General features: G+C 46.7%; 1 protein-coding gene across 3 annotated transcripts; it reads left to right on the top strand.

Moving 5' to 3' along the window:
• The first annotated feature begins 46,254 nt into the window (after nt 1-46,254).
• On the top strand, nt 46,255-249,315 carry Abcc4 (ATP binding cassette subfamily C member 4). Of its 3 annotated transcripts, XM_041672857.1 has the most exons (31): nt 46,275-46,531; nt 80,303-80,413; nt 80,959-81,079; nt 90,367-90,591; nt 104,438-104,527; nt 106,079-106,242; nt 107,727-107,852; nt 109,966-110,215; nt 111,250-111,351; nt 116,555-116,644; nt 118,340-118,531; nt 121,556-121,650; nt 121,873-121,959; nt 127,247-127,343; nt 131,861-132,070; nt 137,381-137,521; nt 137,866-137,903; nt 138,605-138,699; nt 140,437-140,583; nt 179,166-179,245; nt 195,653-195,803; nt 198,156-198,275; nt 199,568-199,678; nt 200,593-200,693; nt 202,019-202,210; nt 210,935-211,090; nt 219,828-219,917; nt 226,914-227,086; nt 227,718-227,823; nt 237,260-237,394; nt 247,559-249,315. In XM_041672857.1, exons 1-31 carry the CDS (start codon nt 46,458-46,460, stop codon nt 247,664-247,666), a joined length of 3,978 nt encoding a protein of 1,325 aa, XP_041528791.1. In that variant the 5' UTR covers nt 46,275-46,457; the 3' UTR covers nt 247,667-249,315. The 3 variants fall into 3 exon arrangements, with proteins under 3 accessions (XP_041528811.1, XP_041528802.1, XP_041528791.1); XM_041672868.1 differs by lacking the exon at nt 131,861-132,070 and having other exon boundaries at nt 46,274-46,531; XM_041672877.1 differs by lacking the exons at nt 198,156-198,275; nt 199,568-199,678; nt 200,593-200,693; ... (5 more) ...; nt 237,260-237,394; nt 247,559-249,315 and adding an exon at nt 189,476-189,617 and having other exon boundaries at nt 46,255-46,531; nt 195,653-195,756.
• The last annotated feature ends 11,668 nt before the right edge of the window (nt 249,316-260,983 follow it).

The following is a 260,983-nucleotide window of genomic DNA, read 5'->3' as shown; positions in this document are numbered from 1 at the left end:
AGCAAGATGCAGAAGCAAGATGAGAATGTCTCACCGAGAAAAGGTGCCAAGCCACATGGCTAAACATAAACAAGAATTATGGGTTAATTTAAGTTGTAAAAGCTAGTTAGCAATAAGCCTGAGCTAAGAGGCCTCTGTGTGTTTCTTTGGGACTGAATGACTATGGGACAGGATGGGACAGAAACGTCTGCTATAGTCTTCAGAGCCCAGATCTTTGTGATCTCTTTTTATGGTCCTTATTTCTACAAAGACTCTATTGCAGAATACAGTCAGGGGGTTAGGGCTTCAACATGTGAACGGAGCAGTCAGTTAACATCCGGTTTACAGTGTTCAGCATTGTTGCTCTCACTTTTATTTAGAAAAATATTTTTCTTAAAATATCATTTTTATTCACTTTAAAGAGTTTTTAAAATTTCAGTTTACATTGTTCTTAGCAATAGCATACTTACTCTGCACTTTAGACAATTAAAATTTAACATGTTTTCTCATGCATATATAATACATATATAAACTATGCAGGGAAAATGATATACATAGCAACTTTTATTTATCATATTTGAAAAAGTTCAAGGGTGAGGGGTATAGCTCAGTGACAGAAGATTTGCACACAACATTTTTGAGGACCTGGGTTCAGTTCCCAGCATTGTGACAAAGCCATGCCACCAAGGCCTGTGAATACATGTATTTTCTATTTTTAATAGCTTATTGACAGTTTTTAAATCTTTTTTGAGATGTATGCTCCTACTTTTGTTTTGATATGAGTACTCTGCCTGTATGTATGCCTGCCAGAAGAGGGCATCAGATCCCATTACAGATAGATGGTTGTGAGCCACCATGAAGTTGACTGGGAATTGAACTCAGGACCCCTGGAAGGACAACCAGTGTTCTTAACCATTTAGCCATCTCTCCAGCCTCTGTTCCTGATTTTCCTCATCTATGATCAGGTTGTGCCCTGCTCTGAGAGACTCTTCTTTATGGGTAGCTTTTGCCTCCATGTTGAGGATGGAAGATGCCTGCACACCTGGTGGGGAGATGAACAGACCCATCTGCCCAAAGACCCAGGCTGGTGGCTAAGGTGTTCCTGGAAGTAGACACAGTGCCACACTATAAATGGTCTACAAGAGCTAGTTCCAGGACAGGCTCCAAACCAAAGAGAAACCCTGTCTCGAAAAACCAAAAAAAACCAAAAAAACAAAAATAAATGGAACTGTGAATGTATACAGCACAGGAAAACCGTATCAGAGAAGCCAGGTACAAGGACACACTGGACACACCAGACTGAGGAAAGGGTGTGGTTTTCTCACCTAGACCTGGCACAGTGGTAGCAAAGGTTCTACCAAATTCTCATCAGCCTCCTGTCAAGCCTGTGTGTCAAGACACTAACAGGCAGGGAAATCCCCACTGACCCAAGAGCTTAACCTCAGCATGGCCCATTCCCATTGATGTAGGCCACTTAGATTGCCATCAGCCCATTTGTCCATTAGTCTGTCTGAACTTGCTGTCCATCTGTCTGCCCTTTCATTCAGTCTCCAGTGCATCCCACTTCTGCAGCTCAACTCTGACCATGCAGCTTGATCCTATGGTGGTAGTGGTGGTGGTGGTAATGTTGTTGAAGATGGGGTGGTGGTGATGGTGGTGATGGAGATGATGGTGGTGGTGATGATGAAGGTGATGTGGTAGTGGTGGTGATGGTGGTGGTAGTTGTGGTGGTGATGAATGTGATGATGGTGGTGGTGGAGGTGGTGGTGATGATGAAAGTGATGTGGTGGTGGTGATGGTGGTGATGGTGAAGGTGGTGGTGGTGGTGATGATGAAGGTGATGTGGTGGTGATGGTGGTGGTGGTGGTGATGATGAAGGTGATGTGGTAGTGACAATGGTGGTGGTAGTTGTGGTGGTGATGAATGTGATGATGATAGTGGTGATGATGTTGAAGATGGTGGTGATGGAGATGATGGTGGTGGTGGTGGTGGTGATGATGAAGGTGATGTGGTGGTGGTGGTGGTGGTGATGATGAAGGTGGTGGTGGTGGTGATGATGAAGGTGATGTGGTGGTGATGGTGGTGGTGGTGGTGGTGGTGGTGGTGGTGGTGGTGGTGGTAGTGATGAAGGTGGTGGTGGTAGTGATGGTGGTGGTGGTGGTGGTGGTGGTGGTGGTGGTGGTGGTGGTGATGGTGGTGGTGGTGGTGGTGATGATGAAGGTGATGTGGTGGTGATGGTAGTGACAATGGTGGTGGTTAGATCTCTAGCTGGTTTATTATCTTATTCTACAAAGACAGTCTTTGTATCTACATCAACTTCTGCTTCTTCCTGTTATGCCTCTGAAACCTCTTTAGCTTTACTGTGGCCTCTTAACCCTATCTAGCTGCTCTGTAACCCTGTCTCACCCCATACAACCCCACAAACACTCATGCAATTAAAAATGGGTTAAATAGTAAAAAAACAAAAAGGTAAGGTGCAAGGGCCTGTGTTTGTCTTAGCCAGTGCTCCCAAGGACACTGAGAATACTAATGTCCACCACTAACCTGATGTGGCTTATTAGTTTACTGTTACTTAATACATTTTGATATCACGGAAAGGCACACATGTTCTTCTGTTCTCACACAGCTTTCTCAGGACACGTACATTCTACCCTCCATTCCTGTCTACTGTCCTTATGAATTTCCGTGTCTTCATTTCTCTGTGGTGTACACTGATCAGGCCCTTATTTCTCTCCCAAGGTAATGATGCACTTGTCAGCTGTGTCTGAAGTGTCATTTAATCTGACCGCTGTAATGGCTTTCAGGGGAGGCTGACTTCTCATTAACAGTCCTGTTCAGAGGCCATGGGACACCCCTCTTCCTGCTGAATGGATACCAAGCTGGTATGCACCACCAGAATGTGAAAGAATGAGAGGAATGCTTGCTGCCACGGGTGAGGAGCCCACTGCATGAATGCTGCAGCAGGTGAGGAGCCCACTGTACGAACGCTTGCTGCGGCGGGTGAGGAGCCCAGTGCAGGACGCTTGCTGCAGCGGGTGAGGAGCCCACTGCACAAACGCTTGCTGCAGTGGGTGAGGGGCCCAGTGCAGGAATGCTTGCTGTGGAGGGTAAGGAGCTCACCACAGAGGCTTTGCGAAAGCTGAGCTCTGTCAACAAAGAAAACAGGTCTGTGAAGGAAGCAAGGCAGATTCTACAGGGAAAACTGTGGCTCTAGAGAAATGGGCACATCTTTCAACATGTGGAATTTTTGGTCATGGTCCACACGTAAAAACAAAACCAAACCAAAATACAGCAGAATGCTTCTTGCACATAACTCATTCTAGTCACTGAAGAAGCTGAGTCAGAGCTACTTGGCAGTTTTGGTTGGCTTCTGCCAGGATTCTGGTGGCAGGTATGGCAGAGGATTGTTTTAGACCACAACAGGAACAGATTCTGAAGGAGCATCAACTGCTACGTGAAGGGGCGGCAGGGTGTATTAAAGTGTCATGTCCTTGTGCCTAGGGTCCCTTGCTCTGTTTTGATGATGTTTTCATTTGCAGGAGTAAGTTCTTCGTCAGTTTGCTCATGGCCGGTGCCGTGTGGGCGGTGGTGTCTACATGTACAAAGGAACGGTAGAGTCATCCTGCCTCTGCGTTTCCACACACAACAGACTCACCCAGGGCAAGACTCAGCCTGAAAGCCACGGTCACACAGCATGGAGCAACTTAGAGCTTGGCAGTGACTTAGTCAAGTCGCAGCTGGGTTTCCACACACCATTGCCCAGAGCATGGGAGATGACATGTGGCTAAGAGCTACACGGACCCCCTGAGATGTAAGCGGAGAGAGCTCAGCTCTCCTGGGCTGGAACTGCTGGCTGCTCTTGGTGTTAGCAGAGTGCACAGGTCGTGATGATGGAACTGCCCTAAGAAGCCAGGAGAAGGCTGAGAGGAGCCAGGGCGAATTCTCATTTTTCCTGCACTAGCCTTTGAGTCTTTCTATGATGTCTCCTTCTGGCAAACAAAACACCTAAGAAACAAGCAGACAAGATCATCTGGGATATGTACTCTATAGAGTCCTGGTCCCAGTAGCCTAGAGTAGCTTACTAAAGGGTATATTTGGGGGCAGGCAACATAGGTGACCACATGCATTCCTGCTCCTGTGGCTACTCTATAACCTCTTCTTCATACAGGGGGCCTCTGGTATGTTGTGGGAATTCATTCCACTAATAGTTTTGGGGTACAGGTCTTAGGGCATGACTTCTGTGTGCAGGCATGATCTCTTACAAGGAGAGGAGGGGGCTCTCTTGGGCTTTTGGGTTGGGGTCAGAGATTGGACCACTGCATCCATTAACCCCAGGGCAGAATGGAAGACCATGGCAGCTCTCTACCTTGTTGTTAATCCTAAGTGTTCCCTAATAAATCTTAGTTATCTTTTTATCAGGTCTCATGTGGATTCACTTAATGATGCCTACACTGGTATCTACTGTAGCAAAAATCCAGAGACAGAAATTGGGTTTCAACCTGAAGGTCAGAAAAGCAAAACAGCCAGTCACTGGCTTTACCTCGACCTCAGTCCGAAACAGCAATCCTCCTCCAGGAATCTCAGAATGAGACTGTGCATGAGAACTGTCTCCTCCCATTTTATATTCCTCTCTAGGGCTGGGATTAAAGGTATGCCTCACTACTGCCCTGTTTCTATGGCAAACTAGTGTGGCTATGGGGATTAAAGGTGTGTGTCACCACTGTCTGGCCTATAAGGCTGACCAGGGCAGCTGTTTTATTCCCCCATCTTTGGGCAAGCTGTATTTATTAAAATACAAATGAAGTGCACTGTAATCTACAATGAAAATGAAGAGCGTGTGAATAGACCCTCTCCTGCCATGGCGATTAGTTGCTTTGTTCCTAAGTTTAGAGGCCACATATTTTGGCAGGGTACCTCCGCTTGTGCTGTAAATATCCTTTGACACAGTGGTGATGGCAGCCAAATTGTTTATCAAGACTTTTGAGGCGGCCTTGTCTACCAAAGTGGCTGCAACCACTGATGCTTCACCTGGGTATGGTGCCTGTCCTGCAACCACTGACCCTTCACCTGGGTATGGTGCCTGTCCTGCAACCACTGACCCTTCACCTGGCTATGGTGCCTGTCCTGCAACCACTGACCCTTCACCTGGGTATGGTGCCTGTCCTGCAACCACTGACCCTTCACCTGGGTATGGTGCCTGTCCTGCAACCACTGACCCCTCACCTGGGTATGGTGCCTGTCCTGCAACCACTGACCCTTCACCTGGCTATGGTGCCTGTCCTGCAACCACTGACCCTTCACCTGGGTATGGTGCCTGTCCTGCAACCACTGACCCTTCACCTGGGTATGGTGCCTGTCCTGCAACCACTGACCCTTCACCTGGGTATGGTGCCTGTCCTGCAACCACTGATGCTTCACCTGGGTATGGTGCCTGTCCTGCAACCACTGACCCTTCACCTGGGTATGGTGCCTGTCCTGCAACCACTGATCTTTTACTTGGGTATCGGTGCCTGTCCTGCAACCACTGATGCTTCCCTTGAGTATGGGCAGATGCCCTGTGGGTGACTTTTGATGCAAGGATCTTCCCTGACGGATCTCTGCAATGCCTCCATTTTCGGGAAATGCTTCCTGTGACAATCCATGCACATGTGCAGACCAACAATTATGCACTCCCCCCCCCCCGGCCTTCATATTTTTTCATGCCTGAGATCACTTTTCTTCTTGCTAGGCTGGGGCATGGTAGAGCCTTGTCCATGGTAGGCATAGGCTATACCAGTAAGCTACAACCCCAGGCTGTTTGGAGACAGGGCTTCACTATATAGCTCAGGCTGGGCTTGAACTTATAGTCCTCTGCCTCAGTCTCCCACAGCTGGACACCTGTTTCTTAATCCCCTAATACTCCCAACCCTGTCCTCTGGGAGTCATATTTGGGGTTGTCCTGTGTACATGATGTGGGATTCCCCTCTGTATGTTGTGAATACCACTGATTAATAAAGAATCTCCTTTGGGCCTATAGCAGGGCAGAATAAAGGCAGGTGAGAAATCTGAACAGAGGTATAGAGAGAAAGTAGGCGGAGTCAGGGAAGTCCATGTGGCAGCCAAAGGAGACAGATGCCACGGAACCTTACTGGTAGGCCACAGCACCACGGTGATACACAGATTAATAGAAATTGGTTAATTTAAGAAGTAAGAGTTAGTTAATAAGACGCCTAAGCTAATAGGACAAACAATGCCACAATTAATATAGTTTCTGTGTTATTATTCGGGTCTGGGCAGCTGGGAAACAAACGAGCAGTCTCTGTTTACACCTGCACACCTGGCACCTTGTAAACACGCGTTCTGTTCTGCAAAACTTATTGATGCAGGGATTAGCATGCTGCATAACGGGAACGGTGGTGGGGCCCTTCAGTAACAATAGTTTTGTGCCTTAGAAAATATTGTGGTAAATACCATTTTTTATGGTTTAGTGGTGCTAAGTATATTCACAATTGTGCCTAATGCTCTTGGCACAACACGGCTCCTGAACTTAGTCATCTTGATGCTGAAATAAGAACTCTGAATTCATTTACCAGAACCGAGCACATCACTGATTCATGTAAATTATTTTCTAGTTCTTTATACAGCTGTGCATCTATAATCCACACAGCACCCTTTTCACCAAGATGGCTTTGAATGCACTGGATATCACTGTCCTTCTCAAATATTAAACCAAACATCAAGGAGATCAGGGAGAGAGCCATTAGAAAGAAGACCAGCATGACACCTACCTTCCAGCAGTCAAAGACTGTGTGGTTCTGGCCATATCCCTTATAATTTTGGAATCAAGTCCCTAGGAAGAAAGAAATCTGGCCACTACACCATTGTCAAGTTCTAATCATTGAATCTGCCACAAAGGCAGACAGCAACACTGTTGTTCACTGTGGAGGTTAAGGCCAGCAACAGCTATGCGAAGCAGGCTGTGAGGGAGTTCTGTGATGTGAAAGCGACAGTCAGCACCCTGGTCAGACCCAATAGCCAGCAAAAGGCAGGTACAGCCCCGTCAGCTCCTGATAAGTTGTGGTGCCACCACCAAAATTCGCAGCGTCCAAACAAGCTTCAGCTGGATAATTCTAAATGTATGGTGTGTGTGTGTGTGTGTGTGTGTGTGTGTGTGTGTGAACTAAGCCTGGGTTCAGTTCCTAGTACCACTTAAGTTAGGCCTGGTGGTACCTACAATCTCAATATTCTGGAGTTGGCAGCATAGATAGGGTGAAAGGCATTTTCAGCTACATAGGGGATTTGAGGCCGGCTTTGGATACAGGAGACCTAGAGAGAGAGAAAAAGAGAGACAGAAGGCAGTGGTAAAAGGTCTAATTCTAAGTGGATGTCTTTAAACATACCAGAAAATGCTTATCATATGTAAACAGTAAACACGACTATAATTTGGATCTAGACTGTTCTGAATATTTATGGCTCGCTCCTCAGCCTGTGACTCTTGGGAGATGGTGAAACCTTAAGAGGAGGTACCTGCTTGAAGCAGTCAGAAGATGGCCTTGAAGGGGATGTTGGTACCCAGACCCTCATCTTTCTCTCTCTCCTCCTCTCTGCTTGACTCCTTTCTGTCTTTTTCTCTGCTTTCTGACCACCACGAGGTGAGGAGCTTGCTCTGCCACATATTCTTATCATAATACACTGCTTTGTCTCAGTCTCCAAAATCATGGGACCAGTCCATTATGAACTAACTCCTCTGGGACCCTGAACTAAAATAAATCACTCGTTTTCACATTGATTATCTCGAGTGTTTTATTAGAGTGATAGAAATTAGGCAAGTCCTAATAATTCGAAGTAGAAATGATTCCTCTCCTGTAGTCCTCCTTTCCATAATGCAGCACCACCAGGCTATAGTTGAAGTTTTATTTTCTTAACCACTATTTCCATTTCTTCCTGGTCTTCTCTAGGACACTTGGCTAGCTATAATTGTTTACCTAAAGATTGACCAAAATCTCCATGCCAAATGGATCAGCGTCCTTATTTATCCGGTCCTCACTGACTAAATACAGTCATTTTTAAAAATGTTAGTACTAGACTTGGGGGTATGAAGAGTCACTCCTGAAAACCGAGCCCTGTGTGACTCGGACTTTCCTTGTTATTCTGTGTAGTGACAACTGATGTCCTCTTATCATTGAGTTAACTCAAGTTAGCAATAACGCTCCCGTAGTCATAGTCTGCTCATTGACGAGAGAAATGGCCAATAGTCAGTTTCCTTGAATGATTGATGGATTCCCCAGTGGAAACATTCTTCTCTTAGAAATAAAGACAGACTTGTAAGTCAGCACCGATTTAAAAGGGTAGCAAAATTCAGTACTATGGAACATAGAAGGATAGGAGTGGGATTAGTGTATTCTACTACTTCTCCTCTGCACCAGTGGGAGGGGTTTATCTACATTGCAGGATAAAAGCCTAAGTCTGTAAAACAGCAGGCCAATCTAACTGGGAACCTTCAGCTGGGAGAAATAGCCTTGTCTTCTCAGACAAGGTGGGGAGCGTCTGCTTGCAATGGAGAATAGAAGCCATTGGGGTTTGAAGATTGTTATATTCATCTGAATTCACACAAATGTCCCCATTTGAATTCTTGTGGTTCCAGTTCCTAATTCGCATCCCTGTCAGAAACAGAGAGAAGCTTCTAAAACATTTTATCTGGCAATACTGCAATCCAAATCCCCCAAATTTGGGACTTTATCAATCCCATAGCTAAAAGTTAAAACTACATTCTTTAAGGACAGCTATAGGACTTTCTTGTTTTTTTAAATTGTTTTGTATTATTAATTAAAGACACAAGGTGGTGGTTTTTGATTGTTTCTGTTGTTGTTGTTTTGTTTTGTTTGTAGTTTTTCCTTCTTTTTTTGTAAGGTTCTTGGAAGGTAGTGAGAAATACCAATCATCCTTTTGAATTTTGGATCATCGTTCCCAGCATAAATGTTGATTGGAGCAGACACTGGGTACCCCAAAGCCTGTCTTGGAGAAGCACTTCATGCTGAGTGTGATGATCATAATTTAGACACCATTGTTCACCGCACACCGTAGGCTTTCTGTAGACCATTTCTCAGGTGCCCATGCTGTAGAGGTCAGAGGTCAGCCTGCATCATCACTACTAAGGAACCATCTACCTGTTTCTAAGGTAGCATTGCCAACTAGGCTGGCTGGCTATCAGAACTAGGGGTCCTCCCATCTCTTTTTTCTCAGGGATTAGCACACATGCCTGGCTATTTGAGGGTGTTTGAGCTAGAACTCAGGTTCCTATGCTTACCCAGGAAGTACTCTACCAACTGAGATCTCTTCCCAGATCTTTAGAGTCCATCTTCACGGGTCCTTCTGTTTTGCTTTGAAGTTTGGGACCATCAGTTAGCACCCAATCCAGGAAATCCTGATTCTATTTCAAGCCACCCCTGTGTACTGAGTGAGACCGAGACCTTGGCTTCTTACACACTTCTGCAGGAGCTGGCAGGAGAGTGTGTGAAGATGCCCTTGTAAGTGGGAGCTTACTGGGCCTTCAGTTAGTGGGGTGTGTGACCAGTCACATGTTTTATTGGACATATAGAAGTGATTATGACTGCCTCTGTGTTTTGGCTTGATGAAACAGATCCTATTTCTTGCTTCTACACTAAGAGCTGAGAGCTTCTCATTGCAAATTATTCTGCTCCTCTGTCTCCTCAAGCCTTTGGTATTTAACACATGTTTATGTGTATGTGTGTAAATCAATGTGGAAACCAGAGATTGATATCAGAAGTGTTCCTCAATCACTTCCGATGCTATTTTTTGAGGTAGGGTCTCTCACTGAACCAGGAGCTCACTGATTTTTCTACACTAGTTAGCCTACGCATCGCTCATACATGGATGCTGGGCATCAAACTCAGGTCACATGTATTTTACTGACTGGGCCAACTCCTCAACACCAACATGTACATATTTTTTCCTCTATAAACTGTCTTTTTCTTCCAATGAAATTTCAAACTCTGAAGACAGGATGCGTGCATTTTTTTTTTTTTTTTTTTTTTTTTTTTTTTTACCTTAAACCTCAAAGGGCTGTGATTCCCGAAGGGCCAACAAAAGGTAAATCATTCACCTCCTTGGCTAACTCATCTGACTTAAGAGAACTGAAATTAGAGTCAAAATAAGCAAAGGAGTGGAGCAGAAGCCACGCCATTAGTGAACGGCCCAGGAGCGGACGATTGGTAGAGATCAGGTGTAGTGGGATTACTGAAATCACAGCAATGAGGGTTTTCTGACTGGGGAGCGAGAGCCTCAGTCCTTGGCTGCTTTCTACGTTTTCTGTTGTTAATGATTGTGGTCCAGTTGGTCCTCCGGTGCTCTGCTTATGTTGGATAAGTCAACACATAGGCAGTTGCTCTGACTCAGCTTCTAAGAGGGCAAGCGGAATAGAAGTGTTTAATATTAACCTGTGAGGTAGCGTGTTAGCACTCCAGGGCCGATTAATCTTAAAAATACAGATTAATGATTTAGATGTTTAGAAGGAAACCCAGTATTTTAAGTTCAAATGTCAGCATATTGTGTTCTCACCCCGATGCAATGAAGCAGATCCGGGTTGGGATCTGAAGACGGGGGAGAACTCAAGTAGCTTGGCCGAGGCCAAGCTGACAGTGTCCTCTAAGCCAGAACAGCTCTGAGCTCCGGGGCTTTTCCTGCTCTTGGTTGTTGTACCCCTGGACAGTGGTGGGGGTCAGAGCACACTGCCAGAGTCTCCTCCAGCTCTGTGAGACTCATCATGATGCTACTGGGATGTTTGATGTTTTTTCTTAAGTAAATTCAGTTTTAGGCACTTCCTGGGGCTGGTGCCCAATTGTGGGTGAGGCTTCTGCTTCTGGAGCTAGGCAGCAAGGGCAGTAAGACCACCAAAGCAACCTCGTCACATGTTTTGCTTTGCAGTGTTGGGGACTAAACCCAAGGCCTTGTGCATTTGAGGCAAGCATTCTATTACCCAGTCCATGAACTGAGTCCACCGGCCCATGAGCTAACGTTTGTGAGATCTTAGATTGCTGCTTGAGTCATAGTATGAATAGATGTGTTCGATCCTCATTAGGGATTGCTCACTGAGAAAAGGCTGAGAATGCCAGGTAGCATTCCATCCAGGCGGCAGAGAAAAACAAAATCAAATTAAGCCCAAGCAGAAACTGTCAAGTAAGGTCAGTCAGTGGATGTCAACAAAACAACGTAGATTTTTCCCAGGTTGCTCCGAATTCAGTGTCATCTGGGTCACAGCGGGTGGGTTTAGGGTTCCTTGTATCCTTCACACCAAACATGGCGCACCAAGAGAGAAGGACATGGTGAGAGGGTGCGATATAAGGACTTGTAAAGGAAATAAACAGACCACATGCTCGATGAACGTAAGGAGGAAGAGAGAAGTATGCATCCAAGCCTACTACTTTAGGACCTAAGCTAGAAAGAAAGAGAGAAAAGACTTGTCAGGAATGGTCCAGGGGCCGTTGTCACAAGTCAGTCAGGAGGGTGCTTGCCTAACCCGCAAGGAGTCTTGGGTTCCAGCCATAATCTGGGTATCTGGTGGATACCTGTCATCTCAGCACTCAGGAATAGAGGCAGGAGGTTCAGCCACTCAGGGTCATCCTCAGCTGAGTTCAAGGCCTGCCTGTTGCAGAAGAAGAGGAGGAGGAGGAAAACAATAAAAACAGAAGAAAAAGAATGTCCTCCAAATTGATGGTAGAAAGAAACCCTTCAGGAGTTTAAGATGTTGTGACAAGGCCATTTCCAGTGCTCTTGTAGCTCAGATTTAAGCACAAAAGAATCGACAGCCACAGCTGAATCTCCTGGCAGGTAAACGTGAATCATTCACATCCTCCTCTCTGGATTTCCTGCAGGGACTGTCAGGAACAGCCTCGGAGACATGGTCCCCTGAAGCCTTCTTAGAGGTGCCCATCCAGTTTCCCACACCTTGGACCCCTATTATTACAGAGCCCCAAGTTTCCCTATAGAGACAGATAATGAAACTGAGGGAGAAGAAAGACAGTCGGGGACTCAAGCCTCACATAGCTAAGAAGGATTTTTTTTCGTAAGCCATGTCTCTTTGGTAGTAAGGCCAAGGAAACCAGGTAGCTATCCCGACCCAGGTTCCATCAGTTAAACCAGGGAAACTCTTGCTTTGACCCCAAGCTCCCTAGGGTGTCGTGGGTGACAGCATCAGTACTTAAACATTGGCTCTCCTCTGTGGCCAACGAACAGATAGCTGCTGATGGCAAGTGTTGTCATAGTATCTGGATGCTTGATAAAAGCTTTGCTGTCCTTGCTCCAGCTCCTAAGAGAGAGACGTGTTAGCTGCTTGTCCTGCTGTACTGACGAAAGGTCTGACTAAAGCAGCTCGGAGGAGGAAGAAGGTCGCTCTGTGGTGGCTTAACAGGATAGTCCATCCTGGTGGCCAAGCATGGCGGTGGGAGCATGAGGCACCACTCTTCCCATTTTCTGTTATAATTTGTCTTTGAAACCAATCCCAGCTGAGTCTTTGAAACCGCCTCCTTTAGGGAACTAGGGATGTAGCTCAGTTGGTGGCGTGCTTACCTTCCATTCCTGAAGTCCTGGGTTTGATTCCCAGTATCACAAAACATAGGCATGAAGGTGCATGCTTGTAATCCTTAGCACTTGAGGTGTGGAGGCGAGAAGATGGGAAGTTCAAGGTCACCCTTGTCTGCATATCAAGTCTAGACTACTCTGGGCAACAATGACTGTGCCTCAAAAGAGAGAAACAGAAAGAGAAAGGAAAAAATACGGATTGGAGTGGGCTTAAACTTCTGCTGATATTTTATCAAGGATACTAACTTCAAACTGCTAATGTGCTATTCCATGGTCGCTGCTGCAAACAGAAGAACAGAGGAGGAGGGGAAGGCCAGAAGCTAGAAAAACAAAGATTTTGCTAAGTCATTCTTACACCGAACTTTTCCAGGAGAGCCCAATGCTGATTTTGCTGCAGTAGCCTCTTTCCCACTATCTCTAACTCTGTTTGTTTCCAAATTCCAATGAGGACAAAGTCAAAGCAGCAAGTGTGAGTGTGGACCGCTGTAGCTGGTGGGTGAGGGTGGGGGCTAGACAAAGTCAAAGCAGCAAGTGTGAGTGTGGACCGCTGTAGCTGGTGGGTGAGGGTGGGGCTAGACAAAGTCAAAGCAGCAAGTGTGAGTGTGGACCGCTGTAGCTGGTGGGCGAGGGTGGGGGCTAGACTGGGACAAGTGCGTTTGGGCAGAGCCTCCTGGTTTTCTCTGTTCAGTCTGACAAGACACCAGATGTCACGCTACCATGTGGATGTGGATGTCTAGTTGCTCAAATGGGCACTGAGAAGACTGACTGCTCCCTGAAATTCTGTGAAGAGAAAAAAGTAAATCGAAATGCTCAGAGTAGAAAAGTTGAGGTGTGAGTCTCAGGTAGAATTCTTGGGACCTGGCTGACCACTGGGTGTAAAGACTGCATTTCAACATCAACACCTGGAGTCAAGGATGCCCTAAGAGGCAACATCTGGAAGGACATTGAAGTAGCAGGAAGGGAAGACAGTGTACTCTTCAGGTATTGATCGAAATCTGGTTCAGGCTAAGCTCAGAAACAAAGGTCAGACCAAGTAAAGAAGAGAATTAAGGACAGCGGCTGGGCTCAGAGATGGGGCAGCCCCTGTGACTGACTATCCAAGCCGTGTGGTTTGCAGTGTTCCCATGGAGCAGAATGGACCAGGGCAGTTTCCTTAATATTTAGGAATAATTAGGTTCTTTCCCAGTAGCTTCTGAAGAATGCTGGAAGTTCATACATAGAAGAGAACTGACTACCTCCCTATAATCTTGTTAGTGGATTATACCAGGACGTTACCATCGGAGTTCGGCCACACACAGAGCTGCTTACTAGACAATTATTTATGAACAAACAGGCATAAGAGACTGTTCCCATGACCTAGTCTACAAACTCCAGGAAGTACAGCTCTCTGTACTCCTATGGGCTCTGACCACCTCTCATTTGTGAGGCAGGTTTGAGACCAGCTCAGTCAATTAGAGGCAGAAATCACAGACACACAGGACCTTTCAGAACCATACCAAGATCCAGCCCCAAAGGAAGAAGACAGACGTCTTTCAACATTTTGCTTTATGCCCCTTTCTTATGAGATATATTCTGCAGGCTGTATTCAATATTGTGTATGAAATATTTATGTCTACACACACATCTTAAATGATTGGTTTGTCAATTTCTAGCACACAGTGTACCAAGTAGACGTTTCTCTCTTGCCTGAGAAAATATATTAGTTCACCCTGGAGTTGTTTAGGAACCCCATTAGGCTTACAATAGAATTGAGTGATTTGGCTTACCATTTGGCTCATAATTTCCCCCATCCTCTTTACAGATACACCCTCCTTCCCAGTTGTTATGGGATGAATTGTCTTTTTATTTTTCCGTGAGGAATGGTTGTCTCATTATGTTTCCAAGGTTGGCTTAAGAAGCCTGAACTCCAATGGTAATGATTCTCCTGCCTCAGCCGCCTGAGTGCTGAGACTATAGGGTCCCCAAAGATGCTGAGGTTTTAATTCCCTCACGCTGTCTGTGATTGTGTTCATTCAGAAACAAAGTCTTTGCAGCATGATCAATGTGACTTGGGTAGTCTGGAATCCAATGAAGAAACACACAGAGATGCCTCTGTGAAAGATAGACAGGAACAGGAAGAACCCACAGTTTGTGGGCAACTACAGAGTTAGGATGTTGGAAGATGTTCCTAAAGCCTTGATTGGCATGCCTTTTGTCACAAAGAAAGCTCCATAAGGTACCCATCATCTTCTCTGAAGTAGATTGGCACTGCCAGGACAATGTCTCATTGTCATAAAAAAGGACCTTACATTATTAAAACATCTTAAATGCTATATTTTGTAGATCTCTGAAGTGTTTAGAGACCAACTGTCTATCTAAAAGATATATCTGTTTGACCTTGAAAACATACCTAACATGACAACAAGTTTGAATGTTATAGATGACTATTAATCTGCATTTCTTTATTATCCTAATTGGTTTGTAATAATAATTTTCAAGGACTAGAAATATACATTACATTATGAAATGAACCGTATAGGTAAAATACCTTAAACAAGAGTAGAAATGTATGTATAGTATGTTCTAACAAAAATAACCTTAAATTTGTACCAATATACAAATACATCTTAAATGAGAGTAGAAACATATATACAGCATAACAAAAATAACTTCAAATTTGTATCAGTATACAGAAATCCATACCAATGCAAAATCTTTAAAACTAGTAGTTGCTTTTTTTGGTTTAAAATAACCATCTCCCTCTTCTCCTGGGCCTGTGAGCATAGCATTACATAAGTGTGGGGACCAGATTGATACTTCACATACCATGAGAAGATAAAAAGTCTTTGCAGACTAAACCATGACACAGTACCATCCTATATTGAGTCATAAAAGGAGATATGTCTTTTGTTAAGAGCCTTGGTCTAGGAACATAAATCCTAGCATTCAGGAGACCTGGGTTTGAGTCCAAGCACAATGTAAGAAAGTCATGGAGGTGCAAGCCTATGATACTAGCCCTCAAGAAGTGGAGGCAGGAGGATCAGAAATGCAGGGTCACCCCTTCTTTCACAGTGAATTCATGGCCAACCTTGGTTACCTAAGACCCTGCCTTTTATGTTCTCTTTTGATTAGGTGAGAGATAACCAACCAACCAGCTCAGGAACAGCATCAGGAAACAGAGCTATGCTGGTCTTATGATATAGAAGAATCTTATTTAAAATAGTAGTTAGTGTTAACGCTGATTCCAGATGCTTTTCCCATTAGTGTGGCAAGGCACCTTAAGAAAGGGTGAGTTTGGCTTAGTGTTTGAAGGGTATAGTCCAGCATGGCGGTAAATGAATGACAACAGGAATGTGGGGAAACTGGCCACATTTTGCTGGAGTCAGGAAGCAGAGAGAGAGAGATGCTGATATTCCACTCCCTTTCTCCTTTTATTCAGTATAAAGCTCAGCTCATCAGACGCCACCACTTAATCCTGTGTGGGTCTTCCTACCTCGTTTGGAAACACATTCTTAGGTGTTGTTTCTAAATCCTGTTAAATTGAACATCAAAGTTAATCTCCTAGGGAGATCCATATGTTGCCCTTTTTCTATACCAAACCTCTCTGGATCTATGGATTGTACCTTGTTATCATTTACTTAATGGCTAATAATAGATATTATGGGTAGACTGGGGTGGGTAAGGACAGGAACAGAAGAGTTAGGTAGGGAGGTGGAGGAGAAATAGGGTTGAGGGAGGAAATTCAGGGAGAGACAGCTGGAACTGAGGGACATTTGAGGGAAGACATGGAAAACAAATGCAGTGGAAATTTCCTAAAACACATGAAGGAAGATTATCCTAATGAGGTCTCCTATTAATGGGGGTCTGGAGTCTCAGCTGACCATCTCTTGTCATCAAAAGAGCTTTCCAGTGACAGGACTGGGTTGCATTCAATTGAGTTGTTTTATGGGGGTTGTCCTATGATCCAAGGGGGTCCTATGGAAATCCTCAAATAACCCAGGCTATTGCTACGACAATAGGTTACTCTCCAACAACAGACTGCAGGGCCCCATCGCTGAGGACAACATCCACACAACTGATCGAACATGGAGAAGTTAAGCTGGCGCCTACGTGAAGCTTTATCCTTAGATTTCAGGGCCTTTCTCTCCTGTAGGCAGGTACTCTGCAGGCTATCAAAAGAGAAATACTGACAGCAACCCAGCGGCGAAGCATTTGACCTGCCGTCTCTCCTGCCTGCGAAATATGCTAGGAAAATAGTGGCTCAGAACTCGTGGGAATAGCAGATCAATATCTGGTTTGACTGAAGACCCACGCCAGGAGATGGTGAAGAGCCCAGGAATGTGGGAAATTGTATGCCTAGCCTATAGACGTATTCTAGGGGAATTAGAGATGATAGCAGAGTTAGATAAAGGTTAACCTTTAACAGTTGTTTCTAGGTCACCCTTTACCCTACATTCCTTTCAACCACTGGGAAAGCAGCCATGTCAAGATAGTCACAGGCTTTCACAAACATTCTGCAATCCAAAGTTGTAAATCCTACTGTGTACTGTGACTCAACGTCCAAGCTCAACTTTGAAAATATTCCTCTGTCTGGTCTCAAGACCTAACCTCAAGACTGTAAAATTCCCTTAACTCCCTGCCTGGTGTATGGATTTCTTTTTAGTCACAGTGTCAGAATCCTGAACTCTGTCTGTGGCCCTAGCTAGCTAGACGTTTTGGTACCCCGTGGTGATGGAATAAAGTTTGCTTCTGGTTAATAGACTTCGGTGGTTTGGTTCCCATTATTTGTGCAACCCCAGGACATAACATTTTGGGGATCATCTGAGATCACAGAATTCTTGGAGGACACCCCAGGCTCTGGCAATTTTATTCTACCGGTTCTGGTCAATAATTAAATGTTTCTCTGATTTCTGTACCTGGTGCCCATACAAACTGGAGCTCAGTTTGGAGAGCAGGCAGGGGCACTGTTGACCTTTGAGCCAGAGAGGGATGAGGAATTCCTCCAGCCTCTTTCTGGCCATTGCATCATTCGCTGGTGACTCCTTAGGACTGGTCCGGGCCATGTGGCCCATCACATGGCATCCTTCCATCTATGTCTACTGAGTTTTCCTCTCCCCTCTTTTGTCTACTTGTTGTCTTGTTTACTGTTGATATCTTCATTGTGCTTGTTTATGAATTAATTCCTACCATGGACCAAACTTCCTCTAAACCTAAGGCCTCCTTGGACCTTGTCCTTGCTCATTGTCAGGACGTCATGGATGCAGCCGCAGTCTCTACCACCTATGTGAAACTGGAGCAACTTGGGGTCTCTTGTTCACCAGGAGGGCCAGCTTCCTGAGTTGGATGGCCTCCTGAAGTTCGGTCGTTTGAAATTAAGCTTATTCTTAGGGTCTAGGACGTTTTTAGCCACCCAAGCTATCCAGACCAGGTCCCCTATGTCAGGGTCTGGTGCTAACTCCTGGTCAACTCCCCATCCTGGCTGAAACCAGTGATTCTTTTCTCAAAGAATGAGGCTGCCATTCTTCCTATTCAACTGAAGAAATCAAAAGGAAAGCCTAACTGGTCGAATATTCCTCTAGTACTGCCTTCCCCCCTGACCCTGAGCTGGAAGATTCTCTCCCTCCCTATAACTCTCCTGATCCCGTGGATATGCTGGGAATTCCTCTCAAATGGGAAAGAGCAAGGCTGCTGCCTCCCCTGTTGTCTTCCCTTCCCTTGGACCCTCTGCTCCCTCCCTGAGCACCTCCTCCTCCCCTCCCTCTTGCCATCCACCTTCTGGGCTGAGTATGCTCTATACTTGTTCAGAAAAATCATGAATTGCAGCCTCTATTCCTCTTCCCCTCTGCACCATGGGCCCCCCCACAATGTGGATGGCCATTCTCTCCCCCCTATTCTCCATTGGCTACTAGTGGTCTACACAGCTGCAAGCTCCAAGCTGCCTCCTTTACTGATGTTGTTGAATATTCTTTTAAGGTGTGTTAGGGCCTAGTAGCAGGCGCTGTCAGAGGTACTGATCATGCCTGGGTGCTGGGTGTATAAGTCCCCACCCCCCATGGTTAAATAAAAGAGTCTGCCCTATCCCTTACATTGGACTCCTGGTACCTATGTTCTTTGACGTTGTGCCTTCTCAACACCTTCTCACCGGCTCCTCCAGGTTCTTTGCTACTGAGGAGAGAGACAGATTCTGGCAAGAATGCTGCAAGTTGGTCCCAGGGGTAAGATGGTTGCCCCATGATGGGACAACTATTGACGCTTCCTTCCCCACTTCCTATCCTGATGAAGGATGGGGTTACACACAGCAGAAAGTAGGGAGTGGCTAAAGCTCTATCCCCAGATTCTTACAGGGGCATCTCCACGTGGCTGCTAGATACCCCACTCATCTGTCTAAGGTGAGCCAGGTAGTACAGGAAAAGAATGAAGCACTGGGTGTATTTCTTGACTGCCTGGTGGACATCTACTGTACACTACACTTCATTGGATCCTGAGGTACCAGGGAATCAGATGTTGATCAATCTGGCATTCATTGACCAAGCAGCTCCAGATATTAAAAGGAAGAGCTTTAGTTGCTTAATAGATTTGAAGGTAAATAATTTGTCTGAATTGGTAGCTATAGTCACTAAAGTTTATAACAACAGAGAGGCACCCAAAGATAGACAGGCTTGAGGATTGGCTAAGGTCTTATTGGCAGCAGACAGGAGCCGGGGGTCCACTGAACTTCTCCCAGCATTCAGTTTAGTTCTCCCTGCCTAGCTCTGTTCTGCCTTGCTATAGGCCCTAAATGCAGCTTCTTCATTAATCAATGGTAATCACAGCATACAGAGGGGAATCCCACATCACTGTCTCAAACAAATAAAAAAAGGAACAAACAACCACAAAAATGTTACTCTGTTCTCAACAGCGTATCATGAAAGGAAATGGATGACGTTGATGTTTTGTTCATGGTGGTATTAGCTCCATCACAGATTTCTCCAAAATATTTAATATTTTCCCTTTGGATTTAGCCTTGTGGGATGTATTTTTAGTCTATAATAATGTCCTCTTTGTACTTTGATCTGCTAATTTTTATATCTTCACTCATCTGCAATCATTACTTCTGATGTTTCCTTTAAAATCTTCTGTTACCCCTCAGCCATTAACTAGAACTTACCCAAGAAGAGTTTCCTAGCTGTTGTTGAAAACAGGCTCCCTGGGGGTCCCAGCTGTTCCCTGGCTGGTTTATCTATGATTTAAGGTCATCTTTATCCAGGAGAGAAACCAGCAGACCCCTGGAAGGGTGTCTTGACCCTGGAAAAAGACATTTTATTTCAGTGTCTCCCATTGTTCTCTAAGTCCGGACATGCTTGCATTGCTGTGAACTTAATGACAGGACCCTTAAGGTTAGCGAGAGGGCACATGACCCTACTATCTTTGGGTGGTGATAGTCATCAAGTCAGAAGAGAAAGATCAAGGGCTGGGTAATAAACTGATTATTCAACGTTCATTTCTGTTGCACATTAGAAGCAGCGAAAGGCCACGTTTCTCAAGCCCAGCATGAGTGAAATGATGACCTTCATGACCTTTGATGGCTTCAGAGAACCAAACAAAGCCTTTAGATGCTTTTGGCAGGGGGCTCCTGAGGTGCCTTTGACCTAAGAATAAAACTTTGACTTGAAAGGGACTGTAGTCCCTATTTTTCTCTCATAGACAGGCAGAGAACACAATCTTTTTCCTTTTTTACAAAAACTAAATTCCCTAGTGTAGGTGGAAAAATAAAGGCAGGACCTTTTATTGGGTGAATTCCAAGTGTGTTAGGTTGGGAACTCATAGTTCTCTACAATGCTTCCTTGAAGGTGGTCAGGGGGTACTGAGTTACTCTTCTTGGTGTGTAAACCAGAGAAGGTACTCTTTGATGAGGCAGAACCAGCCAGCTTTTGCAGAGGGGATGGCACAGGGGCACAGAGCTGCGGGCAGTAGTTTTTTACAAGTACATTCCAGACAAGTCCTTTCCACGGTCGTCACAGAGGGTTTGCTCAGTCCCTAGACTCCTTTTATACAAAATAAACCTGGGAACAAACGGCTGCCCTTCAGTGGAAAGGCGGCAACATTCTGACCCCAGAGAAAAGAACCACCCTTCGGTTTCACCCACCCTCCCAACTCTGACATTGCTGTGAACTTAATAACACTTTTATGGTAACCTAGACCACAGTATGATTGGAACTTTTGTGAATGTTACATCAAGAAGCCAAGAAGAGTGAAAATGAATGAGATTTTTTTTCTTTTTAGGTAGAATGTTAAAGGAGGGAAGTTAAGAGAAAAATTGAGGTCTGGACCATTGTGATGGCTCCTTCCACATAGACACATTATTTCGGCCATCTCTACTTTGCTCAAAAACTACACACTTACTTAGGTCCAGCTCCACCTCAGTCATTCAGGTCCCAGTGATTATTTCTCCGCTGAGAACCGTGATCACAAATGGTGGAGATGCCCATTCCTCTCCATTTGGGGAAATTTTTAATCTTTTCTCTTGTGGAGGAAAATTTGGTTGACTAAAAACTTGTATCTGCTGGCACCATTGCCTTTCAAAGGAATATCCAGGAATTTTACTCCTACACAATTTAACACATTTTTTTTTTTTTTTTTTTGAGCTAGGACCTCAGGTAGCCCAGGTTGGTGCCATGCTCTGTCTTAAGGGATGAGCTTAAACTTCGGGTCCTTCTGCCTCCACCTTCTGTGTTCTGGGATGACAGGGCTTTGTGGAGCCGGTGATTGAACCCAGGGCTTCATGACTACTAGGCGAGCCCTCCACCCACTGAACCATACCCTCCAGCCATTCTTTTGGCTTTTAGTATGGTCTCCTATGACTTCCTTGCCAAGCAGCAAAGGACAAAGGGCGTCAGGGTAACAAAGCCATCAGTGGGGTGTGAGAAATGACTTGCTGCTGTTCTGTAAAGGAAGAAAGACCACAGCAGGGCCGTCCTTTGCTGCTTAAAAAAACACGATAGTACGATGCAGCTCAGTGCGGAACACATGGGATCAGACAAGGGGCTTGAGAGCCTTAGGTGTTCTTCAAGGAGTCAGAGGATCCCATCAGAAACTGTTGGGGGACAAAGGAATCACACACTGCACACACAGGACTTCAGTTTTTGTGAGCTGTTGCATCCTGCCAGGTTGGACATGGAGAAACAGAAAAACAAAACAAAACAAAACAAAACCAAGAAGCTGCCTGGCATGTGTATTTATTCTGGAGTTTTCCTTAGCCTGCCTAACAGCAGGACAGCCAATGCTATGACATCTCCATGGAGACCTAGCCCTGCTTTAGAAAGGCTGGACACCGGCCTGACTTCTGAACATCAAGTAAACAAAGGTTCTCTTTATCACATCATCTAAAAATATTTCCATTTTCCTCTGTTAATAAGTACTATTAGTTAAAATTATAGCTATGCAGAGAAAATAAAATATTTAGCATATCACAAAATAAGACCTCTCAGCAAGGGGAATCACTGCTGACCATTGTTTTAATTTTTGGAATTTAAAGAAATCATTTGAGATAACATGAATTAATTAATATTTTTATTTCTTTTTTCTTTTCTTTTTTTTAAACAGGTGCTCTCTATGTAGCCCTGGCTATCCCCGGAATTCACTATGTACACCAAGCTGGCCTTGAGCTTACAGAGCTCTGTCTGCCTCTATCTCTTGGGTACTAAGATTAAAGGCCTTTACCACCACACCTTGGCTAGGCTAACATTTAAAGGCAGTCAAAGTCTTCCATACTGTATGTGGTCTGTGGACCAGCCACACTGGGAGAGGGAAGAAAACGGATGTCCAGATCCACTAGATCTAAACCAGCATTGAAGCCAGATGCCGAGGCAATGCACTCACGTGTTCAGGACTGTCAAGCTCAATGCAGTTTTAAAAATGTCATTTTTGGGAATGAGAGGAGGGGAGGGAGTGGGAACTGGGATTGGTATGTAAAATTGAAAAAGATAGTTGTTTTTTTTTTAAGAAATAAAATAAATCATTTTCTTGCCATTAGAAATATAATGGTTTTTAAAGTATAGTGTGTGTGTGTGTGTGTGTGTGTGTGTGTGTGTGTGTCTTCTCTGAAACCCAAATTTGTTTTTCGTTTTTTCTTTTATACATGGTCTCATTATATTACCCAGGCTAGCTTCAAATCCCTCATGAAAACGTCTTGTCTCGGCCCCTAGAAGGCTGGAGCTATGATCACCTCTACCATGCCAAGGTATGCTCTCAGCTCTTTCACTGTGGGGCTTTGAGGTTTCCTATGCCCAGGATACTGCCCAGTATCTCAGCTGACTTCCGGTTGCCTGTAAGATGTAGAACTCTCAGCTTCTCCTCTGCTATCATATCTGCCTGCATGTTGCCATGTTTCCTATCGTGATGATAATGGACTGAACCTCTGAAACTGTACGCTGCCACCTCAAATAAATGTTTTTCTTTATAAGAGCTGCTGTGGATGTGGTATCTCTTACAGAAATAGAAATCCTAGCTAAGACAGATGATAAGTGGCCAAGAAGAACAGCAAAGGCCACTCTTGTCGCTCATTCAAGTGAGTAAAGGCAAATATTGCCTCCTTTTAGAGGTAGGCGTGTTCAATCTCTGTCGCTAACTATAAGAAAAAGCAATTGATTTTTCTTGAGAAAACGTGATTCTTTGTCCTTTCTTTCTTTCCTTCCTTCCTTCCTTCCTTCCTTCCTTCCTTTCAAGACAGGCTTTCTCTGTGCAACTTTAGTTGTCCTGGAACTCTCTCTGTAGACCAAGCTGGCCTCAAACTCAGAGATTCACTTGCCACTGCCTCCAAAGTGCTGGGATTAAATGTGTGTGCCACCACCACCTGGTAGTCCTTTCAAAATAGCCTGGCATTAGTTAGTCAGAAAGTTCCAGCCAGCATTTTGCATACTTGACAAGCTTTCTTGTCATATTTAATTATGTAATGGACAATGGTGATGATTATATAACATTGGTTGATGTTCTTTCTAAAACTTTGTGTATGTGTGGGTACCTAAAGTGTATGTTCATATATGTGTGCATGCAAGGTGCATGCATGTATTTACGGAGGCCAGTGCTTTGTTTGTTGTTAGACAAGGCCTCTCACTGAACCCAGAGATCACTAATTGGCTAGATTGGCTGGTCAACAAGCTCCAGGGATCTGCCCATCTCTGTTCTTCCCCAAAAAAGGTTACAGACGCAATGTGCTACCCTTGACCTCTACATGGGTGCTGGGGGTCTGAGTTCAGGTCCTCATGCTTGCATGGCAGGCTCTCTCTCTCTCTCTCTCTCTCTCTCTCTCTCTCTCTCTCTCTCTCTCTGGTGGCAGGGACTGGAGATGGGTTAGAGGGTTCTCACATATCCAGTCTGGCCTCAAAGTTGCTATGTAGCCAAGGATGACCTTGAACTTCTGATCTTTCTTACAGACCAGTTTTTTTCTTGGGTTATTCACAGGGCTTCATACATGCTAGGCAAGCATTCTAACAACGACTACATCTCCAGTCTCCACTGAGATGTGTACCTGAAAGGGTTAAAATGATAGATTTTTAGATTGCGTTTATTTCATTCATGTTTTCCCCAAGGACAGTATGATGTGATAGCCATGAACAAATATAGCGTATGGCCTGCATCCCTTGGCTACAGAGATTAGTTCAGAGTATCCCTTGGAGCTTAGTATTACTCCAGGGAAGAATTTCCAAAAGTATTGGTGGTGGGTGTTGAGCTAGATGTTTCCAGGCACTTTGTCTAAAGAACTGAAAATAAGGACTCACACGGATTTATGAAAGTAACAAGATAATATTGTTCAGAGTAAAATATCAGTACAGATTAGAAAGAGATACGCCATCAATATTGAAAGAGGGCCACACGAGAGAGAGGACCCCAGGTCTTCTATATGAGGTCCCAAAGGAGTGGCCAGATGCTAAGAGGCAGAGTTAGAGTTTGGGGAGTCTCCCGCCGTGATAGACTAGGCCATGTTTATTGTTCTTATTGCACTCATCTCTTCCCATAATGCATCTGATTTCAGTCATATGTGTGCCCAATTATTCATAAGCCCCAGGTGGTAAATAGGGGATTCACCCTAAACGTTTTCTAAAGTGTATATCCCAGCCAGTTCAGCTGGGTTGGAAGTGTCCTGCTTGCCAGCTGGCTCTTACAGTGTGAGACGGTCCTAGGAAGGCTGTTGGAGGGTAAAAGTATCAATAGTCCAACACAGATGTAAACTCGACAAACTACCATCTTCAAATCAAACCCTGTTGCTCAATATGCAATGTTAGATGTTTACCTATATAAGTATGTATGGTGTTATTCATATATAAATATGTGAGACTTATACATGTGTATACCATGTGATATACACAAGAATACATGTATGTGTGCATAAGTATATATACATATATATATTGAGATTTATCAAGGACTATGAATATAAGTGGTCTCAGAGCCCCGTGAGTCAGGGAAACTGGAAGTGTCTCTCCAGTCTGCCTCTGAGGGTAGAGATGACCCTGCTCACAGAGGTGGAGATGTACCTTTATCCACACATGAATCTCTTCAGGAAACACATTCCGAACACCGGAAAACATTTACTGGTTACCTCGGCATCTTTTAACCTGATCTTGTTAGCACCCAAGGCTAACCAACACAATTATTTCCAACTGCAATGGTTTGAAAAAACATTTATCACATAATACTCACGGGTCAGGAACCGGGAGGGCTGGGTCAGAGATTCACCTCTCATGGGCTGCCATAAAGGTATCAGCTGGCACAGCAGCTCCAAGCTCAGCGGGGAGAATGGGGCCCTTCCAAGCCCATGTGGAGTTGTTAGAAGGATTTAGTGCCTGGCACAGCTTGGCAGAAGGCCATCCCCAGCTTCTCACCACAGGGGCCTCTCCCCACACAGCATCTTCCTTCATCAAAGTGTGATAAATGAGATCATAAAGCAGTCAAGTAAAATGGAAGTCGTATTGCCTCAGCCTGGACTCTGTATCCCAGAAATTTGCCTGTTCGGTTTGACAAAAACAAATGACCAAGTCCAGCCTACAAACCAGGGAAGCAGTGACTATGGGGCAGGACCATGAGGGCCTTGTCAGAGCTGACTGCGTGGTGGGGAAGGACAGACAGGTTTCTCCTGACATGAACACTGGGAAAGACGAGATAAGCTGGAGGGATAATTCTGGTCACTGTGTTATGTTGGCTAAGTGTGCATACGTGTGTGTGTGTGTGTGTGTGTGTGTGCATGTTGTTAGCTTAAAAGGTTTATTTTCATTACGTGCATCTGTGTGCAAGTATGTGGCCATGGTTGCTGGTACCTCCGGAGCTGGAATTACGGGCAATTGCGAACTGCCTGGTGTGGACGCAGGAATCATGATTACAAATTTTCTTTTTTCTTTTCTTTTCTGTTTTTTTTTTCTTTCTTTTTTGAGGGGACAGGGTTTCACTGTGTAGCCTTGGCTGTCCTGGAACTCACTCTACAGACCAGGCTGGCCTCAAATTCAGAGATTCGCCTGCCTCTGCCCCATGAGTGCTGGGATTAAAGGTGTGAGCTCCCGCCGCCCAGGTGGGAATTATAAATTTTGAAAGTGAAGGACTTTTTCCATGTACCTGTCACTTTAAGTTTTCCTGGCTCAACCTGAACAAATGCCTGTTCACTGTAGATACAGCACCAAGAAACTAGGGAAGGAAAAACTCCATCCAACCCAGCTTGTCGAACCAACGAGTCAGCTGGGTTTATTTACACAAGTACGGTGGTTGCTTACAAGAATGTGGGTGACCTGGAAGCTGCACTGTGGGAAATTTCCACCCTCGAGTGGATGATGACTCTCCACAGATAGAGCCCTCCCTTCAGCTGACTTTCCGTCTCCTGTGTTCCCTAGCAGCCACCGGAGATAAGACGTGGCAGCGACAGAGTCATGAATGGCTGTGAGGCCAGCATATGAGGCAATTTGTCCTGCTATCCTACTGCACTTGGGTTGTGCACAGCCTCTCTTCCAGTTCTCCTGAGTATCCTATGCGCACACATCTTTCTCCAAATAGTACACCTAGAAACCTCTGCACGGGACCACTCCCATGTCTGAGCAATGGTATAGGTTACCATCCTCACTAACAACTCACATTTAGACACCTTCTGTTCATATGTATTCCCAGTGTATCGGGGTGTAAAGAACAGAAGGGCTAATACAGCCTGAACTGGTTTGGGGTGTGTGCAATGAGGCAAACTGTCTAAGAAATTTTAGGAGAATTTCCCACTTTCTGTCTCCACCGTCTCCCCCTTACTGTCTACACCGTCTCCCCCTTACTGTCTCCACCAATCACTTTTCTGTTGCTGTAATAAAAATAAAATGAGCAAAAGCAATTCATAGGAGGAAAGGGCTTACAGTTCCAGAGGGGACATAGTCCACCATGGTAGAAAAGGCTCCAGGGACATGAGGCAGGGGCATGAAGACAGCCTTGGAGTCAGGAAGCAGAGACACCACATTTCATCAGCACACAGGAAACAGGAAGTGAGGACAGGGAGGGGCCCAGGCTATAAAGCGTACCTCCAGGGATGTACTTCCTCTACCAAAGATCCTCCTTCTAAAGCTTCTATAACACCCCAAAACAGCACCACCAACTTGGGACCAAGTGTCAAATTCACGAGCCTATGGGGAACATTGCTAATGGAGGCCATCACACCGTCTTATGCCTATGTATAAATGGGCATGCATATTATTAAAAATCAGTTGCCTGCATTATGGGAAGGAACACGGACCATAGGAAAATAATGCACGTCCTCATTTGCCAGTCAAAGCAGGGAACCACTGAAACTGCACCCCATGCTAACCACTCCCTCCTTTATGTCCCACAAAAAGAGATCCCAGGCTGTAGGCTGAGGCCCTTGAGTGCTGTTACTCATCTGGCCTGCTGTCTGTCCTGACAATGTACACGTCTTTAATATGTACTATAGCTTTGCTCCAAATAAAGAGACTTTGCTTCTTTTGTACATCTGTGTAAGCCCTTATTTTCGATTCTTTGGATAAGAGGCCAGGAATTTGGAAGCACCCGGCCCAGTTCTGCAGCAGTGGTAGCAAAGGCAGACACAGGAGGGGTGAGTGCAGTCTCAGATAGGGTCTGATGCCTCTGCTCACACCCGCCTCTGTGAGACATCAGTAGGCCCGATCATCTCGTGGGCAGTCAGTGGGCAGTCATACCTCTGTGATTAAATGCCATACTCGGATGGCAGCTGTTCAGAGCAGTGCCTGTTGCTAGGGGATTAAATTGTTTCCAGCGAATGAATTCACTTGTTTTCACAGGAAGCCTGGAGTGGTGGACAAACATTGCTGGGTGCCACCTTCTTGTCCACTGGTCCCACCTCTGACTTTCTCCTAGTGTCTGCACTCTGTGTAGCCCTGGGTTTCCACAGAGATGGCTCCAGCCTCTTTAGAAGCTGATGGCAGGAAGTATAGAAAGGGCCTAGATCACCAATAATTGAACTCCCTTCATAATAGTTATGCCTCTGGGGAGAATATACTTCATCGTATTAGGGTCAGTTAATTGAGACAGCGTAATAGCCAAACGGACCAATCTTATACAGGAAAACTCATGTCTTTGGGTTTCCATTGCTGTGGAGAGACATCATAACACGGCAACTCTTATAAAGGAAAACATTTAATTGGGGCTAGTTTATAGCTTCAGAGGTTCAGTCCTTTATCATCATGGTGGGGCGTGGTGGTGTACAGGGAAACCTGGTGCTAAAGGCAGAACTGAGATGTCTGTATCTTTTTTTTTTTTTTTTCGGGACAGGGTTTCTCTGTGGCTTTGGAGCCTGTTCTGGAACTAGCTCTTGTAGACCAGGCTGGTCTCGAACTCACAGAGATCCACCTGCCTCTGCCTCCCGAGTGCTGGGATTAAAGGCGTGCGCCACCATCGCCCGGCATGTCTACATCTTGATGCGGAGGCAGCAGAAGGAGTCTGTGTTCGACACTACGTGTATTGTGAGCATAGGAGACTTCAAAACCTGCCCCCACTAGACACATTTCCTCCAACAAGGCCTCACGTACTCCGACAAAACCACACCTAATAGTAACACAACTATGGGGGCCATTTTCTTTCAAACCACCACAACTCATCTCCATCCAGGAGACAAAGACAAAAATCAAGTTTGAAATATGTTTAATAAGTTGCTAAAATCAGGTACGCTTTTTTTTTTTTTTTTTTTACAAAACACAAGGACATTGAACCCAGGTCCTTGTCCTAGTGCATGTCAAGTGAGTGTTCCATTTCTGAGCCTTATCCACGACCCTTAACAGAGTTGTATGCACACCTATTTTATACAACTGTCTGTGGATACTTGATCCTCTGATTAACAACTTTGTTAAATTCTAGAGGTCTGAGGTGTATCTCAGTGGCTTAGCAAGGAGGGAGAAGGAAAAAGACAGGGAGAGGGAGGGAGGGCTGAAAGAAAGGAGGGGGAGAGAGAGCGCAAATTAATGACATTTAATTAATAGTCAGATACACATTGGCTCTTAATGTTTTCTGTTTGTTTTTCAGATGTTTTTCTTTGTCCCCAAATCTAATTTTATGAGGATAATACAAATCACTTAAGACTGTAGAGGTTTTTTTTCTTTTCCTATCAAGGAGGCTATCTTGCAAATATCTTGTTAAAATAGTAATAATACAAATTATAGCTACATAGGATGATACATACTTATAATCCCAGCACTTGAGCTGAGACAGGAGCATGACAATTTCAGGACCAGTCTGTGTTACATAGTGAGACCATGTTGAACAATCTTAAATAAATAAAATATTATAACAATAGTAAAAACTGCCATTTACTTAGTGACAATGGGCCAAATTTTATGCGTGTGCACATGTAGCTATGATCATATATGTAGATATCTACACGTGTATAGTTTTTAATTCTCATGATAAGTTTATAATGTTCACATTAATAATTCCTCACTTGACAAGTAAGGAAATGTTTTGAAAGAGGAACTTAACCACGAACAGCAGATACAGCGTCTAAATTCAAATTAAGACATGTCCGTTTGAACTGATAAGATGGGTCAGTGCTCAAGAGCATTGACTGCTCTTGCAGAGAATCTGGGTCTGGTTCCCACATGGTGACCCTCTTCTAACCTCTGAGGGTGCCAGTGACACATGCACACAAATGCATGAACTAAATCTTTAAAAAATAGCCACATGTCCACTTGGCTGACAGGTCCTGCTTCTCCCTCTTCCATGTCTTCATCTCTGCTGTGCTTAGCTGTTTAGAACCCCGAGAGGGATGGCGTGTTAGCCCTGTCTTCACCTCTGCTGTGTATAGCTGTTTAGAACCCTAAGAGGGATGGCGTGTTAGCCCTGTCTTCACCTCTGCTGTGCATAGCTGTTTAGAACCCCGAGAGGGATGGCGTGTTAGCCCTGTCTTCACCTCTGCTGTGTATAGCTGTTTAGAACCCTAAGAAGGATGGAGTATTCATTTTCTTCACTGTGACAAAATGGCAGAGAAGCTTTTGGCTCAGGGTTTCGGAGCTTGTCGTTCATGTGGCTCAGCCCTGTTGCTTTTGGGCCTGTTGGAGAAGGACACTCTAGGGGGAAATATTGTTTCACATGAGACAGCAGGAAGCAAGAGTCCTTCTATGGGGCGCCCCCACTTAAACCTACCTCTCACGGGCCTCACCACCTCTAACATCTGGACCTATAGAGGACAGTCAAGATCTCAGCTATAACAGATGCCATGCATACACGTCCTTACTCCCTGGATCAACTCTGGTTGAGATTCTAACAGGACCAACTGATGGCGAGGAAGCCAACTGAATCGTCTGTACCCACATAACGCTTTACCATATCTCATTAGAATCTGTGATGATTTCAAACTATCATAGATCACATCACACAGGAAACAAACTTTCTCTAGATACCTAGATACTCAGTTCTGAGTTTCAATGAAGAAGAAGAAAAAGAAGAGGAAGAGAAGGAAGAGGAAAAAGCAAGACCCAGATTCTCTCTTTATCGCACAGAACTTGGCTGATGTGCTTTGTCGATGGTCCTTTCCTTGTGTGACAGGTGACTGGCCGTGTCTTCTCTTGGCAGAGGACGTGTCAGGATGGGAGAGGTGGCTTCATGCTGTTTCCCCCAGTAAGTGCTCTCATGATAGCGCATGGACCCACCCCATGGATGTTTCAAATGCCCATAAAAACTCAAGGATCAAAAGACCATCAGTTTCTAAATATCAAAAGAAAATTATAATCATTTATTATAACCATTAAATTAAATTAAATTAAATACTTAACACAAAATAACATGACAGCTTCACTCATTGCCAGTGTTTGTACTCATGAAGCTTGTTAGCTTTGAAGGTGCCTTGAAAGGTCCAATTTTCTTACTGTCCAAGAAATCCCAAACACACACAGAGAACATTATTGATAGGTCTATAGAGCCTCTTGCAAAATAGGCGAGTTTTAAAAGGAAATATTTTCAGAGATGATTCCCAGGAAAATCGAGTTTGTGTCGTCTGTGACTGCATTTTGACATGCAGTATATTCTGTTCTCACACTCGCTGTCTCAACAGCCTTGTGGACGTGTGACCCGTGCAGCCCAGGACCCCATGGCTAGAAGGACCCTGAGACTGACTGGCTTAGTGAGCGGCTGCCACCTGAGAAGTCTTCAAAATTTCTAAATAATGAGTCACATGTTTTCATTTTGCATCGAGCCCTGCAAACTAGGTAGCTGATACTGTCCAGACCTTACACAGACAAAGCCTTGGCAGGAGCTAAATGCCATTCTAAAACAGTAAAGTGGTGTTGATTCCTGCTTCGTAGGCTTGCTTTTAGAGTGTTTAATTCATTTGGAAAACGTGTGAGATTATTTCTGTACCTCTTACAAGGTAGCTGCTATGGTTTGACTGTTTTTTCTCCAGAATTTATGAGTTGAAAACTTGATCCTCCGGAGTCACGGTTAATAGTATTTAGGACCTTTCGGGGGTGAGCGAGAAAGGAAAGAATCTGAACTCATGACTGGATCAATCCATACATGGATTAGTGGATTAATCAGTTATGGAGGAAGGAAGTTAACAGGATTGGGTGTATTCTAAAACCAGATTGGCTGTCTTGGTGAGCTTTCTTACACCCCCCCGCCATGCCCTGCGCAACCTGGGGACCCTGAGACCTATCAGGGAGAAGGTCCACACTATATGTGGCTCCTTGACCTTAGACTTCTAAGCTTCAGGACAGGAAGACACATATATTTCCTTTATACTTCCCCTAGTTTCAAGCATTCACTGAAAACACAAGAAGACAGTAGCTAGATTTTGAAGGTTTGGAAAATACTGTACTTACTCCAAAAACAGAGCTGCTATTGACCAAAGATGAGACCAAACTGGAAGGCACTTAACACAGCACTAAGAATTTATGAACAATGAAATGGTTCTTCAGAATCAGAGCCAGGATCATGAGAAGTATTGGAAGCCAAACCTCATGGAGGCTGTGGACCTAGAACGCACAAGCATTGCTTTCTCAGATTGCATTTTAAGTGGCTGCAGTACATTTTCATCTAATGGGAGAAAGTTTGAAAATGGTCCTATCCAAAGCTCATCAAAGTGCTGTCCAGACAAAGGGCTCCATTTTGTTTTTGGGGAAGCCAGGGGAGGAAAATATCCAGGCCATATCCTGTTGATATCCAGGAAGCTCAAAGGCAGGATAAGGCCCTGAGAGCACAGGGCAGCTGGCCACCAAGCACTTAGCCCTCCCCTTTCCTCCATGTCCCCTGAGTCACCAGGGTCAGGGGAGGACACTGCCATTTGTGGGACATGAAAGGCAAGTGTACGCTGTGGATTGGCGAGCAGGCACGTCCCCCTCCCCAGAAGAAGGTCCCAGGGCTACGGGATAGTGTGAAAGGCAGGCGGGATGCCATCATCAGGTTCATTGCTACAATTTATATTTATGGATGGCATGTTTAAAAATACAGACACGCTCATCATAGGGAATTTAGACAACAGAAGAAGATGGCAAGAGGGAATCACCTAGAATGCTGGAATGTTTAGAGAAACACTTTAATTAGCATTTACAGGCTGTATTTCCTTCTGATCTGTTCTTTACACAGGACGGTGTCCCCTTGGCCTGGAATGGTTGGGGCAGACTGGCAAGGGTTGGGAAGAGCTGCTTGTAGCAGTTCTGTGTTATTCCTTTAGGGGGTCATGTGCTGCAGCTGCCGAAGATTCCCCCCTCCCCACTTCTCAGCAAAGAGAGTAGTTAGAGGGGCACAAAGCAAGTCCGGGTTTCGTTTGTATTGCTGTGCGGGAGATAAATTTGCCCGCTGTTTTACTTAGAGCTACTTAAATATCAGATCCATAATTTTTAGTGTAAATAGGACCTGGCATATTCTATCTTTCCCAAGTCACTAACCAGATGTCCTGGTACCGCTATGCAGTAATGCTTCCATCCTTTGTTCATCTGGATTTCTGCCATGAGACTCCATATATTGCTGTCTAAAATAGGAGTCCTTTGGGTTCCATTGCGCTTCTGGTGCCTGGGTTCTTTAAAAGGTATAGGTTTTTGTTTGTTTGTTTTCTTTTTTCATCTTTCTTCTCTGAATTGTCAACTTGAACTTTTCGGATCATGGGTGTCTGTGGGCTCATATATACTGAACATATTCTCTGGCACTAAGCCATGTCCTTCACTGGTCTCTGCAGATCATTTTGTGTCTGTAGTCTCTATTCTGTCTAATCTTTACGTCTTTGAAATTCTTGGAACTTTTTTCCCACATAACCCGCGCTTGACCTGATGGGGATTAGGATTTCTCCTGAGTTTTATTCCAGCATTACTCGTGTCTTGTAGTGATTTATTTAAAATTAAAAACCCAACAATTTACGTTATATGGGTGCTTTGCCTGCTTGCATGTGATTGTATCATACGCATGCCTGGCACCTCTGGAGGTCAGAGAGGGCATCAGATCCTGGACCTGTATTTGTGTGTTGGGAACGGAACCTGGGTCCTCTGGACCCAGCAAGTGCTCTAGATCCTGTGGCGTTGGAGTAACAGACAGCTGAGAGCCACTTGTTTTGGGTTCTGGGAACTTAAACTCAACTCACCTGCACGAGCAGCAAGTCTGCTCAACTGCTGAGCCATTTCTAGCCCCACCTTTCTTTCTAAGGCTGGATAACGTCCCGCTCGGTGGTTACACGCTGTACTTTGTGCTCCCACTCGAGAAGTTACACGCTCCATTTTTTGCTGCAGATCAATCCACACACACACACACACACACACACACACACACACACCCCTCTATGGGGTTGATGTTTAGGAAGAAAACCTCGTGCAAATGTCTGTTACTAGCTTTGTTTTTGTAAGACATCAGATCAAAACAACATGGGCGATATTCATCCTGCTTTAAGACCTGAGGAATAATTAATATTTTGTATGGAAACAGGAGAGAAGAAAGACTTCCAATATTCACTCAGCATGTACTGCAGATGGATAGGAAAATAAGGATCGCTGCTCCCAGATGAAGTGTCCTGGAAAAAACTAATCCTGATTCAAAATTCACTTAACCCACATAGACCACTTGCCAGTTTCAGGGTTAAGATGTGCCTCAGCTTTTTTAAGTTCTGTTTACCCACTCATCTATCCCCATGTGCATGGCATGTGTACGTGTGTTGTATGTTTGTGTACATGTATGTGGTACATTCATCTGTTCGTGTGTGTGCATGCGGAGGCCAGAGGTCAATTTTGGTTAGGGTTCTCTATCCCTCTCCATCTTTTTTGAGACAGAGTCTCTCTGTTGAATCTGGAGCTCATTGTTTTGGCTCAGGGCTGGCCAGACCTGCTGGCCCAGGTTCCTTCCATACCCACCCCCACTCAGCACCAGAGTTACAGGTGCTTGCCACCCAGCGAGGCTTCCTTCACATGGGGACTCGAACTCGGGTCTTTAGGTTAGTGCACCCAGCGCTTTACTCCCTGGGCCAGCTCCCTAGCACCGAATGAGTTTTAAGATAGCACTTTTTACAGTCTGAAATCTCTTTTCTTTTTCATGGCATCTCTGACTGTTGGGGAAGGTGACGTCTCTGCTGCTTGGGTAGCAATGCCTGCACTCAGGGGTTTAAAAGGTCACAGGCTTTCCTGCCAGTTATTCTACCAGCTTGCCTCTGGTGAGCCTGTGTCGGCTTCCTCTGAGCAGCCCTTGGCTCCTGCCCTTGGTCTCTTTGTTCATGCCCAGCCTTGTGATGTGAGATTACATCAGATGCAGCAGAAGAGTTGACTCACTGACTATAATCCCCGGGTTTCACCTGGTAACACTAAAATGTGTGTTAAGCGATGGGGGGATTGAGAAACTGAGATGTCATAATAATCAAGGACTTTGACCAAATCTTGTGCCCTCCCCCCAACACGATAGAGAGCTTATGCCGCTTTGCTCGAAACTTTATGAAGTGGACACCAGTGCATGGCAGCAGTGACTCCCAGCACGACTGGAGGAATTAGTGAGATGGGAAAAGGTAAAGTTTCCATTCAAGGAAGCGTAAATATTATGGAGGAAAACAAAATTATTTTGGGGCCAACAAGATGGCTCGTTGAGCAAAGGTGCGTGCCTCCCGACCTGGGGATCTGGGCTGGAACCCTGGGACCCACATGGCAGAAGGAGAGCACTGACTTCTGCAAGTGTCCTCTGGCCGCCACGTGTACCCACTGCGTGTGCACTGGCATTCTCACACCCTCACCAGGTAAATAAATACAAATCATGTTTGGGCGAAGGATCAGCGCGAGTGACCGAGCATTTGGCTCGAAACATGGGTCTAGACTGAATCTGCTTCCTTAGAAACTTGATTTTTTTTTTTTTTTACTTGTCTTCACTGAATATTGGTTCTTCGCTTTCTATGAGCAGCTGGGATAACTGACTTCAGGAATGGTTTCAGTAGTTTCGTGTTTTGAAGGCAGACTTCTGAGATTCACACGGCACCTGTTTTGAGACACAGTCTCATGAAGCCCAGAACAGCCTCTAAGAGCTGAGGGTCATCATAGACTTCTGCCAGTCCCGAGGAACGGGATTACAGGACGCCCACCAGGCTGGGCTTATGTGGTGCTGAGGATAAACTGTAAGGATTCATTCACACTCAACAAGCACTCTTCCAACTGAGCCATATCCTCAGCCTGCTGCCTGTTCTTTCCTGTATTACAACAGCGATTAGACTTCCTTTTAGAAAAGTATCCTTTGCAGAGCAATGGTAATGCACGCCTTTAGTCCCAGCACTCAGGAGGCAGAGGCAGGCGGATCTCTGTGAGTTCAAGGCCAGTCTGGTCTACAGAGAGAGTTCCAGGACAGCCAGGACTGCACAGAGAAGCCCTGTCTCGAAAAACCAAAAGCAAAGCAAAGCATAGCAAACCAAAGCAAAGCAAAACAAAACATATCTTTGTTTCTTGTAAGGTCGGTTTAGAAAACTTGGGAGGAGTTATATTTGCTTTGAGTTTTAATCGCCTGTAATCACAGAATGCACCCGATTAAGGATCTGGTGCATTTTGTTTGTCCTGGCCTTCTTGAACCTTAATTGGCTTAGTGGCTTCACATCATTAAATGAATATCTTTCCATGTTTATAGTTTGGGACTTAACACCACACCTAAAGAAAAGACTCTGAATGCTCAGACGGGCATGTGGGGCTTGCCTGTGGGCCCAGCTGCTGGAGCAGGAGGGTACCTTGACATTGGGAGTTCTAGGTCAGCCTTGGCAGGACAGCGATGATCCTGCCTCAAAAGCAAGCAGCCAAAGCAGCTGAGGACCAGCACAAGGGCCTTGGTCCCTAGCACTGGGGTGGGCCTGGGGAATACGAATATTATCGTTTATCTAGGAGGGGGTCCCCAAGACACAGGTAGGAAGAAGTGTGGGAGAGTCTGCTAACTGTCTCCCCAGCCTGCTGCGATCTTCAGTTGCTTCACTGCGGTTCTTGGCCTTTGTCCTGGAAGTTCTTTGCTCCAGTCTGGCTCCAGTCCCACCTCGGGCAGCCTTCTATAGGTGCTTACAAGCACAGAGATTAATTATCGTCTGTGACTTCTCACCGTGATAGCTTTAAAATTCCTAAAGTGAGACGATTGGCTCAAAGGATGAGCCCTCTAAGACTCAGCAAATTCTGCCATCGGCTGCCTGGAAAGGCCCGGAGACTAATTCTCTAGGTTAGTGTAGAAGCAATGGGCTCCGCAGTGGGACTGAAAGTCTACTTCCTTTTATTCTTCTGAAAGATTTATTTTTATTTTGAGGGTATGTTTTACCCAAATATATATACACCAAGCAACGTGTGTGCTTGGTAGTGGCAGAGGTCAGAAGAAGGTGTGGGATCTCCTGGAACTGGAGTTACAGACAGCTGTTAGGCATGTAGGTGCTGGGAATCAATACTGTGTCCTCTGGGAGAGCAAGTACTTTAACCACTGAGCCATCGCTTCGGCTCCCGAAAAGCCTGCTTTACTTGGTGCTCTTTGAGCAGAGCCTTCCAGCACTCAGCACATTTGGCTTCCATTGGTGTCAAGGCTTAAACAAACCCAGCTTCGTGGCTTGGATAGCTAGGAGCATCTACCGTTCTTTTATTCCTTGTATTACTTTGCTCTGGTTTCCTGCTCACTCCCTTGCCCTCACCAGACTGTGAGCCTTCCGGAAGCAGGGACTGCATCTGTTTATGTTTCTCTCCTCTTCTGAGGATGCCTTCCTCACCTGTTAGCTGTGCCTAGATTTCAGCAGTGAGCTAGTTTTCCTGAAAACACAAAGGAAATTATCATTCCTGTCTCGTCATATTTTAAGGGTAACCAAATAACCAGACCAAACTAGCTGTTGTTTCTATGCCATGCCTTGAGCCAGTGCCTCTCAGTGTGGCCAAGTGGGCCGTGTGTAACAGCAAATTGGTGTGGATCACACAGTGTCGAAATCTGATGATCATTTCACACGAGCTAAAAAGCATTCAAGGCTGTTTGCACCACCACATGACTTTCAGTAAAATATCACATTGAAAAAATGTATTTATATGTGCATAAAACTATCGAAAAGAAATTCATCGAACACTTCTCTATTGGTTGAAAGTCATTTTGTATTTAATACAGGATATCTATGTTGGGACAAGCGACATTCTGTGTCTTTGAAATCCTTGGGTGGGGTGGAAGAAAGGGCTCTGCAGGTAAAGACCAATGCCTCCAGGCCTGCCAATCAGAGTATAATCCTTGAGACCCACATTGTCTTAGGATTTCCATTGCTGTGAAGAGACAGCATGACCATGGTGACTCTTCCAAAGGAAACATTTAATTGGGTGGCTTACGGTTTCAGAGTTTTAGTTCATCATCATCATGGCAGGACATGGCTACATGGTGCTGGAGCTGAGAGTCCTACATCTTGATCAGCAGGCAACAGGAAGTGAACTGAGATACTGGGTATGGCTTGAGCATATATGAGACCTCAAAGCCCACCTCCATAGTGACACACTTCCTCTAGCAAGACCACATGTATTTGCTATTTTCTTGTGATTGAGACAAAATGCCTGGCAAAGTAACTTAGAAGAGAGGGAGAGCTGAATTTGGCTCACGGCTCAGGGGAGTCGTGGTGGGAGGAAGCCGAGTCAGCAATATCCACAGGAAGCAGAGAGCAAGGAAGGCAGGGAATGGTACTGAACACCTCAGGTAACTCAATCTAGAAACTCTCTCATAAAGTTTCGAGGTGTTTATTTCCACAGTCATTTTAAATGTTGTGAAGTCACAAACAACTGAGCTTAGCCATCATGGCCTGCATTCATAGCTCTGGACATGACTCTATAGTCTAGTCTCACTTGAAAGACTCCTAAAAAAAGAAAACTTTCCCGTCAGAAAGGTATAAGGCCCTTGTCTTAGTTAGTGTTCTATTGCTGTGATGAGACACCATGACCACGGCAACTCTAAGAAAGAAAAAAAAAACATTTAATTGGAGTGGCTTCCATTTTCAAGGGTTTAGTCTGTCATCATCATGGTGGGACAAGGGACTGTGCAGGCAGGCATGGTGGTAGAGAGGGAGCTGAGAGTCCTTACATCTTGACCCAAAGACCAAAGGACGTGGTCTGGGACACTGAGTATGGCTTGAGCATATATTAGAAGTCCAAGCCCGCCTCCACAGTGACATACTTCCTGTTGCCTGTAAGATGGGGGACTCTCAGCTGCTTCTCCAGAACTACGTCTGCCTGCAATCACCATGTCCCACCGTGATGATAATGAACTGAATCTCTCTCTGAACTGTAAGCAAGCCACCTCAATTAAACGTTTTCCTTTACCAGAGTTGCCACGGTCACGGTGTCTCTTCACAGCAGTAGAAACCCTAACTAAGACAAGTGGTATAGCTACGTGTTTAGGTAGATCTATTCCCAGCTTCTCATGTTTCATTGATCTTGGTCATTCTGAATGAAGATGAAATCTCAAAGCTGTTTAAATCTGCCTTTCCCTGATCATTCTGCCTTAATTCTTACACAAGCAAAGTTAACCAAACCTAAGTCATCTGATACCAACTGGCCAATGAGTCTCCATGCTCTCTCTCCTTTTATATGAGAAAGAAAGTAGCTGAAATGGCCAGTCCCTCCTTGCTATCATTCTGTTCCTGTTTTTTTCTGTCCTTCTTTGTCTATACAACCAATCTTTACTGTTGAGACCATGGGAACACTGACTCCATTCTGAGGAAAAATAAAGCCATGGGAGATCTCTAAATAGTAATTTTGGTCTTTAACAGTAGTAATTTACAATTTCTCAAGGCACACATTTGCATCAGGAACCTTCAGGTGGCTTGGGAATGAGTCATTAGTACAAGATGGAAAGTTAGCTTTCACAGACCCTCATATTATGAGGGTCTGATAATTGGTGGGCCACTTGTTCCCTATGGTTCAGGCTTCCGTGTGTGATCTTTAGCTGAGGGACATTCTTGACTACTCCTCTTTCCTTTCACACCCCATCCACCTGAGGAGTGTAGATGGAGAAATTAGGGATCTCTTTTCTTCTTTTTTCAGTCTGTCTGCAGAGGTTTATTCTAGTCTATACTCTATCCATCCTTTCTTTCAGGAGGTCTCTGCTGGTGGCCAGGTGGATGCAGTTTCTTTTAGGAATCAAATATCATAAGATCCCTGTCCTGAGGACAGAGCCAGACTTCAGGAGTGAATTAGCTGATCTTTATGTTTCCCTCCTTGGCAGGAGGCAAAGGTGTTTATTCTTGACATCTCTCAGCATCTTGCCGAAGTAAGCTCACTAGTAATGCAGGTCACAGACAGTGGAGGGCTGTATAAAAATGGCAGCTGTTAAGCAGAAGGTAGAAATGTGAAGGAGACCATCATGCCTTTTCACGATCACGTATGTATTATGTGTTACGCTGATAACCGTACTCTGGAGTGTTATTCATGACTTTTCATCTCAAACATCACAATTGTCCGTGTACGGCAGCCTCTGTGTTTTGTTTCTAAAGCTTTGAATTACCAAGGATACCCAGATTTTTTTCTTTAATGTGCCTTGCTAAGCTGTTTACTCCTTCTCGGACGACACCACGTGATTTTGGTTACTTAAACCAGGGACTTCAGAACCATCTTCGACACCTCCTCCTTCTTGCTCTGTTTCTCAGAACATTTGGTCATCAGATATTGAACTTGCACCTAACGACACAATCCTGTGCGTGCCTAGAAATGACTTGTTGACGCCGACTGGCTCCAGTCCAGCCTCTCCTTCTTCTTCCATCTGTTGCCTCTTTATGCTGCTGTTCTCTTTTCCTTAAATCCGTCCTTCACACTTATGTCCATTTTCTCTTTCTGAACTACAGAGACTTTTCATGGTTACCTTCATGGAAAGAATAAAGCTGGAGAATCAGAAGTTCAGGGTCATCTTTGGTTACATATGAAGCTCAGCGACATAATGAGGCTAGCCAGGACTCTATGAGACCTGTCTCAACCTCCCACCACCCTTGGCCCCCACTGCCAGGTCCTCTAATAAAACAGAACCCCCAAATAGAAAACACTTTTCTTTGGGCCAGGAGATGTAGCTTGGTTGGTGGAGAGCTTATTGACCATGCATGAAACTCTGAGTTTGATCCCCAGCACTGCCTGACGCCAGATGTGGTCTTGCACAGCTGTAATCCCAGCAACTGGAAGACAGAGACGGGCATATTGGAAGTTCAAAGCCATCTTCCGATACACAGCAAGGTCAAGGCCAGGCTGTGAAACCTTGTCATGAATTCGATCAAAATTAAAAGAGAGAGAGAGAGAATGCAGTTCCACTACTTGGAGCAGCCCACACAGTCCCACAGCCAACGCCAAGAACTGGCTTTCAAACACCCACCCCTAACATGTGAGGCAGGGTCATGGGCGACACCTTAGCATCTTGTCTGTCGGGCTTTCTCTGGGCCCTGGTGCCATGAGCATTGAGTGACGTTCTGACTTTTTGAGCTCTCCCCTCTTCTCTTGCCCCTCGGTGTGGAAACCTTTCTCTATTGTGTTCTCCAGCATTGCTTGCGTTTATTCATTTATTATTATTGCTTAGGATGGGAGCCAAGGCCCCCTACCTCCTAGGCAATGGCTCTACCACAGAGCTGTGCTCAGGCCTGACCTTCCTTTAGCAAGTTCACGCACCCTGGGATGCCAGTTGGGCACACAGAGCTCTTGACCTTTCACCTCTGACTGGAGTACTTGTTAAAGACACTCCCTGGGCTGTCGAGATACTCAGAGGGTAAACGTATCTGTTGCCAGGACTGACCACCTGAGAGTGAGCTCCGGAACTCACGAGGTGGAAGGAGAGAACTGACCCAGTAAGGGGCTGGCTGACTTCCACTCATGCACATGGTACATGTACAGCTAACACACACACATACACGCGTACGAACACGACACACACAGACATATGCACATGTACACGACACACATGCGCAGATACACACACACATAGCACACAGGCACACAGACAAGAGATGCACAATAAATAAAAATGTCGATTAAAAACAAAATGAATGCACAGATTCTACCCCAGTACATGCTGACCAACCTGAAGGCAGAAACTGTGTTTGCTAGCTTATGCTTGCGGATGCTATGTATTGAGTATAACATATATACCTGTATTTTACTGAACCTCAAACCTTGGGGGATATAGTTCATGAGTTATATGATCTTCAGTTGACTTTTTGTGATCTGAAGCTCAAACTCTGAGCCTTGTGCGTGCCTGACGACATGCTTTCCACCACTGAGCTTCACCTCCACTCACCGCTGACTCTTACGTTGATGGCAGCTCTGGCTTAGCGGCCCAGGCTGGCCTTGGACTGCCTGTGTAGCTCAAGCAGGCTTGAACTTGTGATCCTCCTGCCTCAGCCTCCCGAGCAGCTGGGATCACCTGGACCACCAGGCCTGTCTTTTGTAATTCAATTAGTACCTTCCCTGGCAGGGAAGCTTGGTTTGCCAAGAGAGATAGTGGGATAACCTCTTTCTGCTTGGCTTCCAGGAGCCTGAGTTGAAGTCTTCCTTAACCTCTCACTGGGACCGTCGTGATGTACTGTGACATCACAGGCCAAATAACAGGGACAAGTGACCCTGGACTTAGATTTCAGGGAGTATGAGCCAAAACAAACTTTTAAAGCTGATTACCCCCGACCCCAAACATACACAGCAGAGGGCATCTTAGTATTTTCTTCCTCTATTCTTTCATTGCATGATATTTTGAATGGCTCTGTAAAACTTGTAGTTTATTGTGTTTCTGCAGGCGGATCGACACGGGTGCCACTGTGCATATGCAGGAGTCAAAGCACAACATGTGGCAGTCAGTTCTTGCCTCCCACCATGTAGGGATGGAGCTCAGGTTGTCAGGCTTGGTGTCCAGTGCCTTTACCCACTGAACCCTCTTGCTGGCCCAAGATTGGTGTATGTGTGCGTGATACACCCCCATATATATTTTTTAAAATATAATATGTATTTTGAAATTTATGCCTTATTATATGACTGTTTTGCCTGTATGTGTGGTGCTAGCAGAGATCAAGAGAGAGTGTAGGGGCCCCTGGAACTGGAGTTAAGGATGTTTGTAAGCCAACATGTGGGTGCTGGGAGTTGAACCCCAGTCCTCTGAAAGGACAAGTGCATTTCCGCATTGAAGCATGTCTCCAGCCTTCCATGCATGATACTTTTAACATGTTCGTTCATGCTGCCCCATAATACTTTTAACACGTTTGTTCATGCTGTTAACCCCTGTGAGTTGGATGATCTCTTCTTCTTTTATGAAGTGGCAAGTAATATTTCACTGTATGGCTATGCCACATTCGATGTGCCCGTAGTGGTCACGTGCTTCCTTCCTCCCTTCTGAATACTGCTGTTCTGCTATCCCGGCACTCCAGTGGATAAGCACTTTCCTTCTCTCGGCTCTTCCCCCCTCCTCCCCGCAGCAGAACTGCTGAGTCACGCTTGACTCTCAGACTTCTTGAAGAACTGCCTAAGCCTGCAAGCTTAAGCTGCTCCAGGGCGCTCCAGCTCCCCGTCATCAGTGCTGTCTGGGGCTGTGCTCCAGCTTCCTCCTCTCTGACACTGGTTAGTGTTTGTCTTTTTAGTCGTAACGCCAGATTCTTCCAAGCCAGCAAGCAACTCCGAGCAGAGGCTGCTCTTCCAGCTTTGCACGCTAGCGCTTGGCCTAACTGTAAAGTACAAAGAGAGCATTCCTGAAACGAAAACACAAGGGACTTCTCTCTAGGCTTCTACCAACACACCTCTGCCGAACCCCCACACTTATTACATATGCACACGTGTCCATTGTGTGTGTCTGTGGAGTCAACTCACGACCTCGTTCTAAGCAAGCACTCTGCCAACAACTATACCCTAATCCCAGTGTTGGCAGAACAAATGAGAATAGCTCTTTTGATTCGTATGTTGTCTTCAGAATGCCTTGCGGAGCTGAGGCTCACAGTAACCTGAGGAGTAAAGAGTGGGGTTCAGAAACTCATTACAGACCTGCGGAAAGGAAGTGTGAGCAAGGGGTCAAAAACCTTGCTCCCCTAAGGCCTCCCCCTCCCCGCTTTACTCTGAGACACTGGTTCTCAGTATTTCTTCTAAATGCCACATAAGTTAGTGTTCAGAAAAGAATGTTAACAAGTTTCAAAATCACTTAGTTAAAAACCCTAAAAGCCAGCATCTCAGCCAATGCTGAAGGGACTAAGGGCTTTGGCAGTGAGGAGCCGACCGGCCCCAGCACAGCCACAGGGGACAGGCCAGGCGCAAGGCCAGCCACTAGACTGCTAAACTTCTAACTTTAGCAAACAAGCTTTTGGGCTTTGAAGTGGAACTGGCCGAGGAACAAACGCACCGGGTAGAAAACATAGGGCGTTTCAAAGAGCATCAGAAATGAGGTGAGCCCTGCCTGGAGGTTGGCTCCCACACGCGGCCTTATCTGAGAAACCACCGAGAGAAAGGGAGGCCGGGGAAAGAGAGTTTCCTTTTGCAACAGGAAGTCTGAAAACATGCGTGAAATGCCCAAGATACTGTATGGTAAACTTCATTCAGTTCAAAATGATCAACATTTTGCTACTTTATGTACCTGACTTTTATTTTTTCCTTTCTCTTTTTTGGAAAGTCAGATAGATCTATGATGCTCAGGTTGGTCCTGAAGTCCATAGCTCAAGAGATCCATCTGTCCTTCTATTGTCTTAGCATCCCGAGTAGATGAGACTTTATATCTATATATCTAGATATTATCTATCTATCTATCTATCTATCTATCTATCTATCTTTCTTTCTTTCTATATGCTATATATGAAGTCTCTGTGTGTGCATCTGGGCAAAACCTTGTTATTACTCATGTACCAGCTACCTTTCATTTCTTGTTTGAAACAGGACCACTGACTGCCCTGGAACTTATGAAGTAGGTAGGGTAGGCCGGATACCCAGGGACCTGGGACCCACTAGCCTTCTCGCCCATCTAGGAATGTGTGCCACAATGCTTGTCTTTGGAGGTGGGATGAATTTGGTCCTTGGGCTTGTAAGGCAAGCATATGACCTACTGGGATGTCTCCCCAGCCCCAAAATCCCATTGATAAGCAGGCTTGATGGACAGGTCCGTGATCCCCACTTGGAAGGTGAATGAAGGGAGATTGGGAGTTCAAGGTCATCCCCGGTTGTAACTGGAGTTAGATGGCTAATATAGGGGCACATGAGACCCTGTGCCAATTCTCCTCTCTCCCTATGTATCCAATCAGATCTAGAACTCCCCAGGTATCCCATTGATCTTGAACTTCAGATCTCCCTGCCTGGCTTATTACTTTTATCTCTACTTACTTATTTTTATTTTGTTGAGACAGGGCCTCTCTCCTTCAGAGATGACCCTGAATTGCTGATTCTGTTTGCACCTCCAAAGTGATGGAATTAAGGGCTTGGACCCATCACAGACAGCTCAACTTCTAAGTGAACTCTTATTTATACGAAGGCCGTAAAGACTGTCAATAAGGCCATTTAAATAAACATACAAGGGAAATGACCAATGAAAGTGGAGTTGGCTATTTTTTGTCAACCCAACCCAACCTAGAGTCACAGGGAAAGTGGGAACTTTCAACTGAAGAACTGCCCAGATCATCTTGGCCTGCAGCTACCTGAGAGATATCTTATTGTTGTGAGTGGACCGGAAGGTCCGGCCCATGGTGGGCCTGACTCAGCAGGCAGCAGTCCTTCCCAGCAGCCAGGAGCTGAGCAAGCAGCGAGGAACTGTTACCTGCCAGTGTAAGCCTGAGAGCAACCCTTTCCTCCGAAGTTGTCTCTGGTCAGAGGGAAGGGTGAAACTCATTCGCGCCATGAATTCAGAACTGCGCGTCTTTATCCGGTGCTGCAGTGAACAGAAACGGTCGAGGCCGTTACCAAGACCCCGATAGAACCCAGGGCTTGTGAACAGGCGTCCAAAAGCTGGGAAGCCATCTTATTCATTGTGTTGGTGCACGCTCATGTTTCTCGACCACCTCTTAAACGGTCCAAGTCCACAACCTGAGTACAGATTAGATTTCATCATCCATCACTCATCTTAAGATTTGGAGGAGCTGGATCTTCTGAATCTGAGTTTGCTCCATAAAATAGGAATAACCGTCTCGAAATGGGCACTATTCAAATTAAAAGTGGAGTAGGTATACAGAAAGGCACACCCAGGTGTCCTGGGATATCTGTTCCCTTTGTCACTGTTCCTCTGCTAGCCTCTCAGGGCTTGCTTGGTGAAGTGTGTTATCTCATTTCCCCTACCCAAGCTAAGAGGGCAGCCAACTGCCCACAGAGATCCGCCACGCCCGCCCGAAATGGCAATATCCATCCATCTCTTCACATCCTTGAGTTCTAATCCAGTGTGTCTTCACCGCTTGCTTTCAGGTCTGCAGAGGGGATCTGTTAAACCTTGCTGCTGTTCCGGGTCAGATTCTCGGCCTGCAGGTCGGAGGACCTCCCACAGCGCCCTATTTGGTCCTGATGAAGGCAACATGCCAGGGGAAAGGCAGCCAAAGCCGGGCCGCTTTCACCCGATCTCCAGCAGCTCTCAGTCCACGGGGCGTTTCTGAGCGCGGGGGGCGGGCACAGCCGGCACCGCCCCCGCCACCGTCAGGGTGGTGCTTGGAGCGCCGATCTTAATAAACTTCGGCAAAGTTTGCCGCGGGTCCCGAGCACGTGCAGCCCGGCCTCGCGTTTTCCCCGGGCCGCCGCTCGTTCCCTGCGCGTGGTCTACGCCGTTCCCTACCCGCCTTCCCCTCCCACTGTGCTCGCACGCGACGCGCAGCTCCCGGGCTCCAGGAGGCGGCGGCGGCGGCGGCGGCGGCGGCGCGTAGCGGGCGCCCCGAGGAGTCCCGGGGAGGCGGGGTCAGGGCGGGCCGGTTCCCGGAAGCCGCTGCCTGCGAAGCCCGCCGAGCGGACCGGCGCGCCGGCCCGGAGCTCCAGCATCCTCTCAGCCGGGAGCTCCTCCCGGAGCCGCGCACACGGCCGCCGCGCTCCCTCCCGGCCGCGCGTACCCTAGGCAAGATGCTGCCCGTGCACACCGAGGTGAAGCCCAACCCGCTGCAGGACGCCAACCTCTGCTCGCGCCTGTTATTCTGGTGAGTGCCCCGCTTGGGCCTGCCTCGCAGTCCACGAGATGCTCCTCGCCGGCCGGTTCGAGGCGTTCGGAGGATGCGTTCCCTGCGCGGCCGCACACTCCGGGCTTCCCCCCGTCGCGCGTGCGCCGCGCCGCTTGCGGTCCCCGCCGGCTCCCCACGCCTGCGCCGCTCCACGGCGGAGCTGCACGCCGGGAGCCCGGGTGGCAGGCACAGGTGGCTCCCACCCGCAAGCTCGGGGATCCGTGGGAGGTGCAGAGTCGCTGTCCTGCCCCCGCATGCCTCCTCACCTTCTCTGGTCCAGCTCCCGTGCCTAAACTGCACGTTTTTCTTCCTCTTTGGACTAAAAAGCAAATGTGAACACCTGGTCTTGTCTAGTCGTCGCTCCAAGCTCTGGTGTCCCCACCGGCTTCAGAAGCACCTCCCTAGACATCTTTGAACTCCACAGATAGCCACCGTAGGTGTTTGTGTGTGTCTTTGCAGGGGAGTTTAATAACCTCTGGGACCCCATCTCTCTTTCTGGCCCTCAGTGTGTGTCCTGGTACCTAAGTACGGCTGAGCTTGTGTGGGTAAAATATGAGTTCATTATCATGCCTTCTTTACTTGTGAACGGGGACACGGATCTTGAGCAAGATCTGCGAGAGGTTTCCCCCCTGACGACACACAGCCATGTGTTTCCCTATTAGATGGACTTCTCATTTCTGCCTTTGATGACTACGTTGCTCTTGGATGAGTTTCTTAAACCTGTGTGTGTGTGTGTGTGTGTGTGTGTGTGTGGTGTCTTCTGAAGATCTCTAGTCTTTGGAGACAGGACTCACTGTCTCCATGCTAGATACCAGTGTTGGGTTCCCTGATCTGGCCCCAGCCTTGCCCTGCTTATTGTAGCGAAAAGGCTTAGGTAAGTGACATTCCTGAGTTTTCCATCTAGTAGGCTGGGCTGGCTAGTACTCACGCTTGGCTAACTAGTGTAGTTTTTTTTCTTGGCCTCTGCCATTTCATTTTTCTCACATTCTAATATTATCTTTATAAGATGGGAACACCTAGGGAATTTCAGAGTTGTGAACTGTTGTTTTAATTTCGTATATGATGTGTGCAGGATCTGACCTTGGACATTTGGTAGAGAGGAGCAGGCAGGAAGGAGGAATATGGGTGAAATTAATATAAAAAAAAACCTCAAAGCAGGTGGACAGTCTTGGTCTCCTGAGCTTTTGGCAGGACGCAGAACTCTTTTATTTTGGTTTCTCGAGACAGGGTTTCTCTGTAGCCTTGGCGGCCCTGGAGCTCGCTCTGAAGACAAGGCTGGGTTCATCTGTAGAGCCAGAGATCATCCGCCTGCCTCTGCCTCCTGAGATTAAAGGCACGCGCCACCACCTCCTGGCTAGGACGGGGAGCCCTTGCTGACATTTCTGTGTGTGGATTTTCAAAATCTAGGTGAAGGAAGAGCTGGGTGTGAGTGGTACATACCTGTCCGGGCTAAGAAAGGAAGAGGATTTGCGCCTGAGGAAATGACACCTGCTCCAACAGCACCTCGGTCTTGTTTGTTTGAGGCAGTGTCTCTCAGCTCAGGCTGGTCTTGAAGGCCTGGAATTCCCAGCAATCCTATTTACTGTCTCAGTTTCCTGAGTGTGGGGAATATAGGTGTCAAGTCTATGTCTGTCAATACCCATTCTTAAAGAATGTAAGTAAATAGCTTTGTGGGGTGAGGTATCACTCACCTTTAAGCCTTTAATCCCAGCACTCAGTAAGTAGGGGGGAGTTTCAGGACAGTGAGGGCTATAGAGAGATCCTGCCTCAAAAAAAAAAAAAAAAAAAAAAAAAAAGGAACGACTTCCCATTGCTGGCTTGGGTAGGCACCCGTTTCCACTCCCCAGCTGGAGAGAAATGAGCTATTTCCCTCTATCTAGTTTACACCCATGAAGACACTCAGACTCAGGTATTTTGATTTCACCTATCTAGGACCACACAGCTGCTGAGTGTCCAGCAGGATCCACACCTGGGCTCCCGGAACCTGCCTTGTGTGCTGCTTTTCCCTGGGGGTTGGTTCTCCCAGGCATGGAGGAGGAGTTTCATTTGTTCCTGTTCTTATAGGCTGTCTCCCTCAAGGGACGTCCTTACCATTCCTGTCGTTGAAGATGATGTCTGTGGAGCGTCTGCTGTCTTATCCAGCACCTGCTCTCAAAGCTGGGCAGTCAGAAGGGCCGCAGCAGCATCACCTGGGAGCTTATTAGAACGATGCAGGATCTCCAGTGACCCTGCCGACGGGTTCAGGAAAATCAGAAGCAGTGGGGGTACCTGTTCCACCCGTGTGTCTTTCACAAGGGGTCCAGGTGATGCTGATGAAGGCTGAGGATGGCCCGCTGCGCTGACAGGCGTCCTGGTGGCATTGTGGGAGGGCTATGACTTGGTGAAACCACCTGTGGACAGCGATGACATCTTGTGTGTCTACTTTTCTGTCTCTAGGTTCAGAGGTTCCCTTTCACAGCTGTCTTGCTGCAGATGGGAAAACCAGAAAGGGGCCTCTCGCAGTTGCCCACTTTGTAGGGCAAGCCTGTGTTTTCATCTTCTTGTGGAGTGGTTGCTTTTCCTCCCACACTTGTCTACTTCCAAAACTCCTGAGTTGGTAGCCGCCCAGCCAGACCATGACAGCCAGAACAATATGCTTGCCTAGGATTCGGTGAATTTGTAACACAGTTTGCTTTTGCGCCATATGTGATTATGACTACTGAACATTGTTGTAGATTTCAAGAGATGACTGTTTTCTCAAGAAGTTGAAGACCATTGAAGCACGGGTTGGAATAAGGATGATGATTTCTGTTAGCCTACGACACCTACTGATATTTCACTGTGTCTTGCATACATTTCTTTCAATGTACCCATTTTCAGGAGCACACCCCTTTAAGCAAAGCAGTAAGCCTGCTACAGGCCCTTTAGTTTTTATTGGGGACGCCACTGCGGTGCCTTTAAGACATGACATTTTCTGACTGTGATTTATAGTTTTCCACTGTTGTTGAGCTCAGTGTCTCCAATAATTAATCATGCTGCGTATGTCCATGGCGTGTATTTTGGTGTCCCCGCGTCCCCTTTCCCAGTCTGCTGCTGCTGCTGGGGTTGGAGTCAGGCATTGCACAGGTTAAACACTTACCTCCGACCACACCTCCTGCCCCATCTGTACACCTTTTTACATTCCAGAGTTGCCTAGATTCCCTGTACCTATTTCTTAGCGAATGTGTATTTTATTGCTAATGATAAAGGCAGCCAGAATTTCTTTATGCAGCTGATATAAAGTAGGCACCAGCCCTTTTCAAAACAGCACATTTTCCCATCACCGTTTATTGAGTAGGTACGGCATGTCAGTCATCAGCTGAGGAAGTGCTGTGTGTGTCTAGCAGGGTATGAGATGGTCCAAGCTCCAGACTCTTTCAGGGATTGTCCTGCTTCCCTGCTGCCCCCTGCTGTTGTCACCAACATCCAGCAAGGCCTATGGGTGTATGGGTGTTCTCTGTTCCCAGGCCAGGGCTCCTCCCCAGGAGGCCTTGGGTTGTCCAGCAGATCCAAGGTTAACTTTCCCTCGGTGCCAGTTGAGGGACTCGGGGGACAGATGTGTCTGGTTTCAGAGAGTAGTTAATGTCCTCCTGTCGCTGGCGGGGTCTCTGTTGTTGGAATGTCAATCTTGCAAAGCCCATGCTGTTGTAGAAACTGCCACTGGTGATGGGACAGACTTTCTGGAGTCTTGGCGTAGACAAAGCTCCTGACAGGAGGGTAGAAATGCAAATGGCTTAGAAGGTTGGCTGTGTGGCGTGGCGGTGTGGTGTGCCCCTATTCCCCCATCCCACCCCTTCAGCAGCTAGCAATTCTGAGTTTATATTTATTCATTTTATTTTGTGAGACCGGGTGCCACTTTTTAGCCCACGCTACAGGGAGGGACTGCCTCTACCTTACTGTCCTGAGTGCTGGGGTTATAGGTGTGAACCATGGCCAGCTCAGCAGTGTTTTGTTTTGAACTGTGGCATTTGGTACCATTTTTTGAGTTTTTTTAAAAATACATTTCACACATACGCAAACACACACACATACACGAACACCTTCCTACACCCACATGAACACACATACATGAAGACCCCCCACATGAACACACATATACACACACACATACATGAAAACCTCCCCCACACATGAACATCCCTCACACACTAACACACATACACACGAATACCCACACATACATGAACAACCCCCTAAACACACACACATACACCTGCCACAGCATGTGTGGTCAGAAGAATGTTTACCATGTGTGGGGATGAACCTCCCTCAGGTCATCAGGCTTGGTGGCAGCTGTACCTGCTGAACCGACTCTGGCCTTGCTGGCAATGGGCAGAGTGCCAGGTTTGTAGTGGGAACAAAGGAAAAGTCCTGCCCTCCAGAGCAGGAAGGAGAGTTTCAGCCTTATTAAGATTAATCCTTTAAGAAACCTTCATACTACATAATACCCAAAGCGCCCAGCACTGAAAGCTGAAGTCAGCAGAGCCGTGGTTGTGTGACAGATAGACACATTCCCTGCCTCAGTAATGGTCTCCAGCATGCCTTGAAAAGCAGAGGCTATGGGTCTCTTGTGGATCCCCCACTTTGGAGTCCTCAGGAACTCTGGCCCTGGTGAGTCTGGGGAGGGGGAGGGCTTGAGAATCTGTGCACCCTCCCACCACACTGAGAGGCATGCAGAGTGTTCCATTCATTCAGCGCTAACTCTACTGTCACCGACACCTGTGTATATTGTGTTCCATTTTACATGGTACCCAAAAGAAATTTAATCCTCAATCTCTGAGGCAGACAGTATCACAGTGAAGAGCTGAGGTCCAGAGGGATTGGGCAACTTCTCAGGAATCTTGAAGCTTGGAGGTAACTGTGTCACAGCTGGGACAACATCTGTATCGTCAGAATGTGTTGTAGGTGTGCCCATCAAGGCTAGAAGTGCTCAGCAGCCATCTGCCTGGCGGGCGGTAAACAGGCGGGCTGACTGAAGGAGTGTGTGTACTGACCTTATCTAGCAGGCCTTTTGGTCGTCCTTGGCGAATGAATGTGACTTTTACACGTGTGTGCACACCCTACACACACACCTGTAGTATGTCTCCTGTGCTGGCTACTTTTCTGTCAGCTTCACACAGCAGAAGTCGCCTGAGGGGAGGGAACCTCGACAGAGAAAAGGCCTCCTCAAGATCAAGCTGCAGGCAAGCCTGTAGGGTAGTTTCTTTAGTAGTCATTGATGGGGGAGGGTCCAGCCCACTGTGGGTGGGGCTGTCCCTGGGCTGGTGGTTCTGAGTTCGAGGAGAAAGCAGACCCGGGAGCAAGCCAATAAGCAGCACTCCTCCATAGCCTCCCTGTCCGCTCCTACCTCCAGGATCCTGTCCTGCTTGAGTTCCTGTCCTGATGTCCTTCAGTAATGAATTGTGATGTGGAAGTGGGAGCTAAACAAACCCTTTCCTCCCTAAGTTGCTTTGGTCATGGTGTTTGATCACAGCAATGGTAACCCTAACTAGGACCTCTCCCTCCCTCCCTCCTGTCATTTGATTCTTCGCGTCATCATCTATCCGATTGTTAACAATTAAACTCTCCACTCATCCCTTTTTTAAGCCTTATAGCCTGGCATCAGATTCTACTCTTTGACTTTAAAATGCCCATGGAATCATCCATCCATCCATCCATCCATCCATTCATTCATTCATCATTCATTCTTCACCCACTCGTGAAATGCCCACTAAATGCAGGTGTTTGGGAGCCTCAGGGAAACTCGGTGTTTCCTCAAGCCTGGCTGTGACTTTACCTTTTCTTTTTCCTTTCAGTAGAAGAAAAATTGCCTTAGAATATTTTGGGGCCGTCCTGCTCCAAATGCTCTTGTGCCCCCTGTTGCTCTCAAGAGCAAGCGAGAGTTCACCTTCAGCCCTGTGACTCCAGACGGGGTTGTGACCCACAGTTAGGCTGTGTCTTCGAGCAGGTGCTTCCAGACGCGTTGCGAGAAGTCCCTCTCAGGCTTGGCAGCCGTGGGACTCTCGTGGTCTTATTTGATCTTTAGCCGGGAGGTCTGTGCAGATATATTGCAGGACCCGACAGGAAGGGTGTCTCTGAGGGTTTGGCTTCAGCAGAGGGCAGGATGGAGACGCTATTGAGTGAGATGGGGAAGCTTGTAATAGAGCCATCGGGGTGGCATTAGCCGGTGCGTGGCACAGTTCTTCCGCCTCTCAGTCTCTGGGGCTTGTCCTCACATAACCTGCCGCACTATCTCTATTTTTGTTCATGTTATCGATATCAGAGTTGAGCAGCTTGTTGCTGCCATTCAAAATTGCTAGGTTGAGCCCTAGTAAGGAACAGGTCTTGAGAACACGCTCCAAGGTGTGGCTGAGCCACCTGCCAACACTGCATGGGAGGTTATGTTTTTCCACAAGTGTCAGGGAGTCCAGAGGCGTTGGGTCTCCTGGGTGGTCATTCCCAGGGGGAAAGCCGTTGGTGTGTTGGCAGGATTCACTTTGTGGAGCCTGGCTGGTGGTGCAGGATTTTATGAATATATTCTCAAATTGCCTCCTTCAGTTGCTTCTTTATGGAAATTATTTCTTCTTATTTAGTTTTTTTGAGACAGGGTTTCATGTATCCCAGACTGGCCTCAAACTTGCTGGGTAGGCAAGGCTGTCCTGGAGCTTCTGATCCACCTGCCTCTACCTCCCAAGTTCTGGGATCACAGATGTTTACCTCTATGCTCAGTGGATACAAATTGTTTCTCTGATGTTTACCATCCTGTTTTGGTAAAGTTTTCTTTTCCCTTTTCATGGAGCTGGGATTAAATGAAGGGCTTCATACATGCTCAGAACACACCTGTCACAGAACTGCAGCTCTGTGCCGAATACGCACCCGTCACAGACCTCCAGCCCCAGCCCTGGTTAAGTTCTTCGTCATTGACACTACAAAGCAATTTCTCAGGCTCCATTGCAGCTGAACTACCTGGGTAGCCCAAACCAACAATAGCAAAAGAAAACTAAATACAAACCCAGTGCCGGCCCATGCTTAGGCCAGTTTGAATCCCAATTTTAGGAAGTATCAGCTAGATATAAATAACTTTAAAAGATTCCTTCAGTTTCTGATGGACAGTAAAAACCAAGAGCCCGATTGCAGCTTCCCCAAAGTCAATGCATTTCTCTGAACTTCCCTATGTTTGGGCCAAGAGTTCTGAACCACCCTTATCCCCACTCCCTTTTAGGTCTCTCTCTGTGTCTCTGTCTTTGTCTCTCTGTCTCTCTGTCCCTCTCTCCCCAAGGGCTTGCTGACCTCAAAGTGTGAAGACTAGGATTGCCACAGAGCTTAGTCAGCCCTGTGGTGCTCAGCAGGTGGCAGTGGGGGGAGGGATCATGTGCCAGGGATCTTGGGCATAGTGGGTTATTTGATCCTTACAAGAACAGCTTGAGGAGATGGCGCTGTCCTCCCAGTGAGGGCACAGGCTGTGGATACAGGGAAACACGCTCTTATTCAGGTGGGCACAGTGAGGCTGCAGGTTGAGTCAGGCATTACTGACTCCAGATGCCTTTGATTCTGGTCTGGGATTGTTTCCCAACCTGTGCAGCTGTTTCTGCAGGCTGTCCTCAGTGAGCAGCGAGGAACTCAGTGGAGAGGAAGTGCCACCTATGTAAAATGGTATAAATCCCACTCTTACATAAAATGAGAGTAACATTGCTCATCTAATACATTGCTTTTTAATCTGTAGGTCTTTCTTGAGGTGTCCTGTTGGTCAGGTCATGACCAAGACCCAGTTGACCTTTTCTGTTTTTAATGTTACTTTTTCGAGGCCCCTTCGCCGGCTGTCCAGCATTCACCGACTCTAACAACACACCTTACGCACGTTTGTCCTGTGTTACCTTTATTATTTAGAGATCGTTTTTGTTACTTTTGGTTTTGTGTGCTTATGTGTTTCTGTGCATGGCTACGTGCACCTGAGTGCTGGTGCCTGGGGAGGCCAGAGATGTGGATTCCCGCCGCGCCACTCCGCTGGATGCTTGGTCCTCCTGGTCCTCTGCAAGAGCCCAGGCTCCCACTGCTGAGCCATCTCTCCCCTGTGTTAGTCTTATTTATGTTTTGTTCTTTTCAAATGCATATATCAGAATTTATTAAGTGAGATTGATTGATTGATTGTTTTTTGAGATTGGGTCTCTAAGTGTAGCCCTGTCTATCCAGGAACTCAGTAGATCAGGCTGACCTTGAATTCGGAGGACCTGCCTACCTTAGCCTCCAGTGCTGGGATTACCGTACGCACCACCATGCCCATGTTTTAAGTAACAGAAGGGAGATGATTGACAGCTTAAGCTGGTAGGCTGGGTCCCAAGGGTCTCAGCATTTGCAGGCCCCAAATGTGGTATTTACAGGAAACCTGTTGCTCACTCAACAATACAGTTTGTTCAACTGTAAAATAGACCTTGTCATCCTGGTAGTGGTTAGCCTGGTAGAGTATATATGGCTGCCTATTACACATGCCCCTTAATAAATGGAGACAGTAGGGATCGCTACAAGATTAACCTTTTTAGGGCTTTGTTTGTTTGTTTGTGGCGGTGCTATGAATTGAACCTAGGGCCTGCGCCTGCGCACACTAGACAAGCATTCCGGCCCTGAGCTACATCCTCAGTCTTCCTTCATGTGAGCCTTTTTAGTTTCTCCAAGTCACAAAGTCTTATTGAAATATTTGTGACCTTAAAAGAAGCTATCAAAACGGTTCGATTTCTGGGTTTGGAAACTCGTGTTTGCGCACTTTCATCTCTCGGGGCGGAGTTGAACCATTTGTACTTCATGTGTTTGGTCGTCGATTGCAAGCGGTCATTTTCATCTTAAACTGGCCCGCTTCAGTGCGGAGTTGCTGCTCTTTTACCTGGGATATAAGCAGCTTAGAAGCTGGACAGTGTCGTGTGAAACCTGAGCTAGCAAACCTGAGTTCTAGTCTGGGGTCTTTCTCTAAATGCCTTGTGATCCCTGGCAAGATAGAGAGCCACAGGGGCTTGGTTAGCTCAGAGTTGGTAGAATTAGACTCTCTCTTGGCATATACTTACTGTGGTTGTTAATTTTCATTGTGAAGATGACGAGATTTAAAGTCACCTGGAAGATGGGTGAGGTCCATGTTTGTATCTCTGGGGCCATTACCTCAAGTACGGGTACCCCCATCCCGTGAGCTGAGGGCTTGGATGTGGTAACAGGGGAAGGGGGAAAGCCGGTCTAGTGCTGGCATCCACCCAACCCCTGCCTCCTCCCTGACTGGCAGGCAGTGAACAGGTCTCCACCACGTGACTTCTGCTGCCCGCTTCCTCCTTCCTCCAGCAGCCCTGCCCCTGGCAGCCAATGCCTCCCTGTTGTCTGAATCCAGGAAGGGCCTGCTTTGTGACAGGTGGCTTGGTCCATTGCCACCTCTCTACTGGAGCTGTTTTGTGACGGGGTGTCCCAGCTCACACGGGACACCTCAGGCCTTATCTTTAGGGGTCCAGCAGTACCACCGCCGTGAGCGGGAGTGGGTACCATCTTCCATGACATCCAGTGCCCTCTGTGGCACAAGCCCCGCTTAGCATTCCTGGTTAATACCTGTGGTCAATGTGAGGTTTCCCGGCCACGCCCATCCTTTGCTGTCTCTCCTGTCGGTCACCCCCCCCCCCCCCCCCCACACACCACGTCCGGGGTACCTGCCTCTTCCTCCACTGCTGAAATCCTGCAGGCAGAATGCACTGAAAACCAGCGTTCAGTGCATTGCTCAGCCAGCCGTGAGGCCCTGCTGTATCAGGTGCTGGGGGTTTGGGGAGGTTGCTGTTGGTTTGCCTTGCCTCGCGTAGCGCCTCCTATTGGTAGGGGCTGTTTATGTTTAATCTTTGTCTTCCTAATTTGGTTGTTTATTTGTTGAGTTTCTATGTTTTCATTGACATGGGAAACCACAGGTTCTGTTATGTCATATTTATCCATGCATATCTCTCCCAGACCCCTCGTTCTCGGCCTTGTCTTCTGTTCGCAGCCGTTCCGTTTCCACATTCTGTCACAGGTGTTCTTTCACCCTCCCCGGACCGTTAGGAAAGCCCCCCCCCCTTCCATAGTTTTCTTTCCTGTTACGTGGCCTCTGCCCACACTGAATCCCACATATGTGTGGGTCCCTACAGAGGTCAAGCCGGGGTCCGCTCATGAGGGAGAATGTTCACTGTCGCTAGCTGGCATCAGCTGTCACCCCGACTCCCGGGAGGAGGGAGCCTCCGCTGAGGTTCATCAGCCTTCATAGATTGACCAGGGGGCCTGGCTGTGGGGTGTTTTCTTTCTTGCTGGTTTGTGAGCCAGGACCCAGTCCACTGTAGCCCGCAGCATCCCTGACAGGTGGGCCTGGGCTGTATAAGAAGGGCGGCTGAGCAAACCAAAGCGGGAAACCCATAAAGAGTGTTTCTCCATTGTTTCCAAACCGTGCTTCTGCCTTGACGTCTCTCCATGGTAGACCGTATCTATAAGCCAAATAAATCTTCCCTCTGCCCCCCACCCCGTGTTGCTTTTGGTCATGTGTTTAATCAGAGTAACAGAAACAAGCTACTAAAGCAATGCAGTATTTTTCTTCCTGGGTAGGGTTGCCTCAATAAATACAGCCCAGATGCAGCCATGTCTCTGAAAACTGCGATCTTTACTGTTTTCTTATAGCTTTATTTGATTTTGTTCTTTATTTCATTGTGCAGGTGAGCCGTTCTAAGTCTTAACGCCTTTACTCCTATCACTAACCTTTGGTGTGGTAGCTACTGCTATTTTCCAGGGTGACACAGTCAGCTGAGGTACTACGTTCTCTGCCCTGGTGCACCATGGCCTCTGCCAGAGGGAGACCAAAAGAACTCTCTTGAGTCCACACCCTTGGGTGCAGTACCCTGGAGTGTGCTGGAGAGGCAGGGAAGCTGGGCAACTGTCCGTGCCTTGGAGGCTGTGCTCCTGCCCTTGCGGCCATCGCTGTGCCGGGCCAAATCTGTGCCATTCCAAGCCATCGTGATTGCACCTCCCACCGTGACACCAGCGAAAGGGACGATGCTCATTGCTAGGATAAGAGAGGCCGATTATTCTCGGAAGTCTGATCTTTCTGAAGACCTGGCCTAGACGCTAATGGTTGTAGCTCTCTCTGCCCTTCTCTCTCAGGTCAGTATTGGGAATGTGAGGCTGCTTTCCCTGTGCAAAGGCAGCCTGGGCTACCCCAGGGCTATCCCTGGGCACGTATGGCAAGCCCCTGTGCAGCCTCCATAGTGTGCTGCATGCATTTAAACTAGGTCAGCCTTCCACCGGGGCTGCTGAGATAGCACGTTAACAGCCCCTGTCCCCCCAGCACTTGTGACCCCAAGGTGCTATTGCGTTGCAGCAGGGTGAGTTTGCCTTCTGTGCTGCCAGCCTGGGGCTGCGCTGGCTCAGCTGTTTCACCTTGGGAGACAGCAGTGTCCATTACGCCAAAGACTAACCATACGTTCATGTTTACAGCTGTAGAAATGTTAAGACCTTTTGTCCAGGGTCACAGCTAAACGGTAGCAGAGCAGGACCCGAGCTCTCCAGACCCAGAGATTGCGAGACTTCATCTAGTCTGCATAAGATGTGTGACAGATATGTGACACCTGCTGGTGTCATGGAAGAAACCAGGTCAGGAGTGGAGGGAAAGAGTGGAAAGCTTGCTCCCGGTGAGAGATAGAGATAGCCGAGGAAGGCTAACCAGGAATAGTGGGTGGGTTATGGGCTCTCCTTAGGTTCCACCTGGAAAGAACCCCCTGCCTCTGGAGAGGATGGAGCCTCTTAGGGGGTGTATGAAGACCTGGCTGTGGTTATTACTGGTGAGAAGCCCCTTGTCCTTAGGGAGACGTGGTCAGAGAGTCTCTTTCAGAGTTGATGCTCCCCCACTGCAATCTGTGCTGTGGCCCAGGTCACTAGGGCTATTGGCCTGGGAGGTGTAGAACCAGGACAGTGGTTCTCAAAGAGCTTCAGACACCGGTTGTCAGTCTAACAGCCCTGTGGGTGAGCTCAGGGAACGGTACCCCGGTCTCCCGTGATCTTCCAGGTGAGTGCTGTGGACCTGGAATTTGAGAAGCCACCGTAGGCTGTGCTTTAGAGCTTTAATCCCATTCTCAAGAATTCACCGTCGTGGGTGTGGCTCATGCCTGTGATTGGTCCCAGCAGTTGGAAGGTCAGGAATTCAGGCTATCCTGGGCTGCGTCAGATCTGGTCCCCAAACAAAACCAAACACCCACACCTTCCTAGGCCCACCAACTGGGGAGACAGAACTGACTCCTGAAGACTATCTGCTGACACCCACCCCCAACCACAGAAATGAATTCATGTTTTCCTTCATCCCCTGCCTTGATCTCACTCCCTCATCCTTCACCCCCTTCCTCTCCCTGCTTAACTAAGAATGTTGAAGGCTTGCCCTCTGTGGTGGCATTGAGTGTACCTCTGCTTTCTTGGTCCAATTGAGTCACGACCTGCTGCAACCAACTCACAAATACTCATTAAATAAACATTTGGCTGAGTCACACACACACATACACACAGACACACACGCACACACACGGTGTTTTATATAACGAACCAGATGTCCGTACTCTCTTTCTGTGTCCCACGCAGACCCGGTGACATGTATGACAAGGGCTTGATGTGAACACATGCTAACATGTTAAGATGAGGACCTGATGTGTGCACACGCCAGCAGGTGAAGCTTTCAGGTGACAAGATTCTCTTTCACAGTGACAACACAAGGATATTCTCGCTGCTGTTTATTAGACAACAAAGCCACTAGTGCTGGTGAAGACGTCTTTCGCTGATTTAGGGAACCCCCAATAAGCCACAGCCCCACTTCTGAGCACACCAAGACCACCGTGCTGTGAGTCTCTACCCCTGAAGCCCCCTGCCCACCCTGAGTCTTTCCCAGCTCTCAGTTTCAGATCTTAGATCCATGAAGTCTGTTGTGACCCCCTCCCCCTTCCCAATCTGAACCTGCCTCTCCTGCTGTTTGTTATTCTGTGGAACTGGGGACTCCCAATTCCACTTGTTGAAAGTCTGGCCCCTAGTATCGTAGACTGTGATTGTCCTTAGAGCCAAGGTCTCTAAATAGGTAATGAACGAATTGGCGGAATGGGATAAACTTTAGCCCAGAAAGAGTAGTGTCCAGATTTCCTCCTGGCGTGCACAAGGTATGTGTCCAAGGTCTCTGGATGCCGAGATGCAGGGAGTGGATCTTGTAGAGATGTAGGGAGGAACAGCATCTGGTGGGAAGCAGAGGCTTCGGAAGAAGCCAACTCTTGGCTTGCTCTTCCAGTGTCTACAGCTGGGAGGGAGAGTAACTTTCGTCTTTGTTTGCAGTCTGGGCAGATGAATGGGACCATATGCCTGCTAGAAGCCAGGGCTGTATGCAGTATCCCCTGTTGTTAGTCAGCTCTGTTGTTCCATCCTGCCCTCTGTGAGACTGAGCTTGTCTGGGATTGCCCTCACCTGTGGTTGCTTACCCAGCTCCTTCCCACTTTCCCTTCAGAGTTCAGGAGAGCTCACTTTAATTCCAAAATATCTTGGGGTGTGGAACCAATTCCCATAAACCCTTGAGAATGGAGGCAGGAAAGGAGAGCATGTTCTGTCCCTGGGCGAGCAGTCCAGTGTTCTGAGTAAATTATAGCTCGTGAAAGGCTGCGCACTGTTATTGTTGGTGTCCCCCCAGCACCGGGGGCGGTGTGTCTCTGGTGTAAGGCTTTCCAGAGTAAGCATTTGTGTTTGCACAGACTCACACTCTGAACTTTCTCTTTCACATTCAAATGTCCCGGGCTGTTTTACTTGGGGGTGGGGTGGGGGCGTGAACTTCAGACAAGTCCTTGGGGTATCTATATTAGCAGGGGTGAGATGGCTCCATTGTTCTCTTTGGCAGACTCCAAGCCCTCTCTCTTCGCTTTTAAATATAACCCAGTACTTGTTTTTCCTTAAAGTTTTCTAAAGGGAAGATTAGCCGCAAGGATTAAGCCAAAAGAGGATCTCTCTTCTTCCCTCTGAGGTGGATTTTGAAGGGGAATTCCACGAAGCTACCACATCCTTGGGGCTTCTGAGGGCTTCTCCTTGGGAGGAGGAGGAGGCACATTTGCTGAAAGTCCCTTCCAGGAAGGATAAGGTGCAGCCGGAAGGGATCCCACAGAGCAGCTAGCTTGGGGACATTAGAGAGGGAATTAATAGCCTATGATTTCTGGGAACTGATTTTTTTTTTTTAGGGCAAACAAAATGAGTTAAGTGGTAACTACTACTGAACATTAACGGGCCATGGGAAAGGCTGCCAGTAGGATTGTTTGATGGTCCCGTTGAACTCTGACGACCCTGAAGCCATTCTGATTCCCTATGGAAAGCTGCCAGGTGTGGCTCATTTACAGTCTCACAGAAAAACAAACAGCTGACTGCTGCTCTTTCCTGCCTCCCAACTCTAGTATTTATTTAGATGATTTCTTTTCTTCTCTTTTCTTTTCTTTTCTTTTCTTTTTTTTTGTTTTCGAGACAGGGTTTCTCTGTGTAGCCCTGGCTGTCCCAGGACTCTCTCTCTGTAGACCAGGCTGGCCTTGCACTCACAGAGGTCCACCTGCCTCTGCCTCTGCCTCTGCCTCTGCCTCTGCCTCTGCCTCTGCCTCTGCCTCCCGAGTGGTGGAATTAAAGACGCATGCTACCTCCTCCCAGCTAGTTAGATCCATTTCTTGGTAAGCATTTCAAGGAAAGAGGAGCTAAACTTGAACAGGAACTTTAAAGGATCCCAGTAGCAAGGGCGGTGACTGCGGTGACCTTCCTGGGCAGTAACACAGAGACTTAGGCCAGAAACAGCCTGGCCCTGGGTCCTGCAGCTTCCCAGTTTCTGGCGATGGCAGCTGGCAAGTGTGAGCCCAGACTTCCTCTCTGGGCATCACTTCCCTAGGCCTCCTTGGCCACTGCTTCTCCTGTCTCTTCTCACATAGTTTTCTTCCCTCAGGCCCAGCAGATTGGCTCCATTTACCAGTGCCCATGAAATCCCATGCCCAGTGTGGGTGCCTGGGATTGACTATTGGGGTCATCATTCCTCTGCAGTTGGAGGCTTGGTACCCTTCTTCTACCCTACTGTAACATGCATTTCGTTGGCCACCAGCTTACAAATGATGGCATGGAGACTTTATTAATTATGGAAGTTCGGTCTGTAGCTTAAGCTTGTTCCTAACTAGCTCTTCCAACTTAAATTAACCCATTTATATTAATCTATGTTCTATCATGTAATGTCACCTCTCTTCCACCTTGCAACCTCGTGTTTCCTCTCTGTGTCCCCTGGTGTCTCCTTGCTCCTCGATTCCTCCTCCTCTTCCTTTCTCTCGCCACAAGTCCCACCTATACCTCCTGCCCAACTATTGGCCATTCAGCTCTTTATTAAGCCAATTAGAGCAATATATCTTCATGCAGGGTGCAAATACCACACAACACTAGTCTTAGCCAGAGTAGCCCTTGTGACCTGGACAGGTTCCTGACCTTAGGCAGCCTTCCTAAGACAGGGAGAGTGCCGTCCAGAAGCTGGTTAGCAGTTTGCCACGGGCACCCGGCAGCGGCAGCCGAGCAGTCATATTCTGTCCCTGGCTGAGGATGCTGGGGCGCAGAGGGCTTAGGTTGCCAAAAGCTGTAGCATGAATAAAAGGAAGGGGCGGGGCTGTCTAGTTTCCATCATAAAAGGCAAGAAGTCCCGCGTGGGCTTTGTGCACAGTCTGCACCGCCAGGGAGAGGCTTCCTGGGGTGTGTGGTGGTTCACTCCCTGCAAATGAGCTTTCCTGCCCTCAGTCCCCCGCAAAGTGCAGCTCCTATAGCATTCACACCACAATGACTGGGCTTAACAGTCTGCTCTTTAAGTTCAGACCAAACTCAGTTTCTCAAGTGTTGTCTGTTCCTTCTGTTTGATGAAAGGGAAAAGGGTCAGTGCTTTGTGTACCTAGTCTCCCGTTGGTTGGTGGACTACCGATGTGATATTCATGTGTATGTGTGTGTGTGTGTGGGTGTACTAGGGATTAAACCTATGGCTTTGGCATGCATGTGTTTGTATATGTCCTCATGTGTGTGGTACTAGGGATTAAACCTATGGCTTTAGCATGCTTGTATGTGTGAGTGTGTGTGTGGGGGGGTGCATGTGTGTGAGTGTGTGTGTGTGAGTGTGTGTGCATGTGAATGCATGTGTGTGCGTGTGTGTGCGCGTGTGAGTGCATGTATGTGGGTGCATGTGTGCGCGCGCGCGTGTGTGTGTGTGTGGTACTAGGGGTTAAACCTGTGGCTTTAGCATGCTAGCGAGTGCCCTACCACTGAGCCACCCTCCAAGCACTTACTCATCCTTTTATTTTAAAGGAAGTACTTCCTGGGACAGCTTCTCTCCCAGGCTCCGTCCCCACAAAGGAGGAAGACAAGCCTACCCAGATTTACCGTGAAATCAGCCTAATGTAGGAATCTCTAGTTAGCTGAGGCTAGAGCTCACCTCTGCTCCTCCCCCCACCCCCCCATCCCTCCTCACATGGTCTTCCTGGCTGACCTTGGGCTGAGGCTAACTGTCCCTGGCTTTGAACTGATCTTTCTGCCTTCACCTCCCAAATGCTGGGGTTAGAGGTGTGCACGACGGTGGCCAGCTTTAAGTCTTTCTAAAACCCTTCTTTTCATACACCCAGTGGTCTGGGTACATCTGGGTGTTCCTTGTCTTTTGGGGTTTAAATCCTTAGTGTGGACAGGATCGTGTAAATATTTGATAAGCTTTACCCAGATTAACACTTAGTGGCAGCTCATTGCTCTTTCCATTTGAACTATATTTTACATTTCATCCTCTGAAATGAACTATAATAACCTTTGCTGTCTGTGGAGGACAGTGTCTGCAGCAGCTGCAAAGGGGAGTTCGTGGTCTTTGCCCCCGCTGTCCTTGGTCACCCATCGCTTGTCCTTGGAGCGGGGTCAAACTTTTGAACTCTAGCACATGACCACATACTGGATGCCCGAATCAGTCCTGAGGGTCAGTAGAACATGGGGGTGGGTTGACAGGTACCTAGGACACCTCTTCCTGGTCTAGTTGATGGAGGCCACACCTGTCTCCTGGAGACCCTTCTAACCAGAGCACAGCCGGCTCTAGAGACCTGAGGCAGTTTGACCATGGCAGACAGAACCGCCGGGTCAGGGGAATCAGTCGCTAAGTGTCCAAGCCTCGGAGACGTCCAGAGAGGCTGGGGAGGCCTCTGGGATCACAGGAGTCTCCATGTTCTTGGCTAGTGGAATCACCTGGCTGTCCTTTGGAGTCACCTGTCTGTTGTCACCTGACTGTGTCCTTTTGGGTTTTGTCTGCATGTCTGTCTGTGTACCACCTGTGACATGTGCATTGCTTGCAGAGGCCAGAAGGTCTCAGATCCCTTGGAATGGGAGTAGTGGCCCTGTGTCTGCCAGGGGGTTGCTGGGAATTGATCTCTAGCCTTCTAGACAAGCAGCCAGTACTCTTCACAGCTGAGCCGTCTCTCTAACTACCCTGAAGTAGTATCTTTAACTCAATTGCATATTCATCACGCCAGTATGTATGGAAGAGGAGGGACACCGTGTTTGATGTTTCCCTGCGGGACCCAGCTCCTCACTTTCTTCTCTGGGACAGGTTAATATCTCTGCCCAGTACTGTAGCGCATGGCTTGGTAAAGGTCCTGAGAGCTCATGGACCTCGGGGCTTCTGCCCCCCTGTGCTGCCTAAGCTAGTTGGCTCCCATCTTGGGACTCCCTGTTGGTTTACTGCAGGACTGTTAACTTTGTTTCAGAACCTGTCTTGTGAGTGGGGCTGTCTCAGTATCCCAGAATGTGAGCCACACAGACTGCATCAGTGGTCTGACAGGATCGTTCTCAACTGCAGTCACTAAGAGCCCCTCCTGTGCACATTCGCTGCCTTCCCTTTGAAAAACTGGGCCTTGCCCACCTCCGGCCTCTCTCTCTCTCCCTCTCTCCCCTTCTCTTTCTCTCTCCTTCTCTCCCTTTCTTTTCTGTCCCTCTTGCTCCAGGGACTGGTCTCTGCCCCCTCTCTGCCCCCTCCTCAGTCCCCCTTTCTCTCCTCTTCCAACAAACCTCCCATGTGAGCCTTGTGTGGCGTGGCTTCTCTTCGCAGCATTTTTAAAGTTGTAACTCCTTTGGAAGGAGCCTTTTGCACAGTGAATGCTGAGGTCATTACTGTGGATGACGTTGTTATGATTCCAGCTTTGTGTGGGCCCTGGCTTCAGATTCCTGGTGAAGACAGAGTCACGGAGTTACTTGTTTGTTAGTAAAGATGTTATCGTGTGCTGTGCCGTGGGACAGCTGAGGGCCCTCCCAGAGGGGTCAGGAAGGAGACTTTGGCCAACTTGGAGGGACTCAGAGGAGGGGGTACTATGGATTACAGAGCTGAGAGTTAGGAGGGGGCCTCTTTCCACGGTTCTTCTCCAGAGGGTTTTCGTCCTCCTTCTCTTTTCTATCCAGTGAGACACAGGTGCCCCTGTGCTGTGGGAGCACATTCTGCTCCTTCAGCCAATAGCCTTTAAGATACCAGCCCACTCCTGTGGACCAGAAAACCGGGCTAGCGTTCCCTCTGGATTGGCATGGAGTTGGCATTAAATCCGGGGGTTGGTGCTTATATGGTGGGGACAAAGCAAGCTGGCCTGGGCGCGACAGTCCAGGGTCTCCTCCACCACGTGACCCCAGTGATTCCCAGACCCTGTTTGTGTCTGTTTCGGTTGCTGTAGTTTTCCGTCTCCGTGAGCTGTTGTGGTTCCACGGAATAGTTTTCATTGAAATCAGAGATGGGATTGCCGTTGTTGTTAATTTAATGAAAGCCATTTCAGAAAATGTCTTGAAATTCATTGCGGAGTTTTCTTTTTCTTCTTTATTTCCTACCTTACAGGCTCTTTAGTAGACTGCCCAGGGGGACTTGTCAAAGGAGGTTTTGTTCTCTGAATCTGCAGCTATTTTGTTCTCTGAATTTGCAGCTATTGCCATAGCCGCAAAGCTTCAGAGCTTGAACTGGCTCAGCTGGAATCCTCCATTCTGCCTCTGCACCTAGGAAAGCCGGAAAGCCGGCAGTTTGCAGCCCTTCCCCTTTAAGAGTGAATAATAGGTAGGGTTAGGAGGGCTGTAAATGGGTGTTGCTGTTTTGAACCGCTCTTGTCACAGGGGTCTCAATATTACGCGAACGGTTCACTCCAGGTCTGGAGTCAGGGCCGCAGCTCTGCACGCGCCTAGGCTGGGGAGGTAGTGTGCGTGATTGCCACGAATTGGCGGCCAAATAGGTTTCACGTTCTAAGCAAACATGGCGGCTGTGGGGTGTTGGGTCACTTTTGTTGCAGAGCGGGAGAGGGTTGCTGAATTCTGCCCGGGGAGCTTAAGCAAGCTCAGCTATCACCACATAGGTAGTTATCAGAATTCAAACTCAGATCTTCGCTTATTGATTTAGCCGTTTGTCTCGTCTCCTCAGAGTGCAGGGTGGTGACATTGTGAAAATTCGGGACAACTACATTAACAGCAATGCTTCTTACTTACAGAAACCACAGCATACAGAACCAAGTACGTGTCTTCTCTAGGCTTTATGCCGTTCGCCAAGAAATAATTCTGAATTATATGGTGGCTTAGGCTAGGGGCCAAAGTTTCTGAGTCAAAAATGTTCTTGCAGGCCCTTAAACATTAGAAGGGAAGTCTGGCAGGATGGGGGAGGCTGCTTCTCTTGCATGTGCCAGGCTCTGGGTTTCATTTCCTAGCTCTGCAAGCAGACCTAGTTGTCCTGTGCTCTCTTACGTGGCTGACCCTCCAGTCAGGTCTCTTACTTACTTCCCTGCTGCTGTGGGGGGCCCTATGGAGTTTATTTGGAGTTCATGACCACCATGGGTGGGGAGCATGGGGACAGGCCAGCAGGAAGACAGGCGTAGCACTGTCTCTGTCACTGAGAGCTCTTAGCCTTGACCCCATGAGGATCAAACATGAGGCAGAAAGAACTACCTGGGCTGGCAAGGGCTTTTGAAGCCTCCGAGCCCACTCCTAGTGACACACTTTCTCCAAGTCTACAGCTCCTAAGCCTTCCCATGAGTTCTTTGAGCTGGACACCACGCAGGCGACTCTATGAGCCTAGGGGGGCCATTCTCATCCAGACCACTATGAGCCCGTAAGAGGAGATGGAGGAGAGGTCCAGCAGACACTGTCTTCACTCTTGTGGGTTTAGAGGCACTAGCCATTACGTAATGCTGTACCACCTGGCCGTCACCAGAAAGGGAGGAGCCACAGGAGTGTCTACACGGTGCTGCTGGTTCAGTATTGGGGCATGATAGAAGGCAAGGTAAGCAGTTTAGGATTTAGTTGAATTATTCTATAAACAATTGGGAGAGCCCCCTATTTGTCTAGTAGCTGGCCCTGGGGTAATCCACATAGAGGAGACCACTTCTTGGGGTGCCATGTGGATGTGGTCTGGTTCTGCATCTTTGGGGGTTGTGCACATCAAAGGCATGTTCCCATTGGACCCTCACGATCTCTAGGAGTTGGCTAGCTCCATTGCGGCCAGTCTCTTCCCAGCTCAAAGATTTAAGATATTAGGACATCATGGCGCACAGAAAACAGGGATATTAAATGGAATAAAGTCTCTGCACAGAGTCCCCCTGCTGCATACTGGTTGAGAGGCATACTGATGCCCAGGCAGAGGAGAAAGTTGCTTGGGCAAAAATATGGAGCTGGAGCTGGTCTCGGGATTCACCTGAAACCGGGAGGAAGAGGAGGGAGAGCCCGTGGTGCCCAGTCAGCACGGACTTCCATGCAGTGGAAGCAAATGCACCAGATGGCTGCCGCAGGGTCTCTGTGCCTCTCATCTCTGTAGGGCTTTGATGGCCAACCCGAGTCTACCTGGTGAGCCTGAAGTCATACCTGGATGGAAGCGAGAGCCAGGGATACCATTTGGAGACTGTGTTTTGACTTTAAGTAGCAAGAGTTTAGGTTGACGAGTATGGTAGTTTGAATGTATTTGGCCCCCATAAGCTCATAGAGAGTGGTACTATTGGGAGGCGTGGCTTTGTTGGAGTGGGTGTGGCCTTGTTAGAGGAAGCCTGTCACTGTGGGGCAGGCTTTGAGGTTTCCTATGCTCAAGATACTGCCCCGTGTCTCAGTTGACTTCCTGTTGCCTGCAAGATGTAGGACTCTCAGCTACAGCTGCAGTACCACGTCTGCCTGAATGCCACTCCCGTGATGCTCTCCGTCATGATGACGAGGGACCGAACCCCTGAAACTGTCAGCCTGTCACCCCAATGTTTTCCTTAAAAGAGTTGCCATAGTCATGGGTCCCTTCACAGCAGTGAAAACCCCGAGACAGCTAGGCACATGCCTCCTGTATGCTGGAAGGTTTGGAAAAAACAAAAACTGTCAAACATGATTAGTCTCCTCAGGGATCTTGGTCCCCCAGTGAAAGACTGGATTAGATTTTATGTTGACTTGAAACTTGTCATTGAAAAAGAGTGTGCTTGAAAGCTCCCTCCCACCCCAGCCCTGTGAAAGTTGTTCTTAAGATGCCTGAGAAGAACAGGTAACATTACCTGGGAATGTTGTAAGTATATTTTACCCTTAAACCATTGATTATTATAAGTGCATTGTACCCAAAGCAGTTAATTGTTCAGCCGCTGGCCTGGAACGTTTCCCCCAAAGACTTATCTCAGATACTTGAGACATGCTTGCGTAGATTTGCTAATTTAGATTTTTACTGACTGCAGCTGATTTCTCTGGAAGTTGGTAGCTAGAGGCATTCAAACAGCGTTCTTGGGTTGGAGAATCTTCCTGGATTGAGGTCAACCCGATTTAAGCTGCCGGTGACTTGGAGGACATGGAAACCCTGCTCCCTTCCTCCAGTGTGTGATGTCATGTCACACAGTGTACCGTGCTTCTATTAGGACCAATGCCCGTTACATAAATAGGAACATAAAGTTGAGTAGCCTAGAAGGCTCCAGTCTAAAACAGAGCTTCTCCAGGTACCCGCGAGAGCTATTCGAATTTCTTCCTTTCTGCTTACTGATCCCTTTGGACAAACGGTCATATTAATAAACACTGACTGACTTTTCATATGCCAAGGGCTAAAGTGATTCAAATATTTGTTGAGGATTTGTAGACTAATAATCTCTTGTTATAATGGATCTGTGACCTGCCAAGGATAAACAACCTCTGTAGCTTTCTGCTCTAAAACCGCCCTGCTGGTGTGTGTTTGTGTGTGGGATGGGGGATGGGGGATGCCGCGTAGGAGCCGAAGGCCAGTGTGCATGTGCACCTTCCTGTCCTCTGCTTCCTGCGCGAGTCTGGGCAGTGCTGCGGCTGTGGTGGCCTTTGGTGATCTGTGTACAGTCCCGTGTCTGACTCAGGGGGGCAGATACTGTTTTAGATAGAGCGCAGCCAGTTCCTATCAGATTGCACGTTAGCGTGATCCGTACGCAGCTGTCTCGCGTTCATCCGCTTGCTGCCCTGGAAGACTTGCGTTAGGCCCAGACCCAAGTTAAACTCAGCATGGACCCAGAGAAAAAGAGAGGCAACTGGCCCTTTCTGGTTGAGTTCCCCTCCCTGTGCTTTTCTGTTTATTCCATGATGGGACAGTCTCAGAGAGACTTGGGTGGTGGTTCTCCCTTGAACCTCTCTGCTTAAAATGTGGTTCACAAGCCAACTGAATGGCTGTGGTCTGAGAAATATGGAGTCTTTGGCTCCATCAACAGTGCACTGACCCAGAATCGGCCATGAGACCTCCAGGGGACCCTAACCAGCTCTCTGTTTTGTTTACCTGGTTAAAGTTGGTTGCCATTTCATTCCGAGGACAGAAGAGGGAAGGTAGAGGTGTGCTCATGGTGTATATGTCTAATTGTTGCTTGGTGTGACACCTCACCTATCCTCGAGGGCACTCAGCAAAGGTCAGAGCGTGAGGTAGGAAATACGGGGCTGGGAGAACCAGCTGAAAGAGTGCACAGCCGAGTGCCGTTGAGGCTGTGTTCTTACACTTCCTTTCTGCTCGCCGATGTTTTGTCTACCTTAGAGCACAATGGTAGCTAAAAGATGGAGGAAGAATAGCCCTCTGGATGAGGGAAATACGGTAACTAGATTTCTCTCTGCAGAAGAAACCTGTGCTAATCGTTGGGTTCCTGCCCTCAATGCAAGCTCAAGGCTTATGACATACTGAATGTGGAGACCGCACAACGTGGGTTTCCTCCCAGTCTTCCTTCCTCCTTCCTCCTTCCCTTCTCTTTCGGTGTTGGAAGATGACATGTCCATTCACAGGTAGGGTGGTCAGTCTAACAAAGTCCGCAGTGGCCTCCTCCGAGTATGGTCATATCAGCTTCCAGTCCGTTTTGTCCGCATTTCATCCTGTTCTTTTCTTCTCTTGGAGATGTGCGTGGACTTTGTTGCAAGTGTGGGGAGTGGAAGGTGGTGTCCACTGCTTTTGGTTTGCAAAGGAAGGCTCCAGAGCCTTGGTTTGTCAAGCGTCTGTACGTTTGTCATGCAATGCGCGCAAGAATTCTAGAGAACACTTCATTGGGGCTGTACATGCACCGTTCAATGGACCAGGATCACCATGTCAGTCTGTCTCTTTGTGTGTGTGTGTTTGCATGTGTACCTGGTTCTGGCTGTCCTGAGTCTCACCACGTAGCCCTGGCTGGCCTTGAACTCACAGAGATCCACCCAACTCTATTTCCTGAGTGCTGAGATTAAAGGTATGCACCACCCTGTCCCATTGCTTAGCCAATATTGGAGTAAAAAAAAGTTTTAAATGGGGAAAAACTAACTTAAACTTGATAATGAATTTAATTTAAAAGTATGTAAAAATTTGACTGGGTCAGCACTCTGCCAAATTGATGCTGATTTGACTGTTTCCTTGCATGAGTTATTTGAGCATATTGACTGTGTATGTCCTCTACCAGTTTCCGCTGTCTGGATGTCCTAGACCTGCGAATCCAGCCTTCTATGTTCATGCTGGCCCACAGGTGCTCGCCTTTCTCCATCAGCCCTTGATGGCCCTTCTTCAACCTTCTGTGCCGTGGCCGTCACTTCCCTCGCTGCTCAGCTCTTAGCCACTTCTGTGGTGGCCCTGGCTGGCATGGGGGGAGGGAGATCAGAGGCTGAGGTCTGTGCATCTTCATTCAGTCCCTGGCTTCGTTTAGGCAATGTCTTTCTGAACTTTATCTGGGACACCTACCACAGCTAGGACAGGAGGTTACCTTTCACTTGCTTTTTTATGCGTCCTCAGTCTGGCCCGGGAGCCCTGAGGCTTGGGTTCACGGTTACAAGACCTTTAAAGGCAGTTTTCTTTTTTTTTTTTTTTTTTTTGGTTTTTCGAGACAGGGTTTCACTGTGGCTTTGGAGCCTGTCCTGGAACTAGCTCTGTAGACCAGGCTGGTCTCGAACTCACAGAGATCCGCCTGCCTCTGCCTCCCGAGTGCTGGGATTAAAGGCGTGCGCCACCATCGCCCGGCTCTAAAGGCAGTTTTCTATGGGGCTCAGAGTCTCTGCTGTGTTTCTTAAAGGTTATCTTTAGCTTAGATTCTTTTCTTTCTATCTATCTATCTATCTATCTATCTATCTATCTATCTATCATCTCTGTGTGTGTTATGTGTGTGTATGTGTGTGTGTGTGTGATGTATGTGTGCGTTATGTGTGCGTGCACTTTGAGGACAGCTTGGAGGAGTTGTCCCCTTCCACCACGTGAGTCCCAGGGATTAAACTCAGGTTGTCAGGCTTGGCTGCAGGTGCCTTTGCTTGCTGAGCCATCTTGCTGGCCCAGATTGGATGTCAATGATTAACCAACCACCTCAGTGTGACTTTCTTGTGTATGAGAAGCCCATCAACAGGAGGGATCTGAGTTTGTAGCTAATGAGCTTCGTAGATGTTTTCCTGCAGCTTGAAATTTGAGGTCCCCATCTGAGTGGTAGAGACTGTGGCCACAAAGTAGAAGAAGGAAGATTTCAAAACAGGCCTTTTCAGCTGGGCAGTGGCGCACGCCTTTGATACCAGCCCTCGGGAGGCCGAGGCTCACGGGTCTCTGTGAGTTCGAGGCCAGCCTGGTCTACAAAGCATTCCAAGACAGCCGGAGCTGTTAAACAGAAACCCCGTCTCAAAAAACAAAAGCAAACAAACAAACAACCCCCTGACCCCTCAAAAAACAACAACAAAACAATAACCACAAAAAAAAACCACAACACAAAACAAACTCAAATCCCAAATCTGCCATTTTCCCACAGTGCTGGGGGCAGAAGTGCTCACGGACAGGCTGGGCTGGTGGGTACCAACACTCACATTGAGACCTGCAGTTTCATACTTAACTGCTATGCATACAGAGAAGCCATGAGGGGCAGAGGTCATCGGGACAGGGGAGACTGAAGGAGAGCTGATGTATCGGCTAGCAGAAGCCGAGATCAGAAGACGCCAGTTCCCACAGTCGATCAGAACATTACATGGTTGTGTGCTTCAAGCCTGTTTTCCCCTCAGAACTCCACTGTAAGATTGGGGCTCCAAAGCCACCATGTGTCTGATTCACTGATTATAAATTCAAGATTCCGTTCGGGTTCAATAAGAGTCTCCCTCGACTCAGGGACGGGCTATACACAGCACTATGGTTTTTCTAAGTTGGAATCAGTCAATGGGAGAATCCCAGAGGGCAGGGTCTAGGAAGATCCCAGATACAAAGTTTTCTGGTCCTATCCCATGGGGTTGGGACACGCCACTTTCTGGACATGATAATTACTGGCACATTGGCGTATAATGATACCCTGGATGTTGCCAACCGAGAAAGCTCATAAAAGCTTCACTGTCTTGGGGTTTCATTCTGCGGGCATGGTTGATATGTGTGTGGGTCACGAGATCCATCTCAGCCCCACAGGCTGGGCTGACAGCACTCGGCAGAGCCCACGCCTGCCCTTATGTGATTATTCTCTTCGGGACAGCCTCCATCTGTAGCCACTGCAGTATAAACTTTCCAGAGGACCCACTGTGAGTCACCTTGTTAGCATAAACCATGGGCTCTGTGACCTGGGAAATTCCCCAGCCTTAGAGAAACCAGGGTTAAAGGCCAGCCAAAGTCTTCATTACATAACTTCCTTTCCATCCACTTCTACTGTTTCTCTAGCCCCTCTGATTTGACCTTTCGAATCCTCTCCACCTACTTGGAGAATGTTCTAGAGGCAGAATGGAAAAGCTAGGAGCATAGCCTGGAAAAGCCAGAGTCCCAGAGGCGAATGCTGCCTCAGGGCCCCTGGCCAAAGGGTTAATGCTGCATCTCCTGGTGGAAGAAGGCACCTGGCTGGACCCTCAGTCCCCACTGTGCGGATTAGAAGCTGCAGTGCATCATAGCCTTGGGCAAACCACTTCATCTTCTGTGTGCCACTTGCCTCCTTCATGGGGATGTAAATAATGGGGTTCTGGCCAGTTTCCTGAGGTTGTCATATCAAGTGACCACACACTTGATGGTTTAAAACCACAGAGATTCTACACAGGGCTGGAGACCAGGAATCTCTTCTAGGCGTAGGCAGCCGGCCTAGCTCCCTCTGGAGACCCCAAGGGAGAATTTTCCTGAGCGGTCTTTGCAGCTTCTGGTACCAGTGATTGCTGGCTTGTGGCTGCACCATGGCGGTCTCTGGTCTCCACATCCATGTTGTTCTTTCTCCAATGTATGTATGCACCTGAGCCCCTCCCTCACCCATGCCAACATGTTTGCTGTGCCTGGTATTTCTGTGAATGCTACGTGTTCCCCTTGCCTCCAGGAATGGACGGGGTTTTCTGCAGAGCAAGGAAGGCCAGAGGTCACCGGGGTCCCGAAGGAGCTGGGACTTGAAGCAGCTGTAGTGTCAGGTGGAAAGGAAGCCACCTACACTCACATTCGTTGTGGGTGGGCATGCATGGAAGATAGTCTGGCATTTTCTTTAAAAAAGGGAACATGTTTTACCTGAATGAGTTTAAAACCCTGCATGTCGGCTTGTATAGCAGCCTTATTCATGACTGCCACACTTGGGAGCTACCAGGATATTAGAGTGAATGGACACACAGACTGCTAGATCCAGAGTTGTGTGAGCAGTCAAGAAAGGCTCAAGACAAAAGGCCTGGAGCTATGGAGTCTAAATGTGTGCTACTAATGGACAAAGCCATTTGGAAAAGGCTCCACCCTGCAGGCGTCTGACGCTGTGGCATTCTGGGTACAGTAAACCAAAGGTGGGTGATTGTTTAGGGTAGGGAGTAAAGGAGAGATGAAAAGTCTGAACAGAAAGGACGTTGAGGTTGGGAAAATGACTTTTGTCACTTGACAGCAGTGGATACACATGGGTCCACCTCTGTTCAGGCATCCTGAAGTCAGTCACGAAGACTGCACCGTGCGGCTGTGCCGATGCTGGGTATCCGTGGTAGCAGGGAGAACGCTCTGGAGAGCTCTGAAGGTGTTGAGACTTGAGAGTGGGCAAGGCTGTGTCTGTTCTCTCTTGTTGCTCAGTTCTTGCTGTGCACCACAGAGTACTCTAAAACATCACTCTCACTAAGATTTTAACCAAAGACAAAGGAAAGGGTAGAAGCCCAGTGGGTGGGGATAGAGGCAGGCATATCAAGGCTTGTTATTGGCACAAGTTGGCAACCAGATTGGCTGTGAGGCTGGGAACTTGCTGTGACTAGAAAAGCCGGTTGGGGCTACTGCAAAGACACATCACCTTAGCCTGGATGCCTAGCTGTTTATTTCCCATGGAGTGACGTACTCGAGCCTGTAGTAGGGGTCTTTTTAATTTAGACACATGTGAGTGACATATTTGCACGCTTGTGACCCAATCCCCACAACCCAAGAAAACATATTCTTCTCTGTGCATCTCGGTGCACAAATCCCAAAGAATGGCATCAAATGCTCACATTGTTGAGCAGAGTGTTCCCCTCCCTCCCTTCCTCCCTCCCTCCCTCCCTCCCTCCTTCCCTCCCTCCCTCTTTTCTTCCTTTTCTCCATTCTTCCCTCTCCCTCACAGCTCATCGAGCTTGGAAGCAAGAGCTACCTCACATCTTATGGGAGGTCAGGTTTGAATATTTAGAGGAAATAGTTTGGTTCAAACAGGCAGTGTTAGCCAGCATCTCACAATTGGGATCCTAGTGACAGTTTAGTCTTGTCCTGCCACATTAGTGACCCAGATGAGCCGGTAAGAGATTGCCACCTGCTTCTCAGATGACCCTTTCTTTAGTAGTTCAAAGGTGCCTTGCTCTGTTGTCCAGTCCCAATCATGGAACTCAGGTAGCCAGACTGGGGTCATGTGATCCTTCATTTTACTTTGTGAGGTGTTCTTTTGAAGAAGGTGGGGACATTTATCTGTTTGTCCCTTCACAGTGCAGGTTCTTGGAGCTGGTTATTTTGGGGATGATAAGACGAGAGAGCCTTGGAAGCCCTGAACAGCGTGGATTCCCTCTTGGGAGGAAAGGGAAGATAGGGGACACATTTGAACCGCGATGGCCCTGAAGCCCCTGGATAGGACACATGCCTTTACGCCTTTCCCAGCCACCTCGAAGTGAGCATCTTTGGGTACCACACGCCCTGACCATGATGCACTGCCTCCTCACAAATCAACTGAGGCAGCCAACCTTGTACTAAAGCTTACAGCCTGTGAGGATTCATGGGGAGTGGGGCTGTAGACCGAGTGCAGGGCTCTGGACACCAGGGAGGGAAACAGAGCTTGTTTATTTCAGCACACACCAGGCAAGAGGCCTCCCGGAAGTAGGAGAATTTGGAGCTTTGTTTGCTTTGAGACAGGGTAGCCCAGGTTGGACTTGAACTAGCTACACCCAAGATGACCTTGAATGTCAGATCCTTCTGCCACCACCTCCCTAGGGCTGGGCTTTCTGGCATGCCCCACCACACCCCTCAACAGAGGGTTTGGGGAACAATGTCAACTTGGTAGATGTCTCATCTGTGGGTTTAGTGTGGTTTGGACTTGGAACCGGTCTACAGAGGCGGAGTGGTGATCCACCCTGAGATAGCACAGCCTGTCCTTGCTGTCCCTCCACACAGTGGATGGTTCCACTGGGATCTGCGCTGAGCGAGGACCGAAGTACAGTTTCTAGCAGAGTGGGGAGAGCTGGAGGGCATCGTGCGTGCTGGGCTCTCCAAGCCAGGCCACCGGGAACGTGGTGATGAGGGAGCCCTGGCAAACTTGGGGGGATTTTGTTGGGTTATATTGTTGCTTACTGGGTGGGCAGATGCAGTCAGAGCCAACTAACCGGCATGCCAGAGGAGAAGCTGATGTTAGCGATTTGCCTCTCCTTGGCAGCATTTAGTCACGGGCCAACTGGAAACCAAATTCATCATGTCACCTTCTTCCCGAGAACCTCCTGTACGTTCCAGGCTGAGAGCCACCTCCTCCGGACACCTCTCCTGTGCAGTCTCTGTCTCGGTTGCTCTGCTCCATACCACAGACTGAGAATGGGTTCTGAGGTGGAAATAAATCAGTACTAAGGACTTGCAGAGTGTCCATGCATGTGCTGGGCCCAGCTGTGCCTTCTGCGTGTCCAATGTGTTCTGTGTGGCTTCAAATGAAGTCATCCGGCCTTCCGGCACTTACACGCTTTGAAGGAAAGCATCGTTCTAAAACTGTGAACTGTGATAGCCTCTCAAATGTGTTCCCTGAGTGGGAAATTTAAGTGTGGGTTAAGGGAAGGATGTGACTCCCAGGCAGTCAGTGTGGCAGTTCCGCAGGTCGAGGTGACAGGTTTGCAGGTGGCTTGGACATGTGATTTTCGAGACAGTTGGATGGCTGTGAGGGTTCCCAAAGCCTGGGCAGATGGAAACATGTGACATCTGTTAACTAAAGGAGAAGAGGCCATGTGACGGGCAGGGTTTCAAGGGGGAAGGTCACCATATTTTTGGGGGGACATTTTAAAATTTGAAGTCCTTATCAGATGTACGGGAGGGGATGTGGAATAAGCAGTTGCTTGTATGAGTCAGGTGTTTTATTTATTTATTTTTAACACCATTATGTCCATTGCAGGAAGTCACATGTAGAAATATTAAAACTGCAATAATTGAGAGGAAAACAGTATTCTGAGAACTAAGCTCATGCTTGCAGAGGTAGAACATGATTTAAGTCTGTTAATAGAACCTAGTTTCTACCCAGGTGAGACCATGTGGGGTACGGAGAGCAAAGGGGGGCTCCTCAGACATTTCCCCAGAAACACAGGAACCAAGGGATCAGATGAGCGAAAGGCTGTAGCGTTGTGTGAGGATTGAAGGATGTTAGGTTAGAAGTCAGGGTTTAGGGCTGTGTAACTTTCCGTTACTGGAACACATGGCTGGAGATAACCAGCGTGCAAAGAGAAAGGGCCTTCTTCTGCTGCCTCTCTCTCTTCTCTTCTCCCTTCCCTTCCCCCTTCTCTTTTTCTCTCTCTTCTGTCCCTCCCTCCATAACCCCTTACTCTATGCCATTTCCAATACCCACTAAAGAAACTCTATTCCCAAGCTCTCTCTGCATGGCGTATCTGTCTCTCACCCGCCATGGCCACGAGCCCTCCACCGCCACCTCCTGTGGGACCAGCCTCGGGTCACCCTGTTTTGTTTATGATAACTGGTTGGTTGGAAGCGTCACCCCAGACCCTGGCATCCACATACCCAGAATCGGGAATGTTTGGGTTAAGGCCACACCACAGCCTTTGGCATCCATATATCCATAGAGTCTGGAATGTTCAGGAGGAAGTTTCATCCTAAGCCCCCTCCCCTGGGAGTTGCCTCAGTCCAGACTCTACCCCGAGAACAATGACCCCTCCCAGAGATGCTCAAGACCACTCCTGCAAGGTATTTAAATTGTACCCCTGAGTACAAACACTAGGTTTTCTGGTCTTCCTTCCCTGTCTCCTACATTAAACCTGGGCTTTTTCTAGTTTGGTTTAATTTGGTCTGATTTGGATTACTGTGTCGGCGGAGAGGTTTATTGTGGTGCATTCTCAAATCATATAGGGTCTCTGTGTGTACACAGAGTGTGTGTGTATCTCTGTGTGAGTGTATATGTCTATGTCTGTGTGTCTCTGTGATTGAGTGTGTGTATATGTGTGTCTGTGTATCTCTGTGTGTGAGTGTGTGTCTCTGTGTGTGTCTCTGTGTATGAGTGTGTGTGTATGTTTCTGTGAGTGTGCGCCTCTGTGTGTCTGTGTCTGTCTGTGTGTGAATGTATGTGTATCTCTCTGTGTGAGTGTGTGTCTCTGTATGAGTGTGTGTGAGTGCGTGTCTCTATGTATGAGTGTGTGTCTGTGTGTATATGTGTCTGAGTGTGTGTATCTCTGTGTGTGTATGTCTCTGTGTATGAGTGTGTGTCTGTGTATGTCTCTATGTATGAGTGTGTGTGTCTGTGTGTGTCTGTGTCTGGGTGTGTATCTCTCTCTCTGTGTGTGTGTGTATATGTCTGTGTGTATGAGTGTGTGTCTGTGTATATCTCTATGAGTGTGTGTGTCTGTGTGTGTCTGTGTCTGAGTGTGTATCTCTGTGTGTGTGTGTGTGTGTATGTCTCTGTGTATGAGTGTGTGTTTGCGCTTCAGCATGGTACGATAGATTTACTTCCCAAAGTCACACTGTGGGTCTCTGCTCATGGCGACCTGACCCTCTGTGTTAGACACCATCTCAGCCATTCAGTAGCTGTTGCTCCTGTGCTCCCATCGCACAGGTGCTGTGTTATCAGCAGGGGCTGTGAGTCACATAGGGATGCTTGCTGCTCTGAGGGAGTTGGGGTCTTTGTGTTGGGCAAGGATGAAATGCAGTTCCCTCAGGGATAAGTTAGAATGAAGGCATCTCTTTATCTGGGTCTCCATGTGTGATCATTCTTGGCTTAACCAAAGAGACATATTCTGAGCAGTTGTCCCTGGGTGGCTTTGTCACTCGGCTAACGTTGCCTGTGCTCACACAAATTAAGATGGCTCGTGATGTCACTTGGCCTTATAATATTTTAGGGATTACTATAGTATAATCCATTATTGTTCATCAGAAGGTCATGATGTGACATGCGACCATATATAATTTTTTTATTTTTATTTTTTTAAAATATTTTTTATGGTTTATTTAATGTGCCTTGGTGTGAAGGTGTCAGATCCCCTACAACTGGATCTTCACAGAAAGTTGTGAGTTGCCATGTGGGTGCTGGGAATTGAACCCAGATCCTTTAGAAGAGCAGTCAGTACTCTTAACCACTGAGCCCTCCATCTTTCCAGCCCCCACATATATAATTCATTACATAGATGATCAAAGATAGTTTCTTATCTCAGTATGCTTGTCTGGCAGCAAATGAAACCATGTGTCTCGGCTGGGTTTTCTGAGATTTGGGTAGTGAGAGAGCCTGGGAGGATCCATCTAGGGCATCTTCTAAAGGAAAGTTGGAGTCCCTTGAGTTCGTATTTCTTAATTTAATATTACATCCCTCTCTGTAATGTTCCCGCATAAGCTACAAATGCTGTTTACTGCTCAGTCTCTTTGAACGTGGTCATCAGTGTTTCTTTCCTGCTTCCTCCTTTGTCCTCTTCAAGGGGTTGGTTCTTGGGTTTGAACTCAGGTCCTGTACGTGCTGAGCAGTTACCTGATAACTTCTCTATACCTGAGCCTTTCTTAGCTAGTTGGTCTTCCCAGACTGCCTTTTCCTGCTGATTCAAAACAAAACAACCCCACCACAAACCATCACAAGTCTTTAAGCCTGAAAACATGCTAATGAATTCCACTCGGAAGTACTAACTGGAAAATTCCAGATGTTCTACTGGAAGAAAGGGCTCAGGCCTGTGGACGGCCTTTCAGTTGTCTGGGAAGCCCACCTACGTGGAGCCCGGGTAGGCAGGGTGACAAGTGCTCCCTGGGGAGGGTGGTGAGAAAGAGGTGACCCGATTGGCTTCTCCTTCTCCTGGTGTTACTCAGGATCCCTAGGGTGGACAAGGCGAAGCATTGGAATGTTCTAGAGACCCAGATTTACCTTTAGGAGCCCTTGCATTGTTTGCCACAGTCCTGGGGAACTGTCACAGCTCCCAGTCAAAGCTCTGTGCCTTTGGAGTGTCCTGAGCACTTCACACCTTGCTTCCCAGAGCTGCTGAGGTCTCAGTACTGCTGAAACCCCTTAGGTTCTCTTGGCAATTTTCTTTTCCTTTGCGGGGAAGAGGGTGTACTGAGGATTGATTTTAGGGCCCAGTGTACTCTACTACTCGACGACACCCCCAGTCTCTACTGGTGTTTTCTGACTAACTGTATTGTGTGGTCTGTGTAGGAGCTTTCCTCTTCTGCCTCAGTGAGGAATCTGGATTCTTTTGTTGTTCACTTGTTACAATGCACTACCAATCTTCCTGATTTAGATTCCCAATCCTTCCCAGATTTGTCCAGTGGGACTCCTCTGTCTACCTTTTCTGTTCTTGGCCCTATCTTCCTGGTACCTTGAACATCTCCCAATATTGCAGTACAAGAGGGTGTGGTCCACCTAGCACCTTTTCTGCCCAGGTAATCAGCCGTTTTTAAGGCGCCATTGTCTCTATAAAGGAGATGTTATTAAGAAGCGAAGCTCTGGCTATCAGGGTGTCAGAGTGCTCTCTTTGATTGGGGCATCACCGCCCCCAGGGTCTCCCAGTGTGTAAGCATGCATGTGGCATGTGTACACACACACGTGTGTATGGTGTGAATTAGTACAGATTTGACTTCTCTCTGCCTTCGTATGCTTAAAATCTGGAGGCTGACACATTGCCCAGAGGTGGGCGACTTCTTCAACACAAAGGTGTAGTTCTGAGGATGTCGTCCTTCTAACTCTTTAACAGGTGGCTCAACCCCTTGTTTAAAACTGGTCACTCGCGGAGGTTGGAGGAAGATGACATGTTCTCAGTGCTTCCAGAAGATCGCTCCAAGCACCTCGGAGAGGAACTGCAAGGGTAAGGGGCGTGAAAGAGTAAGAGAAGGGGAGGGAAGGAGAGCCCGGCCTGTGCGGCTTGCGGCTTACAGTAGGGTTGGCCTTCTCGGGTCCCTTGCTTTTTGCTGCAGACCTTGCTGTGGTTTCCTTCTCCCAACATGGTGCGCTTCCTCTCAGGCTGGCCTGACTTAGTGACCTGGGAATGAAAACCTGTGTTGGTAGGCGTGAGGCGAGCCTGCTCCACAGGCTGTCCATGCCCGAGATCTGTCTCTGGGTGAGGTTTACACCGGAGAGAGTGCCTGCCTTCTCTGGCTACCAAGGTTGCTGTCGTCCAGCAAAGCTCGGCGGTAACTTGTTCCCTGAGATGTTCCCCCTTGAGGCCCGTTTTTCTGGTGCAGCAAAGTCCTCCCTCACCCATCATTCTGGGTCCCCCGGGACAATTAGCTGGTGTTTGTGCCGCATCTCAGAATAACCCTGTCATAAACACTTCTCTGTCCTCCTGCCACCTCCCTGTTTTGTGCAATGACCATGCACACCATTCTTGACTCAGCTTCTGTCTTTTCACAGGTACTGGGATAAAGAAGTCCTGAGAGCCAAGAAGGATGCACGGAAGCCTTCCTTAACCAAGGCGATCATAAAGTGTTACTGGAAATCTTACCTGGTTTTGGGAATTTTTACGTTAATTGAGGTAAATGTTTGCTCTAACCTGTCCCCTGTTTCTGAGTGGGTGGACCAGGAGGAGACACACTCACTGTTGATCTTCATGGATGGCAGTGGGAACCAGCAGGGAGGAGAGGCCAGATGAACTTTGGAGTGTGTTGAGCTCAGGGAAGAAGAATGACGAATTCCGTTAGTTGTGTCTTTGGAGTGGGCCATGATGCTTAAGTGGCTGACGCTGATGGATGCTACTGTTTTTTCTGACAACTCAGCAGTTAGGAGCACTCACTGCTCTTGCAGAGGTCTGGGGTTTGGTTCCCAGCACCCACATAGTGGCTCAGAACCACTCCCCAGTCTAGTCCAGCGGGATCTTGTACCATCTTCTCACTTCCCTGGGCTCCAGCCTGCGCTCAGTGCACATACACCGCACTTAGGGACACACACATCCACACAAAATAAACACATTTTCACAAGGCCTAAGGTCCAGTGTCAGCAGAAGCCACAGTGTCCTATGGTGCATATCGCATGCCGGCGTTCTGCAGTGTGGGAGATCCAGAGGCATCTTTGATCATGCTTGAGGAGACGTCCTGTGGTTTGGAGGAAGTGCTCTTGGGCCGAAGCCCGGAATAACCAGTGCCCAACAAGTCATTGTTAGCCTCCCTGTGCCAAATCCGATAAATGCTTCCCCGAGAAGGGTACTGTCAACTTTCCCCTCCCAGGTAAATAAGACTTGGTGCCATGTGCCCAGGCACCTAGAGCTGTACCCGCTCTGGGCCATGGTCCAGCTTGAACTCTAGTGGCCTTCTGTGCTGTTCACTCTAGTTGGCTGGTCTTGCCTCGGAAGAGATTGCTGGCCTAAAGTTGAGTTTTGGTAGCCTGGTATACAGAGTGGAAACCAGTGGTCGAATGTGCTGATCAGCCGAAGGTGGAAAGCTGAGAGACCCTTCAGGGTTGTCCAGTAAGATCAGGGCCTGTGCTGGTCAGTGGCATGCTGGAGGGGGATCCTGAAAATTTGGCTGTATGGCTTGTCCCTTTGTGTTTTTATTTATGTATATGTGTATTTATGCCACTTGTATCGGGATGTCTGATGAGGCCCGAAGAAGAGGTCTGACCCCTTAGAGGTAGAGGTTCAAGGTCGTTGTGAGCCTCCGCCTCCTGACCTGAAAAAGGTTCTTAAAAAAATGCTGCCACCAGAAACCATGTATGAAACATTCATGATGTTAATTTTATTCCTTTTAGGACTTTGGTGAGGTGGGAGGTATTCTTATTATCAACAGCTCCCCAAGTGCTGAGTTCTCAGTTCCTGTACCCAGGGCCACCCTGAAACATAGATGACAGCTAGCTGAGTTTCTGTGTCAGCCACTCTGAGACGAGCCCAAACCTTCTAGACTAGGGCTGGTCTAAGGTCATGAACTTTGCCCCGAACTCCTCAAGTCTGTTGCTTGACCTTAGCCTAGGGAGGATGGAGCCGGGATGGCCTTGGAGCAGTGGTGGCACCTGCATTTGTCCACAGTGTCTCCTGGGACCAGAAAGTCCCATGCAGTACTGGACAGGGGCTGTCACTGGTGGGTCAGTGTGTCCAGTGTGTTCAGGTGGACCGGAAGTCCTGCAGCAGAAGTTGGGCTGCCTCTGGGTGGCTCCGCTTTCCCTGCTGTGACCCCTGCTGTGATAACTAAGCAGCCCCTCCTACACAGTGACGTCTGGGGAGCTACGAGTCTTTTGTGTTCAGCTGGGAAAATGATGTTTGGGATTTCTTCCTCCTCCTCCTCTTCTTCTTCTTCTCCTTCTCCTCCTCCTCCTCCTCCTTTTTCTTCCTCCTCCTTCCTTCTCCTCCTCCTTTCTTCCTCCTTTGCTTCCTCCTCCTCTTCTTTCTTTTCAGTCAGCCAAAAAGAAGCATGTATTCTAACACAAATACTTTTATTTTTCACGGACTGGCCCATTGATGCTGATAATCTGCAGAAGTCAGAAAAAAATTTTTTTTTTGAGACAATTTTTTTTTCCTCTCTTTTCTCTGTGTAACAGTTCTGACTGTCCTGGAACTAGCTCTTGTAGACTAGGCTGGCCTCTAACTCCCAGAGATCCACCTGCCTCTGCCTCCCGAGTGCTGCCACCACCGTCCACCTCAGAAGTAATTTCTTATGAGGAAGCTAATAAGGATTCAGCTACATTTCAAAGTTCATGGCCTGATGGGTGTGGTTGCACCTGCCTGTTACTCAAATAGGTGAGAGTTGGAGCAACAGGAAGAGAGTTCAGGTCAGCTGGGCTAGTGAAACCCTGTCTCAAAAAGCAAGAGGAAATCGCCTTCAGGTGATGCTTATGATTTTATATGTGTTCCTTTACTCGCGGCTGTGATCGAATACTTGACAAAATCTAAGGAAGGAAGTGTTCGTTGTGGCTGGCAGTCTGAGGGAGAGCCCATCTGATCCCATCATGGTGGAAGAGCATGTTGGCGGCCCCGGAGGCAGTGGTCACATGGTGCCCATAATCAGGAAGCAGCATGATGAAGGCCAGTGCTCTCTCTGCCCTTCTTACTCAGCCCAGGCCCCCAGTCCATTGAATGCTGTCACCCACATTCAGGATGGGTCTTCCCACCTCAGTGGATCAAGTCTGGAAATCCCTCACAGGCATGCCCAGAAGTTCATCTCCCTGGTAATTCTGTAAGCGGTAGGGTTGACAGTCACTCCCAACTATCACAGGTTTCCATCCTTGCGGCTCACTCCTGAGCCAGAAGAATGAGCATTAGTTTCATAGTTTATGGATTGGTTTCTCGTTTTTGGGATCTCGTCTCTGTGGTGTTCATTGGTTTCTGAGTTTTATTCGCAGAAGGATGAACTCAGTGAGGCATTTTGTGCAAAACATATATTTCTTTAGTGACTCAAAAGCACATGGTACTCCTTTGGGAACACAACACCTGTGTTGACCCCTAATCTGTGTGTCCCACCCGCACCAGCAAGACCTTCCCCGGGTGGAGAGGCAGTGAGATGCTAGTCGCAGGAGAAGTCTTGCTTGTATTTCTAAGTAGGCCCCACCTTGTCTGGTGCAAACTGAGGATTGATGGAGAAACAAGTAGGAGAGGGTTTATGCAGACACACTCCTGCAGGCCAGTGAAAGCCAGCTCTGAGCAGACAGTGAGTTCCTAGCATGTCTGTCCCCTGGGTGCACCTCCAGGGAAATGCCATGGGGACAGAAATGCGTTTCCACCTATCTGGAGCCTTCGCAGGCAAGAGCACTGTGGAGAGAGTCTGCACAGACCTCCCCCTCACGTCACTCCAGGCCTGAGTTTTGAGGTGTGAGGTTTCTTGGTTGTGGGAGAGCGAAGCTGGGGACATCAAGGGAGCCTCGGCGGAATCTCCTGCTTGTACCTGTCATAGGCAAGGCATGGTAGGGGTTGGCTAAGTCTTGTTCTCTTGACCTTTGGCAAGAAGGGCAATGATAGACCGCCAGCTTCACCTGCCGACTTGGCCTTTGGCCAAGACTTTTTAGAGTTTACGTTTATTTTATTTGTGTGAGTGTTTTGTGTGTGTATGCGCACGTATGCGGTGTGTGTGTGTGTGTGTGTGTGTGTATGTGTATGTATCCGTTTATGTGCCCACACGCATGTAGTGCCCACAGAGGCCAGAAGGCGGCATTGGATCCTGGAGATAGTGTTGGGGACTGTTAAAAATGTGGGCAGCCTTTTACTTGACTGTCTGTGCTCCAGGTAGAGGCTGTAGGGGCTCATGGAGGCTGCTGTTTGAGGTAACCCAGGGTCAGAAGTCAACAGTTCTGTGCATTTGCTCATGGCTGATCCCCGGGAGGTACCCTGGCCCTTTGCACTTCCCAGTTCTTTCTCCTGAGTGCCCCTCACCGTCAGCTCATCTGAGGAGGCCAAGTGGGTACCAAAGGGAAGATGGTGCAGGCCGGGACGGGTGGAGCGAGCCTAGAATGAAGCCGGCGTGGTTGGTCGTGTTTGCACTGTGGGCTCTGTGCAGTCTGCATCAGCTTACTAACATTCACAGTGATGACCCTGAGTGAGAAACAAGGGAAATGCTTATAAATGTTTCCATTAAAAAGTCAGAGGACCATTTGCTTTCCCGGGAGAAGATCGTATTTGTAATGGTTGGGAACAAATATCAGCAGCTAAAACACTGTCCTCAAGTGGGGTTCTTCATGCAGCTTCCAGGGAAACTCGACTTTCATAAACAACTCTGGTTGAGTCACTTACTCTGCTGTGGCTGTCTGTAAGCCGTGGGGTTCCAGAACCATCTGTGCACGCTAATGTCCTAGCCACCAGCCATTGTGCTTGTTCATGCCTTTTAACCTAACTTAGTTTTTTAACATTTCGTGAACCCCAGAGCTCTGAGTGTGCCAGGCTCTTCCCGTGACCTAAAGAAAGCAGTCAGAGCTCACACCCACTGTGGGATCGTCTGGTCATCTCCGGGATGCTTCTGAGGGAGACATGGCAGATTCCCTCAGTTGTAGATGGAGGCTCAGAAGAGGTTATAATACACGGCACACGTGGGACTCGCAAGCGACAGACCTGGCTTTTAAAGCAAAGTGTGTGATTTTTAGATGTTCTGTTCCCCTCCCCTGTACTCCCCTGTGTGGACTCCTTGTGGGGGACGATAGGAGGAGGAAAATTTGTTAGTCCCCACTCTGGTAATTGCTTGCCATCTAGGGCCAAGCTCAGGGGGACGTTTTCTTTCATAGAATCTTAAGGACGTTCTAGAAACACCAAACTCGACCAGAATCAGGAGCCCCTGTCTGCCTGTAAGCCACATTTGAGTAATCTGTCAACTTGAGACACGAGTCATCCAGACCCGGCTCACTCCACTTTGAAGCTGTCCTCAGGTATCACACCATTTATCTGGGAAATGTTTCTGTTTGTACCTTTAACAGTTGCGCTTTTGGCTGCAGGATTATCTATCGTGCCGTTGTTCACAGACACATTAACTACAGCTTTAATATCATCGGCGTGCCTTGCCAGGGCTCATTTCCCTCTCTCTCTCTTTTTTTTTTTAAGCCTACGTTTTATCGATTAATTTGATTACTGTGTGGGTAACTAGGGCGTTTGGTCTCAATTGTTCTTCCGGCCTCACCATCTTGAATAGTTGAGATTATCAGTAGTGTAAGCACCAATGTATCTGGCATACATGCATGCATGCATCCATCCACCCATCCACATATCATTTCTTGTAATTACGTATACTGCACATGTCTGAATGTGGGTTTGTGCATGAGTACAGGGCCAACAGACGTCAGGAGAGGGCATAGGAGTTATAGATGGCTGTAAACCTCCCGGCTTGGGTGCCGGACTTGAACGCAGACCTTCTGCAAGTGCAGTATGAGCTCCTCCCCACTTTGCAGTGCCCTCTGCTGTCACTCTGAGGACCCTAGCGTGTGCTTGCTGGTTTCCCCCGTGTGATGTCGGGGATGCTCGTGGTTAAGGGGAGATGGCTGCAACATGGTGACGTGACCATTATTTCCCCCCTTGTTTGTTAGCTGTGATCTCCCTACAACCTCTAGGTCTGCTCTGCTTAGTGTTTTGGTTACCCTGAGGTGTGGTATGTGTAGAAAACTCGAGAGAGCGAGAGAGCGTCTTACTTCTTTTCTTCTACAATTAGTTTTCAAGCTGTGAGTGGCCCTTTGACCTTCCCTGCTGGGGCTAAGGAGCTTTTTGTTGGCCCAGGAAAGAGATAATCTTTAAAGAAGGCTGCTCTTGTCTTCTCTGCTGTTTCCATGCTCCTTTATGAGGTGATTGTATTTTAGTTAAGCCCTTTTAAATATTTGTGTGTGTGTGTGTGTGTGTGTGTGTGTGTGTGTGTAGGTCAAAGAACAACTGAGTCACTTCTCTCCTTCCACTGTGGGTTCCAGGGATCAAACTCAGGTCACTGTGCTTGCGTGGCAAGCGCTGCTACCCAATGAGCCGTCTCGATGGCTGGAAGTCACTTTAAAAGCCAGTTATGAATCATCTTTCCCTTTGAACACAGCGTTTCCCGAGCTGACTTTCCTCTGCTGTGTTCAGCCGGAGTGCTTTTGTTTAGTGGTTTGAAGCCTACATCTAGGTTCTGGGTTCTTGCGTACTCTCTCATACAGCTCTTGCTGTATAGAAGCATTCCAGACTGACACCAAAGAAGGACCTGCAATTTCCACACCACGTTTCTACCATGCGCTAAGACCAGACACTGGGATGGGGCAAGACAAACAGTAGTGATGTTCCCGCCTTCAGAGTCCTCCTTTGGTAGGGGAGCTCAGGCCCCACACACTTTGTGGAGTCCGAATCTGGGCCTCAGTGGATGCAACATACCACAAATGCTTGCCCCTTCTCTGGTCTCACTGTGCAGTTCAGGGTGGAAGATCCCAATTCCTGCATCTCTTGAGATCTTGGTAGTGATGCGTTCCCCAGATCCGCTGCGTACCTCACCGTCTCTGGTCTCCCTCCACTAACCCTTGTCTCCTGTCTGCCCTTTCTGCAGTCCATTGCCTGCTGCTTTCCCCACAGCTCCCTGGTGCTCGTGGTCCACCCTTTCTGCAGTCCATTGCCCGCTGCTTCCCCCACAGCGCACTGCTGCTTGTGGGTTTTACTTTAGCGTCATTTTCTCTCACAGTTTTCTCGCTTCCTCTGCTTTGCTTCCATCACACAGATCAGGGACTGTGAAACCAGGCAGGAAGAGTCTTGGGTCCTCAGGGAGCGTGAAAGGGGCCCCAGGCCCAGTGGGGACAATGCCCCATCAAACTCTGTAGTAAGTTACTCTGCAAAGAACAGTGGTGGAGGCCGAGCACCAAATCTCCACTGGGAGGTAGCTGCCTTCAGGGGCTCAGAGGTTCAGGTGCCGGAGTGTCTAGCCCCAGACCTGGTGCCACTGTGTCTCATAGCTGTGCCTAAGTCTCAACACAAAAATGTAAACTTACCTAAAACATTCACTTTTTGTAGGTGTGATTTTATCTTCTGTCTCAGTGAGGGTGGGAGGACTGGGAAGTGCGACTGTGTGGGTCTAACTCAGCTTTGGAAGTGGCAGGGTGGGCGGAGTCAGAAAGTTGGCCGCTATCTGGCAGAACTTTGGCTGTTGGGGCCTTGAGGGATCTCTTTGCCCTCCGGTAGTACCGTGAGATTGGCCATTTTTTGGGGTGGGGGGACAAAGGGCAGGGAACTTCTTTGGTAGGGCACAAAATGGATCTAAGATGAAGGTACGACTATTTTTGACACAGGCCAGCTGCAAACTATTTTCCTGCCTCCACCTCTGAATTCTGGGATTATAAGCATGTTATCAATACATCCCCGGCTACATTTTCACCTTCCCTTCTAGGTTCCCAGAAAGCTTAATTCGGTTCAGTTAAAAGCGTGAGAATAGGTATTTTTATAGTTGTTTCGTTGTTTCTTCCTAGGTGAGGGTTGGGGATAGGAAGGATAGGTCCATGGGAGGAGGTATTGACCGCAAGCTGTTACTCATTAAGAGGCCATATACATAAAGGGATTATTAGCTGTGGAACACACAGCTTGGACGTGGAGACCTGCCTTCCCTTCGTTACCTCTTTTGTTGTATTTGCCAAGTCTTCCATTCCATCGCTCTCTTGCTCGCTCGCTCCCTGTCAGGAGAATTGTGAGGAAGTGACAAAGACTTCATGACTTTGTCCAGAGTATCAGGCAAATTGGGGTGGTATGAGTTGCCCCTGGGCTCCTAGGTGCAGGGCCCAGGTTAGTGTGCTGTTGACCCAGCTGTCCTGGCTTGTCCTAGGGTCTAGGTCCCCCATATGAACAACACGGTGCCCTCAATTCTCAGGGAAACCCAAGGGTCATCTTAGGAAATGTTGTGCAGCCATTGTGATCATGGGGTCAGGTGCTCTTGAATTAATTCTCTGTCCTTCTTCAAAGATATTACTGGGGACGGAAGTGACAGGGAGCCTCGGAGTCCATGGAGTCTGAGGGCCTTGATCGTATGCGTTCGTTGAGTAGCATGTCCTTCTGTATAATACTCAGAACGTCCATGACCTCGTGGAAGGCAGTGTGGTTGTGTGTGGTGTGTGTGTATGTGTGTGTGTGTGTGTATGTGTGTGTGTGTGTGTGCGTACAGAGTGGGAGGTCAGATTTGGGGTCACAGCCCGTTTGAGAGACCGTGGCATCTCCTGTAAATGTCCTGACTGGGGATCAGTGGTTGGGAAGATGTTTCTATTATTCTCCTTCTCGTTCCCTGTCCCTTCTCATGGACAGAAAATAGTCATGCGAAGCAAACTCTCAGCTGTTTGCACGTCTGTGTTATCTGAAAGGAAAAGCTGCCCAGAGTCAAGTGTCTGAAAGATTTCCAAGCCTGCCTTTTTGTCCTTGAGGAGGAAGTGGTGTGGGCCCCCGTGTTTACTTTTGGTGACTTTGATTTGCAGGGAGTGTTTGGTTTTCTCTCATGGGGGAGGGGTCCGTGAGGATTGGCGGGGGGCGGGGGGGGGGGGGATGTGGGCTAAGGGGTGTGAGCGGCCTGTGAGTCAGGGAACTGTTTTGTAATGAGGGCTCCAGTTCTTCCTTGCTGGTCAGAAGATGGCTTTCCCCAGAGCCTCTCACGTCATTGGTATTGGCTTTTGGTTTTTGTCTCGGAGAATAGATGTTTATTAATCTTGACTTATAATCAGTGCCTGGTGCTGTAAGGCTGAAACCACGGTTTGCGCCATGTTTAGTTTTCAATCCCAGACTACCTCAGCAAAGGTGGCAGTAACCCTGGCACACCTCAGTGTCTAGGGGATAGAGACATATTACACAGTCTCCCTGGGGACTGTGCAGACTGCGGCTTTTCCACATGCCCAGCAGAATCTGGGATGCACGGATTTGCAGAGCCTGCGCTGAGGAAGATTGGAACATTCTCTTTTTGGTCCTGTGTTTTCACAAATGTCCTCGCGGAGAAGGCTGGAACAGAAGGAGGTAGCATGCTTATGCCTTTTGTGAATGGACCACACTGTCACTTCCTGTTAGGCTGGGTGGGGCATTGAGAGGCCATAGGAAGCAAGGCGGACCAAGAGCTGGCATGTCCGTATTTAATCAGATTACTAGCCCTTTTCCTCCTCGGCCACTAATTTTTTTCCTTACTCATTTTCAGCCAGCATTTATTTGGCAGCCTGCCAGGTGTCTTTTAAAGTTGATTCTAGCACGCATTGGGCATCTGCCTGGACCAATCCCAGTGTATTAACATGCTTCTGCCTTTGAGCTTGTGGCTCTGAGTTCAGGTTTGCTGTAGTAATGATGGCAGCAGTTTTCTCTGCCTTAGGTCGGGGCGAGGGGCACGTGGAAGTAAAGCTGTGTTGAGAAAAATTGGTGGTTTATATTTCTAATGAGTGCCTTTTTTTTTTCTTTTTTAGGAGACCACCAGAGTAGTCCAGCCTGTCCTTTTAGGGAAATTCATTGAGTATTTTGAGAACTATGACCCCAGCGACTCCGGGGCTCTGCATACAGCTTATGGCTACGCCGCGATCCTGTCGGCGTGCACGCTCCTCCTGGCCGTGTTGCACCACCTGTACTTTTACCACGTGCAGTGCGCCGGGATGAAGCTGAGAGTGGCCATGTGCCACATGATTTACCAGAAGGTAAGTGACGGTGACTTGGCCAAAGATGGGCTTCGCCTGAAGCCTCAGAAGGAGGTCTTCTGTAAATTAGATGTATGTAAATAAATTGGGTGTTGTGGCACGCGTGTATATTCCCAGTGCCATGGAAGCTGAAGCAGGAAGGTCACAAGTTCAAGGCCCTCTCAGACTGTCTGACTAGACCCAGTCATAAAACAGTTTAAACCACACTAGAGAAGCTTGCTCTTTGGATTGGGCTATAGAAATTAATATAATTATCATCATTTTCACCATTATTTTTAATTCTGCAAACTTTCCCAAAAGAACATGGAAGCCTCCTCTTGCTATCAGATGGTGGTTACTTATAATACCAGATGAGATAGTGAATTTATGGAGAATCTAGGTAAAAGATAAATGCAGAATTGGTTTTCAGTGTTTTCATAGATAAATCTCATAACTGCATCTATGAAATGTTCTTTTTTGGTGCTGTTTACTAAATTCTTCACTGATATAAAAATTGTCAGGGAAATGGGGTTCTCAGTATTAAACCCAGGAGAGAAGAGTCTCTGAAAAAGGAAGGTTTGTTTTTACACCAATTGTTTAATTACGTTAATTTTGTCAAGGTAAAGAGAAATGTAAGCCAAACCCATATTAAATACAGGGCATATTATAGTTGTGTGTCTTGGTATAACACATTTATCTTAAACTTAAGAAAAAGTATTTTTGGAGAAAACTTTAGTTTCCTTGTTGCTTGTCGCTCTGATTTTTGAATGTGTTTTATCTTGCTTCTGCTGAAGTTTAATGATGGGACCTGGTGTGATGTGCTCAGTGCCTTTTGTGTTGGGGAATGCCACATTCTTCTTGGTTTGCCCTGACTAACAGTTAGGAAGCATGCCACTAGGAAACAGCACCCGCCAGATGAGGGGTGTCAGGGTCTGGAGAACCCTCTCAGCGCCACGTGCCGATCTACCATGCTCTCTTGCTTTCCTGTTTTACATTAAACAAAGAAAGACATTTTTATATTATGTATTTTATTTTCCCTACATGTATCTACATACACAGAGACACACACACTTACACACAGATACACACACAGATACGCACACAGAGACACATATACACATACACACACAGATACTCACAGAGACACAGATAAACACACAGATACACATATATACAGACAGACAGACAGACACACACACAGACAATGCATATACACAGACACAGACAGACACACACAGACACACACATAGACACAGACCACACAGACACAGACAGACAGATATACACATACACACACCCGCGCGTGCTATATGCATAGCACCTCATTCCTGAAGACCCAGGCATTCTGCAGGAGCAATGAGTGTTCTTAATTGCTGAGACATTTCTCCAACTGCTTACTTCACTTTTCAGGGTTGAGTTGCCGTTTGGCGATGACATCAAATGATGGAAATTGCCCCATCGTTTACCTTTTTTATGGTCTATCTGGAACTTGCATGGATTCTCTCCAGCAAATACAGAGTACCTCCCACATCTCTTCCGTTGAGCAGTTTATTAATCTTGGGATTATGTGGTTCGTGGCGGCCTGGCGTCTTAGGATCTATTTTAGGCTCTTACATATACAATGTTTTCTTTGTGTGTGATGTGGAAATGGTAGTCATGTCTGTGGGGTGCAGTCAAGGGGGCTTCATCATCACCATCGTCACCGTCATCACGTCTGTGGCATCCTCGTCTATCATGCAGGAGAATATGGAAATTTCCCTACAGATTGTCTAGGTTTTAATCCTCCTAGCTGCCACTCAGTTCTCTCAGTACCTGGGAATTCTCGTTACCACTGTGCTATGGACACCACAATCACACCAGTCAGGTGTGAGGTGCCGCTCAGGTAACCAGAGCTCTTGCGCAGGTGACTCCACCTGTCTTTCCTCCGATTTCCTCTGCTAACACTTGGAGCTGGCCTTTGGGGAATCCGATCCAGCTTGGTAGATTGGCTTACCTGACTGTAAGTAAACGACTCCCTAAGGTATTAATATGTTGGTATGGTTATCCCAGAAGTGTTTCTGTGAAGTCCAGAGATTCAGCCTGAAACTCTAGGAGCGTGGGAAAGATGAATTTCCTCTGGCCTGCCTTGTGCTGGAGGTGTGCCTGCTCTGTGGGGCTGAAGCTGTCTGCGGTGAGCATCTGGAAGGCCCTTCTGCGGATGTTTGCGGCACATGCCCAGGCCCCATTGTCAATTCGTAGTCCCAGGAGAAATCAGTTTGGGTGGTATAAATGGAGCGATCATCAAACTCATCACTGTAGTTTGGTACTGATTGACCTTGTGAGACGGATCTTCTATTAAAATGGCTTGTTGGTCTGGAGAGATGGCTTGGTGGATGAAGTGTTTGATATGCAAGCATGAGGACCAGAATTTAGATCCTAGACCCCATATAAAGGCCAGGTAGCACGGAAGCCTGGCTTGTGTGTAATCTTAGCACTTAGGAGACGGAGACAGGAGAATTCTTGGCAAGTTTCCTAGTAAGACCTGTCAGATTGGTAGCTTTTGGGTTCACCAAGAGACCGTGACTCTACAAATAAAGCGGAGAAATTCACGAGGAGCCTTGCTGGTCTCCACATGTGTGTGCTTAGGCATCACACACACACACACACACACACACACACACACACACACACACACGATGAGATGACTTGTCACTTATTCACTGTCACAGCTTTAATAAAGTTGCACTAGCGTTGAAACACTGCACTTGCTCACTTGGGGAGTGAGTCTCTGCCACCTCCACCGAGAGACCCGTGTCCTTTCTTTACTAGTTGGCTGGGATGCAGAAGAAGGTGACTTGTCCAGCTTCAGGTGTCCTGGGGTTGGTTCTTTGGCTTCAGTGTGAGAGAGGGCCATGTTGAATGAAGATGGCTCTGCTAGTCAAGGTGCGAATGAGCAGAAGGCAGCTAGAGCCCTCCTTCCCTAGTGCCTTGTAGGTATGGGTCGCGCTCTCTCTCTGTCTCTCTGTCTCTCTCTCTCTCTGTCTCTCTCTCTGTCTCTCTCTCTGTCTCTCTCTCTCTCTCTCTCTCTCTCAAATCTTGGCTCAGGGGCTTTATGGGATTTAACTTAGCAAAGAACTGAAAGTCCACACTTTGAACATCCAGGATGATGGCCTCAACACTGACGTTCTGCACTTTCATTATGAAATACACAAGGCACAGAAAGTTTCTCCCTTCAGATCTCTGGCCCAGACTGTGGGTGGGTTTTCTGACTGTGTCCAGTTTGCAGAACCAGGGCAACAGGGACTGATTTCTGAGCTTTGAGAGGTGGATTTGCTCTGAATACCAAGCCAAGCTAAGGCTGTTGATTGCAGAATTTGTTGCTCCTGGTAGCAGACTTCCTCACAGCAGGATCTGCTCTGCATAGAACTGCTGGTCCTCACTGACTTTAGAGTTCCATAAGGAAGGATGGTGGGAGGGAGCTTGTTCCTGCTCCAGCTAAGGTGTTAGCTTCAGCGTCCCCTTGTAGGCCATCAGAGCTCTGTCTAAGGTGTTAACTCTGCAGACACTTCCGCTTCCAGATGTATTTAATGGTGCCGGTGCGGATTGAAAATATGGTAGTAGGCCTGCTCAGGGGGCCGGAAAAGGTGATTGACTGAGGTAGTGGGCCTGCTCAGGGGACCAGAAAAGGTGATTGGCTGAGGTAGTGGGCCTGCTCAGGGGACCGGAAATGGCGATTGGCTGAGGTAGTGGGCCTGCTCAGGGGACCAGAAAAGGTGATTGACTGAGGTAGTGGACCTGCTCAGGGGACCAGAAAAGGCGATTGGCTGAGGTAGTGGGCCTGCTCAGGGGACCAGAAAAGGCAATTGGCCGAGGTAGTGGGCCTGCTCAGGTGACCGGAAAAGGCGATTGGCTGAGGTAGTAGGCCTGCTCAGGGAACTGGGAAAAGGCAATTGACTGAAGTTATATTCATTATTCTCAGATCAGAGTTAATTTTGTTTTTATTTTTACACTAATTGTAGTTCAGTGTGGACTATACTGCCTTATATTTAGACAGCATGGAACTGCCAATCTTCAGGTACTTTGGCCTTCTCAAAGCTAGGCGTGGCATGTGGTTTGGCCTGATGTTTTGTCTGTTGGTCTGCAATTAGACCTTCTTTCTGAGGTTGTGTAGGGAGGACCTTGAGGGTACTGTCAGAGGGAATCCATGTGGTGTTTATCGTAAGTGGTACCTCGGCCAGACTTGCTGTTCTCACGGTATTAACATTTGCCAGAACGAGCTGGAGCTTTGTGCTAGTTTAATATTTTTCTTCTAAATCATTTATTATTTTATTTCTAATATGAACTTTCATTTGATGTGGGTGTTTTATGGGGGCAAACTGTCAGTCTTCCAACCTACTAAGAAAGAGCTAATTTCTGTGGTTGAACACCCAAATCAGCAAGGTGCGGAGTCATTTTTTCAAATGGAGATTACTGCTTCAGCATCCGGAATGGCATGACAGGCAGCTGCATTGTGTTGTCAGGTGACTCAGTGGCCCTGCGAGGTGTCTTGTGACCCGGGAGAGGGTCCTGCATGTAGTTCAGTGGTCCCTTGTGCTGGGTATTGGATTCTTGTGGGGGGATCTTTAAGCCTACCCTGATGCTGTCTCCTACCTGTAGAGGTTCTCGTTTAATTGTTAAAGGGGGCGTTTTTTAAATCACCCAGATAATACTCGTAAGCCTTGCGTGCATGTTCATCTTAACTTTCCAGCACACAATGGTGGTAGCCTGTGCTTACAGGTGTATCCTCAGCGGTCGATGGCACCATGGGATTGCGGGCACACGTCACTCGCTGGAGGCCTGGCACTCAACATAGGAGTCTATTCATAGTTATGTTCTTCACTGAGGCAGTGCTGCCCTGTGCATTGTGGGATGCCAGACATGAGTCCTTTATCTCTGGGATCAGCCTGCACAGTGCCTGTTTTTCTGATCTGCAAACATTGGCCTCACAACCAACCATCCCTCTTTTGTTGTTGTTTATGGTGGAGCCAGAGGTGTGGCCGTTGCAATGTGGTTTTGATAACCTGGCTGTTTGCAAGCTGCCGAGGCTGAGCTGGAAGTCTGTGTCAGGGTAGAGTATGGCGGCACGACCTGTTGGGCAGAGTTCTTACCTTCTTTGTTGAGCAGACAGAGGGCGGGCGATGCCGTGTGTTAGAAGAGAGTCCACGGGTTTCATCTTGAGTCACGTGTGTTTAATAAAATAGCCCCTGGGACCACCTTTGGCCTCCTATTAGTACAAGGAAAGGTCTCATAAATCTGTATATATTGGATTTGTGTCCCAGGGAATGTTTGGGGCATGTTGTCATAGAGGATGTCAGAGAGTAGAGAGTTGAGGGTCATGTGGGGACAGATGTGGCTTCTTTGAAAGGGAAAGTATGATATGAACTCTGTATTACTTTATCTGTGTACATGCTGAAGTCACAGAATGATGTTACAGATGTCTCCGTAGTAAAATTGCTTCAACTGATCTGAAATGAATTTCTATCCTCTTTTTTTTTTTTTTATGACAAGGTTTCTTTGTGTAACAGTCCTGGCTGTTCTGGAACTAGCTCGTGTAGACCAGGCTGGCCTTGAACTCACAAAGATCAGCCTGCCTCTGCCTCCTGAGTGCTGGGATTAAAGGCGTGCGCCACCGCCTTGCCTCTTCCTTGCTGCACACCACGCCCCCATGATTGTGCTCTGTGCGCTAGAACCCAGTTCGCGAGCTTCGCGCAAAGGGCTGGAGGTTGAGAATACAGATGCAGAGACAGACCGACACGCAGACCTTTAAACACTGATACCAAAAGCCCCAAGAATGCTCCTTTACTGTGTTCAGGGGCAGATTATATAGAGATAGCCACGCCCCAGCCAAACCCACCAGAAACCACTCTCCTGCCATCAGGAACGCCTGAGGGACTCGTGCTCAGAGCAGCTGTAGGCACTCAGATCAGGGGAAAACAAGTTGTTTACAAGAAATTCAGGATCTGGGGTCTCACTGCTCCCAACACTTCCTGTTTTTTTTTTTAGTTTAGGGTTTATAGTGGGTATTTTTTTTCCTTTGATGTCTTGAAAAGTAATTGGTTTGTTTTCAGAATATTTAAACTATAGAAGTTAGAAGTCATGGTATAATACATGGAACATGAAATGGGTCATTCCAAATACAGTTCATCCATACCAGTTACACTCACCTTATTCTGTAGCCACCACTGCTATGGCTTCTGGAATCCATTTCCTCTCACACAACCAAATCTCTGTAGCCTTAATTACCGACTGTTATTTCAATCCCCACCTGGTCCTTAGCAACTACTGTCCTATCATTTCCATCCCTACCTGGTCCTTAGCAACTACTATCCTATCATTTCCATCCCCTCCTGGTCCTTAGCAACCATCATTTGTTGACAGAAGTTTCTGTCCCGCTGGTCCCGCAGCCATTCAGCCAAAAGAAATACAGGGGTCTACTACATTAATTATGAACTGGTTGGCTTATTAACTCTGGCTTCCTATTAACTAATTCTTACATCTTAAATTGGCCAATTATTCCTGTCTGTGTTAGCCACGTGGCCTGGTACCTTTATCAGTAAGATGTTCTCATCTTTCTTCCTCTGCATCTGGATGCTGACTTCAGACTGAGCCTTTCCTCTTTCCAGAATTCTCCTGTTCTCATTGCCCCGCCTCTACTTCCTGCCTGACTGCCCCAGCTATACTTCTTGCCTGGCTACTGACCAACCAGCATTTTATTAAAATACAAGTGACAGATCTTTGCAAAGTACAAGACCATTGTCCCATACCAATCATCCTATTATTTCTATCCCCTCCTAGTCCCCAGCAACCACCACCCTATCATTTCCATCCCCTCTTGGTCCCTAGCAACTATCATCCTATCATTCCATCCCCTCCTGGTCCCTAGCAACCATCATCCTATCATTTCCATCCTCTCTTGGTCCCTAGCAACCATCATCCTATCATTTCCATCCCCTTCTAGTCCCCAGCAACCATTATCCTATCATTTCCATCCCTTCCTGGTCCCCAGCAACCATCATCCTATCAATTCCACCCCCTCCTGGTCCCTGCAACCATCATCCTATCATTTCCATCCCCTCCTGGTCCCTAGCAACCATCATCCTATCATTTCCATCCCTTCCTGGTCCCCAGCAACCATCACACTATCATTTCCATCACCTCCTGGTCCCCAGCAACCACCATCCCAATTTCTAGCTCTATAAACTGCACCACTGTGAACACCTCATTGAAGTGGACTCCTGCAGTGTTTCACCTTTTACAGTTGGTCTCCATCCCTTTAAACGACAAGATTGAGACTCTAGTTCTGAGTTCCAGTGAAGGAAATGACAGAGTAGCCAGGTCATCATTGTGACAACGTCGCTTTCCCTGTCTGCTTCCAGCTCTGAGAATGCATCAGCTTGGCTGTTTTTATGGCCCGTCTCCTCTGCAGTCCCTCAGGGACCTATTAGTAATAAGCAGAGTAGAGTCATTGTCTCTGTCCCCATCTCTTGGAGGGTGCAGATGGTGGCTTACAACTGCTCCTTGATTTGCTTACCTTTCCAGCCAAATGAATAGGGAAATGTTGGATTTGGAAGTAGGAACTTGATAATGGCCATGTTCCCCACAGTGGGCAACCTGTGCTGGCCCCTTTCTCCTCATGCCTTGTTCTTTTTTCATGGAGAAAGTCAAGAATTGATGCTTCTGAGACATTTGGTACATTGTACATCCCTTAAACTACATGACCTTAAGTATTTTTTCCCCCTCCTCATGGCAGAAGGCATGCTATGTAAGGATTTAATACTCACAGGTCTCTTCAAAACTTCAAAAGTGGCGTTGGGGAAAAGGAATGAGCGATATTTAATATTGCAATATTAAAACATCTGCAGTGTTGTCATGGTTGGTGACCAGCCACCTGCTCAAGGCTGATACTTTGGTAAACATACAACCTTAGGATGAAAAGTAAAATTGCATTTGTAAAATACTTTTTAAAAATTTAAATTGTATGCTCAGACATGTGCACACATTCAAGTGTGCATGCATACACACACACACACACACACACACACACACTCTACAATGCATGTTTGAAGGTTAGGACAATTTTTGGGATTCTATATTCTTCCTTCCATCTTTGGGTCCCAGAGATTGAACTTAGGAGGTCAAGCTAAACGACCTCTCAGGCCCAGTATTTTCCTTTTGATTAATTTTCAGTAACGTTATATGCCGTGATGCATCGGGAGATGTCATATTGCTCTTCCCTTTGCTCTTTTGACATGAATGAAGGCACATAATGAAAAAAAAAAACCAAATAACTCCATAGTCAAAAGTTACTGTATAGCTGTTGTAAAGGACTTGGTGCTTGCATGTAAATTTTTGCTATTGAATATGCCATTTTCTGGAATATAAATTGTAAGGTTTTTTTTTTTTTAGTTTTATATTTTAGAGACAAATCAGGAAAATATAAAAGGAATTTGAGAAGTTTGTCTTTTTGTCCCTCCCCTGAGAGGCAGGCTATGGTTTGGGTCTCACCGACATTATTGCTTTGGGCTTTGCACACTGTTTTCTATCAGCTTAGCTTCACTCCCTGGTGTGGTCCCTCTTTCTCTCTCCCCCCCCACTCAGAGGGGCTTCTCTTCAGACAAAGGAGTTGCTGGCAGAAGGAGCTTTGTGCGATGTCTTTCAGTTATCTTGTAGGGAAGTGACCCTGCTTTGAGAAGACCGCCAATGAATTGCACGCCGTAGGCTTTTCCGTGGCATTATTCGTAGAGCTGGTTATGGGGTGTGGGTCTCCTAGAGCTCTAGGCTGGCGACTCTTACTCATCATAGCACCTCTTTTCAGTTCATAATAAAGTTTTCTACAATGTCTCCAAGTACCAAGGACCCCTGAGGACCCCTGAAATGCGGTGTTTGCGTCTGTTGTCTTTACCAACCGTCCAGTGGTTGTTGGCCTTGGTTGGCCATGCTCTGACCCCAGCTACAGAAACACTAGGCCTTCCAAGGCTTTAGAGAGATCAACCTCAGCAACTCTGGACTTTGAGCGAGCCTAATTTCTTTCCTGCAGGGGGTGAGGTGAGGGTGTGTGGGGCTTATGATGAATTTGACTGTCTTGTGTTTTTGTGTGTGCTTTACTCTTAGCGTGATCTCAGAACACAGATCTCAGGGTCCTCCTCAAATGGAGATAAATGGGTTCACATGGTGTGTACAGGGCCAGACAGACCTGTCTAGTCAACTCTGGGCCTGTTGGATAACATTTGAGATACAGAAGGGGAGTGGAGGGGAAGCTGTTGGTCCATTGGGTGGATGACTATCACACCCTCCAAGGATAGGTTTGGTAGCCTGGACAGGTTTTCTTTTTATCTAAAAATAAACAAAATAGAAGGAAACCCCCAAGGCAGCTGGATTATTAGGTTGTGGAAAACATCAAGCTGTTGGTTTTGTTTGCACTTTCTCATTTCCTTGAATCAGTTTCCCTCTACAGAGTGAGAGGGAGCAAGGCTGACCATGGGCAGCCACTGTGTTCATACTGCGGGAGGATACTGGCTAGTTCTTGGGTTCTCTCTTTGAAAAGCAGCACAACCGTTGTTAGAAGGTGCAACCATGAAGAAGTGTAACGCATCGTTCAGCATCTCTAGCCAATGGTGTTGGAAGGATGCAGGTGGCGTTCTGCTTCAGCTAGAGGAGCACGCTCACCATAGTTTGTACCCACCTGTTGCAGTAGTGCCTCACTTACCTGGATGCCACATTATCTGACCACCTGGGGTAGGGTCATGAACTCTAAGGTGTTTACACTGAGCTATTCCACTCTGCCTTGACCTGCTGTCTCAAAGGAATAGTAAGTGATGGGAGATTAGTGTGATGTCAGTCTGTAGGGCAGCTGTCAACCTGATAACAAGGGACAAGAGAGAATCCACACACACGGGCGTCAGGCACTTTGGGAGTAACCTCACACGGAGGGCTGTTGACACTGGCAGCGAATCTGCAGTTTGACCAGTAGTTCGCACCCCTGATCCAGCAGGAGTACTAGTGTGGAGTTTTGAGGAGGTTTCTGTTGAGATGATGGTTGGATTCTCTATCACTTATGTGCCTTGTCCTGCAGCAAGTGCCCAACTAGAGCAGCGTAGGAAGGGAGCAGCTCACGCAGTCCATCAGGATAGGAAGACACACTGTGGTGCATGGAAGGGGGTTCTCTTCTGCTCACAGAGTCCATCGTGATGGGAAGACATGCTGAGATCCGTGGAAGGGAGGTTCTCTTCTGCTCATGGGGTCCATCATGATGGTCACGTACATTGCCACTCAGGGGACAGAGAGATGGGTCCCAGCTCAGTCAGTTCTCTCCTTTTTCTGCAGTCAGGACCACAGACCATGGGATGGTGCCACTCACGTAGAGGGTGTGCCACAGACCATGGGATGGTGCCACTCACGTAGAGGGTGTGCCACAGACCATGGGATGGTGCCACTCACGTGGAGGGTGTGCCACAGACCATGGGATGGTGCCACTCACGTGGAGGGTGTCTCACATCTGTTGCCCTAAAGTAGACAATCTAGCACAGACAACAAGCTGGTTGTCAGTTTCCGTAAATAATTCTGTCAGTCAAGACTCATCCTCACAGATTGCTAAGGTGAAAGCATGTTCCTTCTTCCAGTCACGTCCATGGAGGTGAGGACCGGGGTTTCTGTCCTGCCCAAACTGATACATGGTGGTAGTTACATGTGCATCTTCGGGTTTTATGTTTCCTATTTACTGATGAAAATAATCCGGATAAGAAAAATAGTTTATCAAATGAGTGGGAGATACTGTTGCTTTTTAATTTTTTTAAAAAAATTATTTTTATTTATATGTATAGCTGTGTGCCTACTTGTCTTTATGGTACCTCATACATGCAAGTGCCCTCAGAGGCCTAAAGAGGGCATTGCATCCCCTAGAGCTAGCATTGATGGTGGTTATGAGTTAGCCCAGGAACAGAACCTTATTCCTCTGCAAGACTGTGTGAAAATGTATTACTGTGATGTGATGGCGGTGTAATAAAAAGCTCAGTGGCCAATAGCTAGGCAGGAGGTATAGGCGGGACATCTGGGCAGAGAGCGAACTCTGGGAAGAAGAAAGGTGGAATCTCCAGCCAGCCCCGGAGGAAGCAGGACGAGTACAGAGGTGAGGTGACGAGCCTTGTGGAAGAGCATAGATTAAAAAACAGGAGTTAATTTAACTTGTAGGAATGAGTTAGGAGCTTTCATAATTAACAAGTCTCCGTGTTACTTCAAGCAGCAAGTGCCATCAGTCACGTGTGTGTGTGAGGTCAGAGGATGGCTGGAGTAGGTTCTTCCCTTCTGTCACATGGGTGCTCACGATGGAGGTCAGGTCCTCATCTTGGAGTGAGAGCGCCTGCCCACTGAGCTGTCTCCTGGGCCCACGTCCTGCTTCTCATAAGGATGGCCATCAAGCTTCTAAGCATGGTCTTTCCGCTTTGTTCCTTGATGGTCACTGAGGTTCCTGGGTGTGCAGAGCAAATTGGGAATTCTAGTCTTTCTTTTCCCTCCCTCCCTCCCTCCCTCCTTCCCTCCCTCCCTCCACCCTCCCTTCCTTCCCAGTGCTGAGATCTAACCCAAGCCCTGAACAGGACAGGAAGGTGTTGTATCATTGAGCCAAGGCTCAGGGCCTCTCCATTCCTATTCCTGCAGACAGAAGTTCTTATTTTTTTTTTTAACCTGTTCTTCAGGACTCCAACTTAGACCACATGGCAATCTCCCGCAGAGAGCTTGTTCTTATCTTTCACGCTTGCCTCCTCTCCCAGGTCCTTGTTTGATCTTCCCATGGTAAACTATAGAAATAAATCTTGTCATACCAGATTCATGGGAGGCTAAAGCAGCTGTCGCACGTTCAAGGCCAGATGGGGCAACTCAGTGAGATCTTATCTCAAAAGAGCAAATAAAATGGAGGTTTAGGAACACAAGTCAACCATAGAGAGCTTGCCTAACATGTGAGGCTCTAGGTTAGAGCTCCTTAGGTAGCCTCCCCCCAAACATCAGTTACTCTGGAAACGGACCAGTCGAAATGATCTGCTGTTAATGTTAGTTAGTATTTTTTTTTAAAACACAATTCAGATGTTGTACATTTTCAAGTCTAGAGTTCTGCTTGTTTCTTTTTGATGGTGTCCATTTCTCTCCTACAATTATCTATCTATTTATTGTTCTATATTTCTTTGCTAATTCCACAAGTTGGATATGTGTCTCTTTGTATTGATACCCTATGATTGCCTGTGTAACAATCGCTCTACCATGTTGAGGCAGGAGTGACGTGGTGTAAAGAGTCTGGATTTCCTGGTGTTGGTTTCTGTTTCTGAGGTTGGTCCTACCAGCATGGTTTTGTCTGTCTCTGTGTATCTCAGCTGTAGGGCAGCTATTTCCATTCTGAACTCAGTCCAAGGACCTGGCTGACTCTCTAGACAGATCTTTATCACCAATACACGGCCTTCCTGGCATCGTTATTGAATGACTGAGGCTGTCAGGAAGAAGCCTATGCTCCGCCTGGGCAGGACCCTGGCGTTTCCAAGCCATGCTGACCTCAGACTCTAATCAGGCACTCAGCCCTGCCCCTGGACAGGCAAGGCTTCTGCACAGTGCCTTTGCCAACTCCCCTCAGAAAACTCTGGGCCTTTGCTCTGTGGCTGTGACCCACAAATTCCAGGCGTTTCTCCCTCTCAGTGGGCATCTTCTTGCCTTGGGTGGGGGAAACGTGCTCCTCTTGGGCTGAAATCCAGGTGAGTCCTGAGCTACTCCTGAGTTTCCTTCCCTCAGGGCTCACAGTCCTTGCAGGGCCTGCGGTCAGAGCCTGGGGACAGCTGCTTCCTGTGCTGTCCAGCCTGGTGGCTGTACAGTGGAGGGCAAGGCCAACAGACCAGCACCAAGTAATTACTCTTTCATGACGGAGGCCAGAAGTCTGTCAGTCGTGTTTGTGAACCGCCTTCCTCACTGATTATGTATTTTTTTCTCATCCAACTGTAGTGTGACAAAGTTTTAAGAACAAAACACTAATTTTAGGATTGATCTCATAGTTACGGTTAACTTCTGGTAACTTCTGATAGAGCCCACATGTTCAAACGTCCACAGCTTGGGCCTTCATTCCCTGAGCTACAGATGTGGTGGGTGCGAAGGAGCCCTGCACACTCGTGGGTCTTGTTTTTCACACAGATTGCCGCGTGTCTCAGACTGTTGCTCTCTGCTCACGGGGTCTGTGAATGGTCAGTCAAGCTGCATGCGGTCGTTCTGACTTATTTTATGAGCAATTTAGGGTTAGAGTATAGTATGTGTTTTCTCATTTTATTATTTATTCATTCATTGATTCAGGCTGCGTGTGTGTGTGTGTGTGTGTGTGTGTGTGTGTATGTGCATGAAGCTCTGACTTTCTAGCTCAGTTTGGTTTCTTACTCAGCCTTCCAGCTCTTTCTTCCTGATCACTGGGATTGCAGGCATTGGGGCCAAGGCCTGGTTGTCTTCTTACTTGAACTATTAGAATCAGATATCTACACTGTCTGTGCTTTAATCCCAGCACTTGGGATGCAGAGGCAGGTGGATCTCTGAGTTCAAGGTCAGCCTGGCTTACATAGTGAGTTCCAGGACAGCCAGTGGTACGTAGAAAATCCCTGTCTTGAAATAACAAAATAAAATAAAATGAAATTAGGTATTAAAATCCAATTCTCTTAAAATATTCTGTATATTTTCAGCATTTGGGATTGGTACATGCGAAAGTAAGTGCAGGTGCTGAAAATATTTCCAAGTAGCATCACGTGAGACCCCGTGAACATACACTTTTCTGTTTTCTGTGCTGGATAGAGTATCTTTATGGGATGCAACTCTTCACTTTGCCTATTTATTCCAGGCACTTCGTTTAAGTAATGTGGCCATGGGGAAGACAACCACGGGCCAAATAGTCAACCTGCTGTCCAACGATGTCAACAAATTTGACCAAGTAGGTTCCATCTCTGTTAGTTCCTACCCTAATTTCTTTCCTCTTTAACCTGCTGGAATGTGAGGGTTTTGGTGTAGACTATGATTCTGTAGAGTATGTAGTACAGGCACTTTGACACTATACCTCACATCTGTGTGCAGCATAGATGTAGTAAGATGTGTTTATATTGTAGAGTCTTGTGGCAATATTTTGTTTGTGCTTTAACAAATAAAGCTTGCCTGAAGATCAGAGTGCAGAGTTAGCCACACTAGTTAGTCATAGAGGCCAGGCAATGGTGGCACACACCTTTAATCCTAGTACTCAAGAGGCAGAGACCTACGGATTCAGTGAGTTCAAGGCCACCCTGGGCTACACTAGATTGACCCAATCTAAAAGAGAAACAGAGCCAAGTGGTGGTGGCTCACACTTTTAATCCCAATACTTGGGAGTCACATACTTTTAATCCCGGCACTAGGGAGGTAGAGATAGGGAGTAATATGACTGGACAGAGAGAGGAATATAAGGCGGGAGGAGACAGGAGCTCAGGATTTATTCTAAGGTTTCATAGAAAAGTCGATCAGTCTGAGGGCTTGTAGAGACAGGATCTTGCCCCCTTCTGTCAGAGGATGTGGTAGAGCTAACAACGAGGGGCTGGCTGCTCTGCTTCTCTGATTTTTTAGCTTTCCAATACCTGACTCTGGGTTTTTATTAACACCCATTAGAATTCACGCTGCAGAGTCCAGTTTTGTTTTTGTGATGTTGCCCGCTGCACCCCTGTAATCAGACTTGGTTAATGCACTAATAGTCCTGAGTTACTGTCCACACTGTACCCCTCCTTACCCACATGGCCGTAGAGCAGCCCGCCAATTGTCTTTCTCCTTTCCTAGAGGTCCAAGTTGTGGAGGGTTGAAGTGTCCAGTGCCACCCTCTCCGCGGGGCACCTGGCACGTAGGAACACTTTGCTACGTCATACCACATAGGTGATCCCTAACTAGAAACTGCAACGTTCTCGCCCCACGCCCATTTTTCTATACCTACTTATCCATTGGTCACAAGGCCTAGAACATTCTCCTCTGATCTGTACTGTAGTCATCCCCTTTTCAGATTTTCACAGACTTCACTTAGAGTTGGGGATAAGCAAGATACACTGCCTTAGGAACTTGGTCCTCCTGTTCAGGGTTTCCACACACAAGCAGTGGCTGCAGCGTGTGGTGGGCACCATAGTGCGGGCTTTTCTGAGGTGTTGGGGAGATCCGGGGGAGATGGGGTTCAGTTATGTGGCAGACAGCTTTCTGGGGAATGCTACTCTCATACACGAGCGAGAAAAACATTGGGATCCTTTCTGGGATGGTGCAGTTCAAGGCACCCTATATATATCAGGGCCCACGGTCTACTGTCTGTTTTGCCAGAGCTGCCTCTTCTGCAGAGGATACTTGCAGTTTGGCCTCAGCAGCTTTAAAACCACTGGGATCACTTTTTTTTTTTTATTTTGAGTACAAAGTTTTTGACATGTTTTATTGGCAGTTTTGTTTGATTGGCAGTTCTAAGAACATGTTGGCTTTGTATCCGCAGGTAACAATCTTCTTGCACTTTCTGTGGGCGGGTCCGCTGCAGGCCATTGCTGTAACCGTCCTTCTCTGGATGGAAATTGGCATCTCCTGCCTAGCTGGCATGGCTGTTCTGGTTATTCTTCTGCCTCTGCAAAGCTGTATTGGGAAGCTGTTCTCGTCGCTGCGGTAAGAGGAATGCCAGACTGAAAATGTTTGGACATGCACCTGTCTGAGACTGCTGCCCAGATACAAGATAAACACTTCTTAGCTTGCCTGCTCTACATAGGCAGACTCATTCTGGGAATACTCCAGCCACGACCTGAAGGCTGGTCTTGAAAGGCAGAGGTGAAGGCCTAGGCTGGCTGCTCCCAATGGGCTTTTCAGGGTAGCCTCTTAAAGAGTATCCTCACTCTAACTTACATGTGTGATGTTAGTTAAACATTCAGCAATAGTAAATTCAAGTATCTTATTTTTGTATATCTTGTTACATCTGTCTGTCTGTCTGTCTGTCTGTCTGCCTGTGTCTATCTTTCTATTATCTATCATCTTTCTTTCTTTCTTTCTTTCTACTATCTTTCTGTCATTTATCTATCTTTCTTTCTATCATCTATCTGTCTATCATCTACTTACTTATTACCTATCTTCCTTCCTTCCTTCCTTCCTTCCTTGCTATCATCTATCTGTCCATCCATCCATCATCCATCTTTGTATGTATGTATCTGTCTGTCTGTCTGTCTGTTATGTGTCTACGAGGAGGGTACACATGTGCCTAAGCATGTGTAAAGGTCCGAGGCAATTTCTCGAAGTCTTTCTCTTCTTCTGCCATGTCAATCCCGGGTTTAGAACTCAGACCATCATGCTTGGCAGCAAGGGATCTTACCAGCTGAGCCGACTCACTGTCCCAATCCAGATGTTACGGGGCTGCTCTCACATATGAGCATGTACTTAATTGTTTTTACCTCAGTATTTCCACTGAATCACAAGCTCATAGGGTGGGGTCAGTCTCAGTAGAACCCTTCCAAAGCCTCACTGTTCCAGAGCGTGTGTGTCAGAAACACGGCTGCTAACGAAAGCCTAAAAGATGATAGAGTGACCTTGACCTGAAGCAGGCACCAAGAATCAAAGCAAGTCTCCATTAAGGTGTTCGGATTTGGGATGGGGCGGGGTGGGTGTGCTGTGTTGTTTGATGGCTTCGGGCTCTCTTCTTCTCCATTGACTGTCCTCTCTTTCGCGAGAAACCCAGTTCTTTGCTCCTGCACTGTGAGCGTCTATTGCTCTCTCCTCTCCTGGTGGGATGAACAAGGGTCTGTGTCCTCTGCCTCGCAGCTTTCGTTCCTGTCTTGTTCCACTTCTGTCAACTATGTCCGTGTCAAGCTTGATGCTCGTCGTCCTCACCTCCCACCCTGGGTGCCCCTCAGGGAACTGAATGGTGGTTGTATCAGGACTCATGTTTGGGTTTTCCTCAGTAAACACTGACACACATAGTTGGCCGAAATGGCTGATCTCTCATGAGGCCTTCTGTTTGTGCTGTGATTAGGATCCACCTGTGTTGTAGGAACACAAGAGCTGTAGGGCCACCTTTGGCCTTGGGTCCCTGTCTGTGCCTATGATGGATATACACAGGTGGGCTACCTTCGCTGTGTCTCATCTGTCACATGCGTCCCCCTCAGGAGTAAGACCGCAGCTTTCACGGATGCCAGGATCAGGACCATGAATGAAGTCATCACAGGCATGAGGATAATAAAAATGTACGCCTGGGAGACGTCGTTTGCCGACCTGATTACCAAACTGAGGAAGTAAGTCTTGGTGTGGGCTGTGCCGTATTTTGCACTTTTCCATTTCCTAATTTTACCGAATGAATTTTGTTCCCTTGATAACTCAGATATGATATGTGTCATCTTGCATGTGGCAGCAATGTTATGTATGTAACATTCTTGAATGTCATTTTAACTTGGGCTTCTAGGTACCATTGTTTTCAGGCACCAGCCACATTTCGTATTCTCTCCCTGTGTCTGTCTCAGTCTTTCTCATTCTTGTTTAGTTTTGATGGTGCTGGGAATTGAACCCAAAAGTTTGCATGTTTTAGGCAAGCATTGTAACATATACCACTAAGCTACATGCCCAGTCTTCAAATGCATGTCTTATGTGCTTCTTGCTAATGATAAAATGGAAGTTCAAATATTTTTTAGTGCTTTAAATTTTCTATACATATTGATTTCAAGATGCAAGAATTTTAGAAAATCACATTTAAAATAAAGCTCTACTGATGTCCGCGCACTGGGAGGGTGATGGAGACCAAGCATCCCTGTATCGAACCAGACTTGAAGAACAGGTGTAGAAGAAATTTCTGTCCTGCCTAGTCCCACAGCCATTCACTCTCAGTGAAATACACAGAGGCTTATATTAATTATAAACAGTTTGGACCGTACGCTCAGGCTTATTACTAACTCGCTCTTACAACTTAAATTAACCCATAATTCTTGTCTATTTTTAGCCACGTGACTTGGTACCTTTTCTCAGTGAGGTATTCTCACCTTGCTTTCTCTGCATCTGGCTGGTGACTGCGTCTCTGCCTTTCCTCTTCCCAGAATTCTCTTAGTCTGGTCGCTCCACCTATACTTCCTGTCTGGCTGCTGGCCAATCAGCGTTTTATTAAACTAATATGAGTGACAAATCTTTACAGTGTACAAGAGCATCCTCCCACAGTAAATGGTTGTTATTCCTTCCAGTGACTATTATGGAAATATCATTCATTTTGTTCATTTCAAACATTTGTTTATTTTTGCATACTCTGGCATAGGACTTTATAACCTCTGGTATCCCTGGACACCTGAAATACCCTCTTAGGTAGAGATGTCTTCTGTCCCTTGTCTGTGGCTTCTGCCAAGGATCGCACACTCTAGCACTCTTCTTCTCCGTGCCCCATGAAGCTCCATACCAGCTATTTCTGTCTCTAGTTCTGGACGAAATCTCTCAGTTTTAGGGGTGCAGTTCTCCTGAGCTCATGGAGAGGAAAGGCTGTGTCTCATCCATCCTTAGATCACCTGCAAGGTCTTTGACCCAGGACTTAACCTTTAGATATGCTAGCTGAATGCATCTGTTTGAGTTTTTGGTAAAAATCAACTCACAGTGACCCAAACTGTTCTCCTGCACCTCTAGCAGTGTTTGGTTGGATGAGCTAGTGGTTTGTGTCCCGTGTGGTTTTAATGAAGCTTTCCTCGAGTATGTGTTCACCACTGTTTCTGTAATGTCACAGGACATTTAAAAATTATTTATTACACGTGTGCGTGTTTACACGTGTGTAGGTATGTGTGTACATGTGTTTACATGCATGGGCAGGCCAGAGGTTCTCCTCAGATACTGTTTCTCAGAAGCCTGCTATCTTGTTTTTTGAAATAGGGTTTCTCATTGGGACCTGAGGTCCAGTCACTCAGTTGACCGGTAGCCAGTGAGCCTCAGGGACCTGACTCTGTCTCCCCAGTGCTGGAGGTGCCGGATAACTTTCACGTCGGTCCTACTAACGTACCTAGAGTTAGTCCAGGGCCTTACAGGTGACAGAAGAAGGAGTGAGAAACAACCTGTCCCCTCTGAGCTCAGCAGCTCTCTGGAGGAGAGAACAGCTCTCGTAAAACGGTAGATTCATCCTTAGGCAGAAATAGCTGGCCCAGACCTTCACGGAGCACGGAGCAATATAGAGTCATGTATATCCAGCCACGCCTGACTTCTTATGTGGATGCTATGGTCACACTCAGGTTCTCATGCTTGCACGGAAGCTCTTTGCAGACTGAGCCATCTCTCCTGCCCCCACAGTGTATCTTAACGTGTGTGTACTGCTTAACAAGGGGCCTCATGCATGTAACATCAATATTGGCGTTTCTATGTGAAAATTTACTTATTTCTCTTTTCTAGGAAGGAAATTTCCAAGATTCTGGGCAGCTCCTACCTCAGAGGGATGAACATGGCGTCATTTTTCATTGCGAACAAAATCATTCTGTTTGTGACCTTCACTACCTATGTCTTGCTTGGCCATGAGATCAAAGCCAGCCACGTGTTTGTGACCATGAGTCTGTATAGTGCCGTTCGGCTGACCGTCACCCTCTTCTTCCCCTCGGCCATTGAGAAAGTGTCAGAATCAGTAATCAGCATTCGAAGGATCAAGGTTTGTGCAGAGTTCTAATGATGATTTCCATAGTGCCGCTTTGTCTTGGGCGGACTTTAGTCCTGTGAGCATCCAACTGTTAGTGAGTCCAGAGTGATGTATGGTGCCCTATTTGTAGGTGCAGTGTGCTGAAACCCAGGTGGGCCCAATAGAAATAGCAACAGCACAGGGCTCTTGATATCTGAATGGTGGCTCTAGGATCAAGGGAATCGTGGAAAACCACACAAATTTCATCTTCTAGACCAGTGGGTCTCGACCTTCCTAACGCTGCCACCCCTTAATACATTTCCTCATGTTGTGGCGTCTCCAAACATATGAGTATTTTGTTGCTACTGTTATGAATTGTAATGTAAATCATTTGGTATACAGATCAAGTATAGGGTCACTTAGGTGTCCCCTGTGCAAGGGTCATTGGATTCCAGAAGGGGTCGTGACCCACGGGTTGAGAATTGCCGTTCTAGCCTCACCAGACAGCTAGGTAGGGACTCAGTCCAGGGCCGAGTTGAGTGGCCTGTGCCATTCATTTGCAGTTTCCTTTCCTTTTTAAACACAATACTTGGGGACGGATTTTGAACGTAGCATCGTTGGAAGTGTATGATGCAGAGCGTCTCCCGGCTGTGGCTTCACACCTGTGCTCCTCTGCTGTGATTCTGCTTTTGCTACACTTCCTTCCCCGAGACTTCAGAGCCAGGTCGTGTGCATAGCACCAGCCGGGTGGTCTCGTCATAGATAATCTGTTAATGCATAGCACGTTCGATGGGACTTGACGCTATTTTTAAGGTATTTTATTACATATTTATTATGTGTGAGGGTCACATGTCAAGGCACGCATGTGCAGGTCAGAGGACAGCTTGTGGAAGTCTCTCCTTTTACCCTGAGGTCTTAGGATTGAACTCAGAGTGGCAGGCTTCGTGTCAGACACTCTCGCCTGCAGAGGCAGCTCCCGGCCACACTTTAGACTGTAAGAAGTTTTACGTTTACATTATGCTTTTATTCCTGTGGTTAAGATAGTTCATGTTTTTCCTTTTCTCCAGAACTTTCTGTTACTTGATGAACTTCCACAGCGCAAAGCCCAGGAACCATGTGACGGCAAAGCCATTGTCCATGTGCAAGATTTTACTGCTTTCTGGGACAAGGTAACAAATCCCTGTGATTTCTAAGGTATCATGGGTGACATTGATGAAGCAGAATGTGGACAATTTTACAAAGTCTGTAAAAGGCAATCGGCTCATATACTGAAGATTATAAATTTTTCTTTTTTTATTGCTTTATAAATAATACCATTCAAAATTTCCACTTCCTCCCCTCCTCCCATTTCCCTCCCGCTCCCCCACTCACTCTCCTCCCTCCCCATCCAGTCCTAAGAGAGGGCAGGGTACCCTGTCCTGTGAAGGTTTTATAAAAATTATCAAAATCCAAAATACCGTGATTCTAAAGAATTTAAAAGTTGATCTTTAAAAAAAAATCTTTATTTTATTTTATGTGCATGAGGGTCTGAGTTCATGTTTGTGTGCAGTTGCCCGCAGAGATCAGAAGGCATCAGATCCTCTGGGACTGGAGTTGCAGATGGTTGCATGCCATCCCATGGGTGCCAGGAATGAAGCCCAGGTTTTCTGGAAGAGCCACCAGTGCTTCTAACGGCTGAGCCGTTTCCCCAGCTCCCGAAAGTTATTTATCTCATTTTCACAGAAAGTTTTATCATTGGTTTGAACTGAATATCCCCAAGTTTGGGTATTGGCGATGTTAGAGTGCACAGGGCTGGGCAGGCTAGGGGTTAGTATGGGAAGAATTAACTATGCACATTCTAAACTGTCGTAGGTTTTTACCTTGTTTTCATACCATGTTAGAGCATGTAGAAAGAATCTGTGATTTGTATTGTTTTCAGCGGATCAGAATGAGGACCCTGGGATCTCAGTGCTCTCTGCCTCTGGCTCCCTGAATGGCAACCTGCAGGGAGGAGGCAGCAGACCAACACAGTAAAGTGCCTGGGTTTCTAGGTGTAGGGTTTCACACATGTTGAGTAGATAGTAAAACAGGCGAGGCCAGGAGGATTTCCCACCTTGGATTCCATGGGCATACAGGCAAACAGGAAGAGTAGCAGGAATAGCTGTGAGCAAGTGCTCAGTCTTAGAGACTTAGTACACCCCGCTGCCCACTGCGTTGGGGTCTCCAGCATCACAGAACTCCTCTCAGTCTGAGAAACAAGAGTCTGCTGCAGGGGAGCATGAGTGTGTTAAGTAGATAGAGATGGAGAAGAAGAGGCCATGATGAGGCTGCCTGGAGACTGGCAATCGCAGGGATGTGCTCCCAACCTCTGAGTGAGAAGAAACCACACTCACAGGGACCCCAGCTGCCTCCAGAAGCTGGGGTTGCCGAGGGTGCGAAGGGGGCGTGATTACTACCAGCCTCCAATCGGTGCTTTCTGTGGCTGAGGTTGAGTCGGCAAGAGGACCTAGGAAGTACAGATTGCTTGAGTTTGGAATGTAGCCGAAAGCCAACTGGAAGCTGAGCAAGACTCCTTTCCAGCTCTGCGTTGCCTCCCCTTGCCCTGTGGTACGCATGTCAAACCACAGACTCCTGCTCTCTTTACATGCCTGCCCATGTGTGAGTACTGTGTGGTCTGTAATCACTTTCTCCGAATCTGGCCACAATGCTTCAGCTCTCTCCACAAACCAGCACTGTGAGTCCAGATGTGGACAACCACAGCCCTGCATTCTTGACCCATGGAAATTCCTGCAAGGTGCTTTATCTGGCCTGGAAGTGTTTCTTCAGTTTCTTGGCATATCCCAGCATTTAAAGTGTTGATAGGAACCATGGCCAAAATGCCACTGTCAAGAGCCCTCAGTGAGTGCTGCTGAGTTAGATACAGCGCTGCACAAGCACCCTAGGTGGATGCTGCCGTATTAGAGACAGGACGGAAAAGCACCCTAAATGAATGCTGCTGGATCAGACACTGGAAAGCACCCTAGGGAACACTGCTGGATTAGACACTGGAGAGCACCCTAGGGAACGCTGCTGGATCAGACACTGGAGAGCACCCTAGGGAATGCTGCTGGATCAGACACTGGAGAGCACCCTAGGGAACGCTGCTGGATCAGACACTGGAGAGCACCCTAGGGAACACTGCTGGATCAGACACTGGAGAGCACCCCAGGGAACACTGCTGGATCAGACACTGGAGAGCACCCTAGGGAACGCTGCTGGATCAGACACTGGAAAGCACCCTAGGGAACGCTGCTGGATCAGACACTGGAGAGCACCCTAGGGAATGCTGCTGGATCAGACACTGGAAAGCACCCTAGGGAATGCTGCTGGATTAGACACTGGAAAGCATCCTAGGGAACGCTGCTGGATCAGACACTGGAAAGCACCCTAGGGAACACTGCTGGATCAGACACTGGAGAGCACCCCAGGGAACACTGCTGGATCAGACACTGGAGAGCACCCTAGGGAACGCTGCTGGATCAGGAACACTGCTGGATCAGACACTGGAAAGCACCCCAGGGAACACTGCTGGATCAGACACTGGAGAGCACCCTAGGGAACGCTGCTGGATTAGACACTGGAAAGCACCCCAGGGAACACTGCTGGATCAGACACTGGAGAGCACCCCAGGGAACGCTGCTGGATCAGACACTGGAAAGCACCTTAGGGAACGCTGCTGGATTAGACACAGCCCTTCAGGAGGTCTGTTAGCCGGGTCTCTTCTCTCTCCAACTCTGCCACACTGAGAAATGGGCTGTTTGATTCCAAGTATTCTCAGGATTGCATTTTCACACGGAATTCTACCATCTGTTTTCCTGGCTTTGTCTGTGGGATTTTTATGACCTCTGCTTGGGGTGCCCTGGTGGTCAGGTCCAGAAAGGCCACTAGGTGTGGGAGGGTGTTTTTCTGGGAGAAACCAGGGTAGAATGAAGAACATGCTTGGCTTCTACCACAGCCCGCTGGAAAGCTCTGCTCATTAACCCAGTTCCCACTTAAGGACTCAGCCTCCAAGCTCACAGTTTATGGCCCTGGGGGACCTGTGCATCTCCAGAGGGGCTGGGGACTGCTGTCCTCTGCCTTGTTCACTGCCGTATCCCCAGGGTGCGGCTCAGCTTGCAGCAAGGGCTCATCACCGGTGGCATCACTGTGGGTAGTGTCTGGACCCTGAGAGTGACGGGCCAATGCCTCCCCAGCTGCTCTCTGCCCCCTTCTGCTCACAGCACAGCCGTGCTCAGGCTGGAGCCTCCAAAGGGCAGGAGCCTCTTTGTCCTCACAAGGACTGTGTAGTCTTTGGTTTATTCTTGTTTTTCTGTGATACAGAGGACCATTTTCCTCAGTGTGTTGTACAGAACACTGGTTCTTCAAGAGAACATCTTGCAGAAGGCTTGGGGTTCAGATGAGTTTACTGCAGCCTTAGCTGTGTGGTACACTCAGATGTACCCCGTGAGCAATGGCCCCCGGACAGCAGTGTCTCCACTCTCCACCGTTACCATCAGTATTATGTAGTATGCTGTCTGACACGTTCATGTGGGATTTAGACAAACGTTCTTAGTGTTGGCGGTCAGTACTGTGAAGGTCTGACCACGCTTCTCCTTTCCGTACATCTGGCTACTGCTGAAGACAAGCCAATCCGATGTGCTGATTGTTGTTGGCAAAGGGAAGGAAACGTTATTCTGGTCCAGGGCTCTCTTAAGATTCTGTAGAGCCCACGTCTCTCAACTGAATAGAGATGCGGATTTGATTTGACTCCTTGAAGAAATTTAACTAAGAAGCTATAAAACAACTTAAAAATTGTCAGCGATCACTTTTCTTGAAATTTAGTATAAGTTGTGTACTTTGAAATGTTTGAATAGGGCGTTCCAGATTTTTGGGGATTGTGAGATTTTTGGTATTCCCATGGGAAACCTTGGAGATGAGACCCAAGTGTGAAATGAGAATCATCTGTGCCTCTCATATCTACCTTGTGCATAGCTTTAATGCGATTTTATCCAGTGTATTTACATATGGAGATCCACACTTGTGCATAGCTTTAATGCGATTTTATCCAGTGTATTTACATATGGAGATCCACACTTGTGCATAGCTTTAATGCGATTTTATCTAGTGTATTTACATATGGATTTCCACAGTTGTGCATAGCTTGAATGCGATTTTATCCAGTGTATTTACATATGGAGATCCACACTTGTGTATAGCTTTAATGCGATTTTATCCAGTGTATTTACATATGGAGATCCACACTTGTGCATAGCTTTAATGCGATTTTATCCAGTGTATTTACATGGATTTCCATACTTGTGCATAGCTTTAGTGCGATTTTATCCAGTGTATTTACATATGGATTTCCACACTTGTGCATAGCTTTAATGCGATTTTATCCAGTGTATTTACATGGATTTCCACACTTGTGCATAGCTTTAGTGCGATTTTATCCAGTGTATTTACATATGGATTTCCACACTTGTGCTCCCGATAATCTCAGCTCAAAGAATTCGCAGTGTTAAGTTCTTGAATTTGCAATACTTATATAAGCCATACATAGAGTCTTACACTTCTCTATGTTAAAATGTGTAGGTTGCCCAGGAATGTGATTTCTCATGGTATACTATGCTTTACCTCTGCCCCCATCCACCCACCGTGCAGCCTGTACCTCCGTGGTTTTTATGGTAGCAGGATTGTGTTGACCCTATTCAGCAAGACAGGCCGTGAATGTCACAGGTGTACCTGACCTGCTAGCCTACACTGAGCTTAATGTCTTAAGTTTTGTTCTTAAACTCGCTCTCTTGTTGCAGTGCTGAGGGTATTGGTAGGACGTTGTTTTCTGTGATTGATTTCATGCTACCAAGAGTCGTTCTGAGTCCTGAGTCTCGAGTCTACTGCTGAGATTCCTGGTCACAAAGGTTAAGGATGGTGTCACATTGCTCTTCAGGGGCCAGACATGCTGGTGTGTTCTGTGCTGCCACCTTGTGGGAGTGAGCGACATGGAGGATCAAAGCCTAAGGACCCAGTGAACATTTCGGAACGATTTAAATCCTCCTGCACGGGATATTCTAATAGGAATATTGTGTTAGTGCTTTAGTATGAGCCAAGAATCTCTCCTCACGAGAAGACAGTGTTGTCCTTTGTCCTGCTTAAATTCCGAATTCATATGGAAATGTGGACTCAAGTTTATTGATTTAACTAAGCTTATTAGGTAAACAGCGCGAGAAGGCTGTCAATCCATAACATCTTCAGTGAGGAAGGAATACGGGTTACGTTTGTACGTATCGGTGGCTGTAGTTTAATTTCTCCTACTTTTCAAAGTGGTTATGTTACTTCCTTAAAATAAGACATTTTGTAAACTTTACCTCCTAGGCCTTAGACACTCCAACCCTGCAAGGCCTTTCCTTTACTGCCAGACCTGGTGAATTGTTAGCTGTGATTGGTCCAGTGGGAGCAGGCAAGGTAAGTTTCTTGTTTTATTTTGTCTTAGAGTTGGCTCGTTGGGAATTGCTTATGTGACTGCTACTCCTCAGGACAGAAGGATGAAGGATGAGAGAGATTTCCTTTTTCCAGTTTGGCCTCTAAATGCTACAGGGTGTTGGGAGGCTGTCCAGATGAGACAGTTCCTCTCACGACTTACCCAAGTCCTGCCGGTCCTCGTATTTAGCTCTAACACAGCTGTGGCTCCTGCTGTGCCTGGACCGAAGGATGCACGGAGATGCCCAGACCCAGGCACCACTGCCTTTCACAGGATTGGGTTCAGGTCAGGTGGATAGTCTCCAGCTCTCTGATTGTGGTAGGCACACATGTGATAGACTGGAGGGGGACTCCTGTGTATGATGAAGGTTTGCTCCTCAGAACTCCTTTAAACAAAGGTCTTCTCCTGTGCATTGGATGCAGCATTGGTGCATGGCCCGTCTGGAACAGGCACTTGAGCAAAGGCGATCTGGGCTATCTGGATGCGGCAGCAACTTCATTCAATGTTGGATATGCCCGTTGTGTTGATACCAACATTCCTCTGTTCATTTTCATTTACATCTATCTATCTATCTATCTATCTATCTATCTATCATCTGTCTATCTATCTATCTATCTATCTGTCATCTATCTATCTGTCTGTGTGTCTGTCTTTCTGTCTATCTATCTATCTATCTATCTATCTATCTATCTGTCATCTATCTATCTGTCTGTCTTTCTGTTTATCTATCTGTCATTATCTATCTATCTGTCTGTCTGTCTATCATCTATTTATGTATCTGTGTATCTAACTGTCATCTGTCTATGAGTCTATCTATCTGTCTGTCTGTCTATCTGTCTGTCTGTCTATCTAGACTGGATCTCAGAATGCCCACAATAGCCTCAGAGTTGCTATGTAGCCAAGGATGACTTTGACTCTTGTCGAGACCAGCCAATTTTTTTGCACATGTCTGAAAAGGGGCGTGAGGAATAAAAAGATACAAGAGACAGAAGATAGAGTAGGGTGGGCTCTCAGTGCATACTGTAACAACCCTGAGTTTATTACTCATAGTCTTTATATACCCCAATCCAAAGAGGAGGGCCAAAGATCTCCCTCCCATGATTCAAGGAACAAACAAGTGTGATTACCTCCTTACATCTCAAACACATAGTATCCATGCCCTAAGTCAACCATCCTGTTGTCTGGTTTTGAATAGTGAGACATCTTTGGCCAAACACTCTGTTATTTGTCCTTGAGGAGCAAGAATAGGTTTGAACTCTCTGGACTTTAGTCAAGATAGAACAGATTTGAGGCTGTGGGGTCCCACAGATCCTACATCCTCTGCTCCCCAGTGCTGAGATTATAAGCCTGCACCACAATGCCCAGCAAAGATTGTTAATTACACATAGTATTTCATATTTCATTCTTAATTGCATATAGCCAGCCATTCGATATAGCATTGCGTTTGGCGGAAGGTCATTTGGGAGGGTCAATTGCCATAATCTATTTTTGTGTACTTTTTTTTTCTATCAAATACAGCGGTGAAATTTATGTTCTGTTTTTGCTTTTACCTGCAGCTTCTAGTGTTGTTTCCCCCGAGAAGCTGGTGCTTGATAAACTGGCAGGGCTAGGCATGCCGGGAGCATGGTTTATTCTGTGCCGACATTAACAGCATGTGTGTGTTGCACACTCTTTTTCAGTCGTCACTCTTGAGCGCGGTGCTGGGTGAATTGCCTCCGTCCAGTGGGCTCGTCAACGTGCACGGGAAGATCGCCTACGTTTCTCAGCAGCCCTGGGTCTTCTCGGGAACCGTGAGGAGCAATATTTTATTTGGGAAGAAATACGAGAAGGAGCGTTATGAGAAAGTGATCAAGGCCTGCGCTTTGAAGAAGGTGACCTTTGAGTCTCTTACACTCTGTTTTCTAGTCATGTGGCTGTTTCTTTAAATTCTGGCTTTGGAAGATTTTTCAGTTATTATAATCCTTACGCTACGCTTCTGGAAACTGCTCTATCCCCGCTCATTGCTGTTTGGTTTCCTTTTATTGAGTTCTGTTCACTTTTAACTGTTTTCGTGTCCTTTTGAGCCCATCACCTTGTCCACGGCCTTGCTCCCACAAGGGGTGTGCCCCCATCCCCCTTTCCACCTGTTTCTGTAATCCTGAACTTTAAAAAAAGGTATTTATTTTTCTATTATGTGGATAGGTGTTTTGCTGGCATGTACGCCTATGTGCCATCTGCCCATCTGATGCTTACAGAGGCCAGAAGAGTGTGTTGGATCCCTTGGAACTGAAGTTACAAATAGTTATGAGCCACCATATGGGTACTGGGAATCAATCCTGGCTTCTGGAAGAGCAGTCAGTGCTCCTCACCAGTGAGCCGTCTCCTGATTCTTCACTTTTACAAAACATTGAACAATTGCAAAAATTTGCAGAAGTGGAGGGGTTAGCGTGTTGAGCCCTCGCCGTACCCTTCACACAGCTTTGACCACACTCACCGGGTGACCGGTTGTTCGTCGTTTCTGTCAGAACATGTAAGGCCCCATCTCCACTCCACGGTACTTTTTAGGGGATCCTGGAGCCTTTGTGTTTTGTCTGTAAATTGTGTTTAAAAGAAGTCTCTGGGCCCCACACCATTCAGCATTCAAGAATAACATGGCTTGAGATGATCCCTGTCCTAGTCAGTCTGTGGACCCCAAGTTCCAATTGTCAGCTTGCACACCCGAGAATAAACCAGGAAGAGAGTCTGCAGCCTCGGCCTGACTTATACTTTATTCATTTTAAAGGAAACAACATGTTTTAGTGACTTCTTTTTTTTTAATACTCTTAACATGTCTCCAGGAGAGAGTAGGTTCTCAGACTTGACACTGAGCTTCCTAGAAAGTAAAATGAAATTTTTGTTATGCATGGTGATTTTAATAAAACTCATAGATGATTGATCAAAACCGCACGTACCTGATGGGTAAATATAAGTTAGCAGGTAGACAAAAGGCGAATTCCTACAGATGCTGTTTCTTGCGTTGGCTGCAAGAATTGGTCAATAGTAGCCTGAAGGAGCTCTCCACAGGGTCTGTTTACAGAGTCCTGGACACCCGGCTGTTCTTTGTATAGGAAAGGCTAGGCAGATCTCTCATAGCTGTGGTGCTGAAGGCTCTTTAGTCAGCTCTCTGAGGAAAATACAGTTTCATTTGAACTGTAGCTGGAATGTCACGATTGTGTTGGTCAGGGGGGGTTTATGATGATGTGGAAAGAAAATAATTTCATGTTTTAGTGGCACTTTCTTGCCTGCTGGCTTAGAGTTCATAGGAGAGTGTGTGTCAAGCCACAGTGACAAATTAGACTTGTATTAAGTAGTAATATCTCATTGCAATCATACATGCTATATAACAAACATAATATAGTATAAATAATATAATAATAAGAAGGGGCGCTAACTGCAGAATAATAGCTCTCTTATATTCAAAGTCTTGTGTGTTCGTCTCTCTTATTCACTCACTGTGCCTACATACCTATTACTATATTATCTCTCCCTCTCTGTGTGTGCCTCTGGTTCTCCCACTGACTTTCTTTCATTTTGTTTTGTTTTTTTGAGACCGGATTTCTCTGTACCTTTGGGGCCTGTCCTGGAACTAGATCTTGTAGATCAGGCTGGCCTCGAACTCACAGAGATCCACCTGCCTCTGCCTCCCAAGTGCTGGGATTAAAGGCGCTCTTCACCACCGCCAGGCCTCTCACTGGCTCTTGATTATGCATGTCTATATGCATGCATGCTCACATGTGCATATGTGCACACACAGAGGTACATGAATCTGGAATCTTACCATTAATTAATTCCCTGGTGTCTCTAATGTTACTGTTCCCACTCCGTCACAGTTCTCACGCCGAATGCTTCAGCATCTCCTTAGCCCGGACCTTGCCTCAGCTAGTGATTCTTCCCACTTGATGAGGCAGATCATGCCCTCCCTTGAATTTCATAGGTGTGAACCTGTGACCCCTCTCCCTCATCAGTATCATCTCCTAACACTCTCCTTTGACCACGCCCACAGCATCGATGTGTTCTTCCTTTCTGTTTTGATGCCATCGTTTTTGCCCAGGTTTGGCGGGCTCATTCCACACTCCACACTCTCTGTCTGAGCCCTAGCTGGCCGTCCAGTGGGAGATGAACCTTCCCTCTCCAGTCCCTCTGATAGCTACCTTCCTTGTCTTGCACACCCTTACTAACTTTTCATAGTGTCAGCCTCCATTACGGATGCTGCAGGGACCTTGTTTCCTTCCCTGCCACAGTCGCTGTGTCCAAACAATGGCGAATCTCTGCTCATCACTTGGCAGATATCATTAACATAGTTGAGTACTGTGGTAATAGGGGCTGCGGGGCTGCATTCCCAGCACCCCGGCCGCCCTCTCGGCTAGCTTATGCCCAAAATAATTACACAGACACTGTATTCTTTTAATCACTGCTTGGCCCTTTAGCCCCAGCCCCTACTGGCTAATTCTCACATCCTGATCAACCCATCTCTAATAATCTGTGAGAACCGGTCTTACCGGGAAGATTCTAGCCTAGTCCATCCTGGGTCGGAGCTTCATCCCGGGAGCGGGGCATGGCGTCTCTCTCTCAGGCATCTGCTCCCGAGAGAGCTGTGGAGTCTCTGCGCTCACTTCCTCTTCCTCCCAGCATTTTGTTCTGTTTACTCCTCCCACCTATCCTCTAACCAATAAAATGGGCCAGGGCAGTGCCTTTATTAGCCAATGACCTTCCTCCATCAGAGTACCTCAGAAATAGTTAAATCCTCATAGGAAGTGTAACACGGAGATTCCCTGGGTCCTGTGTGTTCTCCTCGCCCTGCCCCTAAAGTCCTGCTGCAAGGTGTGTAAGATGATTGCGGAAGAGCAGCTCTGAGGCTTCCCTCTGTCTCCGTGCAGGACCTGCAGCTTCTGGAGGATGGGGATCTGACTGTGATAGGAGACCGGGGAGCCACGCTCAGCGGAGGGCAGAAAGCACGGGTGAACTTAGCACGGTAACTTGTCTTCCAGCAGCCCTGTGTATGAGCCTTAACGGAAGCATGCGGTGGCGGGGGCTGGGCGTGTAGCATCTGCTCACTGTGTCTGTACCATACAAAGCGCTGGTTTTGAGCAATCCATGGGTGCTTTGGATGAACATCCAGTGACTGAGCGCCACGATCCCTAAGACAGTGGCCAGGGAGGCGCCCTTCGGTCTGATTTCCCTCTTTGCCTTGCAGGGCAGTCTACCAAGACGCCGACATCTACCTCCTCGACGATCCACTCAGCGCAGTAGATGCAGAAGTGGGAAAACACCTCTTCCAGCTGTGAGTTTGTGCTGTCTTATGTCAGCTCCGTGTTCAGGAACCCTTCCAGTTGGGCCCCGTGAAATAATTTCTACAGCTTCATCTAGGCTCTCATTAATGCACCTCTCTCTTCCCCTCCATATCACACATTTTACAAGCCTAAGATCAAGGTAGGGAAATAGGGAAGGTGCCATTAGTGTGGCAAAATGCACAGAGCCTGTGTGTAGAGTCTCAGATCAGAGGGCACTCTCTTTATTTGTTTTCTATAGCTCCTTGAAGTTCTTAGCCAAGAGACTAGAAGACCCAGGCCCCAAGAAGAAAAAAGATGTGTGTTTTTAAATTGAAGGAAGGGGCTTGGCCACTTGGTACTAGGGAGTTGGCTTTTTTCCTCCAAAATTTGCAAATGAGATTTATTTCAATGTGTGTGTGTGTGTGTGTGTGTGTGTGTGTGTGTATGTATATGTGTCTGGTCAGTGAATGCCACATGTGTGTCAGTGCCAGAGGAGGCCAGGGAGGGGACTGGGTTCCTTTAGAACTGGAGTTAGAGCTGGTTGTGAGCCACCTGACATGGGTTCTGAGTCCCGAACTCTGGTCCTCTGCAAGCTCTCTTAACTGACTGTCTCTCCAGCCCCTCCTTCGCAGTGAGATTCAGTGGTCTCATAGGGCCCCGCAGAAGAGATCTCAGTGATATATGTTGAACTGTAGACTGGGAGGTTTGGGGACACTGAGAATGGGAACTCATGACACAGGTGTAAAGGTGTGGACAAGCAAGGCACCAGATGACAGCAGCAAGTGGGCACATTTCCCTCAAGGGGTGCTGCAGATTTTATGGCAGATTTAGAGCCCCCCGAAATGCTAACCTGTACTTTCTGCCTTCTTTAGGTCTGTGCACCAAAATAAAATGCTAGAGTCTGCTGTGACTCTCCCAGACTAAGCCACGGAGGGTGGAAGTCAATGGCCATCTTCTGTCTTTTCCTTTTTGGGTATCTTTCCCAAGTTCCCTCTTCTTCAGAGGACACCCATCAGGTTGTTTGAGGACTACCCTCATAGCTACTCTTAGCTTTCCCTCTAGAACTTCTATCTAAACCATTAGGTGTTGACCTTTTGTAAATTTGGTATGAATTTAGGGAAGTGGGGTTCAGTTTATAACAGACCCTCAGCATAGTGAAAACCACCCATCTAGGCTTTGGATTCTAGGACTGGATGGAACACCAGACCATCTACTGGGCGTGGCCTTCTGGGGCTTGGCAGATGGTGGGGAGTGACCAGCCCTACATCTGCATGGGACACAAATGTGTCGCCTGTTGTGGATATGAAAGCATTCTGGCTGTGGGTGGTGGTGGGCTGGACAGCAGTGTGAACGTATTTCATGCTGCAGATAAGACACTTCAAAGTGGCCACGGTGGTGACTTTTACGGCATATGAATTTTACTACGATACAAACAAAAACACATGCGTGGTACTGGGTTGAGCATTTCAGAGCACAGAAAGCAAGAGCGGCTGGCACTTGGCTCTGACCCAGCTCTTTGATCCGATCCTCCTTTCCTGTGACCCTTGATTGTGACTTGATGGATTTTGCTCTGGGCGGAATCAACCCTTTGTCACTTTGGAGAGCCTTGAAGGATCCACTCAAGTTCCCCAGCACTGGAGATGATTCTCGGTGGAAAGCTATAGTGGAAGCTCTCGGGAGGAGAGAGGGAGGCGTTTTAATTGCTTGGTATCGGTATGCAGATCACAGAGGTGCCCCCCCCCCCAAGCGTCCCTTTGAGCATGGGTGTTTATAAAGTCTGCTTGCACCTTTAATGTTTAATGGCTTTGGATAGACCCTCGATAGAAGCAAGCTTGTTAGAATCGTTGCTTGCTAATCAGAACCACATTCTTTGGGGGAACTTGGAGCAGGAAGCACGAATGCAATTTAGGAAATCACTCAGCAGCAGCTGGAGAATGCTCTCAACGAGTTAGAAAATTGGATTGAACAATACGCTGTGAAAGATGGCGGCCGCGTCGGAGCTGAGAAACGTGGAGTGCTTTGTATTAAATGGGAACGAGGCACTCTTCTGTTCGCCATTAGCAGTTTTATTTCAATCACGGATATACATCCAAGGTTATTAAGATTTGCGGGTTTTACAACTATATATGTTACAAACATGGGAAACAGAAGGCTGGGGTCTCCCGACTGATGCCAGCCTCATGTAGCTGTGGATTCTGCATTTTAGAAAGTCTCAACACTGCAGATGCCTGCCTCTCCCGTGATCTGTGCAGGGCTATCCTAATTAGATCTCCCACGCTGCTGCCTACCTCCTCGTCTTAGTTTATGTATTTCTTAGTTTTGTGCAGGCTACTGTGACAGAATCCCATAGCCTATAATCTGTAAACAACAGAGATGTATTTCTCATCTCGTGGAGGCAGGAAGCCCGAGATGAGACAGTAGCAGATGCGATGTCTCTTGAGGACTTGGTGATTCCTAGGCACATGTCGGCAGAAGTGGTACCGTTCATCCACTGGTTCTCCTTTATAAGGAACAACGCCAGTCCTTTCCGTGATGGCAGTGAGAAAGCCCCATCTCTTCATACCATCACGCTGGTGACGAATTTCCAGTGTGTGAATGTGTGGAAAGACAAAAGCCTTCAACTAAATGAATCCAAGTACTTACTGACTCTGCCTTTCCTGTTTGTGTCCCTGAAATGTCCGCTCTGGCACGCGGGGCTACAGTGGTTTGGTTACTCTCTGAGGTTCTTGTATGGGATCAGAATTCAATGATGAGCCCATCAACCTCAGTATGGCACAGGAGGGCCCAGAGGCATGTGTCTGCATAGTTTTAGTAAGGTGGAGGCAGGAGGACTCATTGAGTTTAGTATTTTTTGACCAATCTGGGAAATATGCCAAAGATTATGTGTATGTGTGTAGATATATTCACACACACACACACACACACACACATGCACACACACACACAATATACACAAACCGACTTTAAAAAGTTTTACTTTTTAAAAATTTAATGAATATTTCTGTGGACATTTTGGGGAAAAAAGCCACCTAACTTAGGGAAAACATATATTCTAAGTTCTCTTGTTTGTGGTGGAAGTTGTTGGTGCATTTGAAACCTCCGGCTCTGGCCTTGTAGGTGTAGTAGCACCCAGGACTGAATGTTAGCACCTCCTAGACTCAGTCACACAAAGGGATGGGGGCAACTGGCTCTGGTGAAGGAACAGCTCAGCTGAAGCGCGGGCGCTGCACCTAGGAAGGGTTTGGCAGGTCGAGAGATGTCGGTAAGAAATAAGCCACATTAAGACTGCCAGAGGGGGGAAAATTAATCCTTCATGGAAAGCGTGTGATTTCTGCATGGGGCGGGTGTCTTAGTTCTGGTAATAGCCCAGTTCTAAAGGCACCTTTAGTTTTTTTATAAAGACTTTTTGGTCCCCTAGTGGAAGCAGATGGCGAAGGCTTAGGGAAAGATGGAGGGTGGAACCGACATTTTTTTGTACCTCTGTGGTTATGGTCTGGACCTTCCCCTGTATCTGTCTCTGTCTTTCTCAGATAAGTACCTTTAGTTTCTTTGTTATTTGTAATTTTTGACTTTTTTAAAAAATTAAAATATAATTATGTCACTTCCCCCTTCCCTTTCTTCCCTCCAATTCCCAAATCCTTATTAAAATCATGGCTTCTTTCTTTTTCATTGCTATCGCAACACACACACACACACACACACACACACACACACACACACACGAATTTGAAGGTCTCGATTCCATGTCTCTCCATGACAGCCTCTCTCTGACAACCTCACTCGCTAGCCTGTGGCCTACAGCCCTGCCGGTTGCTCTGTGTGAAGACTTGGGAATCCAGGCTGTAGGCAGAGCTCCATGTATGGTGGCCCTTAGCCAGCTTCCCCTTCCCCATGCATATGCTAAGGCTGAGTTCTCCTGGGTCTGCAGTGAGAATCTGGATGCACTTGGAGCAGTCTAAACCTTAAAGGTCATTGACTTCTTTCCTTTTAAGTGTTGGAAATGTTAATTCTGAGAGAAGAATATTTGCTCCTAGCATGGGGAGTAGGATTGTTACGGAGGCTACAGGGGCCTCCTCATTCACTTTTCTACCCATTGTTATTTAGGAAAAGAGTTTGCAAATGTCCATTAGTAGAGGTAACTGAGGTTCTAAGGCTATTCATTTACTTGGTTTTCATTCTTCCTCTTGAGTTTTGTTGCAGTTTTGAGATGGTCTCATGTGGCCCAGACTGGCCACACAAGCTTGCTGTATGGTTGAGGATATTCTTGAACTAGGCTACCGTCTCCAGCTCCTTAGTACAAGGACTGTGGGCAAGCACCACCAGTAGTTCAAGCCCAGGACTTTGTACACACCCTGTGTGCTCTCCGCCATCTGAGTGATAGCCTTAGCCCCTAATAATATTAATTAATGTGTACATCAGAAGCAGTCCCATGAGCAGACATCTAAGAAAAGTACCCATCTTTCTTCTAATGTGATATGTGTGTTTCTTTAGGATTCCTATATCACAATAAGGTAATTAGAATTTTATTCATGTTTTGTAATATTAGTACTGTTCAACTGCTTTTATTAAATAAATATACATAATATTTATTTTTTTGTCATATAATATGTAAATATACGCAATTGTTCTTTTTTTTTTTTTTTTTTTTTTGCTTTTTCAAGACAGGGTTTCTCTGTGGTTTTGGAGCCTGTCCTGTAACTACCTCTTGTAGTCCAGGCTGGCCTCGAATTCACAGAGATCCGTCTGCCTCTGCCTCCCGAGTGCTGGGATTAAAGGCGTGCGCCACCACCGCCCGGCTCACAATTGTTAAACTAAGTTTTAGAAGAAAAATTAGCAGCCACAGCCTCTTCTTCTGGCTACTTTTCAAAGTGTCATAGGTAGGTTCAGGTGCTGCTAGTGGATTTGAATACTTAGTCACTATTATTAATTTATATTTGTATTTAAGTTTTAAGATTCATTTTTATTTACTTTTCGGTTATGTCTGGGTATCTCTGTGTGGGTATGTAGGTGTCCTCAGAGTCCTGAAAAGGACCTCAATCTTCTGGAGTTGGAGTTAAGGCTGTTGTGAGCTGCCCAGCAGGGTGCTGAGAACCAGACTTGGTTCCTCTGCAAGAGCAGTGCTCAGCCTTAACTGCTAATCCTCCTCTTTAGCTTGTGTTTAAATTGTATTTATACCTCCTTTAAAGCATGTGTCGTTGCTATGTTGCCTTTATGTCGTTATGGCTTCAACTCTTGGTTTTGCGGTTTGGAGAGCCCCTGCTAATGTGTTTTCTCCTCTGGGGGTGTTTACGTCTCTAGGTGCATCTGTCAGACCCTGCACGAGAAGGTCACCATTTTAGTGACTCATCAGCTGCAGTACCTAAAAGCTGCCAGCCACATCCTGATATTGAAAGATGTAAGTCATTTCCTCTTTAAAAGCAGGGTTGGCGTTTGCTAAGAGATTTTAATACAGATTTTACGCAGCAGGGTTCAGAGAAAGCAGAGCACTTGAGAAGTAAGTGAAGAACTCTCAAGAGCAAGGTGATGGGTGTCTCAAAGGCAAGTTGAGAGTGTGAGCAACGTCGTTGTCCACAGAACCAGATAGAACCTCAGATTGAAAGCGGGATGCGGGGTTCCCATCAGGCTGCTCTCCATGGACTTGAGAAGCTGCCTTCCCTCCCCCAGTTTTACATTCGTTTCCTAGGGTTGAGATTCGCATCCTTGAGGATATCGGAAGGACTTTTAGAAATATCACTCTGAGGGCTGGCGATGTGACTCCATTGGTAGAGAGTATGCCTGACATGCAAGAAGCCATTCCCAGCTCTCCGTGGAGTGGGTGTGCTGGCCCATAGTCCCAGCCCTTGAGGCAGAGGCAGGAGAATCAGAAGCTCAAGTTCAGGGCAAGATGGGGACCCATGAGACCCACAAACAAACAAGCAAGCAAGTGATAACAACAGAAAGCCCGTCAGAAAGCAGAAATGTCACCTCCATCCTAAGCCATGGTCCTCTTCCAGATGATAAAATTGCTCCCTCAAATTTGTAAGATGCTCTAGTGAGATCAATGACGAAAATGATGGTGCTATTTCCGTAGACATTTTTGTTTCATTTTCTACATGACCTACGGGTACTGAAGATAATTTGGATAATTTTGATATTAAGTCATCCTTCCATCTATCTTTTTGCCTAAAGAGTATCTTTTATTCACAAAAATAGTGAATGGCTGAGCATCCTCTGCTCAGAGCTGCCTAGTCATGATGACCACTTGATGGTACTTCTACCCAAGTCCTTTGGAATGAGGCTTCCTATCCACAGTAATATGCAAAGTGAAACCTCTCCACTCTGTGGCCTCCCTTCTGGTCAGAGTATGTGTGATGGGGCTTGTGGGACAATGACAGGAAGATGGTGACCGTGCTTTTACCTGGAAGAGGGATACCTGAGGCTTGATGTTTGGAGGAACAGCATGGCTATATGACTGTGCTGAATGATGTAGGGGCCTGGAGGGAGATGGGATCAGAACCCAACACACTGGCCTTGGATGAGATGGCCACTATTTGATTCATTGGAGGGTCTCATCTGTGATTTTGTTCCCCACCCCCAATGCTGCTGCCACCAGGATAATCGGGGGCTATGGCAGAAGCAATTAGAAGTCAGTCGTCTAGTTCAGCAGGCAGAGAAGTGCGCTTCAGTCAGCAGGTCGGTGTGCGAGGGCTGCTAGGACAGAGTAAAGAGAGTGATGCTGGGAAGTGCTGTCTCGCTGCTCTGCTGTGCCCTGGTGGGACTGAGCTGGCCCCAAAGCTCTGGGGCAATCTCTTCCTTGCTCCTTTTCACCCTCTGGTCTCCTTCCGGCAGCCCTTGGCCGTCCTTGGCAGTCAGTACAGCCGGCCAGCGTCTGTCTGTCTGTCTTCTCATGACTCTACCCTGCTTTAGTGTGACCTCACTTTAACTTGATGGCATCTGCAAAGGTCCTGCTTTTTAATTCATTACCGGAATTTGGAACTGGAGTGTCTTGAGGTACAACTTAGCCTATGACAAAACACCATCTTGTTGAGATTAAAATTAGCAAGGGATTTTCAGGGTTCCTGGTGTTTTCCTGAGGTGTCCCCCCCACGCCCGTACCCTGCATGTTTGCATTGGTGACATGGTGCTTATCTTTTGCAGTGGGGAGGTCTGAGACAAACTCTTTATCATGGACAGAAAACAACCTCCTTGATGTGTTCATTACTTCATCAGTTTTATTCAGCGTTGAGTTAGCCACAGTGGAAGACCTAAGACAGGCCATGTGATTTCCCCCTTTTATTGAAAATGGATTTTTTTTTCTTGTACAATATATCCTTTTTACAGTTTTGCCTCCACTTGCCCCTCCCAGTTCCTCCCCACCTCCCCTCTCCCATCTGGACCCATTCCCTTTCTGTCTCTCCTTAGAACAGAACAGCCCTCTAGGAGACACCAGCAAAACATAACAGAATGAAATATAGTAAAGCAAAAGCCATGGCATCCAGGCTGGACAAGGCATCCAGAGAAGGACACGAGCTCAGGAGCAGGCACAAGAATCAGAGCCCCACTTGTTCTCACACTCAGGAGAATGGAAGCTGTAATACATACACAAGGACCTGGTGCAGACCCATGCAGGCCCCATGCTTGCTGCTTCAGTCTCTGAACTCACCTGAGCCCCGCTTAGTTGGTTCAGAGCTTGCTCTCCTGCGTCCTCCATCCCCTCTGGTTCTTCCATTCCTTCCATTTCCTCTCCTGCAGGTTCCCTGAGCTCTACGGGGAGAGCTTTGAGGTCACTTTATGAGAAGAGAGGGTCAAGGACGCAGCGCCTTCAGGGCTCCCTTTTGAAAGGCCCTTCCAGATGCAACTCTAGCAGAAAGGCACCAGGAGGCGCTCACACACTGAGCGTCAACTCCAGAGAGACTGAGGCTTCCCAGTCCATTCTGGATTGAGGGCTTTCTACCAGACCCCGCCTCCCAAAGGTTCCAGAAACTCCCGGTAGTGCCACCCCAAGGACCAAGCCTTTCATCACACAGTGGGAACACAAATAATTAAGCCACATCCAAACCATAAGATTCTTCTGTAATCTCTTGTATCATAGGAGACTACTCGTTCGATTTCCAGCTGTCCAGACCTGAATAATCACACAGAAATTTTATTAATTACAACACTATTTGGCCAGTGATGACTCAGGCATATTCCCAGGAAGCTCTTACATCTTAATCCATATCTAATAATTTACGTATCACCATGAGGCAGTGACCTACCAATAAAGTTCTGATGTCTATCACTTTCAAGAGCTACATGGCATCTCTCTGACTCCGCCTACCCTCTCTCTATATCTCTTCCAGCCTGGCTATATTCTGCCCTACCATAAGCCAAAGTAGCTTTATTCAATAACCAATCAAAGCAACACATATACAGAAGGACCTCCCACATCACTCTTGGCCAGAGATGGAACTGACCAGTGAATGTTAGCCAGAGTTCGCAATATTTGCATGCAGTTATTCTCAGAGACGCAGATTACAAGTTGCTATGGAAACCGGCTATGTGATGATAGTAGAGTCCTTTAGTGCCTCCTTGGTACTTAACTGTGGCTGCCAAAGAGAGGCGAGGGAGCTGTCAGTCAGAGTTCCGGGAAGCAAATTCTCACCACAACGATTATATAAGGCAGGGTGACTATCCCCTTAGCAACAACTAAGAGTGTCAGCTGTCTCCTGGGCCCCCTGGGAATGGGCGCCCAGATTCCTCAAGCTGGAAAACAATTAATTTCATGTGCACAGAGCTGAATATTCTGCCTGCAGAGTCACTAGGTGTAGAAGGGTTTTGTCACCTGTCCCCACATGGCCGGCCGTTGCATTGGCGATCCTGCCTCTTGCGTACTGTGAGTTTTATTTTTAGTAGACAACAATTCATTCACCTGCTAGCAGGTAGAGAAACTGAGAACCACTCTGATTATTTGTCTGACCTTCTCTAAGAGCGGAGAGGATGGCTTCCCCTTCAGGCTGCTCCCTGGATTCTTACAGCTTGTCTTAGGAGCTGTCCCCTCTTGTCAGCAGTAGTTTCTGTTTGTATTTTACTGACAGGAAGGGTGTGATTGCATTAAAATGTGTGGAACAAATCTTACCCCCTAAGTGCAATAAGACACTGCGTTCCAGGAATACCTTTCCAATCCTTAAGTTACCAGGCTTGTAAAAGCCCAAAGGCACTGGGATTTTCATCAGTGGACCACCTTGATTGGGGTTGGGGTAGGAGAAGGACAGGGGTTGGGTGGGGTCCAGGGCCATTTTCCTCTAACCTGAGCCATCTTCTCCTCAGAGCTACTTCCCTTTGACTCAGTACGCCAGGATTTTTTCTAAGTATTAATAAATCATTTGGGGTTCACCTCATGGGGTAGGACATCATGAAGATATTTGCACATTATTTCCTATAACTGTGGTCAGGAAGAGAACCCCCAAGTAGATGTGCTGTGGAATGTTGAATTCCCAGTGACGGTCTTGAATTTGGGGGCATGGTTTACTCTGAGACCATGATATTGGTCTAAGTTTTTCCCCAGGGGGGAAAGGTGGCCAGCTGAGGCTGGGTGAGTATGTCCTACCTAGGTGGAGCTGCTCGTGCACCTCCCTGTCAATCAAATTTCCCTGCGTGAGTCATCTCTGTGTTCTCACAAAAGACCCTGTGGACTCTCCCATCATCTATGGTTTTGCTTCCTTCAGTGCCCATGGTATTTGGGTCATAAGGCACAATGACACATTGGGTCAGGCACCTAGAATTTGGCAGGAAGCAGGATTCTCACTTAGGAGGCAAACCAAGCCACTCCCTTCTTGTTGACCAGGATTCCAGACCCAAGAGCAGCTGTAGCTCAAGGCCCGTAGGCTGTGGTTTGGTGAGATTAGTGCCATGAAGTGTAAGTGCCCGCCTCTGAAATTCCTTTTGTTTCAGGGACAAATGGTGCAGAAGGGGACATACACCGAGTTTCTCAAGTCCGGCGTAGATTTCGGCTCCCTTTTAAAGAAGGAGAATGAGGAAGGAGAGCACTCCCCAGCTTCAGGAACCCCCACCCTCAGGAAGCGGACCTTCTCCGAGTCCTCCATTTGGTCCCAGCAATCGTCCAGACCCTCCCTGAAAGATGGGGCTCCGGAGGGCCAAGATGTGAGTCCGTCTTTGGTTATATGTTCCTTTTTCTCTTACGGACCTTGTGGCTCGTGGTGTGGTGACCCCCAACCACAAAATTACTTTTGTTACTACTTCATAACTGTAATGTTTGTACATGATTGTAATGTAAATATCTGTGTTTTCTGATGGACTTAGGCGAGCCCTGTGAAATGGTCATTCGATTCCCCAAAAGGGTCGAGACCCACAGGTTGAGACTGCCGCCTTAGACTCTAATAGGTGTAGGTGGGTGACATAAGTGGCCCGCTCTATTTCAGACGCTTTTGTTAGTCAAGAGGGACACAGATCTGGTAGCCTTAGCACGTGACCCTTTTAGGTCAGTTCCTTTTATTTCTCCCTTAGTCTAGCCCGAGGACCACATCTTATTCCTCATAGCCAGCATAGGCCCGGGTGGCTATGTCCCATATTGAAAGCCTTTCAATCAATCTACACCACTGCTCCTTTAGACAGATAGTCATCCTTGGAGATGGCATGGGTGGGATTGGGTCTAAGACCTCTGGGAGTTATGTAGGAATGTCACGTGCACATAGCCGGTGTGCTCCTGTAGATTGCTTGTTTAAGAGTGTCACGTGCACATAGCCGGTGTGCTCCTGTAGATTGCCTGTGTAAGAGTGTCACATGTGCACATAGCCGGTGTGCTTCTGTAGATTGCCTGTGTAAAGAGTGTCATATGTTTACGTAGCCGGTGTGCTTCTGTAGATTTCCTGTGTAAGAGTGTCACGTGTGCACATAGCCGGTGTGCTCCTGTAGATTACCTGTGTAAGAGTGTCACGTGCACATAGCCAGTGTGCTTCTGTAGATTGCCTGTGTAAGAGTGTCACGTGTGCACATAGCCGGTGTGATCCTGTAGATTGCCTGTGTAAGAGTGTCACGTGCACATAGCCGGTGTGCTTCTGTAGATTGCCCGTGTTAGAGTGTCACATGTTTACATAGCCGGTGTGCTCCTGTAGATTACCTGTGTAATAGTGTTACGTGCACATAGCCGGTGTGCTTCTGTAGATTGCCTGTGTAAGAGTGTCACGAGTGCACATAGCTGGTGTGCTCCTGTAGATTGCCTGTGTAAGAGTGTCACGCGCACATGGCCGGTGTGCTCCTGTAGGTTGCCTGTGTAAGAGTGTCACACATGTGCACATAGCCGGTGTGCTCCTGTAGATTGCCTGTGTAAGAGTGTCACACATGTGCACATAGCCGGTGTGCTTCTGTAGATTATCTGTGTAAGAGTGTCATGTGTGAACTTAGCCGGTGTGCTCCTGTAGATTGCCTGTGTAAGAGTGTCACGTGTGCACATAGCCGGTGTGCTCCTGTAGATTGCCTGTGTAAGAGTGTCACATGTGCACATAGCCGGTGTGCTCCTGTAGATTATCTGTGTAAGAGTGTCATGTGTGCACATAGCCGGTGTGCTCCTGTAGATTGCCTGTATAAGAGTGTCACGTGCACATAGCCGGTGTGCTTCTGTAGATTACCTGTGTAAGAGTGTCATGTGTGAACTTAGCCGGTGTGCTCCTGTAGATTACCTGTGTAAGAGTGTCACGTGTGCACATAGCCGGTGTGCTCCTGTAGATTACCTGTGTAAGAGTGTCACGTGCACATAGCCGGTGTGCTCCTGTAGATTGCCTGTGTAAGAGTGTCATATGTGCACATAGCCGGTGTGCTCCTGTAGATTACCTGTGTAAGAGTGTCACACATGTGCACAAAGCCGGTGTGCTCCTGTAGATTACCTGTGTAAGAGTGTCACGTACACATAGCCGGTGTGCTCCTGTAGATTACCTGTGTAAGAGTGTCACGTGCATATAGCCAGTGTGCTCCTGTATATTGCCTGTGTAAGAGTGTCACGTGTGCACATAGCCGGTGTGCTTCTGTAGATTACCTGTGTAAGAGTGTCACGTGTGCACATAGCCGGTGTGCTTCTGTAGATTGCCTATGTAAGTGTCACACATGTGCACATAGCCGGTGTGCTCCTGTAGATTTCCTGTGTAAAGAGTGTCACGTGCACATAGCCGGTGTGCTCCTGTAGATTACCTGTGTACGAGTGTCACATGTGCACATAGCTGGTGTGCTCCTGTAGATTACCTGTGTAAGAGTGTCACACATGTGCACATAGCCGGTGTGCTTCTGTAGATTACCTGTGTAAGAGTGTCACGTGCACATAGCCGGTGTGCTTCTGTAGATTGCCTGTGTAAGAGTGTCACATGTGCACATATCCGGTGTGCTCCTGTACTGCCTGTGTAAGAGTGTCACGTGTGCACATAGCCGGTGTGCTCCTGTAGATTGCCTGTGTAAGAGTGTCACACATGTGCACATAGCTGGTGTGCTCCTGTAGATTGCTTGTGTAAGAGTGTCACACATGTGCACATAGCCGGTGTGCTCCTGTAGATTGCCTGTGTAATAGTGTCACGTGTGCACATAACCGGTGTGCTCCTGTAGATTACCTGTGTAAGAGTGTCACGTGCACATAGCTGGTGTGCTCCTGTAGATTACCTGTGTAAGAGTGTCACGTGCATATAGCCAGTGTGCTCCTGTATATTGCCTGTGTAAGAGTGTCACATGTTTACATAGCCGGTGTGCTCCTGTAGATTACCTGTGTAAGAGTGTCACATGTGTACAGGGCCGGTGTGCTCCTGTATATTGCCTGTGTAAGAGTGTCACACATGTGCACATAGCTGGTGTGCTCCTGTAGATTGCCTGTGTAAGAGTGTCACATGTTTACATAGCCGGTGTGCTCCTGTAGATTACCTGTGTAATAGTGTTACGTGCACATAGCCGGTGTGCTTCTGTAGATTGCCTGTGTAAGAGTGTCACGAGTGCACATAGCTGGTGTGCTCCTGTAGATTGCCTGTGTAAGAGTGTCACGCGCACATGGCCGGTGTGCTCCTGTAGGTTGCCTGTGTAAGAGTGTCACACATGTGCACATAGCCGGTGTGCTCCTGTAGATTGCCTGTGTAAGAGTGTCACACATGTGCACATAGCCGGTGTGCTTCTGTAGATTATCTGTGTAAGAGTGTCATGTGTGAACTTAGCCGGTGTGCTCCTGTAGATTGCCTGTGTAAGAGTGTCACGTGTGCACATAGCCGGTGTGCTCCTGTAGATTGCCTGTGTAAGAGTGTCACGTGTGCACATAGCCGGTGTGCTCCTGTAGATTATCTGTGTAAGAGTGTCATGTGTGCACATAGCCGGTGTGCTCCTGTAGATTGCCTGTATAAGAGTGTCACGTGCACATAGCCGGTGTGCTTCTGTAGATTACCTGTGTAAGAGTGTCATGTGTGAACTTAGCCGGTGTGCTCCTGTAGATTACCTGTGTAAGAGTGTCACGTGTGCACATAGCCGGTGTGCTCCTGTAGATTACCTGTGTAAGAGTGTCACGTGCACATAGCCGGTGTGCTCCTGTAGATTGCCTGTGTAAGAGTGTCATATGTGCACATAGCCGGTGTGCTCCTGTAGATTACCTGTGTAAGAGTGTCACACATGTGCACAAAGCCGGTGTGCTCCTGTAGATTACCTGTGTAAGAGTGTCACGTGCACATAGCCGGTGTGCTTCTGTAGATTGCCTGTGTAAGAGTGTCACATGTGCACATATCCGGTGTGCTCCTGTACTGCCTGTGTAAGAGTGTCACGTGTGCACATAGCCGGTGTGCTCCTGTAGATTGCCTGTGTAAGAGTGTCACACATGTGCACATAGCTGGTGTGCTCCTGTAGATTGCTTGTGTAAGAGTGTCACACATGTGCACATAGCCGGTGTGCTCCTGTAGATTGCCTGTGTAATAGTGTCACGTGTGCACATAACCGGTGTGCTCCTGTAGATTACCTGTGTAAGAGTGTCACGTGCACATAGCTGGTGTGCTCCTGTAGATTACCTGTGTAAGAGTGTCACGTGCATATAGCCAGTGTGCTCCTGTATATTGCCTGTGTAAGAGTGTCACATGTTTACATAGCCGGTGTGCTCCTGTAGATTACCTGTGTAAGAGTGTCACATGTGTACAGGGCCGGTGTGCTCCTGTATATTGCCTGTGTAAGAGTGTCACACATGTGCACATAGCTGGTGTGCTCCTGTAGATTGCCTGTGTAAGAGTGTCACATGTGCACAGGGCCGGTGTGCTCCTGTAGATTACCTGTGTAAGAGTGTCACGTGTATATAGCCGGTGTGCTTCTGTAGATTACCTGTGTAAGAGTGTCACATGTTTACATAGCCGGTGTGCTTCTGTACATTACCTGTGTAAGAGTGTCACGTCCATATAGCCGGTGTGCTTCTGTAGATTACCTGTGTAAGAGTGTCATGTGCATATAGCCGGTGTGCTCCTGTAGATTGCCTGTGTAAGAGTGTCACGCGCACATAGCCGGTGTGCTCCTGTAGATTGCTTGTGTAAGAGTGTCACATGTTTACATAGCCAGTGTGCTTCTGTAGATTGCCTGTGTAAGAGTGTCACGTGCACATAGCTGGTGTGCTCCTGTAGATTGCCTGTGTAAGAGTGTCACATGTTTACATAGCTGGTGTGCTTCTGTAGATTGCCTATGTAAGTGTCACGTGTGCACATAGCCAGTGTACTTCTGTAGATTTTAAGCCCTCTCTGTATTACTTATAATTTCTAATACAATATAAATGCTATATAAACACTTGATACCTGATAGCCTAAGGAACAGTGGCAAAAAAAGGGTCCATACAAATTCCAGGACAGATGATGATTTTTTCCCTCTGAATAATATCAATGTGCAATTGCGGAACTCAAGCCCGGCAGGTCTGACTATCGTCTCTGCTATCCAAATCCTCATTCTCCATATTTAGGAGCCTGGATAATTCTGATATAGAAAGGATATGCTCTCCTCCCTCTCGTAGAGGGTTCTCTTCAGTTCCTGTGTTTGGCTAACAGTGTGAGCGCCCGGTTATTCTTGGTGATTTCTTGCTGCAGTTGGAATCAGAGCCTTGCATGTGTTCAGCGCGCACCCCATGCAGATCTGCACCCCCGTGTCCACCCTGTTCTCTTCCGTTGATGAGTGATGGTTTAGTCCTCATCGTTTTGTGATTGCTTTGGGTGTGGGTGATAGGCGTGTGCTAGAAATCATGCCGCCATGCTCACGCAGAGCCATGCCGCGATGAGCAAGTGCCCCTAGAAGTGGGAGACTGAGTCCTGGCTGGACGCTTTGCCAGACTGGGTAGGTATATGCAAGGGAAGAATTACCAATTTTGATTCCTGCCAGCCACAAATCATTTACCTGTTTTCCCGGAGCTTTGTCAACAATCAATTTTTGAAGACATTTTATGTGACTCTTTGCTCACCAGCATCTCTCCCTTCACAGACAGAAAACACACAGGCAGCGCAGCCTGAGGAGAGCCGTTCGGAAGGGAAAATTGGCTTCAAGGCCTACAAGAATTACTTCACTGCGGGGGCATCTTGGTTTTTCATCGTTTTCCTCATTCTGCTGAACATGGCGGCGCAGGTACATAATGACGTCTGTGCCCTCAGTGTGGCACTCGCATACATACATTTTTGCGTGATTGACACATTGTGCCACGTTCTCTCGGGATTTACACTGAGGTATGCTGTCCGTGGGGAGCAACATAAGGACGCTAACTGGAGTTGAAAATGCGTAGAAAAAAATTGGGCTTACCTTGTAAGATCTTAACCGTGACATCTTGTCCGGGAAGTGGGATTTGGCATTGACCCATGCCTGCTGGAATCGTCCTGGTTCTCGGGAAATCCCCTCTGTATCTCCACATCTTAGCAATTTCGAGTTTCAAGTCTGGAAGCCATGCCGATGTTGTATCTCACTTCCCTCTGCAGGTTTTCTATGTCCTTCAGGACTGGTGGCTTTCCTACTGGTGAGTGGCTCGTGTCTGAATTAACGGCTTTGCGATCCACCGGGAGCTCCATTTTCCCACAGGTTTTAGGGAGAGGTGGGCTTGTTGGGCGTTCTGGTCCAAGTTTAGTCTCCTGAAGAGAAACAGTGAAGTGTGACCTGCAGAGGTCTTCACCACATCGGGTCCTCAGCTGCATGCTGGGATCTGACTGTCAAGCTTCACATTAATTTTGTTTTGTTTTTCAAGACAGGGTTTTCCTGTGTAGTCCTGGCTATCTTGGAACTCACTCTGTAGAGCAGGCTGACCTCAGACTCACAGAGATCCGCCTGCCTCTGCCTCTCGTGTGCTGGTATTAGAGGCGGCACCTTTATTTTAGTTTATGTAGATGAGTGTCTTGCTTGCATATATATGTGTGTGCCATGTTTGTGGCTTGTGGCCGCAGAGGCCAGAAGAGGGCATCAGATCCCTGGAACCAGAATTACAAACAACTGTGAGCCACCATGTGGGTGCTGGGACTCAAACCCAGGCCTTCTGGAAGAGCAGCAAGTGCTCTGAATTATGGACCCATCTCTCTAGCCCAATTCAAACTGAAGTTTAAAATCAGGTACACAGAATTGTGTGAGCTGAGACTCATTTTCTCACACAAGACTTTTCTCTCTAACTGAGGTTCCTTTTGTTGTGTGTTTACCTAATCGCCTTTTCCTTCCACACTCTGTCCGTAGGGCAAACCAGCAGAGTGCGCTGAATAACACCGAGATCGGGAATGGAAGTGTAACCGAGACCCTAGATCTTAACTGGTACTTAGGAATTTACGCAGGTAAAGTTTAGCCATTGGGTCTATTATCTGGGAGCCCGAGGTGCTTACAGTGAGCCTGTGTGAGCTAGTAGAGCTCCTAGCAGTAATTCAGCAGCATCTTAACAGATTAGGAGGCTCAGTCGCATTTACTCTGTGAATTAATTAGAATTTTTTTTTTTTTTGAAATCTACCAGAAGAGGTTGAATGAAGACTCTTAATTTGCTCTCTACTGGATTTTGAAAGTTAAACTAGGATTGAGCGTTCAGAAAAGCACCCACTGGAACTCTGCAGCTATTGTCTATTGTAATAGGTTGCCTTAGCTAACTCTTCTATCATTATACGGGGTGGGCAGGGGATTAGAAACAGATCCGCACCCTGTGCTGTGGATTGCTCCAGTTCTGTCTGCATAAGTAAGCCCGGGCCTTTATTGAACCTGGATGGAATCCTCTGACAGCAAGGCCCCCAAATAAAAGCATTATCCCCTCGCAGGTGTGCAGAGTTCCCGTCAGCACACCGCCCATCTCTGGGGCCTCACCAATTACCGAAGGGGGAGGCTAAGCAGAGAGCAGCCCAGTGTGGAGGAATGAGGGCTCTTTCACTTTCCTACCGTGAGATCAACAATGGTACCCTGTCTCCAGCTGTGTCCTCTCATCACCACACTCTGTCTTCACAAGGCTGCCCCGGAATATGTGTAGATTACACACTTCATAAAAAAAATCCTCATCTGGAATTTCAGGCATTCCCACAGGAAGCTCGCATCCCAGCTCTCCTCAGATGGGATGCATTATCTCTGATAGAGCCCCACTCCCCGGGATTCGGTACTGACTTAATCCATTGACTGGTTACCATCCCGACCCCTGGACTATGCAGGACCTAACGGGAAATAGATCCATTATCTATTCAAGTAGGCTGGAAGGCTAAAGACGATGCCCGTGTGTAGAGTTTTAGAACTAATCAGCTTTCAGAGGTCAGATAAAAACACGGCAGACTCTTTACCCCAGCAGTTCTCCCCGTACTGGGCAGCAGTATGAGCGAAAGCTAATAGATACTAGGAGAACAGAGGGTAGGGCTATGGTTCAGTGGAAGGATGCTCGCCTCATGTGTAAAGATCTCCCGTCCCCAGCAGCACACAGCCCACCCCAGCGATCTCTGTGCTGAGCGGTTATCCGAACATACCGTAATTAAACACAGAGTTTAGGTGGTGCTCATTCAAAACGTGTGATATTTATATGAGACACATGGTGATTAGGTGATATTTATCTGTCTTAACATTGATTCATATTTTCTCACGATTCAACCACTTAAGTTTTTCCACGTGCCACTTAATGTGGTATTTCCAAATTCCTTAAAGCTGCGTGGGCATTCACTACAGGGAAAAGGTGAATTTCTTCCCCGTTAATATTACGAGTTGGTATCGAAACCCACTACAGTGCTAGGTTAGGGGTCTTATAAATAATCTCTGGATATGGAGACAGAAAGGACAGTTTTCCAGTGATTATCCTCCTCCTGAGTTTTTATGAGAACACGCAATATATTTATGAATCCCTGCTGTCTCTACTTTATCCACCCCACATACGTATTTTCCGTTTATTGAGAAAAAACTTGAAAATTTTTGTCAGTGTATCTTATAAGTACTTTATACTTAGGTAGAACCTCGATGTTTATGTAATTAATAAGTGATACCTGCATAGCCTATCCAGCCTACATTAGTGGAGACAGTGTAAAGACTCCGTTTTCTCTAACTTCTCTTTATTTCAGGCTTAACTGCCATTACGGTCCTTTTTGGCATCGCGAGATCCCTATTGGTCTTCTATGTTCTTGTGAAGGCTTCCCAGACTTTGCACAACAGGATGTTTGAGTCCATCCTGAAAGCTCCGGTCTTGTTCTTCGATAGGAACCCAATAGGTAAGTCAGATGCAAGTTCCCCAGTGAATGTCTTGTTGACGCATTGAAGATCTGAGGATGTTTCGGTCTTTGAAAAGGGAGCGATGTTGAGAGAAAAATCCCTGCATGCTTATTCCTTGTCTCCCCGATATTTCTCTCCCACGACAGGAAATCTTCATTTCAGTTGTGTAGAGTTACCCCGATGTGTCTAGGTGTCCAACCACACATCGACGTTCAGTTTGCAGAATGAGTTGTGAACCCCACTGTCACGTGGCTCACGGGGCTCGCTGCTTACCTTGCAGGCAGGTAGGATGTATTTGCAGAGTGGCTAAGACACCTACTGTGTTCACACAATGTTGGCCTGTACCGTAACCTTCAGGAAAGGTCTCGTTAGTAGGAACCCTCTCTGAGCAGGAGACACAGGCTGTGTACTTGCTTCTTTTCTTGGGAGCATCGTTCATTTCTTGAAGTATGATGGCTGACTCTGAGGTTGACCTGACTGATACTGAAGATTTATCTAAATGTGATCACTCCCAGTAAAAGGTTTTAACTCTGTATTTTATCTCACTTATTTTTATATAATATTAGATATATTATTTATTTAGTATTGTGAGGTAGTGTCTTGCTACTGTAGCCCTGGCTAGATTGGGAGTCACTATGTAGACCAGGCTAACCCTGAACTGGTGATTGCTCTCTTGCTTCTTCCTCGCGTGTGCTGGGATTCTGGAGTGACCATTGCATCCCAGTTTGATTCTGTTTCTAAAACCAACAAAGCCAACAACAGAAAGGCTGCTTTCCTTCTTTGTCGTTTGTTATTTTGCCATCACCAGTGACTCTCTTAGCTCTCTGGGCTCTGGCTGTATGACAGGGCTTGTGTGCTAACGAGATCCCCATTCTCAGTGCCTTCCCACACTGTGGGAATGAGGCCCCGCACAAAGGTCCTCTGATCACTCTGCATCTGCAGGTGCCTCCTCCGGCCGAATTGCTAGGAAACATTAGCTGTCACCACAGACCCTGGTCATCTGGGGGTCAGTGGTGAGGCCTGGGGCAGCTTTGTTTATGCAGGCCATCATTAACGGGACCCGTTGTGGAGGAGCGTGGCCTGGAAGAAGCATAGAGGACGCACGGGGCGTTAAATAGCTGCTGGACCCAGAGCAAAGCATTTGGATAGTATCAGACAATAATTTCCAGAGTTAGATGCCTTGGTTAAAAGCGTGGGCCATGGCGCCAGAGGCCGTCTTGATACTGAGAACCACCAGTTACAGCTGGGACGATGCTCATGTGTGAAATGGGACAATATCCATAGCCGTCTTACAGAAACTGAGATTTAAGCGGGTGAATGGTGTTCAGAGCTTGAATGGTGCCCAACTCGCTACCATCAGTTCCCAGAGAGAGAGAGAGAGACTGTGAGGGGCAGGGGCGGTGGCCCTGGGGATCAGTTTTCTTACCTGTGGGGTTAGAATTGGTATTCTGACCCTTTCTGCTTTATATGATTGTCGTGAGGATTACGTAAGACCAGACTGGAAGGTACCACGTGTGCATTAATCCCACAGATGCTCTCTAGACTGGCACGAGGTGGAGCCCAAAGAGAAATGAACCCCAGATGCCACATGTGGTCTGGCCGGAGCTGCACTCAGAGGTAGCCGTAGGGTTTGGTGCTGTGAGCATCGTGGCCGCTCCGCTAGTTAACTGGAGAGCCACACAGACCTGGAACGCCTAGCAAGCTGTGCTCTGCTGTCCGTCTGTCCTCCCGCTCCTGCTTACCAGGCTCTTCATGCTCATGGTCAAGACCCGTAGGCTTTTCCTGGTCCTGCTATTATTTATTGAGGGGCTTAGGGCCCAGTCTAAATCTTGGGTAACTAATCTTACATCATGTCAGAGGCGTTCATCTCGCTTCTCCCTGCTGTGTCTGTTAGCAGGACTTTCTTCCTTCAGTGGAAACAGAGCCCAAATAAACCCCACAAGATAGACCTTGCTTGCCCCAAACATTAATACGAGTTATTTCCCTCTTTAGTGGAGAGCTTAAAAAGAAAATCAAAATAGTTTTTAAGATGTCAGTTCTCATTTGAACAATATTTTGCACATTCTACAATGGCTATGAATTTTTGCCAGCATATAGTATCCAGGAAGTTAGACACGGGAGTCCATTGGTACAGAAACTTCAGGTGGAGCCCGCAGAATCCCGTCACCACTGTCTGCTGTGTCTCAAATCCAGCTTGTCCCTGAGAGCTGAACCTTCCATCTCTTCTCTTGCTCTGGCTGCCCCTTGTGTCAGAATCCCGGAGAGGATATTCTGGAGGTCAAAAGTATCTTGTTCCTTCTGTCATGGGTTTGCCTTGCTCTCCTGGGAGTGTTAGCTCTTGGCCTCTCTCTGGTGCTGATTTCTGGGTAACCTCTGGTCTTGTCCAGAGACCCAGGCCATCCGTGGAGTCCGCAACACTGGCCACAGAGCCTTCATCCCAAGTGTCAGACTGGCATCGGAAGGAGAGAGTGGGCTAGACCTGAAGGGATAGGTTTCTTCTCCATGACACTATGGTCAAGACTAACTTCACCATCCCACATGGCTGATGGCCAAGCTCACACCTGAGTCCTAAGATGTGAAGTTATTCTCTCTGTAGAATCCATGTATGAGTATGCAAAGTTAGTCACGTCGAGATTATATAAAATGGCCCCTGAGTGTTTACTCATAATCTGATAAATCTTAAGCTCATAATTAGGATCAATTTTGAAGCAAGACAGAATCTATGACCTTAGATGGCTGAGAGCCAACTTCCCTTCTTCCTCTTTAGTTTCCCTCTGTCTTCTCAACCCTCTTTGTTTTCTGCCCTTTTCTCCTTCGGGGGGATTGATGATGGTTTGTGTGTCTGTGACAGAACCTCAGATCTCGGCTGCGTTTCTCCTCTTTCCCTCATCTGAATTGGAAGTTGAGCTGAATGATGTTTATAGTCATTTTCCGATTCGCTTTCTGTCTCCTTCTCCCTCATCAAAATTTCTCTCCTATCTTAGCACTTTTGTTCAAGAAGATTTTAATAATCAGGGTCACACAAATTCCGGGTCGAGAGCGTTAACAAATGAAGCCATGGGAATTCTCTTTGCAGGGAGCCTGGTGACTCTGGACATCGGGCACAAGAGGGCAGCATGAGCTGCAGAATTGCAGGGACCGAGCTCCAGAGGGCTTGCAGGGCAAAACCCGCCTTTGCTGTTAAAGCTTCCTTCGAGAATTCTCTTTTTCTAGTCTGTGTCTTTATACCTCATTAAACTCGAAGACTCTCTGCCCCCACCCTGTTTCCATGCCCGAAACATTGAGCTGCCTTATATAAATCTTTCCCTGCTGGTTGAGGATATTTCAGAGTGGACATTTTATCCCCACTCAGCACTTTCTGAACTAGACTCTGGAATAGACAGGGACTGTCCCTGTCTGGACTAGACTCTGGAGTAGGCAGGGACTGTCCTCTGTCTGAACTAGACTCTGGAATAGGCAGGGACTGTCCCCTGTCTGGACTAGACTCTGGAGTAGACAGGGACTGTCCCCTGTCTGGACTAGACTCTGGAGTAGACAGGGACTGTCCCTGTCTGGACTAGACTCTGGAGTAGACAGGGACTGTCCCCTGTCTGAACTAGACTCTGGAGTAGGCAGGGACTGTCCTCTGTCTGAACTAGACTCTGGAATAGGCAGGGACTGTCCTCTGTCTGAACTAGACTCTGGAATAGACAGGGACTGTCCCCATCCTGGACTAGACTCTGGAGTAGACAGGGACTGTCCCATCCTGGACTAGACTCTGGAGTAGACAGGGACTGTCCCCTGTCTGGACTAGACTCTGGAGTAGACAGGGACTGTCCCATCCTGGACTAGACTCTGGAGTAGACAGGGACTGTCCCCATCCTGAACTAGACTCTGGAGTAGACAGGGACTGTCCCTGTCTGGACTAGACTCTGGAGTAGACAGGGACTGTCCCCATCCTGGACTAGACTCTGGAGTAGACAGGGACTGTCCCCATCCTGGACTAGACTCTGGAGTAGACAGGGACTGTCCCCATCCTGGACTAGAGTCTGGAGTAGACAGGGACTGTCCCCTGTCTGGACTAGACTCTGGAGTAGACAGGGACTGTCCCTGTCTGGACTAGACTCTGGAGTAGACAGGGACTGTCCCCTGTCTGGACTAGACTCTGGAGTAGACAGGGACTGTCCCTGTCTGGACTAGACTCTGGAGTAGACAGGGACTGTCCCCTGTCTGGACTAGACTCTGGAGTAGACAGGGACTGTCCCCATCCTGGACTAGACTCTGGAGTAGACAGGGACTGTCCTCATCCTGGACTAGAGTCTGGAGTAGACAGGGACTGTCCCCATCCTGGACTAGACTCTGGAATAGGCAGGGACTGTCCCCTGTCTGGACTAGACTCTGGAATAGACAGGGACTGTCCCCTGTCTGGACTAGACTCTGGAGTAGACAGGGACTGTCCCTGTCTGGACTAGACTCTGGAGTAGACAGGGACTGTCCCCAGGCCGGATGTATGTTATTCCTAAAGGGTTGGTTTTGACTGACTGCAGCTTTCCTTCAGCGAGAAAGATGATCGCTATATCTTGAGTTTAAGTTCCACATCCTCTGAATCTACAAAGGCATTTAGGCACCCGACTTCTTTTGCTTGTAGAGACCAGAAGAGTGGCAGGCTAGTGGCCCCGTCTTCTGTTGTCCAGTTTGGTCACATTGCAAGTGACTGACTGCATTAACTTCAGATTCCATAGAAATATTTATTTAGCTTTAATTTGTCAGTTTGCCTGGAAGAAGTGGAGCAACCGGTGCAGGTTGACATGTTTGCTTCTTTTCCCTGGGAGGGACAGTGTTAGTCTTGGGTGATAGCCAGTGTGTTCAGTCACATGTCAGATTTTTTTCTGCAGTGTAATGTGTGTGATGGTGTGTGCATTCCACAATGTAAAAAGGAGTATCGATTTTTAATGCCACCATTTTAAAATTAAGCATATGAAAAATAAAATACTGGGAAAGGGGAAAAGAAGCACTCTGACTTCTATTGATTTAAAATATATATTAAATAACACACACACACACACACACACACACTTTTGGTGGAAGCGACCACTGAGAACATCACCAATAGCCATAGATTTTAAGATTGGCACTTTCATATCCATCCTAATAAAACATCTAGAGACTGCACAGTGATTAAGATTCACAGCTTGATTGAGTGGGAAATTGGGCTTGTCGATGACTTCACAAATACTAACTGTAATTCAGGCTGTGCCTGTCAGGGGCTGGAGGAGGGCTGCCCGCGGTTTGCATGGTTGTTCTCCTTCTCCCGTCCAGGGAGGGAGTCCTTGGAATCCAGGGTACGTTGCTGAACAACTCAAGCAAAGGTGAAGAGAGAGTTGAGAGCTACACAGCTTGCGTTTTGTATCATCAGAAAGGCTGCCTTGCCCAAGCATTTATAAAAGCAATCGTCAACATGCCTTGCCTTTGCCAGAAAAGCAACAGAAGAAGGTCCTCAATAGAGAAGAAATGTAATTGCAGGATCCCTGTCTGTTTATTCAGTTCCAGTGACCACTGGAGTTAGTGCTAAATGCATATTTTCACAAGTATAATACAGCACTGTCAAAATTACCTTGACAATAATAGGCCTGTTAAATTATAGCTCTATAAGTTTGGAGGTAAAATGGCTCTGCTTAGCACACATTAATCTATGCCTGTTCACACAAGCGCCTGTGCTGAGCGGGTAGCATGTTTAAACAAGAAATACTGGTCTTAAAACCTCTGATTTATGGTAGGTGTTGTTTTGACACCAGCATCATTGAGACGGTTTACAAGGCAAGGCTTCGTGTTAGAATAGCTCACCGATGTCATCATTCGTCACCAGCATAAATATTCAGCTGGAAATTGGGAAGATGCCCATTCGTGCCCAATCCCTCGCCGTGTTTCCTTTCAAGTGAGAGCTGTTGTGGCCAAAAGAGATGGTGATTTCTCTTCCTTGAGTGCAGAGGAGCTGGAAGGAACCGAGAATGAGACAGCTCCCATGTACTCGTCCTGCCTAGATGGGTTTTAATTCTGGCATAAGGCCCAAGGGCTCCCCTCCCTCCTTGCTTTATGCACATTGTAAAGAATATATTTATATGTGCATTAGTTAGCTGAAGAGGCTTTTCCTGCTCAAAGGAAGAAGTTAGTCATCGTCAGAAAAGCTTTGTTGCAAAACAAAAACACACGTTACCCCTTTCATTTTTTCCTTGTTAATAATGACGAACGTGAGGGAGCGCAAAAGGATTGACACAAAAGATCGCATTAATCATGGTGATCTTCAATAGCCACATAAATATTATTTTTTTTCTAGTCTGAATGAAATAGCTAAATGGTTTGAAGTAGGTGTGGCAATTAAATCCTGTCAAGTTGTCACATATTAAAAATAATGTTTTTTCACACAACAATGGTTATATGTACTTAAACTCTTATCAGGGGTGATATTAAGTGATATTTTATGGGAGTTGCCCATTTACTGCTAATAGCATAATAAAGGCCTTTGTTATGAGTTTAAATAGTTACATAGTTACATATGTTTGATTGCTCTTGTTATTTCACCAGTAATCTCTCTAAGCGAGATTATTATGGGACTTTTCTACACCCAGTAAATAGTGTGCTGTTTTAATGCACATTTTAAATCTGTTAGAGTGTTCAGATTGCTCTTTATTCATTTTCTCCTCCCTACTAAATTGTACATGGATACTTGCAGTCTAGTAACATGCGCGTGCACACACACACGCACACACACACGCACACACACACGGAGAGAGACAACACTGTTCATGGTTGTCCAATAGAATGTTTAAGTGATAAGACTGAGAAGCTGTTAGCTTCTTAAAAATGATGGCCATGTTGTATTTCAGAAGATTGAAAGGATGACATTTTCCTAATTATATCTAATTATTTTCCATTAAGGCATATATTAAGTGTTACATGCATATTTATATTTCATTCTTGTTTCTTTATTATAAATGCCACTCTTCATTTATCAATGAACAAACTTAGGAAAAAAACCTAAGTATTTGCATCATTGAGTCATATTTTATCTCACATAAAGTATTGGCTTATTTTATTTTATTTTTTGTCTGCTTCTATCCAGTTTACCCTCGTACTTGTCAAGATGATAGTTGCCCTTTATGACGAATTGTATTTAGTATCTGTCCTTGTGAGTCTGTCTTCTCTGAAGGTGGAGAAGTTCTATGGCTGTGACGTTAATGCCCTCACTGTGAGGCATTCAATGGGTCAGAATCTGTGCTGTTTAAATCCAGCTCACTTAGAGCGAGGTACCCGCGCCATCCTTGGCCATTGCCATCTAGGCTGCGTAGATGGTTGCATGATTCAAAATCCTTCAATGCTGTCTCTTGAAAGATTTTTCCCCAGTGCTAGTTCTGCAGTAAGAAACTCTTCAAGCAACAAGTGCATCAAAGAATCTTCAACCTCAGCCTCTGCCTTTTGCATTATTTCAAGAGCAAATGGAGTTGAAATTCTGTGCCAGCGTCATCATGAATAAGTATTGGTGTCGTGGAGAGTCTAGCTGAGATGCAGCATAATTTTGGGTATTAAGTGGAAGTCAGCCAGGACTTCCTAAATTGGAGTTATGTTTGGGGGCTGCTCTTGTTTTTTTTAGTTAGCTATGTATGCACCAACCATGTCTTGGCTTGGCATTGTGCTCCCTGCCATCTTTCAGACTTACTTGTTATTTTATTACCACATTTCCCGGACTCAAGATTGGGGACTCTGTAGTTGATGGTTTCAGGGAACAAGGGCAGGCTTTGTGGGGCATTTGCATCTCCCCAAGGTACGCCCAGAGAAAACAATGGAGCGCAGTGATAATTAGAAAAAAATTACACCCCTTTGTCTTATAGTTGGCAGCTATATGGTACCTGGTTCTGCTTTCTAAAGAGCAGCTGACAATAGTGGGCCTAGTCCACAGAATGGGAGGGCCTAGACAGAAAAACCAGAATTGGTTCTCTGTGATTCACGAACCTGGCCTATGGTTCTAGGTTCTCTTGTGGTTTACCAGCTGAGGCAACGTAACCTTCAAACACCTAATACATGTCTTTGAGACTTCTGTGTAAGTTGAAGAGGACTTCCGGCCTTCCCATAGCTTGGAATTTTGCTACTTTCATAGATGTGTTTGATAAGCTGGGTGCCCCGAGAAACAGGAGACGATGCCTCCATTTTAAGACATCGGCAGACATGTTAGAACTGCAGTGAAGGGATGCTGAGAAGGGTGGAGTTGACCTGTCCCCATGTGGCAGAAACTTGGCCTTGTTACTGCTAAGCCCCTCGCTTCAGTTCCCTCGTCCTTGGCCTCCCAGAGTGAAAAGAGGAGCTTCTTTCTCCGCAGACATTTATTGGTCAGCGTCTAGGTGTCTGTCGTAGACCCCGTCTTCACAGGAACTTCATGCTTAAATAACCACAGACAATAGATTGCTTTAAAAAAAAACATAAACAAAGAAGAGCATTGCAGTTTCTGATTCTGTATAGGAGTGTTACAGACTGGAAACTTAGGAATTGTAGATGGACACACAGACACCCCACTTGCTCCTGGACATGGCCTGATACTGTACATCTTCACCATCAGTGCCAACAACGACTGGCTTTGATTTCATAAAGTTTGCAAAAGCTCTTCTCCTGATACTTCAGGGTAAATTGTCTTCATGCCGAAACCACACTAGTGGGAGGAAGGATGGGGGCCATTGGGAGATTTAAGTACACGATTCTGTATTTAAGGCCACACTTGCTGAGTTACAGCAGACCCAAGTCTCCACTGTCATCCAGACACATCCTGACCCATCAGGGAAGTCACAGTGCTACGGCTCAACCTAGGAAATGGGCAGGGACCTCCAGGGTTGCTTTCTAGACAACTCGGTAGAAAATAATATTTTCTCCGTTGGTAATGGTATCTTGCAATCACCTGTAATCCATTGAGTGTTCTCATTCCTGGAAACCAGGATTGATCTTTGAGGGGGAAACATCCCCCTCTTTAAGTAGAAGCCTTACTAATAGCTAGTAGAAAGACTCAGCTTCAACGTGCATGTTGGGTGGAGGTTTATTAAGATGTGCGATTGTTTAGAATCACACAAATCAGGTTTTCCATTCTGGGAGTCTTCGCCTTCCCTTTCTTTTTTTACATCTGCGTTTTAATAGCTTGTGTCATGTGGGCAGATGTTCCAACCTCCTGAACACCTGGAAAGTCTGCTGTAGACTCGTTCTGGGTATTTGGAAACCTTTAGCCAAACATCATTTCCCATGCAATCACTCTCATCATTCTAGGGAAATCCTGCCTGCAGGTCTGCCTTTGCTGGAAAGTGATGCGCTTGCTGTCGAAACATCCTAGAGGCCAACAGCCCTGCCCTGCTGGGGCTGCAGCCCCTGTCCCTGACTCTGGGAGAGGCTTAGTTCAGGATTTCTCTCTGAACCCAGAGGAAGTTTGGAGTTTTTGGATTCCATGGCTGGGCTCTTTTCACAGTCAGCGAAGCCTATAATCTAATCTGGAGATTTGAGGGTCGGAGAACAGTAGCACACCAGTGCCTTTTGTCAGGCTCTGAGGTTTGCAGAGATGCCTCAGTGTCAGGTGATTCATTCTGACGTATACATTCTCACAAGTCTAATTCCGCACACCTGGATCGTCTGCGCTTTGTGGCACAGACAGAGCTGTGGTTTAATTTTTTTTCTCTCATTACTTTTAAGCGCTCAGGAGTAGAAGAACAAGAAGACATCACTTTCTTGTATGTCGTCATTAAAAAGAAGGGAGCGGAGCAATGGGTCTGCAGTTGGAGCACTGGTAGCAACTACAGAGGAAGGCCTTGGGCTTGGTTCCTAGCACCCACAGGGTGACTCAAGCCATCTGTCACACCAGACCCAGGGTACTCAGAGCTCTGCAGGTCCCGCACGCACGCACACCTGTTGTACGCTTACACACGGGCTAACAATGCACCCACTCATACATCATAACATTTTTATATAAAAGAAAAAAGTTCTTTTGTTAGAGTTAAGATGGCCTAGAATCATGAAATTAATTTTTGGGCGATTGGTATATGGACTCTAAATTTATTCTCTCTTTTTGGAGAACAAGATCATATTGACATATTTTTTTAATTAATTTTTTTTATTTCTCGCGCATTGAATTGGTGTTTTGTCCGCATGTATCTCTGTGTAAGGTTGCTGGATCCTTTGGAATTGAGGCTGCAGGCAGCGGTGAGCAGCCATGTGGGTGCTGGGAATTGAACCTGGGTCCTCTGGAAGAACAACCAGTGCTCTTACCTGCTAAGCCTTCTCTCCAGTCCCTACATTGACATCTTAAAACTGTGTCTCGTGCTGACAGACATCTTCTCTCTAATCTCCTTTCCCTTATGATAAAAATGAAAGTCAAATACGGTTAATATGAGCCACTCGTGTTATACTGCAGACAGAGTTCTCTTCGGCACCCACTTTTCAGAGCTGGTCTTGACGCGGCCCTGTTAGTGGGAGGAAAAGCAATAGATTCGTGTGGTGAATATTGGGGTACTGGAATGTCTTGCTCCCTTGGCTTTAAGGATAAATCAGTGGGTGTTGACATAGCTGGCCCGAGAGGCTCGGAGGAGCATCTGTGTAGTGCAGACACTGGCTGTTTATCTGGCCTCTCCCACGTTTGAGAGTTTTCAGACCCTGTGTGCAAAGCTTCAGCCCCTCGTCATTTTGGGTGGACTTTCATCTTTTCTCCCCTTAATTCTCATGGTGGCTTTGGATGTGGCATCCGATTTGAGAGAAGCCTGGCTGTCAGTGAGGGTCCTTGCGTTGAAACAGATGTCCTCAGCAGACTCATGCTTCTGTGCGGTCTCCCTCTCCATGGTGCAGTGTGCTCTCCATCATTGTCTTCCGTTAAAGGGTCTAAGACAGGAAGTTGCAAGCATGAAACAGAAAGAGGACTGGAGGTAGCTTGTGACGGAAATTCTTGGAGCCCACCCCCAGTGACGTACTTCCTCCAGGAAGGCTGTACCTCCCAAGGCCCCTGGAACAGCATCACCGACTGGGGACCGTGTGTTCAGGTGTTCAGGTGTGTGTGCTTGTGGGAGTCAGTTCTCACGCACACCATCACACTAGCTTTGGTAAATAAAGAGAATGTGGCACCCGCGTTTCCTTGGCTTTGTGGAGAAGCAGATACATCACCCAGGACTAACAAGCCTCAGACAAAACCAGTATTGTGTGTTTTTGTTTCCTTGCGTGTTTTGTTTTTGTTTTTGTTTTCAATGGGGCTTAGCTTCATTCCAGAGTTCATTTTAAATTTAATTTGGTTTTACAATGCGAGCTCAATTTTGCATGTAAGCCCCAAACATCTGCTTTACTTTTTGTTTGAAAGTGATACGATTGGAGCTCTGTACAGAAGTCCATTCGTAATTAAGGAGAAGCAGTTGGAAATTCTATAAATTAAGTTCTATTTCAATGTCACTTTGGAATTATTCCAAAGAAGGGGATGGATATACTTCCTTGGAGTGGGAGAAACTTAATTTTTTTTAAAAACACTATTATGGGTCAAAATGTAGAACTTGCATGTATTCACCTTTTGCAAAAAGCGTGAAAAATGACAAATTCCACCAGTAAAATTTAAAGTTGGCCTGAGGCAGTTTTAGATTGTTGAGGCTTCAAATTTTATTCATGGGATGTTTTTAGAGACGTTCTGTGGTTTGTTCACTCTAGTTAATTCTGGGCATTCCTTCTACATGTCTGTCAGATGGACATTTTGATACTTCAAAACTTCCTCTTGCGCCAAATACAGCTACGGCAGCCCACGAAGAAAATGAGATTTCTGGTTGGTTCTTTGAAGCCATGGGTTATCTTGTAGAACACTGAAGGGTGTAATAAATCAAACAGGTCAAATAAAACTTTCTACTACATTGACTGCCCCATTAGCATTAAGAAACCAACAATTTAAATGCCATAAATTATTGGCTGGCTCTAATAGCCTTGAGAAATCTCAAGATAGGTGACCGGGTGGAGAGGCCCAGCAGAAGACTGTTTCACAGTCAGTGGCTGGAGGGTGTGCGCAGGTGGGGAGCCCCTCGCTGGTCCCTGACTAGGGGGGTCGGCATCAGCCGTGGCATAGTTCCCGCCGTCCCCCATCCCCCGTTCTGTGCTGACATTCCGTGACCCTGTCACACTGCAGGATTTGTTTAGAAATAATGGGATGAAAGTTTCTTAACTTAAAGAAGAAGCTTAGAAACTCTCAAAGCAGGCAGTCTGTGAAAAGACACCCGAGGGTTTTGCAGCGTTTCTTCCCTACCGCTTTGATGTCCCGGCGATCAGTCCTATGACTGGAAGTGTCTGTTGGCTTTAAAAAACAGCGTCTTATCAGACCGTGGATCAGCCAGGAGTGGGGAAGATTTGGACTCCTTCCCTGTGTCCTGTCACTTGGTAGCAGCAACATTTGTTTTGTTCTGGCGATTTAAACTTGTGCAGTTTTGTCACTTTGGTTTACCTGGCTTCACCTGCAGTCTTAACAAAGTAACAACACACAAAAGAAAACACTCACTCGCTCTGGTCTCTGCTCCCTGTGGAGAGTCTGCAGTGTCCGCCCTGTGGGTCTGTAGTGTCCGCCCTGTGGGTCTGCAGTATCCGCCCTGTGGGTCTGCAGTGTCCGCCCTGTGGGTCCAGTGAGTCTGCCTATGGGTCTGCAGTGTCTGCCCTGTGCTTCGGCAGTGTCCACCCTGTGGGTCTGCAGTGCCCTCTGGTCTCTGCCTCCCAAGTGTCTGCCCTGTGGGTCCGCAGGGTCTCTGGCCCACCACTCTTGGTACTGTCCCTGTTTGTTTAAGATGCAGAGCTTGAAATAAAAGCTCAAAGAGCAGGAGTCCCATGATTCTTTGGTTAGAGTGAGATTATTAACTGTATGTTTACTAACCTCTTGGGCCCGTGTTCTGGGGTTTGGCATAAGTTACCCGGCTAGTTTGTTCTTTGTTTTCTTTTCATTCATTTGTGTGGGGCATGTGCGTGTGTGGCTTATGGACCTCTTGGTGTGACTTGTGTGGGTATGTACGTGTGGTGGTCTAAGGGTCTCCCCATCTTATTATTTTTTTTTTTTTTTTGGTTTTTCGAGACAGGGTTTCTCTGTGGTTTTGGAGCCTGTCCCGGAACTAGCTCTTGTAGACCAGGCTGGTCTCGAACTCACAGAGATCCGCCTGCCTCTGCCTCCCGAGTGCTGGGATTAAAGGCGTGCGCCACCACCGCCCGGCTCCCATCTTATTTTTTTGAGACAGTCTTTCACCAATCCTGAAGCTAACCAACTTGACAGCATTGGCTACCTAGTCTGGTCAGTAAGCCCCAGAGGTCCTCCTATCTTTGTTTTCGTTTCCCCCGCTCGCCCGCTGATGCCCAAGTGCTGGGGCTTTCACGTGGGTGCTGAGGATCTGAACTCTGGTCATTATGCTTGACTGGTGGGCGCTCATTTCCAGCCCCTCCCACTCCTGGCTCCTCCCACTCCTGGCCTACTGTGTTCATGCTCTGAAGGCATGTCACTAAGACATGTGGATGATCCCGTTCAAACTAGCATTTCAGCTCTTTGGGTAAAGATTGAATGATGCTTAGTATAGTATTTCTTCTCATGGGCATCGTAGTAAGAAGAACTATATTAACATTTTGTAAAGCCTGTATGACCGGATGCCCCCACATGCCCGGTAGGAGTCCCACAGGATGTGTGTCAGAACGCCATGTGTTTGCTGACATCTAGCTTGAGTCGAGTGTGTGAGGAAGAAATATTTTAGCTTCTTTAGTTCTTCCTTTCTTTATTCTGTTTAGTCGACACTTAGTTTTGCTTTTTTGTTTTTAATCAATGTTCACAAGGATTATTTGCTTCTGGAATGTTCCATTTCGTGTTTTCAGACCGTGGGTTGCTAACAGATGAGGACCAGTGCTGTGTTCTCACTGCTCTGTGCTCTGGAAAGGTTACCATGTTTGGACAGTTACCGGACAGCAATGTCTGAGAAGCCCTAGTCCTCGAAAAGCCCATCTTCATAATAAGATAATTTGATCTTTTTTTTTTTTGTCCCCAGAGCTTTTCATAAACAGTATAAAATATTGGGGTATGCACCTAATTATAGCTATTTTATAGCTTCTTATTTAGTAAACTTAGACAAATGGCTTAATTATATTATTAGCTTTTGTGCTTTTAGAAAACCCCTTTCCAGTTTCCTTGACATCTGGATGGTGTGGTGGTGACCCTATTTCTGGTTTCCTTGAGGTCTTGATGCTGTCTTAGTGACCCTATTTCCGGTTTCCTTGAGGTCTTGATGCTGAAGTCTTACCTCAATCAGATTAGCCTATGGTCTGTGAGAAGCTGCCTTGATGGAAGATAAATGGAGGAGGGCCCAGCCCACTGTGGGTGGCGCCCTCCCTAGACCAATGGCCCAATGGGCTAGCAGGGAGCAATGAGGGATCAGCAAGCCAGGAGTGGTGGCAGGAAACAGCCCGCAGCTCCCACTACCCTCCTCCCTGGTTCTTGCCTGGAGTTTCTGGCCCGACTTCCCTCAATGAGGGATTGTGACCTGGAAGTTTAAGGTGAAATAAATCCTTTCCTCTTCAAGTTGCTTTGGTCAGAAATCTTTATCACAACCAAAAGCAAATATAGAAATGGTCATGCATCTGAAGGAGAGGCCGTAGAAAGGCGGGGCTTAGCCGGAAACTGCATTGCCCTGAAGAGGCCAAGAAATACAGAATTATGTGGTCTGCTCTGACCAGGGACACACAATGCTAGGCTGCTCTCTCGCTACAGTCTTGATTCCGTTTCTGAGAACGTGTTTTGTTTGTGCCCAGGATGGCCTTGGATTCCTGATTCTTGTTTCCGTCCCCCCAGTGCTGGCGTGACAGTCACATGCCGCCTCACTTGGTTTAGTGGTGCTGATAGCACACACACCATCCGTACTCGGCTCTATGGACCGAGCTACATGGCTAGCCTTGCCTTATGGCATTGGCTGTGTCAGCCTGTACAGCCTGAGCTACCCTGACTTGCCACCTTTGCCTCCTGGTTGTCATGTCTGGGTGAATTAAAACTCTCTTACCCCTTCCTCATGAAAACATTAAGAGTTTCCAATTGTGACAAGTTAGGCCCATTCAGTTTTAAGGGAGCCCTTCAGAGGTGAGCCACGGGACTTTCATCTGAGGGAACGGAGTCCATGACGGCCCGAGAGATTGAATCCTGTCATGATTTTATTTCATTCGGAGCCTACACTGGTATTATTTAATGCAACCAAGTTTTGAATGCCAGTAGAGAACACAGCTAAGGTCACGGTCTCAAAGGACTTTGATGTCCTGCAGCAGCCTGACTTCCCCTAATAGGCATGCAAAGCTCGTGCGGTACGGCTCTTAGGGGAAGAATATTTGTTCCTGTGGGTTACAATAGCAGACATAACCTGTGGGTGATGGGAAATGTCGGGCGGAATATGGATTTGGAGGGAAAGGGGTAAGGACGAGTATGAAAAAAATTAGCCATGGAAATGTACAAATATGAGGCCGAGAATATTCTTGAAGACATGTCAGCGGGGTTTTACCAGTAACAGCAGGCACATGCCCACATTCTGCCTGTGGAGAATTTCTGATTTAACCAAAAAAAAAAAAAAATTATTTTTTTCATCCAAAGAGCTTCACAGTCAAACCCTGTTCTCGTTACATAGGGATTTCTGCTCTCTCCTTAGCTCACAGATTCTGTGGGGAGAGCATGTTCCAAGGACGATTATGGGATGGGTGACTTTTAGCTAGTCACAATGAATGCATTGATCCTTAGGGCTAATGCTCAGGAACAGTCTCCGGTAACCTGAATTAATGAAATACTTGGGAAGTCATTGTGTTTGTTTGTGCAAGGGAGCACTTTGTGTGACTGAAGGGTGGTTGGGAAGGTGCATATGCACACTTGTGCATGAATATATGGAGGTCAGCATTGACTGGCTTCTCAGTTGTTTGTACCTTCGTTTCTGAGACAGTTTTGTGACGAGCAAGACCCAGGGATCCTACTTCTGGGATGACAGGCATGCTGCCACACGGAGCTCATTTCCAGGAGCGCCAGGTTCTGCCTCAGGTCTTCATAGGTGCGCTGCAAGCACTTTCCTCCCAAGCCCTAGAGGAAGCTGAGTCACTTGGAGTCCTTCCCTCATCACAGTTGTGTGAGCAGAGGGCCCTCTCAGTGTACCAGGTGCCCCGAATGGTTGGGTTCACACCGGAGTAGGGCACAGGGATACGTTTTCTGTGTCCGACCTCAGTGATGAGAGATTCCCCAAAGAAGCAGAGGCTAAGGAAGTGAAGTGGTTCAAAGAGTAGGGACTAGGACATGGGATTAGTCAAGGATCCCCTTAGGTGTGGATTGCAGAACAGATTGGAGCGAGAGCAGGAGCTGGGGAGGTCAGCATAGGGTCAGCGAGTTTCCCTTTGTGCAGTTGCTGGCTTCATGCCAAGGGACATCACAGCAGTGGTGGCGGCACTTATGGTGTAGATGTGATTAGCCCATAAATATTCAGCTCTAGGTTTGCTTTGGTTTGGTTTTCTTGGAGAACACCTACTGATTTAGGGTGCCGTACCGAGGGGGTGTTGTGAGTGAGACGGAGCAGTCGGATGTGACACTGGATGGTTAAATATCTCAAAGCTGCATAGAAGGAACGCAGAAGGAAGAGCAAGACGAATTCTTCCATTTGTTGCATTTTATCCTGCGCTCCTTGAGGTGGAGGCAAACCAGAACCATATAAATGTGCGTGTCTTTTCTGAGCATTCGCAGCCCCATTGGGCATGGGCTGTGGAAGTGCGGGGGGGGGGTATTTCTTTTCACTGCCCCCCACATGGCTTCCCCCCATGCTTTTGTATCAGGGCCAAGTTTCTGGGTTGCAGCTGCCACGGGAACAAGTTGGAACACTCCTCTTGTTTTGAACTTGACCACTGGTGGATTTGTTTGTTTTCCCACCTTTATTGACATCCAGATTTGGTGACCTCTTCATCCCTTCTCCAGCCAGACACAACGATGGCCTTCGTTCTCTCAGTGACACCCCACAGCGTCTCTTCTCTAAATGGGTAAATCCTGCACAGGGCTGATTTCTGTGTGCATCCCCTTACTCTTCATCCATGTGTGAAGATACTTTTGGAGTCTAGTGTTAAATCCAGTCAGGCACCGTGTCTCAAGCTAGGCCCAGAAATCTTCAGAGACTTTGTATTCTTTGTTCTCATGCACCTTGACTCCTAGTGGGGAAAACATAAGACCGTATGGCCTAAGGACCAAAACATGGCACTTGTGGAGGGCCAAGACTCCAGGAGGGTATACTAGGGGCTTTAGCAGATTTGAGAAGCAAGGCCATTGCGTGAGAAAGTGTCCGTGGTAAAGCTGAGGTGTGAGCCGGTGGTTGGCCTGAGGATGAGTCTGGAATAGGGGAAGGATGTTGTTGAGCTGGTATTGAGTGGTTGAAAGGGGGGGTGGGGATAGCACATCCAGATGGGGGCAGGGGAGTCAGGCAGGGCAGTGGCCACTCTGTTGCTCTGTCTCTGGGGAAATAGGACATTCTTCTGTGCAGTAGAATGCCTACTGACTGGACTGTTCTCTACTTGTCTAATCTTTATTTTACGGGGGAATCCTTAATGAACTAGAAGGGCCTCATCTGCGGTTTTATTTATTTATCCTGACCAGGAAAGTATCGCAACAGGTCACAATTTTGTAACAATGTGGAAAACTAGCTCACATTTAACCACATTGTCTGTGCCTCCAGACTTTTCTAATTTAATGCAACTGATAACACTGAGGACAACCCCCTCCTCTCTGTGTGTGGAGTACCTCACGTCCAGCTCTTCAGCCCCCCAGATGATTTCCTACCAGGAGACGTGAGATCTAGACACATGAAACTGCTAGAAATTAATCTATCACCTGTGTTTATTTTTGTTATAAACATGGTTAATTCTTCATAGATATTTTTCTACCTTTAGTTGTTTAAAAGCGAACCTGCATGAAGTGTTAGAGAGTTTTAGTGGCTTCTTTGTGGGGAGCAGCTGCAGAGCCCCGGTTCCCGGCCTTCCCCAGGACTGCCTCCCTATCCTCCCTATAGGCTTTCTTCTATCACAAGGACTTTATCGTACGGAAAGCATGGGGCATTTTTCTTAAATAAAAATGCTCTTTGGTGCCCCCCCCCCCCCGCCACTCCTCCTCCTTCACAAGTAATAAAACTTTGGTGCTTAATCAGGGTTCCAGATGTTTGCATGTATTTATTTATTCGGATATTTATAGTGTCTTTGTCAAGCAGTTTGCCTCCCTGGGTGCATTCCAGAAATTTTAAAAACATACATAGTAAAGCCACAAAGATCAAAGACCTGTGTCTTGTGAACTCTTTGCGGCACATCGGCCTGGGACAGTCCCTAGAATGATTTATATTAAGAGAATATATATTTATGTCTCTGCTCCCACTGTCCACGTCGTGTTTTGTGGAATGTTCTGGATGGAAACTGGCGGTTCTCGCAGGACTTCGCCAGAAAGACCCCTTCACACTGAAGTCTTTTCCCTCTACTGAGTGAGGGGGTCGCTGCTTGGAAACACCCCAACAGTGCAGGGCCTGTAACCTCTACAGATTCATTTCTGTCTACTTGTATTCTGTTGTTATTTTGAGACAAATTCTCTTGATAGAGTCCAGAGTGGTTGGAACTCTATGTAGCCTGGGCTGGACCGTAACTGGTGATCCTTCTGTCTCAGACTCATAAATACTGGATATAAGCATCCTACTCAGTTTTCTATGTCTTGTGATTTATGCCTTTGCTCTTTCCTTCTTAAAAATATAGGTTATGCTACGTAGAACCCTAAGCTACTCACTGCAAGTGTGGGTTTCATTTTCTCTATTATTTTAAGAATGTGATATCTATATGAACTCAGGAAACAGTGAGACTTCTTACTCTGAGCAGTTGATGGTGCTCACAGTCTCTGGAAAGGAAAAAGACCCTCCTGGAAGAAGCATCAGTTGGGCCTGGGGGAATCAGCGGTGTCACAGACGTGTTCTGAGTGACAGTCTGCAGTACAGACGGTCTGCTTGGGTGGAGTCCCATATGAACAGGTCTTGGCAATAACAACACAGTGCCTCTAGTGGCTGTGAGGTAGGCACATGCAGACATGTTCCCGGCTTCTCCCTGGAGCTCCTGGCTTTTCTGGTGTTTGACTTAACACTTCTCTTTTCTTCTGCCCAGTGTGATTTCCACCCTTCCGTGAGAGGGCGGGAAGTAACTGCACCCAAGCTATTGAGTTCAGCCTGCGGGGTTGTGGGATGCTGTCTTCTCCAACGTCGCATACTTGATAGAAACCTCTTGTGTCAGGATGAGACTCTGGAGATCCTGCCTTGCAAGTCAGTAGTAACCTGAGAGAGAGACCTTTACCTGGATTCCTCTCTCTACCAGTGGTGCTGAGAATATCCATTAGCAAGGCTACTGGTGGCCCAGCCAAGGCTATGTAATATTCCCTTTTAAATTTGATACATCCTTTAAATATTAATAAAATCATTTTTTACTTAAAAATTTTTATATTGAATTATGTCTGAGAAATCACATGGCTGAAGTTTTAACCGTTTCATGTTCTGATTCCATCCTCTTAGAACATAGGCTGGGATTTAACTGGAGATAGGTGCTGCCTCCCTGAGTGAGTGTTTGGGATTTCTCCAGCCCAAAGATGAGCTGACATTTTAAAAATATGATTTCTGTATTTTGTATCTATAAATAATGCTTTATGGGCTCCTAGCTTTAGCACATTTTCTTTTTTTAAAAAAAATTTGTTTTTAAGATTTATTTATTTATTATATATACAACATTCCTTCCATATATGCTTGCGTGTCAGAAGAGGGCACCAGATCTCATTATAGATGACTGTAAGCCACCATGTGGTTGCTGGGAATTGAACTCAGGACCTCTGTAAGAACAGTCAGTGCTCTTAACCTCTGAGCCATCTCTCCATCCCCTCACATTTTCCTATAATCACATTTATGGTTAGTGTTTATGAAATTTATAATGGAAGCTTATTAAGTAAAAAGCCAGTCAAAATATTTTCTCTTTTGAACACCAATAGGGTTTTTTCTTTAAAAAGAAATGGGATGGAGCTGGGGTCCCATGTGTGCTCAACAAGTGACCTACCCCTGAGCTACGTCCCCAGACCGTACCATTGGTTAGAACATCCACCAGAATGTGATTGGCATCTTGCATATGAGAATTGCTAAGCTTTTATTGGATCCTGAAATAACGGAGTCCAAAGAAAGAAAATTGAGTCTGAGAATTATATATTTTATAATCCTCGTCATCATTTTTTTTCCTTCTTGAGACAGGGTCTTCTGTCGCCCAAACTGGCTTCAAACTTGCAGTGCAGCCTAGGATAATCTTGGATTCCTGATCCTTCTGCCTCTGCCACAGCTGATTATGGGTGTGCACCCAATGTATGCAGATGCTGAGCCTCAAAACCAGGGTCTTTGTGTGAGTGTGTATGTGTGTGAAGACCTTTTTATTTAAGATGACCATAGAGTCAAAACCAGGGTCTTTGTGTGAGTGTGTATGTGTGTGAAGACCGTTTTATTTAAGATGAGCATAGAGTCAAAACCAGGGTTTTGTGCCTGACGGCTAAGAAATTACCACTGAGCACGTCCCCGGCCACTCTTCTCCGGTTTCAGTAACATGCTCCCTTTTGCTGTGCACCTTTTGGAAAGTTTCACATTAAGCCTGGATGAAAACATTTTACCAGGGCACCCTAGCTGGTGCCGTCAACACAGCAGGATAGCCAAGTGGGTAGTGAGCTTTCTCTGAATCCTGACCCTTGACCTGACCCATTGAGGTTTGCAGACAGCTTCTGCTGCACCGAGGAGAAAATATTTACCCAGTTCTTTCGTTCGCTGTCTTTTAAAGATAAAAATGAAGGCATGTACTGGGCTGGCATGAGTCTCCTGGGAACTAGGAACCTCAAAGGGGTCCTATTTATGGCCTCAGGTTCAGACATCATAGGCCAGTTGCAGAGCCACTGAGAATGAGGCCCTGCCCTCCCGGGCTGGGCAGTGGATGTTTGGCATTCCTTTGCCTTCTATTCAATCTTCCTTCATTACCCCTCTTGCTCCCAGGGCCCCGCGCTTTCCTGGAGCACCCTTCCCTGCTCACCCAGCATCAAGGACCTTATTTAAGCCACATCCTAGCATCACGCCTCTGGTGCATATTCTTAGATCCCCTTTTCTCACACACTGAGTGTGTCATGCTTCCTTGTGTGTATCTGTCCGTCTTTGCTTTTCGTCACAGGAGACACATTCCCTAGACAGGTATGCAGAAGAAGCCCGCACTTCGCCTTCCTTCCCCATCACCCCCCCCCCATATTTACAATCCTGGTCCATCTTTAGCAGCTGTTTGGCTTTCTGTTCTTAGGTCACACAAGTCACAGAGGGAAAGGACTCTTGGCGCCTCCTAAAGGCCATTAATCGTGCTTTTGGTTAAGGAGACCCACTAATTACTGGCTTCTGGCGGGGCTCCCTGACTTGAGATTGGGCTGGAAAACAGGAGGCCGTAATGACCCCATGATTGTGTTGATTTAGCCACGTCACTCACGGGGTGGGATTCTGTTGATGTTGGTATTTTGCATCTTGACTTGGGAGTGTTTACGGGGCACTGGAAAGTGGGTATGAAGCAGCCCCGGAATATGGGTTGTGCCATGTACCTGGGAGACAGGAAAATTGCAGGTGCTTTGCTGAAAGCCAGCCACTGCTCTGCAGAGTAAGAGCGGAACCCCTCATCCACCTCTCTTTCTGCTTGTGTGGGTTGGGTGGCGCCCGTGTCCCTCTGGTCCCTCCACCCTCAGCGGGCAGGCCCTTCTTTCTCGTTCTGCATAGGTCCTCATCCTTACTCTTCGCCGTGGTCTCCAGTCTGCTTCAGAGAGTCAGACCGACTGCCCCGCTGCTGGCTGGGACAGTCCTTTTAACGTCTTATATCGCTCTCAGATGGTGGCCTGGCTGCTATGCCTGGAACTGCTCTTTAGTCCTGGTGGAAGGGGCTTGGTGTATTTGGTGAGTTGGACGTGCTAACTCGTGTAGCTTATTTCTGTTGCCATTGTAAACACTCTGCCTAAAGCAACTTGGGGAGAAGAAGGGCAGTTTCTTTAACTTACACACAGGTCACAGCCCACCATGGAGAGGAAGTTAGGCCAGGAGCTCAAGCAGGAAGTGAAGCAGAAGCCATGGAGGAATGCTGTTGACCCGCTCCATCCTGGCCTGCGCCCTCCTGCCTAGGGATGGTGCCGCCCAGAGTGGGCTGGTCCTCTCATACCAATCATCGGTAAAGACAGTCTCTCACAGGCATAGCCACGGGTCCATCTGAGTGAGGCACTGCCTCAGCTGAGACCCTTCTCCCTGGGTGACTCTAGGTTTGTCAAGTTGATAGTAAAAACCTAGGCTACTAACTGTAAAACTAATCCGTCTCGCTCAGAATGGATGGGTGTGGTGAACAGAATGGGTTCTAGGGAAAGGAGAGAGAGAAAGTTTGAGTTCTTTTCTCCTTACTGGGACAAAGGACAACTAGTAATACCATGTCGCCCAGTTTAACCACAGTTCAGAGGCATCAGTTACGTGAGCATCACTACGCAGCCTTGGTCCACTTGTGTCTCCAGAACTTCACGGCTTCCCAAAGTGATCCCAGCTCAGGAAACACTGACTCCTGGTTGCCCCCTGCCCCAGCCTCTGGTCCTCATCCAGTTGCTTCCCAGCTCTTTGAGTTTGAGATTCTAGGTAGTTCCTGTAAGTGGAATCTACAATAGCTTTCCCTTGTGATAAATGTTTTCTGGCGTCATGTATGCCATAGCAGAGGTTAATACCCCTCCTTGAGGCTAAGGACTGCGCCGTTGTATCTGCACCACACACTTCATTTTATGCCCTCATCTCTCGTCGGTCAGACAGATCGCTTGGCCTTTTGGGACGAATGCTGCTGGGGCCGTGACCGTATTGACACCCGTGTCTCCACTTCCTTTTCCTCTGGGTGGCGGTCCAGCAACAGACTGCCAGGATCTTACAGTGATGGCATGGCTCCTATTTGACGGTCCTGTCATACTGTTGTCTTTTTCATGAAGAAGCTACCAAGGTTCTAGTCACTCCCCATGGCCACCAGCCCTTGAGGTTTTCTGGCTCTTGATGGGAGCCGTCCTCCTGCCTGTGAAGTGCAGAGGCCTTTCTTCGGTCAGAAGGTGACGTGATGTATCTGTGTGTCCTCACGGGAGAGCTATGTCCCCTGAGACTACAGACTTCCACAGAACGAGGGATCCTGGGATCCTGCCTCGGCAGTGTGGGCGGTTCCTTGCTGCTCGTATGTCAGCTGCCCTTCCAATGCTTCTATTTTACTGCCTTACATTTGAAATTCAGATCAAATGTAAACTGTATTTAGATTTATTCGGTTTCTCAACACATTTCCTGCCTTTTCTTTGACAGGATTGGCATAAGAAGTCTTTTTCAAGTAGTAAATTAATTTAAGAGGCACGTACCCCCACCTGGATTTTGTTACATGTTAGCAGTTTAGATAAATGGATATTATAATCGCTGAGCATTCTGGCCCAGAGACCCAGGGGGACGACGTGGGAGACGTTGGAGACGTTACAATAGTAATATTTTCTGTCAGTCTGGGACAGAGAAGGAAAAGGGGAGAAGAAAAACCCAGGGCGTATCTTCTTATTTGTATTTATAAGGTGTCTGTGGGGAGGCTGGAAACGCTGTGTGGCAGTTTACTTGGCTAAAATCACCTGGGGGGAGATAAGGCCCTATGGATGTTGTTGCCTTGCCGGCCCATGGGGGACAGAGGGGTGGTTCTGACAATACGCCTCCATCACCAGCGAAGATGCTCTCCCCCTCAGCGCACCGTTTCCTTGAAGAATGTGGTCTATTTTTAATGACTTTATTGATTTGACGATTGGGTTACAACGAACTGTATTTACGACTGAAATGTTCCGTGCCCGTCAGCACTTTAATGCGCATAAATCTACCCTGGCACTACTTTGATAGACTGGAAAACTGCTTAGATTTGCAGGAAAATTTGTTTTGCCACGGTGTGTTTGTGTTAGATGCGGTGTGACTTCTCCCCCCCTCCTTGAAATCATTTTATGTCATGGCTTAGCTGAGAAGTAGACACACTCGGGGCCGCTAAATATCAGGTGATTTGGAGGTGGCAGAAACAAAACGAAGGGCTCACAACCGAGAGATCGCAAAGCCGTTTTCAATTTCACATAGTGAGTTCTCCGAGGCTTTATGTTCTTACTGCTGTGTGAAGACTTCACAGTGTTTGCCTCGCGGTTTATACACGTATACTGGATACAGGAAATACCTGGTCTGTCCCGCGCTCATTCTTACAATCTGCTCACGATTTTAATATTTTGCACACCAGAGCCAGTAAAGGGGAACTTTATTTCCTGTTGCTCAGTATATGAGTCGAGTTAAAACTGATTTTCTGAGATTTCATAACTTTTCCATTTAAACAATGTTCTATCCAGCAAGCTTTGATGTGTGTTAATGAGTGCAGCTTTGAGATGTGAGCTGATACATGTATTTCAAAAATATTTCTTCCTTTTTCAGAAAAATTTCTTAGTACATACTTTCTTCTTCAGTGAAGAGAAGTATATTTTCTATTTGGTTAGTTTATGGGATCTTAATTTAATTAATGTTAGGGGCGGAACCCAGAGCCTCCTGCAATCCCAAATACTCTACTACCAAACTCCACTTCCAAGTAAAATTTAACTTTTACTTATGTGATAAAACCAGTAATAACCCAGTGATTATACTAAGCAACTGAATATAGAGATAAATGGGCTCACTGTCTAGTGGATTTCTCTGCAGTACTACAGCCTAGAATGCTCAACTACCTCTGCGGTCTCTAATTCAGATTCAAATATAGGACAAAGCACGGAGGTCCTGTTTTAAATAAACAGCAGTCTTGTGGAACCGCAGGGCTGCCTACAGCACTAGCCTGGGCAAACCCCAGCAAATGCAAGCCCTGCCCCTCATCTCCCAAGGGAGAAACGAACTTGCAGGGCAGTTGTACAACCCTTCCAAGCAGTGCTCAGCAGCCTTTAGGAGTTATCAGCTGCACTCGAAGTAGGTCTGTGGGTTTCCACAGGGAGCTGCCGTATAATGGATCGCTTAATTTAAAAAAGCCTTGTTGATAAGGAAGGCACAGGGAACCAAAAATCGTCTGACGGGTTTTTGCTGGCTTGGCAAGTTGTGTGGGTTTGCATAGCGGGTAATCACATCCTCCTCAGGCAGCGGCCACAGCTCTCCTTTCGGGGAAGAAGGTGGTTCCCTTCTTCTTTGCTGGGCTTCTTTGCTGTGTGAGCAGAGCTTTTAGGTGGTCAGCTGTCCAACCCCACACTCACTCAGAGGGGGAGAGAAGGAGAGAAGAGTTGCCCCCGCTCGCTCTCCTGTTCCAGACCCAGGAGGACTTGCAGATGCCCCTGGGCCTAGGAGCAGCTGAACACATCATGAATCATGCAATTGAGCAGCCTGCTAAGTGAGGGAGAAAAGAATATCAAGCAGAGGTTTGATGTCTTTTTATGGGAGAACAAAGGAGTTTCGATTCTTTCACATAGAGTTTAGCTTAGCCATTGTGTGGCAAAGGAGGTTTAATGAATCATTGTTTAACTAAGAGCTCGCCAAGTATTTGACCACTAAATAGTCCCCAGTGTAGAGTTCCGCTCTGACAGACTCCTATTTGACTGTGATTAATTGGCATCGAGTTGTTATTTAATTACCTCTGCAGAAATCTAAGAACAGTTTGTGTTCTGATTAAGCTGTCTGATGTGATAATATACATCAGAGCTGGGAAGGTCAGCTCAGAAGATACCTGGCCACGAAGAAAGCCAACTTCTGCTACGTGAAACTCAACAAAAGGTCCCCAAAGTATTCAAAGCTCAGAATCACAGATGTAGCTTTTCTTTAGAAGTGTTTGACAGTGAGAATTTACATCGTAAGTCTGTTAAGCTGATGTTGAAATTTGTGTTAAGTTATCATTTGGCCCGTGTTAAACACCTTAGGCGAGAAGTCATTGAGCCTGTCCTCTTCTCCAGTTCAAACACTTCAGAAGTCCGCGGAGAGAAGTCTGCCAGCTGGATGTGTTGAGATGTAAGAGAAAGGGAGAAGAGAAACAGTGGGACTTGGGTGCAGTTCGGGTTTGGGAACAGCTGACCTAGTGAGAGGGGGTGAAGACCACCCTTATGAGTAGGGTTTGGAGTGGTGAGCCCCACACCACCGTAGGGAGACCCTTGAACTTGGAGAACAGGCAAGGTGGAGGAATAGAAAGAGGCAGATGTTAAAAGAAGAAATCATGGCGTCCTGAAGCACACATGATATTTTCAGAGGGTACTGAACATGTCTGATGCTGTGGGACAAGTCAGGAAACATGAGGGCTGGGGAGCAGGGGCTGTTGGTTCTAGAAACCCATGAATTAAGCTCAGCCAGGAGGGCTGAGGTGGGGAGAAGGATATGGGGAGCCTGGAAAAGACCCGTCTGTGAGGAGTGGTAGGTAGTTCAATAGTTTGGAATTCTCTGTAAGAACAGGGATGGTTTGACTCTGAGATACCCTGTGTCCGGAGCTTATGGCACCGTGTCCTGGGTCACAGAGCTTTCCTGGACTTTACAAAGAAGCAGTGCAGCAGTTGGGAAGGATGTGTTTTATAAACATCGTTTTCAAACAAACCTAACAAAGGTCCACACATTTACATTTAGCCTAGCCATGCCAGCTTGGGGTAACATCTGTTGGCAGTTCCCAGATCTTCAAATGATTGGTGGAGATGGAAGTCGAGATCAGATCTGGGTGTCGGTTGATCTGTTTCCAGCACACCTTCCTTGTTTTACATAGGGCGGTGGTGGGAGGGGGAGGGCCCATTGTCTTCAAGTTCTGTCCTGTCCTCACACCATGCGTTGTACTGTCCTATTTTTGAGCATCGTGCACGCTCAGGTAAGCCTTGGAGTTAGAAAGAGCTGATTTTGCATATCAGACAGCAGTTACCATTCAGGGTGATCTCGTCATCGAGTTGGACGCTGGGCTTTTGTGGAAGCAGAATCCTTTGTTTGCACAAATGCTTTCTCTGGCTGCTGCCATTTTGTGGGAATCACCGTCCTGAGGCTGCTGGGTGTTTTTCAGGCCTTTGTTTTTGTCCCATTAATACTCATTTCCCTGAACTAATTCACGAGCATTTGGCCATGAGTGAGAGTCCAGGGATGCCGGATAAGGGGGGAAGAACCCCACTCGGACATGTGTGTCATCAGTTCCTGTAGAAGGGGAGATCAAATGGCCATCAGCTTCTTGTTTTTAGATTCCTGTGTGGGTCACAGAGGCTCTGTAGCTTTCCATCAGACTTGCCCTATTCCAGAGTTCAAGTCCAGGAAGGTCTTCTAGAGATCTGCTCTCCCTACACCGTGTGTAGGTATATCTTGGAGGTATATCTCGGAAATGCACGTGTAAAGAAACATCCTGGCCTGTCTTGCTGACTGGTTTCTCCTTAACGCTTAGAAAAACATTTACTGGTTGCTTCAACACCAACTCCCAGGTAACTTTTGAAGTGTTTGTCATCCCCGCAGGGTAGCTCTCAGTCAGACCTCTATCCACAGGCAGTTGGATTTGCTATGGGATGAGGTAGAACTCCAGTCTCTGGACTTAACTCATCAGCTAGGAATTCATTAGACCCTCATCTGCATCCGCTTGTTTGTTCCTTGTTGACAGAGTCTCCTTACTCACACTAACTTGGTCGTTTAATTTTGAGATGGACTTATTTTAAATGATTTCCTTCAATTATGGTTGCCCAAGAGAGGGTTCCCGAAACTCTTCTGGCCAGGAGTGATAGTCAAAGGTCTCAGCATCCAATACGGCCACCATTAGCCCATCAGATGGGGGCAGGGCCACCCACAGCACGTCTGCTCCTAACCATTCGTGCCAGTGTAATGCCTGCCCAGCCTGGCAGTTCACTGGCTCCCCCTTCACGGGAGGTATTTAATAGAGCTTGCGGAAGTGTTCCGTAAAGCTGCAGCCTGTCATAGATGTGTTGACAAGAACACACCTTCTGAATACTGGGTGTGAGTCCCGCTTGGCAGCTTCACAACTTGAGTTAATTGAGTTAAATTTTTCCTCTCAAAGTTGTAGCTGCCTCATCTTTAAGTGGGGACAATATCTTTGCCGTAGTTCAGAGCTGATGTGTTTGTCCTGTATAACCGTCTCGTTGATGTTCAATGTTGGGTATATGATGATATTTTAGAAACTCAATCTGAGTGAACACAGATGGCCATAACGAAGTTTTGCATTGGTTATGCATGGTGAGGCTGCAGTGTGAATTGGCCTAGGCTCCATCACCCAGAGTCAGAGGTGGGAGGCTGCAGTGTGAATTGGCCTGGGCTCCATCACCCAGAGTCAGAGGTGGGAGGCTGCAGTGTGAATTGGCCTGGGCTCCATCACCCAGAGTCAGAGGTGGGAGGCTGCAGTGTGAATTGGCCTGGGCTCCATCACCCAGAGTCAGAGGTGGGAGGCTGCAGTGTGAATTGGCCTGGGCGCCATCACCCAGAGTCAGAGGTGGGAGGCTGCAGTGTGAATTGGCCTGGGCTCCATCACCCAGAGTCAGAGGTGGGAGGCTGCAGTGTGAATTGGCCTGGACTCCATCACCCAGAGTCAGAGGTGGGAGGCTGCAGTGTGAATTGGCCTGGGCTCCATCACCCAGAGTCAGAGGTGGGAGGCTGCAGTGTGAATTGGCCTGGGCTCCATCACCCAGAGCCAGAGGTGGGAGGCTGCAGTGTGAATTGGCCTGGGCTCCATCACACAGAGCCAGAGGTAGGATTGATCTCTTGGACCATTTTCTGTGGATCCTACCTGACTGTTCCCAACCAGCTCAGAGGTATAGGATGTCTTCTCACTCCAGTTGTCCCAACTCCCCTGGCCATTCCACACTTGCTCCTTATGGACATGGCTTTGAAGAACCTCGAGTAAAGACACAAATGAGACCTCTTCCCTGCTATGGAAAATTTTTAGCGGAGACCCCTCAATGCTTTAGCTTCTCCATTTCTGTTCTCAAGTCTGTTGCTGTCTTGACCTAGTGTGGGCCACACATATTCTATCGCCCAGGCAAACACGTATTTGTCTTTGCCCTTTCCTGCACCTTAGTCCTGAAAGATCTTTCCCCAGCTGAGAGTCTGCACTTACTGCCAGTCTGTCCTCTCCCCTCTTTTCAGATTCTCAAGTCTTCTTCCCTTTGGGGAACCACCTTAGGCCAGGTCAGCCCAACCCTCTACCTCACCTTCTCTGGTAGTGGTTGTCTGTCTCACAGTTTCTGCATCGTCACAATGTCTGGTGATATATTGCCCATACATTCTTGTTTCTGGTGTGTGTGTGTGTGTGTGTGTGTGTGTGTTTGTGTGTGTACACTGCACTATCTGTGGGTCAAGAAAAGATGTATTTTATACAACCAGTACTTGTAACCCCCCTGAAATAGTTTCTGCCAAAGTATTGTAATTTTTTTTTTTTCCGGAGCTTTGTCACTGAAAGATTTAGTTAGTGATTTACTAACTCATCATTTACTGGTTTTAGTAAGCCTGTCCCTTGCAGATGCATGACAGTATGGTCAGGGTTTCTGGTTGCTGGAGCCAGAGTCTCTGCTGAGCTGGTTCTGATGAGGGGACGTGGGCTGAATGGTGTCTGGGACAGGTAACTGCCCTGGAATATAGGCTACACATGTGCTGGTCCTTGAGGAAGCTGGAAGATGTTGTCATGTGCTGTGTGTTTGTGTGTGTGTGTGTTTGTGTGTGTGTGTGTGTGTGTGCACGCGCATGTTTGTATTCCATCTTTCCTGTGCCTGCAATGCCTACCTCCTCCTCATAGGGTCTACCTTAGCTCACTTTTGGTAAATTAACCGTGCTATGTGTCCTCAGGAAGAAGCTGAAGTTGGTAGCAAGCTCCCAGAGCTGTGTTTGTTGGCAAGGGAGAGAGGACTAATACCTTGGTGGAGCCCAGGCAGCATTGAGACCCTTCCTGAAAAGATGGGTAAAGGAAGAGCAGAGGGGCGACCAGAGTGGGGATGCACAGCCAGGGGCATGCCTGCCTCTCAGTCTCCATCTTCCTTCCCCAGTGTTCGGTACTATAATTAAGATGCAAGTTAGGTTATTTTAAATGAAGAGAACTGAGACATACTGGTAACTATGAGAGATCAAGATAAGACAAAATTGCCTTTCACGTTTCATACTGGGAGTTTTTGCACAGGTCTAGAACCTGGTTCAGGAAGTTGGGTGGGGGTAGTCATAGACCAGGTTCAGAGGGCTGTGTTTGGTCTTGCCTTGTTGACTTTAAAATGCTTTGTAAAATAACCATGTGTCTTGAGTGAACCCAGGAAGAGCTATGCAGGTAAGACCTGGGATACTCATGAAAGTAAAGAAAGCAAAGGATATTCAGAGAGAGAACCTGAAAAATAAACACAGTGATTAAGTTGCTCTATCCTTGGATAAAGGGCCAACAGAAACTGTTGAAGAAAGTTGCCCGAAGTGCAAGGTTTGTCATGCTTCTCTCTGCCACTGTGTGGGAGTTCCGAGAAGACTCGGCAGCCTTGAACATGTGTCCTCCAACATATACAGTGTGGTCCATTCCTGCAAAGCCCTCTTTAGAATCTATTTCTATGTGAAAGTCCAATCGTAGGAGAGTCCCTACGAGGTAGAAGACACGCAGTTTGGGGAGAAGACCAAAATGTCTCAAGTGGGATGCGCCTGGCCTCCTCTTCTTCTCTGTGTCATTCTTCAAAGTTGGGTCTCAGGGTTTTCATTCTGTGATTGGAAGTTACTAGCCATGAGGGTCTTCCATGCCCCCTTTCAGCTTTGAGCTCCTCTGATAAAGTGACACCCTACAAATACGCACTACTCCTGAACTTAGGGGTTGGCTCTTGCCATGTCCTCATTCATCCTCCCGATCTGTGACCCGCATTCATCTGTTTACCATTTCCCTTTGGCAGATACGGATTTTGCGTTTTGACTGAGTTTTAATAGGTCCTCTGAAGTCCTGTCATTTCCTGTTGTCAGAGGAGGACGAGGACCAGAGAGCTCTTACCTGTAGCAAATCCTCAGACTGACAGAGTGCAAGTTCCTGTCTCACCCAGTTTATATTCCTCTCTAGTGCTGGGATTAAAGGTGTGAGCTGCCACTATCTGGATCTGTTTCTGCATTGAACTCCCAGAGATCCGCCTGCCTCAGCCTCCCAGAGTGCTGGGATTAAAGGCGTGCGCCACCACCGCCCAGTTTAGGCTGACCACTCTTAAAAGGGCTTTTTCACCTCACATGACCACAGCTGTCTGACTCGACTGGGCTCTGTGCGGTGCAGACTGTTGTCTGTCCCGCCTTGTTCCAATGTGTGAAGAACACCAGGCTCAACCATTCTGTTTGCGCTGTTGGACAGTGTGCTCTTCAGAGTAGACTCTTAGATGCCACATCTCACCTAGAAGGTGGCTCGTTCATTTGGGTTCCTCTTTCTTTAGTCTACTGACAGTTAGCAACAGTCCCATGAGAGACCACTTTTACTCAGAAGTGCCCAGCCTGAACCTGGCACTTCTGCCTTCCAGCTCTTTCTTCTCTCTGTAATTATCAATCAAAGGTAAGGTCTCAACTCACGCAGTCCATCTTGATGTGCTAGCAATGGGACCCAGGGCCTCACACATGCCAGGCACGATGTAGGTACAGATCGGTTCTTCCTATCAAAGAGCTCACCAAACATCTCTGCTCTTACCTCGAGGTCAAAGATGGCATGTTTGGTGGGACTTTGCTTGCTGGTACCCCTAAGACTGTTTCTGTGTGTAAAGAAAGGGGCTCAGAGGGGAAATACTTAATAAAGTCTGTGTCATGGATGAACCTCAGAAGTGTCAGATTAAGTGGGAAAAAAATGGATACAGTAGACAACGTAGTAAATTGATCTATTTATTTGAAAGGTGTCGTGAAAAAGACTTAAGGAGACAGAAGGTAAATTCATGGTTGTCTGAGGCTGGCGATTGTAAATGCAGGAGACATTGGGGAGGGGTGGTGATGAGGGAATAGAATGTATGAGACGTATTCTGAGTGATTATCACATTATTTAGTATTGCTAGTAAGATACCGAGTTATGAAATATCGACTCAATATTATGGTATATAAAAATAATACCTATGGAAATCTGAATCTCTTAAGCAGGGATGGGGAGGCTTGGGCAGGGACGCACCTCTCGCGAAAGCATCAGAGCCTGTGTTAGGATCTCCAAAACCTCCATAAGACACCTGATGGATCACTGGGCCGCTCGGAGCCTGGGAGGAAGGAGAATGTAGGTTCCTGCTGTCCATCTAGTCTAGCTGAATTGTCGTGAATTTAGGGGAGAACCTAACTCAGAAAATAAGGTGAAGGCTGAGGTAGACATGGGTACTTCATGGAACCACAAGGAACTTTGGCTCCGGGAGAGAAGCCAGAATTTTAGCTGTGACACTGGTTGCTGACTCTCAGTTTCTAAAGTATAACCCTTCATAAATTTGTATTTTGAATAGAAGTTGGATGACATCTTCTCTGAAATTTTCTCTTTGCACAAGACAGAAAAGCAGAGCAATGTGGCGGGGGAGGAACTCCTGTATGACAGCGTGGAATTTGGGGCGGCCAGCCCATCCCCATTTTCCCTTACTCTGTACTTCCTGTAAAAATCATGCACACTGGCCATCCTGCCCTGTGGGTCTAGGGTAGTTCCTAGAGGTAGAATTTGTGGGTCCAAAGGGTTACACTCCCAAAATGGTTTGCTCATATTCCCTTCCCCCGAGTCTGCCTGTGCAGTGTAGTGTGGAACTTTCTTCTCTTTTTCTGTTGGCGTTTATTCATTGTACGGGGTGATGGGTTTGGTGAGAACAATTTCTCTGACGCATAGCATGGACGTCAAGGTGTATTCACTACCCAGCGTCCCCGTCTCTCTCTTTCCCTGCCTCCCCTCTCAGGCTAGTCTTCGTCATGTTCCCAATCCCTCTTCTGCTGTCTTGTCTCATACGTACAGCTTTTCAAGAAAAAAACTTTTTTTTTTGAGAAAAAAACTTGTCTGAGTTCATATAATGTGATAATGTCCAATTGTTCCCATTTTCCAGCAAACTATAATTCCATTCTTCCCTATGCCTGGGTAAAATCCATTTTGTATAATACACCTCATTTGCTTTAATCACACGTGTGAGGATGAACACCTGGGCTGGTTTTATATTTTGGCTTTTGTGAGTAGTGAGGCCATAAACATGGGTGTGCAGGTATCTGGTGTGTTGAGTAAGAGTCCTCTGAGTTTATTCCTTGGCGCAGTATGTTGGGCCCAGTGGTAATCTGTTTGAGTTGTGTGAGGCACCTTCCTACTGATCCTCCTAGTAGCCAAATCAGTTTATGTTCCTGCCAGCCATGGATAAAGGTTGTGATCTTCCCAGCATCCTTTGCCAGCACTTTCTCCTAATGTTAACCATCTGTCTAGAATCTATTATATTGTTGTATTGGCCCTGTATTATTACTTCTTGTGTATGTGTATACTTCATGTGTGTGTACGCATGTGTGCAGATGTATGCCCAAGTGTTGCATATGTGTGTGGAGGCCAGAGGTCAATGTTGTTTGTTGTTGTTGTCATTATTGACAGGATCTTTTGCTGAACTTGAAGTGATTAATTTAGCTAGCCTGGCAGGTCAATGAGCCCATAGATTCTCTTGTCTCTGCTCCCCAGCACTGATGCTGATGAGCTTGTATTTTATGAGTGCTGGGGACCTAGGGCTCCTGCTCACATCCTCATGCTCATGTCGAAAGCACTTTACTGCAAAAACCCTCTCCTCACTTCCAAGCCCAGCTGTTAATTGGCTTCTTTGGGTAATTAGGGTTTTCTTTTCTTTTTAGTTATTTATATATTCTAGGTATTACTCCTCTGTCCAAACATACTTTGGAGTAGTAGCTCTCATCCTTCCTACTGCTGCAACCCTTTAATACAGTTCCTTATGTTGTGGTGACCCCAACCATAAAATTATTTCATTGCTATTTCGTAATTATAATTTTGCTACTGTTATTAATTATAATGTAAACACCTGATATGTGCCCCCCAAAGGGGTTGTGACCCACAGGGTTGAGAACAGTCGCTTTAGGGAAAGATAGTGCTAGAAAAGGTGGACGGCCACGTGTGAAACATTGAAGATTAAAGTCCCCAAAACTAATAGAGGAAAGACTAGGGAGAGAAGACGTGGAAAGACCCAGACTCTGAGAGCATCGGCACTGGCTCAGGAGATAGCCCAGAACTAACAGACAGAAGTGCACAGCACTAAGTGTTGCACAGTAAAGGAGACAGTCCCCAGAATGAAGAGCCGCCTCCACCAAGGAAGAAAACTGCTGCTGCAGGTTTGTTTTTAATGCATATGGAGCATGCTCTCTGGCCTCAGCAATCCTGGGCATGGTGACTGTGCAGAACGGGGGGCTGGGGTTCCACTTCACACAGAGGTGTGCAAGCAGTCCCTGGGGGTTGGGTTTGAATTCTGCACACTGGCATCAAGTGTGGCCATCCGACTGTGTGCAGAGACAGTGGCCGAGGTAGGACCTGGTCACCACATAGGTCACATAGGTCACATAGGTGACCAGGTGAAGTAGGGAACCTGTAGCGTCACCGTCACCACGTTTCTTGTGAGAAGCCTGAGAAGGCTGTGATTAAGTGTACAGAGGGCTATCATGTCAGGAGAAAGTGGTTCTGAGGACCGAGTGTACAGCAATAGCATTCAGGTGTTCCTGGAGGGCCAGACTCCGTGTAACATAAGCAGGCTGCTTCTAGCAGAAGAGTTTGAAGAGGGACTGGATTCTCCTGGGAAGCTCAGTCCCCTCCGCTCATTTCCCCTGACACATTCCAGTGGGGACCACATGTCATTGCCATGAAGAGGCATGGCAGAGTGTGGAGGGGACTCAGAAGGGTTTGATTTGGAGGCCTCTGACTGTGAGGCCTTGAACTCGACATCACAGCCCTGATTTCCTTGTCTGCTACAAGGCTGAAGACTCTGCAAACACTGTTCGTTCTCTTCCGTGCTTTCTGCAGGCAAGTTGCAGACCCTCTTGTCTTGCGTTATTGGTTCACATTGGTGACTAAGCATACAGGCTGTGGGGATCTTTGGCCTGGAGTTGTTGTGCTGACTGTATAGTGAGGCCTTTTCTCAGTGGTCTGCCTTCCTCTTGTGTCTTCTGTTGTTAGCTCCCCTCCGTTAGCTCAGACCTGAAGTTCCTTGAGTCTAGTAATATGGTTTTGGTGGCGTGGTCATCTCTAGTGAGCCATCTCGTTGTTAAAGGGTATTTTGAATACCACTTTTGACATTTGTTAAAGCTAATCATACATCTGGTATGTCTGAATCTTGCCTGTGTTCGCAAAGTGTAACCCCTCCCCCTACTTTTTTTCATGTATCTAATGATTTTGGTTTGATTTGGTTTGTGTGTCTCTGTGTGTGGTGTGTATGTGGGGGTGGAGGTATACAATGGGGCTAGAACAAGACCTCTGGTGTCTGCCTGCTTCACTCTGCAGTATCGCCTTCAGACAGAGTCTCTCTTTGAACCAAAGCAGTTTACCCTAGGCTGGCTAGCCAGCAAGCTTTTATATCCTACATGTCTCCTCTCCTGGGATACGTGCAGCCAGGCCTGGCTTTCTACCTGGGTGCCAGGGATTCCAGTTCAAGTCCCTGCAGTCACTGAACAAATGCTCTTACCTATGGAGCTATAATTTTTTTTTCTTTCAGTCTTATTTCTTTGCAAAGTTAAAAACTAGTCCTCAGAACCCATAGGGATATCCAGGGGGAATCTGCCTATCTAATCGTAGTGTTTTCTCAGATGGACCTGATTTGGACTGAATCTTCCCTCTCCAAGCCTGCTCTAGGGAGCAGAAGACAGGGCATCCCTGGGATCCTCAGACATTCAGACTCTGCCCCAGCTATTGCAGCAGAATCCGCATTTTAACAGTGGTACTTCCTCTTTGGGCAGAATGCTCAGAATCTGGCTAAAAGTGTTCCACCTCTTTGTTTGCTTTCCAGTACTTGTTAAAAAGCGCCTGGCATCATGACAGGATTCTCTCACACTCATGGGGCCATTTAATCCTCAGGACAAGTCACTAAAGAAGGTGTTATTAAAACTAAGAAGACATGTCACTGGGCCTGCCAAAGATGTCAATGAAGTGACATTTTCTAGAGCCTGTGTGTCCCAACTCGGAATGTTGAGGCCTGCTTGTCTTTGGCGTGCACACCCTGTGCTTCCGGGTTGAACCAGGTGCTCTGGAAGGATTGCAGAGGCAATGGATGCTCCGTCCCAGTGCTGGCAGCAGTACACCCAGGGCCTCATGTCACATCTGTACCGTGGCCTGCCAAAGCATCAACCAGAAAATAGCTCAGGGAGTTGCCTGCCACAATATAAACTCCTAATAGTCTACCTGTCTGCCCATCCATCCAAACATCATCCATCCATCCATCCATCCATCCAAACATCATCCATCCAAACATCATCCATCCATCCATCCACCCACCCACCCATCCATCCATCCATCCAAACATCATCCATCCATCCATCCAAACATCATCCATCCATCCATCCATCCAAACATCCAAACATCATCCATCCATCCACCCATCCATCCATCCATCCATCCATCCAAACATCATCCATCCATCCATCCAAACATCATCCATCCATCCATCCACCCATCCATCCATCCATCCATCCAAACATCATCCATCCATCCATCCAAACATCATCCATCCATCCACCCATCCATCCATCCATCCATCCATCCATCCAAACATCATCCATCCATCCATCCAAACATCATCCACCCATCTATCCAAACATCATCCATCCATTCACCCGTCTATCCAAACATCATCCATCCATCCACCCGTCTATCCAAACATCATCCATCCATCCACACGTCTATCCAAACATCATCCATCCATCCACCCATCTATCCAAACATCATCCATCCATCCATCCAACCAAACATCATCCATCCACCCATCTATCCAAACATCATCCACCCGTCTATCCAAACATCATCCATCCGTCTATCCAAACATCATCCATCCATCTGTCTATCCAAACATCATCCACCCGTCTATCCAAGCATCATCCATCCATCTGTCTATCCAAACATCATCCACCCGTCTATCCAAACATCATCCATCTGTCTATCCAAACATCATCCATCCACCCGTCTATCCAAACATCATCCATCCATCCACCCGTCTATCCAAACATCATCCATCCATCTGTCTATCCAAACATCATCCACCCGTCTATCCAAACATCATCCATCCGTCTATCCAAACATCATCCATCCATCTATCCACACATCATCCATCCACCCACCCACCACCCATCAGTGTGTACTTCTCTCTTTTTTTTTTTTTGTTTTGTTTTGTTTTGTTTTGGTTTTTCGAGACAGGGTTTCTCTGTGGCTTTGGAGCCTGTCCTGGAACTAGCTCTGTAGACCAGGCTGGTCTCGAACTCACAGAGATCCGCCTGCCTCTGCCTCCCGAGTGCTGGGATTAAAGGCGTGCGCCACCATCGCCCGGCTGTACTTCTCTTTTTTAAAACCATATTATATATAGATGCTTACTAGAAACCAGTTTTGACTGATGCCCTCTGAAGCCTGCACCATATACTATTTTCTTGGGTTCTTCTCCACAGGAAGTGCAGTGGATGGTAGAAACTGATCTTTAATTGTGGAGTATTGTTCTGTTTCCCTGCCTGACTTGCCTTTTGTCTCCTTGGATGTCCAAGCCTACAGCTGTCCCCTTGACACCTGAAAGAGTTATTCTGGTAGTGTGCTCACGATGACCCTGGTAGTGTGTTCATGATGACCCTGGTAGTGTGCTCACAATGACCCTGGTAGTGTGTTCACGATGACCCTGGTAGTGTGTTCACGATGACCCTGGTTGTGTGCTCACGATGACCCTGGTTGTGTGCTCACGATGACCCTGGTAGTGTGCTCACGACGACCCTGGTAGTGTGCTCACGACGACCCTGGTAGTGTGCTCACGACGACCCTGGTAGTGTGCTCACAACTCTGGTAGTGCACTTACGATGCTTCTTCTCACTGGGAAGCATTTCAAGTTTTCCTGGCATATGAAATCTAGGGAACCTAGGGCATAAAACACTAAATGTTACAATTAACATTTAGGAAAATTAATTCTCATGATTAAAGAAAAACTAATATAGCAATTGGAATTTATGCATTTCCGTGTTTGTCATTTTTTTCCTTTATCTACCTTCTTTGTACTTGGATTGACCTAAAAATAAAAGAACATTCTAAACCGTACCAAGCCAATACTGTCACAGGTTTTTCCGTTTCTGTGTGAGTGTGTATGTGTATATACATATAGATGTATTTTTGTTTAAATGGAGGGCCATGTTGTGCTTCTGAGTCCAGCCCCACTTGGTGGCACTTGGTTTCCTTTTAGATATTATCCCATGTTCTTCTTTGCCACTGACATTGGCTTATTCCATATGAATGCCTGATAGATTAAATACATATGCATTTAATATATTGTTTTGATTTGTTTGCAAGTTGTTTCTCTGACAGGGTCTCTCTGGGGAGATGGGTGATTTCTCGTGTTCTGTGCTTGCAGGAAGAATTTTAAATCGTTTCTCCAAAGACATCGGACATATGGATGACTTGCTCCCCCTGACGTTTCTCGACTTCATCCAGGTATGTAAAATCATGTCGTGTTTTCAAACGCAGAACTGAAGGCCCAGGTTCTTCTTTTCCAGGGCCTTTCCGTGAGGGGAGGAGGGTGGCAGCGGGGCTGTGGGGCCGGAGGTGTGTAATGTTCCCTTAGAAAAGGCCGTGTTTGTAGAAGAAAGGCGGGGTTAGGATTCGGAGGCTAGCTTAGCGTGAGTAATGTGTGTGTAGGTGTGGCTGTGCATGCGTGTCAGGGTTGGTTCATGGCAGCCACATGCTGGTAGGTGGCTCTCCGTCTGCCTCCCAGGTATCTGGCGTGGATTTGACTTACTGTGAACACATTTCATAATATAGAAACAATCACCTCTCACGGAAAGATAACCCAGATTAACTAAATTATGCATTGTATTGCCACAAAGGGCAAATATTTACTGCACTGTTTTTTTTTCCTGCTTTTTTTTTTTGGAGGGGGTGGGGTAAAACCAGGTGTGGTTTCTTACAAAGAAGAGATTAGCAATAATAAGGTGCAAATAATACTTTGTTAGCAAGGACAATAGGAGAGCGGTTATTGCAGATTCAAAGCCTTAAATGCAGGCATGGTTAAGCCAATAATAGGAGGACAGGATCAAAGTCTTCTCAGAAAAGGTCCTTTATGTTTTCCTAGGCAACTTTTCCACATTGATTACTCTGTCTTAAGGTGTCTTTAAAGAAAAAGAAAGAATCCCACAGAAATGCCTCCTCCGACATGTTTTGTCTGTGAACTTGAGGCCCAGAGGAATCATGTTGGGTCACCTCGTCTCTCATCTCCTTATTCAGTGTTGTTGCTCCTTGTGGTTTTATCTGTTTTGTTTTGCTTTCTTCTGTCATTTAATTCTGTCTACTTTTCAGTGACTCAGGCCGGGGATCTTCTTGTTTTCCCCTGAGCGTTTATTTTGGAGAAGAGACACATCCATCAAAGGCTCTGCATATGCTCAAATCCCAGCTGCTTGTGGCTCCTTGCCTCGAGACCCGACCCTTTTCAGTCTCCTAACTGCTAGTTTACAGCTGTTCCCTCCAGAAGCCAACCTGTAGGCAGGAAGTGGCAGCAGGGTCTTCATTTGTACCCGGTCTTGCTGGGCCCTTCCCCCTTTCTTCTGAGTCAATCACTCAAGTCCAAGCTTCGGTTCGCTTCTGGAACCACCGATCTAAAGAACTGAATGATTGTCTAATGTGGAAAATTAGCTCTGCCCCACCCCCCACCAAAAAAAAATCAAGAGTGGGCTACAGTGGTTGCTGGCATCCCTGTCAGTCACCTAGAAAGGGAGCCCAGGCTCTCGGATTGCGAGCTGTGTGGCCCATAGGTGAAGACCTCCCTTCCCACTCCCCTGGGGCTCACGGGTGGAGTCTCTGTACGGCAGATCAACGCACCAGACTCTTTTGCTTCTGTGAACTTGTTTTTAAAATGAGTCTTCCTGGATTTAGCTATGTTCTCTATCCCCTAGAAGCATCTAGAGAGTTAGTTGTCTTTCTTACCCCATGGAATACAGATAACTTTAAACACATGTTTTGACAGAGATTATTAATTCCTTCTAGAAGCATTTGCAGAGCTAGGCCAAGGTTGAGTTTTCAGAGCTGACTGGCCCACTGTGTGTTTAGCAGGGTGAGCCTTCCTAATTATAATCCCTCATGTGTTTCTGCATCGCCCGTGGAGGGATACACCTGATTCTCGGTTTCAATAGAAAACGTTCTCAGCATTGTGAGAAGAGAAAATTCTAGTCTTGTTGTTCTTCAGTTGGACCAGCTGTTCCAGGGTCTTTACCTATAACCCACTCACACAATCTTGGGACACTTAACCATTGTTAATTACTTTTGGTGCCCATTAGACCGTTTCTAGAATCAACCAGAAGAAGGTGAGTCTTGATGCTGGTGTCCCTGCCAAAGGAGTTTCACATAAAGGATAACTCGGCCATGGATCAGGATCCAGCTCTGTTGTCTGTCTCTCTCTCTCTCTCTCTCTCTCTCTCTCTCTCTCTCTCGCACACGCGCGCGCGCGCGCACACACACACACACACACACACACACACACCCGTGCTTGCAGGTGTCTCTCCTGAGCCTTCCATAATCCTTTCAGGAAGGAATATTTTCTCCTTTTAAGAATAGTGTTAGCTCGATATAAAAGCCCTGATCCTCTGCCATTGTTCTCGCCCCTTTGAGAGACAGTTCCCGACACTCATTGTTTAAATGGCTGTCAGGAGGAATCAAATAAAACTTGGTAAATGGACGGCAGCCTTCCCTGGGAGGCTGATGATGGACTGGGCTGCTCGTGAGGAGTTGCTGTGATCGTTTGGAAATATTTGGTGCCTGTTGCTGTATGATTGAGCGAAGATTTTTATGAAAACCACACACACACATACACACACAATGAATTTAACCTACCCTCAAAGAAAGGCCAACAAAAATCTAAATGTAAATTGATTTTTTTCTTTTTAAGCCAGATAGGACTCTGCCAGTAGGAAAACTGCCCAGTGGTGTTCTGGGACTCTTAATGGAATCATGTAAACTTAAAATAAACACTATTATGGTAAGCACATAGAATGAAAACTAATTTTCCAAATCAAATACATTACATTCAATTCATTTTCCCCAATCAACCAAATGTTTAAAACCTGTTAGTTATAACAGCAATCTCCTGGAAATTAATTAGAAGCCTATTAGCTCTGCTAGCTGAGGCGGATGGCAGGGGGGTTGCCCCTTACATTCCTAAGCAGTCTCCAGAATTGAACTGCACCAAGGTCAAAATGACAGTCAGCCTCCCTCACCCTCCGGCTGGCCTCGCGCTGGAGCTTCTAGGGTGCTGGTGGCTATTTGGGGGTGCTTTTCACAACACAGCGTCTACTCTGCCTCAACCCTTTAACACACGTTTAAACATTTGGACTAAGAATGTAGCTCTCCTGACCTTGCATTCCTGAGGCCCAGGGTTCCATTCCTTGCACCACTAAAACAAACAAACAAAAAGAACAATAACAATAGCAAAGAAATTTGAGAATTAGCCATCAGATAAACCATTCAGTCTGGAGACCGTTGCCTTTCAATAGCAGCACCTGCTCCCTTCCACAGACTCTGAGGTGTCTGCAGTTTCCTCAGGTCTTATTTCCTCGCTCATCCCCTGAGCCAGTTTCCTGGGTCCCCTGAAGGTTTTTTTCTTTTTTTTTTAACCTTCTCTCAAAATTGACCTTAGTAGCGAACTTCCTGTCTGTCTTTGTTCTTAATGTCATTACTGAACCCTGCTGCTGACTTCAGGAGGCTGCAAGCCTTGATGTCTCTCATCAGATCCTGGAAGTCATTACTTCTCCTCCTACGTACAGGGAGTTTCCCAGGATGCTCCTGTGCTCAGCTTGGCTGAAGCAGTTGAGTTCAGATGGAGCTGGAGATGAGGCAGTGCCCCCAGAGTGAAAACCCCAGTCCACAGGAGAAGTGATAGAAAGCTAAGCAAGGTTCAGATAAAGACTGATTGGCTCCTAGTTCCTCCTTACAAAAGATAGGCATACACACATGCTTTACTGGGTAATAAGAACGGATCGCTACAAGTAAATAACGTGATGACAGTCATTCCTGTGAACTGCTTGATCCCGAGCGTGTGTACGCCATCAGCTTCCTGAAAGATGATGACAGTTGAGTTGGTTTTGTAAGTCAGTTCAGGACTTAAGTTTTCCCCTGCGCGTGATGCTGAGGAATGGAAGGGGTGGGGCCTGAGGACAGGACCCTCCATCTGTGGCAGGGGCCTAGAGTCCGTGTGCTCTGAGGAACCCAGTCAGAAGTCTGGGCAGAGATCTGTCATGCCACCGCAGGGATGTGCAGGAAAGTCTGTTTAAAATGTGAACCAAGTTCCTGGCCACATTGAAGTCTAATTTTGTCCCTCGGGCGTCAAGGAAAGATTGGTATTTCTGTGGACACAGACCGGGTTTGTTTTAAAGTGTTAGCTGTTGGTATTTTATAGTGGTGGCACACGGCAATGTCACACCTGTTTTCTCAAAGCTCACTCATCGTTGTGAGATGTTTGACTGGAGGAGGGCTGAGAAGAGACGTCTGGGAGACCGGGCTCTTGGTGCATACCCACGTGTAGTGACTAGAAAGAAAATAGACACGGGAGGACAGCTCTGTCCCTTTTAACCGACAAGCTGTTGCAAGGCATAGAACAGAGCCGAAGAGCATTTTGAATAAAGCATAAATACAAGATGAGAAACAGTAACGTAAAATACAAAGCTGTATCAGAGTTGTCGATGGCTGGCAGCTTACCTCTGGCTTAGGAAGTATTGTTCAGAAGTGTTTTACTTTCTCAGGAGATTGGGACCCCTTTGAGTATGAACAGGATTTCTAAAGCCAACTCCTCTATCAAGACAAAATAGTTTCTACAGGTTAAAACTCGGTGGTATTGGAGTAATAGAAAAATTAATATATCAATGCCATCTGACCATCTATCCCTCAGATGAGAAACTGAGCAGAGACAACAGTCTCTGAGCAGGAATTTGACCTTCAGAAGATGAATGTATTGGTAAACTAGCTGAGTGTGTGTCTGTGTGTGTGTGCCCATGTGTATGCGTGTGTATGTGTGTGTGCCTGTGCGTGTGTGCGTGCGTGTGCATGTATGCCTATGTGTATGCATGTGTGCGCCTGTGTGTGTGCCTATGTGTGACTGTGTGTATGCCTGTGTGTGCCTATGTGTGTGTGTGTGCCTGTGTGTGCCTATGTGTGTGTGTGTATGCCTGTGTGTGTGTATGCAAGCGCTCAGACAGACAGAGAAGGTCACTAACCCACAGGTTTAACTCTGATTTTTTATGATCGGCACATTTCAGTAGCATGACTTTAGTTTGTTTTATTTCTTAATACAGATTTTATCTTACTGTGTGTTTGTTCTCTTGAGCGTCACATGTGGAAGGCAGAGGAGAGCCTGTGGGAGTTAGTTCTCTCCTTACACCACGTGGTTCCTGGGGACTAGTTCGGGTCATCACGCTTGGTGGCAAGTTCTCTCTGCCCTTTGCGTCCTCTCACCAGCAGCCCATTGTCCCACGCTTTCATAAAGCAGCTATCAGATTATTAATAGATGCCATGTTTTAAAATTTTAGTAGCATTTTAATTAAATAGTTAGAACTCACTGTTTTTAGTAATAAGTTTAATTAAATACATTTGTCACAATTGATGGGAGGGTGTTGTGTGACTGTTCTTGTAACTAGGTATTTTTGCAAAATACCTTGGCTTTTTCCCAAAAGGAGAACATTTTTTTTTTTATTTAAACCTGTCCCTTGGGGTTGGACTGTTTCCCGTTCCTGTAGGCTGCCCCTCCCAGCCCCCTAACCTAACCCTGACTTTCAGAGAGAGACTGGGGATGGGGGCAGAGCATGCATGTTCTTCACTGATCTGCAGTGGCTGTTTCTCTGTAGGCTGTACTCCCAGCCCCTTAACCTAACCCTGACTTTCAGAGAGAGAGACTGGGGATGGGGGCAGAGTGCCCATAAACACCCTCAAGGATCAGTTAATTGTCTATATATGACCTTTCCACAAAACTGGTGCTTGGTGAACGGTGTGCAGAATAATGCTTGTGGCAGGACCCGGGAGATGGCTAGTTGGTAGAGCAAAGCCAGGCTTGTAATCGCAGGAGTTGGGAGGTGTTAGCGAGGAGGCTCCTTGGGGCTGAATGGTCAGTTAGCTTAGCCCAGCCCAATCAGTGCACCTTAGGTTCATGAGAAACCCTTTCTTGACATAAGGCAGAAAAGAAAGATGCCCAGCATTAACCTTTCACCCTCACATGCAGACATACGTGCCTACGTGTTCACACAGACTGTGCACACAAATGCTTGTGCTTGACTATGCTGACCTCTCCTTAAATAAGGTTCTACACTGTAGCCAGGTTTGTCTATTTTCCTAAAGAATTTACAGTTGAGCCTGTATAACGTTATCCCATCATAGTTTGTGAAGTGCAGTCTAGTCAATAATTGAAGGGACTGTAAAGACGTGTCCTGTGTACATCTCTCTCCTCTGTCCTACATCTGCTTACCTGAAGAAGTCTTAGCAGGTAAGAGTCCTCTCCCCACCTCCCCGACCCCATCCTTACCCCATTCACTCATGCGCTCCTCAGGACCGTCAGCACTTTCAGGATGACCAGCAAACCGTGCTGCGGTGAAAAATCCTCCGGTGCGTGTTGGTCTCTTAGCCCATTTCCATGGAGTGTCCACAGTACTGGGGCATCCCTGTGTGCAGAGGAAGCCTGACGGTGTCTCAGCACCTGGTTATTTCCTAAGAAACTGTGTGTGGCTTTAAATTAAAGCTTCAAGGTTTTATTATTTCTGAGTTGACCTAGATTCTTTGGTCATAGCTTCTGGGATTCTTCTGTAACCTACCTGGAGGAGTTGGACAAAGCTCTGTGGTCATCCCTGAACCCCAGAAGTGGAGAAGACACACACGGCAGGAAGCCCAGGGCATGGGTGTTTGCAGTGAAACCATGGGATGGAAAACAGCACATTATTGAGATAAGACAGTGGAAGCAACAAAGGCGATGGGTAGAGGGGCCAGGTCTTGGAGAGACTTGCGTCTCAAGTACAAGACCTTCACCGTGTAGTGGTGGGTAGGACAGGGAGAGGAGAGCCCTCAAAGGATAGGATTGTGCCAGCACAGACCAGCTGGAGAGGTCACTGGGCATACTGTCACGTGAGCATCTACATAAGAACGCCATGGGTAAACAAATGCTGCCCCCGCCCCCCACACACACACACTAGGAAGTCTGCACTGCTGGACACTTCATCCCTCAGGTATGTGGCACTCACAAGACTTTTTCTTTTTTAAAATAAGTTTTCAGGTCTCCTAGGATGGCCTTGAACTCTCTGTGTAGCCAAAGATGACCTTGTGTGCCCTAGTCTTCACATCCCAAGTGCTGGGAGAGGAATCTGTGCTAGCGTGCACCCAGTCCGTGGCCCTGGGAGTTGAACCTAGGGCTCTGCCTGCTAGGCAGCCCTCCTCACTGAGCCACGTCCTGACCCCAAGGTCAACCCTGAGGCCACCAAACACTGGTCTTGTTTAGTCACACCGTAGTTGCCGGATAAGCTGGGGCTGTTCTCAATTCTAGGTGATGAGGACAGACCGCTTAAAGGCTAATCATGTCTACCTACCAACGCACGGTCTTCCTTCCTGTGGCCACAGAGCCCCGAAGACCACTTCAGACAGTGTGCTTGGTCCTTCAGGAAGAGCTTCGGGTTGAAATGGTGTGAGGGTCGAGTGTGCTGCTGTGTGACTCTGTCGGTGACAGGGTGGCTCTTGGATAAGCATAAGATTCGGGTGTCATGTGTGGTAGAGAGGGGGAGCCGAGAAGCCACCTTTTCTAACTCACATACTGAGGTCGACCGCTTACCGCCTCTGTCCTCACGGAGCTACACACTCACAAACGATAAAAGAAAAGGCCTGCTTCCTAAGGATTGCCGGAAAGATAAATTGCTATCATTTTAATGTAATTTTCTTCCTTTAGTGTAGTTGTGTTTTAGTGGTAAGGTTTCAATGTATCGTCCCGGCTGGCTCTGAACTCCTGGGCTCAGATGACCTTTCTGTCTCAGGTTCTCAGGTAGATAGAGTGGCAGACAGCTCTTTCCCATCATGTCTGGCTGAACCCTCCTCCCCAGCCCCAGGTCTGGAGATCTAACCCAGAGCTGGGTATCTACTGTACACTGAGCTACATGGCAGTGGCCTGTCAACAGAGTTTGTCAAGTGATAAGGGATATGCTTCTTAAAATCCAACATTACTCCTAAGTGAGAGAAATCCTTTGATAAATGGTAATCGTCTTTTTTTCCATGTGTTCTGACACATACCAAATCCATAAATATTGCCACGTGAGCTTGTATCCCAGATGCTGGGTTTGTTGGTCCTGATGATTCTAAGGGCTATTTTTTATTCAGTACCACACCACCAATTGTTTTCAGAATAAACCACTGAGCAGTAAATATTTCATATTAACCTAATTTCCATACTATTTCCGAGGCTTCCGTGGTCCGCGGGAGCATCTGGTAAAGGGCCTCACTCGTCTGCAGTTCTGGCAGCTAACATCCTCGCTTCCAGGGCTCTTCCTGCTAACAAAACAATTGAAAATGAAGTTACGAGGCAGGAATAGCACTTGGCATTTTACTGGGGTTCTGGGGGGTGGGAGGATTTTTCTGAGTGCGCAAACTTGCATGCAGCTGTCTTCTGCAAAATGCTGTCAACTGATTTAGGAGAACTGCCTTGCAAAACCTTTCTTCCCCACCTCACACCCCTCATCCAAAATAAATAAATAAATAAGGCCAGCAGCTTGACTGAGCTTAAATAACTGACTTTTCATAGCCTTTCACGGCACACAAAGGGCTAATCCCGAGGCTACTTGAGCCACCAATGCAGGCAGTAGTGGGGACCACCACCGAACGTGTCATTCCCTCCTCCCTGCACACAAAACACATTGACTGCCGCTTTATGAAGTGAAAATGCCAAGCCAAAGGAGGAGCAAAGGAGGCATCCCTCGGTCGCTTCTTCCTGGGGGGTGGGGGCGGGGCGAGAGAAAGCTCTGCATCTGGATATGGGGAACAAAGCCAGCCTAAGACTCGGGGATAATAGGTTGGGTCACCAGCTTCTATAGAAACACAAGGGTGGAACTGCCAGGACTTGTCTCGGTCCCACTGACCCTTGCATTGCTTTGTGTGGAGATGTCAGGGAAAGTGTGTAGAAAGCACACGGAACAATGACTTTGTCATTGGGAGATTTCTACGGTTTGTTCGCCCCTGCCCCCCACTCCCACCTTCAAATCTCCCTCGGACAAAGGATGGTGTTGGTTAGGTTGCTTTGCCCTCATTTTCAAAGATCTCTGTCTTTAAAAGTAAGCTCATCCATTTTAACCAAATCACAGTGTTTTTCATGCTTGCAGAAATCAACGAAAGAGTTCTTAGTCAGTACGTTTGCAAGGAAGGAACCGTTAGTGACAATGCCAGCCTCGGAGGTAGTGCTGGTGCCAGCTGCCCGGTTGAAGTGGTCCCCTGGTTTGCGGACAGACGAGTTGACCATAGAGGGCACTGGAAATATTGACCAACACTTGACCCGTGGGTGACAGGCCTCACAGAGCCCCATGCCTGCTTTCTTAGACATTCCTTTCCTTAGTGAAAGAGAAGAGGGTTGGGTTTTGCTGTTCAGATGGTTAGCACACTTGGTAGTGTGACCACAGCCCCTAGGGATCCTCCCAGGCTTGCAGGCTGGCAACTGATGCTCCAACCTATCCCAGCATGTGCTGCGGTGGTAATGGTTGTAGTTTAGTAAAAAGGCAACTAAGACCTAAAAAACAACAGAACTGAAGCCTGGCGGTATTCTCAGAACACAGAACTTTGCACCGTAGCATTGCGGGATGGCGTGCGTGGTCACACAGTAGCGGTCATTCCCTGTGGCCTCTCCCCTTGGGGCCTTATACCCTCAGCCATCCTAGACAGTCTGAAGTGTGGGCGGGAAAATGACTACATATTATTCGAGACCCCTAGAGTCTCTGCATGTTGCTGGTCTTGATTGTATTCGTATTTGTCTGTTTTTTTTTTTTTTCTGGTGAATTCTCACAGTGAGATGAATAAGAAAAAGTTGGCTGGTTGTTGTAGGAAGGTGCTTGTTGGTTCCCAGCTGCTCAGCCCCGAAATAACCACTCAGAAACTGTATTAATTAAATCACTGCTTGGTCCATTCGTTCTAGCTTCTTATTGGCTAACTCCTATATATTAATTTAACCCATTTCTATTAATCTGTGTATTGCCATGTGGCTTCTCTCTAACTTCTTATTTCTCCCAGCATTCAGTTTAGTTTTCCCCGCCTACCTCTGTTCCCTGTGCAGGCCCAAGATGGTTTCTTTATTCATTAATGGTAATCACAGCATACAGAGGGGAATCCCACGTCATCTAGTGAGCTTGCTTCTGTTTTATTAAAATCGTACTTTCTATTTTATAATCTTTTACACTTGTTGATTGCATGTGTGTCTGTGCTCAAATGTGTTGGTCAGAGGACTCATGGGAGTCAGTTCTCCCTTCGACTGCACTTATCCCAGAGGTTAAACTCAGGCTGTCAGATTGGCGCGCGCGCACCTCACCGTGTCGTTAGCTGTCTCCTGACCCCAGTACTTTCCATCTTACATATGATGTGTCTTTTTGATTTGACCTGGAACATGGTTCTTCATCATCAGAAGTAGCGTCTTGGAACTTCTCCTGCTTCAGAATTTCACAACTTGCTTGTCTTCCCCAGTCCTCTCTCTGGATTCCGATGCGTGTTCTCTGGAAGTCTGAATTCAGTCTTGAAGCAGTTGGTACAGCTTCTGCCTCCTGGTGCAGGATCCAGACTCTGAGAGACTTATCATCCAGGGCTCAGGAGCTGTGTCTGTCCTGAGGTACACGTTGATTTTTAATCTTTGCACTGGACCCCCCTCCCCACTCTGGATGCACCCCAAATACAGCATTCTTGACCCTGTGACTATGCATTTTCTAGCACATGCTCACACATACAAGGGAATGGGGTTATGTTCTTTCGTGGATACCACAGTGGCTGGGCTACTGTTTGTTTTAGAAAGACTGTATCGGTTTGAGTCATCTCACTTGGCTCTTCTCTGTCAAGATCATTTTATATATTTTTAGCCTTTTAATTTTTAAATCCACCCTGTCAGTTTCTTTTTATAAAGCCTTACTTATTTCTGTTAATCTGGTCCTTAATGGATTCCATCATTCTGTTGGCCACATGGACTGTTACGGCGCATCTGTCCACGTATTTAGGTCTCCCTTAACTTTCTCAGACGTGTTTATAATTTTCAGTAGAGATCACTTGTGTTCCTTTGGTCACTTGTATGTAGTGTGTAGTGCTTTCTGTTTCTCTTGATGAGATTGTTTAAGTATTTTTCACTTGTTTGCTGCTAGTATATAGAGATAGCAGATTTTATGCATATTGCTAGCATATCATTGATCCTAAATTCACTTTGCATTTTCTGCAATTAAGAATGGTCTCTTGCTGAATGTGCTGATAGGTGATACTCACCTTTAATCCCAGCACTCAGGAGGCAGAGGCAGGTGGATTTCTATGAGTTCGTGGCTAGCTCTACATAGCTACTTATAGTCTAGCCAGGACTACCTACTGATGCCCTGTCTCCAAACTGTGTGTGTGTGTGTGATCGTGTGCGTGTGTGTGCGTGCGTGTGTGTGTGTGTGTGTGCGTGCGTGCGTGCGTGTGTGTGTGTGTGTAATGAGTGTCACTTTTCCCTTTGCGATACTGAAAGCTCTCCTTGAGTTATTGCTGTGGCTGGAGCTTCTAATACAGCGCTGAGTAGAAGCTGTTAGAGCAGTGAGTCTCAGCCTTCTCAACTCTGCAACCCTTCATACAGTTAGTTCCTCATGTTGTGGTGACTCCCAGTCACAGAATTGTTCATTGCTACTCCATAACTGTAATTGCGCTATTGTTAATAATGCAAATATCTGATATGCAACCCACGTGAAAGGGTCGTTTAACCCCTAAACCGGGTTTCCACCCAGATTGAGATCCACTGGATTAGGCCTTTTTACACTTTCAGGGGGATGTTTTCTGTGTTTCTTCACTGATGGGGGTGTTAGTTGTACTTGTGCATCGTGGGGAGGGGTTGTTCTGTGTTGAAGTAGTTACCTCATCAGACTGGGAAAGACTCATTTAATTCTTAATTTGGTAACAGTGTAAAACATTTAAGTCAAGAATAGGTATTGAATTTTGACGAAGGATTTTTGAGTTTCTTCAGATAGTCACGGTCATTCTCTTTACTCTAGAAGAAGGCCATACTGGCACATCGTGGGTTATCTGTTCAGCAAAGACGTGGGTCTCCACTTTGCATCTCTTGTAATCGTTTGTAAACATCTGGTATTATACTGACCTCAGGAAAAGGAGAGAGTTAGCATGGGACTTGTGTTTGTGATCGTTGGTTTTGTGTGTCAGCTTGGCCAGACTAAGGCTCCCAATCCCAACTGTTTACTCAAACAGAAACCAAGGTGTTGGTTGAAAGGTATTTTGAAAATACAATTACTGCTTATAATTGGCTGGTTTCAGGTAAGGGAGATCATATCAGGTTATCTTAGCCAGCTCGATTTGGTGGATTAAAAGCCTTAAGAGCAGAGGTAGAAGAAACCCTGGCTGTGGATAACAAGTTCTCCTGCCTTCCCAACAGCTTGCTGTGCACATTCTAAACTTGCCTCACCAGCCCCAGTCACAGAGGTCAATTGCTAGCAACTAGTCTTCTCAAAATGTCTGTGTTCTATTTCTCTGCACTCCTCTCTTTTCTTTTATCCTCTTCTTTCTTTCTTTTTCTTTTGTAGCGAGCGGAGATTGAGACAAAGACTTACTATGTAGCTCTGGCTGACCTGAGCCCACTATGTAGAACTAGGCTGGCCTAGAGATCCACCTGTCTCAGACTTTCAGGTGCTGGGATTAAAGGCGTGTCTCCCTTGCATCCTACCTGTCAGTCCTCTTTTCTAAAATAAAGCCAAGAATTTGGTAACAACGGCATTTCCCCTTTCTGACTTGTTTCATAGGCCTCCCCAGTGAAACAGTCTAAGTCAAGGACTGTGATTAGTCACAAAATCCCTTTCAAACTACGAATTCTGATTCGTAGACTGAAATAGAATTACGCTGGTTGCTGTTTCTTTTAGCAAAACCTTTAGCCACCCTTTCTCAAGGCATTTGGCCTTCCCATCTAACGTGTTATCTCTGAGCGTCTGATCATCCCCTTTTAAAGCCCGAGATAGCTCTTGTGATACGTGGTAGTAGCATTTTTCCTTCTTTCTTTGAAAGACCCAAGGTTTTTTTTTTCTATCTCATTAAAATTTTTCTTTCTCTTTTAAGCTGTCATTTTTTTTTCTTTTCGTTATTGATGTTTTGGTGGTTTTGTTTGTTTGTTTTTTTTAACTAGCCTCTCACCGTGTAGCCTGGAGCTCCCTGTTCTATCCAGCTGCCCTCCGACTTGCACCAGCCCCTCCCGTGTCCACCTCCCAAGTGCTGTCATTTCAGGCCTATGCCACTGCGTCTGTTTTTTTCCTTTTCCTTTTCCTGTTTTTGTTCCTGTTGTGCTTGTTTTTTATCTTCTTTTAAAATGTCTGTATTGGTCTTTATCTTAAGTGTATGTGTGTCTTGCCTACATGTATGTATATGCACCAGGTGTGTTCTGGATGGGTGGAGGATAAGAAGAAGGGGTCACGTGCCCTGGAACTGGAGTTGTGAATGGTGGTGAGCCATCATGTGGGCGTTGGGAATTAACCGAGCTCATCTGAAGGCAATAAGATGCTCTGACAACTGAGCCATCTCCCTACCCACTTTTCTACCTCAAGATCTAGTTTTTGGTAGTTAAACTTCCTTTTTACTTAAAAAAAAAAAAGTTAAAGCTATATGTTTACCTCCAAATGTAACGTTAGTTGCAACTTTCAGACTTTGCTGGTGCCCGATTTTCACTGTGTTTTCCTAATGCTGGTGTTATTTAGAGGTGTGCAGTGGATTTTCCTGATAGTCATCTTGTTTCTGTGTTATTGTTAATCCACTGAAGTCAGATACGCTCTGCACTTTGGTCATTGAGGTCTGTGGATACATGCTTTATGGCCGGAAAGAATTGGCCCTAGTATTAGAGCCATGGGCCATCATCTGCTCGGTGGCTCATCACAGACTCTTCTATTTCCATTGAGTTTTGTGGTTGTGGTTGTTGTTGTTAGTTTGTTCTAACCGTTGTTGAAATAAACCTGTCTAATTTTGTACCATGTGACTGTGTTTATCTGTTTCTTGTAAATGCTGTCAGATTTTGCTATCATATTCTGAAGCTGTCTTTATCTCCTGGATAATTTGACCAAGGTTTCTTTTATTTATTTTTTTTTAAGACCTGTTTTGCTTTTGTGTGTTTATGTTTCTGTCCGTGTCTGAACACTTATGAGTGTAGGTGCCTGGGGAGTCCAGAAGGGGGCGTCGAATCTCCTGGAGCTAGAGTTGCAGGAGGCTCATGCAGGTTTCTGGAAACCAAACTCCAGTCTTCTTTGAGAGCAGGAAATACTCTTAACCCCTGAGCCATCTCTCCAGCTCCCTGGCCTCTTTTTCTGAAGAAATAGTTTCCTTTATGAGTCCTTGGATTAAAAGCTTCAGTGTTCACAGTGACAGTCTTTTTGCCTGGCATGTTTACCGTTATTTACCTTTGTTTTAAACTTGTGTCCAAAGTAGAATCTGCAGGTCGAAGCCTTGAGTTTTATAAAAAGCGTTAACACTGGAAAAAGGTCAAAGGAAACTTTTCCTCAGCAAACAGATTATAACCGAGAAACCATTCTTTTCAGTGCTGTTAGCGTTGACTTAGAACACAGAGCTGACGGACAGGTAACACAGGGCCTAGAGCAGCTGTGGATGGCTGTCTGCAAATCTAAAAGCTTCATCTCTAAAGAGAGGCTTATGTAGAACACCGCATACAAATCGGGCGTGCCAGCGTGCCATATTCTGCCTTCACAGAGATGGCTGTTAGCAGAGGTCAGGAGACAGGTGTTAACCCCCTGTGAGGTCTGTAACGAGAGACACTAGTCCTGGGAACCAGAGCTGACCTCTGAACTCTGAGGCACACAGGGTGCAGTTTTGTATGTAGGTTGTAGCTTTGACGGAATGCAGGCACAGGGTTTAGGGCGGTAGAGGCGTACATGTAATGCTCTTTTCCGTGCCCCTTGTGTGGACACATCCTGGTATCTTAAAGGCTATTGGCTGAAGGAGCAGAAGGAGCTACCGCAGCACTGGAGGGTGATGAATCTAATCGATAGGATTTGCATATTTATTTCTTAATACTTTTCACAGTCTAAGTGCTGTTCAAACTTTCAGGGCCTCCCTAAGACCCTGGACTGCCCAGCCGCACTGTTTGTTGTGGTATTTTCTTTTCCACTCGGAGATCAATTTCTTTTATCTCACGTGTTCCCAAAATAGTAGATAAAAGAGGCCCTTTTATACATACATCAGTAGACAGCTGGCTGATAAAAACCATCATTTTTCCCTTTGGTAAATCAGACGGAGATCTTGCCAGGAAGCAAGTCCCGGTTTGCTAACAGCACTTGAGACTGACCTCCCACAGAATCGGGAAGAGCGGAAGGCAGACCAGGCAGGGCACACTCATGGCAGCTTGGCACAGACTCTGCAGCCGTGCTGACACAGATTCAAAGCTCCCCAGTCGCTCTCACGTGTGAGCTACTCGAGCCTGGGTTTATTCTTAATACTGTAAACAAACAGTAAAAAGTACCGTATACCGATTAGGTGGCGCTATGTGTAAACATGTATCCTGACTTTGGGCTTGGGACAGGTAGGAGTTAGAGTTCAGGGATGGAGTGAGCCAAAAACAGAGATGGCTCCCATAAAATTAGACTACATTTCTACTACTGTTTATAGAAACATGCTCCTTGGCACATGCGTCCTAGACCTGCAGCAACAGAACCCCATGGAGTTACGTTTAAAGTCAGCTGCGGATAGGTGCCTGGAACGTCCCCAACACTGAGAGCAGTTGGGGAGATAAGTACCAAAAGCCCACACAGGCCCTTGCATTAAGTGCTCCTATGGGAAAAAAAATGGCTTTAAAATTTGTATTATTAAAATATGATATTCTAAAGGAAACTCTTGTATGTTTGTTTTGGTTTTATTCATTTGCCTTTGGAGGCAGGGTCTGTATAGCCCAGGCTCACAGGGAAATAACTTTGTAGCCCAGGCTGGCCTCAGTCTGGTGGAGTTCCTCCTGTCTCAGCCTCACAAGGGTTGAGCCTTCTGTTAGATGCTAGCACACCCAGCCTCACGGTAAATCCTCCTGAGGAGATTTTGTGGGATTGATCACTGTCACGTGTAGGTACACAAAATGCAAAATAGCCCACTTCATTTTTGTTAAGATTTTACATATTTGGTAAAATTAAGTTTACTCCTTTTTCCATAAGTCATTTCCCTTTGGAGGGTTAAAGGTAATTTTTCTTCCAAAATTTCATATTTTAACTTAAAAAATATTTGCCCAGTCAGCAAGAATTGGTATACTGTTGGAAAGCACCTTTGAACTTTTTAGACTTTCTCTCCGTTTCATGAGCTGGGCAGGGTGTTCGTCTCTATCCACTGGGGCTGAGGACCGGTCACCATGGAGGAGGCTGGTATAACCATTGGGAACTCAGTGACATTTGAGAATGCCGAGAAAGGGGAAAATAATGAAAAATAGAAACACACCAAGCTTTTAGCATAGTGGTTGGGGAATCTCAGTTCAGGTTCGTGTTTGAGTGGCCCTGCTAATGAGAGTGTCCAAAGACGTCTAAAGCATCTGAGCCTTGCGCAGGCATGTTCAGTGTTAGCACGGGTACCGTGATGCTTCTTCTTCCCGGGGTGGGCACGGTTCTCTGCAGCTCCGGCAATAAGGAGGCCCTGTCGCTGTGCTTGCTGTTCCAGACGCTGTTACTTGTGGTGAGTGTGATAGCTGTGGCGGCTGCAGTGATTCCCTGGATCCTCATTCCCTTGGTTCCCCTCGCCATCCTCTTCCTGATCCTTCGGAGATACTTCTTAGAGACGTCAAGGGACGTCAAGCGCCTGGAGTCCACAAGTGAGTGCTGAGGGTCTCAGGTGGGTGTGGTAAACTCATCCAGCTCGGGTGGGCGTGGTGAATGCATCCAGCTTCCGTGATTAAGGAGAACTGTGGTGAAGAAGATCCATGAAATTCTACAGACTGACTCTGCTCCCGCAGCCCTCTCCAGGGTTAGCATTCATTCCACAACTGAGCATGGTTATTACAGCCCTCGGGAATCATTGCGGCCCATATATCCCAAGTGTGACTTTGCAGCTAACCTGGAGAAAGGGGTAGAAGCCGTGTGTAGACTAATGCTCCGCCTGAGGAAGGACCCCCCTTGTCACTCACGCCGTCCCTCCTCACGCGTGCAGAGGAGATGTGCAAGAAACGTTTTCTGGTGAATAAGATATTTGCAGCATGGGTCAGAACTAACTTAGAAGGAGAGTAATCCGGGAAGTTTTCTTCCCTAAGTGACGAAGGGAGGAACAGTAAAGGAAAGTGGAGAGAGGGACCCAACTGTCCTCAGGTGCTGGAAGTCAAGGACTGGAAAGAGACAGCTGGTGCTCATCACTGGTGTTGGCTCTTCAGAAAAGTAGGCGTTGATACTTTCAGGTTCTGTGCTGATTGTTGGCAGCACTTGGGGGAAGGCTGCAGAGACTCAGCTATGCCGGCAGCAGCAGGGACAGCATTCTTTTGCTCCATTTCTCTTCCCAGTGTGGGGATAAGAAGGAGAATGTTCTGTGATTAATCACTCTATTCTGTAGGTAACCACAGAAGATGAGCTATCGGGAGCCCATCTCATTATGAATGTGCAAGCATATTTTATTATTATTAAAATTAAAAGCCAGATAAATAGAAGTCCTGCTTTTAAGAATGTATAAGGCCGACAGCCAAAAATGGGTCAAGAAGGAAGATACTTAAATCTTTTAAAAAACTATTTATTTATGTGGGTGCCTGTGCATCAATACGTGTGTGTTCTTGGAGGTCAGAAGAGGCTATCATGGACATAGAGTTACAGGTGGCTGTGGGCTGCCAGATAGAGGAGCTGGGAACCAAACTTGTGTCCTGTGGACGGGTCGCAGTCTTAACCTCCAAACCATCACTCCAGCCCCCGCAAGGAAGATATTTGTACCAGAAAATGCCCATGATGAAGAATTGCTACAACAATTTAAAGCCAGCTCAACTTTCTGAAATCTGAGCCAGGAAGGAAGTGTTGGATGATTAATACTACTACTACTAATAATGATAATAATGATAATAATAATAATAATAATAATAATAATAATAATAATAACTGAGCCAAGAAGTGTTGGATAAGAAGAAGGAGGAGAAGAAGTAGCTCATCAATACAGCAAACTTTCTTTTCTCATAACCTAATCTGTGTTTTGAATAGACTCTAAAGACAATAGGAAGTCCTTGCTGGCCACTACCAAAGGCAGTCATAGAATGTTGTGTCTCCCGTAGCACTTACTGGTATCCTGAAGGTACGCTAGCAGGGTAGAGTGAGCCTGTCAGGGAACCATCCTCACCTGACAGGGGGTAGCCCACATGTCTGACCCCCACTGCAGAATATATATTCCCCATAGTCAAAGACAGGTAAAGGGGAATTTGTCTTTTAAATTCTGATAAGATAATGAAACCATTGGGCCTACAGTGGGAGTCTGGAGAAGAAGGGACAGTGACACCTGTCATACTAGTCTCAACCTTGAGAGTAAGCTTCCAATTGGGTCACGGCCAGCCCAGAGATGTCCCATCCGGGTCAGTGGTGTGGGTACAAGTGCAGTGTGACACCTAGACACATGGTGACCATCAAGGACTGCTCTCACACTGGTGGACAGAGGAAGCATCTCTGGGACGCACAGGAGGCCCTGTCCATACGGCTTTCTTGTTGTCTGTGTCAGGTACCCTTTCAGTTACTGGGAAATGGTAGCTATGTGCCAGCCCTTAAAATAACACTCTAAGAGGGGGTTTCAAAAGGTTTATATAGGTCTAGCTTTAATGTGTTGTGATAAGTCCTCTAGTGAAATTATGTTTTTAGAACCCTACTGGCCAAAATTTAAAATAATCGGTGAAAAATAATTTCTTCCCAAAGAAATAGCTGGGAAGTGTAGGATGGGCTACTGAAGGGAGCTAGACCTGACTCCGGTCAAAGGTGAACTGAACAGGAGTAGCACTCAATTTTGTCTTTAAAATGCCCAGGATTTGGGGGCGGGGAGAAGGGACTTCTCAGGTTTCTGGCAGTGTTTTGAGTAGAAACCTGGAGCCCTTTAGGAAGCCCCAGGAGTTCCGCTTGGTGCTTCAGTGTCTACACTTGGAGCACAGGAGGCCTGGGAGGCCACGCACACAGCTGCGCTGAGCCCTTGGTTGTGTTTGCCTGTGTTTCCGCAGCTCGGAGTCCCGTGTTCTCCCACCTGTCATCGTCCCTGCAGGGACTCTGGACCATCCGGGCGTATCGAGCGGAAGAGCGGTTCCAGGAGCTGTTCGATGCACATCAGGACCTGCATTCAGGTTTGTCCATTCCAGGCGGTGTTTTCAGAAGCCGGCGGCGCCTGCTGCCCTGGACTGGATGCCTGTAGGCGCCCTCTGCCTACTCCTGGCCTCATGCTTTCTCCTTCTGCTCTTGGGCTCTGAGCCCTTTCAGAATCTCCTCATGTCTGGCTTTCTTCTGATTGGCTTGCTCAATCCTTCCATCTTGGTGTCCTATGGCTCTCTGTCTTAAGTTTAGGACCTCAGTCAGCAGAAATATTTTGCAAACGACCCCCTGCCAAATGTTTCCTGCAGTGAATGCTGTTTTGTCCCCATGGCATCTCCTTTCTTTGCTGTTATAAGCATGGAAGCAAGTACCAGCAAGATGTCAGCAGGGACTGTGGCTGTCCTGCAGGACTCTACTTGGTCATAGACCATAGATCCAATTGGTGTTCTTGGTCATGGACCATAGATAGCTAACCATCCAATTGGTGTTCTTGGTCATGGACCATAGATGGCTAACCATCCAATTGGTGTTCTTGGTCATGGACCATAGATGGCTCACCATCCAATTGGTGTTCTTGATCCATGGGCCATAGATGGCTAACCATCCAATTGGTGTTCTTGGTCATGGGCCATAGATAGGTAACCATTCAATTGGTGTTCTTGGTCATGGACCATAGATAGGTAACCATTCAATTGATATGCACAGGGTAGGTAACAGATATGACTGACAATTGCCAACCATCTATGATTCTTTGTGTTCATGTGAGTTCTTTCCTCCCAGAAGTTTCAGGATTCCCTTCAAGTCTCTAAAATCTTCCCTACCTTTATTGTGTTTTGATGACACAAGGGCATGTTAAAAAACTACATGAGGCTCCTTTAGCGTGCTAGTCAACTGGATACAGCCCCTGAGGGTGTCCCATCCCTGACCCGAGTGTGTGCAGAAGTAAGGAAAGTATCGGAGGCGAAGAGGGAGCTGTGTGCTTCGCTGTAGAACTGGAAAGTCAACCTATAAGCAGGTGGGCTTCATATTATAGCCCAGTACTTTAAGAAGTAGCAGACCATTTTTCCATATTCTTTATTATTATTATATATCTGCTCATGAGCTCTTAGTTACCTTTCAATTATTTTTTCTTTTCTTTTTTTGCAAAGCCTCTGTGCTGTTTGAGGTATGCGTCGTATGTTGCTTTGCATTTCTTGACTTTCTAGAAATGTTGAGTGTGAGACCTTGCTGCCCTGCTGTTTCAACATCTCAGTGCCCCTCATGCTCACCGCAGTTAAACATGGCTTTTGTACTTACTCACTGCGCTTGTTACGGTTCCCAAATCCAGAGGCTTGGTTCTTGTTTTTGACAACGTCGCGATGGTTTGCCGTGCGTCTGGATGCCATCTGTGCCGTCTTTGTCATCGTCGTTGCCTTTGGGTCCCTGATTCTGGCAAAAAGTAAGTGCAGATGTGAATAACTATTTATGGTATGATTACAATTTATAGCTGTGTTTACAGTTATTAAATTAAACTCTTGCCACCTTGTCTAATGGTGCGTTCTGTGTGGTTCTAATAAAGTGTGTTAAAGCTTTTACAACATGTCAGGGTGGGTAGGATCATGCAGTGTGAACCAGTGAGAGAGTCTGGATAAGTTCTTTTTATCTTTGTTAGAACGAACCGAGGTCTAAACAATGACATTCTGAAAATTCCTGATCTGGTAGCCTGGAGATGAGACCCAAGTTTACTGTTAACGTTTTGTCCACCCTAGGGCTCTGTATTTGAGCCTTGGGACTGTTCTTAGTTTGCTGATGTCCCTGTGCACATGGGTGAGAGAGAGACCCAGCACGAAGCACACTGTGCTCACTGCCAGGTGGGCACTAGAGGAGCAGGTGTGGGCACGTGTGGCGTGAGCTCGCCATGCCTAACCCCTCTCCGATGACACCTCTGAATTAGGATGTTTATTCATAGAACAATGGGAGTCGTGTTTTACTTTCAAAAGCATTGACTCCTCGGACACATCACCCTGTTTGCAGTGGTTTCCAACTGCGGTCGCATGGGACATAGACAGTGGGATTACGTAACAGGCCTTGAACCATAATGACGAGTCTGAACAATAACATCAGACCTCACGTGCACATTGCCTTTCTCAGATGTGTGTCAGTCCTCCCAAGATGAACAAACTTATCTAATCGTCTCTCGGCGTTCATAACGGGCTTTTTAAATTGCAGCATGAGCTCAGTCAGTGAATGGAAATGTAACGATTGATTACCCTGGTTGTTCGCAACTTGCTGGGTCCTCTTGGTAGGGCAGCAGAAGGCTGCAGGATCAAGTTACCACTGAGACTGACTGTCCTCTCTTTCCTCCTCTCAAAGCGCTGGACGCTGGGCAGGTTGGCTTGGCCTTATCCTATGCCATCACACTCACGGGGATGTTCCAGTGGTCTGTGCGGCAGAGCGCCGAAGTGGAGAATATGGTAATGTTTATCTGAGCGTTTTCGGCCTTTTAACAGTCCCCTTTGCCATTAAATGACATAAAAGCAATTCTTATGTAAAATATTAAAACTGTTATTTTTGCATCATAGCTAACGGAGTTTTTTTTTTAAAGGTCCCGCTTCCATCTGTTTAATGTTAATGTAAAATAAAATGTATACATCTTTTTCTCTGTCTTATGTCTGCTATGTCAGCAGGTTTTAGATTCATCACAAGCTGTCTTCAAATGTAATAAATGCCTCTGTAGGAGGGAAGTTCTGAAATCCGAGAGAGGATATAGGCTAATTTCTCCGAGGCCTGTTTATTTTTGTTTCTTAATGGGTAATTCCTCGTCCTTGGTAAAAGAAGAGTTGAGTTCAGTGTTTTGAGGCTGTTTGTTTAATTAATAGCTCTCCCCACTCCGCCATTCCTACACACTCATCCCCAGTTTTACCATCTCCCATGTGTGGAGTAGAAGGCGGGAGGCCCCGGGTTTCTGCTGTCCTGTCCGTTGCTGGTGGGTAAACGCCCACCTCTAAGGTGCTTCTCAGACGTAGCGCATTATGGCCATTGCAGATGGTTTAGTCAGCATGTGAATTGCTTCTTCTTCGAAATATTTATTTCTGCTACTGAGATAGACAGTGAACACAAGCTCCTTCCATTTCTTCTTCTCTCGCACAATAGAAATTGTTACTGTGAGTCCTCAGGATGCCTGAGCTGACTGCTTTAGGATGAATGTCCATTCTGTAGCCAGAGATTATTGACCGAAGGACATAAACTTTTGGTTTTACAAATATCCTTTCATTTTTGTGTTTGTGGAAGGGGTGTGTGTGTTATTTGTGCACGTCAGAGGCAGGAGGTTTCTATGCGATGCCTTCTTCACCCTTCACCTTGTCTTTTGAGACCAGTCTCTCACGGAAATCAGAAGATACCAATTCAACAAGACTGGCAAGCCAGTGAGCCCTGCCGTGTGTCTCCAGTCCACTAACACCTGGGCTACAGATCCACACTGCTGTGCTTACATTTTTGTTTACAGAGGTGCTGGGATCCAAACCCAGGCCTTCATGTTTACATAACAATCAGTTAACCCATTGAGCAGGCTCCCCAGTCCCTCCTCTTGCTTTTCACTCCGTGTTACAAGGTTGAAGGGATGAGCTGTCATGAGTGAGGTGTCAGGTGATGGTGAGCGGAACTGTTAAGTCAACAGAGTCCTCAGTGGTCTTGACATCTAGAAAGCCCCAAGCAGGCTTTGCCCAGCTGTGTGTAGGCCAGACACCTCCACAAGCAAACCCCTGATTCCTGACCCATATGGATGCCTTTTCTCTTCCAGATGATTTCTGTGGAGAGGGTGATTGAATACACAAACCTCGAGAAGGAGGCGGCTTGGGAGTACCAGAAGCGCCCACCCCCGGGCTGGCCCCACGAAGGAGTGATTGTGTTCGACAACATGAGCTATACCTACAGCTTGGATGGGCCTCTGGTCCTCAAGCACCTGACGGCCCTCATCAAATCCAGAGAGAAGGTTTGTTGAAACGGTCTTGCCCTCTAGAGTGTCCCCGAAGATTTAGGCTGCATGCATGTGCCGACATCCTGGCAAATCTGTCAGCAATACTCTGTCCAGGGGTGAATGGACTATGTGATGGAAAACTAATATTTCTTTTTAAAAATAATCTCCACTTTATTAGCATTTTTAGTTATTCTAAAGTATTACATAATAGTTTTGAATATCTTTTTTTGGTAAAAAAATGTTTTCCTCGTTTGAGAAGAAAACTAGTGTTTCCTTGGTAAAGTGCCCGGGTTGCGGTGTGCCAGAATTTAACCGGACCGGAGTTGATTATATCTGATCTAATGCTTCCTGATAATTATCTGATCTACTGTTGTCCCTGGACCCTTGTCACTGAGATGCCCGTGTCTACTTCCCGTTTTTATCCCTCTGTTGTCGGACCAAACGCTTTCTCTTACCCCATTCTCCACACCGACCCTCCTCTCCCCTTACCTGGTGCCCACGTCCCTTTCCTTGGTCTTTCTTGCTTTCCTCACAGCTGTGTCCAGCCCCTCACCCACGGGCTGCCTGAGGCCCACGTTAGCTGTGAGCACAACCCATCGGAAAATCAGGTTCACTGAAAACGTGCGTGTGTTTCTGTTTTGCCGTTTTTCTGTTGTAACTCAGTTGTGCGTTGGTGATGACCTCGTCAGGCTGGACACCCTGCTTCTGTTTTCTCCTTTGCCTTCTGCATCTGGTGTCCTTTCGGAGGGGTAGAAGGGATGTGTGCTCCCTGTCGCCTCCTGTTTGGGCAAGCTGTTGCTATCAGCCAGGCCTAGACATACCCTGGTAGAACTGTCAGATCAGTTCTCAGTCACCATGGAAACCCAACCAGAGCTAGGTGGGCCAAGCTCAGGCCGAAGGCAGGACAAGGCCCAGAGAGACTCAGGCCAAGTAGAGAAAGAGATTCAGAGCCCGCTGTGGGGTTAAGGGGGTGTGGACTGATTTACCAGCAAGTGCAGCTCTTTCAGTGGCTCTGGCGCTTGTGGTCTGGTGCCCTGGGAGGACCACAGCAGATTCTTGCACAGACCAGACCATAACAAACTAGGCAGTAAGAAGTGCTTCGCCACGGCAGCCTTGGCTCCCAACACAAGCACATACTCCCATACACGGGGTGTTCCCAGTTGTTATCTGCTGTCCTAGCCTGGGCTGTCCTTTCCTGATGACGGCTGGCAGACCCTTTAGGCTGTGCTTCCTTTCTCCACGATTCCTGTAGTCTCTCCCTTCCCAGATGGGCCTACAGGTCACAAACGGCTGTGGCCTTGCTCCTTCCCCCACCCTGGCAGATGAAAGTTCAGGGTCCTCCCTAGTGCCTGCCTCAGTTCTCCTTAGCAGGTCAGCCTGGTCAAGTGGCTGGGAGCTGGCTCAGCCTCTCGCACCACGGGATGTATAAGCGTCAGCAGCCGCCTTGGTCCTGTGGACCTGAAGAGGCTCTCCCTTCCCATTCGGTACCACCATTGTGCTTTATAGAGGAGCTCTCCCTTCTACTGCCTTCTTATTTCAGAGCCTTCCCACGGCTGAAGTCTGTAGCCTCCCGAGTCTTTAACTCTCCCATCGAGTTCTTCTGAGGATCACTGATAACCCTTTTCGTGCGTACAGATCGTCACCGCCTCTGTGAATGTCTCTTCTCTCGTTCCCTCCTCTAGATGCTTTAAGACGCTAGTGCTTGTGTTGTCTTTGTGTTTATTATAGGATCATTCGCAGTGACCAAAAGGTAGGAGCCACCTAAGTACCCCTCAAATGGATAAATGAAGTGTGGTGGAGACCGTACTCAGTCTTTAAAAGGAAGGGGGAATTCCAACACATTCTGCAACATGGCTGTACCCTGAGGGCATCACACTGAGCTAGAGAACGCCCGCCCATAGAACCACAGTACTCTAAGAACCCACTCCACCACCTGGACTCATAGAAACCGGAAGGAGAATGGCAGTTTCCAGAGCCTGGGGCAGAGGGGAGCATGGAATGAGAATACTGTTATGGGTGCAGGAATTCTTGTTTTGTATGCTCAAAAGAGCTCTGGATACAAATAGCAATGGAGGTTCACACCCATGTAAATATAGTCAACGCTACTGCCCTGTGTGCTTAAAATAGTTGTGATGGGGAATTTTATGTTCTTTTCCCATAATTTAGAAAGTATATGAAGTAGTTCAGCATGGTAGTTAACCTAGTTTTCAGTGTGATGAGATTTGTAGTCCCCTGGGAGACAGGCCTCTAGGCATGCCTTGTGGGGAGAGATATCTTCCTTAGTTTATTCAGATGATGACACTGGTCCACTGTGGGCGACACCATTCCCTGAGCTGGGATCATGGTCTGTGTAGACAGAAGAAATGGAGCTTGATAAGCAGCCGTTGTTCTGTGTTGTGTCTGTGGAGGCGATGTGGCCAGCTACCTCATGTTCCTACCACTCTGAATTTCCCATCATGGCGGACTGGAACCTGGACCGCCAAAGCAAAGCCTCCCTCTCCATTTCTATCAGGGTATTTTTGGCGAAGTAACTAAGACAAATACACCTGTGTATTTTGCCACAGGTTGGTGTGTGTGTGTGTGTGTGTGTGTGTGTGTGTGTGTGTGTGTGTGTGTTGTGGCATGGTTTTCAGTCCTAGATCTATATCTCTGTCCTTCTGGAGGTTAGGGAACATGCAGTGCTCTTCCTTGTTCCCCAGTAAACGTCATTCTGCAGGGCACGTGCTAGATACTGATGACAGCTGGCTTTGAACACGAGTGACCAAGAAACAGTATGCAGGCAGGAAGAAGCCTATAGCAACACACTTCGTAAGACAACTCTGTCAACAGCCCCTTTTCCTAGACGGGCGTGGGAAATTCCCCCTTCCCTGCTCCCTTTGTTTTTATTTTTATGCTACTGTGGATTGGATCCAGGGGTGGACATGCGATAGGCAAGCGTTCTGCCCCTGCCCCACGACGCAGCCCCTGGAGTGTTAATACTTCTCAAGCTGCTCCTCTTAAACGCTCCGTCCCCCCAGCCCGTTTAATGGCCTAATCACAGCTGTGATGTAAAGAGTGGATACCCTTGCGACATGAAAGGATAAGTGTACAACTTGGTGCCCGAAGGGTATACAACGAGCAGCTTTAGCAAGCCACTTGGCAAAAGCCCGATCCTAATTATTTCCACGGCTTCCTTGTAGGTCTGAAGATGGGGTGGCTGACTGTGTGGGTAAAACATGAGCTTCAGCGTTGATGAAAGCCAAGCCTCGCCGATGGTGTCACACCTGACAGCTCTGTAGGGTGTCTGCTTGCTCGCAGATGGCATACTTATCAGATCTGACGTGGCGAGCGCAATCCTCTTAATTTGCACGTGTCTTCAGTTCCCCTGGGAGCCACAAACGATGAATTATATAAGAAACTCTGTTGAACAAGTTAGAAAATAGTGTATAGCCCCAGACTCGTACTCTGAGATCCTTAAAATAAAACAAACAAACAAACAAACAAAAAAAGCCCAAATCGTAGGATCACCTGAGATGCTAAAAGGTTGGAGAGTAAATTAAATTTGAAGGCTGAACTGTATCTGTAATGACTTAATTTTTGACTTGTGTCTTGCCCACCCCATCCCAAGCAGCTATTGCCTTGGTTTACGTTCATTTAGAGTCTGCCTACATAGGCAGCTGCCTTGTGGAATGTCTCTTTCGCCTGCGTGCATGGGGTCCCTCTCCTTAAATCTGTTCCCGTTTGCTGGTAGCCCCTTCAGTGCTGGATTCGGGCTTGGACATAGGACTGTGCCAGCACAGCAGAGATGGAGCTTTGTTCCCTTTCAGTGACATCCTCTGAGATCCCCAGAAGTTACAGTAAAGAAGAAACTGTGGCCACTACTAACCAGGTTCCTAATTTCTGAAAAGTACAAAAATAAGATCAGGAGCACTCTGGGCCTCCGGGTTAGCATCTAAACACTGACTGCATTTTTTCATTTAGGTGATTTTGTGGTTGATTTGATCATCTGAGAGAGCAGATAGATAGATCTGGGTGTGCTGTCTTTTTATTTTTTTTCTTTCCCAAAGCTATTACTCTGATAATACATTTTTACAGATGTGTGCCAGACCTTGCTATAATGTGCAGAGATATTAGTTTCCTACCTTCTCTCTCTTTTAACATAATGTTTTCTCCAAGAGCCATCCTCTCTCTCCTGTCCCTTATTCCTAGCTGAGCCTGAAGCATCACATCTAGGAATTTGGTGGGAATGCAGATACTCTGGGCCAGACCTAGCATTTCAATGAACCCTCCAGCTAAGTGTTGTGTCTCATGAGGAATTTTCCTTGATTTCTGTGAAACTTTCTTTTATATTCTGAAATTGATGCCATGGGTTACCTCACCCTCTTCTGGGACAACTCATGAGAGTTTTGACTAAAGCCCTAGGCTGTGTGTCTGCGTGCATTAGTGTATGTGTGTGTATATGTGTGTGTGTGTGTGTGTGTGTGTGTGTGTGTGTGTGTGGTTTGTTTGTCTGTTTGTTTTTTGGAGGCAGGGGTTTCTCTGTGTAGCCTTGGCTGTTCTGGAATTCACTCTGTAAACCAGGCTGTCCTCAAACTCAGAGATCCGCCTGCCTCTGCCTCTCCCAAGTACAGGGGGGATTAAAGGCATGCACCTGGAGTATTTTTTTTCAGTTTTAAATTCTGTCCACCATGAGGTAATTTGACTCTTCCTGATCACGTGCTCATGCATGGATTTGCACCTTTCCAGCGGTGACCTCTTCACGACTGTTGTCACACAGAATCCAGCCGTCCCTGAGCAGTGGCCTCTGTTGCGTAGTAGGCCATGGACTGCCAGATTCGAATCCTTTCATCCCCTCATGGCACGTAAGAGTAAACCAAGGGCCAGTGAGACAGCTCGGTAGATAAAGGTGTTTGCCCAGCCTGTTGATCTGAGTTCACCCCAGCCCAGCCCTGAGCTCAGAAGGGATAGAACAGCCTCTTCCAGGTCGTGATCCGACTGCACGCATGCCGTGGGACAACTTGGCACACCTCCAGCCCCTAACACACACATTTTTTAAAGTCATTCCCCTGCCCTAGATCAGACACCAGTTCTATTCTGTTTTCCAGGTTTTCTGTCCACCTCGGGCTTCTCTCTTAGCCTGTGCCATAGTGACAGTTTGTCCTGTGAATACCTGTATTGCTGCTTAGCAAGGACCCTAATCTCGTCCCACCTCCCAACACTGGGGAGCTCACCACACAGTGTATAAGACACAGATCGATCTAGGGTTTAGTCCCTCAGGCTCAGGTATGCCTGATTGATTCACAGGTTCTTAAAAACCTTCAGTTTTCTGCTTTGCAAAGTCAAGTCATAGGGCCTCACCTTTGCAGTACCCCACACAGAGATCAACACAGCAAATGCGTGACCAGGTTTGGCTGTCATTATCCAGTAATAAGGTGACTTAGCTGCTTATAGCCCATGACCTGTCTGATCCATGAAAGTGATCGGTTGTCCCCCTCACTGTCCTGGTCATGATTGTGGAACTTACCTGCTAGGTCTGTCCTCACCGACGGGCATATTGTTTACACGAACATATTGGGGCTAATTTCAGAACTCCCTCAAACTGAGATGAACCCTTCACTCTCTGTGGAACTCCTCTATGTCTGGGGACAGGACAGAAAATGCAACTTTATCCAGGAGAATCCAGTGGAGCCTTGAAGAGATGGTCCTAGAGTCGCTTGAAGATAGGATGTAGATGTTTAAAGAAAAAGTATTAGGGAATCCGTTAGGAGTGGAGATGGGCACATGAGAGACAGATCGAGTGTTTGGTGGCATTAGACGTTTGAAAAACACGTGATATCAGCAGATAGAAATGAGTGTGAACGGCATCTGGATAGGAGGGATCACACTCCTTTCCACCTGCTAGGCAGGTGTGCCAAGTGTGTAACACACAGGCTCTTGTGCAGGAACCCTGGAGGAGGTCCTGTGGAGCTAAGGGTGGACAAGTCAGCCAGGTGTGCATATACCGGTTTCCTGGGTGGAGCGAAGCCTTAGAGGCTGCATTTGCAAGGGGTACCCAGAGAGCCTAGGACGCCAGCAGTGGTCATCTCCTAGTGAGACATGAATGGAGAATTCTCTTTTGGGAAATCACATTACTGCTGATTAGAACAAAGTTGTAGCATTTGGGTGGAGATGCACAAGGCTGTGGGTGCCAGTGGAGATCAAGAACCTGCTTCTGGAGGCTGGCTTGGCAAGACTCAGCATCTTCTTTTGAAGTGCTTATACCTGTTGCTCAGTAGTTCCATGCTGAGGGATTTATCTTAGGGAAATAATTAAGGTTGTTTGCAAAGGCATAGCCTCAAGGATAGTTGACATGATGCTCTTTATAACAGCGAAAATATTTTGTAAGCAGCTGAAACATCCACAAATCAGAGATTTATTCAATAAATAATCATGTGTACTCTTCATGTGCCTTAAATATTTATATGAAATAGTAAGTGGCTACAGCATTGTTTAGGTACCTCAGTTTCCATCTTAGGAACACACACCACACGAATGCACACGCACACACATGCATCCACATGTTAAGCGTCATTCCATCAGCACGCTGAACTCAGGGTTAGTGTTTATTCACTTTGCAAATTGATTGCCCTGATTTTAATTGGGATGAGTTTATTTTATTTGTTCTTAATGTGACTTTGCATTCTACAGTCGGCTGTGGGAGTTAAAAACAGAGGGATCATGTTGGCAAACAGAGGATCTTTGGAGCTTGAAGTCAGGCTGCCTGAGAGGTTGCTGGAAGTAAGATGGGCAACGAGAGCCTGGCATCTTTGTGGGGAAGAAGCTAGGAAATCGAGGGGAAGTTCAAAGCTGTGTTGAATGGAGCATTAGCTATCGGTCCTACTGAACATGGACTATGAAAAGTCTAACATGTTGCGGCTGGAGAGATGGCCCGTCTGTTAGGAGCATATACTGCTCTTCTGGAAGACCCAAGTTCAGTTCCTAGCATCCACAGTGGGCAGCTCACAACTGCTTGAAACTCCAGCTTCCAGGGCTCTGCCTCCTAGGTACCCACTCTCTCATGCATATGCCCTCATTCGTGGATGAATGCGCGCACACACACACACACAATCTTTTTCTAAAGTCTAGCATGATGCTGTGATTGTTAGAGATCAGCCTTGTGTAAGTTGGGAAAACAGGCAATTGAAAGTAGCTAAGATTAGACCATCTCTATATGTCACTTTGTGGTATTTCCATAAACTTGGTGATATCCTTCTCCATTGGCATGTATGAAAATCCATCAGTTACCCGTGAAAGTCTTTCAGATGATCGTTTTTTGTTTGTTTTTTTACTTTGATGGGAAAAAGTGGCGTTCTGTTTTGCTTTAAATTATCCCCCCTTAAGTCCGGATTTCCCCCTTCTGTCATCAGGCTGCTTCAGCAGTCCCTGTCTCTCAGCTCTTCCCTTGTAGAGATGAGTGAGTTGTACATGTGTATGCAGAGACATAGCTAGCTAGGTACAAAATCCAGCCCTCGACAGGGTGTCAGTGCCTCCGTGGAATGGATAAGGGCTTCAGGGATTCCAGATAAAGCTACCTTTCCTGTAGTTATTCTCTAGACTTTTTGAAGGGCCGTTGCTGATTGTGCTTGAAAGTATTCAAATTGACGTAACATGTAAAATCCCCAGCATATAACCAGTAGGTGGTTGAGTTTGGTTCCTTCCTGTTTGAATGGTGAGGTATTTTTTTTAATTTACTGAATTAATTTGCAAGTCATAGAAAGCATGTCTGTGCTCTTCATTGACTCCAAATTTTTAATAAGAATGATGTCATCTCTTTGGATGCTCTCACCGGTTGAGCCGGCTCACGGGAGAAAAGGCTAGTTAATCTTCTGCTCATACACCCCTAAGAGCCAGCTTTCATAGTTCAGTTTCTCCCTGACCAGCAATCCCCTTCTTATATTGATTCTTTGATCTTATTGTCAGTGCCCTTCATTTCTCTCTGCTCTGACTTTAATAAGAGGAATGATTCTTCACACAAATCTTTCCCAAGGGGCAATTGTAAGTATTAATTGGTTTGTAAACTGCCTTTTGAACTGCTCAGATGAAAGGAGCCGTGTAAATAGCAAAGGCTGTTTGTTGGTGCTGCTGTTGTTGATCTCATTACGCATGTTTGGGCTACAGGTTACCGTCTTTTAAGATGCAGAGACCTGCATTTGCAAATTTGAAGGTATTTCCTCTCCAGCCACAGCATAACCAAGTAGTTAATAACCACAAGTGGTTTAGTTTCTCCGTCAAAGATGGATTCATTGTAAATGATAGGACGCTGGGTGAAATGAAGCGTCTTTATGTATAACTCTTCTGGAATGAGCCGTTAATTCCTCTGCGGAATTATCCAGGCAGTTCCCAAGGTTCTGTGCACCCAGAGCTCGGAAGGGATGCTCATAAAAATCCACCTTCTCACCATATCCTGAGGACACTACTGGTTAGTCCCTAACATTCATAGGACTCTTCTGTACCCAGCGGGTCTTACCCAGGGGCACTTTTACCAAGACTTGACATTTCAGGTCCCCACGCTGCTAGGGACATCTAGAAAGGACACCCCAGGGATGTTATTAGGCATCCAGGTGTGCCCACCGTGAAGAACTACAGAGCTGAGTGAGGCCGAGGAACTTTTAGGTAGAAACAACACACGGTAGAAAGTGTCATAATTTACCTTTGAAAATGAACGGCTCGCCTATGTTGGTTACATATGGTTAATGTGCAGTCCTCTGGATTTCTTTATAGGTTGGAATCGTGGGAAGAACAGGAGCTGGAAAAAGTTCCCTCATCTCGGCCCTTTTCAGACTGTCAGAACCCGAAGGGAAAATTTGGATTGATAAGATCTTGACAACTGAAATTGGACTTCATGATTTAAGGAAGAAAATGTCAATCATACCTCAGGTATGCAAGTTAGAGCGTCCACATGTGTTTCTTCTGCAGGGGTACTGAAGTTTAATTGCTTTTAGTTTTATTGCTGGCTTTTTAATTGGATAAAAGGATTGATCCTTTAACCAACAGCCAGTAAGACATAATTCAGCAGGTAGTTTTAACAGCTATGTTCATAGCTATCTTATGTGTGTGCGTGCTTTTGGGGGTGGGGTGGGGCTGTGTGTGTGCACGTGCGTGCTTGTGGAGTCAGACAGACAGACTGGGGAAGATTCAGTACTTCTTACCTAGATTCATTCTGGATTCAGCTTCTGCAGGTGTTACACTTTAATCCACTGATATTAAATAATATTTAGTGGTCAAAAGTCTGTAAGTGCAATGAGGGACTTCTGCTGTAGGCAGTGAGTTCCCAGTTTCCCTTTCAGGGATGGTCATCTCCATGCAAAGGTCTTCTGTGGAGCAGAGACGGGCTGTGTAGATACTCCCAGAATGTGCCTGTTAACTGGGGAGGGAGCAGAGTCCTGGGGGAGACCTGGAAAGGCTTGCATCTCTAGGTACTACTGACAGGGCACTGTGGTGTCACCTCTGAGAACTGTGCTGAAGGCTGGCTACCTCAGTGCAGGCTGGGCGCCTCACACAGGCCGCCGTGGTAGTAGAGGTTTAAGTGCCGTTTCCTCCTGGGCTGACCTGGTTTTTTTTTTTTTTTTTTTTTTTTTTTTTTTTGGCTGTTTCACAGCTGAAGACTTCTAGGCAGTGTCTAGAGACTGGATTACGTACACACCAGAAGCTCTTAGTTTACTTTAGCTTCTTGTTGAGTTGCTTTTAGTTGTACCCAGCATAATTCAGAAAGTCTTTATTGAGTAATTGCTATCCTCTATGTAGACGGCCACGGGCAGCACGGGGCCTGACCCCACAGGCCTGCCGCCTGCAGCTGTGGAGCCTGATGGCTTCCTCCTGCCCCCGCTTTGGACGCTTGCATGGATTCAGCCCCAGGCTTGCTGTTTGGGGCTTCAATTTGGGCATGTAATCATCTGGCCATCAAGGGGAGCTGGGGAACCTCTCCCCCTCCCCCACGCACACTCATCCCTGACGTGAGGAATACAGAGAGGAGACGAAGGAAAAGGCCAAGCAGCCCTGCTTTCTGAGCGTGTGCCAATCATGAGCCTTTGTTTGTTTGTTTGTTTGTTTGTTTTATTATAAAGGACAGAGAACCCCTTCATCTATTCCTTCCTACGCTGACCTGTAAAATAACAGAACTGCCCCTCCACTGTGATGAGGTTGTGGAGGAGTCAGAACTCTGTGTTCTGCTACTGGGAATGTAAAATGATACACAGCCCGTGTAGGACACAGCATGGAGACTCCTCACAAGGCAGATGATAGGACTACCACATTATCCAGCCATTCTGTGCATGCGTCTATGTGTGTGTGTCTGTGCATGCCCACGTGCGTGTTTCTGTGTGTGTGTGTGTGCGCGCACACGTGTCTGTGTGTGCATGTCCACGTGCGTATGTCTGTGTGTGTGTCTGAGTATGTGCGTGCGCGCGCGTATCTGTGCGTGTGTCTGTGTGTGTCCATGCCCACGCATGTGTCTGTGCGTGTGTTTGCATGCATATACCATACTATATATATGTAGGGAATGGCAGAGATAGTCATTCACTTGTGTTTGTAGCAGTGGTATTCACAGTAACCAGGAGGTGGAAACCACCCACGCAGCTATCAACTGATGAATAGCTAAAGACAAAACAGCTTATACAAACAGTAGGAACTTTCTCAGCTTTACAAGAGGAAGAAATTCGAATGCGTGCTACAACATGGGTAAAAACTCTAAAAGCTCAGACCAGCCAGTCACAGAAAAACAGAGAGCAAATGGTTCTGCGCATGTGAGGACTGGTCAACTCCATGGAGACACAGGAGCATGGCGTCCATCAGAGACTAGGGAAGGCTGGGATGGGAGTCGCTTTGTCTAATGGATATGGGGATAAAGCTTCTAAGAAAAACAAAAGCCCAGCGACTGTTGATGACCACTACATAAAAGTGTAGAGACAGTACTGTTGACCTGTGAGACCACTGCATAAAAGTATAGAGACAGTATTGTTGACCTGTGAGCCTTAAAGTGATAAAGAGGGGAGGGGCCGGCGAGACAGCTCAGTGAGTAAAGAGACAGACAACTTCTAAACCTAAAGGCCTGAGTTCAACTCTCATTTTACCCACAGGGCTGGAAGGAGAAAACCCAGTCCCAAAAGTTGTTCTCTCACCACCCCAAGTACACCCTAGCACATGTGTGCGTTCTCACATACATGTCATCGTAATAATGATGGTAAAAACTCACTGATTAGCGGGCAGACTTCATGTTGTGTATATATTCCGGCAAGCTCTTGTAAAGATCAAAACACAACCCTTGTAAGGACAAGAAAAAGTGGAAGCCGTCTCCCTTCCCATGAGGCTCTCTGAAGTGTGGCTACAGAAGAACTGGAGTTCAGACCCCAATGCTATCTGGGAAGATTTGTTCACCTGATCTTAGGCGTGTCTGTAAAGTCCTCGCGTCTGCGGATGAAAGGCTCTAGAAACGTGCCCCATGCTACTTTTTAATGCTGCTTAATAAAAAAATGTTGTGTACATAAAAGAACTCTAAATAAAGAAGCGGCGTTAGATGATTCTTGGCTCCTCCGGGAATGTTTTGGAAGCACATCTGAGCCAAGACTGAATACACCTTGACATCACCGGGTTTGGTTCTGTTCCATGAGTTCCCACCCTCCCTTTGTGCGAATGCTCTGTGGATCTGCTCCCGGGAATGCGCTCACAACGCGGTGCTAACAGAGCTCTGCGTCCTTGTAGACCGTGATCACCAAGCATTGGAGGGCGCAGATCCTCTCTGTGCCTCGAGTTGGTTGATATAAGAAACAATTTAGAGAAAGCGTGCAGCACACAAAGCGCCCAGAATAGACTGTTTCAGGGCGTGTGCTTAATGTCAACACATCCTGTATGTCCCTCCTTCTCCGACGGCCTCTATGAAGTAACCTCACCTGGCCGCAGTAGCTTAGCTCCTGCACAGACGCCTCATGAAGGAGCCACTACACAAGACCAAGGAGGTGGCCCAGCATGTGGTTCTTAAGACTGTTCAGGAAATAGTAACTATTATTGAGGATTAGAATACTGGCCTTTAGGTATAGAACACATTCTAGAAAGACGTGGCTCATACATTTCAGTTCATGTTGCTGTAATCCCGGTGGATTTCTTTAAATCAGATTATTTATATAAATAAAAGTTAGTGAGACAGGGAAAAAAGTCATCAAACTCCCCCAAACCCCACAGATACTTCTCAGAGACGGACAACAGGAACAAGGCTTTTCCCAATGTCTGGTCGCCCGTTAATACTGGACAGCCAACGGGAAACCCTCTGTGTTTATTCTCCACCCCGCCCACACCCGTCACCTTTCTGCAGCTGGCCAGGAGACATCATTCCTCATGTCTGTGGGCTCCTTCACGTTTCTCCCTAACCTCTCAACCCCCCAACAATTCTGTTGTCACCCTCATTTGTCAGAGCTGGAAATGAAGGCACAGAAACTGGGGAGCCAGGCTTCAACAGCAGTTTGGAGACATTCCCCATCCCCTGATCCTCTGGATCTTACTGGTTTAAACTGGGATCCGTGGCCAACAGGGTCTTGTGTATGCCTCCACACACACCTGCCCAGAAACAAACATCTCATAGTGCACAATTACTCCACCCTGTGCTGTGATATTTTCTATTCTATTTATTCTAGTCTAGTTCATAGAAAAGACAAAATGATGATCATGAGCCACAAAAGTGATTTCATGAGCCACTGGTCGCGCCTGCCCTTTGAAAACGCTGGGCCCCGCTGCCCTGCCTGGGTGGACTGGGGCCTGCTGCCTGTTAATACCCTGGGGAAGGGGAACCTTTGTCGTAGCCACCCTAGAAGGCAAGTAGGGCCAGGAAGGAAACTGAGGCCAGGGGAATTCTGGCCTCATCTTATCTTACACAGTAGAAGCATCAGAACTCAGCACCAGCAAGCTCTGCATTCCTTTTCTCGATGCATGTTTGTAACGAAATGATGTCTGGCCAGATACTTCAGTCATTGCCTTTCTATCCGCCCTACCTAGAAAGGGCTCCCAAAACTATAGCCAAAGAAAATAAAGTCAGAAGTCAAGTCAAGCCAGCCAGCGGGCATCTTCTCCCGAGGATCCTGGCACTGCCAGGCAGTTCCCAAAGACTGGTTTGTGAAGGTTGTTTTGCCAGAAAAATTCAAGTGACACTGAGCACAGAAAGAAAAGCATTGCAGAAACCAGGATTTACTGTGCATCATGGGCTAAGGGAGTGCCAGGGGACTCAACCATGGCCACAGCCCATCCTCGCATTTCCAGGGTCTCGCCTGTCGCCCACTTCCCTAAAGGGGCAGGGGCCACAGTTGATGGTGCTACAAGTCCTGCTTGAGTGGCAGGTCCAGAGAGACCAGGCCAGTATCTTCTGGGGAACAGCAGCTTCCTGATCTCCTCTCAGCTCCTCCCTTGGGTCATGGCTAAGGTCTCATCTTCTTTGAACCTCCCAGGGGCAGTTCAGAAATAGGGGTTAAGGACCAAGTGGGTTCCCAAGAGCAGTGACAGGTCTAGACTAAATACCCTGCAGCCCCTTTCCGTGACTAGGGCGGAGCTAAGAAGGCAGCCTGCGGAGCCACCCCTGTAACCTGGAGCAGAACCAGTGGTGGACACCTGGACTTCCTTTGTACCCCTCCCACTTTGCGGAAGAGAGTCCGAAGATGAACCTGGCTTCCGGAAATAGTTTATCAGAGAGCATCTGCAAACGTAGATTTCAATTTTTTTTTTCCTGGATGGAATTTCTTAACAACCAGAGCCCTGTCTTTTTGGCACCAAGGAAATGTTTTCAACCAAAGAGCAATTTCGCCGCAGATTTCCCGTTTACAACCGGGGTTGATGTGAACTAGCAGCCAGAATCGCTGTCATGATCAAACAGATTCTTTTTGTATGTTTAATAGATTCCTTTTGTTTGTACCAAAACAAAAAAGCCAGGTGCTTTTTAAACAGCCCAGTCTATTTTTTTTTTATTCCCCTAAGCTTTTAATGAGTTTAAAAGGTTAAGCAGAGCTGATTGTGTCTCTTTAAGGCCCCTTTCTGATGATGACGATGATGTGTGTGTATGTGTGTGTGTGTAAGAGAAAAGAGGGAAGGTTTGCTGTTACTAGTAAAGAAATACAATTGGATCCCAGCCTAATGCAGTTCGCCTTTGTTCCCACTCACTGAAGTCTTCATTAAAACCCAAGGCACTTCTCCCCGGAGCTGGTGACCTTTTTGTATTTAAAGGCGACTTTACAGGACTTAAATTCTTCTTCCTTTGTGGGCGAACAATGTTCTTTTCTTCTGAAAATGCACGACTATCGGTTCATTCAGAGGCTACAGGATTCAATGAAGAAAAGAAAGACCTGAGATTGAGTGACTTCAGGTGACTCCACCTTTGAGACCAGGAAAGATGCTTCCCAAATAAGGGTCTGGAGAAGAAGGGAGCTTGGGGGACACGTGAAAACAACAGTCTAGCTCCTGCTGAGTACAGATTTTAGGACAGGGGGGTTTCCTAGTTTGTGTCCCAAAAAGATTTAAGTGAGTGTTGAACTTTATGTTGTTCATTTTTAAGTATCTTGGCCCCTGGTTGGCTTAAGTGTCTGAAGCTGTTTAAAGGGTTGAGTTTCTCCCTAACATAATGGAGGCCTGGCCTGCAGACAATGCTTTCAAAAGGCCTAAAGTCTCCCGACTATCGGCTTACTACCCCAGATGCTCTCACTTAGACAAGCCACCCTGGGGTGACGTGCCAGCCACAGGGTGAGGAACAGCCAAACTTGCTACTGAATGGGGCGCAAAGGTTTAAAACTTTTAACTTGAGGATGATCAGAAACGAATTTGATACTCATCTTCTGATTTTATTGATGTGTTGAACACATGCATTTATTTCTTTTCCTAATTCTACCATGCTAGCTAACTGGAGGTTAAATAAAACCCATATTAAAAACTGTACCATCAGAGAAAGGGCACCAATGCTAATAAATTCGGTTGTCTGTTCCTCCCATTGATCTCCACACTGAAATCTTCTGCCTGCCAGCAAACGTTTTTACAGCCCTTTTTATTTATAAGCCTAGTTTGTGAACTTCAGTGCATGGAGGTGGGCACTTTAAATAATAATACCTATCAGAACTGAAAATTAGCTTGACCCTTATCTCCTTTCTCAGTGTGTGTCTGCTGTGAATGCTTTTATGACCTTCTGAAGATAATATTAGGGCTTTTTATTTGGCAGGTGCATAAAGGAAGTGAGCACCATGTGTAGTATATGTTGGCGTAGTAAAACAACCATTGTGAACAAATTGCCTGCTGGTTTTAAAGAAAATATAGCTTCAACCAGTTAATGTTTCATTAAATCATTCTCCTTGTTCAACAAGTCTTGATGAAATTTTCCTTATGAAATATATATCCAGCGTGTTGTAACAAAGAAAATTGCTCTTTTATTTTCTTCTAATATTGCTAAATAAACATGAGAGATTGCCCAATATTCTCTTTAATTGGCAGTATAGATTTAATAGAGACCCTTATTTTAGTGAACAGTGATCTGGAGATAGTCAAGCCTCCCAAGGGCCTTCTGCTGAGGCTGACATTTAGAACACAAGATAGAGCAGGTATTTGTGTTCTGCATGGCCTGTGAAGGGTCTCTGACTGGTCTTCAGGTGTGTCCATGTGAAGGAGCCTCCTAAAGGAGAAGGTGTGGCTGAGACAGGCGGGAGGACCTGGTCAGGAGACGGGGCACTGGACCAGACTGTGCTTTCCCATGACTGTTCACAGATAGCGCCATTCTACTGTGCTAATCATGAACATTTTATCATGAACCAGGCTGCTCAGGACAGGGCATCGAGAGTCTAGGAGGTTGTGCCCGAGTCTAGACCTGACATTGGCTGTGTGGGGTTTTGCTGTCCGAGAGGAGCCTGATGGTAACTTCAGCTATCCTGGACAAGGAAAATGACCTGTCTTTAGTATAGACAACGAGGCCGTCTCTCGCTTCTCTCATGGCTGACTCCTTGACCATGTTTACCTCTGGAGCTCCTCGTACATTCATCCTTAGAGCCCCTCAGTTGGGGTCCGTGAGTGACATAGCGGCCGTGGCGTTGAGCCTTTGTGGTGCGTGAGGAGAGCATCAGAGAGAGAAGGATGGTAGATGGTGGCATGCCCTCTGGGCCTCGTGTAAGCAGGAGCAGAGTCAGCTGCTCTCCTGGAGTCTCTGAGCTGATCGTGACTCGTGTGTGCGTATGCGTGTGTGTGCGTTGTGTGTGTGTGTGTTAGAGTGCATGGGTGTGTGTGTGTGCATGCACTCACACGCGCACGAGAGGGCGTATGTGTGTCTGTCTCTGTGTGTGTTTTAAATCTGAAGCCAGTGGAATGACGTTTATTCCGGATAAATTCCCGCCATATGTAGGCAGCTACTTAGTCTCTCTTAAATTCTGTAATTTTAAGCATAACCTTAGATAAGCCTTTTGTGTTCAGTTCAATTCAATAGCCATTTTCAGATTTCTTAAGGTAGCCCAATCAACTTTGCACAAATAAAATAGAATGATAGTGTCATTTAGCTTGGGGATTTTGCTGAGGGGTACATATTTGGGAGTGGTACACCACTAAACTTGTACATCCACATTTTCCTGTCGCCAGTCTAAAATTTAGAGGCAGGTGAAGAAAAGTCTCCTTCTTCTTTCTCTTCCTCCTCCTCTGTCTTATAAGCGTTAAAGTCCCTGCCTCAAGGCTGGGTGACTTCTTACATTTATAGCCCGAGTGCAGTTTTCCAGGACCTGTGGAAGAATCATGGCTTCTCGATTTCCATATCTATGCCTTTCACTGAGAACAGCCAATTGGCCTCTTCTCCTCTATGCATGTCTAGGTTATGAGATTGATAGGCTCTTCTAGTAGAAAATCCGCACAGCCTTCCTAAGCCTACCTAGAAGGTGCTCCCTTGAAATCTAGAAGGCGGCCTGTGATGCAGGAGCAGTTTCCCTGTGGGCTCCTCCTGAAACAGGAGGATGGAAGATGTGTTGCCACCCTAGCTTCACAATGGGTTTCAGGTGACCTTGCCCTTGAAGGTAATGAGGTTGCATTCAGACAGGTAACCCTGATGCCCAGGCAAGGTGGTGTGGGGACGGGCTGATGCAACCTCAGGGGCCATCCCCATCCAGTGTCACTGGCCCCATTAGCTGGTGTCCTCTTTGAACAAAGAATAGAACGCGTCCTGACAGGATTCAAAGAGATTCCGATCCCAGAAGACGCTTTATCAAAGGAGAAAATACAGAACAGTTTTCACCTCAAGCACAAACTTTAACTAATCATGCTAATTCTTGTTTTCCAGAATCCTAATCAGGATTGGCAAGTCATTTTTATAGTTCGGTTGATGTCATGTTACTCAAATAAATATATCTGTGTTTACTTCCAGGAAAGCTCTCAGCAACAGGAACTCCCCTTTTCCCTCATTCTCTCCTTAAAATGGCACCCCGCCATGGTTTCTTTTGCTAGAGTTCAGAGCTCCAAGAAGACATTTTAGGTCACATTTTTGTAGGAGGGGAAATTAAAATAGAGATGACCTCTGGTAAATAAGTGTGTGAAACCTTAGAACTGGTGATTGTAGTGAGCTTTGGTGCGTTCGTTCGCCTGTCTTTTCTGCTCTGAAAGTCGGATGCCATTCACTCTTCTGGGCTTTTAGGAACCTGTTCTGTTCACTGGGACAATGCGGAAGAACCTGGACCCCTTCAATGAGCACACTGATGAGGAGCTGTGGAACGCCTTAGAAGAGGTAAGCGATCTCCTTCATCACGGATGTGATGCGTATGTGCCTGTGTTCAGAGCAAGCCTTTCATGGGAGCTGGTGGGAGCTCATGGCTCTTTATTTGACCCCTCGGGGAGCATTCATGAGCTGGGTGGGTGTAGAGTATGTATTGATGATGGCAATCCAAAATAATATACCTCGTGTTGCTCCAAAAGCTGGCTCAGTCAATACATGATCTTACTTGTCCTTCACAGAGCTCAAACTCCCCTAGTGACTAAGTAGCCTGAGCCACTATTGTGAGAAGTCTCCCCCGGGGCAGACGCATAAAAAATATCTACCCACTCGGTATTCATATAGTCCCAAGACTAAAACTGAGTTCATTTCCACCGAAGATCCCCCTGGGGAACCATTGGTTTATTAGGTCACTTACAGAGCATGGATGAGAATGTTGCAGGCAGAAGTATGGGTGACCCCGCAACAGCCACTAACATCTGGAACATCTGTCTCTAACGTGGGCGGTGGCTTTGTAGAGCGAGTCCCCTGTCCACGAACCTTCTCCTGTCTACTCTAGCTCCTCCCTGAGACCCCCAAGTCCATGTGCAGGGCCGAGGCCGGTCAGGGCAGAATTGCATACAGGTGAACAGAAGGTGTGACTGTGACAGTCTAGTGGCCCTCGCCGTCTACTCCTGCGGGAGAATGTCAGTGGTCCACGGCTGTCTTGCCCGACTCCCGGAAGTCCGCACAGCTGACATGATGAAGACTGGCAGTTCTGCTCCGAAGGCGCAGACTGCCACAGCCCTTCACCCCACCGCTCCGTTTTAGGGGAGCATCTAGGAAAATGAGGCACTTGTTTTCATTACTAACAGAACAAAAAGTGAGATCATACTTACACGGCGCTTCGGAGCCTCCTAAGGAGGTGTTTGTGAGGGCAAATTACACAGACTACAGGAGTGATACTTACTGACAACCCTGTCATTGTGACGCCACAGGGAGTCCAGCTCGCAGACTCCTGGAGCCTTGGCTACGTTTCTGTATTGGTACCTTTAATCTGGGAGGATTTTCTTATTATTTGTGTAGCGCGTCCCTGCAGACCACTTCTTGGGGATTCCTTTCCCACACAGGCGAGGATTTTGACCATTAAGTTGCTTCTGGTCTATATGTTTAGAGATAATTATTTTGCAAGTTCCCTCTAGTTCTGCAAATTAATTGTAAGCTGCTTAATAATAGAAATCATAGCTTAGACCACAATCCCTCCTAAGACCTAGCTTGGTTTTAATTTTAAAAAGTAAGCATTTAATCAATATGTGAGCATGGCTTATTTCTTAAAAAAACAAAAACTAGAAAACACAAAACCTCAGGGATCAGCGGTTAATGTTTTGAGGTAGCTCACTCGTCCCTGTCACCCTTTCAGGTACGCTCTGAAATCTTTAGCTTAAGATGGGTTCTGACTGTGGGCACACCAGTTTGGAGGTCTGGCAGCTTCCTGCCAGTAGTTACTGCTTCTGAAGACATGTCAGTGCCAAGTCATTACACACCCACCCCGCTTCCCAGCAGCTGCGGGGACTTTGTTTTCCCAGCTTGGGCCAGCCACCTTCTTCTCCAAGTCCAACCAGAATGGTGGCTGGTCTCCGGTTTCATCCATCTGTGAGATTTTTCTGTAGGAAAATTCTAAGAAGATGTAGGGAAAGAACAGTTACACACTGGAGATCACAGAGGATGGAAAGACAGGACGAAGCAACAGCAAGCCTGTGACACACCCTGAGAAAACAGGAATTACTAGTAAATCATTTTTTCTCTTCGCTTCAGAGCTTAAATTTCTCTTCAGAGATTCTCAGATAGTAAAATCACTTTAGAAATACATCGTTCCATGAGCAGTGAAGAAATGCTAATTGAGACCCAGTCCCATCCAAAGGCATCTTCAAACTTGGGTGCCTGACACCTATTTTCGTCTGTTATAGACAAAATGAATTTTTTGTAGCTTCTCGCGTACAACAAAAGAGGTGGCAGAAGCGTCGGACAGTCCTGAGGGTCGCCTGTGTTCATGCTCCACCTGAGGCTGCTGTAAACAGAAATGAGAAAAGACACAGACAGACCAGAGTTCCAGCATGGCGGGGGTCTGCACCCTGTTTCTGGGTTTCCTTGTGCATCAGGAGAGACATACGGCATTACCCCGTCGTGGGTTTTCTTTAGCAACGCTTTGCCTTGCTAATATTTTTAAAAAGCAGAGTAGGATATTTTCTAAACATTAGAATCAATATTGTATTTATGATATAGTTTCAGCTGCCTGTGTGGGGGATACGCTGGAAGTGACTGTGTGTGTTTGTGTGTGTGAGTGTGCATGTGTCTGAGGAGGTACACTGGAAGCGAGCGGGTGCGCGCATGCACGTGTGCATGTGTGTGTGTGTGTCTGGGGAGGTATGCTGGAAGTGACTGTGTGTGTGTGTGTGTGTGTGTGTCTGAGGAGGTACACTGGAAGCGAGCGTGTGCGTGTATGTGTCTGGGGAAGGTAAGCTGGAAGCAAGTGTTTGTGTGAGTGTGTGTGTGTCTGAGGAGGTACGCTGGAAGCGAGCGTGTGCGTGTGTGTGTCTGAGGAGGTACGCTGGAAGCGAGCGTGTGCGTGTGTGTGTGTGTCTGGGGAAGGTAAGCTGGAAGCAAGTGTGTGTGTGAGTGTGTGTACATGTGTCTGAGGAGGTACACTGGAAGCGAGTGTGTGCATCTGTGTGTGCACGTGTGCATGTGTGTGTGTGTCTGGGGAGATACACTGGAAGCAACCAGGCCGGTTCCCTGGATTGCCGTATTCCATTCTCTCTGTGGCGTCGTCTTTACAGTGTTACTAAACCAGAGCAAATTCTGCCCTGTGAATGGTAGGAAAGCTGATGGCCTTGGCTGTTCTTGTTAGACTAAAACCTGACTGAGGGTCTATGGACTTAAGGATAACCTGTGTAAGAAAGAGAGAGACAGAGAGACAGAGAGAGACAGAGGGGGGGAGGGAGGGAGGAGGAGGAACCAAAGAACACCCGACCCTTTTGTCAATGATGTGAATGCAGATGGGAGCCCAAGCCCATGGAGTTCACGTGAGGATCTTTCAGAGAGCACTGTCATCTCTAACAACCTCAAGTAGAAAGAACTGTGTTTTTAAAGCCCGCCTATTTCTTACTAATACCCGAGGGGGTAAAAAACAAATTTGTCTTTCAGAAGAGAGACTATCTTATGAATATTGTTCATTTTGTTTTTTTTTTAACTTTCTGGATGTACTGAAAGTTCCCTCTGAATAAAAGCTAATAACAGAAGAAATGTTGCTGCTATTAGTATCTACTAGAGCGTCCAGGAAGCAGCAGCAGCTCAACAAGAAGACAGAGGTGGTCGCTAGCGATGGAACCTGCCGTTTGCTCACAGCAGTTAAAACCAGCAGCGCATCAGCCCTGCATTGTTTCTGTTGTAAATAGCATGGACCCCAGGACAGACGGTGAAGAATAGGCTGGGTCTGCAGGTGTGTCCTCATGGACGGTGTCTGTTAGGATGCCGTGCATCTCCCTGGCGCATGAATTCTAATTGTCTTTAATAATAAAAACCCGGAGTCAGATATTAGTGGGGGAAACTAGTGAGAGCTCAGAGAAGCAGAGCGACCAGCCACTAGAGAGACCTTTTACCAGTGCTCCGACTGGAGGGGCAGTCCTGTTTCTGTGATTCCTCAGAGTGCGTCTTCAGCCTGCACTGAGCTCCTGTCTCCTCCTGCCTCATATTCCTCTCTCCACCCAGCCCTATCACTTCCTGTCTCCACCTCCCTAGTGCTGGGATTAAAGCTGTGAGCTGCTACCACTTGGCTCTGTTTCTCTTTTAGACTAATTCAATCTGGTTTATCCCAGGGTGGCCTTGAACTTACAGCGGTCAGTCCGTCTCTGTCTCCCAAGTTCTGGGATTAAAAGTGTACGCCAACACTGCCTGGCTTCTGTGGCTAACTCATGGCTTAGCTCTGCGCTCTGATCCTCAGGGAAGCTTTATTTGTCGGAACACAAACAAAATATCACTACAGGAGACCATGGCAAAGGCACGTGAGCACCCATCAGGAAGTATGTGACTTAGCGCTTTTCCACGCATGGCCTTATCCGTGGATTTCCTGGACTGGGCTCTATTGTGGCTTCATTCAGTGATCGCATCTCGGGCTCTCTTTCCAACCACAGCAGCCTTTCTTGATGTAACGTCAGTAAGTCTGTCTGTTGCTTTTCTGTTGCTGTGACTGGACACCCGGATGAGAGCATCTTGGGGAAGAGAGGGCTCGCTCTGGCTTATTGTTCCAGAGGGATAAAATCTGTCGTGGCAAGGGAGGCATGGAACAGACAGCAGGAAGCTGGCCCCTCACATTTCCGTCCACACACAGGGGGTGGAAAGAAAGGTAACAGGAATTGGGAGGAGGCTATACGCCCTCAAAGCCCACCCCAGTGACCTCCTCCACCAAGACTGCACCTCCTAAAGGTTCCATGGCCTCCCTAGACAGCAACACTGACTGGGGACCACTCAAACACGTGAGCCTATAAGGGACATTTCTCATTCAAATTACCATAGCAAGTTTCAAAGAGAGGGAAGCAGAGGCTAACACCCCTATCAATCTGCAAAGGATTCTGGAATGTCTTCCATGCGATACGCATAGTAGGGAAGATGGTTGTAATGATAACTTCAGAGAATTTATGAGCACTATCAATTTTGTGTATTTCATTGTTTTTCCAAACTTATATAATATGAACTATTTTGTACTTAAATAAACAGTTTAGAATACTATAATTGGATCAACTTTCCTGAAATCACAGTTTTAAGATGCTTTCCATATTTTAAGTGTGACTATTATGATATCCTGGGACCAATTAACGTTTATAAGCCATATGTTTCTTTTGCAATGCCATGTAATGTGATTGCATTCTATATAAAGTATATATATCCATATGAATTCATTCTCTAACCTGTAGACACAGATATGGACGAGACATTCTTCTGACTCATCATGTGTTTTGGACAGTCCTTTATTGAGAGCGTGCTATGTAGGCATCGTAGATTCTTAAGCTATTACAGTAATCATCAAGATAGGCAGAACACTCCCACTTGGAGCTGGAATTCTTGTGGAGAAGTTGGGACATCAGTAAATGGTTATGCATTCAAAATGCAGACTAGTCAGTGCAATAAACCTCAGAACATGAAGAGAGCCGGGTGACGGCATTGTTAGTAATAGGTAACGCCGATTGATCTCTTTGTAGCAGGCGTTGCTGTAAATACTTACTTGTGGTGACTCATTTTCTATCCCAGCAGGCAGTGTTTGGAGATAGACATCTGGGCTATGATAACATTGTGTTTCGTTTGCAGGTAAGAAAGCTGAGACAGGGAAAAGTCAGGAATTCGCCATTGGCAGAGCCAGGTGGAACTTAAGCTCAGGCTTTTACTTTTTTTCCTGGTTTTTCAAGACAGGGTTTTTACGTGGCTTTGGAGCCTGTTCTCACATTCACTCTGTAGACCAGTCTGGCCTCGAACTCCCAGAGATCCGCCTGCCTTTGCCTCCTGAGTGCTGGGAATAATGGCGTGCACTACCACCACCCGGCTAGGTTTACGTTTTTCAGTTTACAAATTTAAAATCTGGGCTAGAGAGATAGCTCGGTTGACAAAGGACTTGCCTTACAAGCTTGGGGATGTCAGTTTGAGCCCCAGAGCCCACTCATCAATATGTTGCTCTCTGAATAAAGTGTATGGATGGACCCTTTGTTCTGAAACTCTCAAGGATAGTCCAAATTTGGCCTTCGTTCTGTAAAATTTCTCCAGGAGCAAATATTCATAGGACTGAACCACAACCCAGTGATGTAGTCTGATGTCTTATTATTCAACTTATTATTCAAGTTTTCAAAGCTAGATTACTAGAAGTATATCATAGACAGGCAATAAGGTATTGCATTGTCCTTTCCGTGGGTTGTCATTCACTGTGGAATATCACTGTGGTTAAAGTAGGTGCATGTGTTAGCTTCAGTGATGGGAGACTGAACTTAGGAAGGGACGTGCTCCGGGGGTCCTGACACTGAATAAGTAGTTCCCAATTGTTTGAGCTTTTGAAGGCTTTTGTGGTTGATAAAACCTTCCAGGATGGCAGGGTACCTACGACATTCTTTCTTCAGAGGGCTGTGCGGAATTCCTACTTAGCTCCTGTGCAGAATGTCTCTTGGGGGACTTGACTGTAGTGATCCTGTTTTTCATTTTCTATTGTACATCTTCTATGTGGAAAGAGCTTCATTTCTGAGAGACTTCCATGATTTCTGGAGAAAGGTCCTGAGTGGGTGTCATGTGACTGGAAGGAAGTTAGGGTGATGGGGTGGGTGGCTCTGAAGTGCACCAGTTTCATGGAGGTACAACTTCTTTAATAGCAAGTGGTCCCTGCAGCAGTGTGCTTCAGTGATTTTGATAAATCTGTAGAGGTTTGGGTCATCAGAGTGATGAGGGGTTTAGAGGGTTCTTTCAACTCGGTGTAGCCAACCTCCCACGCGCTGTGCAATTGCTACTCTGTCCTGGTTTTCGTCTCTCTACACTCCTGTAGGTTTCTCTTAACTAACCAATAAAAAGGGACATTCTCAGGCTTGTAGAGCTGGTTCATCGGTTAAGAACATTTGTTGCTGTTGCAGAGAACCCATGTTCTTTTCCACAACAGGGGGCTCACAATCACCTGTAACTACAGCTCCAGGGGATCCGATGCCCTCTTTGGGCCTCTCCGGGAACCTTCCTTTACATGCATGTAACTGTACACACACATACAATTTGAAAGTAAAATTAAATCATTGTGAAGGTATATTCTCTGTCTTGCTATATTTTACCAAGGAAGTATTTACAGGCACAACCGGCACTAACTCATGACCCAGAACCAGCAGGCAACGCTCATCAGTGGTGGATGTCATCATCGTGAGACTTCCGGGAAGAAGTCCGGCAGAGTTCTGGAGTTGAAGGGATTTGTTTAATAGTTTATTTATGAACATACCATTCTTCTGTCTGCATCTATAGGTACAACTTAAAGAGGCCATTGAAGACCTCCCTGGTAAAATGGATACTGAATTAGCAGAATCCGGATCAAATTTTAGTGTTGGACAGAGACAATTAGTGTGCCTCGCGAGGGCGATTCTGAAGAAAAATCGGATATTGATCATCGATGAAGCAACAGCAAATGTGGATCCGAGGTACAGAGCTAAAGTGGTCGTGGTGGGTCGAACCTGAATTCTCACTCTGGCCCCAGGGAAGGATTTGATGGTACTGAGGAATGTGTCTGGGTGTGTCTGCCCTTCAGATGGGAGACACACTGCAGCGTCACGCACAGAATTACTTACACAGTTACAAAATCGTCTTCTGCCTGTGTGTATCCCATTACGTGCACGCAAATATACCAGAGTTCAGAACCTAAGGCCCTTTTGACTCCAAGCATTGCAGAAAGGGGATGCTCAGCCTGTATTCTAGGCCTTCTGAGTAAATTAGATTCCCAAATTCCAGTTCTGTGTCAAACATTGGAGAGAGAATCATTTGCAGTTTTTCTAAGTTGACTTTTTAGATTTTAGGGTTTTTTTGGGGGGGAGGGGAGAAGGTGTGGCTTTGCATGCCTGTAATCCTAGCATGTGGCAGCTTCATGTAGGCTCTGGGTTTCAAAGTCACCTGAATGACATAGTGAGTTCAAAGCTAGCCTGAGCTGTCTGTCTAATAATAACATTAACAACAACAACAACAATAAGCGGATTTTAACAACATTCTTAAGAGTAATGTGATCTTTTAAGTCTCTACCCGTCTTTGCTGAATTAAATGTGACGTCTGTGGTTCCAGAACTGATGAGCTAATACAACAGAAGATCCGGGAGAAGTTCGCCCAGTGCACTGTGCTTACCATTGCTCACAGACTGAACACTATCATAGACAGTGACAAGATAATGGTGAGTCCTCCCCCAGTGGCAACCGTGTGTGCGTCCTCTTCCTGTTCATCCTCCCTTGAACAGGCTGAGAGCTAACCAGTCAGTCAGTAAGGTAAGGCTTGGTCCATTTTTCTGTTATTTCCAGTAGCACTCACTCGGTGCTACAGACAGTCTACCTTTGTGTACTCCTTCATATACTTCTATTTTAAGTATGCTTAAGTAGATTTTCAGGACCATTTAAATATGAATGGAAATGTCCCAAACCTAGGCCCTGTGCTCATGGGCCATATACAAAACTTTCTGAGCGGAAAAGACAACACCCCCCACAAGTTTTTGCCTCAGGTTTCTGCGCGGGTTTACGCGCAGTGAGTTACGATATTGTTTCAGACTCCAGAGTAGGAGGGCCGTGTCATTGTGTGCATGTCACCTTGTTTTGGCTTCTCGTGACCAAATGCTAATCTCTCTGGAGCTGAAGGAATGACTCCATAGTTATGAGCACTGTACTGGCTAGTGTTTGTCACAGAGTACTCTAACCTTGGTACATCGTCACCCGTATGTAAAGAAATAGGTAGATGGAAGTTCTGTCCCACCTAGTTCCACAGCCGTTCAGTCCCAAAGAAACACAGAGGCTTATGTTAATTATAAACTGTTTGACCCATTAGCTCAGGCTTATTACTAACTAGCTCTTACAGCTTACATTAACCCATAGTTCTTGTCTGTGTTAGCCATGTGGCTTGGTACCTTTTCTCAGTGAGGCATTCTCATCTTCCTTCCTCTGCATCTGGCTGGTGACTGCATCTGCCTTTCCTCTTCCCAGAATTCTCCTAGTCTGGTCATCCCGCCTGTACTTCCTGGCTGACTACTGGCCAATCAGCATTTTGTTAAACCAATCTGAGTGACAAAACTTTACAGTGTGCAAGCACATTTTCCCACAGCAGTCATAGGAAGGCTGAGAGTGTGAAAGAAATCACTTGTGTGGTTATTTGGGAAAGGCTGTGCTAGTTTGCTTCCTATTGCTCTAATAAGCACGATGACCAGAAGCAACATGGGAATAAAGGGTTTATTTACATCTTACAACTTCACAGTTCACCACCGGGGAAAACCCGCGCAGAAACCTGAGGCAAAAACTTGTGGGGGGCGTTGTCTTTTCCGCTCAGAAAGTTTTGTATATGGCCCATGAGCACAGGCAGAGGGAACCCTCTAGGAGACAGACTTTGGTAAATCAGTTCAACTTTATTCCAGAGTAAAAGGAATATATAGGATTGAGGAACCTGGGGACAAACCCTAATTTGTACTAAGTGGCTTGCTGCTATCACAAGGCTGAGTATGTGGCAGTCAGGTCCAATCTCAGAGTCCCTAGTACCAGTCTTCCCAGCAGGGGTCTGTGCCAAGGGTCAAGCTAAAGATGAATCAGGCATCTTGTTTAGAGACAGATCTTGGATAAGGGTAGTCCTCCAGGCCCAGGGACATCCTCCAGACAAGAGCAGGTAGAGAGCAGGAAGTCTTGCTGGGGAGGGAGGGCATTTCCCTATTGCCAAGCTTAGAGAAAGCTGCCAGGCTATGGTGAACTGCGACCTCTCACCAGCCAACATATTCCGACAGACACTGAAGCAGAGGCTGTAGAAGAAGGGTTCTTGCTGGCTTGTTCCCCATGGCTTCCTCGGCCTGCTTTCTTACACACCCAGAACCATCTGCTTGGCCAGTAGATGCTGGGCATGTGGATATGTTCTGTTCCATGGGGCTCACCTGCCATCAGCAGGGAAGGACAGATCTCGCAGAAATGTCAACTGGTCACTGCTAAATCTTTCAATCACTATTTGACCCACAGTTGTGAACATCTCGTTCACGAGTCGCCCCTTCGCCACTCACCTCTGTTGTCACTGGCCACAGGGTTTAGTGTTTTGCTCAATAGTGTCTCCTGCTAAATCTTCAGAGTCAGAGTTTTTTTCTCTCATTATCTATGTCTAAATCGTTAGCGTGGTTTGACAAAGCAGGTTATATAATCTGGCCTGCCCTTCCCTTCCTAGCCTCACCCCACTGCATGATCCTCTCTCTGCTATGGGTGAAGCCACGGTGGTGTTTGCTTTGTCCGTGTGTGTGTGTCTGTCTGTCTGTCTGTCTGTCTGCTATCTTTCTGGCAATTGTGTGCTTGTCCTCTCCTGAACGTTGGCTGCATAGACTGAGACGCTATCAATGAAAAGCACAGGGAATGGGTTTGGGAGAAATTGCAAGGGGTGTGACTAGATATGACAGATAAAGTATGAGAAGAGAGAGGAGTCCGACCACGTTGGTTTTCATGGATGAGACCTGGGGAGAAGACTTGGAAGAGGGTTCTTTGAGCAGGTGACCTCGCCTGTCCCTGTGGCACTGCCCCTCCTACTCAGAACTCTAATATGGGGAAGTCTTCAGTGTAGAGTTTGCTGGCCACAGGCTCAAAAGCAGTATCAGAGGAGATCCACCGGGATTTGCAAGTGTGGTCAGTTGAGCAGCTTTCTGTAAGGATGACACAGGCTCCCAACTCAGGGGACCCAAAAGATGTGCAGCCTGTACTTTCAGAGATGGGGTCTTAGCTTCTGCTCTGTTCATCCAGGTTGTTGTATTCTAGTACTTCTGTTCACACCTCAACTTTCAGTTCAGTCGAACACCAGTGTGTCTGCCAGCTCTGTCGCTGTGACAAAACACTGAAGATCATCAGATTTTTTTAAATGAAAGATTTGATTTGGCGGCAGATTTGTAAGATCCCGTCTGATTGTCTGGTTCCGTGAAGCACTGCATCATAGGGGGATGTGCAGCCAAGCAGAGCTCTCTGCCCATGGCCAGGGTGCAGAAGAGCAAGGGAGGAGCCAAGATCCCCCACTCCCCTCGAGGGGCACACCCCCAATGTCCTAACCTTCCCTGATAGTGCCCACCTCCAAAAGGTTCTACTGAACCCAATTAACACCACCCTGGTCAAAGTTTGAGGCTGTTTTTGCCCTAAAAGTACCTGCTCCTTTTCTAGAAAACACGCTTTCTGTTTTGTTGCTCTACCGCCTTAAAGACGCACACAGGTGTCTTAGTCACTGCTTTGTTGTTGTGTAGACAGTTTTAGAGGCTAGTCCACGCTCATCTTGATGCTGGAGCGGTAGCTGAGACCTTTACATCCTGGTATGCAGGCAGAGGGGGACGATACTGGGCTTGGTGTGGACCTTTGAAACCTCAGTAACACACGTCTTCCAACAAGGCCACACCTCCTAATCCTTCCCAAATAGTTCCACTAACAAGGACCCAGCATTCAAGCATAGGAGCCAGTGGGGGCCATTCTCACTCAAACTGTCACATCATGTCAACCACCTGCACAGCCCCATGCACCAGAGAGCAGGATCCAGGCTCAGGGAGTGGCCAGGGAAGGGATGCTGCCGAAGGCCAGAAGCAGTAGCGTGTCCCCGTGAAGTTATGCGATTACAAGTGATTAATGTGTAATAATTACATTTCATTGCTTCGGTGAATATGCCACAAAGGCGGATGGGTATGGCTGTGTTTACTGTAAGTGAATCCAACAAAAGGCTTGTTGGGAAACGGCTGTGACCTAATTAATGGCTTTGTTTATGTATTGGCTCTCCAGAGGGATTCTTAACCAGTTTTGGTTCATTAAGCACCGTTAATGTGTTAGGCTTAGAATCCTATTCTATGAAGATGTTCTTCCCACTCTAACTTTATTAAGCGCGTTGTAGTCTTTATGACAGCTAATTTAATCACACTCATTTGCCCAGTTTCCACAAAACAACGGAGCAGGGCAGACAATTAGCCTTCTTCTCCCGAGGCTCAGCACTATCTCCACATTAAAAGCAGCTTCCTCCCTCTTGTGGGTTTTTTCTTTTTTTTTAGGATTAACTGGGTACCTGACATCTGCCTTCCCTTCCACCAATAGCAGTGTTCCCTTCCGGTCCCTGCATACCTCTGTCCTCACAGCTCTGTGGGTTCTCCTAGTAGCAAGAGAGAGAGAGAGAGAGAGAGATGTTTGGAAAGGGCCACAGCTATCACCCCTGCCTGTGTGAGCCACCCCCTCTAGCAGCAGTCAGGGAATTCTTGGGGAATTAAATGGTAGAGAACCGCAGGCTCAGAGACTCGGCCTGTGGCTCCTTGTTGACAGGCCACACTGTGGTCTTGTAATCTTTACCTTTCTTCGTAGTTGTTTTCCCAGAGAAGATAAGGCCAGTCGCCGTAGTAACACACCCCACTAGGAAAGCAGACCACTGGTGACTAACTGGACTTTTATTCAGCTCTGTTTTTGAACCTTTGGGGAACTTTTTTGATAAGCCTACTTGGTCAAAATTAGGTCATTGAAGAAGAAAAGAGAGAAAACAAAAAAGATGTTCCTTCAAAAATGTGCTTACAGTTTCAGGTCAAGTGTTCTAACTAACTTGGAAGCTCGGATTCCAGGAGAAGAAATGTGAGGGGGGGGGGGGGGAGGCAGTGAAGACCAAGGTTTACTTCCTTGTTGTGCAGAATAGAAAAGTCGTCCTTTTGATTTACTACCTTACTCTTTTGTATGGGAGAGACCTATATTTTATAATTGCAGTATCTTTTTCCTTTTGTTAATGTCGGAAGGCGTGGTTATGCCCTATGGATAAAGTGGATTAAATTATTTTGAAACGGGACCATCTCGTTTTCACATCTGGGACGACAACTGCCTGGACTGCAGAGATGTAGGTCTGATAACGCGGCTCCAATGAGCTTATGTAACTGCTTGGCTCATCCAGGAGAATCTCTCAGTCCTTAACCTGCGGGATGGCAGTGGGCATGTTGAAGTCGTTCTGGAGAGACGTAGGGTTGAGGCATTGCTGTCACATAAGTGTTAATGTGTGGTTTGGTTTACAGTTTACTTGGGCCCAGGAAGGGAAGGGTCTAAGCAGAATGTGCCGGGAGAATGGTCTTACAAAACACATTAAGAGAAATATGGAAATTGCACTTTTTTTCTGTTCGGGGAGAGCCATGTCGAGTGGCTTTCCGATTGTTTATTCTGGAAAATCTAGACCCTTGGTCACATTGTCCACATAGTGACTGAGGATACAAAGTTCTCTTCCTGGCTCCCCCGCCCCATGTGCACCCCAACTTCCACTCCAGCAACTGCCTGACCCTCCTTTTTTCTCCTCCCCGGTATATAACAGAGTCGGTGCCTTGAGTCCTCGTGTCCTTCCTTCTAAGCTCCGTCTTGCCCACAGCTGTCGGTTTGAAGCGTGTGGAACTCTTGAGTCCTTCTCTCCCGTCCTCTGATCCCACTGCCCTGCCTCGTGGCTCTCAGAGATCTCTGCCCCCTTTCTCCTCCTGTCTTCGCACGTCGCCCACCCCTGAATGTGACCCTGAGATTTCACGTCCCCTGCGCATTGAAAAGGAGGTCCTTGTGGGTAGTGCCAGCCCCTGGTGACACGACAGTGAGCTAGAGGCAAGCCTGCCCTGGGATGGGTGGCAGTGCTCATGTTGTGTCCAGATCTGCTTACTGGTCCAGCCTGCTCCTCTGCTCTGTCCTCAATAACACTCTTCCTCAGAGCCTGATGCTGTCAGCTCCAGCTTCCATGTCATGCTGGGTGTGTGTGTGTGTGTGTGGTGTGTGTGTGTGTGTGGTGCTGTTGTTTTGTTTTGATATCTTTTGTGATGGTTGCTTGAATGTTTTCTTTTTTTTGCCTGTTTTGGTGAAAGGCTCTGTGAAGGCTGGGTGGAGACCTGTCTTTTCCTCTTCCACAGTAACTAGCTTAATGACATGGATGCGGTAAGTGTGTGATCAAAACGTGCTGAGTAAATACACAGTAAATAAGGTCACCTGAATTGGCTCCCAGTATGTTTTGGCTGTACCTTACTCTTTCCTTATTAATCCTGAAAATTAAATTAGAACGAAAGTTGGTTTTCTTCACTGGGGACTGTATGCCAGGCACACAGTATATAGTGTAGAACCTGAATCTTCAGCAGGATAAAATTGCCATGGAGAGTGGACAGGTGACATGTTTCTGCCTATAAGGATATATTTTTGAGTCAGTTAAAGTTATCATGTCCAAATGAAAAGGTATCTTAGAAATGTAATTGTTTTACTTTCTCTTTGCTATTTTTTTTTCTCTTTATATCTGACAATAAATGTTTTGTACTGGAAACCGAAGTGGGCTAGCCATCTCGTTCACCTCCAAGTCTCCACTCCTCGGATGGTGCTGTCACAGAACGGGCGGGCGAAAGGGAGATGCTGGCCTATTTGTCTCATTTGTTTGGGGAGTCAATGGTGATGATGTTAGAAGCCATGAGTAGTCGAGCCTTTTCAAGTGTAGAGATTGAGACTGGAATGTAGTTCAGTTGTCGGAGTTCTTACGTAGCACGCACCAAGTGCTGGGTGTGATCTCCCCGAACCATGCGAACCAACTGTGACGGCTCACATGTGTAACCTGAGCATCGGAGAGATAAGGGTAGAAGGACATAGCAACTCGAAGTCCAAGGTGTGAGGCCCTACCTTGGTCTACAGAAGACCCGGTTTTTGTTGTTTTTATTTGGTTACTAATTTTGTGTGTGTGGTGTTTTCCCCGCGTGAATGTCTGTGTACCGCAGGCTTTCCTGGTGCCTGTGGAGGCCAGAAGAGGCAGTGGATCCACCACAGTTGGAGTTGTGGACAACTGTGAGCTGCCATGTGGGTGCCTGGGATTAAACTGGAGTCCATGGGAGCTTGTACTCCTGACCACCAAACCACCTCTCCAGGCCGGACTCTGCCCTTTACAAACCAAGCAAAAACGTCCTGTGCAGAAATGGCCTTTGTCATTGGTCTCATTGACACATATCAGGGTGTGCCGTCCCCCGACTCTTAGTTCATCACCGTGTGTGTGTGTGTGTGTGTGTGTGTGTGTGTGTGTGTGTGACCCCATGTTGGTGCTGAGAACCAACGGGGATCCTCTGCAAGGGTTGTGAATGCTCCTGACCACTGAGTCAATGTCTTCAGACACAGTCGGACAGTTTTTACTTGGAGCTGTAGGACAGAATTGTGGGAATTGCTTATTTTGTTGATAGAGGTTGAGTTCAAGGCCCCTTTCATACAAAGCACACCCTCTACTATGGAAAGATACATCCCTAGCCCTAGAACTTATGAACATTTGTGAGATAACACTTTGGAAATGTAAACTACAATAGAGTCCTTAAATACAGTTTCCATATGCATTATCCCAGGGCTAGCTATAGGGTAGCTCAGCCTGGGTTCAGCTTCTAATAACACACACACACAAAGAGAGAAAGACACACACAGAGACAGACACACAAGACACACACATGGACAGATACACATGGACACATACAGGGACACACACAGACACAGACAGACTTACAAACACATGGATGGATATGGACACATGAACATCATCCACACAGGAACATACATACACATAGTTAGAAATAAATAAGCATTTTTCTTTTTTTTTAAAGATTTATTTGTTTATTATGTATACAACATTCTGCCTCCATGTATGCACACAGGCCAGAAGAGGGCGCCAGATCTCATTACAGATGGTTGTGAGCCACCATGTGGTTGCTGGGAATTGAACTCAGGACCTCTGGAAGAGCAGCCCGTGCTCTTAACCACTGAGCCATCTCTCCAGCCCTAAATAAGCATTTTTAAGTCATTAAATTTCTCAGCACACTAAATTAAACTTTATTAAGTTAATACTAAGAAGTCCCCGAATATTTTTTTTTTACCAACAGTCTTTCTGTCACTTCTGTTCCAAACCCTCCTGCCTTCTGAGAGTGTTTTCTGGTTGGCCCTTCACAAATGGGGGTCAGTTCTGAGATGGGCTGGTCTGCGTGACCTTCGTGTGTTTCAGACACTGTGAGGTGTGGGCAAGGAGTCTCAGTACGTTCAGTAGGAAGTTGGAGAGGGACAAAAGAGCAGTCGTTATAATTACAGGCAGTCGGTGCCGTCTGAGAACTCAGTGTCTGCCTCTGAAGTGTGGTTGTGAGTTTGCTTTTTGCTTTTGCAGAACAGAGAGTTCATCATTTTGTGAAGTAATTTGACTCATTTACTTAGTCTTTAGCATAGGAGAGACCTGTGTTTGAACATTGTGATTTTCCCCCTTCGTTAACGTCAGGAGGAGTGGCCATGCCCTGTAATGCAATGCTTAAGTAAAATTACACATTCGGGGCATCTAAATTGGCATGCCAAATTATAGGACATTTTAATTATTGTGTGGATGTGACAGATTCAATTATTCTTGAACTCTTTTTGAGAAAGCTGCCCTTAGCAGCAATTCACAGTAGTAAACAAAAGATTAATGGGAAAATACCCTTTAGGAGAGAGACTCAATAAATGTTTCCAATTAAATACCATGGGCCAAATGAACTGCAGCATCTAAACGTGGAAAACAACCGATGCCCTGCTTAGAGTTTCAGCATATTCTCTTAAGATGGATTTATTCTAAATACAACCTAAATGGAGAACTAACTACCACTTAGCCTCGGGGCTGTTTCCCTGGGTGCGTCATTTGGCCAATTGTCTCCAACTCTCTCTTCTGTCTGAAACCATTAGCCAAAGCCACTAATAAGTAGAGATGCAAGGTGAAGCACGCCTCCCGCCACCTTTCCGTTTCCAGTGTAGATTAGTGAGCAAGGCAGACATGGAAAGGGAGAGAGAAGGAAGCCAGGAAAGAAAGGTCAGCCACAGATACCTGGGCCCTGTGCAGCGCCGACTGGGCTGCCACCGTGGGCTGTGTGGACGTGGGATCGCCGGAATTTTAGGCTCAGTCCCTGCATTGCTTCTGTGGGTGTGTCCAGAGAGAACTGGGGTTTCTGGAGATGTCTTCTGTGCGCAGCGGTGGTGCCGAAGCTGCCTGTGCTCATTGGTCACACTGGCGATGACAAACCACAGCCAGCACTGTGACTTTAGGCAGCTTAACCTTGCCTGTGATTGCATTTGGTGCATAGCCCACCTTGCCAGCATCCTAAATAAACTCTAGAAGCCCATGCTTCTCCAGCAACCGCCCAGATTCTATCAAACCAGCTTGGCAACCTTTCAGGCCACTGTTGTTTGGCTTCCTTGACATTACCCACATTCTGAATAAACTGAGGTCAACTTTCCTCCGTCCATAGACTTCCTAGCTCTGCATGCATGTGTGTGTACCCCAAAGCTTAGTCTGAGGCTTTTAACAGCACTAACAGCCCCTCCCCGCCCCTGTAGCCTTGGCAGACTCTACAGAGCAGCAGACAGCTGAGAGCCTGTAATAATAGTCTAGAACTTCCATTTTTCTAGCTTTCCTGCAGCATTATAATAATAAAAGGTCAGGTTAGGCCTTTGTTTGTTCCATAGCTCAGGGGAATCAAGCCTTTCAAGAACCTTCCAGGCCTACCACCCAAATAGACAGTCTGTATTCTCCCTGGCCCAGCCCCTTTCCGAAGTATTGTCTGCGTTATAATACGTTGCTGCAAGACATTGTGTCTCAGTGGGCTTCTTTCTGCTGATGCCCAGGTTTTGGATTCGGGAAGACTGAAAGAATATGATGAGCCGTATGTTCTGCTACAGAATCCAGAGAGCCTCTTCTACAAGATGGTTCAGCAACTGGGCAAGGGGGAAGCCGCTGCCCTCACCGAAACAGCAAAACAGGTGAGTTCGCCCAGGAGTCTTAATTACGGTGTGTCTCACCAGCTCCCTCCTTGCCGTTTGGCACCAGGGGTCTGGTAAAGAGCACCATGTGCCCTTTTCAATTATAAGCCTCTGGAGACGAAGCTCCGACACGTCCAGGGTTGAAGTCAGGTCTACCAGGACTTGGCAGGAGCGTCAGGGAGGGGAGGGTGTGTGCACACACGCATGTGCAAGCAGGCGTGCCTAAGAGGCAGTGAACCTAACTGCAGACTCATGAAATTTCTTTCTTATATCTTATTGATACTTAACACATTGGCAGTGAAGATGTTGTCTTGGTACATCCAGGAAGTTAGAGAGGGGTTAAGTGAACATAGAGTATTGCTTATTCTAGAAGGATCTACCAGAGAGACATCTAGGTGGCTTTAGTTCTTTGCTTTATAATTTTTAAAGAATACTATTATATCTTTCTACCCCATCTCCATTTATAATTTATATGTATATTTACATAAATATGTACATCTATGGCCTAGAGTGTGTGAAGGTAGAAAAGGCTTTAAAGACATCCAGGTTGCACAGAGCATCCCAGCACACAGACTTCTCTTTGGTTTAAAGGACTGGATGCTGTATGGTCTGTTGTCGTTCATCTCCAGATGCCACAAGAGGGGTTCCTTTTTCCACCTTCGTTCTTTTCCGTTATTTCTCAGATTTTTTCAGCTCCATGGGCAGAATAAAATTGCTTGGGTTTGAGTGACATTTATTTGTGTGTCTATTAAAGATCACAGAAGGAGAAAGTAAGTGACCGGCACCCTCAGTCCTGTGCTAGCCATTCCACCTAAAGCCCAAGTCCCCTGTACCACTGCCGTCTCCTCTCTCTTTAGACGGGAGGAGAGTTGGTGTGCCATCGGGGGGGATGGGGGGATTAGAGCACCTGCCTAGAATGCTCGAGGGCTGGATGTGTCCCCAGCACCTCAAAACAGGGAGGGAGAAGGTCTGTGTCCTCTCATATTTTACTGAATCCTTTTTCCATTTCTTAAAAACTTGTAAGTAGGGCGTGGAGAGCAGGCTCAGCAGTGAAGAGCATTTGCTGCTCAATTGTGAGGACCAGAGTCTGGGTCCCCAAACTCAGGTAACAAACCAGGCGTCCCACTTACATATTGTGTGTACACCCCCACAGGTCTGCAGACTCACAGAGACACACAGTAACACATAAATAACTTTTAAAAACTACTAAATGTGTTTGTGTATATAAAAGTATTATATTGGACACTGTGTGCTAAGAACGTTAGCATGCCTTTAGTCATTGGTGATGCTGACAGAGCGGAGAACCAGCGAGCGGCATTTCCTGTACTGAAACATGATGACTGCAGCAGCGACGACGGTGGGGCTTTAGCACTCATTAGATGTGGTGGTCTGGAATACGATCCGGGGTCTCAGAACATTGTCTGCTTCAGGGGTTACGGCTCAGAGAACAGCAGGAAGTGCCCAGAATCACATAGCTAGCAGGGGATGGGAGACCGTGTATTTATAACCTCGACTTGGGCCCAGAGCACTGGTGCCTGGAACTTCCCACAAGGACTTACTCTGGGTGACCGAGGTGCGAGGCTGCCCTTTGGAGTGCTGTACTGGGGTGGGCGGAGCTCAATATTTATTTATTTATTTTTTAATTTATTTATTTATTAAGGATTTCTGCCTCGTCCCCACAACCGCTTCCCATTTCCCTCCCCCTCCCCCGATCAAGTCCCCCCCCCCTCATCTGCTCGAAGAGCAATCAGGGTTCCCTGACCTGTGGGAAGCCCAAGGACTGCCCACCTCTATCCAGGTCTCGTAAGGTGAGCATTCAAACTGCCTAGGCTCCCACAAAGCCAGTACGTGCAGTAGGATCAAAAACCCACTGCAATTGTTCTTGAATTCTCAGTATTCCTCATTGTCCGCTATGTTCAGCTAGTCCGGATTTATCCCATGCTTTTTCAGACCTAGGCCAGCTGGCCTTGGTGAGATCCCAATAGAACATCCCCATTGTCTCAGTGTGTGGGTGCACCCCTCGTGGTCCTGAGTTCCTTGCTCGTGCTCCGTCTCCTTCTGCTCCTGATTTGGACCTTGAGATTTCTATCCGGTGCTCCCGTGTGGGTCTCTGTCTCTGTCTCCTTTCATCGCCTGATGAAGGTTAATATTCCTGAGGATGCCTATGTGTTTGTCTTTGGATTCACCTTATTTAGCTTCTCTAGGAACATGAATTATAGGCTCAATGTCCTTTATTTATGGCTAGAAACCAAATATGAGTGAGTACATCCCATGTTCCTCTTTTTGGGTCTGGCTTACCTCACTCAGGATAGTGTTTTCTATTTCCATCCATTTGTATGCAAAATTCAAGAAGTCCTTGTTTTTTACTGCTGAGTAATACTCTAATATGTATATATTCCATACTTTCTTCATCCATTCTTCCGTTGAAGGGCATCTAGGTTGTTTCCAGGTTCTGGCTAATACAAACAATGCTGCCATGAACATAGTTGAGCGTATACAATGGAAAAAAGAGAGCATCTTCAACAAATGGTGCTGGCAAAACTGGATGTCAATCTGTAGAAGAATGAAAATTGATCCATATCTATCACCATGCACAAAACTCAAATCCAAATGGATTAAAGACCTCAATATCAGTCCGAACACACTGAACCTGATAGAAGAGAAAGTGGGAAGTACTCTACAGCACATGGGCACAGGAGACCACTTCCTATGTATAACCCCAGCAGCACAGACACTAAGGGCATCATTGAATAAATGGGACTTCCTGAGGCTGAGAAGCTTCTGTAAAGCAAAGGACACTGTCACTAAGACAAAAAGACAACCCACTGACTGAGCTCAATATTTAGAACACTTCCTTTTCTAGAGTCTCCCCCCCCACTCCACTCCCACCCCCGGCCCAGGTTCCCTTTCGTGAGACCTGGTCATTTGAGAATCACCCAACAGGAACTTCAAACGTTTTTGTAGTAGACATTCCCCGCCCATGCATCAATCCCCTCCCACCTTTTACACTGTTGTGCTGGAAATAAAACCTAGAGTCTGGGACCTGCTAGACATGTGACTCCGTCCACTGAGCCACACCCTAAGCCCCTCAAAGGCCCACAGCTGTTGTGGGTTGTGGGTGTTGCCCAGTGGTAAAGCCCTAGCCCAGCGTGTCTGAGACCCTGAGTTTAATCTCTGGTTTAATCTCTGAAGGAGGGGGGATGTTGGATGGAGAGAAAGAGACATTGATAACGAATGGTCTTCCAGTTCAGTTAGATCTACATCATGTAAATGAACACAGTCCCAAAGCCTCATTCCTTTCTCAGGGGATATATGCGCATATACAGGGGCACACACCCTTTTGTGTGTATCGAGACCACGGTTGACGCTGCTTCTCTTTCTACCTCCTTGCTGATTTGGTAGCCTGGTGGTCAGCAAGCCCTACCCCCGCCCCCGTCCCTGCCTCAGCATTGGGATCATGGGGGCACACGGGACTCTAACACGGATTCTGGGGTCTAAGCCCAGTTGTGCTTACACAGCACCGCTTAACTAGCTGAGCCATCCCCTCGGCCCTGCGACATGTTTATTCTAGAGAGATGAGGAAAGCGAGGCCCAGGAGTTGAGACGGCCCACCGTTACCCTAATTTGTAGCAGGAATTCCAGCTCTTCCCCCTTCAGCCAACATTTTAATCCAGGGGTATCATCCATGCAGAGGAGAGTACAGATCACAGTACGAGAAATATCTCTATGCTCTTCTATTCAATTTTGGGCTTTCATGATCGGTCCTGCTCTAGTTTGCTTTTGATGGCTGCTCATAAAGACCATGACCAGAAGCAACTTGGGGAGAAAGTTGTCTTCTTTGGCTGACAGGTCCCAACCACAGTCCATCAAGAGAAGGCAAGGTGGAAACCTAGGGAGAGGAATTGATGCGGCCACCATGGGGAATGCTTCTTCTCTTCACTTGAGCAGCTTGCTTTTTAGACAACCCAGAACCATTGCCCTGCCCTTTTGTGTCAATCATTCATCTGGAAAATGTCTCCACAGATTTTCCCACAGGCCAGTCTGATGGAAGCAGTTTCTTGGTTGACATCCCCCCAAAAAGAAAAAAGACCGAGCACACTTAGCTTTCTGTGGTCCTTTAGGAGTTATTTCAGCATGTGTTTTCAGTTCTTGGGTGTGTGATTTCTGGCAATCCTCATGGCAGGTTTTCCCCCCACTTGGTTGGTGGTGAGGTGGATAGGTCAAGGGTTTGAGAAACACAGAGAGTAGAGGGTGCATTGCCGGCTGAGTCTGATGCCTGGCTCTAGGTACTACATTTAAAAACACTACCCCTTGTTTATTTGGTATCTGTGATGGGCCTGTTCCCCTGACATCTGTGGTGGCAGGTGGTAGAATTAAACCTGGATGGAAGCCCTGCCTCACCTCTGGAGTTGGTTACATCTACAGACAGACGGGAAGAGACATTGAACTCAGTTGGCATTCTTACCGCGCACACCGAGGCTCTTTTAGGAGACAAGCTGTCCAGTTGCCTGTATTTTACGTGCATCTTCAGAGCTGTAGCACTGTGACACGGACCCCATTGAGCCGCAGACTAAGCCTAGGCAGCACCAACCAGCCTTTTCCTCTCACAGAGCAGAGTTGATTGTTCTCAGTTCAATCCCAACACGTGGATGAGGGGCTTCCAAGTCACATGATCTTGACCCGTAGATTCCTTTCTGAAGGGGTTGTTGCTGACTTGTCCTGAGCTTGTCTTTTAGATGGGGTCTGTGTCAAAACAGTGCTTTTCAGATGCCTTAGCATGAGGGTGTTTGCTGGACTCCAGCAACGTGCATCTTGTATTTGTCCTTGTAAACGAGGAGCCACCCTGAGATGTCATTCTGACTTTATCCCCTCTGTAAGGACACTGTCTACAAGTGTAGTTGCATCCTGGGGTACTGGGGTTAAGACACTGAGCTGAGCTTTTAAGACAAATGGAGTCACCACACAGCTGAGCCCATAATGGAAGGTGACTGTCATTTTCTCTGGATGAAGCAGACCCCCATTGAAATATCTCCAGTTCCTCTGCTCCCACTGTGTCGTGGTGATGGCACTTATCCACCTGCGAAGTCACCAGTTACAACCCCAGATTTACCAAGTCCTAACATCCCCGACCTGTTCAAGTAGGACATGAGGAACTGGGCAGGTGCTGGCATTCCGTAAGAGTGGTTGATGCCTCTGCAGGTGAGGCTCCCTTCTGTGGTACAGGTAGGGTCTGCAGTGCTGGTGAACTCTCCACACCATGAGTGTCAGACAAGATGGTAGACGATCCAGAGCTCCAAAGGGGTGCAGCATTTCACAAATGCAAGGGGATTCCAGCTGTTGAAAACAGAAGGCGGGAAAGTCTTCAAGCCAGACCTCTTCCACCTGATACCATTAGCAATAATTTTTAACACCCAGCCTAACAGATGACTTGTGCCAAGAGTACAAATTTCAAAAGTTTATATATGGTAAACTTTTTTATGTATACATGTGTGCACATGTATATGTGTATGGATGCATGAGTGTGCACATATGGAAGCCAGAAGTCAACATAGTATTATTGTTTGGGGTGCTGCCCACCTCCTTTGAGACTCTTGTCTGGAGCTTGCTCATTCAGCTTGTCCCAGGAACTCCAGAGATCTTTCCATCTTCACCTTATCAGCATTAGAATCCCCAGTGTGTGTCCTCACACTCGAAAATCACCAGTGTGTATCCTCACACTTGGGAAACACCAGTGTGTGTCCTCACACCTGCGAATTACCAGTGTGTATCCTCACACTTCGCTCTTTTCATCCTTGCTGGGGAGCAACACCCCCCCCCACCTTCCATCCCCCACTTCTTTAATGCTAATAAGTAAAAAAATAACTCACTCAGTCATTCTGGTGTCTTGTCTTATAGCTCCTCCCCCGCATAGAGGTTTGCTGATGTTGTATGTGCCTCACTGAGGGTGTGTATGTATCCACCCTTTCTAGTTATCAAACACCGAAGAGAGCTACCTTTTCCTCTGTTTCTTGTTTCTAAGGATTAAACCCAGAGCCTTACCTACACTGAGCTACATCCCCATTCGATAGTGCATCTTTGTATCATTACATAGTTATCTCAGTTTCTTTAATAGCTACCTTACAGTTATCCTTCCTCCACCCTTTACATACTATCTCCCTCTCTGACTATATTAGTTATTTTTACCCCAAAGATTTAGCTCTGGTTGATTTACTAGTTATTAAGTCTACTGTACAGCTGATCAGTATCTACTCTATTGATTCTTTCTGGTTTGGGTTTATTTTGTTGTTATTTTTAGTTATCGAATGCTTTTACTTCTAGCTGGTTCAAAACTAAGATCACTCCATTGTCCTCTCCACTCTGACTTCATTTACTCTGTATGTCTTTGTTATTAATATCCAGAGTGTGTCTTCTGTACATGCATGGGCTTGGGTTTTGCTCTGAGATGTGATCCTAGCATTTTTATAATAGATGGTTTAACCCATTTACATTTATTGGAATCGTAGGTTTGCTTTATCTGTAATAATTCTGTTACACTTTGCTTTCCATGTATCATTTTACCTTTATCAGTTTTATAAAGCTCTTTTCCCTAATCTCCTTAAAAATGTTAATTCCCACTTATTTTGCTTGCTCACTCAATCCTGTTTTCATGTCTCACTCTATTGCTCTTTTCTGTGGTAATAATCTTTGTGCTGCCTTTGCCATGCCGGTCATTTCCTGATCTTTTTTTTTGTCCTCTTTGCTGCTGACCTCTATTAATTAGGTTTCATCTCAGCTCTCGCTTGCTGTGTTTCCAGGGTTCTCACTCTCTGCAGAGTTGGTGGCCCTCTTGAATCTTCTTCCCTGTGTTGCGGATGTTTTCCCATCGCTGTGTCTGCTTATTGAGCATTTCTCAGCATCAGTCTGTCTGGTTCCTTTTTGTCTGTTTTACAGAGTGCATACCACTCTTTTCATTATCATTACTGCCTTTCACTTTGGATGGGTTTTTTCCCAGATCACACAGCTGCAGGCTGGCTGTGGACAGAATGTTGTTTCAGATGGGAGAGTCTATAAGCTCTTTATTTATTCCTCTGTATCTTTGATGTGTACGGTGATTTCTCCGAGTGTAAGAATTTGATAATCTATTGTTCAGAGCAGGACTAGGCCTCCAGTATTCTTTAACGTGGTACCAGGGATAGAGTCTAACGTTAGACCTGCTGTAACATTGAGGAACACGAGGCTTTGAAAACTACCATGAATGAACCAGTTATTGAGAATAAATTCAGTCTTGAATCTGAATTCAGCACACTGAGTGTTGTCTTCTAAGTGCAGTATAGATCAAAGCTCCTGTTCTTCTCTGCCCATGAAAGGAGGCCCTGTTGCTCTGTGCTTTAGAAGACGCTGTCCCCATATGGTATCTTGATGAACAAGTTAATGGCGGGTCTTTGTTTCGGTCCACATTAGAGAACCTCTGAGCACATTCTAAGAGAAAGGAAGGAACAAGAGAGTTACCACAGACTAGCGCTTTCTGGCAATGTCTCTTTTTGTCTCTGCAAATCTTCTGCTGGGCCATTGTTACCATTTGCCTCATGAAGAAACTGAGGCAGAAAAGGCCAGCTAAGCTTTCAGAGCTGCCAGCCAGCAGGTGCTGGTTCGGAAAGCACCAGTCATCTCCCAGCCTGGCCTTCTTTTGCCTCCCAGATCACCATGGTTCCTTGTTAACACCGTCACCACAGTGGCCCTAGGACTCCACAGAGATCCTATGCTCTCACAAAAAGGAGTCGTCATGCCTGTAAGGCTCCTCTCCATACACTAAGGGGCTTCTCCGAGCAGCCTTCCTTGACACACCCAACACTTACCTCAGCATGTTTCCAGCCTGCAGTTTGTAGCCGCTCATTAGTTCCTATGAGCTAAGTTCTTGTTATCTCATTTCACAGATGAGGCTGCTGCTGTGGAGGGAGTCCAGGTAGACATTCCAGTCTCAGCCGTGTGTTCAGGAAAAGGACAGAGACTGGCCTTTTTTAGCCTAAACCAAGCCTCCAGCTTGAGGGCCCAGTAGAGAAGTCAGTCACCTTCTGGCTCTATCACCTGCTGTGAATACACGCTATGAAGTGGGAGTCTAGAGACAGAGCGCCTTGCCTGGAGTGTGTGATTCTGTGGGTTCAGTCCCCAGGAATATGAATATGAAATATGAATATGAATATATATATTATATATATATAGAGAGAGAGAGAGAGAGGAGATTTGGTTTTGGATTTATTAGGTTTGGTAATTGGCACACACTCTAATCCCAGCATTTGGAGGTAGAAGCAGGGGTTCTGAGTTCTAGGTTGTCCTCAGCTCCATGATAGGTTCAAAGCCAGCTTTTGAGATACTTGGAACCCTGTCTCCCAAAAGAATAAAAATTAAAAAATTAAATTAAAAAAGGGATGCTAGTCTCAATCATACCATTATCCAGAATGTGTTATGAACATGGTAGAAGCTGGGCAATGATGGGGCGTCCCTTTAATCCCAGGTAGAGGCAGGGGATCTCTGAGTTCAAGGCCAGCCTTGTTTACAGAGCGAGGTCCAGGACAACCAAAGCTATCCAGAGAAGCCCTGCCCATTGAAAGAAAGAAAGAAAGAAAGAAAGAAAGAAAGAAAGAAAGAAAGAAAACATGGTAGAAAAAGTCAGACTAGGGATTTTCTACTCCTAAAATGGTTTCTCAGCAGAACATTCCTGACTGGAAAATGAATCCATATTAGTTAGTGTGTAGGGTTTGTTCCCTGCGTGTATGTGCACCATGTGCATGCAGTGCCCACAGGCTCCAGAAGAGGGTGTCAGATCCTCCAGAACTAGAGTTACAGGCAGTTGTGGCCAGTCATGTGAGTGCTGGGAAACTCCAAGAGGAGATTGGTGGAGGTGATGTGAAATTTAATTCCCCGGGCACTGAAAGAACAAGTCCTGGCTTTGAAAGCTTGTGTTATGGGAAGAGTCTCAAGTTCATTCCAGTACAATCTTTTTAAGTGACATTTCTTTTATAAATTGACTCTTCCTTGTGGTGGTGTTTTGGGAAGTGTTTGCAGGCGACCCAAGGGCGCTATACTGACTGTGGAAGTAGGTGTCTCTGCGACCTTCTCGTTGCTCATGAAGCCCATGATCCCATGATAACTTTGTTGACTGCACCCACAAATCCATTGCCAGCTGGGGTTTTATAGAGTGGATCCAGCATGACAGGACCCAGCTGATGACACATGGCAGCTCACAGAGATGGTGCATTTTCTGTTTTAAAGACTCAGACAAAACTTTTCACAGTTTTCTTTGAAGGAAAAAAATTGCATTTGAAGTCCTTTCTCAAGCCAAACACATCTGGAGATAAGCGCTCACAAGCCTTGACATTATTTCATTTTGTAATACGTGTCTGTCAAGGAACCCAGATATGATACAGCCGCTAAAAACTGGTGATTGTGGGACACTGAGACCTGACAGCATTTCATTTCCTTTATGTTCTGATTACACATTTATCAGAGAACCTGTATCTCTTCCTCGGAATTGGCAGAATTCAGGGATTCAAAGGCTCGGCTAAGAACTGCCCTATTATTCGGTATCATCTTCCAGTTTAGAGAAGTCGCTTGGTGGGGTCATTGTTACAGTATTTGCTTCTCTTTTCATAACTGTGGTCCGCTATCCACAGATCGCGTTTCCATAGGCCCTATGGCTGCCTTGCTGTACAAATTAAGTGCCAGGATATTTCCTACGTAAACGCCAGAGTTTCAATGCTTGTCAATCAGAGTTTGTAATGTTATAGGGATTACAACCTGATATTAACATCCAAGCCTATTGTGCTCATTTTATGCTCGAAAATGAGAAACTTCAGTGCAGATGCTCGGTTCCCTGCCCTCTTTGTCCCCGTTTTTAATTTATCTCTGGGTTTTGAGCCAGTAAAATGATTTTACTTATCAATTTAATGGTGTGATAAAGTGTATCTGCATCGGAGCGATCGGAGCCAAAGTGGACCTACAAGTTGTTTGGGATTCAGCCCTTCTGGGGGTCTGAACGGGGCCGATCGTCCACAGAATGTGAACTTGCCCCGCCTTCTAATTGCACCTCATCAAGTGCTGTGATTTCCTGGGCAGAAAAGGCATTGCCTCCAAGGGGAAGTTTGGAAAAGTGTACTCATGTTCTTTTTCTGTATGCCTTTTGCACAGGTGTACTTCAGAAGGAATTATCCAGACATTGCATTCACCAGCCCCGTGGCTACGAACACCTCCAATGGACAGCCCTCGGCCTTAACAATCTTTGAAACAGCGTTGTGACTGCCGGAATGCGGAGCCTGTTCCGAAGGCCTTCCCCTGATGGGGTTGCACTTTGTACACTACAGCACACTCCGTTTTCACTCTGCAGCAAACCCTTCACACGCAAGATACTGGTGTCTGGATTTCTCCCTCCACCTTTGTTCAGTGATTTCAGGTTCTAACAAAACGGCCGATTGTTTTATTGAAATGTTCCAGCTGCGCTCTTCATATCCGATTCTGAGGTGCCCGCCACCGACAGCAGCCGTCTACCAGATTTTGTGCCTTAAAAGACTCTAGGGCCGAAGCCCATTTGTTCTGTAAGCTGTCGCAAGCAGTTCGTTTCTTTCCTGTTGCCTTTCAAAGTACACTTTTCCAGTTATATCAGGGACTCCATTTACTTGAAGACTGTGTGAAGTTGCCAGTTTGCCCCCCACCTTCTTTGACATAGATAGCTAGGACCCGTTACCTCCCCTCAAAGGCCTCTGCCTAAAATAGTACAAGTAAAATGAACAAGAATAAGAAAAACCAGATCCTTCAATGGCATTGCAATAGAGAGAGAGACTTTCCCTCCCCTCATACATACACAAACATATGTGGCTAAAGGATGGGCGGACATTTATGTTGGAAAAAGTAAGATTTTGCTTTCTCGGTGGGAGCCCTGCTAGGTGGTTTGGTGAAGGGAACAAAAACGTCCCTTCCGGTTTAAGTTAGCGTCTCAGGATGAACTGCTCCTGTGATGGACGCAACATTGCGGTCCTTTTCCCGGAACAGTGGCTCTCATCTGGCCTCTGTTGACAGAAGGTAAACCTCCATGGGCCATCAGCCTTCCGTGAAGTCCTTCCAAATGGACATGCAGAGGTCCTCACGGCGTGAAAACCCTGAAAGTTGCTGCAGGCCATTGCTGTAACTGCGCTTCCCATTCTCAGGACCCGTGCAGACACTTCACTTTCTAGATAGAGCCCATCCAAATCAGTTTACTTCCGACCACTAATGGCAGGTCTTGGGGACCTTCTGATAGTCAATCAACAACAACACTTCCTTGGACCTGCTGGACTCCACGTAACCACAGGTCTTAAATTTTCCTGGATGGTGGAAGCCATGCAATCTGTTGTGTTCATGCTACTAAAGGCTTTACTGTCATGATTTAAAGTGAACCCTTCATGATCTGTCACAATAAACCACCCTCGAGTTACGTATGTTAATAGAGACATGCTCACATAGGATCATGTGTGTATATGTCAATCCATATAAATACATATATATGTACATATATGTGTATCAGGTTTTTAGACTAGTTAACAGAACAAAGCCTGTTTTATAAAATGGAACCTCAAAAGCACATACATAGCAAAACACCAAACATGGAGTGCAGTGGCTGTTTGATTCTTGGTATTCAGAAAAGTCTGTAATTAGTGTAATAATGTCTAGTCCAATAAGTGATATACATCTGTTCGTTAGTAGTCATGGCTACTATTTCAGGAGCCTGGGATGCAGCAATGGCAATAATAAGGTCTGTTTGAATATTTAGAAATGTTTTGAATGTATATATGTTTATTTGGTCTTTAGAAATTAAAGTCAGTCATATAAATGTGTTTCTATTTCATTTCTGTTTTTACGCCATCCCAGGACAAACCAAATTCAACTGAAATAAATGGCAGTTTTCATCTCCGTTCAAAGATGTGTTGATTCTGTGAGGGATTCCGCACTGACTCGTGTCCTTGCTGGTGAAAGCCAGTGAGCTGTTGTGAAATCAGAGACACCTTCCGCCACCACCTGTTTCTCTTGGCCACTTGGGTACCAGACAGACAGCCTGGAACAGTTGCTCCTGGAGCTGCCAAAGGGGTCGGTAACTCCTACCTAGAGGAGAATATTAGCTTCGTCCCCAGGCTTGAACACGCATCAGATGGTTATGGTTTTGGGTTTTCTTAAGGTGACTTTTCCCTCAAACTCACGGGAGGAATCTATAGCCATTCTCTTTAAAGCCTTGTTGAATGCTGGTCTCAGCGAGTGTGGCCTCGGCCAGCAGCAACTTTACCTGGGAATCATGAGAGTGAGTGTCTTCTGCTTCACTCAGATGTACTGGGACTGAGTCTGTGCTGTGGAGATCATGGTCTGGTTCATGAAGCCGTACCATCATTCCTCTTCACAAAAAGAGTCTCAGAACTGATGTCCGAGAACTTGAAAAACCCTCCAGCTCCTTAGGAAAATCTCAGGGTCCACTTAGAGGTGAGCAGGAGGACTGAACAGGTGCTTCATTGATGAGACTACTCAGTTGGCCAGAGTTGGCAAAGGGCTCACTCTTGCTGAGAAAAGACAGTTTAACGTTGCAATTGGGGCACGAAGCAAAACCCCTCTATCAGCTGCTAAAGGCCAATGAAGCAACAGGAATGTTCCTGTAATGCTACATGAACCTACTCAGTAAAATCAAACAAACTTCGGGTCAGTGAGATGGCTCAGTGGGTAGTGGCACTTGCCACCAGGCCTGACAGCTTGAGTTTGATTCCTGGAACCCACATGGTGAAAGGAGAGAACCAACTCCTGAAAGGTGTCCCCTGACCTCGATATTGCGTGTGCACAGACATAGACATACACATAACACACACAAGTGAATGAATATCTTAGAAAAATATCTTGATGACACTTGCTGAAGCCATAGGCCCTGTTGTTGGGAGCAGTGAGACCCCAGATCCTGAATTTCTTGTAATCCCCTGATCCAAGTGCCTACAGCTTCTCTGAGCACGAGACCTTCAGGAGTTCCTGATGGCAGGAGAGTGGTTTCTGGTGGGTTTGGCTGGGGCGTGGCTATCTCTATATAATCTGTCCCTGAACACAATAAAGGGGGCATTCTTGGGGAATTCAAGGATGACTCTCTCTCTCTCTCTCTCTCTCTCTCTCTCTCTCTCTCTCTCTCTCTGTGTGTGTGTGTGTGTGTGTGTGTGTCTGTGTATTTTAACCTCCAGCCCCTTGCCTGAAGCTCGCGAACTGGGTGCCAGTGCACAGAGCGCAGACACGGGCGCAGTGCGCAGCACCCTGTGGTTTGTGCCCTCTCTGGTATACGTACATGAGCACTAAGAAGTGTGCAGGGTGTCATTGGAAGGGTAATTCTAAGTATTTTAGGCTGGAAATAAGTGAAATTCTTACCAGCACAGAAACAGCTGGTGCTAGAATACAGCGATGAAGACAAAGTACAGGCACAACACACGGACTTTAGGAACATGATCTCATGTCAAAGATGTCTGACCCAAAAGACTTATGGTTCCTTTTATACAGAATTCAAAGCTAGTCATAACTAAACTGTAACGTACAAAACCTAGTGGCACTTACTTTAGGAACCTGAAACTGTTGGCGGTCGGGTGAGATGCAAAGGAAGCTTCTAGGGGCTGGAGAGATGGCTTAGTGGCTAAGAGCACTGGCTACTCTTCCAGAGGACCAGGGTTCAACTCCCAGCCTCCACAGGGCAGCTCAGAGTCATCTGCAGTCACAGTTCCAGGGGACCCAAAACAATAATAAAACAAAGGGGCCTTTTGGAGTATTTAACTTCCCGCCCACCATATGTGTATGTTTGGGGTGGTTGGCCTGAGTAGTGTGTAGACTCGTACTCCAGGCTTTCCACACCCAATACCCCACAACTAAGTGAGCCGAGCTGTGCTCACTGCTATCTGTCAGAATCTCAGCTTCGGCCCCTGAGTCTTCCGACAAAGAGACGCGCCTGGGTGCAGTCATGACTCATGCACAGCTGGGAAATGATTCCTCCAGAGTTCTTCAAATGCGTGGCTGTTCTAGGCTTATCTTGTAGCCTGGAGCAAGCAAAGCATTTGCAGCTCTTGGTGCTTGGGCAGCCAAGGTCTGCATGTGCCCTAACTGGTATGGTATGTGTATTTGAAAGGTCATGCTAACCCTGTTAGCCTAAGACTTTTACCCAGCAGCTAATCACATCCAAATGCACCGTTCCTGCTTCTACCTTTTCATCGTCTGGGATGTAGAAATCAGTATTTTGGGTATGCGTATAATTTGCTAATGAAAATCCTCCCTGAGAACCAGTTCTTTGGGTCCAGATTGCAGGTTGGCTTGTAGAATGAAGAGTAAGATGGATTTTAGGGTTCAGCATGCTTACTGGTATGGGCAGACATGCCCTCAGGACCCACACTTGTAGCATCAAGAAAGAAGACTCATGGTTGGCCGGAAGGGAAAGCTGAACTGGAGGCTTATCCAGACGACCTTCCCCCAACATCCACACCATGAGGCAAGACAAAGCTAAGATGGTGCACACAGATTGTCTTGACATGTGAGGTAGCTGGGCCTTCCTCAGTCATTGCATGTAGCTGTCCCCGAACCACAAGATGTCTGCTGAGTGGATAGCAATGGCTGGCTTCTAAACTTTAAAATTATCAGTTTTAAGGGGTAGCCTATGGTAATGGACTTCTGGTTTTGAGGTCAGTAGCACAGGTCTGGGTGCCAATTATACTAATGTTACTCCAGTAACAGGGTTTTCTAGTAACAGAAGAATTTACTACTCAGAGTTGGAAGGCTTGAGAAACTGAATGGGGGCTTGACAACCGCCTTTAACTTGAGCTCCGGATGTTCTCTCTTCCGGCCTCTGGGATCCAGGTACACACATGTTACACACATTTACGTGAGCACTCACACACATAGAACAAAACTGAACTTAAAAATGACTACCACCTTCACTCTGCGGGCCTGGTTCACTGTGTGAGTCAAGACGAGAATACAGTTCTTTAAGAGCAGCCAGGGTCAAGACAGATCCCTGGGTTCCAACACCTCTGCGAGGTCCTAATTAAACTCAATCACTTAGCAGCCATCTGCATGAAGCCAGCAAGATAAACTACAAGGATCCATCCCACCAGGTCAAAGGGAATTGATTATTGTGAAAACCATGTTTGATACAGAAGTTAATCACAGTTATTTGGGGGAGAGAATCACATGAAAAACATGTTTAAAATCAAGTTTTGCAGATTGCTCTGGCAAAAGCTAAAATGAGGGCGTGTGAGGTAGCATTTCTATCATGTTAGTAGGTTCTTAAGTAAGGTGTCAGGAGGTCACAGGTTAAGAATGCAGAAACTTTCCATTTATGAGAAATGAATCAAAAATAATTCAAGTATCCACACTAACAATAAGATGGGAGTGGAGATGGGTGAGTGGGTAGATGAACAGACAGATGGAATTAAAAGCTTCTTGTAACAGAACAGCAACTGATAAATATAGAACAATTGGTAGAAAAGCACCTGCGGAGCCACCATTGTCAGCAGCAATTCAGACAGTTCCAACACTGGTTTTGCTAAGGTGGCCAAAATGGATATTTGGGTAGAAACAACAAATACCCATTTGTGGAAATGTGTTTTCCCATAGTACGAGGGGAATTTTATGTTTACCATAGCAAAATCTGGCAGACGCCTCCTAACCAGGCACCAGGTCTGACCTAAGGCAGCAGATAATGTTAACAGCAGTGAGACCAGCTAGCACCCTGTCTCTGGATGTGTGTAGCCATGACTATGCCCGCCTCACTTTCCTGACACTCCTGAGGTCATCAGCCATCCAACGAACCAGAACTGAGAACATTCTACAAGATGCCAGGCCTGTGCTCCTAAAAACTGTCAGTAGCCATTAGAGGTTGCAGAAGTATTCCCGTGTAGGGAACTTAAAGGCCATGGCAATCAAATACATGGTGATCCTGGATTTAAAAGAACAATAGTAAAGACAGCAATGACAGTTGGTGATATTGGAGTAAAAGCCATACAGTTGCTAATAGAGTTTTACCCATGTTAAGCCTCCTGAATTTGCTTTTTATTCTAGGCAATGTAAGAAAATAACCCTATGAAATACACACTTACTCTTTAGCAGTAAAGGCCTATGATGTCTGCAACTTATCCTCCAATGGTTAAGCAAACATGGTTAGGTATATATGTGCATATACATATTATGCACATCATATATGCATAGTATATACATAGATAGCATGTAAATGATTACAGATAAAAATGTTAACAGGACGGAAGGCAAAGGCAGAAGGAAAATGTTAAGTGAGAATCTAGATGAAGGTCTGAGTCTGTATCGCTGAACTCTCTTGTGTTCTTTGTTCAAAACACAAAGTCAGAAGCCAACATAAATGCTGTCTACAGTTCAGCCGCAGAGTGAAGAACCCACACCAGGATAAGCAGGAGATGACTGTACGAGTTCGAGAAAAATCAGGCAACTCTTAATTTTGAGTTGGGTTTGAACGGCTTCCTCATGCGTAGCTTAAGGCAAAGATTATCACTCAATCTGCATACCTGTGTGAGGGGTGCATATGTGTCAAGTGCTGAGTAGCTAGAGCCTTACCCAGAATGCAGGCAGAACCACTCCTGGCCACTCCTGGAAACCTGGCTCATCAGGAATTCGGAGTTTAGAGTTTTTAATACCTTGAAAGCTCACGGTGTCCTGTAAATTCCTAGTTAAGAAAAACCTCCATCAGCAGGGGCCTGAGTGACTCGCGCTGCTCTTGGGACACCATGTAGATGGCCCACGGCACTGGGACTCAGCTGAAGTTCACTTTTATCAGGAAGTTCTATGGTTTTCCACAATAGAAAGGTATCTTTATCTGTTGCTTGCTGTGGGGCAATGGTCTTATACTTTGTAAACTGGTGTTTTAATAAAATACTGATTGGCCAATAGCCAGGCAGGAAGTAGAGGTGGGGTGACCAGGCAGGAAGTAGAGGTGGAGCTATGAGAACAGGAGAATTCTGGGAAGAGGAAAGGCTGAGTCTGCAGCCCTCACCCAGATGCAGAGGAAGCAAGATGAGAACACCTCGCTGATAAAGGTACCAAGTCAGGTGGCTAACGCAGACAAGAATTATGGGCTAATTGAAGATGTAAGAATTAGTTAATAAGAAGCCTGAGCTAATAGGCCAACTTGTTTATAATTAATCTAAGCCTCTCTGTATTACTTTGGGATGAAACAGCTGGGGGACTAGGCAGGACAGAAACCTCTGTCAACAGTTGCTATGCCAATCAGTTTATTTCAGGGTGCACTTTCATCTTTTGCCTTTTTAAATTAGTTTGTTGAGAGTTTCACCCAATGTGTTTTGATTGTGCCTACCCCTCACCCTTTGCTGCTCACCCAATTTTGTGTCCCTTTATTTTTTTATACCTCTCAAGACCAGTTTGTGCTGCCCAGATAGTCTTGGCTGTGTGGTCTTTCACTGGCGCATGACCAACTTACAAGGGGCTGCTCCTAGTGCCAACTGTCAGCCCCACTCCCAACAGCTCACAATTTGTAACAGCTCCATGGCGTGAGATGGGATTGGCTGGGACTTCGTCTGACTTGGTTTTGTCCAGGGTTTGTGCATGCAGTCACAACCACTGTGATTTCAAGTGTGCAGATAATGTTGTCCCGTGTAGTGAACTACCACCTGTAGTTCGTACACTCTTTCCTCCACCTCTTCCAGTGATCTCTGAGCCTGGGGTGGGTGGGGGTTGCAGTGTATATACGATCCCTTTAGAGCTGAGCATTGTGCAGTCTCTGCATCTTGTCCAACTGTGGGCCCCTGTGTTAATCACCATCTGCTGCAAATAGAAGCTTCTCAGATGTGGTTGAGAATGCATCTCATTGATCTTTGGGTATAATGATAAGTTATTAGGAGTTGGTTAAATGTTATGTCTATTTAGCAGCATAACAGTTGAAGGTTCTCCCCGAGAGCCTATGACTGTCTAGATTCTTAGCACAATAAAGGTGCTTTCTAAATATGAAAAGTATCTAGCTCTTTTCATCACCTCTCTTAGACATCTGGTCAACCCATTAGACTCCACTGGCACCGGGCTGTGTAAGGAAGGAGCATCACTGATTGTTGCTACTTTTTTATGTTGTAACCAAGCCAGTGTGCTGTAACTAACGCAGTGGAGAGAGGCTGAGCCCAGGCTTCCACAACTCCTTATAGAAACAATTTCTAAAACACATCACCTCGGTGGTTTGAAATCATATTGAAAAAAGTCAATATGTCTGATTTAACAAACCGAGGTTAGCACCTCTGGCTACTGTAAAGTTCACTGAAATCTGAAGGGTGCTGGTTGCTACTTTCCTTAAGAGGATTTCTCAGTTTTCTTCCGTACTGTTTTGTTAGCAAATATGATGACCATGACGGATCTGTATTCTCTAATTGGCAAGATTTAAGACAGAAAATAGTATCTGTGGTGAAAGAAAATGGCTCCCCAAGGGAGTGGCACTATTAGGAGGTGTGGCCTTGGTGGAGGAAGTGTGTCACTGTGGGGGTGGGCTTTTATTCGTAAATATATCCTTAAATAAATATATACATTAGGTGGTGTCTGTCAGTTGAGAGGCATTATCATAGTCCTGGAGGAGTCGTCAATGTGGGGCTCCATCTCCTTTTGGAGACTTCACAGTGTGCTGTTAGGCATGGTCATGCATGGTTCCTTGCAGAAAACTGATAGAGACTCAAACCCGAAATCATGTGCAGAAAACTAAGAGAAGCCTTTTTCTAGAGTTAGTTAGTACTCTATAAGACCATTAGTGACATGTAGCACGAGTTCTAATAGGTCTTAATAATAAAAGCCCAGAGTCAGATATTGGGGAAAATACTGAGAGATCAGAGAGCCAAAGGAACAAAACCACAGCACCTTACCTCTCACCTTCCCAGCTGAAAACAGACTGAGTTCTTGTTTCTCCCGCCTTATCACTTCCTCTCTCCACCCAGCCATATCACTTCCTGTCTGTCTGTACAGACCTCCAGACTTCCATGGTTAACTAGCCACTAGCTCCACCCTCCTTCAGCCAAGCTTTATTTGTACAAACAAGGTATCGCCACACTGAATCTCTGAAACTACAAGGGAGCCACACAATTAAATATTTTCTTTATAAGAGTTGCTGTGGTCATGGTGTCTTTTCACAGCAATAAAAAACACTTAAAAAAATAAAAATAAAAAACAAAACGAGGCTGTCCATTGGCAGGACTACAACAAAATCTCCGCTGCCAAACGGAGCAGCTGTGGTGGCACATACTTCTAATCGCGGCACCTGGGAAGTAGAGAGAAGGCAACATCTGTGAGATGGAGTGGAGAATTGTGAATTCTAAGCTAGCCAAGGTACACAGTGAGACCCTATCTCAAAAACCATCTAAACAACAAACAAACAGAGAGCAACAGGGTGCCTGCAAAGTTGTGGGAGATCGAAGGAGAGGAAAGATCCTCTCCAAATTGTGCTCTGACCCCACGGATGGGCCTTAGCGTGTGAGGGCCCATAAATGTAATAAAGCTAGATCTATCTGGGTAAAAACGTGTACTGCTCCTGCAGACAACCTGAGTTCAGTTCCCAGTACAAATGTCCCGCCAGGTTCAGTTGCTCCCGGTGATCCAATTCACATTTCTGGCCTCTGCAGGCCCTGCCCTCTCGTGTAAATACCCACATAGGAACGTGTGAACATACACTGATTAGAAAGAAATCTTTGAAAAAAGAATTGCTAAAGAGTGACCAGTGGTGAACACAGCCTACCTTGTGTTGGGGCAGCACCTTAGTAACCACACTAAGGGCCTATCTACTTCTTGTCAGTCACCAATGAAATAATGGCTTCCGAATTGCTCGGTGCATCTAGACTTCTTGCCACATGCCTTTGGGGAGGTGCCGAAAATCAGTTATCAGGCAAAAGGAAATAGTTAAGCAAGTTTTCCTGGGAAAATGGTGTTTCCCAAGATCAAAATAATGGCGGGCTTCTTATTCACATGTGTGGGGCAAGCAAAGCAAAAGACAAACAAACACTTGAACCAATCAACTCCTATTGGTGGGATTTGGGCTTTCAAGTTGTTCTGAAGCCACTCGGCTGCCACAGTGAGGACTGTCAGCAGGGCCACCCCAGCCTGTAGGCAACCACAGCAAGAAGACAGGACAGCCTTCCACAGACAGCGCTTTAAAACAGTTAATGTTGTCCCTGGCATCAACCAAATTACGCATAATAACGGGTTCCAATATGACATTTTCACACTTGTACATTATGTATTTTCGATCATATTCACCCTCAGTTACCCTCTGTCTTTAAAAAAAATGATTATGTGGTTTTGTTGTTTTCTCATTTATTAGTTTGTATTTATAGATTTACAATGTATAGAATCACACTAAGTGCCTCGTGTGTGGTGGGTAAGGAGCCCAGCACCGTGATTTTTAACATGAATGTATTTGTGGGGTAGAGCGGACCTGTATAATGGTGAAGTTGGAGTAGTGAGCATTTCTGTGTCTACCTTTGGTCCCCTCCTCCCCTTTATGGTGAAAATTGACGTTTAGATTTAACTCGCGAGACTCCATTTTGGAGATGCCAATTTTGTTAGCAACATCTTGTCCACCACAGCAGGAGCTGGAGGAGGAACTCATGCTTCCTGCTCTCCATCCACGGGGCATCCGCCAGCATTGCTGGAGTTGACCCCATGGGGGTGTCCATGGCTGTCTTTTGCTTTCTTTCGGTAGACTTGGGAGTCAAATCCAGAGGAACTGAGGATGGAACAGTAAGCAAGGTTGTTTCTTCTGGGGACGGGTTTCCAGCAAGACCTTGACTATTCCCAGAGCCATGATGACTTTGCAAGCTGCTGACATGCAGGTTCTCTGTGGAATCCTGTTGGTACCAGCTCCTGATTGCCTTGGACTTTGCTTCATCTCTGGCAGGGGAAGATTTCTTCATCATCACATAAAGGCTCATTCTCATTCTCAGTTTTACTCACACTTAAAATATTAGGACCCCAGTTTAATGGATTTCCTGACTGCTGGCCTTTGGGATGAAAATAGCCCTTCTGAGAGGATCCTTGTGGCAGCCAACCATGCCTAGTAAAGACATTAATTCCCTCATTTCATTCCTGCCAGGGGCCTTTCCTTAGGGGTTAAGTTTTGAGTTGGCAAGCCATAAAACTGCCCATGTGCTGGATTTTAGGGGGTTGGGGAACTCAACACAAAATATATCCCATGCCGATGCTAAAGAAGCTGTTGCTGGCTGTTGATGTTGATGCCTCGTGTTCTTGAGTTCCTTTAAAAGTTTCTATCATTGGTGTGTATGAGTATTTGCTGGCATGTGTGCCACACGTGAGCAATGCCCACGGAGGCCAGACGAGGGCATCATCCCCTAGGACTGGAGCTACAGATGTCTGTGAGCCACCATGTGGGTGCTAGGGATCAAGTTCAGTTCTCTGGAAGAGTAGCAAGCGCTCTTAATTGCTGAGCCATCTCTCTAGCCCCTTGAGTTCCTTTTCAAAATAAGAGACAATTATTATGAAGATTAAAAACATAAAGTTGCCAGCACTTCAGCGTGAGAGAGTTTATTCAAGTGCTGTCTTTCTGGTAGAAGCAATGATAGGTACCACACATGTTTTAAACGATGCATGTTTTTGACCTATCCTTGGGAGACCAGACATAACGCATCACCAATGAAGCTATTCAACAAGATTTCATAATATCAAGTCACAATAAGGAAATTGCCAGTGCCCTAAACAAGATTAATAGATAAGACATAAGCAGTTGAATTGGCCTGGATCTTAGGCTGCCGTGTACACAAGTTTGAACACTCGCCGCCTACCCTCCTTGTCTACTCATCCGAGTTATCTCCCAAGTCCTTACTGGGTGAACGCTGTTGAAGAATCCCAGGCATCTGGATAAGCATTTATTGTGTGGAAGACAAGGAAGTTTGGAGAAGCAGGCCTACATGATAAAGACAGGTTTGCCAGCGTAAGTGGCCAAGGAGATTTGAGGGCAGCCAGGCCTCACTTATCAGAGGCAGGCTAAACATGGTGTCTGGACCATAATGGAGGAATAATCAATGTTGGTTGAAAAGAAAAATGAATGGCTTTCGTTCTGAGCGTTAGTGGAACAAGTTCAATTCTGTTTGTTCATGAAGCTTAATCCTTCTTTGGGGCAAACAGCTGTCACGAACATCTCAACATAAGAAACAAAACAAAACACAGATGTAGTTTGCCCTTTTAGACAACTGAGTCACAAGGATGCATCTAGGCATTGAAGGATGCTACATACATCGCTTCTTCCAGCTGCCTTCTCTCTCCTACCATACGAAGTGTCTGCTGCCTGCAGGGCCCAGGGCAAGAATGTGATTAGCAGCCATCAATCGTGTGTCTAAATAGGTGCATCTACAAACGAAATTAATGAAACGTGGAAGCCAATACATGTTAACCACCCGCCTTGGCACGCCGTCATGGCTATCTGGAAGTCCTGATTCCATTTGAGAATTCCTCTTTTAAGTTTTAAATTCTTGGGCTGGCCTTTTTACTCTGAAACGGGGAGGCACGTGAGAGTCCACAGCCTGGCACAGGAGGGCTTTGTACGTTCAAGGACAGTCCAAAGGACACAGGCAAAGACTGGCCATCTCTTCCAGCCTCACAAATGGCTCAGACCTGGGTTACTCACACTAGTGGGTTTTGCTCTATGCAAGGATAGACCTGGGAAAGAGGTCCACATGGGTTTCTGAAGGAGGCTGGCACCTTTGGGCAGGCCGTTTTAGGTTTCTGCAAACCCTGAGTGATTTAGACCACTACTTCTGGGCCTTGAACGTACCCCTACCTTCTTGACAGATGTGTGATAACACCGAACTCTGGGTCAAGCTGCCAAGTAAGGCTCCTGGTCTGTGGGTCACACTTGCATAGCCAGTGGCGAGAAGGATAAAGCCCTCCCTAAATAGGTGTGTTCTTTAGGCTCTCAGAGTGTTCGCACCAGGGTAACCAACCGGGACCCGGGAGAGCCAACAGGGGTCTTCTAAACAGCACGATTGGGGCAGAGGCCTCTTGTCAGGGTCCGACCTCTTCTTTGCTGCCATACCTACCTGTGCCAGTGTGCGCTATTCCCACAGTGCTGGGCGCTGGTCCTCCACCCTCTCTGCCACCATTGTCATCCTTTGATCTCCCACCCACTCTCCCCAAGTCAAGTTTCTCTTGGCTCCTCGCTCGGCTGCCTCCCACTCCTTCCCACACTCTCCTCTTGCGCCACAAAAACAAATGTAAAATAACATTTCAAAAATATTAAAAATCGATGCTGATGAAATCGTGGTTTTGTTTTCTTGGAATGGGAGGCAGCAATGACAACAATTGCAGACACAGCCTGGCCTGTGCAGAACCATTGTCTCTGGGCAGAATCCTATCTGCTCACCCATGACCTGAAATCGGGATTTCCAAACAGAAAGGTTTGCTGGATTAGTTAGGGCAGACTGAGTTTTTCTCTCATATTTTTATTTTTGACAAGACTGTGAAAGGTGTTATCTCCTCATCGAAAGGAATCAAACAGGCTGCTAAAAATAATCTCTGCCAACTTTTATTACAAACGGAGAACTCCTCCTCCCAGTTTGCGACTGT

Source organism: Microtus oregoni, unplaced genomic scaffold, assembly GCF_018167655.1.
Source record: "Microtus oregoni isolate MIOR12 unplaced genomic scaffold, Mior012 000001F_ref0000356, whole genome shotgun sequence".
NCBI classification, from domain to species: Eukaryota; Metazoa; Chordata; class Mammalia; order Rodentia; family Cricetidae; genus Microtus; species Microtus oregoni.
This window is presented reverse-complemented; position numbering and strand designations above follow the sequence as displayed.

Bases quoted from the DNA above. Each gene is read 5' to 3' on its own strand.
- Abcc4 (XM_041672857.1), top strand. From the start codon at position 46,458: ATGCTGCCCGTGCACACCGAGGTGAAGCCCAACCCGCTGCAGGACGCC. The intron at 81,080-90,366 runs GTAAATGTTTGC...TTTCTTTTTTAG, and splicing joins GAATTTTTACGTTAATTGAG to GAGACCACCAGAGTAGTCCA. The intron at 140,584-179,165 runs GTAAGTCAGATG...CTGTGCTTGCAG, and splicing joins CTTCGATAGGAACCCAATAG to GAAGAATTTTAAATCGTTTC.